Source organism: Neoarius graeffei, chromosome 8 (genome assembly GCF_027579695.1).
Source record: "Neoarius graeffei isolate fNeoGra1 chromosome 8, fNeoGra1.pri, whole genome shotgun sequence".
Classification (NCBI taxonomy): domain Eukaryota; kingdom Metazoa; phylum Chordata; class Actinopteri; order Siluriformes; family Ariidae; genus Neoarius; species Neoarius graeffei.
Genome location: NC_083576.1, coordinates 10841088 through 11113014, shown reverse-complemented (window position 1 = coordinate 11113014; position 271927 = coordinate 10841088). Strand labels below are relative to the sequence as shown.

The 271927-nt window shown below is 42.2% G+C and overlaps 1 protein-coding gene across 1 annotated transcript; it reads right to left on the bottom strand.

Annotated features, from left to right (window-relative positions):
- Positions 1-36672: 36672 nt before the first annotated feature.
- On the bottom strand, positions 36673-215467 carry rxfp1 (relaxin family peptide receptor 1). Its single transcript, XM_060927178.1, has 18 exons — positions 215419-215467; positions 198969-199118; positions 162315-162398; positions 150142-150247; positions 128303-128374; positions 118166-118237; positions 111059-111130; positions 110641-110712; positions 110493-110561; positions 106228-106299; positions 98480-98551; positions 96908-96979; positions 96667-96738; positions 89075-89146; positions 65925-66154; positions 47836-48246; positions 38575-38793; positions 36673-36995 (listed from the first exon to the last, which is right to left on the bottom strand). The coding sequence occupies exons 1-18, from the start codon at positions 215465-215467 to the stop codon at positions 36673-36675; spliced, it is 2289 nt and encodes a 762-aa protein (XP_060783161.1).
- Between the last annotated feature and the right edge of the window lie 56460 nt (positions 215468-271927).

Here is a 271927-nt window from a genome sequence, read left to right as displayed (position 1 = left end):
TCAGTCTCAAGCGCGCTCTGGCTTGCTCCCCCCTCAAATTAAGCAGCACGCTCCGGCTTGCTCCCGGAGTGCTCCGGCCTAGGTTCCGGAGCGCGCTCTGGCTTGCTCCCCCTCAAATTAAGCAGTGCACTCCGGCTTGCTCCCCCTCAAATTAAGCAGTGCACTCCGGCTTGCTCCCGGAGTGCTCCGGCCGAGGTTCCGGAGCGCGCTCCGGCTTGCTCCCCCTCAAATTAAGCAGCGCGCTCCGGCTTGCTCCCGGAGTGCTCCGGGAGCAAGCCGGAGCACGCTGCTTAATTTGAGGGGGAGCAAGCCGGAGCGCGCTCCGGCAGCTATTTACACTGGATCCAGTGTAAATAGCTGCCGGATCATAATTACAGTAAACTAGTAAATACAGTAAAGGAAAAACTTGAGACTGAAAGGTTTTAACAGTCATCCAAATGACTGAACGTAAACATTGCTACAATAACATACTAGCTACTATGTTGTTGACATTAGCTAGTGCTAACAGCTAGCTGCTAGTGCACTGCTACAACACAGACACCGACCCTAATAATACAGTTCTTGGTCATTGCCTGGTAACAGCAAATTTATAACGGGCCATGTCTCAACAGACTAAGAAGTTATTTCAATGACATTTAATAACATTTTGTTTATCCTGAGGACCGAAAGTAAATGAAAATGTGAACAAACCTTAGCTGTAATAAGATGGCGACCACCGGCTCCAGGGACGACCCACTGATGTAGGCATGTTACCCAGCCTGACACAAAATATTTGTAGGCATCCAAACTCTTATACGCTTTCAGATCAATACCTGTGTATGGCGATGGGTTTTTAACGACATAGGTATACAGATCATGTGGGCCGAAGTCAGGTAAAGACGAGGGCTTCGTGTACTTCTGTACGTCAGTGAACAATCCTGGTGGAAGCAGGTAAACGTCGTTCTCTAAGCCTGCTAACCTAAATTTTTGCAAATACCTCTCCCTCTGCTCGCCCTGTAAATGCCCTACGTCGCTGGATAGTGAAGGTGTTTTCTGCATCTCGCTCCTTTTTCTTTTATGTTTTTCGTTTGTCGCCTTCCTCGCATTCAAACTGATTCGAGCCGTGACGTCCAAAATGGCAGCCTAACGATGCATCACATGACTTGGTCACGTGGGTGAAAAACCTCAATAGCATCCCCGTTTTCTTAAAAAATATGAAAAATACTGTACTTAACAGATATGTGCTTGTTTTATAAAAATTTACAAATATTGACATACAATAGGGTGACCAGACGTCCCGGTTTTACCGGGACAGTCCCGATTTGGGGTTGTGTGTCCCGAGTCCCGACAAAAGTCTGTCGGGACACGGATATGTCCCGGTTTTCGCCACTCGTGACGTTTGTGACTGAGCAGCGTGGGAATCATTAGCGGAGAAATGTCTGCATTTACTATTTTGATGAATTGACAGGAATCGCAAACTTTCCTGGTTACTGCCCCCTGGCCCTGTGGCATGGGTGTTTATTTAGCCACGTTATTCCAGACAACAGAACGTGTTGCCATGCAACAATAAAATAAACATTAACTGGCGCGAATGTTCTTTGTCTAGCAGCTAGCAGCAGTAATGCCGCAGCAATTATGCCGAAAAGAAAATGCACCTTTTTCAAAGATTTACACGGCACCTACCCCTTCCTCCGAGAGGTGCAGAACAATGTGCACGAAGCCTACTGCACACACTGTAAGTGATTTGTTCTTGTACTGAGTTGGGTAGCCTATGCTGCAAATGCTGTGCGCTCCTGTGGGGCTTTCCTCGGGCTGTCGCCCCTCTCCTCCTTTACTGCTGTTTTGTTTGAGTGTATATTTACGGAAGCCGCGAGAGGCCCTTCATATAATCTTTTTTTTATTCACCTTGTTATCCCGAGATAACGACATAATTAATTAAGGATCTCGAGAAAACAACACAACTAATTCGAGATCTCGAGAAAACAAAACCGTTATTCCGTGATCTCGAGAAAAACAGACAATTATTTCATGATCTCAGCTGGATCACTGTATCTCCATCGGTAGAGACGAAGCCGGGCCAGTCTTCTGCGGAGGTGCCGCGGACTAATTTTGAAATTATCCCTTATTAAAAGACTTAATGCAATCTCTCCCTGTGTCAACCCCTGATCAAAATATTGCCTTATTAGGTGATCGATTATTCCAGACATTCTAATGACCAAAGTTGCGTCTATACAGAATGAGAAATAGCCCCAAAGTCAGCATATCACAAGTCTCTTGGCGCACCTGAATGAACCATTTCTCAGCTGTTTCCTCGAGATCATGAAATAATTGTTTTGTTTTCTCGAGATCTCGGAATAATGGTTTTGTTTTCTCGAGATCTCGAATTAGTTGTGTTGTTTTCTCGAGATCCTGAATCAATTATGTCGTTATCTCGGGATAACAAGGTGAATAAAAAAAAGGATTCTGTTTAACATACCATTCTGACAGTTCGGCCATATTGCTGTGTTGAACAGCTTGTTGCACCTTCCATTAAAGTGTTCACTTTTGTACACATCTTCTTGCTTTATTCATTCAGTTGTGGGGAATGGTTAGTAAGGTTGATTGTGACCTAGGCTATGTTGAGGTCACATATCTACTTTTTAAGTTCATGCTATAGTGCATACAGTTTTAGAGATATAGCCTACATGTGCATATGCATTCTTCTTGGTGTTCTCACAAACAGGTGAAATAAATCAGTTTAAATTTGACCTATGGACATAGCCTGGCCTATTCTCAGCCATTACAAAATCTGTTGTCTGACCATAATTTAACTGATCTGTATACCACTATGCTACTAGATAACAAAATGCCTGTTTGTTTTATTTCATGTGAGATGTTGATAAATGTGAGCTTCAACAAAATGATCAGAGCACCTCTCTGAGTGTCACGTTTACGTAAAAAAAAGGTGTGCGTGCACGAGCATGGTCGCGCGCAAAAGTGTCCCGGTTTCAGACTAGGGAAATCTGGTCACCCTAACATACAATGAAATATGAAAGAAACAGGCATGACTGCAATGTTTATTTAACACTATTATGTTTTTACAAGGCGGCACGGTGGTGTAGTGGTTAGCGCTGTCGCCTCACAGCAAGAAGGTCCGGGTTCGAGCCCCGTGGCCGGCGAGGGCCTTTCTGTGTGGAGTTTGCATGTTCTCCCCGTGTCCGCGTGGGTTTCCTCCGGGTGCTCCGGTTTCCTCCACAGTCCAAAGACATGCAGGTTAGGTTAACTGGTGACTCTAAATTGACCGTAGGTGTGAATGTGAGTGTGAATGGTTGTCTGTGTCTATGTGTCAGCCCTGTGATGACCTGGCGACTTGTCCAGGGTGTACCCCGCCTTTCGCCCGTAGTCAGCTGGGATAGGCTCCAGCTTGCCTGTGACCCTGTAGAACAGGATAAAGTGGTTAGAGATAATGAGATGAGATGTTTTTACAAAGGATATGGCTACTGTAATGAAGAAACCTTTATTCATCACATGCACACTTCAAGCACAGTGAAATTCATCCTCTGCATTTAACCCACATGCAGTGAACACACCCAGAGCAGTGGGTAGCCACACCAGAGCACCTGGGGAGCAGGTCAGGGGTCAGGTACCTTGCTCAAGGGCACCTCAGCCCAAGGCCGCCCCATGTCAACCTTTGGATTGTGGGGGAAACCGGAGCACCCGGAGGAAACCCACGCAGACAACATGCAAACTCCGCACAGAAAGGCCCTCGCCGGCCACTGGGTTCGAACCCGGAACCTTCTTGCTGTGAGGCGACTGTGCTAACCACTACACCACCGTACCACCTGCGCAAGTAGTTAAGGTAAAAATTTACATTTATAGCTCTTTCTGGAGTGTTCAACTTGAGGACTATGGCGTTTGATGCTCCAACAATAGTCAGCCATCATATGTACATCCCATCTACCCTGATAACGTTCTTCCATAACCTTCAAATAGTCTTACTCCAGTGGAATTTTGCTTCTCTGGAGGGTAAGCTGTGGAGAGAAAACTTGACGTGCTAGAAAAAAACCGACTGCAATTTTGGAATCGGCGTGCCAATTTTAGTTTTAATCAGCATAAAAATCTAACTCAACAGAATTTTTTTTTCAAATTGTTCCCCAGTGTTATATATCGACACCGATCAGCCATAACATTAAAGGTAGACTGACTATCAGATTTCATAAAATCAGTGAAATTTAGTTCCCTCTGAAATGTAGTCATTGTGATATATGTTTATTTCTGTAATATCTTTAAAAAAAACCCAGGCCATTATGTGGCTTATTTAATTTGAAGGGATTCCCGAGCAACTAATGTGCATGAAATCGCTCACTTCAAGCAGACAGAGGAAGTCCGTGTGCGCATGCGCAGGTTTACTTGCTTCTTCTTCTTTTGGGTTTTACGGCAGCTGGCATCCAGTGTTGCACGACCGCCATCTACAGGTTTACCTTTGACCGTGCACTGACAGTTCCAGCATTCTGTCGTGAAACGAACAGCTGATCGCCGATATTTATTAGTTTGGTGTTTCCTTCGCAACATAATGTCTTTTCTTCTCTCTTTCTTTCCGTTACTGTAGTCGGTCTTTCACGTTTCATTCGCACACTCACATCTTCCATTTTTCTCTCCTGTTTCAAATTTGTATCCCACAATGCCTTGAGTGAATATCTTGAATTGGGTCATGGTGAAGCAGGAAAAAATAAGAGAATTTAGGGCCATGTGGCCCTAAATTTATTAATTGCTCTATTTGTATAGGTAATCGTATGGGGCCCGAGTAAAATTAAGGATTAATTTCATGAGTGATTTCGAAGTTTGCGACTCGGGCAATTTCAAAATTTTGAAATCACGAGTGAAATTGATCCTTAATTTTACAAGGAACCATACGATTACTTGTTTATAAATATACAGGGCCAAGTTCATACTTCGGAAGCCATTCAAGTTCACGACATTTGTCATTCACGTTTTCTGAACCAATCAGGGCGCAAGACTATCTTGCATGTTTGAATCAGTTTCTTTTTTTTTTTAAAGATTTTTTTGGGGCTTTTTTCACCTTTATTGGATAGGACAGTGTAGAGACAGGAAATGAGCAGGAGAGAGAGACAGGGAGGGATCGGGAAATGACCTCGGGCCGGAATCGAATCCGGGTCTCCGGATTTATGGTATGGCGCCTTATCCACCTGAGCCACGACGGAAGTCTGTGATTCGAATTCTGTAGCTTTCAGTCCACTAAACAAAAATAATTGGGTGTCAGGGAAAATTCTTTTTATGACCTAAACCTGAAAAATCTGAAAGGCAGTTTACCTTTCAAACCATTGACAGGTAAAGTGAATTGATTATGTTGCTACAATGGCGCCTGTCAAGGGGTGGGAATGCTGGCTAAAACAGAAAAGTGTCAGCATGAACTTTTTTTAAGCTACAGTAGCTGTTCTGTGGGATTGGACCATATGGGTTAGCCTTCGTTCCCCATGCGAATCAGTGAACCTTTGATGCCCATGACCCTGTTGTTGGTTCACCGGTTGTCCTTCCTTGGACCATTTTTGGTTGGTACTAACCACTGCATATCAGGAACACCCCACAAGATGTGCCATTTTGGAGATGCTCAGACCCAGTCATCTCGCCATCACAATTTGGCCCTTGTCAGAGTCACTCAGATCTTTACACTTGCCCATTTTTCCTGCTTCCAACACATCAACGTCAAGAACTGACTGTTCTCTTGCTATCCCACCCCTTGACAGGTGCCATTGTAATGAGATAATCAAATGTTATTCACTTCACCTGTCAGTGGTTCTAATTTTATGGCTGATTGGTGTGTATATATATATATATATATATATATATATATATATATATATATATATGCGCGCAGTACTGTGCAAAAGTCTTGGCACCCTATTTTTTTCCCCACTTTATAACTTTGCTATAGATTTCTATTTTATGACCTCTACATTATCGAGTCAGTACAAAAACATTTTAGAGTTCCAAACGTTCGTTTTCCAGTGCAGAATTAAATGTTCCAGAAATAATAGTTTGTATCAGAGCAGCATATTCCATAAAAGACCACTTTTCAGATTAAAAAAGAAAACATAATGAAGGCTACTGGGTTTCGGTACAAAATTAATATGACAGCCAATGTGTCCAGAAGAACTGCGGCTGGTTCTGCAAGATGCTCAGTAAAACCTACAGCTCATTTCCTTATAAAACTGCACTCACTGGACCTGAAACTACTTTTTTTTTTCAAGCAAAGGGTCGTCTCACACCAAATATTGACTTTGCTTCATTTATTATGGCTTACTGATTAGCGTTTATAGTATTTTTTTAAATGTTGAAACATTTAATTTCATTATTTTTAAGCTATTTTTGGTCTACGGCATTTCTTTATTTTTTCTATATATTTTTCATTTTTTCTATATCATGAGCATGGGAATGGATTTGCAAAACGGATTAGCTGCCTTTTCTTTTTCTTCCTTTCTTAATTATTGCCCTAATTTGAAATATTCATTCATTCAATCGTTCATTGTTCTTCAGTAAGCCTTTTATCCTGGTCATGGCGGTAGTGGATCCGGAGCCAATCCCAGGAATCTTGGGCGTAAAGCATGAGAATTCACCCCAGAGAAGACACCAGCCCATGGCAGCGCATCATTCATGGACACACACGAATACCTACAAAAACAAAGCCTTCCTAAAATTATCTATTAACGAGCTATTCAAAATGATCTTTAAGTTGACATGTTCTTTTTTCTCAAACACAGGGCTTAAGTGAGCCACATCAGTCATTAATTCTCCCTCTGAGTGCAGATCCACAATAAACCCCACCCCATCTGCTAAACCCCACCCCAACCTGCTGGACACATGTGCACTACAGATGCCGTGCATACAGAAGAGTGAATAGGTTGAAATAAAAAATGCATTCAAGGATCTATTCGATGTTGCTTAGTTTAAAACTTTAATCAGGTTGTTGTTTCGTCCAAAGAAATTCCACAGAAATTCATATGAACCGACTTAAAACGAGACCAGGCAAAATTATGGAAATCTGAACCAATCTCTCGAATGATAGTCATTTATTTATTTCTCATTCATCATCTCTAGCCTATCCCAGCTGACTACGGGCGAAAGGCGGGGTACACCCTGGACAAGTCGCCAGGTCATCACAGGGCTGACACATAGACACAGACAACCATTCACACTCACATTCACACCTACGGTCAATTTAGAGTCACCAGTTAACCTAACCTGCATGTCTTTGGACTGTGGGGGAAACCGGAGCACCCGGAGGAAACCCATGCGAACATGGGCAGAACATGCAAACTCCGCACAGAAAGGCCCTCACCAGCTACGGGGCTCGAACCCGGACCTTCTTGCTGTGAGGCAACAGCGCTAACCACTACACCACCGTGCCGCCCGTCATTTATTTATTTATTTATTTAAATGTTTATTTGATGTGGACATAGCGATTACATTGGACAAACCAGATGCATTGTTGGAGTGTTTTAGCACAAGTGCTAATTCGCAACACCAGTCCACAGTAGGCTTTGAAAAGACAGAACAAATGAAATATAAAGAATAAGAAAAGGGAAAAACAATCAAGAAAAAAATGAGAATGCAAGCATTTTTCAATATTTGGTTCATATAGAAGCTACAAAACAAAAGAAGTATGATCAAGCAATTAATCTCATCTCATCATCTCTAGCTGCTTTATCCTTCTACAGGGTCGCAGGCAAGCTGGATCCTATCCCAGCTGACTACGGGCGAAAGGCGGGGTACACCCTGGACAAGTCGCCAGGTCATCACAGGGCTGACACATAGACACAGGCAACCATTCACACTCACATTCACACCTACGGTCAATTTAGAGTCACCAGTTAACCTAACCTGCATGTCTTTGGACTGTGGGGGAAACCGGAGCACCCGGAGGAAACCCACGCGGACACGGGGAGAACATGCAAACTCCACACAGAAAGGCCCTCGCCAGCCCCGAGGCTCGAACCCGGACCTTCTTGCTGTGAGGCGACAGCGCTAACCACTACACCACCGTGCCGCCCAGCAATTAATCTGTTAAGAGAATTCATGCAAACACTGTTGTGTAGATTTTAACCATTGTTTAAGTCCTTTGTTAAAAACATTTATATTGGTCTCTAGTTTGAGCTCAGTAGGTAGAGAGTTCCAAAGTTCAGCCCCCCTTACAGAGAGAGCAGACTGGCAGAAAGAAGTCTTACATCTTGAGACTAGACAATCACCACAGGTGGAAGCTCGTGTGACCGCTCTATGAGAGCTCTGACACCTGATGACCACTTCAGAAAACAGTGTCGACACATGGTTATTTAGACATTTAAAAAGGAATCTAAGAGGACTAAAATTAATAACATTTTCAAAAGTGAAAAGGTTGTGTTTCCTTAAAGGAACAGTCCACCGTACTTCCATAATGAAATATGTTCTTCTCTGAATTGAGACGAGCTGCTCCGTACCTCTCCGAGCTTTGCGCGACCTCCCAGTCAGTCAGACGCGCTGTTACTCCTGTTAGCAATGTAGCTCGGCTCAGCATGGCCAATGGTATTTTTTGGGGCTGTAGTTAGATGCGACCAAACTCTTCCGCGTTTTTCCTGTTTACATAGGTTTATATGACCAGTGACATGAAACAAGTTCAGTTACACAAATTGAAACGTGGCAATTTTCTATGCTATGGAAAGTCCGCACTATAATGACAGGCGTACTAACACCTTCTGCGCGCTTCGGCAGCGCATTGATACCTTCACTCCTCTTCGGGCACGGCCATGCGGGCGAATGCCCTGGTCCGTCCGCCCTGTCTAAAAAAATGGTACAACTCGAGCCCCATGGTAAAATTGGGACTTTGTCATTTTTCCGCATGAGGCCCATGGTAAAACCACACTTCCAGGAGGGGCTGCCGTCTGCCTCCCAAGCCGGCCAAGAGCGCTCCTCGTCGGGCACGGCCAGGCGGGCGAATGCCCTGGTCCGTCCGCCCTGTCTAAAAAAAATGGTACAACTCCGAGTGAAGGTATCAATGCACTGTCGAAGCGCGCAGAAGGTGTTAGTACGCCTGTCATTATAGTGCGGACTTTCCATAGCATAGAAAATCGCCACATTTCAATTTGTGTAACTGAACTTTGTTTCATGTCACTGGTCATATAAACCTATGTAAACAGGAAAAACGTGGAAGAGTTTGGTCGCATCTAACTACAGCCCCAAAAAATACCGTTGGCCATACTGAGCCTAGCTGCATTGCTAACAGGAGTGACAGCGCGTCTGACTGCGTCTGACTGACTGGGAGGTCGTGCAAAGCTCGGAGAGGTACGGAGCAGCTCGTCTCAATTCAGAGAAGAACATATTTCATTATGGAAGTACGGTGGACTGTTCCTTTAATATGCTAGCCTAGTAAACTAGACCCACCCGCCTAGTGGCCAAAAATATTTTTGCCTACGAGTAGGTCTAGCCTCGCACCATATAAACAAAAACACCCCGGGCATCAAATCGTGCCCGCCAATCACAATGCAAGGTTTTTGTTTGGATTCTTTGGGCGGGCTTTTGCAGGAGTGACGACAAAGCTGCGCGATGCTGGAGAAAGCACAACAGGAAAGATGGCTACGGCTAGTGAACAGCGCGCGTTTGACTCCGTTTTGGAATCAGTTTTAGAAGAATTAAACTTGGAGTTTTCGTTGAAACATGAGCAGGAAGAGGCTCTCCGCTCATTCCTTTTCAAGAAGGACGTTTTCGCTGTTTTGCCGACCGGCTATGGCAAAAGTCTGATCTACCAGCTGGCTCCGCTCGTAGCCAAAAGGATGGGGCTAGTTTGTGCAGTACGAAGAATTAATAAACAGCTTTGAAACATTACTTTTTGATTGTTTCTTATTTTCCCGTTATTTTAAATTTAAGGGAAATTATTTCACCAAACACCACTAAATAAAAACTCTCAAAAATAGTTTAAGCAAACCCTTGAAAAACACTTGGAAAAAAAAAGAGTGTATGTGGTACAGACTCCAAACTTGTGGTCATTATCTCCAAACTTCTTAATATCTAGAACCTGTTTATTAATTAATACGCATTTTGAAAAATTATTTATTTCAAGGCCTCCCCCACTGCTTTCTGTCGCTCTGACTACGTCACAGTCACTGTTGCGCTGATTGGTCAGAGCGTTGGCCTATACGCACAGAGACAGTTTGAAAGACAGCGGGTTGTTCCTCCCACCCCCTTCGGAAATGTCTACGGATCGAGGCCAGACTAAATATTCACATTTAGTCTGGCTTGCCAGGCTATTAATATGCGGCAATGATGCCATTTCACTGGTTTCCTGTCCATAATTGTTATGGCTTGCTTGTATATTGAAACTATGGGTTTCATAGTAGTTGCAGAAACCTGCGACCATGCTGTGATACAGTATGATCGGTGAGAAAAAATCATTGCATGCATATATAATTTTGCAGCTTGATGTGACAAGTTCCTTCTAATAAAACGAAAACAGTTCGGGTTTGGTCTGACCTTATTACAAATATACTTAACCTTACTATCAAATTTTAAGTGTTTGTCCAGGATAATACCTAGATACTTAACCTCGTTTACCACTTCAATGAAGTCCTCCTTAATCCTAACCTCAAATACATCATAAACAGGCCTGTTATACATGGAAAAGCATATGGACACTGTTTTTTTTTAACATTAAGAGTTAGGTTTGATAACTCAAGCCATTCAGAGGTGTGTGATAGAGCCTGCGTCAGATGCTCGCCCGCCAAGCTGGGTGTTTTAATAGACACATAAATAATCGTGTCATCAGCATACATCTGGCAGTTGACACCTGGGCAGCAGCTTGGTAAGTCATTGATGTACATTGAGAACAGCAGTGGACCAAGCACAGATCCTTGTGGTACCCCATGCTGTTTGCATACATATTTGACTTCATCCCATTAACCCTGACACACTGCTGTCTCCCCTCTAAGTATGATTTAAACCACTTCAAAGCTTCAGGCGACATTTTGAACTGATTTAATTTGTTAAGTAAAACATTGTGGTTAACAGTGTCAAAGGCCTTTTTTAAATCCAAGAACACTGCCCCTACAACATTTCCTTTATCAAGAGAAACTTTGATCTTGAGCAGATAACAATTTGCTGATTCTGTGGAGTATTTTTGTCTAAATCCAAATTGCTGTGAATAGAGCAGTTGGTTAGACTCTAAGTGCTCCAATACATAGTTTTCACATGACGTCATAGAGTCGGGGATTCCCTAGTGGCGGCCATCTTGTGGGTCAAGCTTACCGTACGGGTCACTGAGCGCACATTGTAACGCGCGAGTACAAAGTCTTCAAAACAACCCAAGCAGGCTATTTAAAGCTAGCAATGGTGCACACCTGTTGTATTCACGGCTGTCGTAATAGGTCAGATGATGATGTCAAGCGGAGCTTTTATGGAATTCCCACTGTATGGGAGCACGAAGGCGAGCAAACAAAGAAACTCAGCATACAAAGGAGAAATCTATGGCTTGCGAGAATCAACCGCAAGGATTATCAGCCTTCCAAACACAGCAAAGTCTGCTCCGATCATTTTATAAGTGGTAAGTTGTTTAAATAAACAATCAATTGTGTTTAAGTTTGTTTTTGGAAACCAAAACATCGTGTAAACAATCTCTGGAGAATGCCTAACTGGAACCGCTGAGTGTACGTTTACATTGTAATGTACACTTAATATTGCTCGGTACAAGGCTGCAAACATATGATTATTACTGGCCTATAAATTGTCATATTTATCATAACAAACACAAAATGTAACAAGCCTACATACCAGTTAATTATATTACAAAGTTTATACTGACATGGTGCTGTAATACCACTCATGGATGTAAAATTTGTCTTAAATCAACTCGATATTATACACACACATATATTTATATGCAGTGTTGAGAGCTCTAAAATTCCAATGTTTACATACCTTGGCTGTAATTAGGACACGACTGTCACTTGTTTTTATATGGTGGACTTCGCGGACCCAGCCACAGACAAAATAATTGTATGACTCCAGCAACTTGTATGCTTTGAGGTCGTCAAGTGTGTAGGCACTTTTACTATTCACAAAATAGTTCACAATATCAGGGTACGATATGGATGGCAGCCCTGCATAGTCACTTGAAAATGCATCTTTGTCCACTTCGTAGGGGTCAATTCCCCCAATCAAGGCCAGTTTGGCTGCATACCGTTGTCGTGAGATGTCGTCCAATGTATCTATATACTTCCGTTTGCTTGATTTTGCTGACATTGATCTTTATTTTAGAAAACTGACTATATAACTTCATAAATTTGTCCGAGATAACGTAGCCGGTAATGGCGATGGTCCGTTTTGTTTGCCCCACAAGATGGCGGCTGGAGGGCGTTCCCTGGAATGCCGTGATGTCAGTGAAACCTATGTATAATTGCTCGACTACAATCTTCTCTAGTACTTTTGAGACTACCGGGAGGATGGCAATAGGCCTGTAGTTACTTGCTAAGTCCTTTTCTCCTGATTTATAAACTGGAGTAATTATTGCAGTTTTCCAGCTCTCTGGGAACCTATTTGTTTGAATTGACAAATTTACCAAGTAAGTAATTGGTTCCAACAGACAGCTCTGATGTTTCTTGATAAATGCAGTATTTAAGTTATGGTTATCCTTCGCCATAGAGTTGCTCAGGTTTGCAATCACTTTAAATTTATCATAGGATACTTCTTTTATGTAGAAGGAATGATAGTCATATCATTAAGAACATTACTTATGTATTCAGAGAATGAGAGCCACTAATAGCAATGTTTTATGAGAAAGAAGCATTCATGGGATTTTAAACTGAATAAAACTGAGGGAAATTGTAATATTTTCCTCTGGTTAAGTCTTTTATAAATTCATCTCAGCTGCTCAGGGACCAAAAGAACGGTGTCTCTTTACCCAGAGTTGGAAAGTAGCCTATTCCTTAAAGTCCTGGCTTATTGTGGAGTCATTAATTCTTAAGGGGATTACTTAGTTGCAACTATCAATTATGTGAAAATAATAGTAAATGTATGTAGTTCCTAGAGCGAGAAAAGTGTCACTCATACAAAAGTACTTTCGAATATTTATCTCATCTCATTATCTCTAGCCACTTTATCCTTCTACAGGGTCGCAGGCAAGCTGGAGCCTATCCCAGCTGACTACGGGCGAAAGGCGGGGTACACCCTGGACAAGTCGCCAGGTCATCACAGGGCTGACACATAGACACAGACAACCATTCACACTCACATTCACACCTATGGTCAATTTAGAGTCACCAGTTAACCTAACCTGCATGTCTTTGGACTGTGGGGGAAACCGGAGCACCCGGAGGAAACCCACGCGGACACGGGGAGAACATGCAAACTCCGCACAGAAAGGCCCTCGCCGGCCCCAGGGCTCGAACCCAGGACCTTCTTGCTGTGAGGCGACAGTGCTAACCACTACACCACCGTGCCGCCCATATTTATACTTTATTTAAATATAATTAAATAATACATTCTTGTCACTCAGTTACATTTCGATAAAACATATATATTTTCCTCTATGTTTCCAAAACCTCAAAGTACTCCTTTTCAAATATTTTCATTTATTACTTATACAACCCCAATTCCAAAAAAACCCATCAAGATGCTGTTTAAAACGTGAATAAAAACCAAATATGATAATTTGCTAATCATGCCAACCCAATATTTCATTAAAAATAGAACAAATACAACAAATCACATATTGAAACTGAAGAATTTTTTTATTATTTTTTTTGAAAAATATATGCTGATTTTTAATTTAGTGCCAGAAACATTTCAAAAAAAGTTAAAACGGGGCATGTTTACCTCTGTGTTGCATCACCACTACTTTTAAAAACACTCTGTAAACATTTGGGAACTGAGGAGACTAATTGCTGTAGTTTTGAAAGAGAAACATTGTCCCATTCTTGCCTGATATACAATTTCAGTTGCTTAACAGTTCTGGGTCTCCTTTGTCATATTTTGTGCTTCATAATGCGCCAAATGTTTCAAATGGGAGACAGGTCTGGACTGCAGGCAGGCCAGTTTAGCTCCTGGACTCTTTTACTATGGAACCATGTAGCTGTAATATGTGCAGAAAGCAGTTTGGCATTGTTTTACTAAAAGAAGGAAGGCCTTCCCTGAAAAAGATTTTGTCTGGATGGCAGCATATTGCTCTGAAACATGTATATATTATAATTCAGCATTAATACAGTAGAACCTTCCCAGATGTGCAAGCTACCCATGCCATGTGCACTAATGCACCCATACCATCACAGATGCTGTGATGTCCAAGGGTTTATTCCTTATTTAAAAAAAAAAAATCAAACTCATACTAATTTGTAGGCAATTCTTCATATAGAAAAAGAAGAAGAAAACTTTATTTGTCACATGCACATTCAAGTACAGCGAGATTCATCCTCTGAATTTAACCCATCTGAAGCAGTGAACACACGCACACACACCCAGGGCAGTGGACAGCCATACTACAGCACCCGGGGAGCAGTCAGGGCTTAGGTACCTTGCTCAAGGGCACTTCAGCCCAAGGCCACCCCATGTTAACCTAACTGCATGTCTTTGGACTGTAGGGAAAACCGGAGCACCTGTAGGAAACCCATACAGACACGGGGAGAACATGCAAACTCCACGCAGAAAGGCCCCCGTCGGCCTCTGGGCTCGAACCCAGAACCTTCTTACTGCGAGGCGACAGTGCTAACCACTACACCACCGTGTTGCCAGTAAAGCTACTAGAAGGAAAAAACTGATATAATGAAAAATAAATATATGAATGTGGATGATGTGATTGAAATTTACTTCATTTGATCAATGTTGTTCAATGTCAAAATGACATGAATTGAATAAGATTTTGGCACAATATCTTAAAATATCCACACGTTTTCCAAATATTATTTTACATATTTTTCTCTACCTTTTCCAACCTTATCCTTAGTTTATCCAAATTATACAGTAGATAAAGTTATTTACAGTACTCACTTCCATGTGCCTTTTATTTAAATCTTTTGCTTAATGGACCGTCTGGATATGACGGCTGTATAATCTTCGGCTTAGCGTGACTTGCACTTAAACATTTCAGACATCTGTATAATCCTCTCACAAATAGCAAAGAGCTTCACATGTTAATGCTGCATCTGTAGGGAGTGTGAAATTGAGAAAAGCAAAAATAAAAAATGTCACAACACATCAACAGTACACTGATAAAAACTTGTCCATTCACATTATGCATTTATTTTTGCAAAAAGAAAGTCTCAAGTCACTCGAGTGAACATTTCTACACAACGGTCTACTCCTAGACAATGCTAAAAGGAAATATTGTACATTTAGCTTGATGAATTATGCACTTAATTATAAAATAAAATGAAAAGATCAACCAGAGTGGCGCTAATGGCTTTTATCAATAATTATACCATGATATTTGTACAGGAGACACGGTAATGGGTGAAAAAGAAAAAGCCTTGCACCATTAAAGCATAATTATTAACAATTAAAGCAGTTTGCTTGAGAGAAAGAAAGTGCTTGCAAATAAACCACATCATTTGATTAAAATGCATTTCAGAATCTATTACAACCTTGATATCTTATCATTTACTCACTAAATTTGATGTAAAACCAAAATCAGAAGAGGAAACGTAACCAGACGTCACCAGTCAAGTGCTTAAAACATGAAATAAAATGAAAAAATTCTATAATACAGTGTCATAGTACGAGAAATCGAAACACAACTTCATTGTAGTTAGTGATTTATATGCTTCAAAATAAATAAGTAAGTCAGCCAGGGCTACATTCCACCTCAGGGTAAGGATATTAATTAACAGATATGCATTAATAAGCTGTCAAAACTTCATTATTACTATTATTATTGGTTGTTAAAACATAACTCAATTAGCTCTATGACTCAGTAAGATTCATTAAATGCATAAAGGCAGCAGATAATGCAAAGCCCCACCATATATATAATACACAGTGGCATGCAAAAGTTTGGGCACCCTTGCTGAAAATGTCTGTTACTGTGAATAGTTAAGTGAGCAGAAGATGAACTGATCACCAAAAGGCGTAAGGGTAAAGACGACACATTTCTTTAATATTTTCTGCAAGATTACATTTTTATTTCCATCATTTACAGGTGTAAAATACCAAAAAATTAAAAGGACCTGAAGCAAAAGCTTGGGCACCTGACATGGTCAGTACTTAGTAACACCCCATTTGGCAAGTATCACAGCTTGTAAACACTTTTTGTAGCCAGCTAATAATCTTTCAGTTCTTACCTGGGAGATTTTCACACATTCGTCCTTGCAAAAGGCTTCCAGTTCTACAAGTTTCTTGGGCTGTCTTGCATGCACTGCTCTTTTCAGATCTATCCACAGATTTTCAATGATGTTTAGGTCAGGGGACTGTGAGAGCCAGGGCAAAACCTTCAGCTTGTGCCTCTTGAGGTATTCCATTGTAGATTTTGAGGTGTGTTTTGGATCATCGTCTTATTGTAGGACCCGTCCTCTTTTTAACTTCAACTTTTTTACAGATGGTGTGATGTTTGCTTCCAGAGTTTGCTGGTATTTATTCGAATCCATGCTTCCCTCGACCAATGAAATGTGCCCTGTGCCACTGGCTGCAACACAACCCCAAAGCATGATCGATCCACACCCATGCTTCAGAGTTGGAGAGGTGTTCTTTTCCTGGCTGCAACACAACCCCAAAGCATGATCGATCTACACCCATGCTTCAGAGTTGGAGAGGTGTTCTTTTCCTGGAATTCGGCACCCTTTTTTCTCCAAACATACCTTTGCACATTGTGGCCAAAAAGTTCTATTTTGAGTTCATCAGTCCACAGGACTTGTTTCCAAAATGCATCAGGCTTATTTAGATGTTCATTTGCAAACTTGAGACGCTGAATTTTGTAGCTAGGACGCAGGAACGGTTTTCTTCTGTGGACTCTCCCGTGAAGGTCATATTTGTTCAGGTGTTGCTGCATAGTAGAACAGTGTACCACCACTCCAAGGTCTGCTAAATCTTTCTGAAGGTCTTTTGCAGTCAAACAGGGGTTTTTATTTGCCTTTCTAGCAATCCAACGAGCAGTTCTTTCAGAAAGTTTTCTTCATCAACATGGATAACATCATGGAGAAGCTTTTGGCTTTGCAAAGGAAAATGGATCGATTCGGAGACCAGAATGGACAAACAGAGTAGTCGTGTAAAAGAATGTGTCTACTCGCCCCAAGACCGAACAATCCCAATCTTATCTGCTTTCGGCCCCCTCAGACAGCACTGGCCTCGGTCAAGGCCATTGCTGGAACAACATCTCCCCTTGAAGATCACTGCAGTGAGACGCTCTTGCATTCCTTCCCCCACTTCCCACGGTCGCCGCTTTTTACCCCCAGTGTGACAAGCAGGTGCACAACCAGCGCCGCCATGGCTGCAGGAACAGACGGCTGCTTGCTTACCTCCACCCCTCCCCCTCCTCCCCTGATTGCCCCCCCCAAGTCCCGAGTTTTCATGTTGTAAAGTGTACTTATTTTGTGCTTATATGCTGAGGTGTTTTTTTAATATTCCCACACTGTACTCCCCACAGGAGCATAGTGTGGGGGTTGCTTTTTCTCCTCCCCTCTCCTCATGTTACTCTGTATTTTTTCTTTCCATCCCTGTCTTCCTGTCCTGTCTATTCCCCCTCTGTCAATTGTATGTATGTGTATATGTACGGACAGGTTGATGGCCAATTTCGCTGGTACTTGTGACAATAAAGGGTTCATTCATTCATTCATTCATTCATCTTCCAGACCTCATCTTGATCTCCACTGTTTCTGTTAACTGCCATTTTTTTAATAACATTACACTCTGAGGAAACAGCTACCTGAAAACACTTTGCTACGTTCTTGTAGCCTTCTCCTGCTTTGTGAGCGTCAATTATTTTATTATTCAGAATGCGACGGAGTTGCTTAGAGGAGCCCATGGCTGTTGATTTTAGGGACAAGTTTGAGGAGTCAGAGAATTTATACAGCTTTGAAATCTGCATCATCTGACCTTTCCTAATGAAGAATTTGAACAAGCCGCAACTCAATAAGTTAATTAAGGTCTGGAACCTTGGTAAAAGTTACCTGAGAACTCAAATGTATTGGGGTGCCCAAACTTTCGCATGGTCTTCCTTTTCTTTTTTCACTCTCCAAGTGTACAAAGCAAAAATAATACGCAAATCCTGCATAAAATGCTGAAAAGAAATGTCTTGTGTTAGGACTAGGACTGTTTTGGCCTCTAGAGGCCGCTGTTATTTCCTTTTCATGTCGTGTTTATTTTGGCCTCTAGAGGCCGCCACTGTTCCTGTGTTTTGTGTTTGTGTTAATTGCCTAATTATCTTCACCTGTGTCCTTAATTAGTTTGTCTATTTATACCCCTGAGTTCAGTCCTCTTGTCACGGAGTCTTTGTGCTGTTATGTTTATCTCCAGTTTCCTTTGTACTGTGTTTTTTGATCTTCTTAGCTTTTGAATTTTTGCACTTTGCTTTTCTTTTGGATTATACTCTTTGGTTTTTTTTTTTGTCTTTTGTTTTGCCCTGTATATAGTGTATATAGTTTAAATAAACCTTTTGATTCTTTTTCTACTTCCGCCTCACGCCTCTGCATTTGAGTCATCCCCCTGGTGGCCTAGTGGGGGTTTGCTGGATTATCACACCAACGAACCAGGTTCGAATCCCAGCAAAACCCTAACAGAAAGACTCCGTCATGACCGACTCAGCAGAGGCTGCTTCAACTGTCTACCCGGCCAACCTTCAGGGAATTATGGCAGCTTTGACACGCTTCGGAGCAACCATGGACGCTCATGGACGTACGCTCACCAGCCAACGTGAGGCCCTCGCTCGCCACGAGGAACTGCTTCAGCAAATTGGGAAAACCCTGGCACAGCTGACATCTCTGCCTGCATCTCCTGCTCCTGATCCAGTTCCTGCTCCTGATCCAGCTCCCACTCCTGCTCCAGTGCCTCCTGCAATGCTGCCTTCTTCACCTCGCGAACCCAGCCTTCCTGCACCACAGAGGTATGACGGCAAGCACAGTGAGTGCCGAGAGTTCCTCACCCAGTGTCAACTCACCTTTGAGCTTCAGCCTACCACCTACACTACGGATCGCCGCAAGATTGCCTTTGTGATCACCTTATTAGCTGGTAAGGCGCAAGCCTGGGCTACTGCTATCTGGCAAAGACAGGGACCTGAGTGCTTTGATTTCCAGCTGTTTTCTGAAGAGATGCTTCGGGTCTTCGATCAGGCAGACATCAGTACCGACGCAGCCCGAAAGCTCATGTCCATCCGGCAAGGAGGAAGCGTCGCAGATTACGCCATCTCATTCCGAACACTCGCAGCAGTAAGTGGATGGAACGAGACTGCCCTGGTGTCAGCCTTCCACCATGGTCTGTCTGACCCCATCAAGGACGGTCTGGCCTCTATTGGATGCCCAAGTGACCTCGAAACCCTCATCTCACATGCTATTCGTCTGGACAACAGGATGAGAGAACGCCACCAAGCCTTGAGCCCCCCCAGCCTCCCTACCTCTACCTGGAGACCGTCTACCTCCTTCAGTGACTGTCCAGAACCCATGCAAGTGGGTCGTACTCGCCTCTCCGCATCTGAGAGGGAGCGCAGAAGGAGGGACAAGTGCTGCATCTACTGTGGCAAGCCTGGTCACTTCCGAGCATCATGTCCCGAACTCTTGGGAAAAGGACCGCCCCGTCCAGCCGAGGGAGGGTTGTGACGGGGCCTACCCTCTCTCCCGGACTCCCTGGCCAAGGAATCTACATCCCGGTCTCCATCTCCTGGGGTGAGTCTGTCCACTCTTGTCAAGCTTTGATAGACTCAGGGGCGGCTGGGAACTTTATGGATATTCACTTCGCCCAAAGCATCAATATTCCGACTGCACCTCTTGAAGTCCCACTGTCTGTGTCTGCCCTCGATGGCCAAGCGTTAGGTGATGGAAGAGTCACCCAAGTTACTTCTCCAGTTTTCCTCCAGTCTCAAGGTCACAAGGAAGAAATATCCCTGCACCTGATTCCTTCACCTGAGTTCCCAGTTATTCTAGGCCTTCCTTGGCTTACTCGCCACAACCCTCGCATAGACTGGGTAACAAGCCAGGTTGTGGAATGGGGCCCTGCATGCCATGCCTCTTGTCTGCTCTCTAGCTCTCCTGTGTCTCCTGCCGAGCCCCCTGATCTCACCGAGTTATCTCAAGTTCCCACAGAGTACTGGGATCTCAAGGAGGTATTCAGCAAGAGCAGGGCCGCCGTTCTTCCTCCGCACCGGGCCTACGACTGTGCCATCGACTTGCTCCCTGGGACTACCCCTCCTCGTGGCAGACTGTTTTCCCTCTCTCAGCCAGAACGCAAGGCCATGGAGGAATACCTCAAAGATGCCCTGGTCTCTGGGTTAATTCGACCCTCCACTTCACCTGCTGGAGCCGGCTTCTTCTTTGTCGGCAAGAAGGATGGGGGGCTCCGACCATGTATTGATTACAGGGGCCTGAATAAGATCACTGTGCGCAACCGATATCCCCTTCCGCTGATGTCCACAGCTTTCGACCTGCTCCAAGGCGCCACCGTCTTCACCAAGTTGGACCTACGGAACGCATACCACCTCATCCGTATCCGACAGGGAGACGAGTGGAAGACTGCCTTTAACACCCCGTCTGGGCACTACGAATACCAGGTGATGCCCTTCGGACTCACCAACGCACCAGCTGTTTTTCAGGCCCTAATCAACGACGTCTTAAGGGACATGATTAACCTATACGTTTTTGTCTACCTCGACGACATCCTTATCTTTTCCAAGACCGTGCAGGAGCACCGCCACCATGTCCGCCAGGTTCTCCAGAGACTGCTACAGAACAATCTGTTCGCCAAGGCCCAGAAATGCGAATTTCATGTTCCCGAGGTCTCCTTTCTGGGATTTATTGTACGGACAGGCCAACTCCAAATGGACCCTGCCAAGACCCTGGCCGTCCGGGATTGGCCTACTCCCAAGTCCGTTAAGGAGGTTCAGCGGTTCTTAGGATTCGCTAACTTCTACCGCAAGTTCATCAGGAACTTCAGTTCTGTGGCAGCACCCATGTCTGACCTCACCAAAGGGACAGGTGGATCTTATGGCTGGTCTCCTCAGGCAGAAAAGGCGTTCAAAGACCTCAAGGACCGCTTCTGCACGGCACCCATTCTGGTTCTCCCGGACACCTCCCAACCATTCATCGTGGAGGTGGACGCCTCGGACAGTGGTGTCGGCGCGGTGCTCTCTCAACGTTCGGAAGGAAAGCTGCACCCCTGCGCTTACTTCTCCCACCGCCTGAGTCCTGCTGAGTCCCGGTACGATGTGGGGGATCGAGAACTGCTAGCGGTCAAACTGGCCCTTGAGGAGTGGAGGCACTGGCTGGAGGGAGCACAACATCCATTCCTGGTTTGGACTGACCACAAGAACCTGGAGTACCTCCAGCAAGCCAAGAGACTGAACCCTCGACAGGCTAGGTGGGCCCTGTTTTTCAGTCGGTTTGACTTCACCCTCTCATACCGCCCCGGCTCCAAGAACACCAAACCTGACGCACTGTCCAGACTGTTCTCTGCCACTAACAGGGAGAATGAAGTCGGGCCTATTATCCCTGTGTCCCGGATTGTGGCCCCTGTCCGCTGGGGTATTGAGGAGGCTGTCCGACGAGCCCAACGCCAGGACCCCGGTCCTGGGACGGGGCCACCAGGCCTCTTGTACGTCCCACATCAAGCCCGGGCCAAGGTTCTCCAGTGGGGTCACTCTTCCCCTCTCACCGCCCACCCGGGAGCTCGGAGGACCCTGGACTTCCTGAAAAGACGCTTCTGGTGGCCTAACATGGAGAAGGAAGTAAGGTCATTTGTCCTGTCCTGTGAGGTTTGCACCAGAACCAAGAACCCACGACAGCGTCCCCAGGGTCTCCTGCATCCTCTGACCATTCCCCGGCGTCCCTGGTCCCACGTGGCAGTCGACTTTATCACGGGTCTCCCTGAGTCACAAGGTAACACGGTCATTTTGGTCTTAGTTGACAGATTCTCCAAGGCCTGCCGCTTCATACCACTGTGCAAACTCCCCTCTGCTCTTGAAACTGCGAAACTTTTGTTTAATCATGTCTTCCGAGTCTTTGGTCTTCCACAGGACATCGTCTCAGACCGAGGGCCCCAGTTCTCCTCCCGAGTGTGGCACGGGTTCTGCAAGGTCATCGGAGCCACTGCCAGCCTCTCCTCTGGGTTTCACCCACAGTCCAATGGTCAGACGGAGAGGCTCAACCAGGACCTGGAAACCACCCTGCGAGGCCTGGCTATGGATAACCCGACATCGTGGAGCACCTGGCTGCCATGGGCGGAGTACGCCCACAACACCCTGCAGTCATCGGCCACCAAGCTGTCGCCATTCCAGTGCCAATTCGGGTTCCAGCCACCTCTGTTCCCGGACCAGGAGGAGGACGCGGGGGTGCCCTCGGTCAACCAATATGTGAGACGGTGTCGCAAGACCTGGAGCAAGGTCAGGAAGACCCTCATACAGACCTCCAGAACCAACCAGACTCAGGCCAACCGCCATAGAAGACCTGCACACGCTTTCCGCCCTGGGCAGCGTGTTTGGCTGTCCACTAAGGACCTTCCACTGCGGGTGGAGAACCGCAAGCTTGCTCCTCGCTACATTGGCCCCTTCAAGGTGGTGCGCAGGGTGAACCCTGTCTCCTACCGGCTCCAGTTGCCCCGGACTCTGAGGATCAACCCCACTTTCCATGTTTCCCTGTTACGGCCCGTACTGACGTCTACGTATGCCCCTGCCCCTAGGAACCCCCCACCCCCCCGCATCTTCCAGGGGCAGACTGTGTTCACTGTGAATCGCCTGCTTGACTCCCGCCGGGTCCGCGGCGGGTTGCAATATCTGGTGGACTGGGAGGGCTATGGTCCTGAGGAGCGCTGCTGGGTTCCTGCTCGGGATGTCCTTGATAAAGAACTATGTCGGGACTTCCATTCGGCCCATCCGGATCGCCCTGGGAACGTCAGGAGACGCTCCTAGAGGGGGGGGTCCTGTTAGGACTAGGACTGTTTTGGCCTCTAGAGGCCGCTGTTATTTCCTTTTCATGTCGTGTTTATTTTGGCCTCTAGAGGCCGCCACTGTTCCTGTGTTTTGTGTTTGTGTTAATTGCCTAATTATCTTCACCTGTGTCCTTAATTAGTTTGTCTATTTATACCCCTGAGTTCAGTCCTCTTGTCACGGAGTCTTTGTGCTGTTATGTTTATCTCCAGTTTCCTTTGTACTGTGTTTTTTGATCTTCTTAGCTTTTGAATTTTTGCACTTTGCTTTTCTTTTGGATTATACTCTTTGGTTTTTTTTTTGTCTTTTGTTTTGCCCTGTATATAGTGTATATAGTTTAAATAAACCTTTTGATTCTTTTTCTACTTCCGCCTCACGCCTCTGCATTTGAGTCATCCCCCTGGTGGCCTAGTGGGGGTTTGCTGGATTATCACACCAACGAACCAGGTTCGAATCCCAGCAAAACCCTAACATCTTGTCTTTGCCTTTATGCCTTTTGGTGATCAATTCATCTTCTGCTCACTTAACTATTCACAGGAACAGACATTTTCAGCAAGGGTGCCCAAACTTTTGCATGACACTGTATACCTACAAATATATTTTATATTATTCTATCCACATTCACTGGATATGAGCAATCGCATGCTCTGATTGGCTACTCTACTACTAGACTATCAGTTCATATCCTTGACTTGCAAGTAACGTCAAAGCAAAATAGAAACCCGGATGTCGGCCATGTTGGTGGATATATGTACAAATGAGGGTTCAAGTGACATTCCATACAAAACATAGTCACGTGTGCGCAACGCTCTTTGTTTTTTGTGCTGTATATGGTTGTGGTCACAGCAGTACTCGTGACTGTGGCATGGTCCGATTTTTTAGAATTCCGTCCGTGATTCGGAAAGAGGGCGAGAAAACTCTGAGGCTTAGGATGGAGAGGAGACGAGCATGGCTGAACGACATCGGCAGGGCTGATCTAACAGAGGCTAAAACCAAAACCGCTCATGTTTGCAGTGATCATTTTATCTCAGGCGAGATTCAAAAGCTTTCTCGATAAGATCATGGAAGAATTTTATTTCATATTGCTAGAATTTTGCTATAAAATGAACGTTCTCTTGTCGTGGGTCACTCGGTCATTGTTATAATTTTAACACATGTATTACCATTTCGCTTCTAGGAGCACCAGCAAAATTATATGATAGAAACAATCCAGACTGGGCACCCACTCAGAAAATGGGCTATGTTTCATCCGAGGTTGGACTTGATTCTTCGGCAGCCGAACCAGATAGAACGAGATATCTGGGTACTCGATGGTCGGTAAAAGCATCTTATCTTCAGAAAGTCTGACTTTTTAAAATAATATGAATCAAAACCACACATATCTATCTTCTCTTTATATCGAATCTTCGCTTGACTGTTCAAATCGTCGTAATAGTGAGAAAATTCAGCACTGTTTACAGACACGCTTTCAGTGGCTGCCATTCTAGTTGCTTTGTATATCCACCATCATGGCGGGCGCTCATGACGTAGCACATTTTGATCACGTGGTTGCAAGTCATCTATACCGTGAGTAGAGAAAAACAAAATGGCGGCGCGTGTTGCTGAACCAACTGAGGATGAAATAAAAACTCCACTTGAAAACAAAACCCCCCAAAATGCAAAAAAATAAAAAAGCAATAAAATATGGAATAAAAGTGTTTGATGGTAAGAACATTTCTTTTTTTATTTTTCAAGAATTATTATAGCATTTTCCACAAATTGATATACAGCTCATGACAAAGACCACAACTATGAAAGAAGGTTTAAAAAGAGATGATAAAGCTCATAAACAATGATACAAACTCAAATATGCTCCTGAAAAATTGGTATGAAATGGCAAATTTTACAGGTCAACATGGTAACCTGCTGGACGGTGATGTTTGACAGTATGGGCAGTTTTTGGAGTTAAGCAGACAATGTATTGGATCAAGTGCTATTTTATAAGCTGCTGTATAATGTGGATGGAAGCCATGTTGTTAAATTTAATCAAATTTGCAGTGATTGTGATAATGTGATAAATAATATTCTATCAACATTCACTGGATACGAGCAATCATGCGCTCTGATTCGCTACTCTACTACTAGGCTATCAGCTCATATACCGGGAGTAGAGAAAAAAATAGTGGAGCGTTTTGCTCAACCAACCGAGGATGAAATAAAAACTCTACTCGAAAACAAAACCCCAAAAATACAAAAAAAGGCAACAAAATATGGAATAAAAGTATTTGATGGTAAGAACGTATCTTTTTAAAAAGAATTCAAGAATTATTATTATTATAGCATTTTTTCACAAATTGCTCCTGTCATTTCACCGGTTTGTTTATATTCTTCATCTTTAAGCATTAAAATTTGTTGAATTTTTTTAGACTGGTTCAAAAGCTCAAAGACATGGGAAAATTACAGAACTGAAATGTCCAAGGAAGAATTAAATACATTTCTAAACCTATTCTATACCTCGGCACGACAACAAGACAGCACTTTCTACAAAAACAACAACAATAACAACAACACTAAAGTCAATTTGTGCCGCCGTCAATAGGTTTTTAAGAAGTCCGCCTAAGCGGAAATTATTTTGTCGAACGTTTTGTATCAAGCTTTTATTTATCGAATTTGCAAAAAAATGAAAATAAAAATGCTTTGTTTCTCAAAATCCAGTTAACATGGATAGAATAAAACAGTTATTCCACTCAATCTCGTTGTACATGGCTTATAGCCAACTTGGTGCTATGCACCTCGTCGGCTATCAGCTCATATACGACTTGATTTCATGGAATAACTGTTAATTATATTTAAAGTCCTCATTCACAACTCATACATTTTACATTCAGTTAAAATGCCAATGACCTCTTTTTTTTTTGAGTGGTCAATAACTTAACGAGAAGATCACTCAGTAGAGTGTATCCCTCCACCAAGCCACAGATTATCAAAATCAAAGTCAAATCACTTGAGCCTTGGATAATACAGAACAAATCAGTGGAACATCTGTCAAATAGTGGCATTTTTACCTCCACCAACTTTGTTGGAGGAGGTTATGTTTTCACCTCTGTTTGTTTGCCTATTCCCACTGTAACTGTCAATAACCCACTGTACACCAAATTTCATCCAAATCTGTTCACTATTTTTTGAGTTACATTGGGAACATACAAAAGAAAGTCCTGGATCCACATACCGTATTTTTCGGACTATAAGTCGCACTTTTTTTCATGGTTCGGCTGGCCATGCGACTTATACTCCGGTGCGACGTATATATGTTTGTTTTTTTTTCACCGCGGAATAACTGGAGCTGATGCTGAGTCTGACGACAGCCACGCAGAAGAAGAGGAAACGGCGCTTCATCTGCCGCTGGAGGCAGAGTTGTTCAGAAGCGACACCGAGGATGAGGAATTCAATGGATTTGCTGATTTGGAGTGAAATCATCAGCTTGATAAACTTGATTGACCTGTGTTTTATTATTAATGATAGGCCTATAGTTATTTAAATAAGTTATGTAGTGATTTTAGGCAGTGCTTAATTTGTGAAGTGGGAGGTCCCAGAACGCAGGAGGTGGGTGGGTCCGGCGACTCAAAAAAAAAAAAAAAAAGGCGGGGGATGGTTTACTATAACTTTACGCACATGCGCTTATTGTGTGTGTAAAATAATAATAATAATAATAATAATAATAATAATATCAGACATTATGATCTTAGAAAACGCTTTAGTGACAAACAGTTACAGACAGTAATATGTCGTGATATATTATAAAATATTAATTTTTATTAGTCTATATATTAAATTATATATTACATTTATCTTCTAAAATAACAGACTGTACTCATCACAACCGGTTTATTTCACCATTGGAGATCAGATCACACAAGACATGAGTTAAATGACTCATTTTAAGGATTTAAGTAGGGGATTTAAAAGCGGTTGTTGTTGTTGTTTTTTTTTCACTAGACGGTTGTTTTTACTACCGTACCTGTCTTTGGAGATGATATACCTATAGCCTACTTGACCTCTGATTTGATGAAATAAAATTCGACAAAAATGAAGAATGACACTCCTCGATGATGACTACAGCTTTAATAACACAGATGAGAGAGCCATGGGGCGATAATAAGCCCTACCGGTAAAAATATTCTAAAAGCAAACTGATTAATGCATCAGTAATAGGCTACTAATATTAGTTATAATAATAATATAGACTATTAGTAATAACGATAGTGATAGTATTAAAGATAGTAGTAGATATTTAAAATAATCAGACTAGGCTACTTACAGGGCAAAGGGCGCGTTATCACTGCTCAGCTGTTCGTTTATTAAACAAGCAATGCAGTCGCGCAGTAACCACGCGCCGCTTATCAAATACAATCACAGATTCTATGGATAGAATAACCCTTCAAAAAAGTGCGACTTATAGTCCGGTGCGACGTATATATGTTTTTTTCGTCTTCATAATGCATTTTTTGGCTGATGCGACTTAAACTCCGGAGCGACGTATAGTCCGGAAAATACGGTACATATCTGGATTTGTATCAAAATCTAATCAATTGTTCCTTGGCTCATGGATCACCATTCCTCAACATTTCATCAAAATCCCTTCACTACTTTTTGAGTTATGTTGGGAACAGACAAAGAAACAAACGGAGGCAAAAACATGACCTTCTCCAACAAAGTTGGTGGAGGTAAAAATGTTGCTATTTGACAGATGTTCCACTGATTTGTTCACCTTTCTAGATGTTGTGTAATAATGGTGCAGAATGTTTACTGTCCCATAGAGTTATTATTACAATTTGTGGTCAAAACTGCAATAAACACTGACAGAGGCCCATTGGGACAAACATCACGCTGCCCCATGTTTGCTCTATGCACATTTTCATTGGAGGAGGAGCAGTGGTCAGGACAGTTGATATGGTCGTGGTTTTGTACGCCAAACTGGGTTTGTTTAAAAATACTCCATGGCCACCAAGATCTTGTTTTATCACAAATAATCTGAAATGAATCTAATAATAATTATTTTGCAATTTGTAAGTGCAGTCAGTGTATCTGTGATGTACAGAACGATTTCTATTGTAAGATATATTATATTGCAAAGCAGGCTTGTAGTACTCGAGTCCAGGACTCGGACTCGAGTCAGACTCATGCCCTAATTTTAAGGACTCATGACTTGACTTGGACTTGAGCACCGATGACTCGAACTTGGACTCAGAATCACGCATTAACTGCATTCGGACTCGTAAATTGGAGACGAGGACTTGGATTTTTTCTTTATTTTTTGTAACATGCCATAATAATTTGGCATAAGATATTTATATGTACATTTATTTTTATACTAATTTGGTGCAAGAGAATGCACATTCACCTGTTCATACGTCATGTTCAGGAACAAACTAACATTAATGGCGCTAAAATGCCTGGAGAGAACGCCGCTAGGATTGTCCGCTTCTTGTGCAGTGGGAAAAAAATACACTGCTATGTGTTCCATATGTAGAAGAACTATCGAGGAGACGACGGGGACAACCTCGAACTTCAATCGTCATTTGGTAAGACTCCACCCAGAGAAAGAAGTGAGACACTATTGGCCCTTTTCCACTACCCTTTTTCAGCTCACTTCAGCTCGCTTCAGCTCACTTCAGCCCGACACGGTTCACGTTTCGACTACCAAAGAACAGCACGACTCAGCTCGCTTCAGCCCTGCTTAGCCCCTAAAACTCGCACCGTTTTGGAGTGGGGCTGAAGCGAGCCAAACCGAGCTGAGTGAGGCTGGGGGCGTGAGCAGACACTCCCCTGTGCACTGATTGGTGAGGAGGCGTGTCCTCACATGCCCACACACGCCCAGCGAGCACGCTGAGATCTGTAAACACCGTAAACCCGGAAGAAGGAGAATTACGAATTACGAGAATTTCTGAAGCCTTATGCGCCTCGCCTCATCTATTCGCTCTTGCCAGTATCTGTTGCCGTTGTCGGTGACAACAAGCCACAGCACCAAGACCAGCAACACTAACGACTCCATGTCCTCCATATTTATTGTTTACTATTCGGGTTGTGAGACTACCGCTTAAAAGATCACTGATGTCACTGTTTGCGCCGCTTAACGACATCACGTGACGTCCACCCGCTTTCGCTAACTCCACCCAATCTGTCCACCCACTTCCAATCAGCACGGTTCAGCGTGGTTGTAGTCGAAATGCAACTTCAATAGCCCTGCTCAGCTCGACTCAGCCCAACTCAGCACGGCACGGCTCAGCCGCGTTTGTAGTGGAAAAGCGGCATATGTTCATTGCTCTGTTGATAGTGGGGCTTGCTTGCTGAGCGATGAACTAGTGTTAACCCTCTCTCCTGTTGCCCTGTTGATAGTGGGCGGGGCTTGCTAAGCAATGAACAAGCTTTTAATCTGTAGCCTATTAACTAAAATGGGGGCAGTCGAGCAGGAACGTTAGTCCAACATAGTAGCAGAGACGCTTTCACATAAAGGTAGCAACAGCCACCGTCAAATGGTGTGGTTGGAGTCTTGTTCTCGGACTTAACTCAGACTCGAAATTTTCTTTAATGACTTGGACTTGACTCAGACTTGAACACTGGGGACTCAAGACTGGACTCGGACTTGAGGTTTAGTGACTCGACTACAACACTGTTGCAAAGATTGGGAGAGGGAAAAGGGGATTATGGAGTGACTAGCATGTATACACTACCGTTCAAAAGTTTGAGGTCACTTTGAAATTTCTTATTTTTGAAAGAAAAGCACTGTTCTTTTCAATGAAGGTCACTTTAAACTAATCAGAAATCCACTCTATACATTGCTAATGTGGTAAATGACTATTCTAGCTGCAAATGTCTGGTTTTTGGTGCAATATCTCCATAGGTGTATAGAGGCCCATTTCCAGCAACTCTCACTCCAGTGTTCTAATGGTACAATGTGTTTGCTCATTGCCTCAGAAGGCTAATGGAGGATTAGAAAACCCTTGTACAATCATGTTAGCACAGCTGAAAACAGTTGAGCTCTTTAGAGAAGCTATAAAACTGACCTTCCTTTGAGCAGATTGAGTTTCTGGAGCATCACATTTGTGGGGTCGATTAAATGCTCAAAATGGCCAGAAAAATGTCTTGACTATATTTTCTATTCATTTTACAACTTATAGTGGTAAATAAAAGTGTGACTTTTCATGGAAAACACAAAATTGTCTGGGTGACCCCAAACTTTTGAACGGTAGTGTATGTTAGAAATGCATATGCACCACAGTGACCTAGTATCATCTTTTTCTTTTGGCCATTCTTGCTAGGGGTCACCACAGCGGATCTGTTCTGCATATTTGATTTGGCATAGGTTTTACACTATATGCCCTTGCTGATGCAACCCTCCCCTATCTATCCGGACCTGGGACCAGTACTAAGCATGCACTGGCTTGTGCAACCCCAGTTGCTGGGTATTTTACCTAATCTGCATGAACTGTAAGGGAAAGCTGGAGCACCTGAAGGAAACTCATGCAGACATGGGGAAAACATGCAAACTCCACACAGAAAGGCCCCCGTCGGTCATGGGGCTCGAACCAGGAACCTTCTTGCTGTGAGGCGACAGTACTAACCACTACACCACCATGCTGCCCACCATAGTGACCTAGTAGTATCCTTTGTACAACCCCGATTCCAAAAAAGTTGGGACAAAGTACAAATTGTAAATAAAAATGGAATGCAATGATGTGGAAGTTTCAAAATTCCATATTTTATTCAGAATAGAACATAGATGACATATCAAATGTTTAAACTGAGAAAATGTATCATTTAAAGAGAAAAATTAGGTGATTTTAAATTTCATGACAACAACACATCTCAAAAAAGTTGGGACAAGGCCATGTTTACCACTGTGAGACATCCCCTTTTCTCTTTACAACAGTCTGTAAACGTCTGGGGACTGAGGAGACAAGTTGCTCAAGTTTAGGGATAGGAATGTTAACCCATTCTTGTCTAATGTAGGATTCTAGTTGCTCAACTGTCTTAGGTCTTTTTTGTCGTATCTTCCGTTTTATGATGCGCCAAATGTTTTCTATGGGTGAAAGATCTGGACTGCAGGCTGGCCAGTTCAGTACCCGGACCCTTCTTCTACACAGCCATGATGCTGTAATTGATGCAGTATGTGGTTTGGCATTGTCATGTTGGAAAATGCAAGGTCTTCCCTGAAAGAGACGTCGTCTGGATGGGAGCATATGTTGCTTTAGAGCCTGGATATACCTTTCAGCATTGATGGTGTCTTTCCAGATGTGTAAACTGCCCATGCCACATGCACTAATGCAACCCCATACCATCAGAGATGCAGGCTTCTGAACTGAGTGCTGATAACAACTTGGGTCGTCCTTCTCCTCTTTAGTCTGAATGACACGGCGTCCCTGATTTCCATAAAGAACTTCACATTTTGATTCATCTGACCACAGAATAGTTTTCCACTTTGCCACAGTCCGTTTTAAATGAGCCTTGGTCCAGAGAAGACGTCTGCGCTTCTGGATCATGTTTAGATATGGCTTCTTCTTTGAACTATAGAGTTTTAGCTGGCAACAGCGGATGGCACAGTGAATTGTGTTCACAGATAATGTTCTCTGGAAATATTCCTGAGCCCATTTTGTGATTTCCAATACAGAAGCATGCCTGTATGTGATGCAGTGCTGTCTAAGGGCCCGAAGATCACGGGCACCCAGTATGGTTTTCCGGCCTCGACCCTTATGCACAGAGATTCTTCCAGATTCTCTGAATCTTTTGATGATATTATGCACTGTAGATGATGATATGTTCAAACTCTTTGCAATTTTACACTGTCGAACTCCTTTCTGATATTGCTCCACTATTTGTCGGCGCAGAATTAGGGGGATTGGTGATCCTCTTCCCATCTTTACTTCTGAGAGCCGCTGCCACTCCAAGATGCTCTTTTTATACCCAGTCATGTTAATGACCTATTGCCAATTGACCTAATGAGTTGCAATTTGGTCCTCCAGCTGTTCCTTTTTTGTACCTTTAACTTTTCCAGCCTCTTATTGCCCCTGTCCCAACTTTTTTGAGATGTGTTGCTGTCATGAAATTTCAAATGAGCCAATATTTGGCATGAAATTTCAAAATGTCTCACTTTCGACATTTGATATGTTGTCTATGTTCTATTGTGAATACAATATCAGTTTTTGAGATTTGTAAATTATTGCATTCCGTTTTTATTTACAATTTGTGCTTTGTCCCAACTTTTTTGGAATCGGGGTTGTAAAAATTGAGATAAGAAAATAAGTTTCCCCTTTTTCACTTCCAGTAAGCTAAATTCAGGTCTTTTGTGTGGTGCTTGAAATATAGCTGGGCTGGAAATTTTGCTGTAACCTGTCAAATCTGTGATATTAACACCTCTGTGTGCACCTAGCTGGTGACAGAAAACACACCTGCTGTGTCAAACACAGTTTGACATCAAAAAAGGTTAGAAAGTGACCCGCTAAACCGTATCAACTGGATATTACAGATAGGGTATTGTACCATTGGAAAAAATTCACTACATAGTAAACTGCCCTGTAAGATAGCCTCTTGATTTAATTTAGTTTGAGGCTATGTTATCCTGGAACAGCAATATCTATCCTGCTGTCTAAATAAGCATTAATAGATGGACCTTATAGTAAAGTGCTATCATAATACGGCACAAATTCACATGTATGTCACGAAACGTGAAAAAAGGAAACCAAACATTGACCATTCTGTAACTGGATATTACTCATTACTAACAGAAACATCCCTGCCAGCGAATACAAACCAGTGACATCATATGAAGGTTGGACTGATGAAGAAACAGCATTTGATATCCAACACTTATTCTGATTACTGATCATCATCATCAGAAAGTAATTAGTTTAATAATGAACAAAACACCCATTAGCGATGACATGCTGAAACCGGGGTCACGTTCGAAGGTAAAATGTCACTGATCTCACTGCCGTTTGTTTCTCATGGACATACTGGATAAAGGAAATCAACACAGTGAGATTTTACTCCGTATCAGAGGTATTTAAACTCTGGGCCTCTGGGAAAATTGAGACGTGCAAATCACTGGGAAAAATTTGAAATGTGATGTTATTTAACTTCACAGTGCATTAAATGGAAATAGTTTAGAATTATTTCATATTAAATACATACGGTACGACAAGGTTCTTAACCTGTCCTTATCAGTAACTTGCCTTTACTATTATAACAGCATTAAAGTTAATCCTTTTAGTATGAAGTCTCGTTGTTGGCATAAGCCTTTTACACATACACACAGGAGCACGTTCTTTGTAACACAGACAGACAACAGTCTTTGAACTTCTTAATTGTTTTAAGAACACAATTATGCAGTACCTTTTCTGAATATCAATCAGAAAAGCAATTATTCCACTTCATTTGCTCAAGTCAAGGTGCAGAAAACAAAAGCCATTGCATAATTTGGCTTTAATTGCACAATACAGAATTAGTGAAGGGCGGCACGGTGGTGTAGTGGTTAGCACTGTCGCCTCACAGCAAGAAGGTCCGGGTTCGAGCCCCGTGGCCGGCAAGGGCCTTTCTGTGTGGGGTTTGCATGTTCTCCCCGTGTCTGCGTGGGTTTCCTCCGGGTGCTCCAGTTTCCCCCACAGTCCAAAGACATGCAGGTTAGGTTAACTGGTGACTCTAAATTGACCGTAGGTGTGAATGTGAGTGTGAATGGTTGTCTGTGTCTATGTGTCAGCCCTGTGATGACCTGGCGACTTGTCCAGGGTGTACCCCGCCTTTCGCCCGTAGTCAGCTGGGATAGGCTCCAGCTTGCCTGCGACCCTGTAGAAGGATAAAGCGGCTAGAGATAATGAGATGAGATGAGAATTAGTGAATTTATTTCCAGTTCCTCAAAAAAAACCAATTATTTTTGTGTAAGTAATCCCTCAATCAAACTTGACATGTAAGGCCTTGATCACACTACAGCTCGTGATGAGTTTGCGAATACTTTGCAATGAAAAATTGGTAGCATCGCCATCAATCGTGTGATGCATGGTGAATGTTCTCTGAGCTTCGCGAGTTGTTTTCTGGTGCATCTCCGCCTCATGAGTGGCTAAAAACGTCATGAAAAATTTTGATGCATTCATCGAAATTTGGTGGCGATGTTTTGTTGGGAAACTAAGCGGCAAATACTTGCAGATGGGTTTGGGACTATTTCCTGAACATCAGGGAACCTTCGTCGAACCTCATCTCATCTCATTATCTCTAGCCGCTTTATCCTGTTCTACAGGGTCGCAGGCAAGCTGGAGCCTATCCCAGCTGACTACGGGCGAAAGGCGGGGTACACCCTGGACAAGTCGGACAGGGCTGACACATAGACACAGACAACCATTCACACTCACACCTACGGTCAATTTAGAGTCACCAGTTAACCTAACCTGCATGTCTTTGGACTGTGGGGGAAACCGGAGCACCCGGAGGAAACCCACGCGGACACGGGGAGAACATGCAAACTCCACACAGAAAGGCCCTCGCCGGCCACGGGGCTCGAACCCGGACCTTCTTGCTGTGAGGCGACAGCGCTAACCACTACACCACCGTGCCACCTTCGTCGAACCTCTTGAGATGTATTTGTCTCGAATCCATATCCCCGATTTCCGTGGGAACTTCGTCAACACAGTGGCTTGGCGTCGCCTAACCTTCCCCAAGACATAAAAAGTGTATTTACATTCGGGGATCCTTCAGAGTGCGTTGTGCGTGTGCTTGGGACCCAGTCATTATGATGCTGATTTGAGTGCAATCAGCACGTGCGTATAAGGATGCTGTTTTCACAGAGTATTCTGTCAGGTATGCGGCGGTAGACAGATCGAAGTGCAAGAAGCGTGTTTATTAGTAGGCGTGATATTTACACAAACAAAACCAAAAGCAAAACAGAAAGCGGTGTCCTAAAGCAGAGGATTTAACCAGAGGCATAAATATGGCTAGAAACAAACATGACAGTGGCAATGATAATACTTCGCAAAGCCTCTGTGAAAACAGTGTCCTTATATGTGCGTGCTCAAATCAGCATCAGGTGTTTCCCATAACAACTGGGTCCTGTGAGTGAGTGTGGCCGCTCGAGTGCGCGAAAGCGTGACAGTCAAATATTCACCTGCTGCATGACTGCAACTTTTAGCTCGCCCGTGTTTTGCCATGCATCATCACATTTTTATTGATAACCCATCGCAAAGCATTGCGAGCTGTAGTGTGACCGTAGCTTGACAAATTTAAGAAGTGTAATCATTTACACGGGGTGGCATGGTGGGTTTGGGAATATTTCCTGAAGCCTCTTGAGATGTATTTGTCTCAAATCCATATCCCCGATGCCCGCAGGAACTTCGCCAACACAATGGCTTGGCGTCGCCTAACCTTCCCCAAGACTCAAAAAGTGTATTTACATTCAGGGATCCTTTGGAGCACGTTGTGTGCGTGCTTGGGACCCAGTCATTATGGGAAACACCTGATGCTGATTTGAGTGCAATCAGCATACGCGTATCAGGATGCTGTTTTCACAGAGTATTCTCAGTAGTTAGTACTGTTGCCTCACAGCAAGAAGGTTCTGGGTTTGAGCCCAGTGGTCAACAGGGGGCTTTCTGTGTGGAGTTTGCATGTTCTCCCCATGTCTGCATGGGTTTCCTCCGGGTGCTCCGGTTTCCCCCACAGTCCAAAGATGTGGATTAAGTCGATTGGCTACTTGAAATTGTATGCGCACCCGCCACCAGATGAGGGTTTGGATCCCTCTGGTGTGCTATAAATCACCCAAGAGAATTTAGTGAAGCTAGTTGATAGCTTCCTGGATCGCCGACCCTGAACTATGAGGGTGGCAACAGACAGACAGACAGACAGACAGACAGAATCATGGACATGACTGGGTGCATGAATCTATAGTCTGGGCTAGAAATAAATCAGCCCCAGCCTCTACTTCATTCACAATGCATATTTTTTTCTTACAGTCATTAGTGGTCCTGTTTATTCATGGTTCCAAAAAAGTAAAATAAAATCCACTTCAAGCTCATGATATGGATGGAAAAAAAAAAATCGAACATTATTTTTGTTTATCAAAAAGGAAGGGCTTAGAGAAAAACCCTACTGCACAATCATGTGAATTTTCACTACATAAATGGACTACTTGGTCATATTCATCACAGAGTTAGCGATACAGCACACAATTAGCAATATTCAGGACACAAGGCATATTTTGCACACTATTAATAAGCAACAGAATGGCGACTAAAACCAAAACAGAATGGTTTTTAAAATGTTCTCTTTCATTTTTCTGTAAATACTGCCAAGCTTGCTTGACATTGAAGTTCACAGGAGGCAAGTGCAAGTGAGTATCATGTTGAGAAAGTAGAACTTGGGAGATCATGGATCCAAAACTTTGGGCACATCGTACATGATGGTGCGTAAAACTGAGAAAGGCTCCAGTCCATGTCACACTCCAACGACAGCTCCGAGTCACACACTTCCATAGGAAATGAATGGAAAGCTACTGCTTTATCACTTGGTAATATGAAAGTACGATCATGCAGTATGTGTTAATAAACACACAAACAAATGTGTTTGTCCAGGAATGGACTCAAGGCTGAGCAGGATCCCTGTGTAACATCTCATGTCCCATTTTGCTTGTCCCTCTGTAACACCTCATGTCCTGTTTCGCTTATCCTTGAGGTGCAGGATGTCTCAGAAGGATGTGCCAGGCACTCTGGAGACACTGCATTCTGGCTGTTTTCATGAAGAGGCCACATTTCCTGCCAGGTAAAGGAAGGATGATGGACTGGGTGGCTGCTGAGCAATGGCCTCCGCTGCCTGTAGTTGGTCCAGACCTGCAGCAGGGTCTCCTTGAAGGGCCGTGTGGTCAGAGTGTAGAGAATGGGATTTAGAGCACTGTTTATGGGCAGGATGAAGATAACCACCCATGAGCTGATGGTTCCTGTGTGAAGAAATGGGGAGGAGGGGGGGGGGGGGGGGGGGCAGCTTTATGGATTTTAAAGGATTTCCATTTTTATGTCTAAACTACAGATGCATCAATACTGATACTGATATCAGTGTGATCTCATGCTAATATACAGTACTAATCAAAAGTTTGTACACCCCTATTCTACTCATTCATAGGTTTTTATGTATTTTGTATCTCCTACATTGTAGAACAATACTGAAGACATCAAAACTATGAAATAACATCTGGAAGATGTATGGAATTATGTGGTCAACAAAAAAAGTGTGAAAAACCTAATATGTTTGATATTTTAGATTCTTCAACGTATCCAGCGTTTACCTTGATGACACTTTACACACTACTGGCATTGTCTTAACCAGCTTCATGAGGTAGTCACTGGGAACGCTTTTCAATTAACAGCTGTGCCTCGTCAAAAGGTAATTAGTGGACGAGTTTCTTGCCTTCTTAATGCGTTTGAGATCAAACAGTAAATACTAAATAATAAAAATACAGTAAATAGCCCTATTCCACAACTGTAGTAATCCATAGTATTACATTGACACGCGCGTTTTATTGGGAAATACACCACTCGCATTTTTCATACGAGCGCCATCCGGGACATGGAGATCCAAAACCATGACATAAATCTCTATATGTCATTCGTGAGGAAATTGATGAATTGTTTTGATAAATTTGGGGACTTTTTGTTTGTGAAGATGTCTATCTAATAAAAAGGAAATCACATGTTGGTGCGAAGACATGAAGTTTATCTTCTCGTGGTGAAAAACTCGCATTTTTCATACGAAATACATCGTGGATCTGAGTGACACATTTAAATAATATTGGCTGGCTTTTTTCGTGGTATGTCAGATATATTCCATTCAGCGAGCATGATACTGTACGAGTCGAAGACGAGTAGCTGAGTGGAATATATCTCATATACCATGAAAAAAAAAATATTATTATTATTATCCATACACATTCCTTTTGGGTGTTCAACGCATTTTTCTCTTTCAAAATTCTCTCAAAATCTTCCGTATTTAACGATGCAAACCTGGCGGCCATGTTTGTTTACAAATTGTCCGCGTCGCTCGCTCACGTGGAAGTTTTACGTCTCCGACGTGTGACATCATGTTGTCTTGACAACCATGCAATATCGTAAACCATATTCAATGCTCATTCTCCATTGGGTAGAGTGATGTAATACACATAGGATAAACGATATGCTAACAATATTGCATGCTATCAAACCAAATGAACGAAACCCGCTAGAAGGGAATAGAACACGTTTTTATTCCATTGAAAAAGTGTCCTGTAGATATGACATTTCCTGATATTTCACTTTGATGACATCACCCCCAGTGTTTTCCTGGTGACTAGATGCACGTTGTCAAAATGGCAAACCAGTTCAAAATTAATTCTTTTGATTAACTTGCTTTTTTTTTTGATGGATGTCAAACTTCAGAGCATTATTTACTGAACGAGATTCCACACTTGCAGCTGAGTGTTTCATCAAAATATCATGTATCTCCACTCCAAAATAAATAGATACATCCTTGAGAAAAGCACTTACCTGGGATTTCAACCTCCATAAGTGATAAAATCTTGAGGATGAAAATTGGTATCCAGCACAGGGAATCGGTGATGACGATGGAGAAGAAGCGTTTGGCTACAGTTAGCTCTTTCTTGATGTGGTTGCTGTATTTGGTCGTTTGAGTGCCTGTTCTCTGGATGTTGTAAAACATGCTTCCATAAGACAATACAATGATGAGGAACGCCACAAGGTTCAGGCCTACAGAGAAGCAAATAGAAGCTCTACATTCAACAAAAGACAAATGACTAAACAAATCCTCTGTGGTTCATCGTTGTCAAACTCCAACACATTAGAAATCTAATACATGAACGTGTCAGGGCCGGGTTGAGGAATAATCCACCAATTACAAATCTCACAAAGCAGTTAGAAGCGGAAACTATCACATTTAGCACAAATCATGGAAGAAAGATGATCTTTCATCTTTAATTGTACACAAAGTGACCAGCAAGAGTTCAGTGTTTCAGAAACACTGGACCAGGAACGAGGAAGACCAGGAAGCAAGGAAGTAAAGAGGAGGCTTTCATTCATTCATTCATTCATTCATTCATTCATCGTATAAGGCTGATGATGCACGGCCAACTTCTTGGGAAGTGTTGCTGGGCGATTGCGCTTCGACACTTTCCCATTGAGATTCGGCAACATAATTTCTATCTGAACAATTTTGATCATTTTGGACTTTGATCATCCAATCAGAGTGCGAGCAGTGAATCACATGACCACCTGAGAGCTTCTGAAATTTTCAACACAGATGGTGGTGTCTCCAACAGTGGAGCGAAGAAAAAGAGAGACAACTTATATCTTTTTATGCCGCCAAGTTGTCCTGTGTAAACCCAAAGTGGTGAATTTACCTCATGAAATGCTTACAAAACCAACAGACATCTATTTTTATGTGCTCAGGTTGTAATTAAGACATTGATTTTTTTTCAGCTAAGTGTAAACTGCCGTCAGCTAACCACCTCTCCGTAGAGACTGAATGGGATTTAGCTAACTAGCGGTGGTTTTTGCTAACATAGTTAGCTGAAAATTATTGCTAGCCATATTGGGATAATGTTAGCTCTCTTACATCAAGTTAAAAGTGATGGGCAGCTCATGATTTTTTTTTTTTTGTGTGAGTTGTATCGCAGGGCGGCACGGTGGTGTAGTGGTTAATGCTGTCGCCTCACAGCAAGAAGGTCCGGGTTCGAGCCCCGTGGCCGGCGAGGGCCTTTCTGTGCGGAGTTTGCATGTTCTCCCCGTGTCCGTGTGGGTTTCCTCCGGGTGCTCTGGTTTCCCCCACAGTCCAAAGACATGCAGGTTAGGTTAACTGGTGACTCTAAATTGACTGTAGGTGTGAATGTGAGTGTGAATGGTTGTCTGTGTCTATGTGTCAGCCCTGTGATGACCTGGCGACTTGTCCAGGGTGTACCCCGCCTTTCGCCTGTAGTCAGCTGGGATAGGCTCCAGCTTGCCCGCGACCCTGTAGAACAGGATAAGCGGCTACAGATAATGGATGGATGGATGGATGGATGGAGTTGTATCGCGGAAAAATGTCAAACACCAACACCAGTCTCGTCCTTTTGCAAGAGAAAGAAGGTTTATTGCAGAAACGGACAAGTGATCAGGATTTGGCACACCTCTCATACCGTCCCTTTGTTCTCAAATCTATAGATACTCTTAACTAGGTAAAAAGGAGACATTACATCTATTGCATTACATCATTGCAATTACATGCCCTGATCACGCGCCGGGAGCGTGATCAGCTATAAAGCTGCTTGGATCTTGTCTAATCACTGGCTTGTATGCACATCTGCTACGCACGTAAGGAGCATGATAAGATGAACATGTTTCGGTGCAGAATGTTCTGAGTCGTTAGTCCTTAAAGAGGCAACACTCATCTCATCTCATCTCATCTCATCTCATAATCTCTAGCCGCTTTATCCTTCTACAGGGTCGCAGGCAAGCTGGAGCCTATCCCAGCTGACTACGGGCGAAAGGCGGGGTACACCCTGGACAAGTCGCCAGGTCATCACAGGGCTGACACATAGACACAGACAACCATTCACACTCACATTCACACCTACGTTCAATTTAGAGTCACCAGTTAACCTAACCTGCATGTCTTTGGACTGTGGGGGAAACCGGAGCACCCGGAGGAAACCCACGCGGACACGGGGAGAACATGCAAACTCCACACAGAAAGGCCCTCGCCGGCCACGGGGCTCGAACCCGGACCTTCTTGCTGTGAGGCAACAGCGCTAACCACTACACCACCGTGCCGCCAGGCAACACTCAATGAAAAGGAAAATTACAAAACAGTATGACACTAAAATTTACTCTACAGTTGCAATAGAGATTGTCTAAGTTATCGTCTGATCTAATCCACATACAGAGCACAACTACTTGTGGAACCTGAGGGTGAAACAGTACAAAGTTTGGGATCTAAAAAAGAAAGAAAGCCTTTCAGGAGCTCCGTCAGCCCCTTTTCCTCCTCAGCAGCCATCTCCTGGTCCATGTCCTTTTTTTTTTTTTTTTGCTGAGATGAGAATTAAATGATTATGTTTTTGTGGTGTATATGTCGGTTATTAGTTATAGCATATGTGATTGAGGCGAGTAGCATTTTTAAAGAATGTTTATTATGAACGGAATGTGGTTCTTTTGACTTATAAATGTTAAAATAATGGCAACTTATCTTTTGACCAGAGCATCTATTCAGTTTTGTTCCAGAAGTGATACTTACTTGAGCGAAATAAATAAATAAATAAATAAATAAATGCTGAAGCCAAGACAAGAGTGACAGCTGCAGATGTTTCTGTGTCCATCTTTACGATGTCTGTCTCCATGGCAATAGATTTGCTCTTATCTGATTGGTTGTTGCCTTAATTAGTTGCCCTGTGTTTCACCTGGTTACCCGTTGCCAGCAACACTGCCCAAAAAGTTGCCCCATGTATCATCACCTTAACACTTATCCATCGACGGTCGCAGGTGAGCTGGAGTCAATCTCAGCTCACTGGACGAGAGGCGGGGTACACCCTGGAAAGGTCGCGAGTCTATCGTGCGGCTGAGACTTACAGATACAAAATAACAATCGAGTTCATGGATATCTCAACAAGACATCATTGAGATCCTTATGAACAATTTGATTCAGGTGAATTGGACTGGGATATAGTTCATCATACAGAGTAAAATAGATAAAGCCAGGGCAGAGATGAGGACATTATCAGTTAAAATTGGTCTCCTCAGGGCTCAATCCGACATCTATCACACCAAACAAATTGAGGTCATATCTTCCGAACACCGTGTTGACATGGAATAATCTTAGAAACACGTTTTTCGTAGTGTAAAAAGTGGCTTATGAAACATATGAGGGGCGGCACGGTGGTGTCATGGTTAGCGCTGTCGCCTCACAGCAAGAAGGTCCGGGTTCGAGCTCCGTGGCCGGCGAGGGCCTTTCTGTGCGGAGTTTGCATGTTCTCCCCGTGTCCGCGTGGGTTTCCTCCGGGTGCTCCGGTTTCCCCCACAGTCCAAAGACATGCAGGTTAGGTTAACTGGTGACTCTAAATTGACCGTAGGTGTGAATGTGAGTGTGAATGGTTGTCTGTGTCTATGTGTCAGCCCTGTGATGACCTGGCGACTTGTCCAGGGTGTACCCCGCCTTTCGCCCGTAGTCAGCTGGGATAGGCTCCAGCTTGCCTGCGACCCTGTGGAAATATGTGAATAAACTTAAATAACATTAAAAACAAGTGGTCTGATTAGGCAAGGAACACTGGAGACTCCTTCCTCAGAAGAAAATTCACCATGTCAATTATGATGGTTTTTTTAATTTGTTAAATCATATCATGATTTTATTATTTGGATTTCTTTATTTATGTATTTATTCTTAGTTTTAGATAATATGGACCAGTGGCGAACCGTTGTGTGTAGCTGTCGATGTTGATTTTAAAAGCAACTAAGTAAATTACACACGGAAATGAATACTTAAGTCTCATCTCATCTCATTATCTCTAGCCGCTTTATCCTGTTCTACAGGGTCGCAGGCAAGCTGGAGCCTATCCCAGCTGACTACGGGCGAAAGGCGGGGTACACCCTGGACAAGTCGCCAGGTCATCACAGGGCTGACACATAGACACAGACAACCATTCACACTCGCATTCACACCTACGGTCAATTTAGAGTCACCAGTTAACCTAACCTGCATGTCTTTGGACTGTGGGGGAAACCGGAGCACCCGGAGGAAACCCACGCGGACACGGGGAGAACATGCAAACTCCGCACAGAAAGGCCCTCGCCGGCCACGGGGCTCGAACCCGGACCTTCTTGCTGTGAGGCGACAGCGCTAACCACTACACCACCGTGCCGCCTGAATACTTAAGTCTGAGTGAAAAATACTGTAGCAAGCGTGCAGCGTGGAAGAAAAGTCTGGAGACAGAAATCTTAGTTTCTCGGTCGTTAGCCTGTGCTACTTGCTCTCGATAGATAGCACTGGCTTGACTGCTTTATTAGGATTCGCTAACACTACTGATGAACGCTACACCGGCTGGAAGGTGACTTCACTTACAGTAATGCTTTTATGGCTGAGGACTACAGTTGACTTGCTAACTTTAAGACTGCAGTTGTCATGAACAGTTTTGCACTCAAGTTTCCATCAACATCAGCGAAACAGACTTCATGTTAAAACTGTTGAAAATGTTATAATCACGTTGTCTGTTATCACCCAAATGAGGATGGGTTCCCTTTTGTGTCTGGTTCCTCTCGAGGTTTCTTCTTCATGTCGTCTGAGGGAGTTTTTCCTCGTCACCGTCGCCACAGGCTTGCTCATTGGGGATAGATTAGGGATAAAATTAGCTCATGTTTTAAGTCCTTAAAGGATATGGGACATGGATTTTTACCTGGGCATAATTATGTATAAAGGACATAAGAAATGCCATCTAAATCACTGCAGGGCGTCAAAAATGTGAAAATCATCACATTATTCAAGTTTTTCTATACATCAGCGTAAAACAAGGATTCGTTAATGAGCTAGGTGGTTACGTGACCCGTGACGTCACAAAAACTTTCCAAGGAGCCAGCGCTTGGGAATCTAATGTAAACAGGTTACCGAAATGGACACCATCGACAGTGACATTCCCGATGTTTCACAGAGATCGGAAGTTAGACCCTATCAATTCGAACCGATAGCTGGAAATTCACATGAACATGGATCTTGTCTTTACTCTGACGGGTCAGATGATTCTGAGAGTGAGAGTTCATTCAATCCCCATGAAACTGAAAGTGATCGGCTCGATAACACTTCCTGGCAAGTTAAAAACAATTCTGCTCAAAGGCTAATGATCTGTTGAAAGAAGTATTATTTTTGTATCATACATTGAAAGTTCATCATAGATCTAGCTAAAGTCCGTTGCAAGCTAGTTTTTTTTTTGCTGATATTTTTCGAGATTGATTGAAATACAATGCTTCCAGAGTCCGAGATGAAAACATTCAAAATGGCGAAACGAGTCAGAATTATGATAATCAATAATTGATACACCCAAAATTATAATACTAATCCTTACCTCGGCTTTCAGTCGCTTAGCGCAGAGGTCTTCAACAGGGGGGTCGCGAAATCGCACCGGATCACTCATATCAACAAATATATTCCTGCCCTGTCCCCTGGCCTCCGTGCAGGGATGCAAACAGCGCGCCTTTCGGCGGATGCCGCCTTTTTCACGGCTGAATCGCGCAGATCCGATTTTTTAAAAAAAATAGCAATGTTGGTTCATGGAGCATAAGGCATGAAGTGTAAGGATGAGAGAGGCGGTTTGGGTCGGGAAGCTGCGCGCATTTGTGCAGCCTGGTGCAGGTGTGCGCGGCTTCCCGATTTGAACTGTTTTTTTTTCTCATCCTTATGCTTCCTGTTTCATGTTTCATGAATTAATATCGCTCAGTACCTGAGTATTAATGTTGAAAGAATCCTCAGTGAAATGGTCCGAATACAGTTTGTGGGAAACAGTAGGTGCAAAGTTTTTTTCAACAGGTGTTCTGTAAAGTTGTCCTACCAATCCTACTGCGCATGCGCGAAGCCTACTGCGCATGCGCAGGTGAGCCCACACTTTCCTCAGCTTCGGGTCTTTGGGGAATGCAAAAAAACTTACTCCAGGGCATTTCCCATTGGAATTATTGCAACCATATGCAGCACAATACACCATGATGTCCAATGTATGATGTCCAATGTACTTTAAAGACTATAGAAACAATTTTCTTGTCATCCACTTCTCCATTCATCTACCCGCTTGTGCTGTGCCCGAAAGTTTTTGTGACGTATGATCACGTGACAGCGGCTCTTCCGGTTGCAAAAAATGCATATCGGAAGTCGAGCAGAAATGCCATATAATCATCACGAATATAACGATTTTGCTGAATTTAATAGATGATTTTGTATTTGTTGATGCAATTAATTCATATTTTTAATGGAAAGAAACTGATATAGCGTGCTTTTATGTTTCATGTCCCATATCCTTTAAAATTCTGTAAAGCTGATTTGCGACAATGTCTATTGTTAAAACTGCTATAAAAATAAACTTCACTTCACTGCTGCGCTGACGGTGCCGACTCGCGGTTAAGCTCGTGTTGGCCTTCGAGAAGGCTGAGGGTGATACATTTTTAGTCCTGCCCACTATAAATCAAAATCTGATTGGTTCATTCATCTCTTACTCCTTACATAAACATACACTGCCATGGCCTTCTGTCCCGGCAATGAAGTCCTAACCAATGAGTGAGCAGCTCTAAACTCTTCTCAGCCTAGACACAACAAACAAAAACATCTCATTGGATGACTCAATTTTAATGTTTTCAGGAACATTTCTGAAACAAGTTTGATAGAAAATGAGGCCAAATTAGAATTCATCATCATCTGTCATCCGGCGAGTCGGTGACTTGGTAAGATATCCTATCCCAGACCCGCCGGTCGAGCATAGCTGCTCTGAGTTGTTCTTCCTTCAACCCCATCTCTCGCTCGAGGACCGTTTTCAGGGTGGTACATGGTCGACCGACTTTGCGCTTCGCCTCAGGCTCCCACAAGAGAACTTGGGCGGCAGGTTGATCGTGACGAAACACATGGCCGCACAATGCCAGACGGCGTTTGGCGATTATGGCCGAGAGGCGTGGTAGGGAACCGTACAGGCGGTCGTTTGTCCAATGGTCCTGCCAGCTGATGTTGAACACTCTGCGGAGCATGCGGGTGTACGTGCCATCCAAGGATGGCTCTTGTGCTCTCGTTAGAGACCAAGACCCGGATCCGTAGAGAAGAATGGATTCGACTGAGGCCTTGAACACTCTGACCTTTGTGTCTCTAGACAGCGGGGCAGCCCACACCTTGATTAGAGAATTTAGGGCACCCCAGGCTTTGGCCTTTCTGGAGTTCATGTCATGAGCAGTGTTCATCCAACTGCCAAGGTATTTGAAGTCGTCCACCTTCTCGATAGTAGAGTTGTCAAGCGCGTGGAGAGATTGGTCCGTAGAGGAATTTATATGCATCCATTTGGAACTGAATTTCCTTATGTGCCACTATAACACACCCATAGTGTGCATCCAATAACATCGTTTAGTCCAAAGTAGAATTAGAAAAGAATAATGATAATGAAATTATGAAAGAATGAAAGAAATTAAATATAATATTTGAAATGCTGATATGTTTGGGCTTCTCTGAACACCTAGAAGGCCCTGACGGTTCCTCTCTGATATGGACCATCTGGGTAAGTTGTTTCAATAGAAACAATAACGTAGTAAAACGAGTGTGTTTGATTTAACCCTTTCAGCCAGTACTTCCATCCGAGCTGCTGTTACAGAACACATCTGACCAATCAGGATTTAGAATTCAGCAGTGACGTGGATTAAAAAACTGATGCTGCATATTCTTGTTGTATTACAGATTTACAATCCTGGTATGTTTTATTGGAACTGGAGCCTATTTCTTACTTTATAGCCCGGTCACACCGCCCGAACTTTGCTGGAGCGTTCCTTGAACGGTGAAAAAAATTCATCACCGCTCGTAACCGTTCACCACCGTTTAACAAAAGTTGGCCCCCGTTAAAGCAACGCCGTATACGCTCGGGCACCACTGATGTTTCTCGAGGGGCCCTCCTACCGCTCCGAAAGTTTTGAGCTGCACAAAATATTGTGAGCGGTGAGGAGGGGGCAATTTTCCGCCCCGGCAAAGTTCACCCCCGCTCCACCAACGCCCAGTCAAAGTTTGGCACCGCTAGACGCAAGTTCGTGGACGCTTGGGTCCGCTAGGCCAACGCAGAAATCTTGAACGCTGGACCACCGCTGCTTCGCCAGCGTTGCACGGGCGGCGATTAAACGTTGCACAAACTTCGGTGGAGCGGTTGTAAGCGTTTTACGAGTGGACACGGGGTTGCTGGAACGGTGTCGGGCGTTGAAGCAGCTATCCATGGCGGCGATGAACTTTGGTTTGGCGTTGGTATAGAGGTGTCGGAGCGGGACCAGAATTTGGCTATAAATACGGGGAGAAATGGACCAGGAGCTCATTTGGAATCGAGCTGCCGTTTAGTTCAGACCTCATCTATATCGAATTTGCTCAAAGTTACAGTAAAACTGTATCACCATGGATGCTGAGATACTTGCTATGATTGGTGCACTAGTCCAGCAGCAGAATCAGAACCTCCTCAGATTGCAACAAGCTGTTGACAGAAGGAGAAGAGAGAGAAGAAGGAGAGACAGAGTTGTGTGGGTCAGACAGTGGATACTGAGAAGGCCTGAACATGGACTGTATGACAAGCTGATGGTGGAGCTTCTATCAAAAATCTATCAGAACTTGTATCAAAACGATCCGTTCAGCTGCCGCTAAACCAACTTTATACCCCCGCCGAGCCAAAGCCCGCATGCGCAGAACGCCGCTATACCAACGCTCGCTACCGCTCGCTACCGCTAAAGCAACGCCGGCTTCAGCGGTGCACCGCTAAGCCAACGCCCGTGTTTTCGATTTTTTTCCCATTTTGTGCGCGGTGACGAACGTTGTCGAAATTCGGCCCCCCTCCCTACCGTTCAAGCTCCAGCAAAGTTCGGGCGGTGTGACCGGGGCCTTAGTATTGCTTACCTGTTTTTCTGTTAGGCAGTCAGGTTCGCTCTGTTAAACTTTTATTTATTTTGTTCTACTAGGTTGTTTGACTCTCATAGGAAATAGAGGAGTTATTTGTGTGTGTGTGTTTTTTTTTATAAATTCAAACTTTTGTTTTCTTGATCTTTCCTTTATAGCTCCAGACTCACCCAGAAAGATGATGATGGAGTAGATCTGAACTTCTGTAGTCTCTGGCTGCTCCGAATGCAGAGGAAAACAAACCCCATTTGTCCCGTAGAAGTTCCTAAACACTCCTTTACACACCAGAGGCAAGAAAGCGATGATAAAGCCCAGGATCCAGATGGCCACCAGGATAGTGACAGTGCGCCTGCGTCCTGGTGTCAGGTAGCGGAACGGGTAGACTATGCAGATGTACTTCTCCAAGGTGAGGTAGGTGAGGAGCAGAACAGAGACCTCGGTGGACAGCATGGCCAGAGAGCCTACCACTTGACAGGGCAAACTGTCCATCCAAGCCTGTGCATGGCGGTTATACTCGCCGCGGAACTTCAGGTCGTATGCCCCGATCACAAACAGGTAGACACCCATTAAACCATCAGCACCTGTCCAGGAAAGAAAGAGGTTTGGTTCTGTTAGTATTCTGACTGTGTTCCACAACACTATTTTACACAACACATAAGGATTATGCATATATTTACACTGACCATCGAAAGCATGTTTCTTTTTTAAATTTGACTAAGAGATGATTTTGAATCTGTAATGAAATTACCAGACGTGAAAAAGAGAAAGCAAGATATTATTTATAAGCATTGTTTAACTGAATTGAGATAGAAAGGGATAGACATGGAAAGAGAGATTGGTAGAAAGGAAGAAAGAAAGATGGTGAAAGAGAGAGAGAGAATTTTAAAAGCCCCATTTATTTTGCCAGATTGCGAGCTAGCCTAGTGATTAGCGTGTCCACCTCTTGACCGGGAGATCATGAGTTCTACTCGCAGTCAGGCCATACCAAAGACCATCATAAAAATGGTACGTACTGCTATCTGGCAAGGTGCCACAATACAGATGTGAGTAGGGTGTCAAACTCTCGTAGTTACCAAAAGACCATTCCTACCATAACTCTAGCTATGTAATGGGCAAGAGGCGGAGAGCTATAGAAACAGAGATCAGTGCTGCCTTAAAGCAATTAACCAGGAAATTTTGAAATTACAGGGTTATGAAATGTCATCATTGTACATAAATACAAGATGTACTACAACCCCGATTCCAAAAAAGTTGGGACAAAGTACAAATTGTAAATAAAAACGGAATGCAATAATTTACAAATCTCAAAAACTGATATTGTATTCACAATAGAACATAGACAACATATCAAATGTCGAAAGTGAGACATTTTGAAATTTCATGCCAAATATTGGCTCATTTGAAATTTCATGACAGCAACACATCTCAAAAAAGTTGGGACAGGGGCAATAAGAGGCTGGAAAAGTTAAAGGTACAAAAAAGGAACAGCTGGAGGACCAGATTGCAACTCATTAGGTCAATTGGCAATAGGTCATTAACATGACTGGGTATAAAAAGAGCATCTTGGAGTGGCAGCAGCTTTCAGAAGTAAAGATGGGAAGAGGATCACCAATCCCCCTAATTCTGCGCTGACAAATAGAGGAACAATATCAGAAAGGAGTTCGACAGTGTAAAATTGCAAAGAGTTTGAACATATCATCATCTACAGTGCATAACATCATCAAAAGATTCAGAGAATCTGGAAGAATCTCTGTGCATAAGGGTCAAGGCCGGAAAACCATACTGGGTGCTCGTGATCTTCGGGCCCTTAGACGGCACTGCATCACATACAGGCATGCTTCTGTATTCGAAATCACAAAATGGGCTCAGGAATATTTCCAGAGAACATTATCTGTGAACACAATTCACCGTGCCATCCACCGTTGCCAGCTAAAACTCTATAGTTCAAAGAAGAAGCCGTATCTAAACATGATCCAGAAGCGCAGACGTCTTCTCTGGGCCAAGGCTCATTTAAAATGGACTGTGGCAAAGTGGAAAACTGTTCTGTGGTCAGACGAATCAAAATTTGAAGTTCTTTATGAAAATCAGGGACGCCGTGTCATTCGGACTAAAGAGGAGAAGGACGACCCAAGTTGTTATCAGCGCTCGGCTCAGAAGCCTGCATCTCTGATGGTATGGGGTTGCATTAGTGCGTGTGGCATGGGCAGCTTACACATCTGGAAAGACACCATCAATGCTGAAAGGTATATCCAGGTTCTAGAGCAACATATGCTCCCATCCAGACGACGTCTCTTTCAGGGAAGACCTTGCATTTTCCAACATGACAATGCCAAACCACATACTGCATCAATTACAGCATCATGGCTGCGTAGAAGAAGGGTCCGGGTACTGAACTGGCCAGCCTGCAGTCCAGATCTTTCACCCATAGAAAACATTTCGTGCATCATAAAATGGAAGATGTGACAAAAAAGACCTAAGACAGTTGAGCAACTAGAATCCTACATTAGACAAGAATGGGTTAACATTCCTATCCCTAAACTTGAGCAACTTGTCTCCTCAGTCCCCAGACGTTTACAGACTGTTGTAAAGAGAAAAGGGGATGTCTCACAGTGGGAAACATGGCCTTGTCCCAACTTTTTTGAGATGTGTTGTTGTCATCATGAAATTTAAAATCACCTAATTTTTTCTCTTTAAATGATACATTTTCTCAGTTTAAACATTTGATATGTCATCTATGTTCTATTCTGAATAAAATATGGAATTTTGAAACTTCCACATCATTGCATTCCGTTTTTATTTACAATTTGTACTTTGTCCCAACTTTTTTGGAATCGGGGTTGTAGACAAAAAAAAAATTAAGTGGACTTTAGCTTAAAAAACATGTTAAAGTTGTAACATCAGTCTGTTGGGCCATTTCCCCGGGCGTGGCCATACTGGATTAGCCAGATACATGGCTGTATTAGGAGATGAAAATGAGGGTGGCGATGACGTGCATGATGTAGGATTCTGCATGTCTTCTTCCTTCTGCCCTGGATCCGAGATGTTTGGCCGAGTGGCTTCATCAAGTAAAGCGAGAAAACTTTACTCCTGGAAAAAGCAGCAAATTGTGCAGTAAAAATTTTACAGAAGATTGTTTTGTGGAGGACTTATATGAAAAAATCACTGGGAAGAAGAAGCGAGACACGAAGCAGAAACGACAGCTGAAGGCAGACGCGATCCCGGCTTTATTTCACCACAAAACACCGACAGCACAACAGCACACCATGTCACACATCAAATGGGTGGAAGATAAGCAGGTAAATATATATATCCATCCATCCATTATCTCATCTCATCTCATTATCTCTAGCCGCTTTATCCTGTTCTACAGGGTCGCAGGCAAGCTGGAGCCGATCCCAGCTGACTACGGGCGAAACGCGGGGTACACCCTGGACAAGTCGCCAGGTCATCACAGGGCTGACACATAGACACAGACAACCATTCACACTCACATTCACACCTACGGTCAATTTAGAGTCACCAGTTAACCCGGACTTTCTTGCTGTGAGGCGACAGCGCTAACCACTACACCACCGTGCCGCCCCCATCCATTATCTGTAGCCGCTTATCCTGTGCAGGGTCGCAGGCAAGCTGGAGCCTATCCCAGCTGACTATGGGCGAGAGGTGGGGTACACCCTGGACAAGTCACCAGGTCATCGCAGGGCTGACACGTAGAGTCAAACAACCATTCACGCTCACATTCACACCTACGGTCAATTTAGAGCCACCAATTAACCTAACCTGCATGTCTTTGGACTGTGGGGGAAACCGGAGCACCCGGAGGAAACCCACGCAGACACGGGAAGAACATGCAAATTCCGCACAGAAAGGCCCTCGTTGGGCACTGGGCTCAAACCCAGAACCTTCTTGCTGTGAGGCGACAGTGTTAACCACTACACCACCGTTATTTTGATTCCTTCTCTAATCCAGCATTACCATAATTTTTGTGGAGAAATGCAAACAAATTGACCGAGAAATCACGCTAGACCATTATATTACACTATACTCTAGTATAGCATGCACTTGTATACCTCGGCTGTGCTCGCGGAAAACGACATCACACACGGTGGAGTTATGGCGGCCTCCCTGACAAAAAACAGTCCTGTCTATTTTCATCACTTTAGTGGTTATATCGTTAAGAACAAATTCAACATACAGATTTTTTTTTAATAAAGGACAGAGATAAAGATTGGCTTTTAGCTCAATTTGTTTATTTCTGAGATATTTCCTTTAAAGGCCTGGTTAGTACTTGGATGGGAGACTATCTGGGAAGACCAGGTCCTGGCATGGGAAGGACTTTTTGACTTTTGACTTAACGTATTTTGTTACTCGTTAAAGAAACCATTAATTAATACACTAAGTAACTTTAAAAACGCACATTGATAAAACTTGCTGAATTCGTGCTGAGTTTATCTCAAGAAGAAAAGAAATATATCTCATCTCATCTCATCTCATCTCATCTCATCTCATTATCTCTAGCTGCTTTATCCTGTTCTACAGGGTCGCAGGCAAGCTGGAGCCTATCCCAGCTGAAAAATAACTTCGTTCCGCCCGAATAAGTTCCAAATCTGTGCTCAAATCAGAATTTAAGGGAGTTGTACTCAATAATGTACAATATGACTCGGGTAGTCAATGACATGGACAGGCTTTAATTTTCAAACAAATTTTGCATACACTGTACACACACAATCTTGCCTATAAATACCCGGGGGAAATGATGGGAAAATTGTCATTATTGAAGATGCCACGCCTAAGCCAAAATCAACGTGAACAGGCCATCGGGATGTTGCGTGCCGGAAGTACACAGAAAGAGGTCGCCCGGCACTTCGGTGTTCATCATTCGACCATTTCCCGTTTGAGTCAGCGTTACAGACAGACAGGGAGCACCAGGGATCGTCCACGCCCTGGTCAGCCTCGAGTCACGACGCCAGTTCAGGATCAGCACATCAGGCTAGCTCACCTCCGTGACAGATTCCTGACCCCCTCAGTCACTGCTGCTGAGACCCCTGGACGACACAGACCCAGAATCTCCAGCATGACGGTCCGAACATGGACCAACTGTCACTTCGAATTTTTTTATTGTGAATTAATTCTTGAGTTTGACAATAAATGTCCTTTATTGATGTTTCAAGATGTGTGTGCATTACATACAATATCATAAATTTCAAATATATGCATGGATCTAAAGTGATATCGTGTTGAATTCCATTGTGCGTTTTTAAAGTTACTTAGTATATATTGTGACATCAGAAACACAAATTATGTTAAAAAAAGAGCAAAGAACAAAAAACACTGTCGTGACCTTAAGAATAAATGCAAGTAGAAATCCAATAATATGCTACAAGTTTCTTTATCAGCTCTACATAATATTCCATTTATCCCCCAAATACACACACCAGCAGCTTCACCACCAAAGCACAGTACTGTATTCATGCTCAACTCCGTGCCCTTGAAAACACGTCTCCTAAGTCCATTTGCATTTCAGTTCAGTTCGAGCTGCTTTTCAAAGCAGTTCCAGGAGACCCAGGCATACTGACAGACAAGTTTTCCCAGTAAGACATCACTTTAAACCCCTTGATAAAAGCATCGATTGAGTTTTGTTAGTAAATAACAACTATTCGTTCTTGATTTTCAAGCTGGTAATCTCCACTCTTCCTGATTTCTGAACTGTCATTCTTCTTGATATCTGGGACATGTCTTACCAGGGTTGACTCTAATACACCGCTTGGAAGACTCTCACTTATACACACAAGCCGGGGCTGCATGTCAGCCTCCAAGCATGTATGCAGAAAAAATCAATTACTGCCTTCGAAGCATGATGTAGACATCAAAGTGAAGACTGTTGGGAATTGCTTTACACTCCAGCAAACCTCCTGATCAAATCTGAACCTGCCTCATCCAGCAGCTCTCTCTCTCTCTCTCTCTCTGGCATACAGATGACCGGGCCACAGCTGAAACTTTGAAATCCTGATATTAAGAACATAAAGCGATATAACCAAACAGTAGTTTTTCATTTCACGGTCAATCATCAGGCTGAACGCCCAAGAAAGAGGAGCAGACACAGCTGAAAGAATGATGAATAATAGAAAATTTTTCACCAAAACGTAGCCAATCAAAAATTGTATAAGAATAAAATAAGCAAAATGGCTGATGAGAGGAAACATGAATCATTTCTCAAGCAGAACCTACAAGGCAAAGTGTGTCAGCAGGAAAAAGTCCAAGCTCAGATGTACTGTAGGACATTTACAACCCCGATTCCAAAAAAGTTGGGACGAAGTACAAATTGTAAATATAAATGGAATGCAATAATTTACAAATCTCAAAAACTGACATTGTATTCACAATAGAACATAGACAACATATCAAATGTCAAAAGTGAGACATTTTGAAATTTCATGCCAAATATTGGCTCATTTGAAATTTCATGACAGCAACACATCTCAAAAAAGTTGGGACAGGGGCAATAAGAGGCTGGAAAAGTTAAAGGTACAAAAAAGGAACAGCTGGAGGACCAAATTGCAACTCATTAGGTCAATTGGCAATAGGTCATTAACATGACTGGGTATAAAAAGAGCATCTTGGAGTGGCAGCGGTTCTCAGAAGTAAAGATGAGAGGAGGATCACCAATCCCCCTAATTCTGCGCCGACAAATAGTGGAGCAATATCAGAAAGGAGTTTGACAGTGTAAAATTGCAAAGAGTTTGAACATATCATCATCTACAGTGCATAATATCATCAAAAGATTCAGAGAATCTGGAAGAATCTCTGTGCGTAAGGGTCAAGGCCGGAAAACCATACTGGGTGCCCGTGATCTTCGGGCCCTTAGACGGCACTGCATCACATACAGGCATGCTTCTGTATTGGAAATCACAAAATGGGCTCAGGAATATTTCCAGAGAACATTATCTGTGAACACAATTCACCGTGCCATCCGCCGTTGCCAGCTAAAACTCTATAGTTCAAAGAAGAAGCCGTATCTAAACATGATCCAGAAGCGCAGACGTCTTCTCTGGGCCAAGGCTCATTTAAAATGGACTGTGGCAAAGTGGAAAACTGTTCTGTGGTCAGACGAGTCAAAATTTGAAGTTCTTTATGGAAATCAGGGACGCTGTGTCATTCGGACTAAAGAGGAAAAGGACGACCCAAGTTGTTATCAGCGCTCAGTTCAGAAGCCTGCATCTCTGATGGTATGGGGTTGCATTAGTGCGTGTGGCATGGGCAGCTTACACATCTGGAAAGACACCATCAATGCTGAAAGGTATATCCAGGTTCTAGAGCAACATATGCTCCCATCCAGACGACGTCTCTTTCAGGGAAGACCTTGCATTTTCCAACATGACAATGCCAAACCACATACTGCATCAATTACAGCATCATGGCTGCGTAGAAGAAGGGTCCGGGTACTGAACTGGCCAGCCTGCAGTCCAGATCTTTCACCCATAGAAAACATTTGGCGCATCATAAAACGGAAGACACGACAAAAAAGACCCAAGACAGTTGAGCAACTAGAATCCTACATTAGACAGGAATGGGTTAACATTCCTATCCCTAAACTTGAGCAACTTGTCTCCTCAGTCCCCAGACGTTTACAGACTGTTGTAAAGAGAAAAGGGGATGTCTCACAGTGGTAAACATGGCCTTGTCCCAACTTTTTTGAGATGTGTTGTTGTCATGAAATTTAAAATCACCTAATTTTTCTCTTTAAATGATACATTTTCTCAGCTTAAACATTTGATATGTCATCTATGTTCTATTCTGAATAAAATATGGAATTTTGAAACTTCCACATCATTGCATTCCGTTTTTATTTACAATTTGTACTTTGTCCCAACTTTTTTGGAATCTGGGTTGTATATAAACCCTTAGATTTTAACCTGATTGTATCAGAAAAGAGAAGAAAAAATTTCACCCGAATACAGTTTAGAGCTTCAGAGCTACAAAATCAAATTGAGGTACATAAATATCACATTCTGAGTCTCATCAAAATTCTCCCAAAGTTTGGACTCCCACCCTGACCCAGTCCTGGCATTACCTTACTCTGAAATACCATGCTTCTTTCGAATCAGGCTCATCTCGGACTCTTGCAACACAAAGTCTTGCCGATTCTTTTTTTCACTATTGATGACCAAGACTTGTATTCTGACTGCATTTGTTCCCTACCTTTGCTTCAACTTCTGTTATGTGTCTATGCTGTAGGGATGAAATATATGTGCACCACTTGGCATCGGTCACTGGGCGTTTGTTTACTTTCCTGCTGGCTGACTACATGGGCTATAGTCACGCTGAACCAACAGACCAATGGTTCACGATCCGACCACCTGTGGTAAGCAGTGATGCTTACCTGTCCTAATTACCTGTATCCTCATGATGCTTTGCATAGCGTGACCTGAGACAAAGACTCATGGTCAAACCAATAAAATGCTCCAGAAAGAGGTTGAAATTTAAAAATTGCCACGAATAACAGGCCAAGCTGCGGCCGTAGTGGGCCGTGCCTGGCTGTTTTGAAAGGTCTCGGGGAAAAGGAGGTGCCTGTAAAGTTTGACGTGGCTCGGACTTTCGGTGGGCGAGTTATGAAAAATTAAATCCCTCTACGCCCCTGAGTGAAAATCCATAGCGGTCTAGTAAAATTTGTGAAAATATTTCTCCACATGTCCATCTGTCAGATTCTTGGGCTGGATCTGTCCCTGCGCATGCATTAGCGTTTTTTCAACAGTTACTATATATTCCTCTGAAGATATATCGTCCAAATTGTGTCACAGTAGCCAAAAGTTTGTTTTCCTGCTTGAAACCAGTGCTCACATGGAACTACAGGCAGCCAATCAGATTGCAATCTTCACGATTCTGAAGCTTGTAGCCAGAAAGGTGAAGCCATGGACAGAATATCTGAGGTTAAGGCTAAATTAGCATGAACAAGAATTTTGCTATGTAAAAAAAAAAAAAAATCAACCATATTTTGTATGTAACCCCCTTTTAGCGGGTGCTAGAGCACTCAGTAAGAGCTAAAATGAATTACACTAAATATTAATAAACAATGGCGCAACAGGATTCCTAAATTCTCAGCGGTGGAATGGTGAGCTGGCTGAAACTCCTGATACCACAAGTATAATTAATAATTATTATTTTTATAACTGTGTAGTTGAAGGTGAAGAATATAAATGTGAATAAAGTAATAACAATTGCAAATTTAGTAGCGCGGTGCCTCCACTGGGGAAATACTACACTTACTTTGAAGCTAGTGCAGGACGTATCTCCTCAGAATGTTCATACAAATAAATGTGTAAAAGTGAGTGTAACGCTAACCAAACTAACTAAACACCAGTCAGTTGTGAGAAGGTAAATGATCTGCCAAGACCCAACATGTGAATTGAAATACAGTAGTACAAAATTTATTGAATAATAAAACAACTCAACTAAGAAAGAGAAAGAAAAAAAAATAAAGGGAGAGAGAGAGAGAGAGAGAGAGAGAGAGAGAGAGAGCAAGCTAGAAAAAGTGACACAAAGTTTATAATTTACGTGGGCTACGTTTACAACTTAGAGAACCGTAGTTGTGATAAACATTTACTATAAAAACAAATGATCACTCGTATAAACCCTTCCGATCAACCCCAAACATCAGAAAACAGACACAAAACAAAACAGCGCGCAGTTGGGGCCCTTACGATGGTGCACTTGATGGCAGCTCCCTGAGCCGCAGGCAACACAGCAACCGCTGCGCTGCCCAGCAAGAACCACAGGTCCAAACCAGAGCCAAACGTTAATGCGCACGGGCGCGCATGTGTGTGTATGTCAGTGTAAGTGTAATCACGAACCAGCATCAGCAGTTGCTCGCCGAACAGCCACTCGGTCCCGCACCGAGTCCTCCACAGCAAGCGGGTGGCGAGGAGAGGGGGGGGGGGTTTCCCCGATGGGGCCCAGCAGCAGATGGCCACACGAGAAGGGGGGTGGATTGGCTAAGAGCTAGCTCCGACGAACAACAGTCCACGTTGCGAGCCGACCACCAACCACACCGCGCACACTCCAACGCAATGTCCCTTCTGTCCCGTTTGTTCTCGATGTCCGTTATAAACAGTCCCTCCACGACTCAATAAAAAAACAAAGAAAACACAGACCACAAAACGCGCCAGTCTCTCTCCACTGTCCAAACGGCTCAGCTCGCCTCTCTCTCTCGAGGTGATCGAATCCCGCCCTGGAATGTTCGAGTACCGCCTAGTTCGCGGGAAAACAGATATTTATCGCTCTACCATTGGGTATCACGGAATTTCAAAAAAAACATACATCAACAATACATGGGATTGGACAATACAGATCAGAACATTTAAACATTGAAAACTGATGACGCCACAAGGCATCACGGTAAATGGAGTCAACCAGGCACTACAATGCAATACAAAAAAAATGGCTGATATCCCAATGAACAGTATCAATGACCTTATTTTAGAGGTCCTTACATTCTCCCCCCACCAAGAAAACAGCATGCCCCCATGCTGGGTCACACGCATCAGAAAGTGAACAGGAAAGTAGAGATAAAGAAAAAACAATAAAGAAATTACCAAGACAAAACAAACACACCAAAACAAACAGAGACTAGTGCTTAAAACTAGCAATGGGTGCATTGGCAGTTGTGCATGGGACTAGAAACGGCATGTGTGTGCATGTGCTACAAAGAGCCTGTGGAGAACACCACCAGGCATGAGAAAACCGGTGTGGTGTAGCTATGCGTTTGCTCTGCACGCCCAGCTGGCCATAAGTCAAGCGATTAGTAGGCTTCCTATCCCTATGTGACCTACGTACGGTGAGGGGTACTGAGTCTGAGGCAGCTACCAAGGGAACATTAGGAGAGCTACCCTCCCGGCCTGCAGCTACCAAGTCTTCAGCTACTTCAGAGGGCCTATATGGAGGGACAGGGAGTGCAGTGTTGGGTGGAGCTAACGTTACATCACTCGGTGCGTGTACTAACCTGGGGCTTCTAACAGCGGTGGAGACACATGGCGCAGCAGAATCTGGTACCCATCTAACAGGCAGAGGAGCGTGTTGCACAGCATCCTCAGCATAACAACCATATTCTGAATCAGAATCTGACCCACTAAACTGTGCACAGACCACAGGGGGCAACACCTCAGAGACACCAGTTCTAGTCTTCTCCTTTGCTGATCTACGCTTCACAGCCCTTGGGCCACGGGCTGGAGCGGCGGCGACCACAGGACCTAGTCTTACCTCCTGTCCCAAAGGCAAGATATGGTTACGGTGCATCACCTTGACTGGGCCGTTACCATCAACAGGCTTGAGTCTGTACACTGGAAGATCAGACAATTGACTGTCTACCATGTAAAGGCAGGAATTCCACCTGTCAGCCAACTTCTGCTTCCCTTTTAGACCCAGGTTTCTAATCAAAACCCGATCCCCCAAACTCAGGTTATGATAGCGCACTTTCTGGTCATACCTTGTCTTATTGCCCTCATTCATCCTACTCGCGGAGGCACGGGCTAACTGATAAGCAGCCTGCAACTCCTCCTTCAGCTGTGTCACATATTTCAAATGTGAGGAGAACGAAGAGTTATCTGCCGACACTCCAAAGCACAGGTCAACAGGAAGACGAGCCTCACGACCAAACATCAGGAAGTAGGGTGAGTATCCCGTTGCCTCATTTGGAGTGCAATTGTAGGCATGCACCAAATGCGAAATATGCTCACTCCATTTGGACTTTTGGTGGGACTCAAGAGTGCCGAGCATATCCAACAGCGTCCTGTTGAATCGCTCTGGCTGAGGATCACCTTGTGGGTGGTAAGGAGACGTTCTTGACTTCCTAACCCCCAACATGGCCAACATCTCTGAAATCAAGCGACTCTCAAAGTCCCTTCCCTGGTCAGAGTGTATTCGGGTGGGCAAACCGTAATGAATGAAATACTTTTCCCACAGTGTCCTTGCCACCGTAACTGCGGTCTGGTCCCTAGTGGGAAAAGCTTGGGCGTAGCGTGTGAAATGGTCAGTGATAACCAACACATTGCAAACATTTCGAGAGTCAGGCTCAATCGAAAGAAAATCTATACACACCAGGTCCATGGGCCCTGAGCTCTGAATGTGGGAAAGAGGGGCAGCTCGTTGAGGTAATGTCTTCCTCTTGATACAGCGCTCACAAGTCTTACAGTATTTCTCTACGTCAAGCTTCATTCTGGGCCAATAAAACCTGTCGCGGACTAAACTGTACGACCTGTCGAACCCCAAATGGCCACTGTCATCATGTAGCAACTTACACACGAGACCCCGTAGTTCCTTAGGCAACACCAGCTGTCTAACATGCCTGTCACTCAGCTTAATTGTCCTGTATAGTAGACCCTTATCAACAGAGAACTTTGCCCACTCCTTTTTCAGGACCTTAATGTTGGGATGGCTGTTCAGGATGCTACTAGCAGGCTTCTTCACACTCACAGCATGCCAAACTTCTCCCAGAACTGGATCACTCTTCTGAGCCTCTTGAAGCTCACCGGGACTGAAAGTAGGCAGTCCGTCAGGTGCTACCGCTGCAACATGACAGAAAGCAGTCGGAACAGCAGACTCGTGGCTACAAATCTGATCAGCCACACAAGAAAAAGAAGAACCTGTTCTCTGCGTGGCCACTACCTGACAGATAGCTCGAACACCGGGAGCCGGAATCTCTTGCCACTCATCATCAGGAGACAGACTGATGTGAGGGCGTCGTGAGAGCGCGTCAGCATCCACGTTTCTCCGACCAGGCCTGTACTTCAAGCTGAAGTCATAAGTGGACAAAGCAGACAACCAACGATGACCAGTGGCATCTAGCTTTGCAGACTTGGTGATGTAGGTCAGCGGGTTGTTGTCAGTCCTGACCTCAAAAGTGGCGCCATAAAGGTAGTCATGCAGCCTGTCAACAATTGCCCACTTCAAAGCAAGAAATTCCAACTTGTGAGCAGGATAATTCCTCTCAGAAGGAGACAGACTGCGACTAATGAAAGCTACTGGGCGCAAACTCCCATCAGTCTCCTGATACAGAACACCACCAAGACCATCCAGACTGGCATCCACATGCAATACATATGACTTCTGGGGATCTGCAAAAGCGAGAACAGGCGCTTGAGTCAACCTCTGCTTCAGCTCCAGAAAAGCAGACTCGCACTGATCACTCCATCGAGGACCAAAGGGCTCAGAGGGCCGAAAGAACGGTTTCGGGTCAGCGGCTTGTGAACTCAAAGTCTTCTTCCTGTGAGACTGACAACCCTGAAGCAGATCATTCAGAGGACGACACAAAGTTGAAAAACCCTTCACAAACCTACGATAATAGCCGCAGAAACCCAAAAATGACCGGAGCTCCGTAACGGTCTGAGGTCGAGGCCAAGACACGACAGCTTCTATCTTAGAGGGGTCAGTGGCTATACCGTCCTGTGAAACTATGTGCCCAACATAGTTCACAGACGTTCTCCCAAACTGACACTTGTCCAAAGACAGCTTGAGGCCTTCAGCTTTCAGCCTGTCAAGAACCTTCAAGAGCCGCTCCTCATGCTCCTCCAGTGTACGCCCAAAAACGATCAGGTCATCCAAGTACACGAGAACTTCAAGAAAATTCATGTCTCCGACTGTCCGCTCCATGACTCTCTGGAAGGTGGCAGGGGCACCACAGATTCCCTGAGGCATGCGCTCAAACTGATAGAACCCCAATGGACAGATAAAAGCAGTCTTCTCTTTGTCAGCCTCACTCATAGGAATCTGGTAGTAGCCACTTCTCAAGTCCAGCACAGAGAACCACTTACTACCAGAGAGACAATGGAGGGCGTCCTCGATCCTGGGAACTGTGTACTGGTCTGGGATTGTGCGCTGGTTAAGCGTCCTATAATCAACACACATCCTGACCTTACCAGACTTCTTGCGCACTACAACAATGGGAGAAGCATAAGGACTCCGAGATTCTGAAATGATGTCATGCTTCTGGAGCTCTAGCAAATGCTGACGCACGTCCTCCAAATCAGCTGGAGCCAAACGCCGTGAACGCTCTCGAAAAGGTCGTGAATCATTCAACCTTATGTCATGCTGTGTGCTTTTCGAGCAACCAACATCCCACTCACTGCAAGAGAACACTTCCTTCCTCAGCAACATTTTCTCACAGAGACGCTGTCTTGCCTCCTCTGGCATAGAAGAAGTGCCAAAATCAAAAGAGGCAGAAGAAAATGAACTGGTGTCTGCAGAACTACAAGTGGATGGAATCTGTGGCACCACGTCAACTGGAAAAATGTGAGCAAGGGGACTGCCTCTCTTCACAAGGACATCGCGAGAAGACACATTCCTCACATTAACAGTAATTTGACGGCATGATACAGCAGAGACAGGATGAACTTCAGGCCGAACCTCGAGCTCAGGAACAGACGCGTCATCAGCACTAACAGGCTGGTCAATAAGCACCACGGAGTCATTGAGCTCGCCTGGGAACTTAGGTAGCCCTGAAAGCTGCAGCTCCTGCCCAGGCTTTAAAAGAATAGGTTTAGCTCTGGTGAACCACACGGTGCCATGCTTATCCACATCCTCAGGCAACACACTGGTGTGCTTAATGGACTCAAAAGCCTCTTTGATAACAGGATGTATGGTCAGTGCATTCAAGAATCCGTCACCAGCCTGTTCGCGACAGGAGTGGAACAATCTCCTCACTAAATGAGTGTTCGTGCCGACCAAAATGGCTATACCTTCGTTTGCCTGCGGGTCAGGACACACAAGGGCTAAAGCGTCCACTACCTGAGGTACACCTGTGACAGCCTCCGTGAACTCCAATCTGAGCGGTAAGTAGCCATCATATGGGTATTTGTGAGAGCTCAAACCCCATATTTCAAGATTCGTCACCGGCTGCAGTGGCAAGTGTTTCAGATATGCATTGTAAAAACTTCGATACAAGATGGTGACTTGAGAACCACTATCAAGTAGAGCTTTGGCATAAACACCCTCTATCTGCACGGGTACCTCAGCCGAGGGCCCCACCAACCCAGATGGCAGTTGTGATTGGCTGACACTGATTGGAGGTGAACAATGAGCAGAACGGGTTTTGCGTGACGGGGCTCGGTGCCGTTCCTTCACTGAGCTCCGGGAGAGTTTCCCTGCTGCTTGACCCTCTTCAGCAGCTTCTGATTCACTAACCGCAAGTTCTCATGACGCGTGCACTCACGAGTGGTGTGGCCATCTTCACCACACTTATAGCAGAAAATGCCAGGAACAGGAGTGGGTGCTGTAGATTTCGGCAAGCTTGAAGGAACAGTTCTTGTGGAAAAAGCTGGGGCAGTGGTCTCCGTGCTCTGGCTTGCGCTACATGGTCTGACTGGAGTAGCAGGGGCTACAGTGACAGCAGTCAAAAGTTTCGACACCAAAGATGACAGCTCCTTGACCTCTTTCCTCAGACTATCCACCTCCGATGCCACTGGGCTCACTGGCACATGGGGAAGAGCAACAGCAGCTGTCACGGGCACTGGAGGAAAAACAGTGGTTACGGGTGCCCGTGGAGTAACAGCAGAGGAAACAGAAACTTTCGCACTCTCTCTCGCACTAACCCAGTGTTCTTCCTCCCTCACACTTCGCATCAACTCTGAAAAAGAAGGCAGAGCTTGCAGAAGTCGCACACGTAAAGCCACAATGTCAGTGGTGAGAGCACCTTTGAACAGCTGCTCAAGACGAGCACGATTTAGGCCGGCAGCGTCAATCCCCCCTCTCAGAAGAGCGCGGTGAAGAAGCTTATCTAAGCGGTACAGGAAAGCTGAAAGCTTCTCTCCGTCGTCCTGAAAGGTATGGCGAAACAAGGCCATAAGATCAGCTCCACACTCCGTAGAACCATAAGTAGTGTCAAGAGCAGCGAGATAATCAGTAGCGGTAGCTGACGGACTACTGACTTTTAAGAATCTTACTATGTCTGCAGCAGGCCCACGCAAACTCTCGACGATGCGCTGTCGCTTCGCTGAGTCACTGCACTGCCACTCAGTGACCATCTGTGTAGCCTGCTCCATCCAAACCTCATACTCTTCCTCACCAGCAGGAACAGGACGAAGGCCAGAGAACAGCCTCAGCTTTCTATACCCAGGCGCATCAACAGATGCCTGGCTACAGCGATCAACAAGCTGACCGATGGCATGCACAAGCTCAAAACTGACATCAGGTTTAGGAGGCTGTGGGCCCAGCACAGCCGCCTTAACATCACCCATGGACTTACCCTCTTGCTGCAGAAATGCTGACAGCTTGGCTTCAAAATCATCGCCTGCAGGAACAGAACTAGCAGTTATTAAGCTACTCACAACATGAACAGCCCAAGGACCTGCATCACCTACCACTCCCACTTCAGGAGGGACACAGCTCTGATCCAACTCAGCGGAAGTCTCCACTAAAATGTACAAGTGCCTACCAGTGCTGTCACTACGGCGACCACGTATCCGAGTCCGACCGAAGACTTTCACTGTACTGAGCACGCGGCTAACAACATCATTCGTAGCCTCCAGTGGCACTCTGCTAAGAAGAATAGCATGAGACAAGTCAACATTCTCTTCACGGCTCCACTCAACAGCCTGGTTAAGCTCCATGTTAAAAGCTGCACAGCAAATGGCAATAACTAGAGAAAAAAAAAAAAACACTAAGCAAACACAGCTACCTACTTGTTCTGGTAAACAGGACTATCCCAGCGGTGCCTCCAAAATGTAACCCCCTTTTAGCGGGTGCTAGAGCACTCAGTAAGAGCTAAAATGAATTACACTAAATATTAATAAACAATGGCGCAACAGGATTCCTAAATTCTCAGCGGTGGAATGGTGAGCTGGCTGAAACTCCTGATACCACAAGTATAATTAATAATTATTATTTTTATAACTGTGTAGTTGAAGGTGAAGAATATAAATGTGAATAAAGTAATAACAATTGCAAATTTAGTAGCGCGGTGCCTCCACTGGGGAAATACTACACTTACTTTGAAGCTAGTGCAGGACGTATCTCCTCAGAATGTTCATACAAATAAATGTGTAAAAGTGAGTGTAACGCTAACCAAACTAACTAAACACCAGTCAGTTGTGAGAAGGTAAATGATCTGCCAAGACCCAACATGTGAATTGAAATACAGTAGTACAAAATTTATTGAATAATAAAACAACTCAACTAAGAAAGAGAAAGAAAAAAAAATAAAGGGAGAGAGAGAGAGAGAGAGAGAGAGAGAGAGAGAGAGAGCTAGAAAAAGTGACACAAAGTTTATAATTTACGTGGGCTACGTTTACAACTTAGAGAACCGTAGTTGTGATAAACATTTACTATAAAAACAAATGATCACTCGTATAAACCCTTCCGATCAACCCCAAACATCAGAAAACAGACACAAAACAAAACAGCGCGCAGTTGGGGCCCTTACGATGGTGCACTTGATGGCAGCTCCCTGAGCCGCAGGCAACACAGCAACCGCTGCGCTGCCCAGCAAGAACCACAGGTCCAAACCAGAGCCAAACGTTAATGCGCACGGGCGCGCATGTGTGTGTATGTCAGTGTAAGTGTAATCACGAACCAGCATCAGCAGTTGCTCGCCGAACAGCCACTCGGTCCCGCACCGAGTCCTCCACAGCAAGCGGGTGGCGAGGAGAGGGGGGGGGGGGGGGTTCCCCGATGGGGCCCAGCAGCAGATGGCCACACGAGAAGGGGGGTGGATTGGCTAAGAGCTAGCTCCGACGAACAACAGTCCACGTTGCGAGCCGACCACCAACCACACCGCGCACACTCCAACGCAATGTCCCTTCTGTCCCGTTTGTTCTCGATGTCCGTTATAAACAGTCCCTCCACGACTCAATAAAAAAACAAAGAAAACACAGACCACAAAACGCGCCAGTCTCTCTCCACTGTCCAAACGGCTCAGCTCGCCTCTCTCTCTCGAGGTGATCGAATCCCGCCCTGGAATGTTCGAGTACCGCCTAGTTCGCGGGAAAACAGATATTTATCGCTCTACCATTGGGTATCACGGAATTTCAAAAAAAACATACATCAACAATACATGGGATTGGACAATACAGATCAGAACATTTAAACATTGAAAACTGATGACGCCACAAGGCATCACGGTAAATGGAGTCAACCAGGCACTACAATGCAATACAAAAAAAATGGCTGATATCCCAATGAACAGTATCAATGACCTTATTTTAGAGGTCCTTACATGTAAATAGTGGGTGAAAAGACGTATTATTATACAGAATCAAAAGAATGAACGACTTACAGCAAAGGGAAATGATGCACATGGCATGGAGCTTGTTCTCCGAGCGGATGTACGATCGCATGCAGATGACGAAGATGTTGCCAAAGCACGTGGTGGCAGACACAACCCAGACAAAGACACGCAGCATGATGTTAGCCAGAAGGTCCTCGAATGATGAGATGCCATCAGTGTTGGGCTTGCAGCTGCGTACATGAGGAGCGTAGCCACAGTACTGGAACTTTTTAAAATAGCTGTGTTCAGGAAAAGAGAAACAGGCACACTGGATCAGAGTGAGAGAAGACATTTTTGCAAAATCAGTTACTCATTTCACTTCTGTTGGCAATCTCTGGGGATCTGAACTATGTCTAGGCTGGAACTCTAACTGATGCATGACCATGTGGTTGTATTCAGAGTTGGTGACCTAAGTCCAGACGTTATAATATTTACATGGGGAATGTTAGCAGTATTCAGACTCAGGTTACACAACTGCTTTTCGATTGGCCCATTCAGATTAGGCAAATAATCTGCACATAGTTTATATCTGGAGGAAACCATGGCCTAATGGTTAGAGAAACAGTTTTGGGACCAAAAGGTTGCTGGTTTGATTCCCTGGAATCAAACCAACAGGACTGGCTTAAGTGGCCTTGAGCAAGGCACCTAACCCCCAACCACTCCGGCAAGAGTGGTGGCGTACCTTGTGTCCGATCAGCCAATGAAAAACTGATGATGCAATCATCAGTTTGGGCACTGAACCCGACCAACTGAACTGAACTGAGTTTATATCTCAGGGGTTGCCAGATTTTTCAATAGCGTCTAAACAACCATGTTTAAACCCAAGAACTTGCTCTAAGGTCTGGAAAAAAAATATCAGGGATAGAAAATGCTGCCCAAAGGAGGAAATAGAGTCATAGACTGGTACCAAAATTCAAAAAAGTGCTTATTTAAGGAGTTAAAGGCATTTTTGAGACAAAGTCGGCAAACAGTCTTATTTTGTCAATTTGGGTGTGCCGAATTCAAATCTGCAATATGCCGAGCTCTATCTGACCTCTGTTGACCTCTAGAGGTCATTGAACTTTGGGCCTGTAAACGTCTCAGCTGAACCCAGTTTCTCAGCTTTCTAAGGAATGAAATGTACTAAAATGATTAATGAAGTTAGCAAATGGCCTTGTTTGTTAAATGTTTGGGTGCTGAATTCATTTTTCATTTGTAAAACGACATATGACCTCTGATAACCTCAAGGTCATTAAACTTGGCCTATAGGCCTATGCATTTAACGGCATTTTTAAACTGACTTTACTCCCCCAAAAAGAATATGAACAGACAAAAAACAAATAGAAAGGAACAAATACAACATTAAATGCCGGTCCATGTACATGTGACTTACTTTTCACAATGAGAATGCCTAGGCGATCACCTTACATAACATTGCATTACATTTAGCGGTTATTGTTTATACAAAGCTACTGAAAAAAGGACAGATTCAGCAGCATACAAAATGTGGGGGCATACAGGGTATACAGGTTAATCAGGGTTAGTATATATGAGAGTTTTTTTCTTTGTTGTTTGTTTTTTGTTTTGTTTTAAACGGGGTAAAGCCTTTACAAAAACCAAACAACAAAGAAAAAAACTCCCATATATACTAACCCTGATTAAACTGTATACCCTGTATGCCCCCACATTTTGTATGCTGCTGAATCTGTCCTTTTTTCAGTAGCTTTGTATAAACAATAACCGCTAAATGTAATGCAATGTTATATAAGGTGATCGCCTAGGCATTCTCATTGTGAAAAGTAAGTCACATGTACATGGACCAGCATTTAATGTTGTATTTGTTCCTTTCTATTTGTTTTTTGTCTGTTCATATTCTTTTTGGGGGAGTAAAGTCAGTTTAAAAATGCCGTTAAATGCATAGGCCTATAGGCCAAGTTTAATGACCTTGAGGTTATCAGAGGTCATATGTCGTTTTACAAATGAAAAATGAATTCAGCACCCAAACATTTAACAAACAAGGCCATTTGCTAACTTCATTAATCATTTTAGTACATTTCATTCCTTAGAAAGCTGAGAAACTGGGTTCAGCTGAGACGTTTACAGGCCCAAAGTTCAATGACCTCCAGAGGTCAACAGAGGTCAGATAGAGCTCGGCATATTGCAGATTTGAATTCGGCACACCCAAATTGACAAAATAAGACTGTTTGCCGACTTTGTCTCAAAAATGCCTTTGGGTGTCACAATTCTGGATTTTGGTACCAGTCTATCATTGTATATTGCTGCATGATAAGATCTAGTTAACAATTATTCCACGAAATCGAGTTGTACATGAGCTGATAGACAATGAGGTGCATAGCACCAAGCCGGCTATAATCCATGTATGATGAGATTGACTGGAATAACAGTTTTATTCTATCCATGTTCACTGGATTTTGAGAAACAGAGCATTTTTTTTTTGCAAATTTGATAAGTAAAAACTTTATACAAAATGTCTGACAAAATAATTTCTGCCTTGGCGGACTTTTTAAAAACCTATCAATGGCTGCATGAATTGACTTTAGTATTGTTTTTTTTTTTTGTAGAAAGTGCCGTCTTGCTGTCGTGCCCAGGTATAGAATAGCTTTTGACATTTATTTAATTCTTCCTTGGACATTTCAGTTACATAATTTTCAAACTTCTTTGAGCTTTTGAACCAGTCTAAAAAAATTCAACAAACTTTAATCCTTAAAGATGAAGAATGTAAACAAACCAGCGAAATGACAGGAGCAATTTGTGAAAAAAATGCTATAATAATAATAATAATAATTCTTGGGAAAAAAAAAGATACGTTCTGACCATCAAATACTTTCATTCCATATTTTGTTGCTTTTTTGGTATTTTTGGGGGTTTGTTTTCAAGCAGAGTTCTTACTTCATCTTTGGTTGGTTCAGCAAAACGCTTAGCCATTTTTTTTCTCTACTCACTGTATATGAGCTGATAGCCTATTAGTAGAGTAGCCAATCAGAGCGCTTGATTGCTCATATCCAGTGAATGATTATGTATGTATTATATATGATTGCTCATATCCCTTTTACTTACCTCCCTTGCAAATGTCAGGTCAAGTTATTGAGCAAGTATCTTTTTATAAGTTGCTTGGTGTATACATTTCAGATAATTTGTCATGGTCTACCCACTGTGAATTTATTGTAAAGAGAGCTCGGAAACGCCTATATGCTTTGTGTGTGTTGAAGAAATCTGGTGTTTCATCATCTGACCTTGTTCAGGCTTATTGTAGCCTGGTTAGGCCCATCCTGGAATATGCATCTCCTGTGTGGGCTGGGCTACCAGCTTGTCAAGGTCAGCTGGTGGAGGGCATTCAGAGGGCTGCACTTAAAATTATATTTCCCGAGTGATCATATGAGTCGGCACTCGCGGGTTGTGGTTTGTCTATGCTGGTAGCGCGCCGCGATGCGGCTTGCAGGAAATTTATTGCTAACATCAGGGAGTCTGGTTTCCTAGCACACATGCTACCACAGCCCGTGAGTGTTGCTCATGGCTATGGTCTGAGGTCTGGCCTGTTCCGCGATGACTATCGTGTAGCGAGGACCGACCGACTTAGTAACTTTGTGACTTATAAGTTCAGTAGGGATTAAATATGGTTTTTTTTTTGTGTGTGTTATTGTATTGTATTAGTATTTGTATTTGGCCTCCCTTGTAATTTAGTGTTATCAGTACCAAAAGGCTAAATAAACTGATCATTCATTCATTCATTCATTCATTCATTCATTCAATGTGGATAGAATAATATTATTTATCACATTATCACATTAATCAATTGATTAAATTTAACAACATGGCTTCCATCCACATTATACAGCGATTTTATAAATAGCACTTGATCCAATACATCGTTTACTTAACTCCGAAAACTGCCCATACTGTCAAACATCACCGTCCAGCAGGTTACCATGTTGACCTGTAAAATTTGCCATTTCATGCCAATTTTTCAGGAACATATTTGGTTTTGTGTCATTGTTTATGAGCTTTGTTATCTCTTTAAACCTTCTTTCATAGTTGTGGTTGTTGTCATGAGCTGCATATCAAATCATATACCATCAGCTTTCTGTCACTAATCTAGAACATACCAAAGTTTATTATGTAAAATCAACAGGTTTGTCAGCTAAATATAGTTTTTTTTTTAAAATCAAGCAATCCTAATTCTAAGAAGTAAATAAATCACTGTTTATATAAAATACTGTTTAATAAACTACATCAGTACAATCAGTCATGAAATACAGGCGACAGAAGGATGTACTGTAAGTGCAGAAAGATTTTGTTAAACGCATGCTGACAAACAGATCCAAAACATGCAAATGCAGAATCGTGGTCAAATAACAAACAGAGGTCAGGCGAGGCACAAATAGTATCAGCTGCAATGTCAAAGGCAAAGTCCAAAACACAAACACGTCAAAACCGGGAGAGCAATACACTAAACAAAGGCTAGAGTAATGTAAGACACAAGGTACAGTGCGTATACATTTTCCAGTCTGTGTGTTTTGAGAGTTCTTATGAAGATGCGCTGTGATTGCACTCTGTTCAGGAACAGGTGCATGGCAATTAGCTCTAATGAGCTTGAGCATGGTGCAGTTCTGTGCACTGCGAGCGCCTATGCACATGGATGTAACACAAGCTCTTTAAAACATCACACGATTACACTATACTGCAAAGCAGGCTTGTAGTACTTGAGTCCAGGACTCAGACTCAAGTCCGACTCGTGCCCTAATTATAAGGACTCGTGACTTGACTTGGACTTGAGCACTGATGACTCGGACTTGGACTCGGACTCGTGCATTAACTGCATTCAGACTCGTAAATTGGAGACGAGGACTCCGATTTTTTTGCTTATTTTTTGTAACATGCCATAATAATTTGGCATAAGATATTTATATTTATAGACCCTTTTCACGTGACGTCACGACAAACGCGGCCGCCATTTTGGACATGTACTACCAGTAGTTTACCACAGCCAACATTGAGGAACGGCAGCAAAGAAAGTTTTTACTTTCAGCAAGACTTCCATCATGCCACTATATTGTTGTGCACCTGGATGTAGTAACCATCAACAAACAAGGCAAGGGTTATCATTTTATCGGATCCCGACGGAGACGATGGATAGCGGCCATAAACAGGAAAGATTGGCAGCCCTCGGCATACCAACGCTTGTGTAGTGACCACTTTGTTGGAGGTAAGACGAATAAAATTAGCCAGAAAAGGCATTACATTGCTGTTAACATTCTGTGGCGGCGAGTGTGTAACCAAATAGGTTAAAATAACCCATTGTAACCTCTTTGTTCTTCTGTAGTAGCTATTGTTGACTAGCTAATGTCAACAACATAGTAGCTAGTATATTACTGTAGCAATGTTTACGTTCAGTCATTTGGATGACTGTTAAAACCTTTCAGTCTCAAGTTTTTCCTTTACTGTATTTACTAGTTTACTGTAATTATGATCCGGCAGCTATTTACACCGGATCCAGTGTAAATAGCTGCCGGAGCCAACGTCCGAGGTTCCGGAGCGCGCTCCGGAACCTCGGACGTTGGCTCCGGCAGCTATTTACTTGTACAGGACTTAATTTGAGGGAGAGCAAGCCGGAGCGCGCTCCGGAACCTCGGACGTTGGCTCCGGCAGCTATTTACACTGGATCCAGTGTAAATAGCTGCCGGATCATAATTACAGTAAACTAGTAAATACAGTAAAGGGAAAAACTTGAGACTGAAAGGTTTTAACAGTCATCCAAATGACTGAACGTAAACATTGCTACAGTAACATACTAGCTACTATGTTGTTGACATTAGCTAGTGCTAACAGCTAGCTGCTAGTACACTGCTACAACACAGACACCGACCCTAATAATACAGTTCTTCATCATTGCCTGGTGACAGCAAATTTATAACGGGCCATGTCTCAACAGACTAAGAAGTTATTTCAATGACATTTAATAACATTTTGTTTATCCTGAGGACCGAAAGTAAATGAAAATGTGAACAAACCTTAGCTGTAATAAGATGGCGACCACCGGCTCCAGGGACGACCCGCTGATGTAGGCATGTGACCCAGCCTGACACAAAATATTTGTAGGCATCCAAACTCTTAGACGCTTTCAGATCAATACCTGTGTATGGCGATGGGTTTTTAACGACATAGGTATACAGATCATGTGGGCCGAAGTCAGGTAAAGACGAGGGCTTCGTGTACTTCCGTACGTCAGTGAACAATCCTGGTGGAAGCAGGTAAACGTCGTTCTCTAAGCCTGCTAACCTCAATTTTTGCAAATACCTCTCCCTCTGCTCGCCCTGTAAATGCCCTACGTCGCTGGATAGTGAAGGTGTTTTCTGCATCTCGCTCCTTTTTCTTTTATGTTTTTCGTTTGTCGCCTTCCTCGCATTCAAACTGATTCAAGCCGAAGTCCACTACATGTCCAAAATGGCAGTCGCGTTTACGAAGGTCACATGACTGAAAAGGGTCTATACCTACATTAATTTTTACACTAATTTCATGCAAGAGACTGCACATTCACCTGTTCATACGTCATGTTCAGGAACAAACTAACGTTAATGGCGCTAAAATGCCTGGAGAGAACACCGCTAGGATTGTCCGCTTTGCTTATACAGACTTCTCGTGCGGTGGGAAAAAACGCACTGCTATGTGTTCCATATGTACAAGAACTATCGAGGAGACGACAGGGACGACCTCGAACTTCAATCATCATTTGGTAAGACTCCACCCAGAGAAGGAAGTGAGATGCTATGTTCATAGCTCTGTTGATAGTGGGTGGGGCTTGCTGAGTGATGAACTAGCTAGTGTTAACCTTCTTTCATGTTATTTGCCCTGTTGATAGTGGGCGGGGCTTGCTGAGCGATGAACAAACTTTTTATCTGTAGCCTATTAACTAAAATGGGGCAGTCGAACAGGAACGTTAGTCCAACACAGTAGCAGAGACGATTTCACATAAAGGCAGCAACAGCCACCGTCAAATGGTGCGGTTGGAGTCTTGTTCTCGGACTCGACTCAAAATTTTCTTTAACGACTTCAACTTGACTCAGACTTGAACACTGGGGACTCGAGACTGGACTCGGACTCGAGGTTTAGTGACTCGACTACAGCACTGCTGCTTATAGACTGTTTAAGTTGGTATTACACCACACACACATGCACACACTGATGGTTATTGCTCAGAATGAACACAGGATATGTACGTACTGTTTAAACTATGGAAGTCCAGGAAGGCCATGTGTTATTTCTTTTTTTTTTGTGACCTCAAGATAACAAATGTTGTTTTCTCGTGATCACAACTTATTTTGGTTGTATGCTGAAATACATTATTGGGCATACATACTATACATTATGGAGTGCCTTAAGAAAAAGTAGTTGGAACAGTGGAGTTATCACAGTGGAGCTTGATCACCTCAAGGTGATCTTAAGTCTGTGTTCAGTTGACCTTGCCAAGTTTGACTATCTTTTCCACATATTTCCATTTTAATAAAGTACATCTATCTTTTTTTTCTTCCGGGCACTCCCATTAGGGGTTGCCACAGTGGATCATCATGATCTGGCATAGGTTTTTACACTAGATGCAACTCTCCCCAATTTATCTGGGCTTGGGACTGGCACCAAGTATGCAGGGTACTGCATATCTTTGGACTGTGGGGGAAACCAGAACACCTGGAAGAAACCCACGCTGACGACATGCAAACTTCATACAGAAAGGCCCTCGTCAACTGTGAGGTTCAAACCCAGAACCTTCTTGCTGTGAGGCGACAGTGCTATCCACTGCACCACCATGCTGCCCAAAGTACATCTAAAAATCTTGCGTGATGTTTATCAGTGCTGGATCATTTCCAAAGTAGTTTCTGTTACTTGAGAAAGTGACTCAGAAATCTGGGACAGTAGTGAACACTATAAGGATCCTGCATGGGTGTTCGGTTTCATTGCCAGTCAATTTAACAGACTGGGACCTCTCAAACCCAGAACCTTAGGGCTATTAAGCCATAACACCACTATACCAGCTAGAGTCTGCTAAGGTTCTCCCTAAAGTATAATATATAGAACCAATAATGCATTTTGACATCTAAGAAAAACAAGTTGTTATCTTAAGGAAACAACTTTTGCTATCTTGAGATAAAAAAAAAACAAATAAACATTGTCTTGCTGGACTTTCGTAATAACCCCAACCAAACGTACTTTGCTATTAATCATGAGTGTATATCAGACTGATTTATAGAGCTAAACCAAGAGCTGCAAAAGACCAAATCCAATACTTCAGTTCTGCAGTGTCCAGAATTAGAAATGAAAATCTTTAATTTAAAGCTAGACGGCCTTTTGATTTCATAAAATCAGTGAAATTTAGTTCCCTCTGAAATTTGATCATTATGATCAAATAATATGTTTATTTCTGTAATATCTCACAAAATATCAGGCCATTCTGTAGCTGGGAAGTTATTTAATTTGAGGGGATTCCTGAGCAAATAATGTGCATGAAATCCCTCGCTTCTTCACGCAGTCAAGCAGACAGAAGAAGTCCGTGTGCGCATGCGCAGGTTTACCTTCTTCATCTTTAGGGTTTTACGGCAGCTGGCATCCACAGTGTTGCATTACTGCCATCTACAGGTTTACCTTTGAGCGTGCACTGACAGTTCCATCATTCTATCGCTAAACGAACAGCTGATCACACCGAGGTGCTCGCTGACTGCCGATATTTATTAGTTTGGTCCTGCTTTTCCTTTCCTTCGTATATAACATAACGTCTTTTCTTCTCGTTTTCCGTTACTGTAGTCGGTCTTTCACGTTTCATTTGCATCCTCCATTTTTCTTTCCTGTTTCAAATTTGTATCCCACAATGCCTTGCGCTAACAGGGAAAGCCCACCACGTCATGCATGACATAGTATCTTGAATTGGATCATGGTGAAGCAGGAAAAAATAGCGGAGAATTTAGGGCCACATGGCTCTAAATTCATTAATTGTTCTACAACGTATTTTTAAAAAATAATAAAATTGGAAGTCTGTGATTCGAATTCAGTCGCTTTCAGCCCACTAAACAAAAATAATTGGGTGTCAGGGAAAATTCTTTTTATGACCTACACTTGAAAAATGTGAAAGGCAGTCTAGCTTTAATCTTTTAACAAATCTCGCTGCTGACTGCTGACATGAGATAGAGTTCAGACCGCGCGTCATCACCTATTCAACCTTAAACATCGTAGTGTCTGAGTTGAAGGGTTGACAATGGTGCACAAATAAATAAATAAATAAATAAATAAATAAATAACACATAACTGCAATCCACCATTGGCACTGTCCAATAAACTAACCGAGACATCCAAGTTTAAGAACACCTTAAAACACTGAACTCATCCAAGGCTGGTATATTCATGATAATGATAAAATCTTCCAATTGTACAAACTTGTGACCTTCGATGTTAAGGTGCCTTCGTATCTTTTAAGTAATTTCAGCTTTATAATTTAATTTCTCATTGACGAATAGTCATTCGAAAGACATTTGAAAAGTGTTTTGTAAAAGACTCAAGTATCATCTACAGTACCAGGCAAAAGTTTGTACACTCCTACTCTACTCATTCATCGGTTTTTCTGTATTTTCTACATTGTAGAACAATACTGAAGACATCAAAACTACGAAATAACACCTGGAACATATATGGAATGGGGCGGCACGGTGGTGTAGTGGTTAGCACTGTCGCCTCACAGCAAGAAGGTCCGGGTTCGAGCCCCATGGCTGGCGAGGGCCTTTCTGTGCGGAGTTTGCATGTTGTCCGTGTGGGTTTCCTCCGGGTGCTCCGGTTTCCCCCACAGTCCAAAGACATGCAGGTTAGGTTAACTGGTGACTCTAAATTGACCGTAGGTGTGAATGTGAGTGTGAATGGTTGTCTGTGTCTATGTGTCAGCCCTGTGATGACCTGGCGACTTGTCCAGGGTGTACTCCGTATTTCGCCCGTAGTCAGCTGGGATAGGCTCCAGCTTGCCTGCGACCCTGTAGAACAGGATAAAGTGGCTAGAAATAATGAGATGAGATGAGACATACAGTGGTGCTTGAAAGTTTGTGAACCCTTTAGAATTTTCTATATTTCTGCATAAATATGACCTAAAACGTCATCAGATTTTCACACAAGTCCTAAAAGTAGATAAAGAGAACCCGGTTAAACAAATGAGACAAAAATATTATACTTGGTAATTTATTTATTGAGGAAAATGATCCAATATTACATACCTGTGAGGGGCAAAAGTATGTGAACCTTTGCTTTCAGTATCTGGTGTGACCCCCTTGTGCAGCAATAACTGCAATTAAACATTTGCGATAACTGTTGATCAGTCCTGCACACCGGCTTGGAGGAATTTTAGCCCATTCCTCCGTACAGAACAGCTTCAACTCTGGGATGTTGGTGGGTTTCCTCACATGAACTGCTTGCTTCAGGTCCTTCCACAACGTTTCGATTGGATTAAGGTCAGGACTTTGACTTGGCCATTCCAAAACATTAACTTTATTCTTCTTTAACCATTCTTTGGTTGAACGACTTGTGTGCTTAGGGTCACTGTCTTGCTACATGACCCACCTTCTCTTGAGATTCAGTTCATGGATAGATGTCCTGACATTTTCCTTTAGAATTCGCTGGTGTAATTTAGAATTCATTGTTCCATCAATGATGGCAAGCCGTCCTGGCCCAGATGCAGCAAAACAGACCCAAACCATGATACTACCACCACCATGTTTCAAAGATGGGATAAGGTTCTTATGCTGGAATGCAGTGTTTTCCTTTCTCCAAACATAACGCTTCTCATTTAAACAGAAAAGTTCTATTTTGGTCTCATCCATCCACAAAACATTTTTCCAATAGCCTTCTGTCTTGTCCACATGATCTTTAGCAAACTGTAGATGAGCAGCAATGTTCTTTTTGGAGAGCAGTGGCTTTCTCCTTGCAACCCTGCCATGCACACCATTGTTGTTCAGTGTTCTGCTGATGGTGGACTCATGAACATTAACATTAGCCAATGTGAGAGAGGCCTTCAGTTGCTTAGAAGTTACCCTGGGGACCTTTGTGACCTCGCTGACTATTACATGCCTTGCTCTTGGAGTGATCTTTGTTGGTCAACCACTCCTGTGGAGGGTAACAATGGTTTTGAATTTCCTCCATTTGTACACAATCTGTCTGACTGTGGATTGGTGGAGTCCAAACTCTTTAGAGATGGTTTTGTAACCTTTTCCAGCCTGATGAGCGTCAACAATGCTTTTTCTGAGGTCCTCAGAAATCTCCTTTGTTCGTGCCATGATACACTTCCACAAACATGTGTTGTGAAGATCAGACTTTGATCGATCCCTGTTCTTTAAATAAAACCGGGTGCCCACTCACCCCTGATCATCATCCCATTGATTGAAAACACCTGACTCTAATTTCACCTTCAAATTAACTGCTAATCCTAGAGGTTCACATACTTTTGCCACTCACAGATATGTAATATTGGATCATTTTCCTCAATAAATAAATGACCAAGTATAATATTTTTGACTCATTTGTTTAACCGGGTTCTCTTTATCTACTTTTAGGACTTGTGTGAAAATCTGATGATGTTTTAGGTCATATTTATGCAGAAATATAGAAAATTCTAAAGGGTTCACAAACTTTCAAGCACCACTGTATATGGAATGATGCGGTAAACAAAAAAGTGTTAAAAAAACAAAACATGCTTAATATTTTAGATTCTTCAAAGTAGCCAGCGTTTACCTTGATGACGCTTTGTACACTGTTGGCATTATGTTAACCAGCTTCATGAGGTAGTCACCTGGAATGCTTTTCAATTAACACGTGTCTCGGAAAAAGTTAATTCATGGACGAGTTTCTTGCCTTATTAATGTGTTTGAGATCAAACAGTAATTGGTAAATAATTAAAATACTCTAAAAAATATCCCTATTCCACACCATAACTGTAGTAAATCATGTTATATCAAGAACCGCTCGACTAACTAAAGAGAAACGACATCCATCATTACTTTAAAACATGAAGTGACTTTTAATTAATAAAAGTAAAGAAAAAACACTGGATTAGAAGGTGTGTCCAGATTTTTGACTGGTACTGTGTATTACTAAAATATTCTGTTGTCACTCACATACTGTACATATTTCTGCCTTATATCTTCAAGTTGCCTTTGGTGTACTTTTTTGTTCCAGGTAAAATGGGTAAAGAGCTAAGCATTTAGAACAATGAACGTGTTATTACAGAAATCCACGATGATTTTAAATGCGTGGCTTAGAGAAACACAGGCAAGGTCAGAAAATAATTAGACAGAATATCTGCATAATTGTCGATGAGATTAGATGTCATTAAATGGATAGAAATTATTCATTATAAGATAATGGTGAGAAACAAAATTTGTACTGAGATGTAGTGGTGAGCAGGGCTTAATTTGAGCCGGAACGTGACGGAACAAGATCCGGAACCTCCGTCGTCGGATCCTGCAGCTATTTCCATTTCATTCGGTGTTCCGGCAGCTATTTAAATGGATCAGATCACCTCCATGACCATCACAAAGGGAAAAAAATAAAACAATAAATTAAATAAATAAGTAAATAAAAATTTGTTTAGTGTTCGGTTTTGATTTTGATATCTGTTGTTGATTTCTCTCCTATGACATCCACAAAATCTATGCGAAAGGGGAAGGGTGGGGACATGGGGTGTATACTTCCAATCAATAGAACACTGGGTTTTTTGTAGCCGTTAGCTTGTGCTGTGGAAAAAATGGCAAAAAAACAAGAAAGCTTACTAAAATTTTTCAAAGTCCCAGGACAGCCGGATCCTAAACGACCTAAAATGGACGACGTTGGACACAGTGACACTGCACCAGCACCTGCTGCAAGTGTACCAGTCCGCGGGAAAAAGTCAAAAGTTTTGACAAAGAACATGGCGAAAAGGGAAAAAAGGTGACTGGTAGGCTACCGTACATTTCAACAGGAATGGACAGAGGAATTCGCCTTTGTGGGGTGAGAGGGTTCTGCTTTGTGTCCAATAGGCCTAAGTTATACAATGACAAGATTGCATCAATGAAACAATGAAATAAAGCGGCACTTCGAAACACGCCAAGCTACGTTTGCGTCAAAATATTTAGCGGGGGACAGGAGGAAGACGGCATTTGAATTATGAAAAAGAATATATTACACTCAAATTGTTGGTCATACGTAAAAATGCATTTTAGTTGTATTCAGCGTCACTTTTTATATATGGCTCTCACGAAAATGTATTTGAAAATATGTGGCTTTCATGGCTCTCTCAGCCAAAAAGGTTCCCGACCCCTGCCTTAACGCATGTGTGGAGAGCGAGAGTGAACTTGAGTGCCTGTTTGGAGAACATTCTGAGCGTTGTCCATTGTTGTCCAGGATTTGATAACTGGTGCTGTTGCAATACATGTCATGCAATAGGCATGTGTGTGTAAAGTTATAGTAAACCGCCCCCCGCCTTTTTTTTTTTGAGTCACCAGACCGACCCACCTCCTGCGTTCCGGCCCAGGACCTCCCACTTCACAAATTAAGCACTGGTGGTCTCATCTCATCTCATCTCATTATCTGTAGCCGCTTTATCCTGTTCTACAGGGTCGCAGGCGAGCTGGAGCCTATCCCAGCTGACTACGGGCGAAAGGCGGGGTACACCCTGGACAAGTCGTCAGGTCATCACAGGGCTGACACATAGACACAGACAACCATTCACACTCACATTCACACCTACGGTCAATTTAGAGTCACCAGTTAACCTAACCTGCATGTCTTTGGACTGTGGGGGAAACCGGAGCACCCGGAGGAAACCCACGCGGACACGGGGAGAACATGCAAACTCCGCACAGAAAGGCCCTCGCCGGCCACGGGGCTCGAACCCGGACCTTCTTGCTGTGAGGCGACAGCGCTAACCACTACACCACCGTGCCGCCTAGCACTGGTGGTGAGTTTGTCAAATGCAAATTCTGCATGGATAATATTAAGAAAGACTTTTAAGAAGAACTCACACAGGAGTAGAAAATGGCTGGAAGTAAAACAAGCCAAAGACTGAATGGCTTAAGTTTAAGTAAAAGTATCTGACATGAGTTGAACTTAAAGGTACAATCCTTCGTGTGTGCATGACATCATGCTTATTTTCCAAACTGGAAGTCCGCTATGTTGGACGATAACAACAACCAGGAACCAGCACTTTGTGATTTTCTTTTGATTTCATTGCCTTTGAAGAAAGACAATGCCTCCTTTGTGTGTGGGATATAATTGTGGTAATAATGCTACATGCGACAAAGAGAAACGGTTTTTCAGAATTCCCAAAATAGTTAAAAACGCAGACAAAATGAAGACAGGTGAATAACTGTCTAGAGAACACCATCCACTGTTGTTCAAAAACATCCATCATAAGGACTCAACTGAGGAAAAAGCTAATTACACCCGTGTGTGTATGTGGTAACCACTATATATCCGTTAAGAGTTCATTGCCAATTAAAGCCATGTTTCCTGCTGATTAAATTAAACTTTTGAGCTTTAGCACGAACCCTTTGCTTCTCACCTTGCAGGAGTACCGGCAAACCTACGTGAGAAAACAAATCCAGATTGGGCAGCAATCAGTGGCGGCTCCTGAATTTTTTTTCAGGGGGGGCAATTTTCCCCCGTTATGTCTACACGGACCGTAAATGTCCACAGGACTGAAGTAAATTGACCTAGGTAGCAAATCAATTGGCCGAACTTGTTTTTGCCTGGTAAATTCAGATATAATATAGACAATATCTCTTCTCTCCACTAGGTGGCAACACTAAACAAGTTAAAGGTGGCAAACTAAGGTAGCCTAGTAAACTAGACCCACCCGCCTAGCGGCCAAAAATATTTTTGCCTACGAGTGGCAAATATTCACATTTAGTCTGGCTTGCCAGGCTAAAACTAAGGAAGATTCATTGTGAAGCCTTCAAAGCAAAACATTTGGCATCACAATCAATTAATATCACATTACTCATTTATTTTCTCATATTATTCCAGTATTCTATAATAAGTAGACACAAATTCTTAATTATAAACATATTCTAATTTCTTCAATTCTAAAGAATGCAATTAAAGTGGCAGGATATAAATCCAAAAGTGTTTATTTAAGTTTTGAAAAAGATGAAGAAAAGCATAACCATCAAACAAACATGTGCAGCTTAATTATGTGTTTTTTTTAATATGGAATTGCACCATTTTAACAACAAATAATTCTAAATAAATTCTGCAGTTTTTTTCCCAAGAATTCCTCCAGAAAGCCATGCCTTAAAAGGAAGTTTAAAGTATTACAAGCATGTCAATGAACACAAAAGGCTTTAGTTATTTAGCTATATACACACAAGGTTACACAAGGTTTTGTAGTCAGTGCAACTTGGCTTAACAAGTTGGAAAAAAGGTAAGGTGCTGCTGGCTCCAATGAACACATACTGTACAATATATAAAAACTGAAAATATGCTTAATTTACACCAAGTCAGAGAGAACTTGAGGCCACTGAAATATTCCAAGCATGGCAATGTTAAACTGCCACTGGTAAAACAAAAACATGGCAATGTTAAACTGCCATTGGTAAAACACACACACACAAACAACTTTTGCCTAGTAAATTCAAATATCAGATATCACTGTACCGTCTGCTGTGCTACTTCCAGGGTGGAAGAGAACGCAAGGGTAGCAAAAACGAGCATTGACTACATCACAGCCAGCTAGCCAAGTTTTCCGGTGGTACCAGTTCTTGTTAAAACCTCTTGAGTAGGTCTTCTCCCCCTTCGTAGACACTTGCTTGATGTTTAAATTCGGTCTAGGAGGTCCTAGCTGTTTGATTGCCGCTTTCTCCTCATTGGTACGATGACTAAAGGGAACTTCTTTCAGAGACGCTATCGTATTGTTGCACTCAACACTCGCTGCCATCTTCATAGAATGTTCACACATTTCCCGCGCAAGTTGCGTTTTCCAGCCCAAAATTATGTTCAAAACCCGCCAAAATGCACTTAAAACTGCCCAATCTGGCAACACTTGCGCGGCGCAACAGGCGTATGACTTAAGCACGCTGCTTGTGCGAGCACATAAAACCTAATAGAAAATGCATTGGGAGCATGATTTTCGAAAAAAACGTACGTACCATTAGTGTCAATGGGAGATTTTGGGGCAAATCTGAACCTGACAGAAATCGCCCCAAAAGGGCGTGGCTACACCAGGTGCGACCTTAGCCTGATTGGACAATGACATTACTGTTAGTAGTAGGAGTAGATAAAAAAAAAAATCTCCCTCCCTGTTTGGGAGTGCGTCGCCCAAATCGCCCCTATTAATGAGCCGCCAGTGGCAGCAATACTCCAATTAGATCAAGACGAAAACTCATCTCGCAGTATCAAGAAGCAACAGGATAAATGAAAGATCTGCCAAGAAAGCCAGATTAGAAGCAGCGCAAACCTTAGCGAGTTTGGATACACAAGGAGAACAATGTGAGCCAACTTTGCCAGGTGAGATATTAGCGATGCCGTGTCAGTAACACAGTAACTACGGTTCACTTATGCACTTTTTTTTTTTGGTAGAATGAGAATTCACAATATCACGATATTCAGTTGGTGGTAATGAGGCTAAATCCTCTGTATAATCAGATGGCTTTAACATATACGGGTCAAAACCACGAATTTCAAATATTTCTTTGAATACTGACTTGGCAGAGGACTCCAGAGAATCGTAATATTTCGAGAAAGTCGGAGAAGCATCACAGTTACTGTTCACACAAGACAGCATTTTGGATTTGTGTATCATCTAACATGGTGGCGGATGCATAGGCTACATGTGTTTTTGTCACGTGGTTGCACACGAACAATATAATCCTTCCATTACATACGCTACTTATTTGTCAGGGTCATGGGGAAGCTGGAGACAACCCCAGCCCACTGTGGTGAGATACACCATTGGCAGGTCACCAATTAATATCTCATCTCATCTCATTATCTCTAGCCGCTTTATCCTGTTCTACAGGGTTGCAGGCAAGCTGGAGCCTATCCCAGCTGACTACGGGCGAAAGGCGGGGTACACCCTGAACAAGTCGCCAGGTCATCACAGGGCTGACACATAGACACAGACAACCATTCACACTCACATTCATACCTACGGTCAATTTAGAGTCACCAGTTAACCTAACCTGCATGTCTTTGGACTGTGGGGGAAACCGGAGCACCCGGAGGAAACCCATGCGGACACGGGGAGAACATGGAAACTCCGCACAGAAAAGCCTTCTCCGGCCACGGGGCTCGAACCCAGACCTTCTTGCTGTGAGGCGACAGTGCTAACCACTACACCACCGTGCCGCCCCCAATTAATATCACAGAGGCAAATAACCATTCACACCTATGGGCAACAGCCCCCAAGCATAACTACAGTTGTGGTCAGAAGTTTACATACAGTGACACGAAGGTCATCTTGGATATGATTGTCATGGCAATATTTGGGCTTTCAGTCATTTCTTTGAACTGTTCTTTTTCTGTGGCAGAATGTACAGCATACTTTTTTAATTAAAAAACACTAGAATTTGGTGCACAAGTTTTAATTTTCTTTGGGCTTTCTGAAATCAACACAGTGTCAAAAATATACATACAGCACACCTAATATTTGGTAAAATGTCTCTTTGCAAGATTCACCTTGATCAAACTTTTTGTTTACCATGAACAAGCTTCTGGCAGAATTCTGGTTGGATATTTCATGACTCTTCATGGTAGAATTGGTAGAGTTCAATTAATTTTTTTTCTTGGCATGCACTTGACTTACGTATAAGCACGGTCCATATATTTTCAGTAGGGTTGAAGTCAGGACTTGTTTTAAGCTTAATATTAGCCTGCTTTATCCTCCACAACCAGCTCTGATGCATGTTTGGGTTCATTGTCCTGTTGGAACTCCCAAGTTGGGTTCAAGTTTCTGATGGTTTATGCTGAAGAATTCTGAGGTAGTGCTCCTTCTTCATTATTCCACCCACTTTGTGCAATGAACCAGTTCCACTGGCAGCAAAACAGCCCCAGAGCATGATGATCCTACCACCACCACCAGCTGGTACAGTGTCCCTCTGTACATGGTGGTCATTGTGGCCAAACAACTCAATCTTTGCCTCATCTGACCATACAGCTTTCCTCCAAAAGGCTTTTTCTTTGTCCGTGTGGTCAGCTTCAAACTTTAGTTAAGCTTGAAGGTGTCAATTTTGGAGCAGGGGGTTATTTCTTGGATAGCAGCCTCTTAGTCCATGGTGATCTGAACTGTAGACAGTGATTCATCAGCTTCCAGTTCATGGCAGGGCTGTGCCATGGTGGTTCTCAGGTTGTTCCTGACCATCCAAACCAATTACCTTTCAGCTGAAGGTAACAGTTTGGGTTTTCTTGAAGCAAAGTGGCTTGGCAAAGTGACTACATCTCACAATAACTTGGATACAAGTGTTTGAAAGGATCCTGGAATTTGCAGTTGTTTAGAAATGGCTCCAAGAGACATTCTGGAGTTGTGTACATCTGCGATCCTCTTTCTCTGATCTGCACCGAGCTCCTTGGACTTTCTCATTTTACTGTGTGCTGGTCAATCCAATGAGTGCTGTAAACAAACCCTTTTTATGAAGGCACAGAGAAGCTACCAGCTGTAGTCAATCATGATCACTAACAGGAAGTTAAGAGACCTCGGCCTTGGCAAGATAAGACATATTTTGGAAGTTTCAGCACCTCTGAATTAATAATCTAAGCGAGCATATGTTAATTTTTGACCCTGTATGTATATTTTTGACCCTGTGTTGATTTCAGAAAACCCAAAGAAAATTAAAACTTGTGCACCAAATTCTAGTGTTTTTTTTATTTTAAAGATGTATGGTGTACAATCATTCTGCCACAGAAAAAGAACAGTTCAAAGAGATTACTGAAAGCCCAAATATTGCCATGACGTTCATATCCAAGATGACATTCATGTCACTGGTTGTAAACTTCTGACCACAACTGTATGTCATCACTTGTTTATTGCAATGCATTATGGGGGATAGCCAGGGTCGATAGTTGGGCAATATAGCGAATGTTAGATTAATTTTACGTGAGAGCGATGTGAGAGGAGCGATTTTGCTGTGCTCTGTCGTGCAAGACAATGAAATTGGTGATTTAAAGCGGTGGATAATATGTTGAGGGTTTACAGCAGGAAAATCTGAATCCAAATCAAGCTTGGTGAGAAGGTAAGACATACGTGACAAGAATTTGTACAACCTAGAGATTGAACGAGTCTACCACACTGTACAACAACATCAAATCTCAGAATGTCTTATCAAAACATTTATAAATGACTGATTAGTTAAATAAAACTTGATATCAGGAAACATTACAAAAAAAAAAAACTTTGGAAACCCGCTGATCTGCCATGTCATTGTTCAGTATAAATGCATTTACTTCAATAAACAGGGCTAGTGAGGTACACTGAACATTATACATACCCGAAAGAGAACCCTTGGTGGTTTGGGAGTTTTATCAGTCCGACAGGCTTGTTCGGCTGCCGAGTGCTTTGGCACGTTGAGAGGTAAAGGCCGAAGAATGCTTCTTTGTTTTACAGGCTTTGGAATATCGCTAGTTTCAGACGATGAACAATGTCAATTGTTATAATCATCTATAACCGAAGGTCGTTCCACAGACCGTGAAAGTATTGCTGGGTCACAGTTTAAGTACGTTGTTTTCCCACCAGAGAAATGTAAGCTACAAACACTTGTCCTTTTTGATTCAGTTCAAAGGTTTTTGTTGCAGATTAAACTTATCCATTTCTTTCTTCTCTTCTTCTCGACTGGTCGCTGATAAAAGCTCAGATCTGGTGTTCTCTTTGTTGTGGAAACACAGTAAGGCACACAGCAATTCACTTTAGGTATGGTTAAAACCGGTTAGACAGAACAATGCAGTGTTTAACAAAGGTGAAAGTATCGCCCATAATGCATTGCAGTGATGTAAACAAGCGATGACGTAGTTATGGGTTCGAGTAGCTAGTTGACCTAATCTGCATGTCTTTGGACTATGGGAGGAAACCCATGCAGGCACGAGGATAACATGCAAACAGCCATGAGATTCAAACCCAGAACCTTCTTGCTGTGAGTCTCCGGTGCTAACCACATCACCATGCCACCCCAGTAAAATAATCAATTTTGTTTTCTCACTATAGTACTTCAGAAGATCATTGGAGTTTCTCTTCCCTCCATCACGGACATTTACACCACGCACTGCATCCGGAAAGCCATCAGCATCATGGCCGACCCCACACACCCCTCACACAATCTCTTCACTCTCCTGCCATCTGGAAAAAGGTACCGAAGCATTCAGAGCTTCACAGCCAGACTCCGTAACAGTTTCTTCCCACATGCCATCAGACTCCTCAACTCTGAGGGACTGGACTGATTCTCACAGACCGTTGAACACACACCACTCACACTGCCGTATTTACACAGTGGACAACAATGCACTATTGCTTTACAATGTTTCCAAAGTCTCTCACACACACTCACACACACACACGGTTTACAGTTATTTATTCCTTTTTCATATACTTCCTCAATATGAACACTCGACTCTGCACTTTATGTTGTTTGTGTCGTTTATTGTCTGCAGTGTTGCACTTTATGTTGTATTGTAGATTGTAGTCCTGTGATGTTTAATGTACACTACCGTTCAAAAGTTTGGGGTCACTTTGAAATGTCCTTATTTTTGAAAGAAAAGCACTGTTCTTTTCAATGAAGATCACTTTAAACTAATCAGAAATCCACTCTATACATTGCTAATGTGGTAAATGACTATTCTAGCTGCAAATGTCTGGTTTTTGGTGCAATATCTCCATAGGTGTATAGATGCCCATTTCCAGCAACTATCACTCCAGTGTTCTAATGGTACAATGTGTTTGCTCATTGCCTCAGAAGGCTAATGGATGATTAGAAAACCCTTGTACAATCATGTTAGCACAGCTGAAAACAGTTGAGCTCTTTAGAGAAGCTATAAAACTGACCTTCCTTTGAGCAGATTGAGTTTCTGGAGCATCACATTTGTGGGGTCGATTAAATGCTCAAAATGGCCAGAAAAATGTCTTGACTATATTTTCTATTCATTTTACAACTTATGGTGGTAAATAAAAGTGTGACTTTTCATGGAAAACACAAAATTGTCTGGGTGACCCCAAACTTTTGAACGGTAGTGTAGCACCCATGGTCCTGGAGAAATGCAGAGGCTCCAACTATCCCGCCGTGGGCGGGAGATCTCCCGCTTTAGGGAACATTTAGAAAATCCTCCCGACCTCCCGCTGACAACATAAAAATCTCCTGCCCGCCTTTACTACACATGATTAGTTAAAAAAATGTCTAACCTGATACATTTATGTTGACGAAAATTAATAGATGACTTTCCGCTTTTTGTGTGTCTGACATTGTATGGGTGGACTCAAATGTGTACCCCGCAGTATATGCCGATTCCCTGGTCGGTACACCGATCGGTGTAACGGGGGGATTGGAGTGAATGCCGGAGGCATGCGCGCACAGATCAAGCACGCATATGAATCGAGCGGAATTCGGTATGCCGCGGGGTCATACTGAGCCACCCAATGTCTTAGCAGTTACTGATAAAGCATACAGATGGTGCTATTAATGATATGCGTGAGAGAACGAGAAAACCCATGACACTCAACCATTTTGTTTGTTTTTTTTGCGTCTGCATTTATCGCCTGCTCGTCTTAACTTTATGTTCTCTTGAATGAGATAATGAAACGAAGTTCCGTTGGTGGAAATGGTGAAAGCCAAACTACGAAGAAAAAATATCAGAAAATCACCAAGATAAAGTTCGGATCGCCCGTCACGATGGTCGCCAGGGACGAACGGCGGACTATTTTGGACGGCAGCAAGACGACCCTATATCTGACAAAGTTAGATCACCAGACCAGACGTTAGATTCTAACCAACTTGTCTGACTTTTACTAACTTAGACTTAGAATATTATTAGAAGAACATTATCATCAGAGGGTCTCATCTCATCTCATCTCATCTCATCTCATCTCATCTCATCTCATCATCTCTAGCCGCTTTATCCTGTTCTACAGGGTCGCAGGCAAGCTGGAGCCTATCCCAGCTGACTACGGGCGAAAGGCGGGGTACACCCTGGACAAGTCGCCAGGTCATCACAGGGCTCATCAGAGGGTTTACCATTGGCAATTTATAATAGCCATTATTGACATTAACATTGACTTCAGGCATATTAAAGTTTGGTCTATAGTCACTGGATTTATCTAGATCTGTTGCTATTAATAAGATTTAATTGATACGAAATGTGGTGAATCATACGGTTAGCGCTGTCACCTCACAGCAAGAAGGTCCAGGTTCGAGCCCCGTGGCCAGCGAGGGCCTTTCTGTGCGGAGTTTCCATGTTCTCCCCGTGTCCACGTGGGTTTCCTCCAGGTGCTCCGGTTTCCCCCACAGTCCAAAGACATGCAGGTTAGGTTAACTGGTGACTCTAAATTGAGCGTAGGTGTGAATGTGAGTGTGAATGGTTGTCTGTGTCTATGTGTCAGCCCTGTGATGACCTGGCGACTTGTCCAGGGTGTACCCCGCCTTTCGCCTGTAGTCAGCTGGGATAGGCTCCAGCTTGCCTGCAACCCTGTAGAACAGGATAAAGTGGCTATAGATAATGAGATGATATATATATATATATATATATATATATATATATATATATATATATATATATATATATATATATACACAAACACACACACACATTATATATATATATAATATAAAACTCGCCTTCGCGCCTACGGTGCTCAAACTTGTCTCCCTCCGAGCTACTCGCAGAGAGGGAGAACCTCCCTCTTTGCAATTTCCCAAGTTGGAGCCTCTGGAAATGTTGTTTCATTTTAACTGTGTACTGTACCAACTGTATATGGTTGAAATGACAAATAAAAATAACCTTAACCTTTGGTATATAAAAAGAGAAAAGCATGGGAAAGTCTTGCGGACAAAGAAGTTTGCGATTTTTTTTTTTTTTTGGTTGCTTGGTAACATGACACGCTGCAATATGGGAATAAAACGAGGCCTAACAAAGGAAATACTGTTCATAGCCGTTGCTGAGTGACCATTTCAAGAAGGAGCAAAAGAAAGACTTACATATGTGTGAGGTTTTTGAGAGGTTCAAACATCCTCCTGTGAATGTTTCCAATCTCGATGCCTTCGATGCTCCTGAAAGACAAACAATTTCGTCTTCACCATTAGAACATTTCAAATTTACAGAAGCCGTGAGAGGCCCTTCATATAATCCTTTTTTTTATTCACCTTGTTATCCCGAGATAACGACATAATTAATTGAGGATCTCGAGAAGACAACAGAACTAATTCGAGATCTCGAGAAAACAAAACCGTTATTTCGAGATCTTGAGAAAACAAAACAATTATTTCATGATCTCGAGTAAACAGCTGAGAAATGGTTCATTCAGGTGCGCCAAGAGACTTGTGATATGCTGACTTTGGGGCTATTTCTCATTCTGTATAGACGCAACTTTGGTCATTAGAATGTCTGGAATAATCGATCACCTAATAAGGCAATATTTTGATCAGGGGTTGACGCAGGGAGAGATTGCATTAAGTCTTTTAATAAGGGATAATTTCAAAATTAGTCCGTGGCACCTCCGCAGAAGACTGGCCCGGCTTCGTCTCAGCTCTGCTAGAAATCTCAGCTGTTTTCTCGAGATCATGAAATAATTGTTTTGATTTTTCAAGATCACGGAATAATTGTCTTGTTTTCTCGAGATCTCGAATTAGTTGTGTTGTTTTCTCGAGATCCTCAATTAATTATGTCGTTATCTCGGAATAACGGTTTTGTTTTCTCGAGATCTCGAATTAGTTGTGTTGTTTTCTCGAGATCCTGAATTAATTATGTCGTTATCTAGGAATAACGGTTTTGTTTTCTCGAGATCTCGAATTAGTTGTGTTGTTTTCTCGAGATCCTGAATTAATTATGTCGTTATCTCAGAATAACGGTTTTGTTTTTTCGAGATCTCGAATTAGTTGTGTTGTTTTCTCGAGATCCTGAATTAATTATGTCGTTATCTAGGAATAACGGTTTTGTTTTCTCGAGATCTCGAATTAGTTGTGTTGTTTTCTCGAGATCCTGAATTAATTATGTCGTTATCTCAGAATAACAGTTTTGTTTTCTCGAGATCTCGAATTAGTTGTGTTGTTTTCTCGAGATCCTGAATTAATTATGTCGTTATCTCGGAATAACGGTTTTGTTTTCTCGAGATCTCGAATTAGTTGTGTTGTTTTCTCGAGATCCTGAATTAATTATGTCGTTATCTCGGAATAACGGTTTTGTTTTCTCGAGATCTCGAATTAGTTGTGTTGTTTTCTCGAGATCCTGAATTAATTATGTCGTTATCTCGGAATAACGGTTTTGTTTTCTCGAGATCTCGAATTAGTTGTGTTGTTTTCTCGAGATCCTGAATTAATTATGTCGTTATCTAGGAATAACGGTTTTGTTTTCTCGAGATCTCGAATTAGTTGTGTTGTTTTCTCGAGATCCTGAATTAATTATATCGTTATCTCGGAATAACGGTTTTGTTTTTTCGAGATCTCAAATTAGTTGTGTTGTTTTCTTGAGATTCTGAATTAATTATGTCGTTATCTCGGAATAACAGTTTTGTTTTCTCGAGATCTCGAATTAGTTGTGTTGTTTTCTCGAGATCCTGAATTAATTATGTCGTTATCTCGGGATAGCAAGGTGAATAAAAAAAGATTATATGAAGGGCCTCTCGCGGCTTCCGTACAAATTTGCTTGAAAACACAATCATTTTTTGGCCCTTTCAAAGAAATCTTTGATGCGGGAAATGAAAACAGATGGCTTCCTTGTTGAAGGACGGTGCAGGCTGGGGATATCACACTGCACCATTACATTCGCTCTGGTTTCATCTGAATACATGGAGCTGAAACACCAAATGAAAGAGTGATATTTGATATTGAATGTTCCTCTGAACTCCATAGTGAGATGAAGATAAAAGTTGTGTTTAGTTGCTTCTGAAAGCATGTCTTTATTTAAAAAAAATAATGCTTTGGGCTTCACAAGTTGCTAGTTGTATACCCACACACTCACTCATGTAGACTTTTCAAATGGGTCACAGTAGCCATTTTCGCTCAATGGATGAATCTTTTACAAGTGATACTTGGTGTTTTATTTCAGTGTTCAGAGTTCTGTAATAAGCCAAACAAGCTTACCCTGTGTCCGAAATCACTCACTACTCACTATATAATGGACTACATAGTCAGTCCGCCATTTTGTAGCGCTGTCCGAATGTATCGTGAGAATTATTACACCCTAAATAGATAGTGCACTCATAGTATCCTACAAAGCATTGTGAAAAGTAGTGTACAACTGATGGTCACTAACCAAGCAATACTATATACCATCATGCATTGCGGTCGCACTGAAAGAAAAGCTGTAAAAGCTGTCTCATAAGGACCGTTAAGTATTTTAGATTGAGTATAGCAGGAGTTTGTTTTCCCTTATGACAACGGGCACGAGACAAATTTATAAGTTGCGGTGTGAAAATGGCAATAATGTAGTAGTGTGTTGAGGAAGAAACACATTATAAACACCCTTACAAAAAAAAAAAGTTTATTCAAGCGTGCTTCTAATATACTTCTTTTAAACTAAAAATAAGAGAGTATGCTTTCAGTTTACTTTTTATTTACTTATCAGAGATATACTTAATAAAGTTATACATAAGTATACTTGGCTTATACTGAAAAGTATAAAGAAAAGTCGAAGTATATTCAGCTTGTACTTAAAATTTTGATCAAGATATACTGAACAAAAGTGTAATCAAGTATTAAAATATTTGTGCCTTATGTTTAAGTGGACTTGCCCTGTAGTTGTGCTTATCCTTTTGATAGTAGCCTATAAAATACTTCTTTTTCACACATATTGGCATCTTTGTGATATACGGCAGCATGTTTTAAATCCCATCTTTTAAACCTACATGTACCATAAGTTTGTGGTCAGCTCAAAACACTTAAGTTGTCTACTGGTAGTGTGCATGAGGTAAGGGTTAGGGCTAGAAAACTAACAGTATACCTAGAAGGATAATTGCAGTAAACTTCAAAACTAAAAAGCGGACTAGATGTATATAACCAGTAACTAACAGTATATTTCCAATATGCTATAAAGTTTACTTTTATAAACTAAAAAGTGGACTAGAAGTATAAAACAAGTAAACGCATAGTATATTTCCAGTACACTATGAAGTATGCTTTTGTAAACTAAAGAGTGGACGACAAGTATAGAACTAGTAAACTATTAGTACAGTGGGGCAAAAAAGTATTTAGTCAGTCACCAATTGTTCAAGTTCTCCCACTTAAAAAGATGAGAGAGGCCTGTAATTTTCATCATAGGTACACTTCAACTATGAGAGACAAAATGAGAAAAAAAAAAATCCAGAAAAATCACATTGTCTGATTTTTAAAGAATTTATTTGCAAATTATGGTGGAAAATAAGTATTTGGTCAATAACAAAAGTTCGTCTCAATACTTTGTTATATACCCTTTGTTGGCAATGACAGAGGTCAAACGTTTTCTGTAAGTCTTCACAAGGTTTTCACACACTGTTGCTGGTATTTTGGCCCATTCCTCCATGCAGATCTCCTCTAGAGCAGTGATGTTTTGGGGCTGTCGCTGGGCAACACGGACTTTCAACTCCCTCCAAAGATTTTCTATGGGGTTGAGATCTGGAGACTGGCTAGGCCACTCCAGGACCTTGAAATGCTTCTTACGAAGCCACTCCTTCGTTGCCCAGGCGGTGTGTCTGGGATCACTGTCATGCTGAAAGACCCAGCCACATTTCATCTTCAATGCCCTTGCTGATGGAAGGAGGTTTTCACTCAAAATCTCATGATACATGGCCCCATTCATTCTTTCCTTTACACGGATCAGTCATCCTGGTCCCTTTGCAGAAAAACAGCCCCAAAGCATGATGTTTCCACCCCCATACTTCACAGTAGGTATGGTGTTCTTTGGATGCAACTCAGCATTCTTTCTGCTCCAAACATGACAAGTTGAGTTTTTACCAAAAAGTTCTATTTTGGTTTCATCTGACCATATGACATTCTCCCAATCCTCTTCTGGATCATCCAGATGCTCTCTAGCAAACTTCAGACGGGCCTGGACATGTACTGGCTTAAGCAGGGGGACACGTCTGGCACTGCAGGATTTGAGTCGCTGGCGGCGTAGTGTGTTACTGATGGTAGCCTTTGTTACTTTGGTCCCAGCTCTCTGCAGGTCATTCACTAGGTCCTCCTGTGTGGTTCTGGGATTTTTGCTCACCGTTCTTGTGATCATTTTGAACCCACGGGGTGAGATCTTGCGTGGAGCCCCAGATCAAGGGAGATTATCAGTGGTCTTGTATGTCTTCCATTTTTTAATAATTGCTCCCACAGTTGATTTCTTCACACCAAGCTGCTTACCTATTGCAGATTCAGTCTTCCCAGCCTGGTGCAGGTCTACAATTTTGTTTCTGGTGTCCTTTGACAGCTCTTTGGTCTTGGCCATAGTGGAGTTTGGAGTGTGACTGTTTGAGGTTGTGGACAGGTGTCTTTTATACTGATAAGTTCAAACAGGTGCCATTAATACAGGTAACGAGTGGAGGACAGAGGAGCCTCTTAAAGAAGAAGTTACAGGTCTGTGAGAGCCAGAAATCTTGCTTGTTTGTAGGTGACCAAATACTTATTTAACCGAGGAATTTACCAATTAATTCATTAAAAATCCTACAATGTGATTTCCTGGATTCTTTCCCCCATTCTGTCTCTCATAGTTGAAGTGTACCTATGATGAAAATTACAGGCCTCTCTCATCTTTTTAAGTGGGATAACTTGCACAATTGGTGGCTGACTAAATACTTTTTTGCCCCACTGTATCTGGATGCCACTTAAAGCTAGACTGCCTTTCAGATTTTTCAAGTGTAGGTCATAAAAGAATTTTCCCCGAAACCCAATTATTTTTGTTTAGTGGACCGAAAGCTACTGAATTCAAATCACAGACGTCCAATTTTATTAGTTTTTTTAAATAGAACAATTAATGCATTTAGGGACACGTGGCACTAAATTCTCCGCTATTTTTTCCTGCTTCACCATGACACAATTCAAGATACTACGTCATGCATGACGTGGTGGGCTTTCCCCGTTCACGCAAGGCATTGTGGGATACAAATTTGAAACAGGAGAGAAAAATGGAGGACGTGAGTGTGCGAATGAAACATGAAAGACCGACTACAGTAACGGAAAGCGAGAAGAAAAGACATTATGTTATATACGAAGGAAAGGAAACGCAGGACCAAACTAATAAATATCAGCGGTCAGCGAGCACCTCGGTGTGATCAGCTGTTCGTTTAGCGACAGAATGTTGGAACCGTCAGTGCACACTCAAAGGTAAACCTGCGCATGCGCACACACACGGACTTCCTCTGTCTGCTTGACTGCGTGATGCGAGCGATTTCATGCACATTATTTGCTCGGGAATCCCCTCAAATTAAATAACTTCCCAGCCACAGAATGGCCTGATATATTGTGAGATATTACAGAAATAAACATGTATCACAATGACCAAATCTCAGAGGGAACTAAATTTCACAGATTTTTTGAAATCGAAAGGCTTTAAATTGGAAAAAACTTTTTTTTGTTTGGCTTTGGAAAAGTCTCTAAAATCAGAGTTGCTCTGGGTCATATGGGTCACCTAATGATTCAGACATCCCATTTTCACTGAAAGCTCAGTTCAAGGAAAAAGGAAATCAATATAGCTTTAGTGCAGTATAAAGAGTGCATTATGGCAATTATTGTCAAAAATTCTTCCATTATGAGAACATGATTTTCTGTGAGTCCCAATATTTTTTTTTCCTTTCCATGCGCTCAAACCCTGTCTTGTAATTAGCCTGTTATCCTATTGTGTTCACCTGTTCTGTGTTTTACCTTGATTATTTTGATGCCAAGTGCTTGAATTTAGCTTACTAAAAGTTAGACAAGTCAGAGTTGTACAACCCTGATTCCAAAAAAGTTGGGACAAAGTACAAATTGTAAATAAAAACGGAATGCAATAATTTACAAATCTCAAAAACTGATATTGTATTCACAATAGAACATAGACAACATATCAAATGTCGAAAGTGAGACATTTTGAAATTTCATGCCAAATATTGGCTCATTTGAAATTTCATGACAGCAACACATCTCAAAAAAGTTGGGACAGGGGCAATAAGAGGCTGGAAAAGTTAAAGGTACAAAAAAGGAACAGCTGGAGGACCAAATTGCAACTCATTAGGTCAATTGGCAATAGGTCATTAACATGACTGGGTATAAAAAGAGCATCTTGGAGTGGCAGCGGCTCTCAGAAGTAAAGATGGGAAGAGGATCACCAATCCCCCTAATTCTGCGCCGACAAATAGTGGAGCAATATCAGAAAGGAGTTCGACAGTGTAAAATTGCAAAGAGTTTGAACATATCATCATCTACAGTGCATAATATCATCAAAAGATTCAGAGAATCTGGAAGAATCTCTGTGCGTAAGGGTCAAGGCCGGAAAACCATATTGGGTGCCCGTGATCTTCGGGCCCTTAGACGGCACTGCATCACATACAGGCATGCTTCTGTATTGGAAATCACAAAAATGGGCTCAGGAATATTTCCAGAGAACATTATCTGTGAACACAATTCACCGTGCCACCCACCATTGCCAGCTAAAACTCTATAGTTCAAAGAAGAAGCCGTATCTAAACATGATCCAGAAGCGCAGACGTCTTCTCTGGGCCAAGGCTCATTTAAAATGGACTGTGGCAAAGTGGAAAACTGTTCTGTGGTCAGACGAATCAAAATTTGAAGTTCTTTATGGAAATCAGGGACGCCGTGTCATTCGAACTAAAGAGGAGAAGGACGACCCAAGTTGTTATCAGCGCTCAGTTCAGAAGCCTGCATCTCTGATGGTATGGGGTTGCATTAGTGTGTGTGGCATGGGCAGCTTACACATCTGGAAAGACACCATCAATGCTGAAAGGTATATCCAGGTTCTAGAGCAACATATGCTCCCATCCAGACGACGTCTCTTTCAGGGAAGACCTTGCATTTTCCAACATGACAATGCCAAACCACATACTGCATCAATTACAGCATCATGGCTGCGTAGAAGAAGGGTCCGGGTACTGAACTGGCCAGCCTGCAGTCCAGATCTTTCACCCATAGAAAACATTTGGCGTATCATAAAACGGAAGATACGACAAAAAAGACCTAAGACAGTTGAGCAACTAGAATCCTACATTAGACAAGAATGGGTTAACATTCCTATCCCTAAACTTGAGCAACTTGTCTCCTCAGTCCCCAGACGTTTACAGACTGTTGTAAAGAGAAAAGGGGATGTCTCACAGTGGTAAACATGGCCTTGTCCCAACTTTTTTGAGATGTGTTGTTGTCATGAAATTTAAAATCACCTAATTTTTCTCTTTAAATGATACATTTTCTCAGTTTAAACATTTGATATGTCATCTATGTTCTATTCTGAATAAAATATGGAATTTTGAAACTTCCACATCATTGCATTCCGTTTTTATTTACAATTTGTACTTTGTCCCAACTTTTTTGGAATCGGGGTTGTACAACTTGTATTTGGTGTATCCCAAGTCTTGTTTTGTTTTCACACGCAACGAATGCCATCGTCATGGACGTCAACTTACAGTGACTTCAGTTTGTGCAGTTTGTCAAAATGGTCCACTTGCAGCCCCTGAATCGGGTTGTATGAAATATTCCTGTGAAGTAAAAGGAAAGAAGCGGGTGACTGCTTTAAAAATGGCTGAAATTCATCTCACACCTGATGGTAGTTACAGTTCACAGGAATTATATAATACTGTGATTCTAGCAAGGTTTTACTGATAAGAATTACAAGAAGGCAAAAGACTCAGGAAGTAAAGGACTTACAGCTGCAACAAGTCTCCCAGATTTAGAAAAAGATCTGGTGAAATTTTTTCAATTCTGTTACTGGATAAGTCTCTGTAGGAATAATAATAATAATAATAATAATAATAATAATAATAATAATAATAATAATAAAAAGTAGAATTAATTTAGATGCATGGAGAAGCAACTGAATCAGATACAGATACAATTTTTGGCACCCTGTATGAAATTAATAAAAAATTGTTTCAGAATTGTATACAGAATTATTTAATCGTTTATGCTTTGGAGCTGTTTTGTAGGTCCAGGGACTTGAGTGAAGATGAGTGGTATTTTGAGTTCTGCTAAAAATCAAGCCATTTTGACATAATCGTGCCATTTTTGGTCGCCTCTGCCAAGAGGTTAAAACGTTTAGATGGATATTTCAGTAATAATCGCAAATAAATACAGAAACTGTTGCAGGATCAGTGTTTTCTCGCCTTATGTCCAAATTTTAACAATTCACTGAGAGTAGAAATCAGTTCACGCTCACACCTACAACATTTAATTATATTCTCGATTTAAGGATATTTAAATTTTTTTATTTTTAATTTTAAGATTGGGGCGGCACGGTGGTGTAGTGGTTAGCGCTGTCGCCTCACAGCAAGAAGGTCCGGGTTCGAGCTCCGGGGCCGGCGAGGGTCTTTCTGTGCGGAGTTTGCATGTTCTCCCCGTGTCCGCATGGGTTTCCTCCGGGTGCTCCGGTTTCCCCCACAGTCCAAAGACATGCAGGTTAGGTTAACTGGTGACTCTAAATTGACCGTAGGTGTGAATGTGAGTGTGAATGGTTGTCTGTGTCTATGTGTCAGCCCTGTGATGACCTGGCGACTTGTCCAGGGTGTACCCCGCCTTTCGCCCGTAGTCAGCTGGGATAGGCTCCAGCTCACCTGCGACCCTGTAGAACAGGATAAAGCGGCTCGAGATAATGAGATGAGAGATGAGATCTTTTTATTCATTCGAATGTATTTGTGACAAGACTCGTTGTACATGTTGAAGATAAATAAAGCTATTATTGATTGACTGAACATTAAAATATACACTTTGAAAGCAAATCTTCAACCTTGTTAGACATTTAATTACATTAAAGGCTTGTTGTTTTTCTCCCCAGGCGAGGCTTCATTCAATAGTCATTGTAGGGTGCCAATAATTTTGAAAACGGGGCATTTTTGCAGAAAAAAAAATGTACTAATTAAATCCCCACATGTTTATGCTTACGTGGGGATATTAAATTTTTGCTCATTTTCGTGATGTTTTGGAGTTGACTATCTTTGAAGTTCAACACTCTTTGTAGAACAAATAATCTCATTTCACACTCCAGTTGGCAAAAAAAAAGACAGATAGAAAAAAAAAAACTGGGACAAATTGTCCTGACTTTAGAACTGATGAGCAAATGGGACCAAGCGACTTCTTAAATTGGCTCTCAAATAAATAAATAAATAAATAAATAAATTTTAAAAAACCAGGTCAGGCTTTTTGGCTTTAAACTCTGGAGAATATTTTGTGTTGATTATTTCTGCAAAACTGCACTTCGGGAGATCAAACTGACTCGGAACGTACAGCTCTCCCAGCTTGCGCAGCAGAGAGAATGCTTGTTCGTGGATATGACTGATCCTGTTTCTTTGAAGGACTCTGGAGAGAGAGAGAGAGAGAGAGAGAGAGAGAGAGATGCAGACATGGTGAGTAGAAAAAAGAGTGAAAGGGACAGGGAGAAGAAGAAAGACAGAAGAGAAGAAAATAGAAGAAACACTGAATTAGAATATTACACATTCTCTACTGGGGACAGAGGGGACACACTCTCTTCTTCCACAGTCACGCCTTTGTAATGTGTGCAGAATGTGGTTTTGCTTTGTCCTGTTGAAATATTTCTGGACAAGATGTCGTCTTGAAGGCAGCTCCAAAATGCTCCATCACAGAAGTGTAAGTGACCTTTGGCAAGGGCTCTGACACAACCCCATACCATGACACACCCTGGCTTTTGGACTTATTCCTGGTAACAATCTGGATGGTCCTTTTAGTCTTTGGTCTGGATCACACGGTGTCCATTTCATCAGACCGCAATACATGTTTCCACCGTGTATTGTGGTCCATCTCAAGGCCAATTTATGCTGACAACCCAGTCCTCGCAGATAGCGTCGCAGACAGTGTCTGCGTAGCCCCCGCACCTTCGCAGACGCTCTGCGTGCACCTCCCAAAAATTGTGACCACCGCAGAAGCCTCGCAGACAGCGTCGCAGACAAGAGGGCTCTGATTGGTCCACTCTACATCCGCTGTACACGCACTTCTGCTTCCCTACTTTCCCGGTTTGGTTTGTTTTCACGACCACCATTTTTAAAGACACGAGCGAAGATGGAGCAGCACGAAGAGCAGTTGATTGAGGAAGTACGTACATCAATACGACTCCAGTTCTAGTCATTATAAAAAAAAAAAAAGTTCTAGTCATTATAAGTAACCGGAGGATAAACACTCCACTAACCACACCCACCAACTACTCCTAGCGATTTCGCGCCCCCTTGCGTTGTGCCGGTGAATAACATCGTGCACACCTATTACTCCCCGCTCAACAATAAATTACAACTGTCTGCGAAAAGCTATCTGCGAAAGCCTTGTCGCAAGAGCATGCAGAGGCCTTCAGATGCCTCAAGGCCAATTTATGCTGACAACCCAGTCCTCGCAGATAGCGTCGCAGACAGTGTCTGCGTAGCCCCCCCACCTTCGCAGATGCTCTGCGCGCACCTCCCAAAAATTGTGACCACCGCAGAAGCCTCGCAGACAGCGTCGCAGACAAGAGGGCTCTGATTGGTCCACTCTACATCCGCTGTACACGCACTTCCGCTTCCCTACTTTCCCGGTTTGGTTTGTTTTCACGACCGCCATTTTTAAAAACACGAGCGAAGATGGAGCAGCACGAAGAGCGGTTGATCGAGGAAGTGAGGAAGTACGTACATCTATACGACTCCAGTTCTAGTCATTATAAGTAACTGGAGGATAAACACTCCACTAACCACACCCACCAACTACTCCTAGCGATTTCGCGACTTCGCACCCCCTTGCGTTGTGGCGGTGAATAACATCGCGCACACCTATTACTCCCCGCTCAACGATAAATTACAACTGTCTGAGAAAAGCTATCTGCGAAAGCCTTGTCGTAAGAGCATGCAGAGGCCTTCAGAGCCCTGAGAAGTCGACAGCGCTTCTGGACACAGGAGAACTGAAGTCATTTTTAAACTTGCTTTATTTCTTAATTAAAGTGTTATTCAATTACGTTTTCGGTTTTAGTAACCTTATATCGTGACTCATATTGGCAACTAATTGCAATTAAATATTATACTTATCGGCCTATTCGGTTTTTAGCCGTGTTGAATTTAGTTCGTTTGGTCCACGGCGGGCGTCGCTTATCTGCGCGATCTTCATGAGACTTGTGCGACTTTGAAACGTCAAGTGTCAGCCAGGTGTCAGTGCCATCATTTTGAAAACTGTTTTCCAAACGAAATATTGCACAAAAAATGAGTTTAAATGACGATTACTGCCTACTTTTTTCAAACTTTCCTGATTGCTATCAAAACAAACAAAACTTCCGGCTTGATCACGTCAGCATTCGAAAGACGGCACGCGCGTCTTTTGACAACGTTGGCAGATGTCGGTCGCTTTGATTTCCGCTGTACGTTTTACTTCCGTCCTACGATGTCTCGCACAGGTCTCGACGAATCTCGTTTACGGCCATCGCTTTTACATATGGACTGATATATTACAGAGCATATTTCAAACACTCATAACTTGCTATAGCAGTGACAAAATAGCGATCAAAAATGCATTCCGATATTTAATAAAATGAGAAATGGAATTTTGATTAAAAAAAATTTGCCTTCAGTTCCCCTTTAACATAAGGATTTTTTTGCATAATAAAGTTTTACCTGGTATTTATGGCTGTAACTCTGTATTGTCGTGCTTGACAAAGATTTTTCAAAGTAATCCCAAGCCCATGTGGTTCTATCAGCTATAGATGAATGACGGTTTTTGATGCAGTGCCATCTGAGGGATCGGAGATCACGGGTGTTCAGATTAGGCTTGAGCCCTTGACCTTTACGCACCAAAAATCCCTCCAGATTCCTTGAATCGTTTAATGATATTATGCACCAGAGAGGGTGAAATATCCAAATCCTTTCCTGTCTTTCTTTGAGGAACATTGTTTTTAAACCTTTGAATAATTTTCTCACACATTTTTTTGACAAACTGGAGATCGTCGGCCCATCTTTGCTCCTCAAACACTCGGCCTTTCCTAGATACTGATTTTGCACCAAAATCATGATTACAGTCACCTGTTGACATCACCTGTTTCAAATCACATCATTATTTAATTGTTTTGCCTCATTATTATCCCTGAATTGTCCTGTCCTAACGTTTTTTTTTTGTTTGTTTTTTGGAATGTGTTGCAGGCCTGAAATGCAGTAATGGATGTATATAAATGAAGTTGACCAACAAAACATGAAATATCTTGGGTTCATTCCGTCTGTAATGAAACGCAAGTCAAAGTAAATTTAGAAATCACTGCATCCTTTTCTTATTTGCATTCTCCATACCAGCCCAACCTTTTCTGATTTGGGGTTGTGTAATATGGTATTGTAGAGGCAGAGGCAGGACAGAGCTCCAGTCTATGAATAGAGAGAGCAGCTAGGGGAGGTAAGTGGCAGAAGGGTCATACCTGTGACGGCTTTAACGAATGAAAAGGGGGAGAGTGCCGTGAGCCAGAGAGAGAGGGAAATTGTGATTCAGCACAGTGCGTGTGTATGTGTGTGTGTTTAAGTTGCTGAGTGTCTCATTATTATGCTGTAATGGTGTCTTGTGGGAATGGGAGCAAAAACATCTAAGTCGAAACATTAATCTTCCTCCTGTCGACCTAGTAACGTTTATGGAAATATTTTGTTTCGCATCCAGTGGGAATCAGAACGGTCAGATTTGCGTGTTGTGACCAGACGTGAGTGACATTGCTGGCGGTGATGATGTAGTGATATTGCGACGGCATTACTCATACTCCAAACAACAAACAAATATCAGCAGATATAGTGAGAGTGGCGTATCCATGGGGGGTACGTTCCAAGATCTAACCCAGAGAGCCGGAGTCACAGACAGGAGTGAACCATATATAAAGCTTGTTTTCCGTGTACATGCATATATACCAGTATGATAAAGTTTCATTTATAACCAACACATAATACGCCATCAACAGTAGTAAATAACAATAAAACTAAACAATACAGTAATAAGAGTTTTGTGAATGTGCACTCTCTCTCTTTCAGGATTTTGATATTTCCACTTAAAGGTAGACTGTCTTTCAGATTTTTCAAGTTTAGGTCATAAAAAAAAATTTTCCCTGATGCAATTTTTTTGTTTAGTGGACTGAAAGCTACTGAATTCGAATCACAGACTTCCAATTTTATTAGTTTTTTTAATAGAACCGTTAATGAATTTAGAGCCACATGGCCCTAAATTCTCCGCTATTTTTTCCTGCTTCACCATGACCCAATACAAAATACGACATCATGCACGGCGTGGTGGGCTTTCCCCGTTTGCGCAAGGCATTGTGGGATACAAATTTGAAACAGGAGAAAAAAATGGAGGACGCGAGTGCGCGAATGAAACGTGAAAGACCGACTACAGTAACGGAAAGAAAGCGAGAAGAAAAGACGTTATGTTATATATGAAGGAAAGGAAACGCAGGACCAAATTAATAAATATGGGCGTTCAGTGAGCACCTCGGTGTGATCAGCTGTTCGTTTAGCGACAGAATGATGGAACTGTCAGTGCACGCTCAAAGGTAAACCTGCGCATGCGCACACACACGGACTTCCTCTGTCTGCTCGACTGCGCAGAGCGAGCGATTTCATGCACGTTATTTGCTCAGGAATCCCCTCAAATTAAATAACTTCCCAGCCACAGAATGGCCTGTTTTTTTTTTTTTTTGAGATATTACAGACATAAACATATATCACAATGAACAAATTTCAGACGGAACTAAATTTCACCGATTTTATGAAATCGAAAGGCCGTCTAGCTTTAATATTTATATCATGGTTGAGGCATGCAAAGACGGAGAAGGATGCAAGTGCGGAAACCTTTTATTTATATAGGAAAAAAAGACCAGGCGTGAAAACACGAGTGAAGATGTAAAGAACACAATGCGCATCAGCATGGAAAATTAAAAACAAATGCAAGACAAACTAACAGAAGCAGGTGCGTTGTTAATGCTATCTATAGACGAGAAGCCTTTATTTATCACACTGTGCTTGATTGTACATCTGATAAATAAAAGTTTCTTGTCCATAGACAGTAGGGTGGTCCGAAAATATTTTTTTTAGGATTTTGTTATGACCACCTTACCTTTTTTTTTATACATTGCGTAAAAGAAGTTATTGTGCGAAATTTGGTTAAGATTGAACAATGTTTAGAGGTGCCACAAAGCCATTAAAGTTTTCACTCAAGACACAATATAAAATAATGTGGCTTATTAACTGTTTCATATTAATACAATCAATGCAGTAATATAACTTCCTGTGTTCAAAGTAACAATAGCTATTACTTGTCTGTGATTTTCTAAACCCTTCGGTATTATGGTATCTTGTGGAGATAAAAGAACACACTAAGGACTTCCCTAGCAGAAGGAAGCTTTCTCCCAGGCCCTGTCCACACGGCAACGGATTCAGGTGACTCCGATACAATTGCTTATCGTTTAGGCCTGGCGTCCACACGGCACCGGCGTTTTGGGTGCCCAAAACGCAATCTTTTTGAGAACGGGTTCCAGAGTGGAAAGATCTGGCAATGTTGCCGTTGTGAAGTCGTCTGGATGAGTAGAATGGATTTGTTTACGATGACGTCACAACCACATGACTGTGAGTGCTTCACGCCGGGTAGAAGTGTAACGAACTCGATGCGAGTTGTCAACAAATCATATAACTTGGTTCATGAAACGCACTTCAAAATATTTTCACTGTGAATATTTATTGTGTAATGGTGCAAAGTGAGAGAGAGAGAGAGAGAGAGAGAGAGAGAGAGACTGAGACTCTGCCCTTAGGGCAGAGTCAATCCCGCCAGCAAAAATAGGGAAAAAAAGGAGCGATCTCACCTCTTCAGATGTTGGTTTTAGTCCTACAATACAGTCCTCAAAAAGGGCGTAGAGGAGCAAATTAATCCATCAACGTGTAGCATTCAATTTATTCCGGACCATTAAAGATGCCGCCTTCCGCGTAGAATCATACGTCATCCTCGTTGCCATATTGGATAGGTCAAAGCGGAGAATAAAGATTAGCTGCATTTAACTGTACCAACAGGTTTGCCGTCCAAACGAGATCACATGGGATTACCTTTCACAGGTGAGACTGGAAAAATACTTTTCATTGTATTTGGTCATTATAATGTAATTTTACGAACAGATTTTCCTGACTTTGTGGCTAATATGAAGTCTCGTGCATAATAGTTTATGCGCATGCGTCCTTACTTCTTCTATTGTTCTGGTGTCTCTGAAGGGACCGTCTTACAGCGCCCCTAGAGGTGTGGCATGTGTATTGCATCGTTTTCAGCAAGCGTTGCGTTGCCATATGGACCTGATATTTTACTGATCGTTGCCCATTTGGACGCGATATATTTTTAAATAACATCTCGTTGCCGTTGTCGTGTGGATGTAGCCCCAGACAGTTCCTTGGAAATGGGACCAATTAACCAAACATAATTGTCCTTTCTGGTTTTGTGCTTTGCACCACCGGTACTACTTGTATTGCTGTTGCTAGCCATCTGAAAAGCATAGAAAGAAAAACATTCACAACTTCATCAGCATATTACGATCAGTGCTCAGTGTTTAAGAACCCCTTAGTGCATGAAAGTTAACCTTCTATCAGTCTATAAACTCTTCCTGCCTCTTCTTTTTCATAGACGTGGCATATTCCCTCTAGAACTGTGACTTTTTGGGGGTTTGAGATCTCTGCAACAGTCTACGCACCAACTAATGTTAACGGCTTAACCCGATTTGCAACCTCGTGTGGCACCTCTAAATATTAACCAATTTTTCTGAAATTTTGCTTGTTGCCTTCTTTTAGCCTGTGTAAAAAAATGGTAGGGTGGTCGGAATATTTTGGTAAAAAAAAAAAAATTTCCCATACATTTCGGGACCACCCTAATAGACAGCATTAACAAATTCCTCCTCTGCTTTTAACCCATCTGAAGCAGTGAACACACACATGCACACACAAGTGAGCAATGAGCACACACACATATCCAGAGCAGTAGGCAGCTAGGCTACAGCACCCAGGGAGCAGTTGGGGCTTAGGTGCCTCGCTCAAGGGCACTTCAGTCCAACCTTCAGCCCAAGGCTGCCCTGTGTTAAAGTGCCATTCCACCATTGGATGTATTCTTTGGCATAAAATACAATATATTTTGACAACATATATAAATGGTATCACTAGATAGAGAAATCTTTTAGCTTCAAAATGATATATCAAACATAATTTTTTGACAACGACAAGTATATTAATTTTGCGACCAAAGTCACCTACCCTTTTAATTTCCGCGCGTGATGTCATCGGCAGGTTCCCCTTCTTGTGTACCGTGTGACGTGGCACATATTATCAGCAATGGCGGATAGAACGCGATAAAAATAATACCAATAAATCTAGCTAATACCAATAAATCTAGCTAACTGAAAGATTAACTCAAAATTTTTCGCAATTTTTTTGGCCCCCATATACGAGGAGAAATGACTCTCTCACTTTGGGGGTTTCCTGGTCTAAAAATAGACCGACACGTGGTACACAAGAAGGGGAACCTGCCGATGACATCACGTTTCACTACCGCGCGGAAATTAAAAGGGTAGGTGACTTTGGTCGCAAAATTAATATACTTGTCGTTGTCAAAAAATTATGTTTGATATATCATTTTGAAGCTAAAAGATTTCTCTGTCTAGTCATGTTGTCATAAAATATATTGTATTTTATGCCAAAGAATACATCCAATGGTGGAATGGCACTTTAACCTCACTTGCATGTCTTTGGACTGTGGGGGAAACCGGAGCACCCAGAGGAAACCCATGCAGACACGGGGTGAACATGCAAACTCCGCACAGAAAGGCCCCCGTCAGCGTCATTCTCTATCTCTTACCATTCCGGATCTATAGGGTACGGTGACCAGACATCCCGGTTTGTAACAGCTAGCGCAAATTACTGTGACTTTAGTCACAGTTTCTTTCTAGTTTGATGATTGAATTTGCAGCGCATGGAGAAAACTGTGTGTGTGTACCTGTAGGCATTGGAAAATGTACTTACAGTACGGTAAGCATACTACAGGACCAGAATGTTCTATTGTCCACAATCTCCATCTGATTCCCTTCCATATCTCTGCAAACACACAGACACATGAATTTGTGAACGAATTTGTTTTATCCTTAACATTAACATCCTAACCACTATTCAGTCTTTCCTATTTCATTGGTGCAAAAGTTTGCATCTCTCACAATTTCTAAAAGAAGAAATCAATTCAAGATTCCAGGTTGCTTTAATGTCCTTGTGTAGGATACACAACGAAATTCAGTGCACTGTCTTACGAAACGGTCCTCGGATATTCACAGAAAAGATTCAAGATTTACAGACAAGAAGATGTACAGATATACACTACCGTTCAAAAGTTTGGGGTCACTTTGAAATGTCCTTATTTTTGAAAGAAAAGCACTGTTCTTTTCAATGAAGATCACTTTAAACTAATCAGAAATCCACTCTATACATTGCTAATGTGGTAAATGACTATTCTAGCTGCAAATGTCTGGTTTTTGGTGCAATATCTCCATAGGTGTATAGAGGCCCATTTCCAGCAACTCTCACTCCAGTGTTCTAATGGTACAATGTGTTTGCTCATTGCCTCAGAAGGCTAATGGATGATTAGAAAACCCTTGTACAATCATGTTAGCACAGCTGAAAACAGTTGAGCTCTTTAGAGAAGCTATAAAACTGACCTTCCTTTGAGCAGATTGAGTTTCTGGAGCATCACATTTGTGGGGTCGATTAAATGCTCAAAATGGCCAGAAAAATGTCTTGACTATATTTTCTATTCATTTTACAACTTATGGTGGGAAATAAAAGTGTGACTTTTCATGGAAAACACAAAATTGTCTGGGTGACCCCAAACTTTTGAACGGTAGTGTAAGGGGTTTACAAATTTACAAGCTAGAGACAAAATTTACAGACATGAACGATATACTAATGTACGGACATTCACATAATCTACACTGAGCACTTGGGAAGGATATTGCACTTGGTAATAGATAAATAGATTAATATCTATAAGTAGAAATATTGCACAAGATGTAGGTAGATTGACATGTTATTGACTGTGGTGTGTGTGAGACTTCAGAGCAGAGTTCAGTGTGGTGATAGATTTGGGGTAGAAATTATTATTGTTGTACTAATAAGTTCACAGTCTCGGTGTAATTGACTAGACTATTCGTATGGCTACATGTCCATCAGGTCCCCATGACCTCAGATCGACAGCACTTTCCGCAAGATATTTGAGGTTCCAAGCAACACAGATTTCTGAAAGACCCCTGTTTGATCTTCAACTGGTCCAAGAAAGACGGACGTTTGTGAGAAACTGACCCCAGTGCTCCTATTACTATTGGAATTACTGTCGTTTTCCTGTTCCACATCTTTTCAATTATCATTATCCATCCATTATCTGTAACTGCTTATCCTGTGCAGGGTCGCAGGCGAGCTGGAGCCTATCCCAGCTGACTACGGGCGAAAGGCGGGGTACACCCTGGACAAGTCGCCAGGTCATCACAGGGCTGACACATAGACACAGACAACCATTCACACTCACATTCACACCTACGCTCAATTTAGAGTCACCAGTTAACCTAACCTGCATGTCTTTGGACTGTGGGGAAAACCGGAGCACCCGGAGGAAACCCACGCGGACACGGGGAGAACATGCAAACTCCACACAGAAAGGTCCTCGCCAGCCACGGGGCTCGAACCCACAACCTTCTTGCTGTGAGGTGACAGCGCTAACCACTACACCACTGTGCTGCCATTATTACCTCGCCCGGGACGGAGTCCACCAGGGGGCGAGGTATTGTTTTCAGTGGGGTTTGTTTGTTTTTTTGTTAATGATATTACGGGTAAACGGCCGGACCAATCTTCATGAAACTTTCAGGATAGTGAGCATTGGTCTCAAATAGAACCTCCAACATTTTGAGGGTCATCCGGTCAAGGTCACCAAAAAGATCAAAATCTTTTTTTTGTAATATCTTCCTTCATATTCATTCAGGTGTGTTCTGATTAGCTGAGAGCAGTACGGTGTGTGAAAGAGAATCAGAACCATGTTTATTGGCCAAGTATGTTCACACACAAGTTCAAAATCAAGGTCAAGGTCACCAAAAAGGTCAAAATCTTTTTTTTTTTGCGATATCTTCCTTCATATTCATCATCAGTGCTACCGGGCGAGGTTTGTTTTGCCTGGCAACACTTGTTATTATTATTATTATTATTATTATTATGGGGCGGCATGGTGGTATAGTGGTTAGCGCTGTCACCTCACAGCAAGAAGGTCCGGGTTCGAGCCCCGTGGCCGGCGAGGGCCTTTCTGTGTGGAGTTTGCATGTTCTCCCCGTGTCCGCGTGGGTTTCCTCCGGGTGCTCCGGTTTCCCCCACAGTCCAAAGACATGCAGGTTAGGTTAACTGGTGACTCTAAATTGAGCGTAGGTGTGAATGTGAGTGTGAATGGTTGTCTGTGTCTATGTGTCAGCCCTGTGATGACCTGGCGACTTGTCCAGGGTGTACCCTGCCTTTCTCCCGTAGTCAGCTGGGATAGGCTCCAGCTTGCCTGCGACCCTGTAGAACAGGATAAAGCGGCTAGAGATAATGAGATGAGATGAGATTATTATTATTATTATTATTATTATTATTATTATGCAATTTATTTACAAAACCAAGTCTATGAATCAAGTTAATGAGTGTACAACATTTCCAGCAAAACCGAGTTTGCAGACGGTTTCTCTGGAAACTTTGTACACTATTTAATTATCATGAAGAAAACTAAAAATGAATTCTCTCACTTGAAGCAGAATAAAAACCTATTCTGGTTCTATATAGTGCATTTCTAATTGGATAAAATAGTTGAGTAATGACTCCTTCACCAGGATCGACAGGCAGAGAAAAACACGCAAGGGAAGAGAGCGAAACAAGAGAATGAGAGAGAAACAGAGAACAAGTGCCAGTTCAGTGCAAATTCATTCCATCGTGCTTCGATAAAACAATGTACTCGTGATAAAGATGGTCAATAGCCTTCATTTGTTTTGAATTAGTATATGTTGGCATGGATTGAAACCAGTATCCTGAATCAAATTGATCAATATTCACACAGCAAGTTCACAGAATACATCAACATCTATTTAACAATTATTCCACGAAATCGAGTCGTACGTGAGCTGATAGCCGAAGAGGAGCGTAGCGCCAATTTGGCTATAATCCATGTACAACAAGATTGAGTGGAATAATTGTTTTATTCTATCCACATTCACTGGATTTTGAGAAACAGAGCATTTTTATTTTAATTTTTTTCAAATTCGATAAATAAAAACTTTATACAAAACATCCGACAAAATAATTTCCGCTTAGAATGTAAACAAACTGGCGAAATGACAGGAGCAATTTGTGAAAAATTCTATAATAATAATAATTCTCGAAAATCTTTATTTTTTAAATGATACGTTCTTCCCATCAAATACTTTCATTCCATATTTTGTTGCTTTTTTGAGGGGTTTTGTTTTCAAGTCGAGTTTTTATTTCATCCTCGGTTGGTTCAGCAACTTGCTCCGTCCGCCATTTTGTTTTTCTCAACTCACGGTTGCTGTGTTCACACTTATACCGGTACGAAAGTGGTATAACTGTATCGATACAAAGTATACCGGTACAGTTTAGTGCATCTGTCCACACTAGCGAGAAATGTTTGCGGTTTTCTTTCACGGTAGTTGAAATGCGCGTGCGTGAAATGTTTCCGTGGTTACCGAGTAACTTCCTTCCGAGAATATATGGCGGATGAAACAACGTGTGTGTGCTTTTTGTTGTCAATGTACAGTCTGTATTTCTGGTGGTCATTTATTCAGTCGAATCGTATAAAACGCGCGAGGCAGTTGAGAAAGAAACAAACGAATCTCTGTTCTTCACTATTTTATTCAGCGAAGACATCGATTGAAGTGTGTGACTTTGCGCATGCGCATTATATTTGTATCGATACAGAACCGCTTCATCTGTCCACACTACAGCGAAGCGCTACAGTACCGATACTGTACCGGTACGAAACCCATACATTTGTGGGTTTCATACCGATACAGTTATACCGCTACAGTACCGGTATAGTTGCTAGTGTGGACAGGTGTTGCGGTACGAAAGTAGTTTCGTATCGCTACAAAATCCCTAGTGTGGACAGGGTATAAATATGAGCTGATATCCTAGTAGTAGAGTAGCCAATCAGAGTGTATGATTGCTCATATCCAGTGAATGTGGATAGAATAATTATTTTTAGACTTCAAACTTACAGCCAATTTAATCGTGGCATCTCCAGGCACATATCATCCACGCTTGTTATGGTGTTGTTCAAAAGAACCCTGCAACAAAGCAATAAACACCACGTTCAAAAGTCTATAGAGCTAAAAAAAAAAAGCAAGTTAGAGGACAAAAACTCACAGCATCACAAGGGAGCTCAAGCCTGAAAAGGTTAGAGAGGAAATGTGGTGGATTTTGTTGTTTTCCAGAATCCTGCAAAAGAATAAAAATGCTAAGGAGTTCATGAATAAACATTAATCTTGAAGGATAATTCTGTCTGCATTTTCGTGTTCTGGCTGATTGAGCACTAATTGATGCACGAAGGCTGCTGCATCTACAAGGATTTAATCAGCAGATACGTATGGAATGGCTTTCAGAGCCAAAGTCACGCATTCATGTAGTGCAACGTGTACAAGATAATCAAGCGTCATTATGATGAATGAGATCACGGTATATTATGACACTAATGAGAAAGAGACAAGTTTCGATTCATGGCCACTTTATAGCATCTTAATTACATGCCAGAATCAATCAGGAATATGGAAATTGAACTACTTACAGCCATTCCAGTTTGTGTAGGTCCTGAAATACTCCTGGCATCAGGCTAGAGATTCGATTATGGCTCAGATACCTAAGAAAACAAAAAGAAAAAAACATGGCTGTGAGCCTTTAATCTACCACCAGTGGAATTACATCCTGACCCTCTTTTGGTGGACTTTTTTTTTTTTTTGTAATTGTAAAGCGACCTTGGGTGTGCGAAAGGCGCTGGATAAGTTCAACTTATTATTATTATTATTATTATTATTATTATTATCTCATCTGGCCGACAGGCGATGAGTTTATGCCATCATGTGTTGTCCGTCGTCCATCCGGCCTCATCCACATTTCACAAAAATCACTTCTTCTCTCTGTCAATTCTTCACCGATTTTTATTCTTTCTGGCATGAAGGTAGGGGTACCAAGGGTGCATATAACTTCTACCCAGATTTGCTTCATTACAATTATTAATGACGTTATGGACTAATTAAACCTTAATGAGCAGTTCAACAAAAATCGCTTCTTTCTGGTCAATTCCTTGCCATTTTGGATTCTTTCTGGTAAATAGGTTGGGATTCCTAGAGTGTATACTACTGTTCAAAAGTTTGGGGTCACTTTGAAATGTCCTTATTTTTGAAAGAAAAGCACTGTTCTTTTCAATGAAGATCACTTTAAACTAATCAGAAATCCACTCTATACATTGCTAATGTGGTAAATGACTATTCTAGCTGCAAATGTCTGGTTTTTGGTGCAATATCTCCATAGGTGTATAGAGGCCCATTTCCAGCAACTCTCACTCCAGTGTTCTAATGGTACAATGTGTTTGCTCATTGCCTCAGAAGGCTAATGGATGATTAGAAAACCCTTGTACAATCATGTTAGCACAGCTGAAAACAGTTTAGCTCTTTAGAGAAGCTATAAAACTGACCTTCCTTTGAGCAGATTGAGTTTCTGGAGCATCACATTTGTGGGGTCGATTAAATGCTCAAAATGGCCAGAAAAATGTCTTGACTATATTTTCTATTCATTTTACAACTTACGGTGGTAAATAAAAGTGTGACTTTTCATGGAAAACACAAAATTGTCTGGGTGACCCCAAACTTTTGAACGGTAGTGTATATCGCTTCAGTATATAGCTTGCAACATTTATTGCGCAAGATGGCCCACTTTAGATTGTTCCTTCTGGACTAGACGGGGCCGGAATGAGTTACGCCATCGCTGACAGTCTCATTATTATTATTATTCCTCAGTCGACATAAAAAAAAGCCTTTACATCTCAGCATCACTTATTCATGGTCAGAGAAGTAAAGATAGGGTTCCTGACATTGCAATTGAGTTTTTATTAGTTAGTTGGTAAGTAAGTAAGATTTATTTATAAAGCATATTTAAAATCACCCACATTGACCAAAGTACTACATGCTGAATAAAACAAAAATAAGAAACACAGTGAAGTCCAAAAAGTCAGAGACTACATTCAAAACCTGGAAATAAACAAAGTTTTAATATTTTGTTCAACATTTAATGCTCCCTTCAACTGAAACACAGATTCAGACAACACTCTGATAGATTGACCCCATGGATTTGATTGGACTCATCATCAGGTTTCACACAAACATTTGCCCTATCATCTGGAGATCATTAGTTTGAATCCAGACAATGCCACAGCCATCTGTGACCAAGACCCAAGAAAGCAAATGTTGGCTGTGCTCTCTAAGGGCCTCTGCATGCTCGTGCGACAAGGCTTTCGCAGATAGCTTTTCGCAGACAGTTGTAATTTATTGTTGAGCGGGAATAATAGGCGTGCGCGATGTTATTCACCGGCACAACGCAAGGGGGCGCGAAGTCGCTAGGAGTAGTTGGTGGGTGTGGTTAGTGGAGTGTTTATCCTCCGGTTACTTATAACGACTAGAACTGGAGTCGTATAGATGTACGTACTTCCTCAATCAACCGCTCTTCATGCTGCTCCATCTTTGCTCGTGTTTTTAAAAATGGCGGTCGTGAAAACAAACCAAACCAGGAAAGTAGGGAAGCGGAAGTGCATGTACAGCAGATGTAGAGTGGACCAATCAGAGCCCTCTTGTCTGCGATGCTGTCTGCGAGGCTTCTGCGGTGGTCACAATTTTTGGGAGGTGCGCGCAGAGCGTCTGCGAAGGTGGGGGGGCTACGCAGACACTGTCTGCGACGCTATCTGCGAGGACTGCATTGTCAGCATAAATTGGCCTTCAGTAGGAGGAATGACATATGCCCCTTTTCCACCAAAGCAGTTCCAGGGCTGGTTCGGGGCCAGTGCTTAGTTTGGAACCGGGTTTTCTGTTTCCACTGACAAAGAACTGGCTCTGGGGCCAGAAAAACCGGTTCCAGGCTAGCACCAACTCTCTGCTGGGCCAGAGGAAAGAACCGCTTACGTCAGTGGGGGGCGGAGTTGTTAAGACCAACAACAATAACAAGACCACGAAAGATCGCCATTTTTAAGCGACGAGAAGCAGCAGCTGTACAAACGCGAAGTCAGCCATTATTATTATTGTTGTTGTTGTTGCTGCTGCTGCTTCTTCCGTGTTGTTTTTGCTTCGATATTCACGCCAAGGTTTAAGCAAACGTAGCGACGTAACTGACGTACAGTATACAGCGACGTAATGACATATACAGCGACGTAATGACGTGGCACCGCGAGCTATGGAAAAGCAAACTGGTTCTCAGCTGGCTCGCAAGTTGAACGAGTTGTGAACCAGCACCAGCACTGGCTCCGAACCAGCCCTGGAACTGATTTGGTGGAAAAGGGGTAATAGTGTACTCTGTCTCCCTGTCAATCATAGAGCAACTAGCCAATCATTGCCAAATGTGAGCACATGTATGAGGAAGAGGGCAGATAGCTCGTTCATTAGAGTGTGGTACATCACCCTGTGATGCAGCATGAAAAAGTTTATAAAGCTGCATTTGGATGACTTCACTTGTCTCAGAGGAGAGCAATGTGTTAGTTTTCACTTTCATTGGTGGGTAGATGTATGATCATGCAGAGATGGCTGGTGAGTAGGAATTGAGACTGGCAGGTAAGAAAATTGGGGGGAAAATAGCAACAAATGATATGAATATATATTGAGGCACTGTGTAAAAGCAGAGCTCCTGATGAGTGTATGAGCAAAATATTTGCAAGGGCACAAAATCAACCTAAATAGAATCATTTAGCACCATGAATGAACCATCGAATTGTGTTGTGTATTTCATGTCAATAAATTGCTGTATTGTCTTGTCACAGTGAGATCAATAATGAGATATGCATCACAGTTACAAATACGTATTTATTCCTTTTTTTGACACCGCATGCTATGCGCCAGAAAGACCATGACGTTTATTATGGTGTGACTCTGCTGGGTGCCCGGTGGACAGCAGTGAACCAGCGCTTTCACTTTACATCATTACTGTATAGTTATGATCGAATATTATCAGACATACGTAAGAACTAATCGATATCTATCCACGGTAGGTTTAGATTATCTCAAATGAAGGAAAGATGCTCATAATTGCTATTGAACTATACAGTGATTATGTTTACAAGGGTGTGCAGAGTAAGAAATTGTTCTGGTAAAAGAGCATACAATGCAAAGATATGCTGCACGCTATTAAAAACAAAACAAAACAGTAGGATAAAAACCTTCAGGACAAGAGTGCTCTGAGAGCACAATATCCCCCACTGGCAACTAGGCCATAACTCTGGTAAAATGCGACTGAATTGAACGAAAGTGCAATATACGTATTACCGACATATAACAAAGAATCCTGTCAAGTTTTGTGAAATTCCTCCAAAAATTGTGAGAGGAGTTGATTTCAGAAGGTGAGTACCCTTCCCGGGATGGATGGACGTCGCCATGACATAATCCCCCTTTGGGCCTTTCGGCCAGTGGGGGATAAAAATTGTGAGGGAAGTTGATTTCAGAAAGCAAGCACACCTTGATGAACTTGCCAAAGTACAAACTTGTTAATAATCAAGGGCATAACTCTGGTAGAATTTGCCCAAATTAAACAAAATTTCAATATGCGTATAACTGTCATATTACAAAGCCTTTTGCCAAGTTTGGTGAAATTACTCCACAAATTGTGAGAGGAGTTGATTTCAGAAGAACGTACACCCTCATGAAATTGTCAAAGTACAAGTTATTTAATCAAGGGTCAAAACTCTGGTAAAAATTTCACAAAAGAAATTAAATCGCAATCTGCGTATTACCGTCATATAACAAAGCCTTTTACCAAGCTTCGAGAAATTCGTCCAAAAATTGTGAGATGAGTTGATGTCAGAAGGCAAGCACACCTTCATGAAATTGTAAAAGTACAAGGTTGTTAATCAAGGGCCACAACTCTGGTAAAATGCGACCGAACTGAATTTGTCTTTTGCCAAGTTTGGTGAAATTTCTCCAAAAATTGTGAGAGGAGTTGATTTCAGAAGGAAAACACACTCTCATGAAATTGTCAAAGTATAATTTTGTTAATCAAGGGCTGTAACTCTGGTAAAATGTGACCAAATTTAACGAAATTGCAATATGTGTATTACTGACATATAACAAAGAATCCTGCCAAGTTCCGTGAAATTCCTGCAAAAATTGTGAGAGGAGTTGATTTCAGAAGGTGAGCACTCTTCCTGGGATGGACGGAAGGACGGAAATCACCCCGACATAATCCCCATTTGGGCCTTTCAGCCAGCGGGGGATAAAAAACCCACTGGAAAACACACTCCTCGACTGAATGCAGCGTATGAGCTCCAAAGGTTAGCGGGGCGATCTTGATATTTCAGACTTGATACTGTACATTAAACAGTTGCCTGGTTACAACTGTCCAACAACTTAATAAACTAATAAAACTATTTTAACTCATTTTATATGAGACTGTTGTTAATATTTCCCGTAAAACGTGTTAGTTAATTATCCCAAGTTATTCTTTAAAAAAAAAATTAAAAATAAAGTGCTGGATAAAAACCCATCTATGTTATGTAAATAAAGATACAAATATCGTTGTCTGATGGTCAGGTGTTTATGAGATACGCTGCCTTGCAGTTACGGCTGGGTTCCCTGTGGTGGTACACGTATGTCGGATGTTCATATGGATGCAAAAGCCATCAAAAATCAGATCGATGCGTTATTATATTCTGTTAAGTATGGAGCTCTGCTACACAGGCTTCATACAACCTCGATTCCAAAAAAGTTGGGACAAAGTACAAATTGTAAATAAAAACGGAATGCAATAATTTACAAATCTCAAAAACTGATATTGTATTCACAACAGAACATAGACAACATATCAAATGTCAAAAGTGAGACATTTGGAAATTTCATGCCAAATATTGGCTCATTTGAAATTTCATGACAGCAACACATCTCAAAAAAGTTGGGACAGGGGCAATAAGAGGCTGGAAAAGTTAAAGGTACAAAAAAGGAACAGCTGGAGGACCAAATTGCAACTCATTAGGTCAATTGGCAATAGGTCATTAACATGACTGGGTATAAAAAGAGCATCTGGGAGTGGCAGCGGCTCTCAGAAGTAAAGATGGGAAGAGGATCACCAATCCCCCTAATTCTGCACCGACAGATAGTGGAGCAATATCAGAAAGGAGTTCGACAGTGTAAAATTGCAAAGAGTTTGAACATATCATCATCTACAGTGCATAATATCATCAAAAGATTCAGAGAATCTGGAAGAATCTCTGTGCGTAAGGGTTAAGGCTGGAAAACCATACTGGGTGCCCGTGATCTTCGGGCCCTTAGACCGCACTGCATCACATACAGGCATGCTTCTGTATTGGAAATCACAAAATGGGCCCAGGAATATTTCCAGAGAACATTATCTGTGAACACAATTCACCGTGCCATCCGCCGTTGCCAGCTAAAACTCTATAGTTCAAAGAAGAAGCCGTATCTAAACATGATCCAGAAGCGCAGACGTCTTCTCTGGGCCAAGGCTCATTTAAAATGGACTGTGGCAAAGTGGAAAACTGTTCTGTGGTCAGACGAATCAAAATTTGAAGTTCTTTATGGAAATCAGGGACGCCGTGTCATTCGGACTAAAGAGGAGAAGGACGACCCAAGTTGTTATCAGCACTCAGTTCAGAAGCCTGCATCTCTAAATGGTATGGGGTTGCATTAGTGCGTGTGGCATGGGCAGCTTACACATCTGGAAAGACACCATCAATGCTGAAAGGTATATCCAGGTTCTAGAGCAACATATGCTCCCATCCAGACGACGTCTCTTTCAGGGAAGACCTTGCATTTTCCAACAAGACAATGCCAAACCACATACTGCATCAATTACAGCATCATGGCTGCGTAGAAGAAGGGTCCGGGTACTGAACTGGCCAGCCTGCAGTCCAGAGCTTTCACCCATAGAAAGTATTTGGTGCATCATAAAACGGAAGATACAACAAAAAAGACCTAAGACAGTTGAGCAACTAGAATCCTACATTAGACAAGAATGGGTTAACATTCCTATCCCTAAACTTGAGCAACTTGTCTCCTCAGTCCCCAGGCGTTTACAGACTGTTGTAAAGAGAAAAGGGGATGTCTCACAGTGGTAAACATGGCCTTGTCCCAACTTTTTTGAGATCTGTTGTTGTCATGAAATTTAAAATCACCTAATTTTTCTCTTTAAATGATACATTTTCTCAGTTTAAGCATTTGATATGTCATCTATGTTCTATTCTGAATAAAATATGGAATTTTGAAACTTCCACATCATTGCATTCCGTTTTTATTTACAGTTTGTACTTTGTCCCAACTTTTTTGGAATCTGGGTTGTATGTGGGGAGCTCCTCAATCACCTCTCAGGTCTCAGGTAACATGTACAGGTAAGTTTTAAGATGAGATTTGAATTCCAAAATAGAAGAGGCTTGTCTTATAGAGGGTTCCTCAGAGTGTAAATAGCAAATGATGACAAAACATCCTTGAGTTGAAATTGAACCTTGGACCAACCAACAAGAGCCTTTTTTTGTAAGAAAAAAGGATCTTTTTGCAAGGATGTAAAGAAGAGTCTGACACAAAGATCTTCACTAATACATAAAAGCACTTTAAAATGATTTATTAATGCAGACACGGTGAACCATCACAGAGTAGAGGAAAAAGATTTGTTGGTTTTAAAACCGAGCACTCACAGCCGTGTTAAGTTGTAAAGGCCTCGGAACGCGTAGGGTTCGACCACTTTGATGCGATTGTGCTGTAGGTACCTGAAAAGTAATAATAGTTCAGAGATGTTAGGTGTTATCACAGATTATCACAGCAAAATCAGCAAATCTACAATTCTGAATTTACGTTCTATGATGGAGATGTTCAGTACTGTATAAAAGTCTTAGGCCTATATGTAAAGAAATGCTGTAGATGAAAAATGACTTAAAAATAATGAAATGAAATGTTTCAACATTTAAAAAGTACTATAAATGGTAATCAGTAAGCCATAATAAATGAAACAAAGTCAATATTTGGTCTCATCTCATTATCTCTAGCCGCTTTATCCTGTTCTACAGGGTCGCAGGCAAGCTGGAGCCTATCCCAGCTGACTACGGGCGAAAGGCGGGGTACACCCTGGACAAGTCGCCAGGTCATCACAGGGCTGACACATATGGCCCTTTTCCACTACCCTTTTTCAGCTCGCTTCAGCTCACTTCAGCCCGACACGGCTCGCGTTTCGACTACCTCAGAACAGCACGACTCAGCTTGCTTCAGCCCTACTTAGCACCCAAAACTCGCACGGTTTTGGAGTGGGGCTGAAGCGAGCCAAACCGAGCCGAGTGGGGCTAGGGGCGTGAGGAGACACTCCCCTGTGCACTGATTGGTGAGGAGGAGTATCCTCACACGCCCACACACACCCCGCGAGCACGCTGGGATCTGTAAACACCGTAAACCCGGAAGAAGAAGAATTACGAGAATTTCTAAAGCCTTATGCGCCTCGCCTCATCTATACGCTCTTGCCAGTATCTGTTGGCGTTGTCGGTGACAACAAGCCACAGCACCAAGACCAGCAACACTAACGACTCCATGTCCTCAATGTTTATTGTTTACTATCCGGGGCGTGAGACTACCACTTAAAAGATCACTGATGTCACTGTTTGCGCCGCCTAATGACATCACGTGACGTCCACCCACTTTCGCTAACTCCACCCAATGTGTCCACCCACTTCCAGCCAGCACGGTTCAGCGCGGTTGTAGTCGAAATGCAACTCCAACAGCCCCACTCAGCCCAACTCAGCACGGCACGGCTCAGCCCAACTCAGCCGCGTTGGTAGTGGAAAAGCGGCAATAGACACAGACAACCATTCACACTCACATTCACACCTACGGTCAATTTAGAGTCACCAGTTAACCTAACCTGCATGTCTTTGGACTGTGGGGGAAACCGGAGCACCCGGAGGAAACCCACGCGGACACGGGGAGAACATGCAAACTCCACACAGACAGGCCCTCGCCGGCCACGGGGCTCGAACCCGGACCTTCTTGCTGTGAGGCGACAGCGCTAACCACTACACCACCGTGCTGCCCTCCTTCATTATGTTTTCTTTTTTAATCTGAAAAGAAAGTACTCTCTTATGTAATATGCTGCTCAGGTACAAACTTTTTTTTTTCCTGTAACATTTAATTTTGTGCTGAAAAAAAACTTTTGGAACTCTAAAATGTTTTTGTAATGTTTTGACTTGATAATGTAGAAGCCATAAAGTAGAAATCTATAACAAAGTTTGTAAGAATAAAAAAACCCACAGGGTGCCTAAGACTTTTGCACAGTATTGTATAAGATGTAATATAAATTTTTTTTCAAAAAAAACCTGAAGTATTTGTGAAACATAGAATACGATCTGGTTCTTGTTTCTTTGAGGCTGTTTGTAACTACACAAGCAGAACATTTATAATGAGCTTAGTAATGGCATCTGTGCCCTATAGGGAGGAATTATTCTAGCTCTGAGCGTCTCATTAGAGAGAAAAAAACAGAATGTGCCTCATTTATCAACCTTTTAGAAGTTTTTAGTCGGGTGTAAATATTTTCATTGGCCAAACCAAGCAAAAAGGAAAAAAAATCACACCATATTTACAAAAGTATTGCTGATTTTCTCAATGTTTACATGTGTATATGACACATCTCAGTATCTCAGTGCAGGCTTGTAGTACTCGAGTCCGACTCGTGCCCTAATTTTAAGGACTCGTGACTTGACTTGGACTTGAGTACTGATGACTCGGAGTCGTGCATTAACTGCATTCGGACTCGTAAATTGGAGACGAGGACTTGAATTTTTTCTTTATTTTTTGTAACATGCCATAATAATTTGGCATAAGATATTTATATCTACATTCATTTTTATACTAATTTTGTGCAAGAGAATGCACATTCACGTGTTCATACGTCATGTTCAGGAACAAACTAACATTAATGGCGCTAAAATGCCTGGAGAGAACGCCGCTAGGATTGTCCGCTTTGCTTCAGACTTCCCGTGCGGTGGGAAAAAATGCACTGCTATGTGTTCCATATGTACAAGAACTATCGAGGAGACGACGGGGACAACCTTGAACTTCACTCATCATTTGGTAAGACTCCACCCAGAGAAGGAAGTGACACGCTATGTTCATTGGTCTGTTGATAGCGGGCGGGGCTTGCTGAGCGATGAACTAGCTAGTGTTAACCTTCTCTCATATTATTTGCCCTGTTGATAGTGGGCGGGGCTTGCTGAGCGATGAACAAGCTTTTTATCTGTAGCCTGTTAACTAAAATGGGGCAATCGAGCAGGAACGTTAGTCCGACACAGTAGCAGAGACACTTTCACATAAAGGCAGCAACAACCACCGTCAAATGGTGCGGTTGGAGTCTTGTTCTTGGACTTGACTCAAAATTTCTTTAATGACTTCAACTTGACTCAAACTTGAACACTGACTACAGTTACATGCACATCCAAATCGAGCTGCTGTCGGTAATCGAGCTGAAGGTCCCAGCAGGGTGCCAGAGAAATCCAATCCTACATGCACACAATGAAATCGGGCTATTGTGTGAGGTGCATTGTGCACCCGAGCCACAGGTGGCGCAACACGCCCCATTGTGTTGGTACACTTCCGGTTGCCGTCATGAAGAAGAGCTATTCAAGAGTGTAAACAAAGTTATCAGTTCCGTGTTCTCCATTGCGCGTTTTTCTCCCGTCCATGTATTTTAATATATTCAACTCCTTAAGCTGAATGAGCATGAACTCTGTCTCCTCATTGCTCCAGAAGTGCACGTTTCTGCTTGCCTGTGGCAGTGGGGGCGTGGTCAAGCGCCGGTCTGTGACAGGAGGGCGGAGCCAGGGAAGGTGAGTGGCAGAATCACTTCACCTGACGGTAATTAACCTGTGTTTGTGTGTCTTCCTAGTAACCGCGCCCTATTTAAGGAGGCAGAGGGAGAGAAGAGGGGAGCGCTCATCCCGGGACTAGAACACAGCGCACGCGTGCGCGTGTGTGTGTGTGTGTTTTTTTTTCTCTCAAGAATAAAAGTAGGCTGTTAAACTGAAAAGTCTGACAATAAAAAGCCTATTAGTACCAGAAGCTTTGTCCTGCCGTCCTCTGTGCTCCACCCACACTTCAGAGAGCTCTACATCGCCATTTTCTCTTCTTCGTTTGTTCCTCCTGACCTCTTCTGCTGCTCGCTACTACTGTTGTCATGCCGACCGAGGCTGTTGTGTTTCCCGCTTGTGGTCTCGTCACTCGTCACTTCCGGAAGTAGCTCGACAACTAGCTCGATAGGGTATACATGCACAAAGTAGCTCGGCAGAAATCGCATAAACTAGGTCGTGTAGGTCGATTCCGAGAAATCAAGTTCGGTTCAATTTCAGCCGAATTAAGGTGTATACATGGCATTTTGAACTTCGATATCAGTCGAGCAACGGCAGAAATTCGATTCTCTCTATGTGCATGTAAACGTAGTGACTGGGGACTCGAGACAGGACTCGGACTTGAGGTTTAGTGACTCGACTACAACACTGCTGCTTATAGACTGTTTAAGTTCGTATTACACCACACACACATGCACACACTGATTACTGATTACTTTTGACATGGCAATCTTTTTCCTGAAAGTTGATGGTGAAACTGCTGGGCGCAGCCATGTTGGATTTTGGTTGAAAGTCGATGACGTGCCACCCCTGTGATGTGTTAGACTCTAGCTCGCTTTCTATTGGTCGACACCGGCCAAAATCGATACCAGAGGTCGGGAATGATCATGACCCCTGGTGGGCCTTTTTGCAGTAATTTCGGTCAGACCGGAAGCCGGACGGAGACAGCGGAAGTTCTAGTCATGTTCAATAGATGTCTATCTTTCTATGGAAAACAATAAAAATATTGGATTCTGGAGGATAGAGAAAAAAAGAGAAGGTTCAGGGATGTTAATCATATTGTTTTGAAGAAGTCGCATTTGATTAGAAACATGTAATACATAGCGCTTTTGAGTGCCATCCTCTGAAAAGTAACATGTGGAACTGTGCTGCCACCTTTTGCCTTGTTGTGCCATCACATGCAATAAGGGGCGTTTGTATGCCAATTAGGCGAATTGTACAGAAGAGAATACAGTCAGAGAGGACAGATTTAATACTTTAAAAGGAATCTATGTAGATTGTTATTATCCTTAATGATCTTTAGTTGGGTTTGAATGATTCAGTACAATGGCCAACAAAGCACCTACAATCAACAGTTCTGGTCGTGCCATTGCTCAGTTGTTAAAATTGATTTGAGTAGTTTACGCCATCTCACTATGCAAATAATGCAATTCAATTTCAAAATAAATAAAAAATACTGGAGCAAAAGGTTATTTTTAAACTCTGAGCAATTGATAGATATTTTGCGCACAATAATTGCTCCTGAAGGTGCTTTACTTTACTTTCTCAAGATGGAGGTATATTGCTGGAAGCGGCCAAATAAGGCTGGCGGAGGAAAAATTTTTTTTTGAAAATGTAAAACAGCTGTAACGTCTGTTCTATTTAACCTAGGGGGAAAATAAAACCAGTTTTGAATTCAAAACATCATACTCTTTCTTTTGATATGCCACACTCCTTGATCACAACTAGATTTAAAAATGGCCTGTCATTGCTACTACAACACTGTCTCAGTGACATACTTTGTTTTGTTCTAACAAAAAAAAAAAGTAATATGACCTGGGTGGCTGTTGACATGAAAGTTTATACTATTTCAACAGTCACACACATATATATATATATACACACACACACACCTTACATCAATAACTGTAGTAACTCCGTGGCGGCGGCAGAGGGGGGACGGGGGGTGACCGCCCCCCGCAAAATATTATGTTGGGGGGGCTGTGTCCCTCCAAGTTACGATGGGAGTCCTTTGACTATTTACACGGAAGAAAAGGAGAGAGTAGTGTGACTAAACAGCCCACTGCACACCTTTGTTTTCCCCTATTAAATTCCGCTGCTTCCCTTCATCCTGGTGCCCCGGCGGCATCCCTTTGTACTGTAGGTTGGTAGCACCCATTCGCACCAAAACTGATGCAACTTAGCCTGGCCCTGATGTCACTGATTGCCTCCGCTTTCCAGGATTTTCCTGATTTGGCTTATGCAGAACTGCAAAACCCATCACTTTTAGTAGGCAAGCTGATTTATGAATATTCTGTGGACTAATTAACCTGTTGCTGTGGCAACTGTCTAGACATGTCTGGTCTCCTTGGGTACTCGCGCCAAAGTGGGGACCCTGTGACAGCAAGGCTATGACAGTGTCGCTACATTTGTATCTGACTGATAACTCATGTCCTGTCCGGATGGCTGGATAGCATTCATGAGGTGTACAAGCGGTTTTGGGAGCCCAAAAACATGATGCTGCTCTAGATCTACACAAATTCGCTTGCTGCCCAACCACTCACTGAAAAACAGTCTGAAGAGGAGCTTCAGACAAATATCCATTGCAAATTTTTTGAGCTTGACAAAGGCACCCAAGTTGATTGATGATAACGAGGTAAGTTTTCAGGATACATTTTTTTAACATCCCAAGTCAAATTTCGCAAACCAAGAAATGAATGACTGTTTACTCACATTGAAGACGAAAGGAAAGACAGTTATTCGTGCTCTTGCTTTATACAACCCCGATTCCAAAAAAGTTGGGACAAAGTACAAATTGTAAATAAAAACGGAATGCAATAATTTACAAATCTCAAAAACTGATATTGTATTCACAATAGAACATAGACAACATATCAAATGTCGAAAGTGAGACATTTTGAAATTTCATGCCAAATATTGGCTCATTTGAAATTTCATGACAGCAACACATCTCAAAAAAGTTGGAACAGGGGCAATAAGAGGCTGGAAAAGTTAAAGGTACAAAAAAGGAACAGCTGGAGGACCAAATTGCAACTCATTAGGTCAATTGGCAATAGGTCATTAACATGACTGGGTATAAAAAGAGCATCTTGGAGTGGCAGCAGCTCTCAGAAGTAAAGATGGGAAGAGGATCACCAATCCCCCTAATTCTGCACTGACAAATAGTGGAGCAATATCAGAAAGGAGTTCGACAGTGTAAAATTACAAAGACTTTGAACATATCATCATCTGCAGTGCATAATATCATCAAAAGATTCAGAGAATCTGGAAGAATCTCTGTGCGTAAGGGTCAAGGCCGGAAAACCATACTGGGTGCCCGTGATCTTCGGGCCCTTAGACGGCACTGCATCACATACAGGCATGCTTCTGTATTGGAAATCACAAAATGGGCTCAGGAATATTTCCAGAGAACATTATCTGTGAACACAATTCATCGTGCCATCCGCCATTGCCAGCTAAAACTCTATAGTTCAAAGAAGAAGCCGTATCTAAACATGATCCAGAAGCGCAGACATCTTCTCTGGGCCAAGGCTCATTTAAAATGGACTGTGGCAAAGTGGAAAACTGTTCTGTGGTTAGACGAATCAAAATTTGAAGTTCTTTATGGAAATCAGGGACGCCGTGTCATTCGGACTAAAGAGGAGAAGGACGACCCAAGTTGTTATCAGCGCTCAGTTCAGAAGCCTGCGTCTCTGATGGTATGGGGTTGCATTAGTGCGTGTGGCATGGGCAGCTTACACATCTTGAAAGACACCATCAATGCTGAAAGGTATATCCAGGTTCTAGAGCAACATATGCTCCCATCCAGACGACGTCTCTTTCAGGGAAGACCTTGCATTTTCCAACATGACAATGCCAAACCACATACTGCATCAATTACAGCATCATGGCTGCGTAGAAGAAGGGTCCGGGTACTGAACTGGTCAGCCTGCAGTCCAGATCTTTCACCCATAGAAAACATTTGGCGCATCATAAAACAGAAGATAGGACAAAAAAGACCTAAGACAGTTGAGCAACTAGAATCCTACATTAGACAAGAATGGGTTAACATTCCTATCCCTAAACTTGAGCAACTTGTCTCCTCAGTCCCCAGACGTTTACAGACTGTTGTAAAGAGAAAAGGGGATGTCTCACAGTGGTAAACATGGCCTTGTCCCAACTTTTTTGAGATGCGTTGTTGTCATGAAATTTAAAATCACCTAATTTTTCTCTTTAAATGATACATTTTCTCAGTTTAAACATTTGATATGTCATCTATGTTCTATTCTGAATAAAATATGGAATTTTGAAACTTCCACATTATTGCATTCCGTTTTTATTTATAATTTGTACTTTGTCCCAACTTTTTTGGAATCGGGGTTGCACCACGTAGCTGAGCAGGTATATAAATCTATTAGCTCTTTAATTCAACAAGGACATTGGGAACAATTTTCTCTGTTTCTAGCTGATCCATGAGAAAACTAAGGGAAACTGGACACTATTACATGTATATAAAGATATCGTGGACACCATGGATTTGACCCCTACTGCTGCTGCCTTCTCATCTTTCAATGACGAGAATGCGCGACTTTGGTTCCTTCAATTACGCAAGGTACATTTGAACATTACATGTGAGTAAATGCACATACAAACACAGTAGAAAGTACCAAACCCATGGTAAGAGGGTGTTATTCTCTCAATGATACTAAGTAGATGTAATTATATTATAGTATCATTGGTTCTGTTTCATATAGAAAAAAATACATGGATGAAATGTACTCTAATAGAGACATTAAACATAGCTTTACTCCACTAAAATTTGCCTCTCAAAATGCGGGAAATAGCGTTTTAGAGGGTTAAAAATTCCAAAATTTCCCAGGGTGCATGCTCCCGGACCCCCCTAGATTTGGCGCGCCTTTGGTGTGCGACACGTCGCCCCCCCCAAACATCCAAAACTTCCTGCTGCTGCCTCTGTAACTACGGTTTGCAAATTATTTTTCTATTATTAAGCTTTTTAGTAAATTTTCTTTCTCATATTACAACCCCGATTCCAAAAAAGTTGGGACAAAGTACAAATTGTAAATAAAAACAGAATGCAATGATGTGGAAGTTTCAAAATTCCATATTTTATTCAGAATAGAACATAGATGACAAATCAAATGTTTAAACTGAGAAAATGTATCATTTAAAGAGAAAAATTAGGTGATTTTAAATTTCATGACAACAACACATCTCAAAAAAGTTGGGACAAGGCCATGTTTACCACTGTGAGACATCCCCTTTTCTCTTTACAACAGTCTGTAAACGTCTGGGGACTGAGGAGACAAGTTGCTCAAGTTTAGGGATAGGAATGTTAACCCATTCTTGTCTAATGTAGGATTCTAGTTGCTCAACTGTCTTAGGTCTTTTTTGTCGTATCTTCCGTTTTATGATGCGCCAAATGTTTTCTATGGGTGAAAGATCTGGACTGCAGGCTGGCCAGTTCAGTACCCGGACCCTTCTTCTACGCAACCATGATGCTGTAATTGATGCAGTATGTGGTTTGGCATTGTCATGTTGGAAAATGCAAGGTCTTCCCTGAAAGAGACGTCATATGGATGGGAGCATATGTTGCTCTAGAACCTGGATATACCTTTCAGCATTGATGGTGTCTTTCCAGATGAGTAAGCTGCCCATGCCACACACACTAATGCAACCCCATACCATCAGAGATGCAGGCTTCTGAACTGAGCGCTGATAACAACTTGGGTCGTCCTTCTCCTCTTTAGTCCGAATGACACGGCGTCCCTGATTTCCATAAAGAACTTCAAATTTTGATTCGTCTGACCACAGAACAGTTTTCCACTTTGCCACAGTCCATTTTAAATGAGCCTTGGCCCAGAGAAGACGTCTGCGCTTCTGGATCGTGTTTTGATACGGCTTCTTCTTTGAACTATAGAGTTTTAGCTGGCAACGGCGGATGGCACGGTGAATTGTGTTCACAGATAATGTTCTCTGGAAATATTCCTGAGCCCATTTTGTGATTTCCAGTACAGAAGCATGCCTGTATGTGATGCAGTGCCATCTAAGGGCCCGAAGATCACGGGCACCCAGTATGGTTTTCCGGCCTTGACCCTTACGCACAGAGATTCTTCCAGATTCTCTGAATCTTTTGATGATATTATGCTCTGTAGATGATGATATGTTCAAACTCTTTGCAATTTTACACTGTCAAACTCCTTTCTGATATTGCTCCATTATTTGTTGGGGCAGAATTAGGGGGATTGGTGATCCTCTTCCCATCTTTACTTCTGAGAGCTGCTGCCACTCCAAGATGCTCTTTTTATACCCAGTCATGTTAATGACCTATTGCCAATTGACCTAATGAGTTGCAGTTTGGTCCTCCAGCTGTTCCTTTTTTGTACCTTTAACTTCTCCAGCCTCTTATTGCCCCTGTCCCAACTTTTTTGAGATGTGTTGCTGTCATGAAATTTCAAATGAGCCAATATTTGGCATGAAATTTCAAAATGTCTCATTTTCGACATTTGATATGTTGTCTATGTTCTATTGTGAATACAATATCAGTTTTTGAGATTTGTAAATTATTGCATTCCCTTTTTATTTACAATTTGTACTTTTTCCCAACTTTTTTGGAATCGGGGTTGTATATCTTGTGTGCAAATAAAGTTGAATCGAATCTGAGATAGCGGAAAATACACCAAAACCTACAAAGTTTGAAAATGACACAAAAGAGGTCCACAAAGTGTGGGCACATTTCCCAGTAATGCAGCTCAGCCATTGCAGTGCATCACCGACCATAGACCCATATTAATTAATCCTCCTTTCAGAGGTCGCCATTACTTTTATCCCAATTGAATGGTGAATCTTATTTGTCTTACTTTTTTTTAGCTGCTTTCTTTTAAGTCCTTAATATGAAGTAATGTGATAAAATTGAGGTGCAGTGAGATCAGAGAGGAAAATACAGGTCCTTACAGCTTCTGAAGGTTTTGGTACTTAATGAACATGTCAGTGTTCAGCTTCTTCAACCGGTTCCTCTGCAAAGACCTGGGGCGAGAGAGAGAGAGAGAGAGAGAGAGAGATCCAAGAGTGCAGGATGAAACACTCCTGCAGTTAGCCTGTACATCTTTCCTTCTCAACTTATACAACTAAACCATGAAATCAGTATTTTTCTCATTTCACCTTTCTAACTTGGAGACTGTTGTATTTGAGTAATCCAGATGTGAAAAATGAGTCAATTTCAGTGAAAATGGTCAAATCTCAGCACTGGAATGAGCTATCTAAAACCAGTTATACTCTCTGTATCTGAATTTGTCAACACTGAAAAAAAATTTCAATTGAGGTGCTTGATTTTTAATTGTCAATTTCTGAACTCGGGCCACGGTACTCTCAACACGTCATAAATCGAGGCTCTTACACGGTTGTGCGAAGATATGAAGTTTATCTTCGAGTGATGAGCATATATTTCACAAGCGAGCGAAGCAAACGAGTGATATATTTTCAACACGAGAAGATAAACTACATATCTTCGCACCACCTTGTAATGTTCTTTATATTATATGGACACATCCATAAAAACAAGAACACCAAGTTAATGAAAAGAATTTTAGTTTTGAACCAGTTTCGACAATGCGTGTCTAGTCAGCGGGAAAACAACTGGGAGTGACATCATCGGCGTGAAATATCGGGAATCATTATACATACAGGACACTTTTTCGATGGAGCAAAAACATGTGTTCTATTCCCTTCTAGCGGGTTTCATTAATTTGGTTTGATAGCATGCAATATTGTTAGCATATCGCTTATCCTATGTGTATTACATCACTCTACCCAGTGGAGAATGAGCGTTGAATATGGTTTACGATATTGCATGGTTGTCACAACAACATGACGTCACATGTCAGAGATGTAAAATTTCCATGCGAGCGAGTGACTGTGACAATTTGTAAACGAACATGGCCGCCAGGTTTGCTTCGTTAAATATGGAAGATTTTGAGAGAATTTTGAAAGAGAAAGATGCGTTGAACACCCGAAAGGAATGTGTATGTATAATAATAATAATAATAATAATAATAATAATAATAGGGGCGGCACGGTGGTGTAGTGGTTAGCGCTGTCGCCTCACAGCAAGAAGGTCCGGGTTTGAGCCCCGTGGCCGGCGAGGGCCTTTCTGTGTGGAGTTTGCATGTTCTCCCCGTGTCCGCGTGGGTTTCCTCCAGGTGCTCCGGTTTCCCCCACAGTCCAAAGACATGCAGGTTAGGTTAACTGGTGACTCTAAATTGACCGTAGGTGTGAATGTGAGTGTGAATGGTTGTCTGTGTCTATGTGTCAGCCCTGTGATGATCTGGCGACTTGTCCAGGGTGTACCCCGCCTTTCGCCCATAGTCAGCTGGGATAGGCTCCAGCTTGCCTGCGACCCTGTAGAAGGATAAAGCGGCTAGAGATAATGAGATGAGATGAGATAATAATAATAATATTGGCTGGCTTTTTCATGGTATATCAGATATATTCCATTCAGCAACTCGTCTTCGACTTGTTCAATATCATGCTAGCTGAATGGAATACGCGTATATCTGATATACCACAAAAAAAAGCCAGCCAATATTATTTAAATATGTCACTCAGATCCGTGATGTATTTCATATGAAAAATGCAAGTTTTTCAACACGAGAAGATAAACTTCATATCTTCGATCCAAAGTGTGATTTTCTTTGTTATATAGACACATTCACAAACAAAAAGTACCCAAATTTATCAAAACAAATTTATCATTGATTTCCTCACGAGTGACATATAGAGATTTCTGTCATGGTTTTGGTTCTCCATGTCCCGGATGGAGCTCATATGAAAAATACGAGTGGCATATTTCCCAGTAAAACACTCATGTCCATATAATATATAAATGCTTTAAATGCATCATGGTACTGTACATGGTCTTTTTATTTTTTGCCCTGAAAGGTTCATGTCTCGCACTGCATGAAAGTAAAAACCTTCCACTTGAGGGACTTTTTTTTTTTTTCTCCACAGGATCCAAGACTCAACCTTTCTGGCAAGCTTTCTTGTAGTGAAGTGAAAGAACAGTCACCTTGTCCTGCCTTGAACCCAGGTCTACAGGGTGCCAAACCTGCACCCTGACCACAACACCAGAGAGCCAGGCTCACATTATATATCTCATCTCATCTCTAGCCGCTTTATCCTGTTCTACAGGGTCACGGGCAAGCTGGAGCCTATCCCAGCTGACTACGGGCGAAAGGCGGGGTACACCCTGGACAAGTCTCCAGGCCATCACAGGGCTGACACATAGACACAGACAACCATTCACACTCACATTCACACCTACAGTCAATTTAGAGTCACCAGTTAACCTAACCTGCATGTCTTTGGACTGTGGGGGAAACCGGAGCACCCAGAGGAAACCCACGCGGACACGGGGAGAACATGCAAACTCCACACAGAAAGGCCCTTGCCGGCCACGGGGCTCGAACCCGGACCTTCTTGCTGTGAGGTGACAGCGCTAACCACTACACCACCGTGCCGCCCCGCATTATATATCCACCTGAATAATGTCTTTGTACTCAGTTACCTCCCTACTCTATACACTGAAATAAAACTACTTTGGATTGCAAGGAGGTTAGACTTCAGCAGCTTTTACCATTCAAATCTTTGTATCTTTTTCTTTCAGATTCATCTATCAGAGAAGTATACGGGAAGCTGACGGCATCAAATATCTGTCTGAATAGCCTGTAGTGCGCCATCACCTGACACATTATGCTGGAGAATCATAGGTGCTAAAGAATGCGACAGGACTTGCTTGAAATCCTTGAAGACGTTTCACCTCTCATCCAAAAGGCTTCTTCAGTTCTGTCTGACTAGTGGGAAGTTCCAGGTATTTATCCTCTAGTGGACCAAAAGCAACCCTAAGGGGAGTTGTTGAGGTCGCATGGGTCGTTGACCCTCTCAGCCATCCTGTAGATTGTTAGGGTCACTGGAGGCTGGGTGTGAACAGCCTAGAGGGTCGTTAGGGTGATCTGTGGGTCGTTGGCTCTCTGCCATCATGCAAGTCATTGAAGTCAGCTGAGGCTACATCCACACGACAACGGCAACGAGATGTTATTTAAAAATATATCGCGTCCAAATGGGCAACGATCAGTAAAATATCAGGTCCATATGGCAACGCAACGCTTGCTGAAAATGATGCAATACACATGCCACACAACTAGGGGCGCTGTAAGACGCTCCCTTCGGAGACACCAGAACAATAGAAGAAGTAAGGACGAATGCGCATAAACTATTATGCGCGAGACTTCATATTAGCCACAAAGTCAGGAAAATCTGTTCGTAAAATTACATTATAATGACCAAATACAATGAAAAGTATTTTTCCAGTCTCACCTGTGAAAGGTAATCCCATTTGATCTCGTTTGGACGGCAAACCTGTTGGTACAGTTAAACGCAGCTAATCTTTATTCTCTGCTTTGACCTATCCAATATGGCGGCGAGGATGACGTATGATTCTACGCGGAAGGCGGCGTCTTTAATGGTCCGGAATAAATTGAATGCTATACGTTGATGAATTAACTTGTTGTTTCTCACCTGTGAAAGGTAATCCCATGTGATCTCGTTTGGACGGTAAACCTGTTGGTACAGTTAAACGCAGCACATGAATCTTTATTCTCCGCTTTGACCTATCCAATATGGCGGCGAGGATGACGTATGATTCTACGCGGAAGGCGGCGTCTTTAATGGTCCAGAATAAATTGAATGCTACACGTTGATGGATTAATTTGCTCTTCTACGCCCTTTTTGAGGAATGTATTGTAGGATTTAAACCAACATCTGAAGAGGTGAGATCGCTCCTTTTTTTCCCCTATTTTTGCTGGCGGGATTGACTCTGCCCTAAGGGCAGAGTCTCTCTCTCTCTCTCTCTCTCTCACTCACTTTGCACCATTACACAATAAATATTCACAGTGAAAATATTTTGTAAGCGCGTTTCATGAACCAAGTTATAGGATTTGTTGACAACTCGCATCGAGTTCGTTACACTTCTACCCGGCGTGAAGCACTGACAGTCATGTGGTTGTGACGTCATCATAAACAAATCCGTTCTACTCATCCAGACGACTTCACAACGGCAACGTTGCCAGATCTTTCCACTCTGGAACCCGTTCTCAAAAAGATTGCGTTTTGGGCACCCAAAACGCCGGTGCCGTGTGGACGCCAGGCCTAAACGATAAGCAATTGTATCGGAGTCACCTGAATCCGTTGCCGTGTGGACAGGGCCTAAGTCTTGGTGTGGATGTGTATTCAGTTTTCTGGGAAGTGTGCCAAGGACTGCATTGTAGGTGGCTGATAAGTGGTGTCTCAGACCACCTCCTCTGTTCAGCGATGGTCGTTCCAGGTTGACAAAGGTGGCTTCTTTTACTCCTCTTTCAAACCACTGGTCTTGTCTGGCTAAAATGCTTACATTGCAGTCCTGAAATGAGTGTCCTTTGTTATTGAGATGAAGATAGACTGCAGAGTCCTGGCCTGAGGAACTGGCTCTCCCTGTGTTGAGCCATGTGCCTGTGAAGCGGTGCTTCATTTCCCCAATGTACAGGTCCGTGCATTCCTCACTGCATTGAATTGCGTACACTACATTGTCCTGTTTGTGTCTGGGTATTCTGTCCTTAGGTGGACCAATTTCTGCCTCAGAGTGTTAAGGGGCGGTCACACAGCACTCCGCGTCTATATCACGTACAAAAAGATACAAAAATCTGGTGGACGTGGTCGTAAGTGCTAATTTTTGGTCAATTTTGGCTTTGCCGTGCTTTGTACGGGGTATGGCCGTCGGCGGCTGTTTCACTGCTGCAGCACTGCCTAAGCACAGCTAACCAAGTCCAGTCACGCACCCAGATGTTCCGTACCACCCTCCTCCTCCTTCTTCTTCTTCTCTCAGCAAGGATATGTTGAGCCTGTATCAGTTGGTTCTGTTGGTGCTGGAGCATTAAGATGAGGACATCACAGCGTTGAGGGTTCATGTTCACCCCTTGACATCTAGACTGCAAGTGCCGAGGTCTCAGAAAATTACGGTATTTATACATGCCGCAAATCAGAAGTGATGCAGAAGTGATTAGACAGTGATCAATCGAATTTAGAACTTGTTTGAGACGTCGTTTAACGGGCTTAGACAGTGCTATGTACGCGGAAAAATCCATTTCTCAGTGATAAGCCGCTAAACACACGCTATATCCCGTGATACCAACGCATAACACCCGTCCGATGACCGTGCTCTGCCCGTGATAGACCGCCAAACTTTCGCGTCTTACCACGTCTCTCCAAGTTTTAATAATGGCCGGGACACTGATTATCACGTGTTTTTCACGTGTGTTGCACGTCTTTACCACGTGTGCCGGCCGTGGTTGTCCGCGGTCTAAAGTTTTGAGCAGTCCAAAACTTTTTACCGCGTCCGACGCCGTTCCGATTTTCCCCTGCGTCCTGTCACGTCTGTATATCGACTGTAACACGTCTTAACTTCGACATCAACACGAACAACATCGTCTGCTTCACGGGAGAGCACTTTTTGATGGGTTTTGGCCGTGATAAAGCCGTAAAGCGCTGTGTGACCGGGCCTTTACTGGGTCTGAAGTGTACAGAGATGTTGTGTTTGTAGAAGATCCTCATGAGTTTCTCAGATAGTCCAGGAATGGAGGGAATTACAAGGTTCTTGCATTTGTTGCTGTTTTCTTTCTTGTCCATTATGTTTCTTTTCCTGGTCTTGACGAAAGCCCAGTTGGGATACCTGCACTTCTGAAGTGCTTTCTTGATGTGTTTTTGCTCCTTCTCTTTTCCCTCTACCATTGTAGGAATGTTATGAGCCCTGTGCTGTAAGGTCCTAACGACCCCCAATTTGTGTTCCAGTGGGTGGTGAGATTCAGGTGGGGTTTACATTAGACCGTATCAGCGGATCATCAGATTAACGTTTTTAAAACGATTAGCGTGCACACAGCAACGCCAATACACGATTCGCGTGCACACAGCAACACCAATACACGGATACGCTCGGCTCCGCAGGCATCCTGCGCTCCAAATCACTCCGCCCTGAACAGCGAGTGCCCTCTGGAGGGTGCGCACTCCGGCCCTGCGCAGCTCACAGAGCACGCGAGTGAAGCGCACGAGCAGTGATTCGGGACTGAGCCGCTGTGTGTGTGATCCCAGTGCATATCGGGCATGCGCGTCACTTACCACTTGCAAGTGGAAGGATGGCAAGCCTAAAGACAATCATAACTACACAATGGGCAGTATTTGCATCAGTATTTGCAGTATTTTCATACTTTTATACTCTTTAATGAAAGGTGATACAAGGCGGAAGTCTGCGCCGTTTTTCAGCAGTCGTGTCACATGACCAATGCCAGCGACTCAGGAAGGTGGATGTCACAGTGACGTTGTCCAATGACGACGCCAGCTAGAGCTCAGCACAGCGTATCCGCGTATCCTCAATGTTTACACAGCACCGGACCAGACACGATCTGGATTGAATACATGGACCCTGGCGGATTACCGTTTCCCGGCGTTTCCATGTAAACGGACAGTGCATCCGCGAAGAAAACGAGACAGATACGGTCTAATGTAAACTTGGCCTCAAACAGTAGGTACTGGTCTGTGTGTGAAACGTCTTCAAGAATTTCAAGCAAGTCCAGTTGTCTTCTTTAGTGCCTATGGTTTACTATGACCTGAATGACTGAGAACCTTCACAGACACATACTGGAGAACCCGCTTGTTCAGACCCATCACCCTCATCCAGTTCATTTTCAGCTCACTGATAAAGGGAATGAGGACAGCTATCCGACTTCACACACAAAGTCTCCGTTTGCTTACAAGATCCATTGCACTTAACACATAATATGCTGTTGTTTTACACCAAAACGTGATCACAAACAATTTTCCTCAAAGGCTTGTGATTGTGCGGAGCAAAATGTCTGACAGTGAACAAGTAATCAGTTGAACACATCCCACACTGTGCATTTTCAAGTTTCAGTGGCACACTGATGAACAAAGCCAAACTGTCACAACAGGGAAAAAATTAGGCCTCAATTAAGTCATCAGGATTTTTCCGGAGTCAATAGTGCATGAAATCAAGTGAAGTAGATTTATTATCAGTCCATCAAACTGCTTATATACACTGCGTAACAAAATAATGCAGCACACAATGACACAGATGTAAAATGCAATAGATACACAGTAGTATACAGTAAGTATCACATCCATAATGAAATGAGAAACTAATATAAAAATAGTGTTTTATACCACAGCATCATTGAAGAAGAAGAAACCTTTATTTTTCACATGCACACTTCAAGCACAGTGAAATTCATCCTCTGCATTTAACCCATCTGAAGTAGTGAACACACGCACACACCCAGAGCAGCGGGCAGCCACACCAGAGCGCCCGGGGAGCAGTCAGGGGTTCGGTACCTTGCTCAAGGGCACCTCAGCCCAAGGCCACCCCACGTTAACCTAACCACATGTCTTTGGACTGTGGGGGAAACCGGAGCACCTGGAGGAAACCCATGCAGACACAAGGAGAACATACAAACTCCGCACAGAAAGGCCCTCGCCGGCTGCTGGGCTCAAACCCAGAACCTTCTTGCTGTGAGGCGACCATGCTAACCACTACACCACCGTGCCAAAGGTGTTGATAAATTTTCTATAACAGCATAGCTTGGAGGCGGCACGGTGGTGTAGTGGTTAGCGCTGTCGCCTCACAGCAAGAAGGTCCTGGGTTCGAGCCCTGGGGCCGGCGAGGGCCTTTCTGTGTGGAGTTTGCATGTTCTCCCCGTGTCCGCGTGGGTTTCCTCCGGGTGCTCCGGTTTCCCCCACAGTCCAAAGACATGCAGGTTAGGTTAACTGGTGACTCTAAATTGACCGTAGGTGTGAATGTGAGTGTGAATGGTTGTCTGTATCTATGTGTCAGCCCTGTGATGACCTGGCGACTTGTCCAGGGTGTACCCCGCCTTTCGCCCGTAGTCAGCTGGGATAGGCTCCAGCTTGCCTGCGACCCTGTAGAAGGATAATGAGCATAGCTTGGGCAATAGTTTTGACTGCAAATCACAAGTTTATGTTGTATTATGTTATATTATCTTATGTTATATTAAGATTGGGGCGGCACGGTGGTGTAGTGGTTAGCGCTGTCGCCTCACAGCAAGAAGGTCCTGGGTTCGAGCCCCGGGGCCGGCGAGGGCCTTTCTGTGTGGAGTTTGCATGTTCTCCCCGTGTCCGCGTGGGTTTCCTCCGGGTGCTCCGGTTTCCCCCACAGTCCAAAGACATGCAGGTTAGGTTAACTGGTGACTCTAAATTGACCGTAGGTGTGAATGTGAGTGTGAATGGTTGTCTGTGTCTATGTGTCAGCCCTGTGATGACCTGGCGACTTGTCCAGGGTGTACCCCGCCTTTCGCCCATAGTCATCTGGGATAGGCTCCAGCTTGCCTGCGACCCTGTAGAAGGATAAAGCGGCTAGAGATAATGAGATGAGATGAGATATTAAGATTGGGCTTTGAATGATTTCTTTGAACTGTTCTTTTTCTGGGGCAGAATGATTGTACAACATACAAATTTAATCAAATAAGACAATTATTTGGTGCACAAGTTTGAATTATATTTTAGGCTTTATGAAATCAATACAGGGTCAACATTATTCCAACAGGATCAAAAATACACCCACAGCACACCTAATATTGGGTTAAATGTCAATTAGTAAGTTTCACCTTGACGAAACGCTTTTCGGTAGCCATCAACAAGCTTCCGACAGAATTCTGGTTGAATATTTGACCACTCTTCTTGCCAGATTTCAATTAAATTTGTAGGGTTCCTGGCAGAGACCTGTCTTTTAAGCGCAGTCCATACAGTATATTTTCAATAGGGTTGAGGTCAGGACTTTGGGAAGGCCATTTGAAAAGCTTAATGTAAGCCTGCTTTATCCATTCAACAACCAGATTTAATGTGTATTTGGGGTCACTGTTATGGTGACCGACAAGGGTCAAACAGACGGCAACGGCCCAATACGTCTCAGTTCGAGAAAACAGCTTCAAGTACAGAAACGATGCAAAATCACAAACTCAAACACAAGTCTAAACGAGGTCTAAATGAAAAAATGTGCTGCAAAAAAACAAAGACAAATGCATCATCATCAAACGCGATGCAAATAGCAAAACGATCTGCAAACCAGAGCTTTTTTGTTTTATTTTATTTCTTTTTCTATTTTTTTTTCTGTGTTTGTGTAGTTTGATGTTTGTTTGAGTGTTTTGTCCACCGGTTGTAGTGTAGCTCCGGACCTAGTTTTGGGCGTCGGTTCCCTCCAGGCCTTGGTTCGCCGTGGGCGATGCCTGTGCTCCCAGCTGTGGACTGCAGTGAGCTCGTTGCTCATTTTACATCATGGTTGTCCAGCGCTCTGTGCTTTAACGCTTGGCGTGATGTTCCGAGCGATGTTGCTTGGTGGTGTCGCGGCAGCTGTGCAGGCGGTTTGGGACACACCAGCGCTTTGCGTGGCAGAGCTTCTCTGCTCGCTGTGTGGATCCATGGCGTGGTGTTCTGAGCGATGTTGCTGACGGCGTCGCGGTGGCGGTGCTGGAGATGTGGGACTTGTTTTCGTGCGCCTTTTGGTGGGACTGTGGCTGCTACACCACGGGAATTACATCCTGACCCCTACTTGGTGGACTTTTACCTTTTATTTTTTATTTATTTATTTTTCTTATTTTATATATATATTTTTCTTTGTCTACTATTGTAAAGCGTCCTTGGGTTTCTTGAAAGGCGTTATATAAATTTAAATTATTATTATTATTATTATTATTATTATTATTAACCAAGAAACGATCTGCAAACGAAAAACGCTGCATTACCTGTCACTACAAACGGAGATGCTCCAAACCTGCAGGGGGCGCTCTCAGTGTAACAGCTCAATAGAGAGACACACGGGATGGAGCATCTCCGTTTGTAGTGACAGGTAATGCAGCGTTTTTCGTTTGCAGATCGTTTCTCTATTTGCATCGCGTTTGATGATGATGCATTTGTGTTTGTTTTTTGCAGCACGTTTTTTCATTTAGACCTCGTTTAGACTTGTGTTTGAGTTTGTGATTTTGCATCGTTTCTGTACTTGAAGCTGTTTTCTCGAACTGAGACGTATTGGACCGTCCGTTTGACCCTTGTCGGCCACCGTACAATGTCCTATTGGAACACTCAATTTTGTTCAGTTCCACTAGCAGCAAAACAGCCCCAGAATATGATGCTACCACCACCATGCTTAACAGTTGGTACAGTGTTCTTGGGGTTGAATGGCTCACCTTTACTCCTCTGAATATAGTGTGATCAATCTTTCCTCCATAAGGAGTTTTCTTTGTCCATGTGTTCAGTTGCAAACTTTAGTCAAGATCGAATGTGTTGATTTTGGAGCAGGGGCTTTTTTTCTTTGTAGGCTGTAGTTGTCCTTGTTCCCAAGATAAAAGGTCCAAAAATCACTGAATGATTTTAGACCCATTGCACTGACATCCATTGTGATGAAAACCTTTGAAAAATGGGTGAGGTCTGAAATCATAAAGAAGACAGAGAATGACCTGGATCCTCTGCAGTTTGCTTATAGACCACTTCGAGGAGTTGAGGATGCCACAGTCACTTTAAGGAACCTGCTTCTTAAACATCTTGAGGGAAAGGGAACGCATGCAAGGCTTTTATTCATTGATTTTTCATCTGCTTTTAATACCATTCAACCCCACATTTTAACAGAGAGGCTTTTCGAACAATTTAATCTAAGTTTTAATCTTGTGGGCTGGATTTTAGATTTCTTAACAAACAGAACACAGAGAGTGAGCAGGAACGGCTTTCTGTCTGATCAGGTCTGTTCCTCCACTGGCTTCCTACAAGGATGCATTCTGTCACCTCTCCTGTTCATCCTTTACACAAACATGTGTCGTAGCAGCAGGGAGGGCAGATTCATTTTAAAATATGCAGATGACTTCATCATTGTCAGTCTGCTGAAGGACAATGAAACCTGCCACGGTCCAGTCATTCAGGACTTTGTTCAGTGGTGTGACGAATCCTTTCTGCAGATGAACGTATTAAAAACCAAAGACATGTTAATTGATTTTAGGAAACTCCCCCAGGCACAGGAACTCACTTTTATAAAGGGTCAGACAGTAGAATGTGTTGAAACATATAAGTATCTTGGCACAGTCATTGATAGTAAACTGACTTTTGAGGCAAACTGTGAAGCCTAGGGCGTAATTTTGGGTAGGGACGCTAGGGACGTGTCCCTACCAATATTCAGCCGCTACTGTGTAATCACTATCAATAAAACCGATGTCCTAACCTGAGCAATGATTATATGGCACACAAAGGGTTAAATGTATGACACTGCTAATAATCCCCGCTCTAACGTAGATATCATTCTCTGATTAGCTACCTGTTTCTCGCTAACTTACATGGTTGGCTATCCCAGCTGTCACTCAATCTGCTGTAAAAGCAGCACACTTCCCACAGCAGCCGTGACTACCCGCCCATCAACCCCCCGTATCTCACACGTACACACCTGACCTACCCCACGCACCCCCCCACTCTCCGTCAGCCTACAAATTGAGCTGGACTTCGATGTCCATGCATGCTTGCCCTACGACTCGCATGCTGACTTGAGTATCATGGATGACGGCCCCCCTCCCAAGAAACGAGACATTCGTTCATTCTTCTTCAAAGTCAAGAATGTAAGTGCAGGGTTTCTGTCGAGCTTTAAAAACTCAACAAAATCCTTTTGATGTATGGAAACCCTTCATAAAAGTATTGCTGTGGTTCCTTAGGCAGGTTTAGCAACGTGACAGGACGCATCAGAGCTAGGCTACTGCATAGCTGCAGAGAAAAGGAATGCTGGAGCAATGTAACTTGGTGTTAGATAATATCCTCGATGAATGAATGTTAAATTTATAGACCTAATGGTTTTACAGAATGTAAGTAGTCAGATGTAGGCTACTGCATGGCCATGCAGATGTGCGACTTGCATTTCAGAATCAACAGCGTGACAGCCGCTGAGTCTGCTGCGTTCACCGTTTTACAGAGACCTCTTTCTACTACCACTAGGCTAGGCTAGATCCAAAGACCAACTCCCTAACCATTAGGCCACGGCTGCCCTCGTTAACCTATAAGATCTGCATGACATGAAATTATGATTGCTAATGGAAAAAAACCCCCACCTTTCGGAAGCTCTGCCTTGGATCACCTTTGTGTCCCCACCAATGTCAAAATCAAAGTTACTCCCTTGTGTGAAGCTGTATATAAAAAGGGGAACCAGTGTCTGTTTTGCCTCAGGAAACGGTCGTCATTTCACATTGACAAAACACTGCTGACCCCGTTTTATCATGCTTTTATTGAATGGGTTTTATCTTTCTGCTTGGTGTCTTGGTTTGGTAATCTGTCGTCTAAAAATAAGAGGTGCCTGAACCAAATAGTGAAGTGGTCCAGTAAGCTGACAGCAGAGATGCAGTTAAATCCAGAATCACTGTACTCCAGACAGGTACAGAGGATATCTGGATCAATTTTAAAGGACACTTCTCACCCACTACATTGTGAGTTCCATCCTCTCCTGTCAGGATGTAGATATAAAGTACCACAATGTAAAACCAAGCGTTATAAAAACAGTTTTGCTCCTGCAGCCATAAGACTTTTTAATAAGTCTTAGCTTCATGTGGGGTTTTATGTGTTTATGTTTTAATGTTGCGTTTTATGTTACATGTTTTTTATCATGGTTCTCATCTCATCTCATTATCTCTAGCCGCTTTATCCTTCTACAGGGTCGCAGGCAAGCTGGAGCCTATCCCAGCTGACTACGGGCGAAAGGCGGGGTACACCCTGGACAAGTCGCCAGGTCATCACAGGGCTGACACATAGACACAGACAACCATTCACACTCACATTCACACCTACGGTCAATTTAGAGTCACCAGTTAACCTAACCTGCATGTCTTTGGACTGTGGGGGAAACCGGAGCACCCGGAGGAAACCCACGCGGACACGGGGAGAACATGCAAACTCCACACAGAAAGGCCCTCGCCGGCCCCGGGGCTCGAACCCAGGACCTTCTTGCTGTGAGGCGACAGCGCTAACCACTACACCACCGTGCCGCCCTTTTATCATGGTTTTTTATGTTATATGTTTATCACGCTGTGTTTTATGTTAGATGTTTTAAGTGTTGTTTGGCATGTGTGGAAGAGAAAGCTGACTCACTTCACTGCAAAACAAGTTTACCTTCGGGTACAAATAAAGTTACTTGAACTTGAACTTCTTTTATGGACGGCAGCCGTGGCAGTCTATGGCAATGTAAAACTCACTTGACTGTAGACAGTAACACTGCACCGGTGTTCCAGCAACTTCCAGCTCATCACAGGTCTGCTCCTGGGTTGTTCCTGACCTTCTTCTTCCAGCTGCCACAGTGGATCTGTTCCGTATATTTGATTTGGCATCAGTTTTACACCAGATACCCTTCCTGATGCAGCCCTCCCCAGTCAGGCTTGGGACCAGTACTAAGTATGCACTGGCTTGTGCAACCCCAGTGGCTGGGTATTTTACCAATTCTGCATGTCTTTAACCTGTGGGGGAAACCAGAGCACCTGGAAGAAACCTATGCAGACACGGTGAGAATGTGCAAACTCCACACAGAATGGAAAGGCCCCCATCAGCTGTGAGGTTCAAACCCAGAACCTTCTTGCTGTGAGGCAACAGTGCTAACCACTGTGCCACCCTGGGCTGTTCCTGACCATCCAAACAAATTTCCTCTCAACTGAGTGTCACAGTTTGAGTCTTCTTCTAGACGTTGGCAAAGTGGCTACACCTCCAAATAACTTGTACTTACATATAATTGTTTTAACTGATGATCTTGGAATCTGCAGTTGTTTAGAAATGTCTCCAAGAGACATTCCTGAGTGTGTAAAGCTATGATCCTCTTTCTAAGATCTGCACTGAGCTCCTTGGACTTTCCCCATTGTACTGTGTGTTGGTCAGTCCAATGAGTGCTGTCAAACAAACCTTTTTTATGTTATCACAGACAACCAGCTGCAGTCAATTATGATCACTGACAGGGAGTTAAGAGGTCTTGGCTTTGGCAAGTTAAGACATTTTGAAACTTTCAGCACCACAGAATTTGATTTTAGAAAACCCACAATAAATTAAAACTTGTGCACCAAATTCTTGTTTGTTTTTTTCTTTCTGCCCCAGAAAAAGAACGGTTCAAAGAAATCACTGAAAGTCTAACATTGCCATGACATTCATGATGAGTGTGGACAAACTTCTGAACACAACTGTATGATGTATTATGCACTTGTTCTGATACATAATTTCTTGTCCATCATATTAAAAAAAATTCATGCAATTTTTGATATGGTGAAGTTTTCTGTAAGGAGCCATTTCTTTCTTTCTTTCTTTCTTTCTTTCTTTCTTTCTTTCTTTCTTTCTTTCTTTCTTTCTTTCTTTCTGTATTTGGAAGGAGTCTCCAGTGTCAGCTTTATGTACTTTATAGCTGCTTTGACATCAGTGAGAACAGGAGCTGACTTGTTTTCTCGCCATTCAACAACATTAAAGGTAGACTGCCTTTCAGATTTTTCAAGTGTAGGTCATGTCATGAAATGAATTTTACCCGACACCCAATTATTTTTTTCAGTGGACCGAAAACTACTGAATTCGATTCACAGACTTCCAATTTTATTAGGTTTATAAAAAAATAGAACAATTAATGAATTTAGAGCCATGTGGCTCTAAATTCTCCACTATTTTTGCCTGCTTCACCATGACCCAATACAAGATACAATGTCATGCATCACGTGGTGAGCTTCCCCCATTTGCACCAGGCATTGTGGGATACAAATTTGAAACAGGAGAGAAAAATGGAGGATGTGAGTGTGCGAATGAAACGTAAAAGACCGACTACAGTAACGGAAAGAAAGCGAGAAGAAAAGACGTTATGTTATATACGAAGGAAAGGAAACTCAGGACCAAACTAATAAATATCGGCGGTCAGCGAGCACCTCGGTGTGATCAGCTGTTCATTTAGCGACAGAATGATGGAACTGTCAGTGCACGCTCAAAGGTAAACCTGTAGATGGCAGTAATGAAATGTGGATGCCAGCTGCCGTAAAACCCAAAAGAAGAAAAAGAAGGTAAACCTGCGCATGCGCACATGGACTTCCTCTGTCTGCTTGACTGCGCGAAGAGAGCGATTTCATGCACATTATTTGCTCGAGAATCCCATCAAATTAAATAACTTCCCAGCCACAGAATGGCCTGTTTTTTTTGAGATATTACAGAAATGACCAAATTTCAGAGGGAACTAAATTTCACCGATTTTATGAAATCGAAAGGCCTTCTAGTTTAAAAGTAACAATGAATGGATAAGTATCACGTACCATTTTATTTCTTTAGTTTTAAAAATTTCTGGCAAATTTCTGCAGTATAAGAGGAACCCTTCAGTAAATACTGTGATAGGAAAGTAATCCATTTTGCACTGGGGTACTGTACACCACTCAATCATTCATTATTTTCCTATAACAGCATGCCTTGTGGTGTTTTATTCCTTATATAAAGTATAGACTTAAGTAGTAGTGCGTGAAACCTCTTCCAAAGGAATATTTCATTCAATTCAGTTGTGTGTAGGAGAATCCTGACTGGCTCGGGGAAGCAGCTGAGTTTATGAGATATGGAGTTTATGAGAAGGCTTTTTCACTCAGCTGAGACCAAATGAACATCAGAGGGATGGTTACTTTGTGTGGAGAATATCATTAACCTAATTTTGCATAATGAAGTTGCCAAATTTTTTATTGACTTTTGGGAATTTCATTCCCCAGCTGTCCTGCGAAAACATAAATAAGTCAATAAATAAAGCACAGAATTGATTAAAAAAAACAAAAATGAAAGCTTGAGAGAACAGAGGTAAATAACACCCTCTTTTCAGATGGCAAAAACAGCCTCGGTTAACAGTTTTGTTGACATTCTGTTCCATCTAGAGCGCAAAATCAGTTCTTAAATAAAAGAGGCATAACAAATGCCATTAATGCCTTTGGCTCGTTGAAGTGTGATTTATTAAACGCAGTAACTATATGAAACATAACTGATTTGATGACAGTTATACAGTTTTAGACTAACGTTGTTCCTATACACTCCTCAGCTTTTTTATCTTTATACAGCATAGCAATGTATACACCATGCACTTGGTTTAATAGGAACAGCCATACACCTGTTTGTTCACGCAATTATTCGATTAGCTAATCATCCATCCATCCATCCATCCATCCATTATCTGTAACCGCTTATCCTGTCCAACAGGGTCGCAGGTAAGCTGGAGCCTATCCCAGCTGACTACAGGTGAAAGGCGGGGTACACCCTGGACAAGTCGCCAGGTCATCACAGGGCTGACACATAGACACACAACCATTCACACTCACATTCACACCTACGGTCAATTTAGAGTCACCAGTTAACCTAACCTGCATGTCTTTGGACTGTGGGGGAAACCGGAGCACCCGGAGGAAACCCACGCGGACACGGGGAGAACATGCAAACTCCGCACAGAAAGGTCCTCGCCGGCCACGGGGCTCGAACCCGGATCTTCTTGCTGTGAGGCGACAGTGCTAACCACTACACCACCGTGCCGCTCCTCAGCTAATCATACAATGAATAAAATCATGAAGATACAGGTCAAGACCTTCAGTTAAAGGTAGACGACAGTACCTTTCAGATTTTTCAAGTTTAGATCATAAAAAGAATTTTCCCCGACACCCAATTATTTTTGTTTAGTGGACCGAAAGCTACTGAATTCGAATCACAGACTTCCACTTTTATTTGTTTTTTAAAAATAGAACAATTAATGAATTTAGGGCCACATGGCTCTAAATTCTCTGCTACTTTTTCCTGCTTCACCATGACCCAATTCAAGATACTACGTCATGCATCACGTGGTGGGCTTTCCCCATTCATGCAAGGCATTGTGGGATACAAATTTGAAACAGGAGAGAAAAATGAAGGACATGAGTGTGCGAATGAAACGTGAAAGACTGACTACAGTAACGGAAAGTGAGAAGAAAAGACATTATGTTATATACGAAGGAAAGGAAACGCAGGACCAAACTAATAAATATCGGCGCTCAGCGAGCACCTCGGTGTGATCAGCTGTTCGTTTAGCGACAGAATGATGGAACAGTCAGTGCATGGTCAAAGGTAAACCTGTAGATGGCAGTAATGCAACACTGTGGATGCCAGCTGCCGTAAAACCCAAAAGAAGAAGAAGAAGAAGAGGTAAACCTGCGCATGTGCACATGGACTTCCTCTGTCTGCTTGACTGTGTGAAGCGAGCAATTTCATGCACATTATTTGCTTGGGAATCCACCAAATTAAATAACTTCCCAGCCACAGAATGGCCTGAAATTTTGTGAGATATTACAGAAATAAACATATATCACAATGAGTAACTTTCAGAGGGAAGTAAATTTCACCGATTTTTTTAAATCGAAAGGCTGTCTTGCTTGAATGACACCAAACATCAAAATGGGGAAAAATATAATCTCAGTGACTTCAAGATCACATTAAAGGTTAGAGAAGTAGCCTTGGGTTAGCCAAAGGGTTGCTGGATCAATTCCCTGGACCAGCAGAAAAATCCATGGCTGAAATGCTCTTGAGCAAGGCACCTAACCCCCAACTGTTCCCCAGGTGCTGGGTATGTGTGTGTGTGTGTGTGTGTGCTTGTTGTACGTTACTCTGGATAAGAGCATCTGCTAAATTCCTATAACATAATGAAAAATGGTTCCAGACAGCTGGTTTGAGTATTTCAGAAACTACTGATCTCAGATTTTCACACACAACAGTCTACAGAGTTTACACAGAATAGAGCGAAACACACAAAAAAAACATCGGGTAAGTGGTGGCAGTTATGTGTGTGGAAATGTCTTATTTGGTGAGAAAGGTCAGCGGAGAACGGTCGGAGGTGGGTTTCCCCAAAAGCATCTTAACACTCAGAGCGTCTTAACTAGGAGAGAGTGTTCATTGTGCTGCTTGCTCTATCATTTAACAGATCAGTTCAAGCTTACAACAAGGCTGTGATATCTCAAATAAGCACTCTTTACAACCACGGTGAACAGAAAAGCATCTCAGAACATCTCAGGGTTTTAGCAAAGCTGAACTGTCAGCACCGTCAGCAAAGCAGCGTTCCTAAGAAATGTCTAGGGTGCATGGGAAGAAAATATCGTCAAGCAAAGATGATGCTTTCAAATATAATGAATGTTTTCTTTAAATAAACAAGATCAACTGTGAGCTACTGCTTACTTACATATCCCCCCGATCTCGCTTATATCAGAATTCAAGCAATCAAAGGAATAGGACACTTATTATGAATGCTGACTTCAACAAATAATTAACCCTGAAACAAGTACTGTAAGTAAAGAGCTGTGTTCTCCCCAGGGATTTCAAATTGCATCCTGGTAAACCGTCATTCTGAAATAACATTTTGCTTCTTGAAATAGAGTCAAAATTCACCCTATATGTTTCGTAAATACATTCAGTCGGTAAACAGGAAGTCGATGTGGGACAGACCTGAAAACGGTATACATGGTGTAGAACCCCAAGCTGAAGCTTGGTACCAAATATCAAGCAGTTGAGATTTGTAGTTGCTGAGAAAAATCTCTCATCTCATCTCATCTCATCTCATCTCATTATCTCTAGCCGCTTTATCCTGTTCTACAGGGTCGCAGGCGAGCTGGAGCCTATCCCAGCTGACTACAGGCGAAAGGCGGGGTACACCCTGGACAAGTCGCCAGGTTATCACAGGGCTGACACATAGACACAGACAACCATTCACACCTACGGTCAATTTAGAGTCACCAGTTAACCTAACCTGCATGTCTTTGGACTGTGGGGGAAACTGGAGCACCCGGAGGAAACCCACGCGGACACGGGGAGAACATGCAAACTCCACACAGAAAGGCCCTCGCCGGCCACAGGGCTCGAACCCGGACCTTTTTGCTGTGAGGCGACAGCGCTAACCACTACACCACCGTGCCGCCCGCTGAGAAAAATGTTCCAAAAATTTTGTAAATCCACACTATAAGTTTTGTAAATACATTCAGTCGGTAAACAGGAAGTTGATGTGCGACAGACCTGAAAACGGTATACATGGTATAGAACCCCAAGCTGAAGCTCGGTACCAAGTGGATATGATTTGTGGTTGCTGAGAAAAAGGGTGTTTCAGATGGACGGAAATACGGAGATACAGAGAGATGGACAGGCAGAGGTAAACCAGTATACCCCCCTCCTTCGGAGAGGGGGTATAATAATAAAGATAGGAAAAAAATAAAAGCGCACTATAAACCACTAGATTAAATCAATATTTGGTATTTGGTTTGTCTATCATATGTAGTTGTGGAAACATACAATTTCAACTTTCAGCAACTGCACTTAGACTTTTGTTACCTCCAACAACTTTGTTGGAGGAGGTTATGTTTTCGCCTCCATTTTGTTCCCAATGTCACTCAAAAAGTTGTGAACATATTTTGATGAAAATTGGAGGAAAGGTGATCCATGGGCCAAAGAACCATTGATTAAGCTTTGATGCAAATCTTGACAGGTACCGTACATGGCTCTAGGATCCTGATATGTATGCATATCCAGTTTTTTTTTTTGTCTGTTCCTAATGTAACTCAAAAAGTAGTGAATGAATTTGGATGAAATTTGGAGGAAAGGTGATCCATGGGCCAAGGAACAATTGATTAGATTTTGATGCATATTCAAATATGTGGCTTGGCAGAAGTATGGACTCTACCAAATGCCCTTCTCGTTTTAAATGTGTTTTGAGTTCAATTTTGATTTAAGGCAACCATGAATCATAAGTCTTCTATTTATAAAATCACACATGCAAATTAGGTTCAAAACCCCTTTCTTGTACATTTTAATACCGCTAGTACAACCCCGATTCCAAAAAAAGTTGGGACAAAGTATAAATTGTAAATAAAAATGGAATGCAATGATGTGGAAGTTTCAAAATTCCATATTTTATTCAGAATAGAACATAGATGAAAATGTCTCATTTAAAGAGAAAAATTAGGTGATTTTAAATTTCATGACGACAACACATCTCAAAAAAGTTGGGACAAGGCCATGTTTACCACTGCGAGACATCCCCTTTTCTCTTTACAACAGTCTGTAAACGTCTGGGGACTGAGGAGACAAGTTGCTCAAGTTTAGGGATAGGAATGTTAACCCATTCTTGTCTAATGTAGGATTCTAGTTGCTCAACTGTCTTAGATCTTTTTTGTCGTATCTTCCGTTTTATGATGCGCCAAATGTTTTCTATGGGTGAAAGATCTGGACTGCAGGCTGGCCAGTTCAGTACCCGGACCCTTCTTCTACACAGCCATGATGCTGTAATTGATGCAGTATGTGGTTTGGCATTGTCATGTTGGAAAATGCAAGGTCTTCCCTGAAAGAGACGTCGTCTGGATGGGAGCATATGTTGCTCTAGAACCTGGATATACCTTTCAGCATTGATGGTGTCTTTCCAGATGTGTAAGCTGCCCATGCCACATGCACTAATGCGACCCCATACCATCAGAGATGCAGGCTTCTGAACTGAGCGCTGATAACAACTTGGGTAGTCCTTCTCCTCTTTAGTCCGAATGACACGGCGTCCCTGATTTCCATAAAGAACTTCAAATTTGGATTCGTCTGACCACAGAACAGTTTTTCACTTTGCCACAGTCCATTTTAAATGAGCCTTGGCCCAGAGAAGACGTCTGCGCTTCTGGATCATGTTTAGATACGGCTTCTTCTTTGAACTATAGAGTTTTAGCTGGCAACGGCGGATGGCATGGTGAATTGTGTTCACAGATAATGTTCTCTGGAAATATTCCTGAGCCCATTTTGTGATTTCCAATACAGAAGCATGCCTGTATGTGATGCAGTGCCGTCTAAGGGCCCGAAGATCACGGGCACCCAGTATGGTTTTCCGGCCTTGACCCTTACGCACAGAGATTCTTCCAGATTCTCTGAATCTTTTGATGATATTATGCACTGCAGATGATGATATGTTCAAACTCTTTGCAATTTTACACTGTCGAACTCCTTTCTGATATTGCTCCACTATTTGTCGGCGCAGAATTAGGGGGATTGGTGATCCTCTTCCCATCTTTACTTCTGAGAGCTGCTGCCACTCCAAGATGCTCTTTTTATACCCAGTCATGTTAATGACCTATTGCCAATTGACCTAATGAGTTGCAATTTGGTCCTCCAGCTGTTCCTTTTTTGTACCTTTAACTTTTCCAGCCTCTTATTGCCCCTGTCCCAACTTTTTTGAGATGTGTTGCTGTCATGAAATTTCAAATGAGCCAATATCTGGCATGAAATTTCAAAATGTCTCACTTTCGACATTTGATATGTTGTCTATGTTCTATTGTGAATACAATATCAGTTTTTGAGATTTGTAAATTATTGCATTCCGTTTTTATTTACAATTTGTACTTTGTCCCAACTTTTTTGGAATCGGGGTTGTAATTGACAGCCAAGTCTGAAATTTTAGCATGTATGTGCAAAGAAACTTAAGGAACCTTAACTCTTATTTGGATAATAATAATTATAATAATAACATCACACTGAATGTGTGACAGAATCCGTGCTTGCTCTAAACCAAGCGTCTGCTGGCAAACACCTCATGCGGTGATCTAACATCTGCTCTGCCACTCGAGCAGTGAAAGCATGTGACAACTCGTGCATACATATACACACACACACAGTACAAGTGAACCTGATGAGCATGATAAAGAGGAACTCACATCATGGTGACGTTCGTGGATACCGTAGGGACGTCTTTAAAGTGAGCACCGTTGCAGTCGAGCTCCAAATCCCTACACTGACACTCAGCTGGTATGAGCCCGAGTACTGAGAGAGAGAGAGAAAATGACATATTACCATTTGGACTGACTTTCAGAGAGAAATGTACAGAAGCTCAAGGACTTTTTAATGAAAGGATATGCACATACTGTAAATCACAAAAGTTTTATCATGAAAGCGTAGCACTTTCTTAAAATTCTAAGACTGAGGATAAATACAAAATTCATTCAAGAATCTTCCAGGAAAAGTTACATGTGAATGATTTTGGGGTTATTTTTGGATATTTTGTTTTTACGCCTGATTTTTCTCACATGATTCATTTACAACTCCATTTCCAGAAAAGTTGGGATAGTTTCCAAAATGCAGGAAAAACAAAAATATGTGATTTGTACAAAGAAAACATTTTCAATAGTTTTACAAACCAAATTAATTGTATTTATTAAATATAAATGAAGTTTAGAATTTGAAATGGGGTTGTACTTGCACATCTTATCTCATGTGCTGTTATACATCATATATGATTTTCTGACAAGGCTAATTTATTTTGACATGTTAATTGTACACGGTTTTATATTTCCATGCACAACCCCCCCACATGATTAATTTATTTCCACATGTTAATTTAATTTTGTTTTTGTTTCTATATTTCATACACATAATACTACACATACTCTAATATGTGAATAATGTATTTTCATGTTTGTTTTTAATTGTAAGCAAATTTTTTTCAGATTTGGTTTCATTTTTCACGATTTATTTTATTTACACAATTTTATTTTCACATGTAGTAGGTGTGATTTTTTTTCTCTCATCTGATTTTTTTTTTTTACATTATGATATTGTTTTCAAATGTTAACTGAAAATATGTAGTTGAGGCCATATTATTCACATAATTACACATGAAACATATATAATTCACAATATCAATTAGACATTAGTTATTTTTACATAATAATAATAATAATAATAATAATAATAAACAACTAAATAACTATTATAATAATAATTATATGCTAAAAATGCTTATCACATTTTGTGCCTCATCCGAAACAAGAAATGAATAAAAATTCAAAATCTCTTCATAAACTAATTGCCCAATGCCTGGCCTACTTTTGCTTTTTAAAGAAACACAAACATATTACTTTGTAAGAGTCTCTTAATGCCCATCGTAATTTCGATATATCCTGTGAGTGTACATGGACAAGCGTTTTAGGCTCATAATCTGCTCTCAGGTTTTCACAAACAGTTATTTGGAATTTTTTTAGATGCAGAAAAGTGGCTGGAGAATGGATTGTTAAGAAAAAAATAAAAAAAAAGAATGAAAAGCGAGCTCTCTGAGTGTAAAAGCTGTAATAATAATAAAACAGCTCATTTCAGCCAGCGCTTCAGATCCACTTCAGAAAGTCCTGCAACTGAAATAAATATAGCTTGCAGGAGACCAGTAGAGAGGGGGAAAAAGGCTGTAAAACAAACCCACATAAAATAAAAGGCTAAAATGGTCCCCACAGCATTATAGATAGACCACAGTGAATGCTTGAGCACCTGCACTTTTACCATCAAACTGGCAGCACAGTGGTTAAAGTGATGGTAATCAAATGGTCATAACTTCAAATCCCAACCCTGCCAAGGTGCCACTGGTGGGTCCTTCAGCAAGGCTCTTAACCCTCAACTGCTCAGTTGTATAAATATAAATTGCTGTTGATAAGGGTGTCTGTCAAATGCTATAAGATGAAGGAATGAATGATTACAATAAGTATTCTTTTATATGACCTTCAGGTGGTTCCTACAATAAAGATACAGTAGTGTGAAAAAATCTTAGGCGCATGTAAAGAAATGCTGTAAATGTGTTCAGTAATATGAAAAAGTCTCTTACCACCCTGAAGCCACATGGAGGACAGAAGGAAACCTGAAATTTACAGCTTCACCAGTGACTGGTATCTTTTTCCCCAATTCTATGTCAGGTTGATTGGGTTAAAGGCCTTGCCCAAGAGCCAGACAGCAGCAGCTTGGTGGTGCTGGGACTCGAAACCCTGACCTGCCATGATCAGTAACCCAGAGACTTATTAACCGGTTGAGCCACCACTGCTCCGAAAAGACTCCTTAATGGTAAATAACCGTATAAAGAACCAAAATATATTAAAACTAGAGAATACAGTATTTCTACAAAAGTTTTATGCACATGTAAAGAAATGCTGTAGAGAAAAAATGGCTTAAAAATAATGAAATGAAATGTTTCAACATTAAAAAAGTACTATAAACGGTAATCCGTAAGCCATAATAAATGAAACAAAGCCGATATTTGGTGTGAGACGAAATTCCCTTTACTTTAAAAAAAAAATAGTAGTCTCAGGTACAATGAGTGCAGTTTTACAACCCCGAGTCCAAAAAAGTTGGGACAAAGTACAAATTGTAAATAAAAACGGAATGCAATAATTTACAAATCTCAAAAACTGATATTGTATTCACAATAGAACATAGACAACATATCAAATGTCGAAAGTGAGACATTTTGAAATTTCATGTCAAATATTGGCTCATTTGAAATTTCATGACAGCAACACATCTCAAAAAAGTTGGGACAGGGGCAATAAGAGGCTGGAAAAGTTAAAGGTACAAAAAAGGAACAGCTGGAGGACCAAATTGCAACTCATTAGGTCAACTGGCAATAGGTCATTAACATGACTGGGTATAAAAAGAGCATCTTGGAATGGCAGCGGTTCTCAGAAGTAAAGATGGGAAGAGGATCACCAATCCCCCTAATTCTGCGCCGACAAATAGTGGAGCAATATCAGAAAGGAGTTCGACAGTGTAAAATTGCAAAGAGTTTGAACATATCATCATCTACAGTGCATAATATCATCAAAAGATTCAGAGAATCTGGAAGAATCTCTGTGCGTAAGGGTCAAGGCCGGAAAACCATACTGGGTGCCCGTGATCTTCGGGCCCTTAGACGGCACTGCATCACATACAGGCATGCTTCTGTATTGGAAATCACAAAATGGGCTCAGGAATATTTCCAGAGAACATTATCTGTGAACACAATTCACCGTGCCATCCGCCGTTACCAGCTAAAACTCTATAGTTCAAAGAAGAAGCCGTATCTAAACATGATCCAGAAGCGCAGACATCTTCTCTGGGCCAAGGCTCATTTAAAATGGACTGTGGCAAAGTGGAAAACTGTTCTGTGGTCAGACGAATCAAAATTTGAAGTTCTTTATGGAAATCAGGGACGCCGTGTCATTCGGACTAAAGAGGAGAAGGACGACCCAAGTTGTTATCAGCACTCAGTTCAGAAGCCTGCATCTCTGATGGTATGGGGTTGCATTAGTGCGTGTGGCATGGGCAGCTTACACATCTGGAAAGACACCATCAATGCTGAAAGGTATATCCAGGTTCTAGAGCAACATATGCTCCCATCCAGACGACGTCCCTTTCAGGGAAGACCTTGCATTTTCCAACATGACAATGCCAAACCACATACTGCATCAATTACAGCATCATGGCTGCGTAGAAGAAGGGTCCGGGTACTGAACTGGCCAGCCTGCAGTCCAGATCTTTCACCCATAGAAAACATTTGGCGCATCATAAAACGAAAGATACGACAAAAAAGACCTCAGACAGTTGAGCAACTAGAATCCTACTTTAGACAAGAATGGGTTAACATTCCTATCCCTAAACTTGAGCAACTTGTCTCCTCAGTCCCCAGACGTTTACAGACTGTTGTAAAGAGAAAAGGGGATGTCTCACAGTGGTAAACATGGCCTTGTCCCAACTTTTTTGAGATGTGTTGTTGTCATGAAATTTAAAATCACCTAATTTTTCTCTTTAAATGATGCATTTTCTCAGTTTAAACATTTGATATGTCATCTATGTTCTACTCTGAATAAAATATGGAATTTTGAAACTTCCACGTCATTGCATTCCATTTTTATTTACAATTTGTACTTTGTCCTAACTTTTTTGGAATCAGGGTTGTACAAATTGTAAATAAAAATGGAATGCAATAATTTACAAATCTCAAAAACTGATATTGTATTCACAATAGAACATAGACAGCATATCAAATGTCGAAAGTGAGACATTTTGAAATTTCATGCCAAATAATAATAATAATAATAATAATAATAATAATAATACTATATTTAAGCATTACACACAGTCTCAATGCTTTACAATAAATTAAAAGCAATATACTATTTACATAATGCAAATCCTATCAATACATTCAATAAGAAACTATAAAATAAATTTAATCTAAATATACGCTCCAGAGCATGTTTCTATACATTATAAGCGCTAAGGAAAAGAAATGTCTTTAATGACGATTTAAAAGTTACAAATGAATCTGAGTTCCTAATTGAAAGCGGCAGAGAGTTCCAAAGTTTTGGTCCATATACTGAAAATGTTCTTTCTCCATATGTTTTAGTGCTAGCTTTAGGTATTGATAACAGGTTGAGGCTAGCTGACCTCAATGAGCGAGAAGGTCTGTAATTATTTAGGAGTTCACATAAGTAGTCAGGGGCTTGATTGTGAGATGCCTTGTACACTAAGCAAAGTACCTTAAAGTCTATTCTAGATCTAATCGGGAGCCAGTGAAGCTGACGGAGAATAGGTGTTATGCTATCACTCTTTTTCACTCCTTTAACTAGCCTAGCAGCAGTGTTCTGGACTCGCTGGAGCTTAGATATCTCTATATCAGGAAGTCCTACGAGTAGACTATTACAAAAATCTAACTTTGATGTTATAAAAGCATGAACAAGCTTTTCACAAGTCTCTTGGTTGAGATACTTTCGTATTCGGCCAGTGTTCCTGATGGAGAGGAAAGCAGACTTGCAGATGTTGTTGACGTGTTTAGTCATCAAGAGGTTTGAGTCAAAAGTCACACCAAGATCACGTACATCTGATTTGGGTGAGATGTTAAACCCATCGATACTGATGCCGGGAACATTAGCAGGGCTTGAGAAATGTGAAGAAAGATGGATGACTTCAGTCTTATCCGGATTGCAGGCCAGGCCGTTTGACGTACACCAGACAAGAATATCCTTTATACATAGTTCAAGATTGGACAGGATAACAGGGCAATCTTTGTGTGAGTCAATTGTGACATAAAGCTGGGTATCATCGATGTACATCATGGCATTCAGGCCATGAGCTGAAATGACGTCCTCCAAGGGTGCAAAAAAGAGGGAAAAGAGTAATGGCCCAAGCACTGAGCCCTGAGGCGTGCCATAATTTAGATTGATCTCAGAAGACAAGACATCACCAATCATGACTTGCTGGGTTCTATTAGAGAGGTAAGACTCAAACCATTTGAAAGCAATCTGGGTGATACCATAACGCTTTTCAAGTCGTCTAAGAAAAGCAGTGTGATCGATGGTATCGAAAGCAGAAGATAGATCTAGTAGAACAAGTACCACCTTATGCCGACTGTCAATGGCGACCAAAATGTCATTGAAAACACGGAGTAGCGCAGTTTCAGTGCTATGAACGCGCCGATAAGCAGACTGGAACTTTGCAAGTAAACCGTTCATAATGAGGTAATTTAGTGACTGCGTAGCAACTACACGTTCAAGTATTTTCGAGATAAACACAACATTCATGATGGGATGGTAACTTGATTCCACCTCACGATCTAATAGTTGTTTCTTAATGGAAGGGCGGATGATACATTTCTTGAGTGGCGATGGAAAAAACCCAGAGTTCAGTGAAGCATTAACGATGGCAGTAATAGATGGGGCTAGGTCATCAACGGATAGTTTCAGAAAATCAGTCTGAATAGGGTCTAACACACAAGATGTGGACTTCAACTTCTGGATAACCTCACAGATATACTAACTCACAGACACCTGAGAGAACTCTGAGAATACACTTTTGCAAGAAGACTCGCTATGCCCAACTGTCAGGTCCATGGACACCAGGGGCGAGGAGCACATCTGATCTTTGAGAAGTTGGATCTTGTTATTAAAGAAGTTATTGAAATCTTCAGCCAACACCGCAGAGCAATCGTGTGATGGAAGCACTGGGACTGTCTTAACCTTGAAGAGACCGTTGATAAGACAAAACAACTGGTTTTGGTCAGACCCAGAGATCTTAGCTTGGCTCAAATATTGGCTCATTTGAAATTTCATGACAGCAACACATCTCAAAAAAGTTGGGACAGGGGCAATAAGAGGCTGGAAAAGTTAAAGGTACAAAAAAGGAACAGCTGGAGGACCAAATTGCAACTCATTAGGTCAGCTGGCAATAGGTCATTAACATGACCGGGTATAAAAAGAGCATCTTGGACTGGCAGCAGCTCTCAGAAGTAAAGATGGGAAGAGGATCACCAATCCCCCTAATTCTGCGCCGATAAATAGTGGAGCAATATCAGAAAGGAGTTCGACAGTGTAAAATTGCAAAGAGTTTGAACATATCATCATCTACAGTGCATAATACCATCAAAAGATTCAGAGAATCTGGAAGAATCTCTGTGCGTAAGGGTCAAGGCCGGAAAACCATACTGGGTGCCCGTGATCTTCGGGCCCTTAGACGGCACTGCATCACATACAGGCATGCTTCTGTATTGGAAATCACAAAATGGGCTCAGGAATATTTCCAGAGAACATCATCTGTGAACACAATTCACCGTGCCATCCGCCGTTACCAACTAAAACTCTACAGTTCAAAGAAGAAGCCGTATCTAAACATGATCCAGAAGCACAGATGTCTCTTCTGGGCCAAGGCTCATTTAAAATGGACTGTGGCAAAGTGGAAAACTGTTCTGTGGTCAGACGAATCAAAATTTGAAGTTCTTTATGGAAATCAGGGACGCCGTGTCATTCGGACTAAAGAGGAAAAGGACGACCCAAGTTGTTATCAGCGCTCAGTTCAGAAGCCTGCATCTCTGATGGTATGGGGTTGCATTAGTGCGTGTGGCATGGGCAGCTTACACATCTGGAAAGACACCATCAATGCTGAAAGGTATATCCAGGTTCTAGAGCAACATATGCTCCCATCCAGACGACATCTCTTTCAGGGAAGACCTTGCATTTTCCAACATGACAATGCCAAACCACATACTGCATCAATTACAGCATCATGGCTGCGTAGAAGAAGGGTCCGGGTACTGAACTGGCCAGCCTGCAGTCCAGATCTTTCACCCATAGAAAACATTTGGCACATCATAAAACGGAAGATACGACAAAAAAGACCTAAGACAGTTGAGCAACTAGAATCCGACATTAGACAAGAATGGGTTAACATTCCTATCCCTAAACTTGAGCAACTTGTCTCCTCAGTCCCCAGACGTTTACAGACTGTTGTAAAGAGAAAAGGGGATGTCTCACAGTGGCAAACATAGCCTTGTCCCAACTTTTTTGAGATGTGTTGTTGTCATGAAATTTAAAATCACCTAATTTTTCTCTTTAAATGAGACATTTTGATCTATGTTCTATTCTGAATAAAATATGGAATTTTGAAACTTCCACATCATTGCATTCCATTTTTATTTACAATTTGTACTTTGTCCCAACTTTTTTGGAATCGGGGTTGTATAAAGAACTGATCTGTAGGTTTTACTGAGCATCTTCCAGAACCAGACACAGTTCTTCTGGACACTTTGGCTTCTGAATTTTGCGCCAAAACCCAGCAGCCTTCATTATGTTTTCTTTTTTAATCTGAAAAGTGCTCTCTTATGGAATATGCTGCTCAGATACAAACTTTTTTGTCTATAACATTTAATTTTGTGCTGGAAAAAAAACCCTGTACATTTCGAACTCTAAAATGTTTTTGTACTGACTTGATAATGTAGATGTCATAGAATAGAAATCTATAACAGTACTGTATATCCTAGATTTTGGCGTGGTACAATTGAATCTGGAAATACAGTGGACTTGATTGGCGAGGGTTCCAAAAGCTTCATCGCTGTTGGAAATCTCGAATCTGATTAGTCAGAAGGTGTAGTTGAAACAATGAATGCACTCATTCTCATGCATTACAGGGGCTTGATCACACAAACTAAGTCTAACAATAAGCATATTACAGTTTTTCTCAATTGGTTTGGCTCATTTCCTGAAACTGAGATGACATTCTCAAAATAACATGGACAAATCCCCAAACCCACTTGCAACTTCTCACAACAGATTGGCATTTCTCATTGCTTTCGTCAAATTGCAAATCCTTTGTACATGTCTCCGGTGTCTAGTGCATCCTTGCAAATGGTTATGTACAAGTGGCCCACAGTTAACACAATCATCCCACATTTAGCTCAACTTCCAAATGAATATATGTTCATAATCTATCCCAATTAGCTGCTTCTCAATGTTATGGTCGTTCCCTCCAAAACATGTCAGAACAATTTCATCGTATAAGCCATCATATGCAGAATAGTCTGCTCAATTGTCAAAATTAGTCAAGGACATAATACAATATAGTATATATATATATATTTTTGTCAGAAGAATTTGGAAGATTTTTGGAATAAATACATGGCAGTTAGGTGAATAAGTGACAGGTGAATTCAGGTTTAGACTAACGATGGAGGAGTTTCCCACATCACAGATGACCAATCCAACAGTTTGTGGAGTTACCTGGCAGGTGTTGTGTATGACTGTGCCTACGGCCATACATGTATATATAGAGCTTGGCCTGGTGCCAGTACTATTTGCAGAATGAATATGGAGGAACCTCAACAAGGTCAACTTCCAGCTGGAGGAAGGGGAAGAGGAAGAGATGGAGGAGGAAGGAGAGGAAGAGGAAGAGGGGTGCGTATGCGTGGTGGTGGAGTAGGGGGAAGAGGGCGAGGCGTGCGTAGGCATCACACTGTCCCCGATGAAATTAGAGCCACCATTATTGACCATGTTGTCAATCATGGTCTAACCATGGCAGAGGCAGGGCGCCGAGTGCAGCCTAACGTGCCACGCTCTACAGTCTCTTCCATCATTCAAACCTTTCGCAGGGAAAACAGGTATGCACCCAGGCAGTGATGGAATTACAATTTTTGCTTGGAAAGGTGTGTGTGTGTGTGTGTGTGTGTGCGTGCACGCCTGCACGTGTGTGCATGTGTGTAGGCCTATACTGCAAAATCGTATGATGCAGTGTTCATAGTACAGTAAATTGGACAAAATAAAGCAAATTACAGTTGCAGTTTAGAGTAGTTTTGCAGTGCAAATTGTCATGTTGTCCGTGTCTATCTGCAGAATTGGGCGACAGCCTCCTGTGGGCGGTAGAAGGAGATTGCTCACAGATCCCCAGGAACAAGCCATCTGCAACATGGTCATACAGAACAATGCCATTACACTCACACAGATCCGCAATGCAGTCCTTGAAGACCAAGCCATCTTCCACAATATCAACTCCATTAGTGTATCAACCATAGACCGGGTACTCAAGAGAAACCGTATGACAATGAAACAAATATACAGGGTACCATTTGACAGGAATACAGAGAGGGTAAAAGAACTGCGGTACCAGTATGTGCAGGTAAGTCAATTACTGTATTTGTTTTCCACCATTGTAACCTATACACTATGCAGAGGTTCAAAGTTTGGGGGGTTTTCCGTATCTTTACTGTACCTTTGGAATCCAGTATCTGACCACAGAATTTTGCCTAAGAACTGTAACAGAAAACTGTGATCAGTATTTCTCCATTTTGTGTCACATACCAGCTGGAGTATCTCTGCATAGGCCAGCATAGGTTTGGAACCGTTGCAGGTTATATTGACTTTGTGAAGAAGATATTACTGCTGTGTATGACCCATCTGCATGATTTGGTTTTACCTGTGTTTCTCTTTTGTAGAGAATAATGGCATTGGAGGGAATAGAAACACCTCATCTCCTGGTGTTTGTGGACGAGGCAGGTTTCAATCTGGCCAAGTGCCGCAGGCGCGGACGTAACATCATTGGCCAGCGGGCCACAGTAGACGTCCCGGGTCAAAGAGGAGGAAATATCACAATGTGTGCGGCCATTTCTGACAATGGTGTGGCCACACATATTGCAAGCCTAGGCCCATACAACACGCAGAGGCTCCTCCTCTACCTGGATCGTCTGTATGTGGATTTGGTCCCCGAGAATGAAAGGGGACTCGAAGCGCCCCACCTATCACAATTTGTCATTGTGTGGGACAATGTCAGCTTTCACCGTGGCCCACTCATCAGAGCGTGGTTCGACACCCATCCAAGGATGCGTAATGTTTTTTTATACTCGCCATTCCTCAATCCCATTGAAGAATTTTTTTCTGCTTGGAGGTGGAGGGTTTATGAACGCCACATTGGGGATCAGAGGTCTCTCCTCAATGCCATGGATGCTGCCTGCGATGACATCACAGGCGATCAGTGTCGGGGTTGGCTAAGACATTCACGCCGCTTCTTTCCACGCTGCATCGCAAGGGAGAACATCCGGTGCGATGTTGATGAAAATCTGTGGCCAAACAGAGAGCAGTGGATGGATGGCCTGGAGGATGAGGAAGGCTACCAGGAGAGGGTGGGGGAAGACAGCAACAGCGACTAATCCAAGTGTTAAACTTGTGGAACTTGCTTTTTTCAATTCCTTTTTTGGTTCATGTTTATATTTTGTGATATAGCCTATAGACGCATGACATCACATGCAGGAGGTAAATGCATATTTTCCTTTTACTGTATACCTATACTCTCTGTTCGTAATGCAGTAATGCATGCAATTTTGTTTGTGTGAAAATTGTGTGAATAAACAATTTCTTTGGTGAAATGAGTGCACTGTGTGTGGTGTCAAACTTTGGAGGCTGCTGTCACTGTAAAACCCTATTTCTCCAGTTTTATATATAATAGTATTCCTTTAGCTAGACCTCTGACAAACTGTCTAAGCATTTTGACTTGCAGTGCTTACACGATGCCAAAGGGACAATGCATTTTGGGGGTATTGACTATTTATTTGAGAAGGATATTTAGTTTTGACACATGGATAAACTGTTTTGGGAGAGATATGAGCATTTGCAGATGATCCATGTAATTGTGTTGAGCCATCCAGGTCATTTAGACAGAAGCACTTAATGAACAAAAATGAGGCCAAGCAATTGAGAAGGATCTATGCCATTTTTATGGTACTGACTATTTACATGGGAAAGGGATTTCCTTTTGAAGCGTGAATGAATGGTTTTGGGAGAGATATGACATTTTGCTGGTTATCTGAAGGGTTGTGCAGAGCTGTATCACTGTTTCGCAAAATGACCTTATAGTTATAGGAATGTCATCTCAGTTTCAAGAAATGAGCCAAACCAATTGAGAAAAACTGTAACAAAAAACCTTTCATTAACAAAGAGTATGTAGTCATATAATAACGCATAGCAAAAATACATAAAGTTTTCCATCTAAACTCAATATTACGTAATATTAAATAACATTATGGAAGGAGTCTGCAGTGTCAGCGAATCATAACAATCAGTAAGTTTTCAGCTATCGAAAAGTCTTCAGGACAGAAAAGTTACAGTAACATGGCAGGTTTTTCATGTTCTTAACATCGAGAGAGAGAAAAGAGAGGCAGGCAAGGGAGTGGATGTTTATAGCTGCTATAATATAAGCTATAACCAGCATTAACTTGTCTCGCAGATATTCCACAACATGGATGGATGGATGGATGGATGGATGACCTAATAGTTTGAAGGATGGATAGAAAGATTCATGGATGGACAAAAAGACAGATAGACATAGAGATGGGAAGATGGATGACTTGCTTGCTGGATGGATGGATGGATGGATGGATGGATGGATGACCTAATAGTTTGAAGGATGGATAGAAGGATTCATGGATGGGCAAAAAGACAGAGAATCAGAGAAATAGACAGACAGGTGGACAGCTGGATGGTCAGATGGATGGCTGGCCCAGTGGATGGACAGATAGACGGACTGACAAACAAATGGATGGATGGACAGATCGAGAGACAGAGAGATGGATAGACAGATGGATGGATGGGCAGAATGACAGACAGACAGACAATCAGAGAGACAGACAGATAAATAGATGGATCGACATATGGATAGATGTATGAATGAATGGAAAGAAACAGACAGACAGACAGACAGACAGACAGATGGATGAAACTCACGTTCCAAGTTTCTTTAATCATTTCAGATTCAGGAGACTGAATTCTGCATCTTTACTCACAACATGTGGTTGATTTGGTTCCAGCTTCTTTACTGGGCATCCCAAAGTATTTGTCAAACAAATGAGGCCAGCCATTGTTGTCTCCTGAAAAAAAAAAAAAAGATGCAATGATGAGTCAACTACTATTTTAATATTCATTTGCTTCCTGAAAAATAACCTAAAGATTTTCAGGCCCCACAGATGTGACGTATCATCATCCCCTTACAACACCTGCTCTCTATACATGCCGAACACTGTGATTTCATTTATACAGTCCTGCGCAAAAGTCTTAGGCACCCTATGGTTTTTTTTTTTATCCAAACTCTGTTATAGATTTCTATTTTATGATGTCTACATTATCAAGTCAGTACAAAAACATTTTAGAGCTCCAAACGTTCATTTTTTTTCCTAGCACAAAATGAAATGTTAGAGAAAATAAAAAGTTTGTATCTGAACAGCATGTTCCATAAGAGAGCACTTTTCAGATTAAAAAAGAAAACATAATGAAGGATGCTGGATTTTTGTGCAAAATTCAGAAGCCAAAGTGTCCAGAAGAACTGTGTCTGGTTCTGGAAGATGCTCAGTAAAACCTACAGATCATTTCCTTATAAAACTGCACTCATTGTACCTGAGACTACTATTTTTTTTTTAAGTAAAGGGAATTTCGTCTCACACCAAATATTGGCTTTGTTTCATTTATTATGGCTTACTGATTACTGTTTATAGTACTGTTTTAATGTTGAAACATTTCATTTTATTATTTTTAAGCCATTTTTTCTCTACAGCATTTCTTTACATGTGCCTAAAACTTTTGTAGAAATACTGTATGCTCTGGGCGGCACGGTGGTGTAGTGGTTAGCGCTGTCACCTCACAGCAAGAAGGTCTGGGTTCGAGCCCCGTGGCCGGCGAGGGCCTTTCTGTGCGGAGTTTGCATGTTCTCCCCGTGTCCGCGTGGGTTTCCTCCGGGTGCTCCGGTTTCCCCCACAGTCCAAAGACATGCAGGTTAGGTTAACTGGTGACTCTAAATTGACCGTAGGTGTGAATGTGAGTGTGAATGGTTGTCTGTGACTATGTGTCAGCCCTGTGATGACCTGGCGACTTGTCCAGGGTGTACCCCGCCTTTCGCCCGTAGTCAGCTGGGATAGGCTCCAGCTTGCCTGCGACCCTGTAGAACAGGATCAAGCGGCTAGAGATAATGAGATGAGATGAGACTGTATGCTCTAGTTTTAATATATTTTGGTTCTTTATATGGTTATTTACCATTAAGGAGTCTTTTCGGAGCAGTGGTGGCTCAACCGGTTAATAAGTCTCTGGGTTACTGATCATGGCAGGTCAGGGTTTCGAGTCCCAGCACCACCAAGCTGCTGCTGTCTGGCTCTTGGGCAAGGCCTTTAACCCAATCAACCTGACATAGAATTGGGGAAAAAGATACCAGTCACTGGTGAAGCTGTAAATTTCAGGTTTCCTTCTGTCCTCCATGTGGCTTCAGGGTGGTAAGAGACTTTTTCATATTACTGAACAAATTTACAGCATTTCTTTACATGTGCCTAAGATTTTTTCACACTACTGTATCTTTATTGTAGGAACCACCTGAAGGTCATATAAAAGAATACTTATTGTAATCATTCATTCCTTCATCTTATAGCATTTGACAGACACCCTTATCAACAGCAATTTATATTTATACAACTGAGCAGTTGAGGGTTAAGAGCCTTGCTGAAGGACCCACCAGTGGCACCTTGGCAGGGTTGGGATTTGAAGTTATGACCATTTGATTACCATCATTTTAACCACTGTGCTGCCAGTTTGATGGTAAAAGTGCAGGTGCTCAAGCATTCACTGTGGTCTATCTATAATGCTGTGGGGACCGTTTTAGCCTTTTATTTTATGTGGGTTTGTTTTACAGTCTTTTTCCCCCTCTCTACTGGTCTCCTGCAAGCTATATTTATTTCAGTTGCAGGACTTTCTGAAGTGGATCTGAAGCATTGGCTGAAATGAGCTGTTTTATTATTATTACAGCTTTTACACTCAGACAGCTCGCTTTTCATTCTTTTTTTATGTTTTATGTACACTCATAGGATATATCGAAATTATGATGGGCATTAAGAGACTCTTACAAAGTAATATGTTTGTGTTTCTTTAAAAAGCAAAAGTAGGCCAGGGATTGGGCAATTAGTTTATTAAGAGATTTTGAATTTTTATTCATTTCTTGTTTCGGATGAAGCACAAAATGTGGTAAGCATTTTTAGCATATTATTATTATTATTATTATTATTATTATTATTATTATTATTATTATTATGTAAAAATAACTAATGTCTAATTGATATTGTGAATTATATTTGTTTCATGTGTAATTATGTAAATAATATGGTCTCAACTACATATTTTCAGTGAACATTTGAAAACAATATCATAATGTAAAAAAAAAATCAGATGAGAGAAAAAAAATCACACCTACTACATGTGAAAATAAAATTGTGTAAATAAAATAAATCATGTGAAAAATGAAACCAAATCTGAAAAAAATTACTTACAATTAAAAACACAGTATATTTCCCACTTACAATTAAAAACAAACATGAAAATACATTATTCACATATTAGAGTATGTGTATGAAATATAGAAACAAAATTAAATTAACATGTGGAAATAAATTAATCATGTGGGGGGGGATGTGCATGGAAATATAAAACCGTGTACAATTAACATGTCAAAATAAATTAGCCTTGTCAGAAAATCATACATGATGTATAAAAGCACATGAGATAAGATGTGCAAGTACAACCCCATTTCAAATTCTAAACTTCATTTATATTTAATAAATACAATTAATTTGGTTTGTAAAACTATTGAAAATGTTTTCTTTGTACAAATCACATATTTTTGTTTTTCCTGCATTTTGGAAACTATCCCAACTTTTCTGGAAATGGAGTTGTAAATGAATCATGTGAGAAAAATCAGGCGTAAAAACAAAATATCCAAAAATAACCCCAAAATCATTCACGTGTAACTTTTCCTGGAAGATTCTTGAATGGATTTTGTATTTATCCTCAGTCTTAGAATTTTAAGAAAGTGCTACGCTTTCATGATAAAACTTTTGTGATTTACAGTATGTGCATATCCTTTCATTAAAAAGTCCTTGAGCTTCTGTACATTTCTCTCTGAAAGTCAGTCCAAATGGTAATATGTAATTTTCTCTCTCTCTCTCAGTACTCGGGCTCATACCAGCTGAGTGTCAGTGTAGGGATTTGGAGCTCGACTGCAACGGTGCTCACTTTAAAGACGTCCCTACGGTATCCACGAATGTCACCATGATGTGAGTTCCTCTTTATCATGCTCATCAGGTTCACTTGTCCTGTGTGTGTGTGTGTGTGTGTGTGTGCAGGAGTTCTTACACACTTTCACTGCTACTTTTTTAAAGCAAAGGGAATTTCGTCTCACACCAAATATTGACTTTATTTCATTTATTATGGCTTACTGTTTATAGTATTTTTTTAATGTTGAAACATTTATTTTCAAGCCATTTTTGGTCTCCAGTATTTCTTTACATGTGCCTAAGACTTTTACACAGGACTGTATATCATACTTTCATGTAGGAGGAACTGAATTTGTCATCCATGCTGCTGAAAACCAATTTGCGGGGCCCCGGTAATCATTTTGTAGTCTGCTGGGTGATAAATGGAGCATGTTATTTCTGGGTAACACGGACTAATACATGCAACATTCCCTGCAGTTTATCAGCAATAAAAACTAGTGTTACTTTGATTTTGGCCTGCAGCTTCAACTGAAAATAGAAAAGGATCCAATCTGGATGCGAATAGAAGACACATCAGTGGCAGCAAATTTCACAACAAATAAATCTATAAAAACGTCCAGCCATTGCAACTCCAACTCATTAATCGTTATAGATTTTATTAGAAAGAAAGAGCAAGAAGTGTGAAAAAGTAGAATGAGTTTTCACTGATGAGAACACACTTCGATCTTTGCAGGTATTTCAGGTGAAAATCTGGTGACATACCTGACTCCAGAGAAACTGTTTTTTTCTCAATCTGATTACTTCCAAATGTCTCTGGAACCTAACATGGCATGAAAGTCCACGTTTAATTAATGCCTAACATGTTCATCAGTGACTCGATAACCCTGTCACAGAATCAATGAGTTATATTTTGCCCCATTTCCTCAAATCCCAACAAGTGGATGAACACCAGAGAAGAAAACAATATAATTCACACCCAGATCTTTTGAATGGAAAATATTCAGTGCACAATTTTTCTTCCTCGTGTGATCTCAAGGAATTTTTGCTTGACACACAAGCCACATTGAAACTTCTGTGAATCTGAATTAAAAAAAAAAAAAAGCACGATAACAAATAAAACTGAATTGCCTCAAATGTACGGTATGCTATATGGTCAAAAGTATGTGTACACCTACGGTAACTATCACATATACTGTATATGTGCCCGTTCCTAAACCATGAGAAGTAACTCATATTTAGGAACTTTGGGGGCTGCAGTGCCAGTGTTCAGTCTACTCATTATGTATGCTATGCCTGAGATGCAGACTAATATTTTGGGACAAACAGACATGATCTGGGTTCTGTTTCATTTCAGGAAGGATAAGCTGTTTTCTTTTTCTTTCCAGTTTGGTCACCTATCAATTCCTACTCATCAGCCAGCTCTCCTGGGGAGGGTGACGGCTCACACATGGCTCTCCGAAGACAGCAAACTAGCCAACCACATGGTTTCAAACCGCTGCTCATGCATCACCAGTGCTATCTACGCTCTTGTCTAATGTTGCTGTGATTGACAGGGGAGAGAGTATGACATCCCTCCCACCCAGGAAGCAAAGCCAATTTTGCTCCTTGGCTCCCAGCCACAGATGGTTAAAACATCATCAAGATTCAAAATTGCGATCTCCTAGCAATAGGCTGAACACTTTAGTGTATTCCAAATTGGAGCCCTTCATGCTTCCAGTTAAGTGTTTCATTACATTTATTTTTATTTTGCCTACAGTAAGCATTATCCAGTGATCATCTTCGCCTTACAATCTGCTCAATTACTTCTATCTAAATGACTGTTTTACAGCCCTAAGTAAATAAACAGTAATGAGAATCAACCTTGGATATCACATTGACACACCATTTTACCCAGTGCTGAAACTCACACTTCCACACAGCTTGTGTGTGGGGGAAAAAAAGATGAGATAGAGATGATGATAATGATGATGAAAGTTCAATAAGGAGTTTAATGATGGAAATGATAGCCCTCATCCATTAAAGTGGGATGAGTTTCATTTCAGGGTGAAATCATGTCTTAAAAAAACACAGGAAGGATGAGATACATCCATCCATCCATTATCCATAACCACTTATCCTGTGCAGGGTCACAGGCAAGCTGGAGCCTATCCCAGCTGACTATGGGCGAGAGGTGGGGTACAAGTCGCCAGGTCATCACAGGGCTGACACATAGAGACAAGCAACCATTCACACTCACGGTCAATTTAGAGCCACCAATTAGTCTAACTTGCATGTCTTTGGGAGGAAACCCACAGGGAGAACATGCAAACTTCACACAGAAAGGCCCCCGTCGGCTGCTGGGCTCAAACCCAGAACGTTCTTGCTGTGAGGTGACAGTGCTAACCACTATACCACCATACCACCGGATGCGAGACAGTAAAGGTGTAGGTATCATGCCGCCATCTTGTGTCAGAACTACAATTCCCAGTCCACTTCCGTGTGACCTACGTCACACGTGGGCGGGATCATCTACGTCATCATACAAGGAAACATAAAACAATGGGACAACGCTTCCATCTTGGTCTCTCACGTCTGGCTTCCGATGGATCTGGATGTATAAAGAGGCGCGCTCTCCACCCCAAAAAGACGTCTTCTTTCTTGCAAGATCCATCACTCAGCGCGATTTTCCTTCTTACCCTTGGCAAAGGTAAACTCTAGAGTCGCGCGATCTTTAAACTCAACCCGAGTTACAACCGGTTTACTTGCATTAGAAGTGACGTCACGACTGCAGCCCAGGCAGTCAAAAGTTAAGAAGCGATTGAATCCTTTTTAACTCAAAAGCGCTGTGCATCTTATTCTGATCAGAGACTTTTCCTCACGAACGCTGAGGTTCGGACCAAGAATCCTCTGCTTTCCACGGGAACCACCCAAGTGCTCCGCTGGACCCGAAAGTTTTCTCCGCCTCCATCACGAGCGGCTCACGTGCTCCCACGGCGAGGCCCGAGACTACACCGGCGAATAGTTCTTCATATCTTGCTAAAGGCAGGATTAAGTAAGATTTTGGCATTTGGGCATAATTAGGATAGTCTTAGGAATTTGCTTTTATTTGAAATAGTGTGAATTTAAACCCAGGTTTATCTGTTACACTGTTAGACACGCAGCGTGTTGATTTATTTTGGTTCTATGTTCTCTCAATTGTTTAATAGATAGGCTGCGCATGCTTCTCTCTTTTATTCTTACTAACAATATAATTTCATTATTATACATCTTGATCTCAAGATTTCAGTGGATTCAGTATGGTTATGAGCTAGTGGGTTAGCTACAGCTTCCCTTTTGTCTGCTTAGCAACACAAAGCTAATCAAGGCCTACCATGTGCTCATCAGGCCTGATAAACCACACCTCAGCTAGAAATCCACAAGCTAGCTTTTAGTTAGCTACGGCTAATACCCTTGTCTTTAGCAACACGTGCTCAGTAGGCCTCACCAGGCCTAACAGACACACTTTAGCTAGGCCATAGGGCCTTTAGCAAACTCACACTAGCAACACAAGGCTAAACACAGAGCTAATCCTTTGTTCTGTTTAGATAACATTCTTTTGTTTAGCTACCAACAAGCTAGGCCTCCACCACGTGTAGTTAGCTACACGAGGCTAAACACATGGTCAAGTCCTTCACACTCACTCTCTCTCACACACACACACACACACACACACCTCACTGCTTGTATATATTGATTTATTGATTTATCTTTTTATCTTTGTATAATAAATTCATTTATTAAACAAACTGTTTATTTGTGTGAACAACAATATCTGAAGTCCCCAATTTTCTCAAAGAATTCAAAAAGGGTGCGTATCTTATGTAATATGGTAAGTGATCGTAATAATTTGGAAATATACCATAATTTAGCTGTTTGGTAATTTATTATTAAGCACCAGGATTAATGGTATGATTCACTAAATGATTCCCTAAACGATTCATTGAATGATTCACTAAACGATTCACTAAATGATTCATTGAACGATTCACTAAACGATTCACTAAATGATTCATTGAACGATTCATCAAATGAGACTGATTCTATGGTATGATTCAATTCAAACGAGTCAAATTAAACGAGTCAATGGGATTGATTCATTTTAATTATTAACCTTCAAAATTTAATGAGACTGATTTAACGAGATTGATCACTTAATATCAATAATTAACTGATTGCACCCACAAAGGCAAATAATGGTCTTATGCTGTTCAAAACAATAAAACACAGAAACATGGTTTCCGGATTGTACAGTATTATCTCATCTCATCTCATTATCTCTAGCCGCTTTATCCTGTTCTACAGGGTCGCAGGCAAGCTGGAGCCTATCCCAGCTGACTACGGGTGAAAGGCGGGGTACACCCTGGACAAGTCGCCAGGTCATCACAGGGCTGACACATAGACACAGACAACCATTCACACTCACATTCACACCTACGGTCAATTTAGAGTCACCAGTTAACCTAACCTGCATGTCTTTGGACTGTGGGGGAAACCGGAGCACCCGGAGGAAACCCACGCGGACACGGGGAGAACATGCAAACTCCACACAGAAAGGCCCTCGCCGGCCACGGGGCTCGAACCCGGACCTTCTTGCTGTGAGGCGACAGCGCTAACCACTACACCACCGTGCCGCCCTGTACATTATTAGTCACCAAATATTTTAAAGTGTAAATGTAATATCCTGTTTCATTTCCTGTTGACTTCACTGCTCCTCTAGCTGTGCATCAATTATTCAACAAATCATTGATTTGAGCTTTGACTGGTGAAGACTGTTTAAGGACTGGGTCCAAACAGGACTGGGTTTTATGTTGGGTTCTGGATGTGCCAGAAGCCAACATAAAACCATGCATGCAGGGCATTCTCAGTCAAAAGGTATTAATGATCCAAAAGTGGAGTCTGGGCGATTAATACAAGAACTTATTGCCATGTTTGTGTATAACAAACAAGCAAGTTATTAAAACCAAGAAGTACACTCAAAAGAAGTGGATATAGAAACCACTCAATGGACAGATCCATACACGCTAACAAAGAAGGATTTTTCCTACGAGTTGGAAAATTATCCATCCGTTGAGTTCAACAACATCTCAAACTACCTGGTGCTGCAGACATCGTTCTACACGGACAAACAGATGAAAACCTGGAAGAGCATGGAGGCGTACTGTACAACTTTTTATATGTGTCTGAGTTAAAGATCTGGGGCTCAGGACACTACAAGATAGACGGCAGTAGATGGATCTAAGTACAGGAAGAGTATTTATTAACAGGCATGATATTTACAAAAACAAAACACAAATGAAAGCAGAATCATAAAGCAGAGTATTTAAACAGTGTTATTAATATGGCTCGAAATAAACGTGGGCTGGCACGGTGGTGTCGTGGTTAGCACTGTCGGCTCACAGCAAGAAGGTCTGGGTTCGAGCCCAGCGTCTGACAGGGGCCTTTCTGTGTGGAGTTTGCATGCTCTGCCCGTGTCTGCATGGGTTTCCTCCGGGTTCTCCGGTTTCCCCCACAGTCCAAAGACATGCAGGTTAGGCTAACTGGTGACTCTAAATTGACCGTAGGTGTGAATGGTTGTCTGTGTCTATGTGTCAGCCCTGTGATGACCTGGCGACTTGTCCAGGGTGTACCCTGCCTTTCGCCCGTAGTCAGCTGGGATAGGCTCCAGATTGCCTGCAACCCTGTAGGACAGGATAAGCGGCTGAAGATAATGGATGGATGGAAACAAACATGACAGTGATAGCAATGATACTTCACACAACCTCTGTGAAAACAGCATCCATGTCCGTATTTGCTGATTGCGCTCAAATCAGTATTAGGTGTTTCCCATAAGAACTGGGTCCCAAGAATGTGCGGCTGCTCGAGCTGCACCAGACTCAAACACGCAAAGGCATGACGGTGAAGTGTTCACCTGCTGTGTGGCCACAACTTTTAGCTCACTTGTATGTATATCGCCATGTATCGCCACCAAAATGCCTCATTTTCATCAATAACCCATCGCAAAGCATCGCGAGCTGCAGTGTGACTGCAGCTTAATGAAGCAGATGTGATGTCGGATGCAACCCAGCAATTGTACCCTACTACAAGTAAAAATTAGCTTCAACTTGGAAAAAAATTTGCAGCCCACTACATGGCGCTTCACAGCCCATTAGCCCAGTGACTGAGAAACACTGCCTTAGAGGACCTAAAAATGACATTAAACTTGCATTTCACTCAATCAGTGAATTCCAAAACTACAACTTTCAGGTGTGAGAGAGTTAAATCTTTCTCCCCCCCCATTATGTATACTTCATAGGTAGATTACTAGTCAAAAGTTTGGACATACCTTCTAATTCAGTGTTGTTGTTTTTTATTTTTATTCATTAAAAGACACTTCTTCATGTCTTAAAGTAATGATGGATGTTGTTTCTCTTTACTTCGTTCAACGGTTCGTGACATAATATGGATTACTACAGTTGTGGTGTGGAATAAGGCTATTTTTTTAGAGAGTATTTTTTATTATTTACTGTTTTCTGTTTGATGATGTCAAACACATGAAGAAGGCAAGAAACTCGTCCGCTAATTAACTTTTGATGAGACACATGTGTTAATTGAAAAGCATTCCAGGTGACTACCTCATGAAGCTGGTTAAGATAATGCCAATAGTGTCCAAAGTATCATCAAGGGAAACGCTGGATACTTTGAAGAACCTAAAATATGAAAAATATTTTGGGTTTTTTAAAACTTTTTTTTTAAACCACATAATTCCATATACGTTCCATATGTTATTTCATAGTTTTGATATGTTCAGTATTGTTCTGCAATTTAGAAAATACAAAATATGGAAAAACCTATGAATGACCATTGTTTCACTGGCTTCTTGGTCCATGGCGTCCTGCCAGATGTTATGATTTCTACATTGCTAGCTCCTGTCTTAAAGGACAAAGCGGCAAACTAAATAATATTGATAATTATAGGCCCATAACTGGGCAGCACGGTGGTGTAGTGGTTAGCGCTGTCGCCTCACAGCAAGAAGGTCCGGGTTCGAGCCCCGGGGCCGGCGAGGGCCTTTCTGTGCGGGGTTTGCATGTTCTCCCCGTGTCCACGTGGGTTTCCTCCGGGTGCTCCGGTTTCCCTCACAGTCCAAAGACATGCAGGTTAGGTTAACTGGTGACTCTAAATTGACCGTAGGTGTGAATGGTTGTCTGTGTCTATGTGTCAGCCCTGTGATGACCTGGCGACTTGTCCAGGGTGTACCCCGCCTTTTGCCCGTAGTCAGCTGGGATAGGCTCCAGCTTGCCTGCGACCCTGTAGAACAGGATAAAGCGGCTAGAAATAATGAGATGAGATGAGGCCCATAGCCCTCTCTAGTATCCTTTCTAAGGTTCTAGAAAGAATCCTATTGACAAGATTAGAAAAGCTTATTTTTACTACAGGCAACCAGTTTGGTTTTAAAAAGAAACATGGTATTGACATGTGCATCTTTGCTTTAAAGGAGATGGTTGTAAAATATGTGGAGCAAAATTCTACTATATTTATGTGTTTTATTGATGCTTCCAAAGCCTTTGATAGAATTAACCATAGAAAGCTATTTTTGAAACTGCTTGTCAGAGGGGTTCCGAGGTATATAATTAGACTTCTAGTTTTCTGGTATGCCCAACAGACAATGCAGACTCAGTGGAGGTGTGCTATATCTAGCCCCTTTCAGGTATCCAATGGTGTTCATCAAGGTAGTATTTTATCTCCTGTTTTATTCAAAATATACATGGATGATTTATCTAGGCAGCTGAATGACTGCAGTACAGGATGTCTGGTTGGAAATAATGTCATTAAGCATCTCATGTATGCAGATGACTTGGTTATCCTTAGTCCATGTAGTGCTGGCCTTCAGCAACTACTGAACATCTGCACACAATACGGAATGGATTATGATATTAAATTCAATGTCAAGAAAAGTAATGTTATGATAGTCAGAGCCAAAGAAGACAAGAAACTAATCTTCCCACAGTTTTATCTTTGTGAATTTGCACTAGAGACATGCAAGGAAGTAAAATATCTTGGCCACATCATTACTGATGATATGAGTGATGACAGAGATATGAATCGTCAGTGTCGTAAGTTGTATGCCCAGGCTAATATACTGATTCGTAAGTTTAGTATGTGTTCTGTGAGTGTGAAATGTGCTTTATTTAGAACCTTTTGCACACCCATGTATACAGCTCATCTTTGGAGTAATTATACTGTAGGAAACACAGTTTGAGGAAGCTGATTATGGCCTATAACGATGCCATGAGGTTGCTTCTTCAGGTACCTCGTTGCTTTAGTGCTAGTCACTTATTTGTTGTTGCTGGTGTCTCTACATGTGAGGCACTCCTCAGGAACCTGATGTATAAATTGATGTGTTGTCTGGATGAGTCAGTAAATTCTATTATAGGGGTTTTAACCAGCCCAAGAAGGAGCTGTGTAAGGTACTCATCCAGGCTCAGAAAACACTGGCGAGAGAAACTGTATGTATTTACATCTCTGACTTAATGGCTGGACTTCTTGTGTGTGTGTGTGTGTGTGTGGGTATGTATATGTATATATAGATATATATACAGTTAGGTCCATATATATTTGGACACTGACACGAATTTTGTTTTTTTTTTACCTGTTTACTGAAACATATTCAGGTTATAGTTATATAATGGACATGGACATAAAGTCCAGACTTTCAGCTTTCATTTGAGGGTATCCAAATTAAAATTGGATGAAGGGTTTAGGAGTTTCAGCTCCTTAACATGTGCCACCCTGTTTTTAAAGGGACCAAAAGTAATTGGACAATTGACTCAAAGGCTATTTCATGGGCAGGTGTGGGCAATTCCTTCGTTATGTCATTCTCAATTAAGCAGATAAAAGGCCTGGAGTTGATTTGAGGTGTGGTGCTTGCATTTGGAAGATTTTGCTGTGAAGAAAACATGCGGTCAAAGGAGCTCTCCATGCAGGTGAAACAAGCCATCCTTAAGCTGCGAAAACAGAAAAAACCCATCTGAGAAATTGCTACAATATTAGGAGTGGCAAAATCTACAGTTTGGTACATCCTGAGAAAGAAAGAAAGCACTGGTGAACTCATCAATGAAAAAAAGACCTAGACGCCCACAGACGACAACAGTGGTGGATGATCGCAGAATAATTTCCATGGTGAAGAGAAACCCCTTCACAACAGCCAACCAAGTGAACAACACTCTCCAGGAGGTAGGCGTATCAATATCCAAATCTACCATAAAGAGAAGACTGCATGAAAGTAAATACAGAGGATTCACTGCACGGTGCAAGCCACTCATAAGCCTCAAGAATAAAAAGGCTAGATTGGACTTTGCTAAAAAACATCTAAAAAAGCCAGCACAGTTCTAGAAGAACATTCTTTGGACAGATGAAAACAAGATCAACCTCTACCAGAATGATGGAAAGAAAAAAGTATGGCGAAGGCGTGGTACAGCTCATGATCCAAAGCATACCACATCATCTGTAAAACACGGCGGAGGCAGTGTGATGGCTTGGGCATGCATGGCTGCCAGTGGCACTGGGTCACTAGTGTTTATTGATGATGTGACACAGGACAGAAGCAGCCGGATGAATTCTGAGGTATTCAGAGACATACTGTGTGCTCAAATCCAGCCAAACTGATTGGTCGGTGTTTCATAATACAGATGGACAATGACCCAAAACATAAAGCCAAAGCAACCCAGGAGTTTATTAAAGCAAAGAAGTGGAATATTCTTGAATGGCCAAGTCAGTCACCTGATCTCAACCCAATTGAGCATGCATTTCACTTGTTAAAGACTAAACTTCAGACAGAAAAGCCCACAAACAAACAGCAACTGAAAACCGCTGCAGTAAAGGCCTGGCAGAGCATTAAAAAGGAGGAAACAGCGTCTGATGATGTCCATGAGTTCAAGACTTCAGGCAGTCATTGCCAACAAAGGGTTTTCGACCAAGTATTAGAAATGAACATTTTATTTACAATTATTTAATTTGTCCAATTACTTTTGAGCCCCTGAAATGAAGGGATTGTGTTTAAAAAAATGCTTTAGTTCCTTACATTTTTATGCAATCATTTTGTTCAACCCACTGAATTAAAGCTGAAAGTCTGAACTTCAACTGCATCTGAATTGTTTTGTTCAAAATTCATTGTGGTGATGTACAGAACCAAAATTAGAAAAATGTTGTCTCTGTCCAAATATTTATGGACCTAACTGTATATGTGTATGCTTATGTGTATGTATATATGGATGTATGCATGTGTGTGTATATGTACTGTATGATTTACTTTTATTACTGTTTTCCTAAATTTGTTTTAATCTTTTTATTTTTTGTATGTGTGCTATGGATCCTGCTGTGAGTCTGTAATAAAGATTGAATTGAATGAGTAGGGGTGTACAAACTTTTGACTGGTGCTGCAGATAAGATAAGAATACTTTTTTTCCCCTAAAAAGTAAAGATGAAATCTAAAGATGCCTTGCATGATTCTTTTCTTCTTCAGAGTTGTTTTTTTTTCTACTTAGGGAAGTTGACATGCTGCAGGTCCTTGAGAGTTTGAAGCAGCCAAACAAATATTGCCTCTCTCTATTTTGGTGATTATTATGGGTCCATGCTAATCAAGTATACCATGCATTATGAGGCTCTGGTTGAAATTATGAATTCTCTGAGGTGACTGGCATAGCACTATTTTCTGAGGGGTGAAGAATATCCCGAATCTCGGCATAAACTCAATGGAGGCAGCCATGATTGTTGTTTATGTTGGAACGACCTTCGATCTGCGCATGTGCAATGTACCATGCTATCACCTGCCTCGCTAGGCATGATCATGATACATAGAGCTACCCACACAGAAATGCTCATGGAGCCATGGATGTGACTCGAGTCGGCTGTATAGCTTGAAATTATGACGTCAATTCACGGTATATCCAGATAATACCATGACTGACTCACACCATGTCCATTTTTAAAACAATTTAATGTCATGAAATACACTGCTTAATCAACAGTGGAACTATTTTATGTCATGTGAGCCATCCTTGGCCAATCCATGCACAGGAATTTTTTGATGAGCTATATTAGAGAGCGTACTGACCAGCTGGATCTTTGTCTGGTTTGGGCACTGCAAAGCCTCAGATTGGAAGATCATGCGAAGCGTGGTGAGGACAGTGGAAAAGATCATTGGGACATCACTGTCTTCCATCCAAGACATTGCAATTGAACTCTGCCTGACCAGGGCTCAGAATGTTATAAAAGACCCCACCCATCTGCATCACGGACTGTTCTCCCTGCTGCCCTCTGGCAAGAGGTTCTACAGTATCTGGAGCAGAACAACCAGGTTCTGTAACAGCTTCTTTCCCCAAGCCATCAGACTCCTGAACTCTAAATAACCACCTACCATATATCTGGACAAGAACCTCCCTATGCAGATGATGTGCAATATCCTACATGCTGCTATAAATCCTTTATTGTGCAATATATTTAATATATACTAGCCACATAAAGAAACTGTGCACACAGAAAATTCATTCAAAATTGGAATACAAAACAGCAAAGCCAAAATGTCATGTACAGTTCATAAGGTGGATTATCAGACCATAACAAAATGTCAAAAGAACATGAACAATATGCGTATCAATGACATCAGAAGTTCAAATCCGAGTAGGGGGTCACATGACCAAGTCAGAAAGTCAATAACGGGTATGACTGTCATGTGCGTGAAACACAGCGGTGCATAGATGACGCATACAGGCTATCAAATGAGCATGGAAGGCCTGTGGAATGGCTTGCCATATCCTCTCCAACTCTTGTGCCAAGTCACGGACATTATCTGGCGGATGTGGAAGATGGCGTAGACGGCACTTCAAATGTTGACCCTCGATTCGTCTGTAAAAAACAACATTCCTCCACCAGATCAGAGGTTGGCAAACATGATTTCGGCACCATCTTTGACAGTTTAATCGATGACGTTGTCTCAGAATTGGCTGTATGGCGGGCCATCATGGTTGAATCCCGTATTGACATAAGTGATTCATGACTGTGTTGGGGTGGATATGGCATAGTCCTAGAATGGTCTGGGAGGTGATCACTGAAGTCTGGAGCCTGTGATGGAGAGGAGTCACTCAAATCCATCCGTCCTGTCTTGGCGTTGTTATGGAGACGTCCAGAACGTGGATGATCGGCGACATCATTGGTGTTCCAATAACATCTTACCAATGCAGAAACTGTGTTACGGTGGCAGTTATGTGCTACCACCTGTTGTTGAGTCATTCCCGCTCAGATCATTCCAATGGCTTCATGACGTTGGGCAGTTGTTAATCTTGGCATGATGTGCATATGATTTGTCCTGTGGATTTGTGAACGACTGAATGTCCAAAGATCAAACTCTCCAAAGAGGCAGCAATTTGTGAGATCCATGTGCTGTATGCGGCTGCACAAGATGCACATGCATTAACACATTGCATTTCCCTATGCCATCATCAATGACGTCATGTTGCCCCGCACGTGCATACACGTTTGATTGCATCCAATAATTGCTATGTTCATATCTGTATTTAGTGCAATGTTGTTGTACATCTTTATTTCCATTTTATGTGTGCAGTTCCTTTATGTGGCTAGTATATGTAGCATAGTTAGTATATTCTATTCTATAGAATATTATTTTATTTAAGTTTTTTTAAGTATCTGTAAACGTCCCGTACGTGGGGGTGGAGCACAGAGGACGGCAGGACAGAGATCAGGGTTAAATATCAGCTTTATTGCCGTACTTTTCAGTCTGACAATTTAAATGTTCGAGACACACACACTCGAGTGTTCTCATCCGGGGAAGCTCTCCTCCGCTCCCACTCACCCTCCTTAAATAGGGCGCGGTCACTGGGGAGATACACACAAACACAGGTTAATTGCCATCAGGTGTAGTGATTCTGCCACTTACCTTCCCTGACTCCGCCCTCCTGTCACAGACCGGCGCTCGACCACGCCCCCACTGCCACATACCCCCACCGCCCGACTCAGGCCGGGCGGCTGTCCGGCCTACAGCCGACTCCCCCCCCCTTGACGGGAGAGGAAGTCCACCACGACCATCTGCGCCCCCGGCCTGTGGACCACCTTGAAATTGAAGGGTTGGAGTGCCAGTTACCAACGGGTGATCCGCGCGTTGGCATCTTTCATGCGGTGGAGCCATTGGAGGGGCGCGTGGTCCGAACAGAGGGTGAAAGGGCGCCCCAGCAGGTAGTAACGGAGAGCGAGGACCGCCCACTTGATCGCCAGACACTCTTTTTCAATTGTGCTGTAGCGCCCCTCACGCACTGACAGCTTCCTGCTAATGTACAGGATGGGGCGGTCCTCCCCCTCCACCTCCTGGGACAAAACAGCCCCCAGCCCCCTGTCTGACGTGTCGGTCTGCAACACAAAGGGGAGAGAAAAGTCAGGGGAGTGTAAAAGTGGCCCCCCACACAGTGCAGCCTTCACTTCAGAAAAAGCCCGCTGGCATTGCTCCGTCCACTGGACCGGATCTGGTGCCCCCTTTTTAGTGAGGTCAGTCAGCGAGCTGGTGACGTCCGAATAATTAGGCATAAACCTACGATAATAGCCAGCCAGCCCCAGGAACTGTCTCACCCCCTTTTTGGTCTTGGGCCTCGGGCAGGCCACAATCGCTGCGGTCTTATTAATTTGGGGACGCACCTGCCCGTTGCCCAAGTGGAAGCCCAGATACCGTACTTCCACCCGCCCAATCGCACACTTCTTTGGGTTGGCTGTGAGCCCCGCCCGTCTCAGCGACCTAAGGACGGCCCTCAGATGTTCGAGGTGTCTCTGCCAGTCATTACTATACTGTAGATGATATCATCCAGATATGCGGCCGCGTAAGTGGCGTGCGGGCAGAGGACTCTGTCCATCAGCCGCTGAAACGTAGCGGGCGCCCCAAACAGCCCAAATGGAAGGGTGACGAATTGGTGTAAACCAAACGGTGTGGAAAAGGCCGTTTTCTCTTGGGATAGTGGAGTCAAGGGGATCTGCCAATATCCCTTTGTCAAATCCAGCGTCGAATAAAAGCGAGCAGTGCCAAGTCGATCGAGCAACTCATCAATATGAGGCATCGGGTACGCATCGAATTTAGACACCGCGTTGACTTTTCTATAGTCCACACAGAACCGGACCGACCCGTCGGCCTTGGGTACCAAGACCACCGGGCTGCTCCAGTCACTGTGGGACTCCTCGATGATGCCCATTTTGAGCATGGTCTCAAGTTCTTCCCGAACCACCTTTTTTTTGTGTTCGGGGAGCCTGTAAGGGCAGCTACGCACTACCACCCCCGGGGGCGTCTCTATGTGGTGCTCTATGAGGTTGGTGCGACCGGGCAGGGCCGAGAACACGTCTGAAAACTCGGCTTGCAACTGGGCGACCTCCGTGAGTTGGATCGGGGAGAGGTGGTCTCCACAGGGGACTGGAGAGGTGCGTGATGCCAATGCCCTGTTTTGAACCTCCGGTCCCAGCTCCGCCTTCTCCAGAACCACCAACACCAACGCCACGGGGACCTCCTCAGTCCAGAGTTTAAGCAGGTTGAGGTGGTAAATTTGTAGTGCCCCACCCCTGTCCGTTCGCCTAACCTCATAGTCGACGTCCCCGACCCGCCGTGTGACCTCAAAGGGCCCTTGCCACTTGGCGATCAATTTGGAGCTCGACGTGGGCAACAGTACGAGTACTTTATCTCCCGGTGTGAACTCCCTAAGGCGCGTACCCTTGTTGTACAGGCGGGCTTGCCGTTCCTGGGCCTGCTGCAAATTCTCCTGGGTTAGGTGGGTGAGCATGTGGAGTTTTGCGCGCAGGTCCATAACGTATTGGATTTCATTCTTGCTTTGTGAAGGTCCCTCCTCCCAATTTTCCTGCAGCATGTCTAGGATGCTGCGCGGCTTACGCCCATATAATAATTCAAACAGGGAGAACCCCGTGGAGGCTTGGGGAACCTCTCGCACTGAGAACAACAAGGGCTCGAGCCACTTATCCCAATTATGTGCGTCCTCACTGACGAATTTTTAATGATATTTTTGAGGGTGTGGTTGAACCGTTCTACTAAACCATCCATTTGTGGGTGATACACACTGGTGCGGATCGGCTTAATCCCCAATAACCCATACAGATCTCGTAGTGTTCGTGACATAAATGTAGTGCCCTGATCAGTCAGAATCTCTTTCGGGATTCCGACTCGGGAGATGACGCGGAAGAGTGCCTCTGCAATACTGCATGCTGAGATATTGCGCAGAGGCACTGCTTCTGGGTATCGCGTTGCATAGTCTACCAGAACTAATATAAAGCGGTACCTTCGTGCTGACCGATCTAATGGCCCGATGAGATCCATCCCAACTCTTTCAAATGGGGTCTCGATCAAAGGAAGAGGGCGCAAAGGCACTTTTGGAATGGCCGCTGGAATTACTAACTGGCATTCGCGGCATGCCGTACACCACCTACGAACATCGCCGCGAATCCCCGGCCAAGAGAATCGGGCCATTATTCGGGCTAGTGTCTTATCCTGCCCTAAGTGTCCAGCCATGGGATTAAAGTGAGCCGCCTGGAATACCAATTCCCGGCGGCTCTTTGGAATCAACAGCTGCGTGACTCGCTCTTTAGTTTGAGTGTCCTGCGTCACTCGGTATAATCTATCCTTCATAATCGCGAAGTAGGGGAAGGACGGGGTGGCGGTCGGCTGGAGCGTTTGACCATCAATTACTCTCACTTGGTCAAACGCATGTCGCAGAGTCTCGTCTCGCGATTGTTCTAATGGGAAATCCGCGAGGGATTCCCCAATAGAGAGAGGAGGAGCCGGCGGCTCCTCACTCTGACGCGGAGATGATGTAGATGGCCCTGCGACAGCTGCTCCCGCCAAAGCGACACCGGGACCTCCCCCTGTCAAACGGCAGGACCCACTCTTTACTAGGCGTGTCATTAACCCCCGGAATCCCGGCCAATCAGTCCCCAAAATTGAAGAGTGGGTAAGGCGAGGATTAACCGCCGCCTTCACTATAAATTTTTCCCCTCTGAAAAAAATGTGGACCGACACCAAAGGGTAGCTGTGAATAGCCCCGTGCACACACAACACCTTCACCCCCTGTGCTCCCACCAATGCCTCGTTTTGCACCAGGCTTTGGCGGATTGAGGTCTGATTACAACCAGAATCCACCAATGCCTGATATGTAGCCCCTTGGATACTCACCGGTATGCGATACGCTCCGGCCCGATCGAGGGTGGCCTCTGACACGTCGGGGATCCGGACCACCGTGCCCACTTCCATTGCCGTGCACTGCTGTTGAAGGTGGCCCGGCTCCCCGCAGCGCCAGCAAACCGGCCCGGGCTTTCCCTCTGCACCGGTGTTCTGGGGCTCACTCACCTGAGGTGGGGGAGAGACAGACACAGAAGGGAGAAATGGGAGGGCGCTGTGGGTGCAGCGGGCCGGCTGGGGTGGAGCCGGCCCCCGTCTCCGCGGTGGGGGAATGGGGCGAGGATGGGACACAGAAGGAGGGGGGGAGAGAGAGAAGAAGAGAGAAGGGTCGACGTCATCTCCTGTCCTGCCGCCGGAACAGCCGCCAGATGATCCTCCGCCAGCTCCACTGCCTGATCCAGCGACGCCGGGCAGTGGCACTGGACCCACTCCGCGGTTCCTGCTGGTAAGCGGGCGATGAATTGTTCCAGTACCACCTGGTCGATGATCCCCTTGGCGTCGCGGTCGCTGGCCCTCAACCACCGCCAGCAGGCGTCCCGGAGCTGCTGGCCGAACGCGAACGGCCGGCCGACTTCCTCCAATCGCAGAGCGCGGAAGCGCTGGCGCTGTTGCTCTGGTGTGCGCCCCACGCGCTGGAGGATGGCCCGGCGGAGGTCCGCGTAGGCCAGCCGGCGGTCGGCGGGGAGCTGTAGCGCGGCCAGCTGTGCCTCTCCCGTTAGGAGGGGGAGGAGGCGCACCGCGCGCTGCTCCATCGGCCACCCTGAGGCTTTTGCAACCTGTTCAAACAGCGTGATGAATGCCTCGGGGTCGTCCTGTGGGCCCATCTTGGTGACGGTGAGGGGAGACGGGCCTGCGGCCGGAGCGCTGGTGGACCCCGCCGACGCGAGGAGGTTCCAGAACGCCTCGCGGTCTTCCTGCTGGGCCAGCACCAGGGCTTCAAAGCGCCGCTCTTGTTCCTTCCGGAGTGTGACGAGCGCCTGGTGCTGGCTTTGCTGGGCCGTGGCGAGGGCGTGGACCAGGTCGGCGAACGGGGAGGATTCCATGGAGCTGCTTGGTTGGTGCTCCACGGTCCCGGGTTTCGGCACCACTGTAAACGTCCCGTACGTGGGGGTGGAGCACAGAGGACGGCAGGACAGAGATCAGGGTTAAATATCAGCTTTATTGCCGTACTTTTCAGTCTGACAATTTAAACGTTCAAGACACACACACTCGAGTGTTCTCGTCCGGGGAAGCTCTCCTCCGCTCCCACTCACCCTCCTTAAATAGGGCGCAGTCACTGGGGAGATACACACAAACACAGGTTAATTGCCATCAGGTGTAGTGATTCTGCCATTTACCTTCCCTGACTCCGCCCTCCTGTCACAGACCGGCGCTCGACCACGCCCCCGCTGCCACAGTATCTAATTGGAAATTTGATATTTTTGGTTACTAGATTATGTGCAATAGTTATATGTGGCAGTTATATTGACGTAAGGCAGTGGAACAAAATTTCATTCAAATGTGCATTCTGAATGTACAGGTGAATGACAATGACGCTAGCTAGCTAGCTAACTAACTATAAATCAGAATATACCAGAAACAAAGGCCCCGTTCCACACATATATGGGTGTTGTTGTTTTTTTTAACATCATTTTATTGGTTTCCCGTCGACATGAAAACAACCTTTTACATCACTGAAAACAAACGACTAAGGTACAGATGACACAGAACACATAGCATCTATAACTTAAACATTACTTTCCAACAACACATTTTTTCACTCTGGAAATGTATTTTCAAATCACGAATTATAATTTCCCAAGATACACTTTGGATTGAATTGAAATGATTTCCTTCCGCAGATATGATTTGAATCCATGACCGAGCACAAAATCTCACTCCATACCAACATCATCGGAAAGTTCAAGTCCTCCTCAAACTAACTTGTCTTGATATAAACAGTCCACATCCTTATGTGGTAAATCACACTCCTGGACATATCTTAAAATAAGCTTAATTAAGATGTACAAGCTTGCAGATGGGACGGAGAGATATCCAGAAACAAAGCGAAAGAAATGACATCTTCAATTAATCACCCCAGACTATAGCACTATGCCTGTCAGATGTAATGATAATTCTGCTGGGGAAACAAAATATGTTCCAGACACCAGGGTGAACCATGTCTTAAGTTTCAAATTTCTTTTATACAAAGTTGAAAGTGTTAAGCTGAAAGGACTTGCTTTTAATGAAACATCTAACTAAATTAAAACATCACTGAGCAGGCAAAAGGTTGGAAAGCAAAAAAAAAGTAATATTGTAACAGTTAGGATGACTTACATCTCAAATTAGCCAGCTATTGTGAATGTCATCATTTCATAAAAGATATTTTTATACCTTGTGCTAAATCAGGTACTGTATTATATCCAAATAGTGTGAATCCATTGTGAAAACAGCCACACCCACTTACCGTAGGTTTTAAATGCGAATACAGATACATGTATTTACATAAAATAGATTGAGATGGTGGTATTATGTTACACGCTTAATAGCAATACTTCCATGACCATTATATCAATAGTACAACGAAGACAAAGAGGGCTTAACCTGTATCCTGACCCATGACCTGACAATGGTGCTTGAAAGTTTGTGAACCCTTTAGAATTTTCTATATTTCTGCATAAATACGACCTAAAACATCATCAGATTTTCACATAAGTCCTAAAAGTAGATAAAGAGAACCCAGTTAAACAAATGAGACAAAAATATTATACTTGGTCATTTATTTATTGAGGAAAATGATCCAATATTACATATCTGTGAGTGGCAAAAGTATGTGAACGTCTAGGATTAGCAGTTAATTTGAAGGTGAAATTAGAGTCAGGTGTTTTCAATCAATGGGGTGACAATCAGGTGTGAGTGGGCACCCTGTTTTATTTAAAGAACAGGGATCTATCAAAGTCTGATCTTCACAACACATGTTTGTGGAAGTGTATCATGGCACGAACAAAGGAGATTTCTGAGGACCTCAGAAAAAGCGTTGTTGATGCTCATCAGGCTGGAAAAGGTTACAAAACCAGCTCTAGAGTTTGGACTCCACCAATCCACAGTCAGACAGATTGTGTACAATTGGAGGAAATTCAAGACTATTGTTACCCTCCCCAGGAGTGGTCGACCAACAAAGTTCACTCCAAGAGCATGGTGTGTAATAGTTGGCGAGGTCACAAAGGACCCCAAGGTAACTTCTAAGCAACTGACGGCCTCTCTCACATTGGCTAATGTTAATGTTCATGAGTCCACCATCAGCAGAACACTGAACAACAATGGTATGCATGGCAGGGTTGCAAGGAGAAAGCCACTGCTCTCCAGAAAGAACATTGCTGCTCATCTGCAGTTTGCTAAAGATCACGTGGACAAGCCAGAAGGCTATTGGAAAAATGTTTTGTGGACGGATGAGACCAAAATGGAACTTTTTGGTTTAAATGAGAAGCGTTATGTTTGGAGAAAGGGAAACACTAAATTCCAGCACAAGAACCTTATCCCATCTGTGAAACATGGTTTGGGCCTGTTTTGCTGCATCTGGGCCAGGATGGCTTGCCATCATTGATGGAACAATGAATTCTGAATTATACCAGCGAATTCTAAAGGAAAATGTCAGGACACCTGTCCATGAACTGAATCTCAAGAGAAGGTGGGTCATGCAGCAAGACAACGACCCTAAGCACACAAGTCGTTCTACCAAAGAATGGTTAAAGAAGAATAAAGTTAATGTTTTGGAATGGCCAAGTCAAAGTCCTGACCTTAATCCAATCGAAATGTTGTGGAAGGACCTGAAGCGAGCAATTCATGTGAGGAAACCCACCAACATCCCAGAGTTGAAGCTGTTCTGTACGGAGGAATGGGCTAAAATTCCTCCAAGCCGGTGTGCAGGACTGATCAACAGTTACCAGAAGCGTTTAGTTGCAGTTATTGCTGCACAAGGGGGTCACACCAAATACTGAAAGCAAAGGTTCACATACTTTTGCCACTCACAGATATGTAATATTGGATCATTTTCCTCAATAAATAAATGACCAAGTATAATATTTTTATCTCATTTGTTTAACTGGGTTCTCTTTATCTACTTTTAGGACTTGTGTGAAAATCTGATGATGTTTTAGGTCATATTTATGCAGAAATGTAGAAAATTCTAAAGGGTTCACAAACTTTCAAGCACCACTGTGACCAACGGGATATAACAAGTATAATGACCTCAAGGAGAGATCTTGGCCTTAGTGTAACACATGATGCTGCCACCACCACATTCATTGACTGGATCTAAAACAAGAGGCCCTGCCGAGGTAGCAGATCCAGTACAAAATCCACTATCAAACTACACTGATGATACGCTCACACCATTGAGTCCTGGACCTCAATCCAAACTTGTTCCGCTGGCCCTCCTTGGAAGCCAACGTTGGTCAATACCACCTGTTAGAACCTCTCACTCTTAAACCAAACACTGGCTGCTAATCAGGATGAGTTTGGAGGACTATGCCATCTGATACTCAGTGACAATCTTCCTGAAGAAAGTTACATCAAGAAACATTGCACATGTCTTCCATTTCAGCTGGAATGGCCAAAACTGGTGCCACAAAGTTGGAAGCACAGAATTGTATGAGAGAGCTTTGTATCTTGTCGCATTCCAATTCCATTTTCTGGAAATAAGGGGCCCAAACCTGTGTGCATAAAGCAAAAATGAAGACATGGTTTGACAAGTTTGGAGTGGAAGTTTGGGTGGCACGGTGGTGTAGTGGTTAGCACTGTCGCCTCACAGCAAGAAGGTTCTGGGTTTGAGCCCAGCGGCCGACAGGGGCCTTTCTGTGTGGAGTTTGCATGTTCTCCCCATATTTGCATGGATTTCCTCCGGGTGCTCCAGTTTCCCCCACAGTTCAAAGACATGCAGTGAGGTTAACATGGGGCAGCCTTGGGCTGAGGTGCCTTGAGCCAGGCACCTTACCTCAATTGCTCCCCAGGTGCTGTAGCATGGCTGCCACTGCTCTGGGTATGTGTGTGTGTGCTCACTGCTCACATGTGTGTTCGCTGCTTCAGATGGATTAAATGCAGAGAGGAATTCCACAAGTGTACGTGTGATGAATAAAGTTGGTGTTCTTCTTCTTCTTCAAAGAACTTAAATGACCTGCACAGAGCCCTGACCTCAATCCCACTGCACCCCTTTGGGATGAACTGGAATGCCAACTGCACCCCAAACCTTCTTGCCTGACATAATTACCTTACCTAACTAATGCTCTTGTGGCTGAATGGGCAAATCCCCACAGCAACATTGCTAAATCCAGGGGAAAGCCTTTGCAGAAGAGAGGAGATTAGTAGAACAACAAAGTGGGGACTAAATCTGGAACGGGATGTTCATCAAGCACATACCAGTATGATGGTTAGGAATACGCAAACCTTTGGCTATGTAGTATATATCCTGACTCCTTTAAGTAAAATAGCTCAACAAAGTGCAATGATACAACCAGACCCAATAGAAAATGTCGTGGAGGGTATGATCATCTCACCATCTTTTCCCTTGTACTTAGTTAATCTATCCATCCATTATCTGTAGCAGCTTATCCTGTACAGGGTTGCAGGAAAGCTGGAGCTTATCCCAGCTGACTATGGGCGAGGCGGGGTACACCCTGGACAAGTCACCAGATCATCGCAGGGCTGACACATAGAGACAAACAACCATTCACACTCCCATTCACACCTACAGTCAATTTAGAGCCACCAATTAACCTAACCTGCATGTCCTTGGACTGTGGGGGAAACAGGAGCACCTGGAGGAAACCTATGCAGACAACATGCAAACTCCACACAGAAAGGCCCCTGTCGGCCACTAGGCTCGAACCCAGAACCTTCTTGCTTTGAGGCAACAGTGCTAACCACTACACCACCCTGCCGTCCTTGTACTCAGTTCAAATACACTACCGTTCAAAAGTTTGGGGTCACCCAGACAATTTTGTGTTTTCCATGAAAAGTCACACTTTTATTTACCACCGTAAGTTGTAAAATGAATAGAAAATATAGTCAAGACATTTTTCTGGCCATTTTGAGCATTTACTCGACCCCATAAATGTGATGCTCCAGAAACTCAGGCTACATCCACATGACAACGGCAACGAGATTTTATTTTAAAAAAATATCGCGTCCACATGGGCAACGGATCAGTAAAATATCAGGTACATATGGCAACGCAACTCTTGCTGAAAACGATGCAATACACATGCCACACCTCTACGTGCACTGTAAGACGGTCCCATCAGAGACACCAGAACAGTAGAAGAAGTAGGACGCATGCTCATAAACCCCTTCTTCTACCCGGTGTGAAGTACTCACAGGAACAAACACACAACAACAAGAAGAAGATGGCTGCGACTACGCGAGGAAATCGTGCCTTCTGTATGTACAAATTAGTTTTATTAGTGTGCATAGTTTTATATAACTTAATTTTCTTATTGTGTGTGAACATTTTGAAAAGCATTTTTATATAATTGATATAACTTTTTATATTGTGTGTGAACATTTTGAAAAGGAGTCTTATCCAATAAAAAAAAAAAGAAATTCAAGAAATGGTTCAGTTACTTGTTTATTTAAAAGAAAAGCTGTATACAAAAGTGAATGCAATGCAGTGGTTTATACAAAACAGCGAGAGTGCTGCTTGTTCTAGTCATGTGGTTGTGACGTCATCGTAAACAAATCCGTTCTACTCATCCAGATGACTTCGCAATGGCGCCGTTGCCAGATTTTTCCACTCTGGAACCCGTTCTCAAAAAATATCGTTTTGGGGCACCCAAAACGCCAGTGCCGTGTGGACGCCAGGCCGAAATGATAAACAATTTTATCAGATTCACCTGAATCCGTTGTTGTGTGGACAGGGCCTCAATCTGCTCAAAGGAAGGTCAGTTTTATAGCTTCTCTAAAGAGCTAAACTGTTTTCAGCTGTGCTAACATGATTGTACAAGGGTTTTCTAATCATCCATTAGCCTTCTGAGGCAATGAGCAAACACATTGTACCATTAGAACACTGGAGTGATAGTTGCTGGAAATGGGCCTCTATACACCTATGGAGATATTGCACCAAAAACCAGACATTTGCAGCTAGAATAGTCATTTACCACATTAGCAATGTATAGAGTGGATTTCTGATTAGTTTAAAGTGATCTTCATTGAAAAGAACAGTGCTTTTCTTCAGGGGCGTGTTTAGCCTATTTTTGGGGGTGCTCAAGCACCCCCAAAAACGAGCTCAGCACCCCCTAGCTCAGCACCCTCAAAAACACTGCTTTTGGACGTAATTTTCAGAAATAAGTGCCCTTGCGCACTACGCAATGAATGTGTGCGCGGGCGTGTGTGTGTTCTTGAATTCACCTGTTAGGTGATAGTTCTATGAGCAGTAAAATACCTCTCCTCCTTGCGTCCCCTCTGATTGGGTTGCCTGTCCGCGCGAGTGCTTGCTACGACATGGTGTTTTTTTTTTTAACTGGATTCCACGCCGATGAGGAACTCGAAGTAGCACCTGAGTATTACTGGCATAGCGAGATGTGAAGGTACAGACTGGAGTTAAGTAATTAACAATTACCACTGTTCAAAATGAATAGCTCCAACATTACAAATGCAGTAGTAGGTCTTGTTTAGTTAAAATATAACGTAAATATTGTAAATGTGTAGATATCATAGTTTATTGGGTCAGCTTCTGTTAAAACATTGCATAAGTCTAGTCTTGTCTAGTATAGTCTTCTTGTCTAGTTAAGTCTAGTCTAAATGCGGAATAAACGTGGAAACACTGTCGTTCAAGCCAGGTGCCTCTGTCAGCTCTGGGGGCTAAGCACCCCCAAAGATCAGATGCTAGAATCGCTCCTGCTTTTCTTTCAAAAATAAGGACATTTCAAAGTGACCCCAAACTTTTGAACAGTAGTGTACATTGTTTTCTTCAGGTAATACAATCAACCCGAACCTCTCATGGTAAGTGAATGAACATATGAACATCATGTTAACAAGAGAGTTTAAAAAATTCAAAGTGACAGATGCTTCTGGGAAGCCCCTATCCATCACTGTCTGTAAATGATAAATAAATGAACGTGAAAGGAATGCAACACTTTCTCCAATATGAAGTCCAAAATATCAGGCTTCGAGTTTTTTTCTGGTTGTCTCTTTTAGATATGTGTAACTGAACGACAGGTGAAGTTGCAGTAATTACTCTGCATGCTGGTTATTATTATTATTATTATTATTTAATAAGGGTATGTATGAAAGATTGTGCTGGTAGTGATTCAAGTAGAGTGAAAGCAAGCTCTATGATTCTAAAGCTGCCTCTGAGAAGCACAACCCTTACCTCTTCCAACTACTGAAAAACACAAATCCATGTTCTGATTGATCAAGTTTGTCTCCAGCCTTAGGCTAAGGATGCACTAAAAAAACCCTCACCCATCTATCCTTCTGCTCTTTCATTGCATCCTTTGTAGCTTTAGTTGCCTTCCCTTCTGCAAAACAGCACCACATTTCTGAACGTCAGTTAGAGAATCTGGTTTCCATTTTTGAAACTCAGCTCAAAATCACAGGGTTTTTTTTCTCCCCCGAGTGCTTACGTTTCCATTTTTGCAAATCGTTCCCCTGCTCTTTAGTGCTCCAAATATAGGATCATAGTACTGCTCATCCAGATAATAGTGCCCAGATACCTTGAGAACGTTTCAGGCAAGCTCTGGCAAGTGCGTCTCATGTCTCATATCTCAGAATATACATAGCACTCATATATTCATATCTGTTTCGGGTACATTCCTAATTTTTATACTCTATCCACATCTGTTGTAAAAAATTACCTTGCCTGAAAAGTGGGTTTGGATGTGGTATACATCTGTAGCCCTTCTTCCATAATATGTAGCTTGAGAAGATGCAACATCAAATGCTTCACACTTCTTGTAACACATTTACACCTGGGTCAGGAAGCTGTGATTAAAGGCAGGTGATTACAGATTGGAAAACCTTAGAATTAGAAGTAAACCCATGTAGCATCCATCCATCCATCCATCCATCCATCCATCCATCCATCCATCCATCTTTCAATGGTAACTGTTGCTCTAGATTCTGTGTGTTATGTGGAATAAATAACAGCAGCTTTGAAGGTAATTTAGCTGAAAGACAAATCACAAGTTGTTGGGGGTTTTTTTTAATGAGAAAAGGTGCATAATTACCTCCGCCAACTTTGTTGGAGGAGGTTTTGTCTTCGCCTCCATTTGTTTGCTTGTCTTTTCCTAACATAACTCAAAAAGTAGTGAACATCCATCCATTATCTGCAATCACTTATCCTGTGCAGGGTTGCGGGCAAGCTGGAGCCTATCCCAGCTGACTATGGGTGAGAGGCGGGGCACACCCTGGACAAGTCCCCAGGTCATCACAGAGCTGACACATAGAGAGAAACAACCATTCACACTCACACCTACTATGCATAACTGCTTATCCTGTGTAGGGTCACGGGTGAGCTGGAGCCTATCCCAGCTGACTATGGGTGAGAGGTGGGGTACACCCTGGACAAGTCACCAGATTATCACACCATCTCATCATCTTTTCCCTTGTACTCAGTTAATCTATCCATCCATTATCCATACCTGCTTATCCTGTGCAGGGTCGCGGGCAAGCTGGAGCCTATTCCAGCTGACTATGGGAGAGAGGCGGGGTACACCCTGGACAAGTCACCAGATCATGTCACCGTGCCACCCTACGGTCATGTCTGTGAAGATTCTCAATCATCCAGGTCATAGTAAACTGTGGGTGGTAGAAATGGGCAACTGGACTTGCTTGAAGATTCTTGAAAACGTTTCACCTCTCGTCCAAAAGGCTTCCTCAGTTCTGTCTGACTAATAGGGAGTATCAGATATTTTGATACCACCCACAGCACCCTATGGTCAATTTAGAGCCACCAATTTGCCTACCCTGCATGTCTTTGGACTGTGGGGGAAACCGGAGCACCCGGAAGAAACCCACGCAGACACGGGGAGAACATGCAAACTCCACACAGAAAGGCCCCTTGTTGACCACTGGGCTCAAACCCAGAACCTTCTTGCTGTGAGGCAACAGTGCTAACCACTACACCACCGTGCCACCCAGTAGTGAACGTATTTTGATGAAATTTTGATGTAAGGAAAGGTGAGCCATGGGCCAAGAAACAATTGACTAGATAATGGTATAGAATAGAATGCCTTTATTGTCATTGTACACAGTACAGCGAAAATGAAATGCTTCATCTGATAACGATTAAAAAACACATTTATAAACGAGACATAGACATACAATTTATAAGACGTAAACATAAAACCAATAATAAAAAGTATTAAATGACAAGTTAAAAGTTATTGCACAATTTGGTAATTGCACTTAATGTATGAGGTGTGTTTGCAGCATCCACAGTTCTGATGGCCCAGGGAAAGAAACTATTTTTGAGTCCGCTTGTTTTGCTTTTCAAGTTCCTGTAGTGCCTCCCTGAGGGCAGGAGAGCAAACAATTTGTGACCAGGGTGAGAATTGTCCTTGATGATGTTGCTGGCTTTGCTAAGGCACCGTGAATTGGAGATGGTTTCCAGAGAAGGCAGGGGGCAGCCAATAATTTTCTTTGCTGTTTTCATTACCTTCTGGAGGGCTCTTCTGTCAGCTTCTGAGCAGCCAGCATGCCACACTGTGATGCAGTATGCCAGCATAATCTTGACAGTGGAGCAGTAGAATGTCACTAGCAGATTCTCTTTTAGTTTGGCTTTCCGTAGCAGCCTCAGGAAGTGCAGCTGCTGCTGGTATTTTTTAACAACCGCCTGAGTGTTTATCGACCACGAGAGGTCCTGTGAGATCGTTGTCCTGAGGAACTTGAAGGTTGAGACCCTTTCCACTTCTACCCTATTTATGAGGAGTGGGGCAGGTTCATCTCTGTGTCCATTTTGATGCAAATCCAAATATGTGGCTTGGCGGAGGTATGCACTCTACCGAATGCCCTTCTAGTTGTTGATATGGTTCAGTTTTCATAAGGAGGTTCCAGTGTTAAGTTCTCAGACACTGGGACAGATTCAGTAACACGACAGGCTGCTTTATTTGGGTATTTTGATTTCAAGAGAGAGAGAGAAAAAGAATGGTCGGTTACGGAACGACTATTTATAACAGCTATAAGTGATAATGACCTTGTTTCATGAACATTTCACAAAATTTGATGCAACTTTAAATGGATAAAAAGTATGATATGTCATAATTTATTAAATTCAAATTGTTAGCGTTGCCATGTTGCTGTAGTGTAAGAGGAATACAATATTTCAGGATGTGTTGTTACTACATCACACCACCCCATTGTTGATTATTTTCCTATAATAGCATGCCTCCAAGTGCTTTAATCCTTAATTATTTGTCATTCTACATCTTAGACATGATATACTTAATACCAGAGGGGAACCGTCAGGTCCTTCTAGGCGTTCAGAGCATACCTGTCAACCCTCCCGTTTTTCCCGGGAAATCCCTTATTTTGACTTATTTCCCGCTGTCTTCCCGTTTTTTTTATTTTCCCGAAAATATCCCGTATTTTGACATTATATAAAAGTCCCGTATTTTCACAATATAAAAAAGTCGGTAGGTCCAGAATTCATGACGTGCCTCTGACAGGAGTTTACAGCAGGAAGTCGGGCCATGAATTCACGTCCCCGCCCTCTCAGGCATCAGTAATTACAGAACTCCGTCCGGAGGCGAGGCTGAACAAGTGATTAGGTCCAGTGTTGCCAGATTGGGCGGTTTCCCGCCCAAGTTGGGCGGTTTCAAGTGCATTTTGGCGGGTTTTGAACATATTTTGGGCTGGAAAACGTCAGCAGTATCTGGCAACACTGATTAGGTCTGAGGTGAAGATGGCGATGCTAATAGCTAAGAAAAACATTAGCCTCTCTTTCTTTGATGATTTCAACAAGTGTGTGGCTGGAATGTTCCCAAACTCTTCCATCGCAAAGAAATTTTCCATGGGGAAAACGAAAGCCTCCCAAATAATCAAAGGTAAGCTACACATGTTTACATTAAGTATGTCCTGGCTAAGACCTCATAAATAGCCTAGTGTAAACTAATTGGTGTATTAACTCTTTTATCCACTCATTGTCTATTTTATTTTCTATCTGAAACTTACCCATTTTAAATCACTCTTGGTTTAATATTTTATATTACTCTTTATTACTCTTTATTACTCTTTATTACTCTATCTATCTATCTCTCTATCTCTCTCTCTATCTATCTATCTATCTATCTATCTATCTATCTATCTATCTATCTATCTAGTGTTCCGAGGCCATGATTATGGTAAAACCATAATAAATTGCAATGGAATTGAAATTTATTGACTGGTTATATAATGACCTTTCTTATTTTAACATAAGATACGTATTTTAGCCCTTAATTTGGGAAATAACTGGTACCACTGAAAGCAAATAAAAATAAATGTATAGTTTATTCACAAATGCACTCTATAAACCATAAGCATATTGAGTTTGGGTCTTGGCTATCACCAACATGCACCAGAGTACAGGAAATCACAAATACTAGATAGAAAATTGCCCCCCCCCCATTCAACTACACACCCACTTTTGGTGAAGGGTATGACTTTCCGAAATTTTCCCTTATTTTGAGTTAAAAATCTGGGAAATATCCCTTTTTTTCAAACCTCAAAGTTGACAGGTATGGTTCAGAGAAGGCCTAAACATATCAGCATTTCAGATGTTCTATTTAATTTTTTTCATTCTTTAATTTCTTTCATAATTTCATTTTAATTATTCTCTTCTAATTCGGCCTCATTTTGTATCAAATTTGCTTCAGGAATGAAAGGGTTACTGTCCTGAAAACATTAAAATCGAGTTATCCAATGAGATTTTTTTGTTTTGTTTGTTTGTTGTCTCCAGGCTGAGAAGAGTTTAGAGCTGGCTCACTCATTGGTTAGAACTTCATTACCAGGAAAGAAGGCCATGGCAGTGTATGTTTATGTAGGAAGTGACAGATGAATTAACCAATCATATTTTAATTTATAGTAGGAGGGACCAAAAAGTTATCGCGCTCGGCCTTCTCGAAGGCTAACACGAGCTTAATCACGAGTTGGCGCCGTCAGTGCAGCAGTGAAGTCACCTTCTAGCCGGTGTAGCATTCATCAGTAGTGTTAACGAATGCTAATAAAGCAGTCAAGCTAGTGCTATTTATCGAGAGCAAGTAGCACAGGTTGATGACTGAGAAACTAAAAATTTCTGTCTCCAGACTCTTCTTCCATGCGGCACGCTCACGACAATATTTTTCACTTAGACTTAAGTATTCATTTCCCTGTGTAATGTACTGAGTTACTTTTCAAATCAACATCGATAGCTATCAAAAACTAATCTATTATTTGTATTTGGATATCTAGGCTAGAAATTCTTCATATCATTTTGACAGGAAGGTGCAGCATGAATCGTCATGCTAATATTTGTTTGGCTCGTCATGTCTTGTCCTGAAAACTGTTTTCCTTTTTCAGTACAGGCTTTAACACTACATTCTGTCCTGGAAAATTTCACTATTGTTTGGAAAAGAAATCTCATCTCATCTCATTATCTCTAGCCGCTTTATCCTGTTCTACAGGGTCGCAGGCAAGCTGGAGCCTATCCCAGCTGACTACGGGCGAAAGGCGGGGTACACCCTGGACAAGTCGCCAGGTCATCACAGGGCTGACACATAGACACAGACAACCATTCACACTCACATTCACACCTACGGTCAATTTAGAGTCACCAGTTAACCTAACCTGCATGTCTTTGGACTGTGGGGGAAACCGGAGCACCTGGAGGAAACCCACGCGGACACGGGGAGAACATGCAAACTCCACACAGAAAGGCCCTCGCCGGCCACGGGACTCGAACCCAGGACCTTCTTGCTGTGAGGCGACAGTGCTAACCACTACACCACCGTGCCGCCCTGGAAAAGAAATCTTCAAGAAATTGTTTCTTTATAGTTTCAACTTTCTAACTTTCAATGAAATTCTGTGTATATTATTAATAAGGATTTATTAGGCCTGATTTTATAAGTATTTGTTTTAGCTTTAATCGAGGATAATAAAATTGGAGTCCAGGTAAATCACTGTATCTGTGGAACTGATGTGATGTGATCTCTTGAAGATCGAAGATGAAAGGACGAATCCACATCCAGTAAGTAAGCAAGCAAGCAAGTAAATGAATGAATGAATGAATGAATGAAAGGCGCTCATTTTCCATCTATATATCACATAGCGGATGAAAGAAAGAGACAATGTAGATGGATCCCAATTCTCCTGACAATAACACAGATCAAAATATTTTTGTTGTGATGTTTGGGTGCTGCTCACTTGCACATTCATCTACTGTATAAATCTTTTTGGAAGCATTTCAACAAATACCATCAGAGGCTGACATACTCACACAAGCTCAGATCTTTCACTCCACAGATCTTGTTTTACTCTGACCTTTCAGGTGCTGGGAAAAGATCTGATAACTTCGATGTAAGAAGGTCAAGGTGATAAAGATGAAAGGATTTTATCCATTTACTAACAGTAGTCTTTGCATAAATCGTTCTCTATATGATGTGCTTTTTGAGATATTCTGTATGTTGACCTTTTGCAGACAACAGAGTTTAATCATGCATGTCTATTCAAAACCACCAAGATAAAAGGAGTTAAATGGTCTGGGTACAAGGGCTGATATTTTGTGGAAACCGAGTTCAATAATTGTTTTGCCATTCAAATTATATGTACATCCATTATCCGTAACTGCTTATCCTCTGCAGGGTCACGGGCAAGCTGGAGCCTATCCCGGCTGACTATGGGTGAGAGGCGGGGTACATCCTGGACAAGTCACCAGGTCATCGCAGGGCCGACACACAGAGACAAACAACCATTCACACACACATTCGGTCAATTTAGAGCCACCAATTAGCCTAACCTTCATGTCTTTGGACTGTGGAGGAAACCAGAGCACCCGGAGGAAACCCACACAGACACAGGGAGAACATGCAAACTCCAAACAGAAAGGCCCTCGTCAGCCATTGGGCTCGAACCCAGAACCTTCCTGCTGTGAGGCGACAGCGCTAACCACTACACCACCGTGCTGCCTCATTCAAATCCCTGATTACATCTTGGATCTGTGATTTGCTATGTGCCAGTTTTAATAAAGAAGCATTTCCTGAAAGGGTCACCATTTCTGCTGCTTGATATGATATAATTAAGAATAAGCAAAAGATAATATTCAGACTGATAGAAGATACATGTTATTCTATTCACATTCACTGGATATGAGCAGTCGCGCACTGATTGGCTAACTCGACTACTAGGATATCAGCTCATATACGGTACCATAAGTAGAGAAAAACAAAATGGCAGAGGGTGTTGTTCAACCAACCGAGGATGAAATAAAAACTCTACTCGAAAATGAAACCCCCAAAATTATCAAGTCTTTAAAGAAACAGAAATAGCTAAAAGAATATAGTTTTTTTTTCCCGCCAATATCTCCTGTTCCACACTCCAGCCCTGTTGGTGGTGGTAATGCACCTTTAAGTTGGTTTACCAACTGCCAAAAAACCCTAAACAACAAGAAGAAAACCCCCAAAATACAAAAAATGCAACAAAATCTCATCTCATCTCATTATCTCTAGCCGCTTTATCCTTCTACAGGGTCGCAGGCAAGCTGGAGCCTATCCCAGCTGACTACGGGCAAAAGGCGGGGTACACCCTGGACAAGTCACCAGGTCATCACAGGGCTGACACATAGAACCATTCACACTCACATTCACACCTACGGTCAATTTAGAGTCACCGGTTAACCTAACCTGCATGTCTTTGGACTGTGGGGGAAACCGGAGCACCCGGAGGAAACCCACGCGGCAACAAAATATGGAATTAAAATATTTGATGATAAGAATTTTTTTTTTCAATTTTCAAGAATTATTATTATAGCATTTTTCACAAATTGCTCCCGTCATTTTGCCAGTTTGTTTACATTCTAAGCGGAAATGATTTTGTCGGATGTTTTGTATAAAGTTTTTATGTCTCAAATTTGCAAAATATAAAAATAAAAATGCTCTGTTTCTCAAAATCAAAACAGTTATTCCACTTAATCTCATCATACATGGCTTATAGCCAACTCCGTGCTACGCGCCTCCTTGGCTATTAGCTCATGTACGACTCGATTTTGTGGAATAACTGTTAAATATATAAGGCTGTGCTGGATCAAGTGCTATTTTATAAGCAGCTGATCAATAAGGGCAGAGGTTGTGTTGTTACATTAAACCAATTTTGCAGCAATGCGATCATTATAACCAGGACTATTCATGCAGCAATACATTATAAATATACCTGACTTCTGTTAGACATTTACATCAGTGCTTGCAAAAGTTCTTCAGTCTGCATTTTCTATCCTGAATTTTATCTGGTTTAAAGGCAAGTACTTTAGTTTAAATGCAGAGGGTCTCGGCATCATTAAAAAAACGTCTCTGGTGCTTGTACTCAAGAAAAATCTGGCGTGATCTCCATGCAGGTGGTTTGTATAATCTTTCAGATTACAAGAAACTTTCCCCACATAAACACTGACAACTTTCGAACTTAAGTTGCTGTGATGTAATAAATATGGCCCTTGATCACAGAAAGTCAGGAGCATTATGGCTGCTTTTCAGAGTTCCTTTGTGAAATAAGATGAATATAACAATCAATATTATCATCAGAAGGATTTGTATTTGGCATGTTAGGTGCAATTTTGGACAACTAAATAGCTAAATATCCTTTCGTTCCATGCAGGTGGAGAAATTTGCCCAAACCAAGCCTATAAATGACATGATTGCAGACCAGTATCAGCGTATGACACCAGAATGACGTGTTTTTGTGTTGTGAGTAAAAGCTTTTGCTATTTCATATTTTAATCTGTAACAAAACAGAGCTCCACAGAATTAAAAAAAAGGTGGTATGAAGATTTTTGAGATAAAACACATCAGAGGAGTGTTAAACATGCAGATGAGAAATAAGGGAATATTGAGAAAGAAACTTTTAACTGAGAAAAGCAAGGGGTCTTGAAGGAATTACAGTTTAACCTAGCGGCAAGGGGAAAGAATGCAGCAGGGAAGTGTTTGGGGTAGAAATCAAAAGTCAAACCAAAGAGGATCAGGAGTGGGGCAGGGGAAGAAAACTGAAAAACTCACCACAGTTATCTTCGTCTGCCTGGTTTCCACAGTCGTCAACTCCGTTACAGTGCAGCAGCTGTGGCAGGCAGGAGCTCAGATTCCCACAGGGGAAATAACCAAGAGGACATGGATCATACTCCTCTGACACATTAAATACCATCAGAGCTCCTTCAGAGAGAGAGAGAGAGAGAATGTTCGAATCATGTCTGCTAAATGATTTATATACGACAAAACCCTCATCATTTAAAAAAAAAATTTTTTTTCTTCAACTTGCAGTGATGCAGTGTGTAACAGTTTATAACTCAGGCTTTGGTGATACAAATGTACTGTTATTTATCAAGCTAGTGAATCTGGAAATTAGAAAGATCGTAAAGACAGAGAGCTTTTCAGAAAAAAAAGAAAGAAAAGCAGAAATGTAGGTAAAGATGGAGACAGAGAGAAAGAAAGTAAGACGAGAGAGAGAAGTGATAGAAAAACAAAGTGATGTACAGATAGGGAGAGAGTGTGAGAGGGAAAAAAGACAAAAGATAAATAAAGACAGAGAGAGAGATGAAGGAATGAAAAGCAACAAGATAGATACAGGTGAGAGAGGGTAAAAATGACAAAAATATAAGCGAGAGAGAGGCACAAATACAAAAATATAGAAAATATAGTGAGAGAAATAGTGAGAGGGAAAGAAAGACAAAAAGAAAGTGTGTGTGAGAGAGAGAGAGAGAGAGAGAGAGAGAGAGAGAGAGAGCTAAAGATGGATAAAGAGAGTGAGGGTGGGGTTAAAGAAAAACAAAAATACAGATAAAGACAGAAAGAGTGAGATGAACAGAAAGTGTGTGAGAGGGAAAGACCATCTTTCTTTCTTTCTTTCTTTCTTTCTTTCTTTCTTTCTTTCTTTCTTTCTTTCTTTCTTTCTTTCTTTCTTTCTTTCGGACCTGTCTCTCTCAAGTGATTAGGAGAAAGACAAAAAGTAAAATAAAGACTGAGAGAAAAATAGAGAGTAAAATAGTGTGTGTGTGTGTGTGTGTGTGTGTGTGTGTGTGTGTGTGTGTGTGTGTGTGTGACAGAGAGAGAGAGAGAGAGAGAGAGAGAGAGAGAGAGGCAGAAATACAAAAATATAGAAAATATAGTAAGAGAATGAGTGAGAAGGAAAGAAAGACAAAACGAAAGAAAGTCAGAGAGAGAGAGAAATACAAAAATACAGAAAATATCGTAAGAGAAATAGTGAGAGGGAAAGAAAGACAAAAAGAGAGAAAGTCAGAGAGAGAGAGACTTAAAGATGGATAAAGAGAGTGAGGGTAGGGGTTAAAGAAAAACAAAAATACAGATAAAGACAGAAAGAGTGAGATGAACAGAACGTGTGTGAGAGGGAAAGACTGTCTTTCTTTTTTTCTTTCTCTCGGACCTGTTTCTCTCAAGTGATGAGGAGAAAGACAAAAAGTAAAATAAAGACTGAGAGAAAAATAGAGAGTAAAATAGTGTGTGTGTGTGTGTGTGTGTGTGTGTGTGTGTGAGAGAGAGAGAGAGAGAGAGAGAGAGAGAGGCAGAAATACAAAAATAAAAATATAGTGAGAGAATGAGTGAGAAGGAAAGAAAGACAAAACGAAAGAAAGTCAGAGAGAGAGAGAGAAATACAAAAATACAGAAAATATAGTAAGAGAAATAGTGAGAGGGAAAGAAAGACAAAAGAGAGAAAGTCAGAGAGAGAGAGAGAGACTTAAAGATGGATAAAGAGAGTGAGGGTAGGGGGTTAAAGAAAAACAAAAATACAGATAAAGACAAAGAGTGAGACGAACAGAGTGTGTGTGAGAGGGAAAGACCGTCTTTTCTTCCTTTCTTCTTTCTTTCCCTCTGACACACTGTCTCATTCTCTCTCTACCTCATCTCATCTCATTATCTCTAGCCGCTTTATCCTTCTACAGGGTCACAGGCAAGCTGAAGCCTATCCCAGCTGACTACGGGCGAAAGGCGGGGTACACCCTGGACAAGTCGCCAGGTCATCACAGGGCTGACACATAGACACAGACAACCATTCACACTCACATTCACACCTACGGTCAATTTAGAGTCACCAGTTAACCTAACCTGCATGTCTTTGGACTGTGGGGGAAACCGGAGCACCCGGAGGAAACCCACGTGGACACGGGGACAACATGCAAACTCCACACAGAAAGGCCCTCGCTGGCCCCGGGGCTCGAACCCAGGACCTTCTTGCTGTGAGGCGACAGCGCTAACCACTACACCACCGTGCTGCCCCTCTCTCTACCTGTCTCTCTCAAGTGATGAGGAGAAAGACAAAAAGTAAAATAAAGACTGAGAGAAAACAGAGAGTTAAATAGCGTAGAAGAGAGAGCGGGGGTCAAAACATGGCCCGTCTAAGTCTGGACTCTTCATTGTATGAACACTATTTCAGCTAGAAATATTTTAAAATGGCATTTTAACAGACGTTCCGTTACATTTGAATGAAACGCTAGATGTGTAAATATGGCATGAGGAATCAGGAAATTTAATGCCATGAATCATCCACAGGTCTGCTGCTCCGCTCAACAGCACGCACAGTATTTTTCACCCCACTCTGTGTTTTCTACATGTTGTTTAGATTGTGCGGGGAGAGCGGGGAGATGTAAATGTGTGTTTCGCATTTGAATATTATCTGATGACTGCTCAGAGATTTCTACTTACTTGTACGAAACTAATTTCTTCATTTGGCCCGTTTTAATATAGGATATTATTATACATACAAGACACTTATTTTGATCAATAAAAACGTGTGTTCTATTCCCTTCTAGCAGGTTTCATTAATTTGGTTCGATAGCGTGCAATATTGTTAGCATATCGCTGATCCTACATGTATTACGTCACTCTACCCAATGGACAATGAGCATTGAATATGGTTTACGATATTGCATCGTTGTCAAGACAACTTGACGCCACATGTTGGAAGCGTAAAACTTCTGAGCTAGTGAGTGACCGTGACAATTTGTGAACAAACATGGCCACCAGGTTTGCTTCGTTAAATATGGAAGATTTTGAGAGAATTTTGAAAGAGAGATATGTTGAACACCCGAAAGGAATGTGTAATCTCATCTCATCATTATCTCTAGCCGCTTTATCCTGTTCTACAGGGTCGCAGGCAAGCTGGAGCCTATCCCAGCTGACTACGGGCGAAAGGCGGAGTACACCCTGGACAAGTCGCCAGGTTATCACAGGGCTAAATGGGGAGTGTTTTGGGGGTTAGGGCAACTCAGCCATTCCTGCTGGTCCAGGGAATTGAACCAGTGACCTTTGGGTCCCAAAGCTGCTTCTCTAACCATGAGGCCATGACTTCCCCCGGAATGTAGTATAATAATAATAATAGGGCAGCACGGTGGTGTAGTGGTTAGCGCTGTCGCCTCACAGCAAGAAGGTCCTGGGTTCGAGCCCCGTGGCCAGCGAGGGCCTTTCTGTGCGGAGTTTGCATGTTCTCCCTGTGTCCGCGTGGGTTTCCTCCGGGTGCTCCGGTTTCCCCCACAGTCCAAAGACATGCAGGTTAGGTTAACTGGTGACTCTAAATTGACCGTAGGTGTGAATGTGAGTGTGAATGGTTGTCTGTGTCTATGTGTCAGCCCTGTGATGACCTGGCGACTTGTCCAGGGTGTACCCTGCCTTTCGCCCGTAGTCAGCTGGGATAGGCTCCAGCTTGCCTGCGACCCTGTAGAACAGGATAAAGCGGCTAGAGATAATGAGATGAGATGAGACATTTGATGGGTATTCCAAGATGGCCACACACCATTTTATGTCTTGCTTTTATGCTACCGTACATCAGCTAGCAATTAACAGTAATCAGCTTTCATTCTGTATTGTCTATCTTCTGGTTTTAAAAGAAGTGTTCGAGACACCATTAAAAAATCCTCCAAGTCATGAAATGAATTGCATATGAATTTTTTTTCTTAGTTATCTGAAAATCTCATACAGAAATTCAAGTTATTAAACAGATTCAGAAACTTAATTTGCTGGATGTTCCCTGTGTAAAGTTGATTTGTTCATTTATCTTCAGTAACTGCTTTAAGGCCCAGTCCCACAATACCTATAACTATAAATAAATTGCTCCCCTGCAGTTTATGTGGATGGTGCTCACACCAGACCGATAATGATACTTATAGCCCAGGCCTGGGTTTATCCGTATTGGTGAGATTCCTTCCTGATCTGATAAAACATCTGACCAATCAGGTAATTGTTTTACATGTGACGTTGTCTGAGCACGTGCTATTTTACCCCGAGCATTTTTGTCCATCTTTGTTGCATTATGAAGTCACGGAATATGGATTCACGAAAAATAAAAAAAGCATAATACAAAGCATGGATCTTTTATTTACGGATATGTGATATTCCATGAAATATCAACAGTTATTAATAAAATAGACATAAATGCAGGCAAGATATTTTAATTATGAACTTCATCAGCCCAAACATTTAATTGTTTTAGATTTCTTAATCTTTTATCCGTGATGCATCATCCGTATGAAATCGGTAACCAGTCTGTAATATACTGAAACGTCCGTGACCAATCCGTAAATTATTAGGATCCCTGACGCATCCGTATTAAAATCCATAACCACTCTGTATTTTGTATCCTTTTTTATTATATTTTCATAGTCTGTGAACTGTCCGTATTATATCGACCACTGGAGTGTGTGCATGAGTTGTTTTGAAGTCCAAGCTGTACAGTATGACCCAGAATAAAGTGCTACTACTTGGAAAACACTTCCATGATTATTCCTAACTGGGATGCATTTATTTTCCTGAGTGGCGGGACCAAGTGATATTATCGTGGGGATCATAGTTGTGGTGTGACTGCTCCAGACTGGAACTAAATTCAGGCAGAGGTGTAGTCATAGTTGCAGTTATAGGTATAGTTATAGTTATTGGTGTTGTGGGACCAGGCCCTTAATTTTTATCTTGATCAGGATTTTGCTGGAACCCAAGCCTTTTCCAGGAACACTACATCCAAGGTGGGGACACATCCTGAATGGGACACCAGTCCAACACAAACCGTGTAAAGTTTGATATATATGGTGACCAAGATTTAATCACTTAAATTGATAAAAAACTCTCCAGCCTCTTAAATTACACTGTTTAATTTGTTATGCAGTGTATATACAGTGGATATAAAAAGTCTACACACCCTGTTAAAATGACAGGTTTTTCTGATGTTAAAAAAAAAAAGAGACCACAATAAATAATTTCAAAAAACTTTTCCCACCTTTAATGTGACCTATAACCTGTACAATTCAATTGAAAAACAAACAAATCTATTCAGGGGAAAAACATAAAAAATATAAAAAAAAATGTACAATAAGCTGGTTGCGTAAGTGTGCACACCCTTAAACTAATACTTTGTTGAAACACCTTTTGATTTAATTACAGCATTCAGTCTTTTTGGGTCGGAATCTATCAGCCTGCCACATCTAGACTTGGCAATATTTGCCCACTCTTCCTTGCAAAAGCGCTCCAAATCTGTCAGATTGCTGGGCGTTTCTTGTGCACAGCCCTCTTCAGGTCACCCCACAGATTTTCAATTGGATTTAGGTCTGGGCTCTGGCTGGGCCATTCCAAAACTTTTTTGGGGTCATTGTCGTGCTGAAAGATGAAATTCATCTTCATCTTTCTAGCAGACACCTGAAGGTTTTGGGCCAAAATTGACTAGTATTTAGAACTGTTCATAATTCCCTCCACCTTGACTAAAGCCCCTTGTTCCAGATGAAGAAATACAACCCCAAAACATAATGCTGCCACCACCATGCTTCACCGTGGGTATGGGGTTCTTTTAGTGATGCACAGTGTTGTTTTTATGCCAAACATACCTTTTCAAGTTCAACCTTGGTTTCACCAGACCACAACACATTTTCCCACATGCTTGTGGGAGAGTTGATTTTTTTTTCTGCAAAATTTAGCCGGGCCTGGATGTTTTTCTTTGACCCTGCCTCATAGTCCAGACATATGGAGAATACGGGAGATTGTTGTCACATGTAGTACACAACCAGTACTTGCCAGAAATTCCTGCAGCTCCTTCAGTGTTGCTGTAGGCCTCTCGGCAGCCTCCCTGACGACCAGTTTTCGTCTTGTCTTTTCACCAATTTTGGAGGGACATCCAGTTCTCGGTAATGTCACTATTGTCCCATATTTTCTCCACTTCTTGATGTCTGTCAGGGTGTGTACATTTTAACGGGGTGTGTACACTTTTTATATCCACTGTAGGTTTAATATTAAAATTCTATACTTGCAGAACTGTGATGAATTACAGCACCACCTTAAACATAATCTTGTCAGCTTGAAGAATTATCTCCGTCAGAACCATGAAATCAGATGAAGGAGGCTATTTGATCTGCGATTGTTCTTAATTGTGAACGTGGGAGGACTGTGAGTAATCATCTGCCAGAGGAAAAGTGCAAAACCGAAAAGTGCACAGTTTAAGGGTTTCGTGAAGAAGTCACAGAGGAGGCGTGATGATTGAATTGTGCTACAGCATGGAAATCCTTTCAAAAATTAGACGTGGAGCTGAGCATCTCGACTTTATTTGACCTTTTCTTTCATCTAATACTTTTGACATTAACTCACTGCATGTTAAAAGAAAACACTACATTTTCAAACATCACTACATTGTTTTATAATCATACATTCCTAGTCACGACATGAACAACAAATCCAAACTTTAAAAGATGTCAGAGAGACAGTGAGACCTAATACTCATCACTATAACCTTATCTGCTACTATGTCCATTTTGTATTCATCATGGCACTCTTATTACGTCCACTAGCGATTAGCATTCAGCGAGATTGCATCTTCAGAGAGATTATCATGCTAGCTACCATTTCAGACTTCAGAAACAAAGACAAATACGGTAAAGGAATGAGGGCAAATAAATAAAAACAAATTCATACAAAGTTCTACAGAGATCTAGATGTATAGTTTAATATACAGTACTATGCGAAAGCCTTAGGCACCTGATGTGATGAATTCTCCATTATGGAGTCAGTGCAAAAACATTTTAGAGTGCCAAATGTTCGTGTTTTTTTTTTCCCAGTCCAAAATTAAATGTTGCAGAAAAAAGTTTGTATCTGAGCAGCATATTCCATAAAAGAGCACTTTTCAGATGAAAAAATAAAACATAATGAAGGCTACTGGGTTTTGGTGCAAAATTAAGAAGGAAGTCTGACAGTCAAAGTGTTCAGAAGAACTGTGGCTGGTTCTGTAAGATGCTCAATAAAACCTACAGCTCATTTCCTTATACAGTAAAACTGCACTCATTGGACCTAGGAGTACTATTCTAAAGCTATTTTTTTTTAAAGCAAAGGGTAGTCTCACACCAAATATTGACTTTGTTTCATTTATTATGGCTTAATGCTTACTGTCTATAGTATTTTTTAATGTTGAAACATTCCTTTTCATTATTAATTTATAAGACATTTTTGGTCGACAGCATTTCGTTACATGTGCCTAAGACTTTTGGACTATATAGTGTATGTATATAAAAGGAATGTACAATAAAAGTATGAGATTGTCTCATGCTTATGTTATCTACTGTAAAAAAAAAAGCATACACCCAACAAATAGAAATTTCAATATTAATTTTTGAAGTTAAATTTAAAGTTGTGGTTAGAAAATACCTGCAGAACTCACTTAGTTCTGTAGCGTAGAACCTGCTAATGGTACACCAATAAGCTTTGAATTTAGATCATTCATAAGAGCATATAATCATCTATCACAATTAATAAAGAATCTGTCACAGCATTTATTAGAAAATTTGAAATACTAGATGCCCGATTACAAAACAGAAGTCTTTATTTGGATTTCAGTCCAGTGAAATTCTTTCTTCAGATTTCCCATTTTTTCAGGAAGTTGGTGTCAAATTGATATGGTGCCAATGGAGCAGAAATAGCAAACAATCTTGCTCAAGGGTCAAACAGTGACACACTGGCAGCACTAGGACTGGAACCACCAACCTTCTAGTCAGTAACCCAGCACCTTTACTTGCTGAGCCACTATCCATCCATCCATCCATCCATCCATCATCTTACCCTGTGCAGGGCCATGGGCAGTCTGGAGCCTATCCCAGCTGACTATATTCTCTCTGTGAATATAACCTTCTCGCTGTGAGGCGACAGTGCTAACCACTACACCACTGTGCCGCCCACTAATATATTTTAAATTACATTTAGCAGATGTTCTTATCCAGAGCAACATACAACATACCCAGAGCAGCCTGGGGAGCAATTGGGGGTTAGGTGCCTTGCTCAAGGGTACTTCAGCTATTCCTGCTGGTCCAGGAAATTGAACCAGCAACCTTTTGGTCCCAAAGCTGTTTCTCTAACCATTAGGCCATGGCTTCCCCAACATAAATGATGTTATATTGTCCTAAGTTCTGTTTAATTCATACATAAGGTCTTATACTTGAACATATATGGTGTTTTTAGGTCATCTTTTACAGATTTTCTAATTGTGAAAGTAAAACTTTGTAGTACCAAGAAGTCAATTGTAGTGTTGTAGTACTTGAGATTGGTCTTGGTCTCAAGACCGGTCTCAAAGAAGGTCTTGGCCTCGTCTCGGAAATCAACGACATTTTTTCTCAGTTTCATTTCGTTCTCAGACATAGAGGAATATTTCCTGCTTCAAATGCAACCAATTACATGATTCATTGCTAATTTGAAAAGTTTCTTCCTTGTAATGGCCATCACCCCTTCCTGCCCCCCTTCACACACACTGGTCTGGTCCTGGTCTTGACTTGGTCTTGGTTTGATGTCAATCTCAACCCCTCAAAGTCTTGGTCATGACCTGGTCTCAACCCCTCAACGTCTTGGTCTTGACTTGGTCTCAACCCCTCAACGTCTTGGTCATGACCTGGTCTCAACCCCTCAACGTCTTAGTCTTGACTTGGTCTCAACCCCTCAAAGTCTTGGTCATGACCTGGTCTCAACCCCTCAATGTCTTGGTTTTGACTTGGTCTCAACCCCTAAACGTCTTGGTTTTGACCTGGTCTCAACCCCTAAACGTCTTGGTTTTGACCTGGTCTCAACCCCTCGAAGTCTTGGTCTTGACCTGGTCTCGATACACTTTGGTCTTGATCATGACTTAGTCTCAGTTTAGGTGGTCTTCACTACAAAACTAGTCAATACAGTAGCATTCATACCTGTATGAATTAATGTATATGCTGCTTAGAGGTGTGTATTCAAGTTTCACACTTTTCATATAATAAAACACTCTTAGTACCTTATCGTGCCAGGATCTTAATACCTTATCATGCCAGGATCCCAGTCCTTGTGTTTCCATTGTGTGGAAAGGGAGGTGGGGGGGTGTAGAGTTGGGGGTTGGCCAATTGTTTCATTATACTCCCTGGTTTCTGTGGGTTCCTTCCATTCATTATCAAGCAAATCACCAATTTCCCCATCCTTCCACTGAATATATTTAGGGCCCCATAAAAATGGCTAAGGTCCAGTTTGAAAGGATTGGATTTTTGTGTCCACACTGATCTTTGTCACAATAAAGCAGAAAATTGGGTCAGCCTGGTGATGTGACTGTAGCAGTGAACCAAAACGATTTTCTGCCACATTGAAGACCTTTAGATTCTCAGGCCTATGGAGCGTTAATTCTAATTATGTTGCCCTACTACATTTTCCATGCCTTCTTTGGTATGTACTAATCTCAAATGCCCACCCAAATATGTGTGCTTTCTGATGATAATGCTGAGTTTTTAAGAATGTTCTGTTAAAAATGTGCTGCTCTCTGGGCCAAACATGAATAATCATCTGTTAGTGTTCTCGTGAGATTAAAAAATGCCTGATTTCCACAACAGCAGACATTGAAGAAATGCTGCAAAAAGACTTCAGGTAGGTTCTTGTGTTTTCTTGTGTCATCAAGACAATCACCTTGACTAAAGAATAGCCCCTTAATCTGCATTAATGTGTGTTTTTTTGGTTGACAGATCTTTAAAATCTAAAACTGTTTGACAGAGCATGATGTCAGACAAATCAATATTTCATCTCACTAAAATCTTTATTTTGATGCAAAACAGTATCTGGCACTCCACTATGTTGGAGAAATTTGGCAAAAAAAAAAAAAAAACTGAATGGGATTGCAAAATTCCAAACAACAACTCAGAAATATTCCTTTACTCCACACATATTCAACCATTCCTGCTGGTGCTGAGAGTTATTTAATGGTTGATGAAAGTTTATAGCCATTTCTGAACTTGCTTATGTCAAGGTTACTGGCTATACTTGATAAATAGATGTAGGCGTTGTACTATAAGGCAACACTCAATCCTCAGCCTCAGCTCAAAGTTCTCTGATTGTACCAGTACACAGTGGTGATGGCTGTAATAATTCCTCGTGATGGATACCTGTATAGATACCTGAGATAATTATACAGACCCCAAAGTGGTTCTGAGTTAAAAATATTCTATCAGTAATTAGATATAAACTCATTAGACAATCTACTAAACCAACCAATCAAGTCCAAGCTCTATCTCCACTTCCAAGTGGAGCCACCAATTGGAACATCCATCCATCATCCGTACAGTAACTGCTTATTCTGTGCAGGGTCGTGGGCAACATACTTGCCAACTTTTCAAAATTCTCATGGGGGAGTAAAGTGCGTGAACGACATTTTCAATTGGACGAGGGTCTGATGCGCAGTTGAAACGATAAAAACAGTGGATCCCAATTAATTGCAAACCATTTGAAATTTATACAATTAGCCCTTTGATGCAAAACATGGGTCAAAAGTGACCCGGCTGAGTTTTTATCTTCTATATCTTTGCAATAAATTAATTCCATCATTCAGTATTCAAGGTATTCCTCACTTAACTTGTTTTTGATCATCATACATCCTTATTTTATTTTTTCCTTTCTTACTTTTTGAATAAAAACCCTTTTTGCATCACTACCCTTCTAATGCCAACGGCTCAAGTCTCGGGTACATTTCTGCTTGTAACTTCCCAACCGTTGGTCCGATTTTCGAAAACTTGGTATCCCTGGAATCCTTGGGCCAAGCCGAATCCAGCGCACCCTATGATGTCATTTTCTGCCCGCATAGTTTTCCCGCCATTTTGATTTTATTCTTATTCACCTTTCCTTGCAAATTTGGGGTGCGTGTAACTCGGTGACCGTTCATCGCACACGGGCAAGCAATATATCAAAATGTGCAGCTCAATCGGACTCGGTGTGCTGTTGCTTTGTACGTTATTCTGTGAAACTCTCTAGCGCCACCAATGGCTCAAAATCTCAGGTAAATTTCCCATTCATTTCTATGGAGTTTTTGGAAAACTACATACGTCCCCCTTCTGCATCTCCATGGCAACCCCTTAACGTCGTGAAATTTTGCACACTGTTTCTTCATGGGTCAAAAACGACCTGCATTCATTTTTCAGGTTATTTCATGTATGGCTGAGTATTTCTATGATATACTTTTGAAATAAATTCATTTTGTCATTGACTTTTCCAAATATGCAGTAAATATCTTGTTTTTGTTTAGCACAAATCATCATTTTTATTTGTCCTTTCTTAAGTTATGAACAAGCACAACTTTTGTAATTCTACATCAAGTTTACACACATGGGTCAGAACTGACCAGCATGCATTTACGACAGCGTTTGGTGGGAACTGTGAATTGTGCTTGTCAGATATTTCACAGCTCAGCACAGCGCCCTTTGCCCATCTAATACATGGAAGTAATGTTTTTTAATTGTTCTAACATTACCTTAGAAAAAAATTGATTATGTTTAGGTTATCTTGAGAGTGAGTAGATTACTTGTCAGAAAGTTACAAGTAATTACTATTAGCTACCGAGCTGTTGACATATTCTACTTTAGTTAGCTAATTTTATTGTAGTTGGCTTAGCTAACTACATAGTTAATAAATAAATAACTGGCCCCATTCACTGCTAAAGTAATTACTTGAAACAAATTATTATTATAGTATTAAGACATTTAATTTTAAATCACACTTGGATGACCCATGTGTAGGAATATAAAAAGTATTTTTGTTCATAAAGTAGGAAAGAAAAAATTAAATTAATGATGTGGTAATTAAAAACAAGATATTTAAAGAATACTTGGAATATTCAATCATAAAATAAATTGATTTCAAAAGATAGAGCAAAGAAAAACTCAGTCAGCATGAAATAACCTGGAAAATGAATGCGGGTCATTTTTGACCCATGTTGTGCATTAGAAGGGGCGTGCATGTTTTGCATCAAAGGGTTAAAGAGTTTTTGAATTGTTGATATTGTTCTATCAGTTACTCTGTCGTACTATACATGGGTTTCATGTATCAGGCCTGAGAGAGCTCAGAGTGAAAAATCTGAAATAATACTCGTCTTGAATTTTAATATAATAACAATGAAAGGGAAGTCTTAAATCAGATTTTGAGCTGAAAAATCTCCTGCCTGAATATTGTATACATACAGAGACCCACAGAAAACAACACAAGTGATGCTTTAGAAGAATGTTTATCATTTCTTAAAATAGTCACAGTGAATGAAAGTATTATTGGATTGCATCAAATGTGTTTTCCTTCTGTAAGCTCATGTAAAAATACAGAGAACTATAATATCATCTCATCTCATTATCTCTAGCCGCTTTATCCTTCTACAGGGTCGCAGGCAAGCTGGAGCCTATCCCAGCTGACTACGGGCGAAAGGCGGGGTACACCCTGGACAAGTCGCCAGGTCATCACAGGGCCGACACACAGACACAGACAACCATTCACACTCACATTCACACCTACGCTCAATTTAGAGTCACCAGTTAACCTAACCTGCATGTCTTTGGACTGTGGGGGAAACCGGAGCACCCGGAGGAAACCCACGCGGACACGGGGAGAACATGCAAACTCCACACAGAAAGGCCCTCGCCGGCCCCGGGGCTCGAACCCAGGACCTTCTTGCTGTGAGGCGACAGCGCTAACCACTACGCCACCGTGCCGCCCCATAATATCATATATAAATTAAATAAAATTTTAATAAGATTTAACCAAAATAGTAACAACTCAATTAAATAAATACTGCACTGTCTTAGTATGACTAAAATGCATCTCTCTCACTAAACACTTTCCAACAAAATTTTTTAAAAAGCACTAGAAATACTATTAGACTGGTACCAAAATTCAAAAAAGTGCTTATTTAAGGAGTTAAAGGCATTTTTGAGACAAAGTCGGCAAACAGTCTTATTTTGTCAATTTGGGTGTGCCGAATTCAAATCTGCAATATGCCGAGCTCTATCTGACCTCTGTTGACCTCTAGAGGTCATTGAACTTTGGGCCTGTAAACGTCTCAGCTGAACCCAGTTTCTCAGCTTTCTATTGCCGCTTTTCCACTACAAACGCGGCTGAGCCGTGCCGTGCTGAGTTGGGCTGAGTCGAGCTGAGTGGGGCTGTTGGAGTTGCATTTCGACTACAACCGCGCTGAACCGTGCTGGCTGGAAGTGGGTGGACACATTGGGTGGAGTTAGCGAAAGTGGGTGGACGTCAGGTGATGTCGTTAAGCAGCGCAAACAGTGACATCAGTGAGCTTTTAAGCGGTAGTCTCACGACCCGAATAGTAAACAATAAACATGAAGTCGTTAGTGTTGCTGGTCTTGGTTCTGTGGCTTATTGTCACCGACAACGCCAACAGATACTGGCAAGAGCGGATAGATGAGGCGAGGCGCATAAGGCTTCAGAAATTCTCGTAATTCTTCTCCTTCCGGGTTTGCGGTGTTTACAGATCCCAGCGTGCTCGCGGGGCGTGTGTGGGCATGTGAGGACACTCCTCCTCACTAATCAGTGCACAGGGGAGTGTCTGCTCACGCCCCCAGCCTCACTCGGCTCGGTTTGGCTCGCTTCAGCCCTACTCCAAAACGGTGCGAGTTTTAGGGGCTAAGCAGGGCTGAAGCGAGCTGAGTCGTGCTGTTTTTTGGTAGTCGAAACGCAAGCCGTGTCGAGCTGAAGTGAGCTGATAAAGGGTAGTGGAAAAGGGCCATAAGGAATGAAATGTACTAAAATGATTAATGAAGTTAGCAAATGGCCTTGTTTGTTAAATGTTTGGGTGCTGAATTCATTTTTCATTTGTAAAACGACATATGACCTCTGATAACCTCAAGGTCATTAAACTTGGCCTATAGGCCTATGCATTTAACGGCATTTTTAAACTGACTTTACTCCCCCAAAAAGAATATGAACAGACAAAAAACAAATAGAAAGGAACAAATACAACATTAAATGCCAGTCCATGTACATGTGACTTACTTTTCACAATGAGAATGCCTAGGCGATCACCTTACATAACATTGCATTACATTTAGCGGTTATTGTTTATACAAAGCTACTGAAAAAAGGACAGATTCAGCAGCATACAAAATGTGGGGGCATACAGGGTATACAGGTTAATCAGGGTTAGTATATATGAGAAGTTTTTTTTCTTTGTTGTTTGTTTTTTGTAAAGGCTTTACCCCGTTTAAAACAAAACAAAAAACAAACAACATGCTTCTCATTTAAACCAAAAAGTTCTATTTTGATCTCATCCATCCATAAAAATTTTTCCAATAGCCTTCTGGCTTGTCCACGTGATTTTTAGCAAACTGCAGACGAGCAGCAATGTTCTTTTTGGAGAGCAGTGGCTTTCTCCTTGCAACCCTGCCATGCACACCATTGTTGTTCAGTGTTCTCCTGATGGTGGACTCATGAACATTAACATTAGCCAATGTGAGAGAGGCCTTCAGTTGCTCAGAAGTTACCCTGGGGTCCTTTGTGACCTCGCCGACTATTACACGCCTTGCTCTTGGAGTGATCTTTGTTGTTCGACCACTCCTGGGGAGGGTAACAATGGTCTTGAATTTCCTCCATTTGTATACAATCTGTCTGACTGTGGATTGGTGGAGTCCAAACTCTTTAGAGATGGTTTTGTAACCTTTTCCAGCCTGATGAGCATCAACAACGCTTTTTCTGAGGTCCTCAGAAATCTCCTTTGTTCGTGCCATGATACACTTCCACAAACGTGTTGTGAAGATCAGACTTTGATAGATCCCTGTTCTTTAAATAAAACAGGGTGCCCACTCACACCTGATTGTCACCCCATTGATTGAAAACACCTGACTCTAATTTCACCTTCAAATTAACTGCTAATCCTAGAGGTTCACATACTTTTGCCACTCACAGATATGAAATATTGGATCATTTTCCTGAATAAATAAATGACCAAGTATAATATTTTTGTCTCATTTGTTTAACGGGGTTCTCTTTATCTACTTTTAGGACTTGTGTGAAAATCTGATGATGTTTTAGGTCATATTTATGCAGAAATATAGGAAATTCTACAGGGTTCACAAACTTTCAAGCACCACTGTAAACAGATAGAAAGGCCAACTTCCTGTTTCCCACCAAAGCCTTAACATGAGTCACTCTGCCATCAGTATCATTGTCATGCTCAATAATATCTATACCTAAATTCCTTCGTAGTAGTATCGTAACACCTTTAGTTTTATCATTGGCACTAGAAGCAGAAATTACTTTGTAAAATTTATTGTTACATCTATGAACATCTTTTCTGAGATGGGTTTCCTGAATCAAAGCTAAATCTATCTTTCTCCTTTTTAACAGTTCTAGACAACATGCACGTTTATGAGGTCCATTCAAACCATTCACATTCCAACTCAAAATATTTAGGTTAGTCATAACTGTCAAATACTTGCAATGAAGCAAAAAATAAAGACAAACCATGTAAATTTCCTTCATGATGCTCACCACTATCCCACCCCCGGGTCAAAGAACATAACCCCATATCTAACAGGGTCCCTCAACCCAACGCAGACTGGGTATAGAACAAGCCCACGTCTGCCATGTTCCCTTACATAAATCCGTGACATCAGTAATGGATCGCACGCTAGGTGCTGACACAAGCCCTTATAATGAAAACCAAAAACTAAATAGCTTAATAGCAAAGTCTTAAGCATATATTGTGCATAGTAGAATTAAATGAGGGTTCATAAGAATGTAAACAAAATTCGCCTATTCTATTTTACTGGAGGAAGTGATAAAGAAAAGAGGACGAGAAAAAAAAACATTCTGTCCCAAATATAATTAGGATCTGTTGGTGTGTTACATCCTACAACATCGCCATAACCAACGAGTCAATCATTTTGACTGTAAGCCAGGGTAGTATGTAGATATACACACAGATGCGTGCACGTAACTTACATTGTCCCATATAAGACAAACTCGCATCATTCCGTGTCGCTCTCAACAATGGGTTGGAATTCTGCCAGTGAGTCGCAAAAAGCACTGGCCTCCTCTGGCGTTTGGAAAAATTTTGTTTCCCCTCCTTTCAAAGTCACCTTGAGAGTTGCCAGATACTGGAGGAAAATTTGGCACCCCTTTCTCTTAAGCTCCCTCTTCACTGTGGTGAATGCAGACCGTTTCTTTGCAGTAGCGGGCGAGTAGTCAGGGAAAATACTGAGGGTCATCTCACCATCGTCCATCTGAATGGTCCCTTGGTCCCTAGCTGCTCGGAGAATCATGTCTCGATCAGTGTAGCGGAGAAGTTTGAAGATGAACACTCGGGGTCTCTCAGGTCTCTTAATCTGCGGTGTTTTAGAGTTGCGTTTAGGAGGATTTGAATAAATGCGATGGGCTCTTTCGATTTCAATGTTTTTGTCCTTCAAAGAAGGAAACCAGACTGGCAACGACCGCTTGAGAAAGTCCACTGGATCGTCTTTTTCCAAGCCTTCGGGTAGACCAATTAAACGAAGATTGTTGCGTCGGCTACGGTCTTGCAGCTCAACAAGTTGTTGCTCAACAGTATCTATACGCTTATTATGACTGTGCAGAATTTTTTTCTGGTCTCTTTGCTCACCAGACAGCACGTCGATTTCGAGCACATAGTCGCCATATGTGTCGATAGTTCACTTCTCATCGTAGCCATTTCGGATTTCAGAATACACTCCAGTCTTTCCATAGCGTCCTCCATACCAATGCTAGCACTTGCTGGCTTAGCCCGACCGTCCGCTGGCTTTGCTTTCCTCTTTTGAGAGCTGGAAGACGGAGTTAAAGTCAACTGCTTGCGCGCCACTGACATTTAGAAACGTTAACAGACGAAAATTAAGTGGTGTATTCGGATATAACCCGGATAAATACTGAAAATAGGGCCTGATGTCAGGAGCTCCTTCAACACGCGTGCAACTCCATCAGCGCGTCACGTGATCTCCCCAGTAACTTAAATTTTTTAAGGTAAGATTTCTTAAAAATTACACTATAGTTACACTCAATTGTAATTTTTAAGATATCTTACCTTAAAAAATTTAAGTTACTTACCTCAAAAATTGTTACGTAATCGGTTTCAATAAAATTTTTGAGCTCAGTGACCTTATCGGGTTTTGCAGTGTACCATACTATCATACTCCGCAAAGAAATTCACTCGAATGCAAAATTTTAGTACGACCAAAATACACTAACTAGTAATCTTTCACTTAAAACCTTAAAACTCTTTTAAAATCAATCACTTTCCAGATAATTCACTTGTAAACTTTCACTTAAAACTTTCAAACATAAATTCAAAATAGCACTAAGACATGACCACACTATTCAAATACACTCACCAAACAAATTCTGTCATGCAAAATTTCACTAAATACTTTAGAAGTTGTACAGTTTGTTTCTGAAATGGTATGGAAGACTAGTTTAATTTCACACTCAAATGTCCATTATATTCTGATTTAAGGTATCTTTACACTTAAAATGTGCAACTGGCTGGTCGAACATTTGCTTATCCATGGAAATTCATTCTCCCAGGCAACCTGGTACTTGCATTCATATTTGTGCCATTTGGTATTGGGTTTAGTGGCTATGATGAATGACTGCTTGTGAAAAATGTTGGACAGCCTGGGTGAATCCTACATTACGGAAGTGACTGTCGTTCTGTTCGTTGATTGGTTAAAAATCAGTTGACGTCAGCAGTGTTTCTCATACGATTCTGATTGGACATAATCGGGAGTATTTTTAACTTGGCGGTAGGGATTTCCCAAATCTGGGAGATTATCCAGTTTTTAACAAATATGATCGGGAGGCGGGAGACGGAGGCTAAAATCGGGAGCCTCCCGCCGAAATCAGAAGGGTTGGCAAGTCTGGGGCAAGCTGGATCCTATCCCAGCTGACAATGGGTGAGAGGCTGGGTACACCCTGGACAAGTCACCAGGCTGACACATAATGACAAACAACCATTCACATCTACGGTCAATTTAGAGCCACCAATTAACCTAACCTGCATGCTTTTGCGGGAAACCGGAGCACCTGGAAGCAACCCATGCAGACACGGGGAGAACACACAAACGCCACACAGGAAGGCCCCTGTCAGCCACTGAGCTCGAACCCAGAACCTTCTTGCTGTGAGGCGACAGTGCTAACCACTACACCACCGTGCCATCCTCCAATTGGAACACCAGAAACCAAAATTGATTTGAACTTGTTTGGTAATAAATTGATAGATATTCTGATATACCGTAAAGTATTTGTCCTGTGTTTGTCCTCTCACATTTCTGAGAACTAGTTAGGCTTAAAATGGTTGTTGAGTCTTGTGTATAGATTGTTTCAAGGTAGCATATGGAAATGAAACAACTCAATGTTGATACAGTCTCTCTCAATTTCTGTTCAAGCAAGAGATTTCATATGAGATACAGAATAGTGATGTGAGAAGCCCACAAGAAGCGACAGCAAGATCTAAACAGCAATCTGAATATCTCATCTCATCTCATTATCTCTAGCCGCTTTATCCTGTTCTACAGGGTCTCAGGCAAGCTGGAGCCTATCCCAGCTGACTACGGGCGAAAGGCAGGGTACACCCTGGACAAGTGCAATCTGAATATGACTGGGCAATTTCTGTGGAAGAATATGTCTTTCAAAGGTAGGGATTTTAAGTCACGAAAGAAGAAAACATCCTGGAATTCTTCTCAACTATGGTTATTGGTGATAATATGCCCACTCAGTCCTCATGTTTTGAAAGGAAATTAATAAACACTAGCTTGGATCATCAATGTTTATATGCTTCTTTGTTAAACACTGGTGTGTCAGGCAGTGCTACATGCTAATGTTAGTCATGTAAATACAGTATATTTAACAGTTATTCCACAAAATCAAGTCGTACATGAGCTGATAGCCGATGAGGTGCGTAGCTTTGAGTTAGCTATAAGCCATGTACAACCCCGATTCCAAAAAAGTTGGGACAAAGTACAAATTGTAAATAAAAACGGAATGCAATGATGTGGAAGTTTCAAAATTCCATATTTTATTCAGAATAGAACATAGATGACATATCAAATGTTTAAACTGAGAAAATGTATCATTTAAAGAGAAAAATTAGGTGATTTTAAATTTCATGACAACAACACATCTCAAAAAAGTTGGGACAAGGCCATGTTTACCACTGTGAGACATCCCCTTTTCTCTTTACAACAGTCTGTAAACGTCTGGGAACTGAGGAGACAAGTTGCTCAAGTTTAGGGATAGGAATGTTAACCCATTCTTGTCTCATGTAGGATTCTAGTTGCTCAACTGTCTTAGGTCTTTTTTGTCGTATCTTCCGTTTTATGATGCGCCAAATGTTTTCTATGGGTGAAAGATCTGGACTGCAGGCTGGCCAGTTCAGTACCCGGACCCTTCTTCTATGCAGCCATGATGCTGTAATTGATGCAGTATGTGGTTTGGCATTGTCACGTTGGAAAATGCAAGGTCTTCCCTGAAAGAGACGTCGTCTGGATGGGAGCATATGTTGCTCTAGAACCTGGATATACCTTTCAGCATTGATGGTGTCTTTCCAGATGTGTAAGCTGCCCATGCCACATGCACTAATGCAACCCCATACCATCAGAGATGCAGGCTTCTGAACTGAGCGCTGATAACAACTTGGGTCGTCCTTCTCCTCTTTAGTCCGAATGACATGGCGTCCCTGATTTCCATAAAGAACTTCAAATTTTGATTCCTCTGACCACAGAACAGTTTTCCACTTTGCCACAGTCCATTTTAAATGAGCCTTGGCCCAGAGAAGACGTCTGTGCTTCTGGATCATGTTTAGATACGGCTTCTTCTTTGAACTACAGAGTTTTAGCTGGCAACGGCGGATGGCACGGTGAATTGTGTTCACAGATAATGTTTTCTGGAAATATTCCTGAGCCCATTTTGTGATTTCCAATACAGAAGCATGCCTGTATGTGATGCAGTGCCATCTAAGGGCCCAAAGATCACGGGCACCCAGTATGGTTTTCCGGCCTTGACGCTTACGCACAGAGATTCTTCCAGATTCTCTGAATCTTTTGATGATATTATGCACTGTAAATGATGATATGTTCAAACTTTTTGCAATTTTACACTGTCGAACTCCTTTCTGATATTGCTCCACTATTTGTTGGCGCAGAATTAGGGGGATTGGTGATCTTTTCCAGCCTCTTATTGCCCCTGTCCCAACTTTTTTGAGATGTGTTGCTGTCATGAAATTTCAAATGAGCCAATATTTGGCATGAAATTTCAAAATGTCTCACTTTCGACATTTGATATGTTGTCTATGTTCTATTGTGAATACAATATCAGTTTTTGAGATTTGTAAATTATTGCATTCCATTTTTATTTACAATTTGTACTTTGTCTCAACTTTTTTTGGAATTGGGGTTGTACGACGAGATTGAGTGGAATAACTATTTTATTCTATCCACATTCATTTTTGCAAATTCGATAAATAAAAACTTTATACAAAACGTCCAACAAAATAATTTCTGCTTAGAATGTAAAAAACCAGCAAAATGACAGGAGCAATTTGTGAAAAATGCTATAATAATTCTTGAAAAATAAAAAAGATACATTCTCAACATTAAATACTTTTATTCCACATTTTGTTGCTTTTTTTGTTGGGGGGGGGGAGGTTTCTTCTTCTTTAGGGTTTTTTGGCAGTTGGCAAACCAACTTAAAGGTGCATTACTGCCACTGACTGGGCTGGAGTGTGGAACAGGCGATATTGGGGTCAAAAAACTATATTCTTTTAGCTATTTCTGTTCCTTTTCAGTTGGTTCAGCAACACGCTCTGCCATTTTGTTTTTCTTTCCTCACAGTATATGAGCTGATAGCCTAGCAGTAGAGTAGCCAATCAGAGCATGTGATTGCTCATATCCAGTGAATGTCTCATTCATTCATCTCATCTCATTATCTCTAGCCGCTTTATCCTTCTACAGGGTCGCAGGCAAGCTGGAGCCTATCCCAGCTGACTACGGGCGAAAGGCGGGGTACACCCTGGACAAGTCGCCAGGTCATCACAGGGCTGACACATAGACACAGACAACCATTCACACTCACATTCACACCTACGGTCGATTTAGAGTCACCAGTTAACCTAACCTGCATGTCTTTGGACTGTGGGGGAAACCGGAGCACCCGGAGGAAACCCACGCGGACACGGGGAGAACATGCAAACTCCGCACAGAAAGGCCCTCGCCGGCCCCGGGGCTCGAACCCAGGACCTTCTTGCTGTGAGGCGACAGCGCTAACCACTACACCACCGTGCCGCCTTCCAGTGAATGTGGATAGAATAATCATCAGTTATATAGTTTATGATATTCTAAATTAGAATATGTCTACATAAAAAAATTAAAAGTGACATGACCAATTCATTGACCTAATTGCAGCAGCTCCAGCAACCAGGAACAGTCATAAAACTGAAAATATTGCAATGGCGTTTTTCGTTACATTGTTCCAGCATAGTGGTAATGTTCAACTGGGATGACTGGGGTGGTACCATTAAGGGGACATGTTTTGTAAATTAAGAATCCTTCACCTGGAAACCTTCAAATTAAAAAACATAGTTGGAAGGATGAAGTCTAATTAAAGGTACAAGAATTTTTGAGGGTCAAAATTCAAAAAGGTACACTCCATGCACCTGAGGCAAAAGATACTGTATATTAGTGCAGGACTACTCGAGATTGGTCTCAAGACCACTTTTTGAAGGTCTCAGTCTCGTCTCTGAATTGAACGCATTTTTACTCGGTCTTGTCTCGTTCTCGGACATGGAGGGCTTGGGATTTTACTTCAAGACCGCTGAAGACCACAACTGCAGGGATTTCACTAAATTGTCTCTGTATTGCCTGATTTATTGAACATCATTACTGTGATTGGATGAAAAATTTCCTGCTTCAAATGCGACCAACATCATGACTCATTGCTCATTCAAAATTTTCATTGCTGTTAACAGCTGTCACCCCCTTCACACACTGGTGTGGTCCTGGTCTTGTCACAGCCTTGCCCTGCTTTGGTCTTGGTCCTGATTTGATCTCAACCCCTTAAAGTCCTGGTCTTGTTTCAGTCTTGATACACTCTGGTCTTAGTCAGGACTTGGTCTCAGTTTAGGTGGTCTTGACTACAACACTACTGTACATACTAAAGGTACAAAATATGGATGTTTGAGGGAATCACCTCAGCAACAACAAAGGGTACAGTTCATCCATCCATCCATTATCCATAACCGCTTATCCTGTGCAGGGTCGAGGGCAAGCTGGAGCCTATCTCAACTGACTATGGGCAAGAGCCAGGTTACACTCTGGACAAGTCACCAGATCATCGCAGGGCTGACTCATAGAGACACACAGCCATTCACACTCACATTCACACCAACGGTCAATTTAGAGCCACCAGTTAACCTAACCTGCATGTCTTTGGACTGTGGGGAAAACCGGAGCACCCGGAGGAAACCCACGCGGACACAGGGAGAACATGCAAACTCCGCACAGAAAGGCCCCCATCGGCCACTGGGCTCAAACCCAGAACCTTCTTGCTGTGAGGCGACGGTGCTGGGTACAGTTCAGTACCTTTATTCTGGCGAATCTCAAGTTGAGGCTGCTGTATACACTCATAAAAAAAAAAAGTTACATACTGTAGATACATGTTTTGTAGGCTACCTTTAATATCTAACTTTCCACATGGAAATGTGCATAATGTGTACAGTATTTTGAAAAAATATTAAGCTACAAAAATATCGGTGCAGTTTGGTACCTTTATCTTCAAGACTGTTGAGTTTAAACTGCTGAGTTGGACACTTTTAGAGAATATAGCAGTAAACTGTAGCTTTAATTCATGCTGAGGTGGTACCATGAGGGGTACGTCTTGTGTACCTTTAATATGGAAACATAACCATACCTACTGTACTTTTAAAATAATTTACAGTGCATAAATGGACTCAGATTTTAGACGAAAGATTCAAATCTAGGGCGGCACGGTGGTGTAGTGGTTAGCACTGTCGCCTCACAGCAATTAGGTTCTGGGTTTGAGCCCAGCAGCCGACGGGGGCCTTTCTGTGTGGTGTTTGCGTGTTCTCCCTGTGTCTGTATGGGTCTCGAGCCAAAGACATGCAGGTTAGGCTAATTGGTGGATCTAAATTGACCGTAGGTCTGAGTGTGAATGGTTGTTTGTCTCTATGTGTCAGCCCTGTGATGACCTGGCGACTTGTCCAGGGTGTACCCTGTCTCTCAGCCACAGTCAGCTGGGATAGGCTCCAGCCTGCCTGTGACCCTATACAGGATAAGCGGCTACATATAATGGATGGATGGGTTACATCTACAATACATGCGATTTTCCAGGTATAAGATAAACGTTTGAAGGTACAAAGGTGTATGCTTGAAGGTACCAGCAAGCTAGAACGAAAAGTATAGTTTAGTACTCCTTTTGTTCTGACAGTGTATTGTGATCTCATCTCATCATCTCTAGCCGCTTTATCCTGTTCTACAGGGTCGCAGGCAAGCTGGAGCCTATCCCAGCTGACTACGGGCGAAAGGCGGGGTACACCCTGGACAAGTCGCCAGGTCATCACAGGGCTGACACAATAGACACAGACAACCATTCACACTCACAGTCAATTTAGAGTCACCAGTTAACCTAACCTGCATGTCTTTGGACTGTGGTGGAAACCGGAGCACCCGGAGGAAACCCACGTGGACACGGCCAATACACGGGGCTCGAACCCGGACCTTCTTGCTGTGAGGCGACAGCGCTAACCACTACACCACCGTGCTGCCCCGTGTATTGTGATATGGATTTTAATGTACCTCGGGTGGATATCCTGTCCTGTGAGAATGTACATTTGCATAGATCTGTAAATCTGTAATTTTGCTTGAAAATATTTTTCTACCTGTAGCCTACTTTTTTAATAGACAGATACTAGACTACTGTGTCCCAATAACAAAATGAAACTGTTTGCAAAGTCTTGGATTTTTAATAGTTAACATTATGGATGTAAAAGAAATGTTATTATAAAGGATCTCACCTGAGACACTGCACAAGAGCACGCTGAAAATGCAGATGTGCATGCTTGAAGCTGAGGATGTGATGAGAACTGGAGAAAAGCAAAAAAAGTCCGAGTGGAGAGAGTGGTAAGTGGTGACGATCAGTCTGAGGCTTAGTCCGTTAGTAGTGAGGAAGATGTTGATTGTTGATGATGATGATAATAATGGAGAAGAAACAGGGAAATCGAGATGCACTTCGTGTGCGTAACCAGCGCCGGAGGAGAGGAGAGGACACGTGTAAACGCGCAAATGAATGACAGTGGCGCGGTACTGAAGGCGCGCGCACGTATGCATGTGCACAGACACACACACACAGAAATAGAGAGAGAGAGAGAAAGAGAGAGAAAGAGAGAGAGAGCAGTCCGTGTCGACAAATAGACAACAGTCAAATTATACGGACACAGAGTTCCACTAATATGGTTTACATTTTTTCTTTTTACATCTGTATATCCTGTACATCAAAATGCTCGTTCATCTGGAGCCTGTTTCAGGAACTCTGGGCATGAGCTGATAATACACTTTGTATAGGATCCCTGTCCATCACATGGGCACTGTACACAACCAGGAACAATTTATCATATCCAAATGCATGATTTTGGGTGGTAGAAGGAAACCGTCAGCCCCTTTGTTGACACCATGCATCACCTTTGTTGTCCTGAAATTGCACATGGGAACGATGTGATGATTAAAAAAAAAAAGAAAATCACAAGTGGAAATCAAACCCTGTGCACTATATCTGATAAGTGTCCTGCTGATATTACATTTGTAAATATGTACGGTATGCACGATATTGTAATACTGACTGATTAGATCACTGAAAGTACAACATTGTTAATCAAATTACAGTTTAAACATTGTCCATACAAATGAAGGAAATCATTAGAATGTACTTAATGTATTTATTCCATTAGTATGAATACTAATTAGCTCATCCGGCCAAGAGGTGATGAGTTTATGCCATCATGTGTTGTTTGTCGTCCGTCCAGTGGCGTCCACATTTCACAAAAATCACTTCTTCTCTCTCAATTCTTCACTGATTTTTAGTCTTTTTGGCAGGAAGGTGGGTCTGCCTGAGGTGCATATACTGTACCGTAACTTCTACCCAAATTTGCATAATTGCAATTAGTGATGAAGATATGGAGTAATTAATCCCTAACGAGCAGTTTCCACACAAATTGCTTCTTCTCTCTCAATTCTTCACTGATTTTGATTCTTTCTGGCATGAAGGTAGGGGTATCTAGTGCATATAACTTCTACCCAGATTTGCTTAATTACAATTATTAACAAGTGTTGCTAGGCAAAACAAACCTCGCCCGGTAGCACTTATGATGCATATGAAGGAAGATATTGCGAAAAAATGATTTTGACTTTTTTGGTGCCATTGACCTTGATTTTGACCTTGTGTGTGAACGTACTTGGCCAGTAAACATGGTTCTGATTCTGATTCTCTGCTGCTCTCAGCCAATCAGAGCACACCGTACTGCTCTCAGCCAATCAGAGCACACCGTACTGCACGACTGTTACACTCTTACATTCTTACAGCATGATGACATAGTGACTATCGCCTTTATATGAGGCAGTAGCCACAAAAACCTTGACCTTGACCGGACGACCCCCAAAATTTTGGAGGTTCTATTTGAGACCAATGCCTATCTATACTGAAAGTTTCATGAAGACTGGTCCAGCCATTTTCCCATAACATTGTTAACAAACCCGACTGAAAACAATACCTCGCCCCTGGTGGACTCCGTTCCGGGTGAAGTAATGAAGTTATGGACTAATTAAGCCTTAATGAGTAGTTCAACAAAAATCACTTCTTCTTGGTCAATTCCTCGCTGTTTTGGATTCTTTCTGGCAAATAGGTTGGTGTTCCTAGGGTGTATAGCAGGGCTATTCAAATACATTTGCAGGGGGGCCAAACTAGAAAATTACAAAATTTGTGAGGGCCGGACAGACAATTGACATAAAATTTATATCAGCTAAAGGCAATTAAAATATACTATACTAAGGTACATAATATATGAAATAAAATAAGGTACATTATTCTTTTCCTTTATTATGAAATATAATGGCGGCACGGTGGTGTAGTGGTTAGCGCTGTCGCCTCACAGCAAGAAGGTCCGGGTTCGAGCCCCGGGGCCGGCGAGGGCCTTTCTGTGCGGAGTTTGCATGTTCTCCCCGTGTCTGCGTGGGTTTCCTCCGGGTGCTCCGGTTTCCCCCACAGTCCAAAGACATGCAGGTTAGGTTAACTGGTGACTCTAAATTGACCGTAGGTGTGAATGTGAGTGTGAATGGTTGTCTGTGTCTATGTGTCAGCCCTGTGATGACCTGGCGACTTGTCCAGGGTGTACCCCGCCTTTCGCCCGTAGTCAGCTGGGATAGGCTCCAGCTTGCCTGCGACCCTGTAGAACAGGGTAAAGCGGTTAGAGATAATGAGATGAGATGAGATGAAATATAATGAAAAATGGTACTTTTTTTAATAGATGAGGACACGTTGTCTTTCATTTTTTGGTCAACAATCATTTTGTCAACAACCGCCAGCATGCAGTCTTTAATAGTTTCCGACTCGGTGAAGGGTCTTCTTTTTTTTTCTTCTTGTCAGTATCCACGCCACTCGTAGAGATGCAATAAAAGCTCTCTCTTGTTCTGTGCAAAAGCCACCAATTGCACGCTGACTTTGTTCAAAAGAAGTTACCAGTCTGTCTATTCTCCTCAGAGCCCTCTCGGTATTGCTCAGAAAATGAAGCATGTTTTGTTGTAAAATGTCTCTTCACGTTGTACTCTTTGGCCACAGCTACAGATTCGTTGCACAATAAACACACAGGTCTATCGCTTGCCGTAGTTGGCAAAGTAAATAAGTACTTTTCAGTCCATTCGCTTTGAAATTTACAGTTTTCTCTGTCAACTTTGCGATGTGGCTTGGACAGTGCCATGTTGCCACTGCTGTAGCTGCATGGAGTGTCACATTGCGAGAATCGGCGAGAAAGAGTGTTTGTCACCATGGAGACGACCTGTATTCTGATCTGGGGCAGAGCGGTAGAGAAAATTGTGCACCGCGGCAGATACGTAGATATGTTTTTTGTTTTGTTTTAAAAAATCTGCCGCGGGCCGGATTAAATTTCAATCGGGCCAATTTCGGCCCCGGGCCACTGTTTGAATAGGCCGGGTGTATAGCTTCTATATATAGCTTGCAACATTTATTGTACAAGGTGGCCCACTTTAGATTGTTCCTTCTGGACTAGACGGGGCCAGAGTGAGCTACGCCATCAGTGACGCTCTCGTTAATTACATAATTATCATATCTCTATTTTGAAACTCAACCTTGTTACTACCTTCAACCAATCAAGAGAAAAAAATGCAGAAATTCAACAGAGAAACCTTGTAAAAATGATATGTGCTGAATGTAATAAGAAGTGATGAATGTTCAAATTAATTATATAATAATATTATAATAGTTAGAAGGGTTAAATGGCACCGGGAAATGGCATCATGGAATCACACTTCTTTTCATTAAAAAAAAAGTACAACTAGAAAATGAATAACACATGAAATGGTATTTTGAACAGTTTTCTGAAAAAAAAAAGTTTCACATCAAACCACAGCACAACTCCAAGTGTATTTCCAATGACACGGTGAGTTTAGATTCTGCTCTTTTTAAGTTGCTCTCAGGAAGAACTTTCATGCATAACTTCTGAAGAGTGTGCTGTTATGGAGGTGAAGCTTTGACAACAGATATGCATGATATCCACATTCACCAGACATGAGCAATCACACATTCCGATTGGCTACTCTACTACTAGGCTATCAGCTCATATACTGTGAGTAGAGAAAAACAAAATGGCGGCGCACGTTGCTGAACCAACCAAGGACAAAATAAAAACTCTACTCAAAAACAAAACCCCAAAAATAAAAAAAAGAGCAACAAAATACGGAATGAGCGTATTTGATGATAAGAACATATATTTTTTATTTTTCAAGAATTATTATTATAGCATTTTTCACAAATTGTTACTGTCATTTCACTGGTTTGTTTACATTCTTCATCTTTAAGCATTAAAATTTATTGTATTTTTTCGACTGATTCAAAAGCTCAAAGATGTTTGAAAATTACATCACTGAAATGTCCAAGGAAGAATTAAATAAACGTCTAAAGCTAATCTATACCTCGGCACGACAGCAAGACGACACTTTCTACAAAAAAACAACAATGAAGTCAATTCTTGAAGCCATCTATAAGTTTTTAAGAAGTCTGCCTAAGCAGAAATTATTTTGTTGGACATTTTGTATGAAGTTTTTATTTATTGAATTTGCAAAAAATAAAAATAAAAATGCTGTTTCTGAAAATCCAGTGAATGTGGATAGAATAAAAGTTATTCCACTCAATCTTGTTGTACATGGCTTCTAGCCAACTCGGTGCTACATACTTTTAGCTCATGTATGATTTGATTTCATGGAATAACTGTTAAACACATACACACACAGAGAGAGATTAAAATATTCAGACCTCCCTAGTTTCTACACACTTTATTGTTTATTTAAAATGAATTAAATGGACTTTATAACACACAAAATCTATAATGACAAATCAAAACCATGTTTTTTAGACATGCAAATTTTTTAAAAAGCAAAAACGACAATATCTCATTCACTGAGATCAGGTGCATCCTGTTTGCTTTGATTATCTTAAAATGTCTCTAGATATTCAACATGATTTACAACCCCGATTTCAAAAAAGCTGGGACAAAGTATAAATTGTAAATAAAAACGGAATGCAATGATGTGGAAGTTTCAAAATTCCATATTTTATTCAGAATACAACATAGATGACATATCAAATGTTTAAACTGAGAAAATGTATCATTTAAAGAGAAAAATTAGGTGATTTTAAATTTCATGACAACAACACATCTCAAAAAAGTTGGGACAAGGCCATGTTTACCACTGTGAGACATCCCCTTTTCTCTTTACAACAGTCTGTAAACGTCTGGGGACTGAGGAGACAAGTTGCTCAAGTTTAGGGATAGGAATGTTAACCCATTCTTGTCTAATGTAGGATTCTAGTTGCTCAACTGTCTTAGGTCTTTTTTGTTGTATCTTCCATTTTATGATGTGCCAAATGTTTTCTATGGGTGAAAGATCTGGACTGCAGGCTGGCCAGTTCAGTACCCGGACTCTTCTTCTACGCAGCCATGATGCTGTAATTGATGCAGTATGTGGTTTGGCATTGTCATGTTGGAAAATGCAAGGTCTTCCCTGAAAGAGACGTCGTCTGGATGGGAGCATATGTTGCTCTAGAACCTGGATATACCTTTCACCATTGATGGCATCTTTCCAGATGTGTAAGCTGCCCATGCCACACGCACTAATGCAACCCCATACCATCAGAGATGCAGGCTTCTGAACTGAGCGCTGATAACAACTTGGGTCGTCCTTCTCCTCTTTAGTCCGAATGACACGGCGTCCCTGATTTCCATAAAGAACTTCAAATTTTGATTCATCTGACCACAGAACAGTTTTCCACTTTGCCACAGTCCATTTTAAATGAGCCTTGGCCCAGAGAAGACATCTGCGCTTCTGGATCGTGTTTAGATACGGCTTCTTCTTTGAACTATAGAGTTTTAGCTGGCAACGGTGGATGGCACGGTGAATTGTGTTCACAGATAATGTTCTCTGGAAATATTCCTGAGCCCATTTTGTGATTTCCAATGCAGAAGCATGCCTGTATGTGATGCAGTGCCATCTAAGGGCCCGAAGATCACGGGCACCCAGTATGGTTTTCCGGCCTTGACCCTTACGCACAGAGATTCTTCCAGATTCTCTGAATCTTTTGATGATATTATGCACTGTAGATGATGATATGTTCAAACTCTTTGCAATTTTACACTGTCGAACTCCTTTCTGATATTGCTCCACTATTTGTCGGCGCAGAATTAGGGGGATTGGTGATCCTCTTCCCATCTTTACTTCTGAGAGCCACTGCCACTCCAAGATGCTCTTTTTATACCCAGTCATGTTAATGGCCTATTGCCAATTGACCTAATGAGTTGCAATTTGGTCCTCCAGCTGTTCCTTTTTTGTACCTTTAACTTTTCCAGCCTCTTATTGCCCCTGTCCCAACTTTTTTGAGATGTGTTGCTGTCATGAAATTTCAAATGAGCCAACATTTGGTATGAAATTTCAAAATGTCTCACTTTCGACATTTGATATGTTGTCTATGTTCAATTGTGAATACAATATCAGTTTTTGAGATTTGTAAATTATTTGTACTTTGTCCCAACTTTTTTGGAATTGGGGTTGTAAGATAGATAAGTCTTTACTGTCATTGTCACTTTTTCAAAGGTACAACAAAATTGAAGGTGCTGTTGACTCATGAGTTATAGAAAAAAAATAAAAACAAATAAAGTATAAAAATAAATAGTAAAGTATACAGAATTGCACTGGTAAAATAGTATAAACAGAATGTAAACAGAATTGTATTGTATTGGTTCTATATGTACACAGATTGCACTGATAAAATAGTAAAAATAGAATATAAACAGAATTGTACTGATAAGAAAAAAATACACACACACACATATATATATATATATATATATATATATATATATATATATATATATACACACACAACCCTGATTCCAAAAAAGTTGGGACAAAGTACAAATTGTAAATAAAAACGGAATGCAATAATTTACAAAATCTCAAAAACTGATATTGTATTCACAATAGAACATAGACAACATATCAAATGTCGAAAGTGAGACATTTTGAAATTTCATGCCAAATATTGGCTCATTTGAAATGTCATGACAGCAACACATCTCAAAAAAGTTGGGACAGGGGCAATAAGAGGCTGGAAAAGTTAAAGGTACAAAAAAGGAACGGCTGGAGGACCAAATTGCAACTCATTAGGTCAATTGGCAATAGGTCATTAACATGACTGGGTATAAAAAGAGCATCTTGGAGTGGCAGCGGCTCTCAGAAGTAAAGATGGGAAGAGGATCACCAATCCCCCTAATTCTGCGCCGACAAATAGTGGAGCAATATCAGAAAGGAGTTCGACAGTGTAAAATTGCAAAGAGTTTGAACATATCATCATCTACAGTGCATAATATCATCAAAAGATTCAGAGAATCTGGAAGAATCTCTGTGCGTAAGGGTCAAGGCCAGAAAACCATACTGGGTGCCCGTGATCTTCGGGCCCTTAGACGGCACTGCATCACATACAGGCATGCTTCTGTATTGGAAATCACAAAATGGGCTCAGGAATATTTCCAGAGAACATTATCTGTGAACACAATTCACCGTGCCATCCGCCGTTGCCAGCTAAAACTCTATAGTTCAAAGAAGAAGCCGTATCTAAACATGATCCAGAAGCGCAGACATCTTCTCTGGGCCAAGGCTCATTTAAAATGGACTGTGGCAAAGTGAAAAACTGTTCTGTGGTCAGACGAATCAAAATTTGAAGTTCTTTATGGAAATCAGGGACGCCGTGTCATTCGGACTAAAGAGGAGAAGGACGACCCAAGTCGTTATCAGCGCTCAGTTCAGAAGCCTGCATCTCTGATGGTATGGGGTTGCATAAGTGCGTGTGGCATGGGCAGCTTACACATCTGGAAAGACACCATCAATGCTGAAAGGTATATCCAGGTTCTAGAGCAACATATGCTCCCATGCAGACGACGTCTCTTTCAGGGAAGACCTTGCATTTTCCAACATGACAATGCCAAACCACATACTGCATCAATTACAGCATCATGGCTGCGTAGAAGAAGGGTCCGGGTACTGAACTGGCCAGCCTGCAGTCCAGATCTTTCACCCATAGAAAACATTTGGCGCATCATAAAACGGAAGATACGACAAAAAAGACCTAAGACAGTTGAGCAACTAGAATCCTACATTCGACAAGAATGGGTTAACATTCCTATCCCTAAACTTGAGCAACTTGTCTCCTCAGTCCCCAGACGTTTACAGACTGTTGTAAAGAGAAAAGGGGATGTCTCACAGTGGGAAACATGGCCTTGTCCCAACTTTTTTGAGATGTGTTGTTGTCGTGAAATTTAAAATCACCTAATTTTTCCTCTTTAAATGATACATTTTCTCAGTTTAAACATTTGATATGTCATCTATGTTCTATTCTGAATAGAATATGGAATTTTGAAACTTCCACATCATTGCATTCCATTTTTATTTACAATTTGTACTTTGTCCCAACTTTTTTGGAATTGGGGTTGTGTATATATATATATATATATATATATATATATATATATATATATATATATATATATATACACACACACACACACACACACACACATATTTAGAAAGGCAAACACTTGTGTGTATAAGGTCCGACAAGCCACAGTGCACGTCTGAACAAAAACCAGGCATCTCCCCGTAGACATCCATGATCAAATTGTGTCGAGATACAGATCTGAGAGAGGGTATAACGCCATTTCTAAAGCTTTAAATGCTCCCATTGGGAAATAGCAGAAGTTTGGCACCAAAATGACTGGCCAAACTTGGGAACCAGATTAGATGTTCCCAAGAACTCATTGCAAATAGTCACTATAACGGAGTGGAAAGACCTTTGCAGTTTGGGGTGATGAAGAAATGGGAGACAGGCTGGTGAGAACTTAAAGTGCATTTTATTCTCAGCTTTACTTTCAACTTGTGCATTTTCAGCAGTTTTATTTGCTCTATGCGCTTTAGGCATGCATGCACCCTCTCTCTCTCTGACACACACAGTGCTGGGTTGCTCAGCTCTCTCTTTCTGCGTACTTGGCATCTCCTCCTAGAACACAACAGAACCACATAAATAAATTGCCACTAATCTCACAGGCGAAACTCATCACGTGTTACTTGCAAGTTCTACCTGCCTCCTCTCTATCCGCAGCTGACGCCTGACCATGACCCCACTGCCACACAGGCCTGAGTTTCCCAAAAGCATCACAGCACAAAGATCATTGTTAAATGGTAGAGCGAGCAACACAACTCCTAGTTAAGACGCTCTTAGCATTAAGAGGCTTTTGGGAAACCCACCACAGAGCTTTAGAAATCCTCTGCAAAGTCTGAAGAACCTATTGGAAAGACAACCATCTCAAAAATACTCAATCAGAACTTTATGATAGACTGGCTATTCATTTTCATTACTTCTGAGCAAAAGGCATAGTTAAAGGACATAGGCACTTGAAGGACTCTGGGAGTGTAGGGAAAAAGATTCTCTGGTCTGATGAGACAAAAATTGACCACTTTGGGTTGAACTCTGAGTACTGTGCCTGGTAAAATTGTATTGCCTATTCCTCCAGCAAAGCATGGTGGTGGGAGAATCATGCTATTGAGGTACTTTACATTATAGGTATTTAGCAGACACTCTTATCCAGAGCGACATACCCGTACACTGTACTCGAGTTGAGGGGGGATGGGGGGGATGCCATCCCCCCTGGAATAAAAAATGGTCAAAATCATCCCCCCTCTAAAACGGGCATCCCCCCTCCCTTCCCTTGAGCAATTTTATCAATAAATGTGGGCATTACTTCTATTTAACATTGGAATTAGAAATGCCATTCCACGTAGCTTTGCTGAAACTGAGCATACAATAAGCTACTGCGAGAGAGGGCACGCGCAAGCGAAGCGTTTGAGGAGGTGACATTCAGTTGGGGTTCCGTTATTTTTTATTTCATTCGGCATCAGTGACAGCAGAGGATTGCAGCATCATGGCCAAGCGGAGTGGACAGCAAGACCTAAGCAAGTTCGGATTTAAGATCGCAAGAAAAAACATTTCAGGAGGTAAGTCAAGAGTTACGAATATCAGTCCCACTTTCTGTGAGCCCACTATCATGCTGTAAAGTTACCGATATGGAGCCTGATTTGTGGGCGGTGGATAACAACACAGCTATCATAATGAATGTTAGTTTGGAGTCTAGCCAGCTATCGATAGCTTACTCAGGTTCATGTTAGCTTTGATTTCTTGTATAAGGCCATTAATTTAATCAGCCTGGACGTTCGTTTGTTATTCTTCAGGCAACAAAAAGTGTTATTCAAGACAGGAAGGCTAAAATTAACGACACTAGCAGTTTTGAAGGCTTCATTGCCTCATTAGAGAGCCGGTCACAACATGTAAGGCAGAGCAGGATTGGTGTAGGACTCGACAAAGTGTCTGCTAAAATGCAGCTTTCTTTTTCTTCGTCATAGGCTCTTCTTCTGTCTCCTCAATGGGCCTTTTCCCCTTTCCAAAGAAACTTTCCAAAGATGCCTGCTTTTAACTCATTTTGCTAGCTTGTATCCAGTATGTATCAAAGTGCTGGTATGTATCGAAGCAAAGTATCAAAGTATCCAAGGCAGCTCCTTGGTAACCGTCAACGTTAAGGTGTCACGTGACCTAGATAACAGCGGGAATCAACGTTACAACGTTAGAAGAATAAACACAATAATAACAAAAAGGAAAAAAAAATGCATAATGCCTCAAACATCTTTTAGGAAGTTTAGTCTGATTTACAGGCGGCACGGTGGTGTAGTGGTTAGCGCTGTCGCCTCACAGCAACAAGGTCCTGGGTTCGAGCCCCGTGGCCGGCGAGGGCCTTTCTGTGTGGAGTTTGCATGTTCTCCCCGTGTCCGCGTGGGTTTCCTCCGGGTGCTCCGGTTTCCCCCACAGTCCAAAGACATGCAGGTTAGGTTAACTGGTGACTCTAAATTGACCGTAGGTGTGAATGTGAGTGTGAATGGTTGTCTGTGTCTATGTGTCAGCCCTGTGATGACCTGGCGACTTGTCCAGGGTGTACCCCTCCTTTCGCCCGTAGTCAGCTGGGATAGGCTCCAGCTTGCCTGCGACCCTGTAGAACAGGATAAAGCGGCTAGAGATAATGAGATGAGATGAGTCTGATTTACTGTTGCTTGTTTTAGCTTATTGGTTACCTACCTACCTCTGTATTTAACTCAATGTTCCCAATGTTCAGCTTTGAATAAAAATTCTATTGACTTGATATGAAAAGACTCAGTTGTTCATTTACATTGCCTGCTGAGGTTTTAATAAATTATTTACCAAACGATTTAAAAGGAGCCTACCATGACAATGAAGTTACACTTCAAATTTGTCATCTGCATTTCACCCTAATATGGAGAATGTGCTAGGTGTGTCAGCCAGCAGACTGACTAAATATGACACATGACATCCACACTGTGCATGTTTTACAGTAAAATACCAGTGTATTATGTTTTTTTACAACAATAAAAAGCATACACAGTGTGTACTACACACTTTATCAGCACAAAATACTGTATGTCTGGTAAATGAACAAGGTCCACAGACCTACGTTGTGTGCAAACCCTCCTAAAAGCAAACCAGTTTCCCACCGACGGACCGACCGATGGGTCGACCCGCGACTAAAAATTTCACCATCCCCCTGGTTTGATTTTACAACTCGACCACTGACCATACAATGTACCCAGAGTAGCCTGGTGAGCAGTTGGGTGCCTTGCTCAAGGGCACTTTAGCCATTCCTGATGGTCCAGGGAATTGAACCGACAACATTTTGGTCCCAAAGCTGCATCGCTAACCATTAGGCCATGGCTTCCCTCACTGCAGGCTGAGGCACTGCACAAATGTGTATATAATGTACAGCAGTGTTGGAAATTAGCACCTGCTACCCGCCAAATGCGGGTGATTTTGCGTAATGGTGGGTGAATTTTTTAGTCAACCTGCCAGCCACTTGTTTCACTTGGACACTTTATGAAGACACGATCTTCTCATTAAAGCGTCTGAGTGAAACAAGAAGACTCGGATTCAACGTGGCAACTTGAGCATAGAACGCTACATACTGACTGACGGTTAAAGAGAATTACCACAGGTCAAGCAGCCTAGGCTAGCGCTGCAGCAAACAAACGAAAAAAGTAACATCGTAGGGGTTTAGAGGTCTGCAGAGAAAACATCCCAGGAGACACAGGCCAAAGAAACGAAGGTCAAAAATGTTTTTTTTTTTCAAAAATGAGAAGTGGAGAAAAGCCAACAACAGAGTCCCATGAATGGTTAGTGTTTTTTTTTAAATCTGCCTCAAATGTAACTTTCATCAGTTCTCAGTTGTGTGTGTCATGGATGCAAACGGCGCGCCTTTTGGCGGATGCCGCCTTTTTCACGGCTGTCTGGGGGACTTGTGTGAATCGCGCAGACCCGATGAGTTTTTTTTTTTTTTTTTTTGGGGGGGGGGGGGGCATTGGAGTGTCTGATTATAATTTCATCAAAGTAAATTCTGTATTAAAATGACTAAATAAGCAAATGCCATTACAGTCCATGAAACATAGGAAGTATAAGTATGAGAAGAAAACAGCAAATCAGAAAGCTGCGCACGTAAAGCCAATTACGTAACTTACGTTGGACTGATGGAAATCCTTGCACGTGCAGTGAAGTGCAGCCAGCAGCAGATAATGGCGCGCAGCCAACTGGCTTTATGTGTGCAGCTTTCTGATTTACTGTTTTCTTCTCATACGGTACTTATACTTCCTATGTTTCATGGACTGTAATGGCATTTGCTTATTTAGTAATTTTAATACAGAATTTACTTTGATGAAATTATAATCAGACACTCCAATGCCCCCCCCAAAAAAAAAACCAAAACAAAACTCATCGGATCTGCGCGATTCACACAAGTCCCCCAGACAGCCGTGAAAAAGGCGGCATCCGCCAAAAGGCGCGCCGTTTGCATCCATGGTGTGTGCATACATGCATGAGAGAGAGAGAGAGAGAGAGAATCCACTCAATCTTGTATATGGCTGGGGGCGTCGTGGCTCGGGTGGATAGGGCGCCATGCCATGGGTCCAGGGACCCAGGTTCGGTTCCGGCCCGAGGTCATTTCCCGATCTCTCCCCGTCTCTCTCTCCCGCTCATTTCCTGTCTCTGCGCTGTCCTATCCAATAGGGGTGCAAAAAGCCCCCAAAAAATATCTTAAAAAAAAAAAAATGTTGTACATGGCTTATCGCCTAATCAGTGCTACGCGCGCCTCATTGGCTATCAGCTCACGTACGACTTGATTTCGTGGAATAACTGTTAAAGATATAGCATCATTACACTGTAGTACTTCTGGCACTTATCTGGAAATAATACTCTATTTTGTACTTCTGGTTCGATCCTAACTGCATTTCATTGGCTCTGTACTCTGCAGAATGACAATAAAATCTCATCTAATCTAATGTAGCATGTAAATAACTAGAAAAGCACTCGGAGAGCACAGACCTCCGCCAAGAATCCTTTAAAAAATTCCGGGATCCAGACGGTGATCCGGATCACCGCCAAAATTTAATGGATTGTTACTTGTGCCCAGTCGCACCTCTGGAAAAAATTTCAGAGCAATCCGTTCATAACTTTTTCCGTAATGTTGCTAACAGACAAACAAACCAACGCTACCGAAAACATAACCTCCTTTGCGGAGGTAATAACGTCTAATTCAGGGAGTAACTATAGTACTGTACCTCTCTGTAATATGTTCTTATCAGAATAATCGCTTTGAGAAAAAAATAGTAATTTATCAGGTTTATTAAATACACTCACCGGCCACTTTAATAGGAACCTGTTCTTGATTCTAAGATCCTTGCAGGAGCAGAACCCAGTGTGTTCTTTTGTTGTTGCATGCTGAGATACTTTTCTGCTCACCATGGTTGTAAAGAGTGATTAGATGAGTTGCGATATCCTTCCTGGCAAAAAGCTCAAACCAATCTGTCCATTTTCCTCTGCGCTCTCTTATCAACAAGGCGTTTGTTTCCACCCACAGAACTGTCTCTCACTCAACTCAGTGTTTTTTGTTTTTCGCACCATTCTGTGTCAACTCTAGAGACTGTTGTGTGTGAAAACCTCAGGAGATCAGCAGTTTCTGAAATACTCAAACCAGTCCATTTGACACCAACACCCATGCTACACCTTTCTGTGTGGAGCTTGCATGCTCTCTCTGTGTCTGCGTGGGTTTCCTCTGGGTGCTCTGGTTTCCGCCACAGTCCAAAGACATGCAGTTAGGTTAACATGGGGCAGCCTTGGCCTGAGGTTGGGCTGAAGTGCCCTTGAGCAAGGCAACGAACCCCCAACTGCTCCTTGGGTGCTGGAGCATGGCTGCTCACTGCTCTGGGTATGTGTGTGTGCTCATTGCTTACTCCTTCAGATGGGTTACAACCCCGATTCCAAAAAAGTTGGGACAAAGAACAAATTATAAATAAAAATGGAATGCAATAATGTGGAAGTTTCAAAATTCCATATTTTATTCAGAATAGAACATAGATGACATATCAAATGTTTAAACTGAGAAAATGTATCACTTAAAGAGAAAAATTAGGTGATTTTAAATTTCATGACAACAACACATCTCAAAAAAGTTGGGACAAGGCCATGTTTACCACTGTGAGACATCCCCTTTTCTCTTTACAACAGTCTGTAAACGTCTGGGGACTGAGGAGACAAGTTGCTCAAGTTTAGGGATAGGAATGTTAACCCATTCTTGTCTAATGTAGGATTCTAGTTGCTCAACTGTCTTAGGTCTTTTTTGTCGTATCTTCCGTTTTATGATGCGCCAAATGTTTTCTATGGGTGAAAGATCTGGACTGCAGGCTGGCCAGTTCAGTACCCGGACCCTTCTTCTACGCAGCCATGATGCTGTAATTGATGCAGTATGTGGTTTGGCATTGTCATGTTGGAAAATGCAAGGTCTTCCCTGAAAGAGACGTCGTCTGGATGGGAGCATATGTTGCTCTAGAACCTGGATATACCTTTCAGCATTGATGGTGTCTTTCCAGATGTGTAAGCTGCCCATGCCACACGCACTAATGCAACCCCATACCATCAGAGATGCAGGCTTCTGAACTGAGCACTGATAACAACTTGGGTCGTCCTTCTCCTCTTTAGTCTGAATGACACGGCGTCCCTGATTTCCATAAAGAACTTCAAATTTTGATTCGTCTGACCACAGAACAGTTTTCCACTTTGCCACAGTCCATTTTAAATGAGCCTTGGCCCAGAGAAGACGTCTGCGCTTCTGGATCATGTTTAGATACGGCTTCTTCTTTGAACTATAGAGTTTTAGCTGGTAACGGCGGATGGCACGGTGAATTATATTCACAGATAATGTTCTCTGGAAATATTCCTGAGCCCATTTTGTGATTTCCAATACAGAAGCATGCCTGTATGTGATGCAGTGCCGTCTAAGGGCCCGAAGATCACGGGCACCCAGTATGGTTTTCCGGCCTTGACCCTTACGCACAGAGATTCTTCCAGATTCTCTGAATCTTTTGATGATATTATGCACTGTAGATGATGATATGTTCAAACTCTTTGCAATTTTACACTGTCGAACTCCTTTCTGATATTGCTCCACTATTTGTCGGCGCAGAATTAGGGGGATTGGTGATCCTCTTCCCATCTTTACTTCTGAGAGCCACTGCCACTCCAAGATGCTCTTTTTATACCCAGTCATGTTAATGACCTATTGCCAATTGACCTAATGAGTTGCAATTTGGTCCTCCAGCTGTTCCTTTTTTGTACCTTTAACTTTTCCAGCCTCTTATTGCCCCTGTCCCAACTTTTTTGAGATGTGTTGCTGTCATGAAATTTCAAATGAGCCAATATTTGGCATAAAATTTCAAAATGTCTCACTTTCGACATTTGATATGTTGTCTATGTTCTATTGTGAATACAAGGCAAGGCAAGGCAAGTTTATTTATATAGCACATTTCATACACAATGGCAGTTCAATGTGCTTTACAGAAGCAAAAACAAAAACAGTAAACAATAGAGAAATAAAATTACATAAAATAATTTTATTTTTAATCTAAAACAATTAATTAAAAGAATTAAAAGAAAATAATAAGAATTAAACAACAGTAGAACTAAAATAATAAAATGCCAAAAAGAAAAAAGGAGAAAAAGAAAAAGAAACCAGCGGAATAAAATAGAATAAAATTAAAGTAAATTTAAAACATGCAGAGAAAGTAAAGATTATAAAAAATGTAAAAATATTAATTATTTAACAGAAAGCATCTGAAAACAGCTTGGTCTTTAACCTAGATTTGAAGCTGCCAACAGCAGGAGCATTTTTAATGTCCTCTGGCAGTTGGTTCCATAGCTGTACTGCATTGTAGCTAAAAGCTGCTTCACCACACTTTGTTTTAACAACTGGTTTTAATAGTAAATTTTTCTGTTTTGATCTGGTAGATCTGATTGGGTTAGGCCGCTGCAACATATCAGAGAGGTAATTGGGCCCTGTACCATTTAGAGATTTATACACCAGCAGCAATGCTTTAAAGTCAATTCTGTAGCTTACTGGAAGCCAGTGAAGGGACCTTATGGCCCTTTTCCACTACCCTTTTTCAGCTCACTTCAGCTCGCTTCAGCTCACTTCAGCCCGACACGGCTCGCGTTTCGACTACCAAAAACCAGCACGACTCAGCTCGTTTCAGCCCTGCTTAGCCCCTAAAACTCGCACCGTTTTGGAGTGGGGCTGAAGCGAGCCAAACCGTGCCGACTGAGGCTGGGGGCGTGAGCAGACACTCCCCTGTGCACTGATTGGTGAGGAGGAGTGTCCTCACATGCCCACACACGCCCCGCGAGCGCGCTGGGATCTGTAAACACCGCAAACCCGGAAGAAGAATGATTATGAATTACGAGAATTTCTGAAGCCTTATGCGCCTCGCCTCATCTATACGCTCTTGCCAGTATCTGTCCGCGTTGTCGGTGACAACAAGCCACAGCACCAAGACCAGCAACACTAACGACACCATGTCCTCCATGTTTATTGTTTACTATTCGGGTCGTGAGACTACCGCTTAAAAGCTCACTGAATCAGTGACCTACAGAGCATCGTGGACGAGTTCGCGGAGCGCAAGGCTCGTCGTATGCCCTTCAAATAATGCGCGCAGTAGGCTATTGATGTTTTATCATGAGCCATGTACAGTATGTCGCCTAATGTTTTTTTTGTTTCTGAGTTACATGTTCGTTTGAAGGACTTAATGTACAAAATAACATAGTTGCACCCCGTAGTGTTGAAATTGGTAAACACAGTGCATTCAGTGAGGTTTGCACCGCACTCCTTTTATTTCTGACTCTTCCTGTCACCGTTGCAACCTCTGAGCGCTCATTCGTATGCCCTTCAAATAATGTGCGCAGTATAGGCTATTGATGTTTTATTATGAGCCATGTACAGTATCCTAATGTTTTTTGTTTCTGAGTTACATGTTCGTTTGAAGGACTTGATGTACTAAATAACATAGTTGCACCCGGTAGTGTTGAAATTGGTAAACACCGCAGTTGCGGACATTTTGTAGCCTAAAATGATGTTATGATAAGCTTTAATAAAGGGCCCGGTCATTTGCCCCGCCCCCGGCCCGGCTCTGACTTGTTCCGCCACTGTCACTGATGTCACTGTTTGCGCTGCTTAACGACATCACGTGACGTCCACCCACTTTCGCTAACTCCACCCAATGTGTCCACCCACTTCCAGCCAGCACGGTTCAGCGCGGTTGTAGTCGAAATGCAACTCCAACAGCCCCGCTCAGCCCGACTCAGCTCGACTCGGCACGGCACGGCTCAGCCGCGTTTGTAGTGGAAAAGCGGCATTAGAATTGGGGTAATGTGCTCTGTTCTTTTTGTTCGTGTGAGAACCCTCGCCGCTGCATTTTGAACCAGCTGAAGTCGTTTGATGGTCTTTTTTGGCAGGCCTGTGAAAAGGCCATTGCAGTAATCAACCCTACTAGAGATGAAGGCATGTATTAGTTTTTCCAGATCATTTTTTTTACAATATCAGTTTTTGAGATTTTGTAAATTATTGCATTCCGTTTTTATTTACAATTTGTACTTTGTCCCAACTTTTTTGGAATCGGGGTTGTAAATGCAGAGGTTAAATTTCACTGTGTGCTTGAGTGTGTGTATGTGTGTGTGTGTGTGTGTGTGTGCGACGAATAAAGGCTTCTTGGGTTCTTTTTCTTCCTCTTAAAGTCACACTTTGAGATCACAGTTTTTCCCATTCTGCTGTTTGAAGTGAAGTGAACATTCCCTTGATTTGTATCTGCATGATTTGATGCATTGTGCTGCTGTCAAGGGATCGGCGGATTAGAGAACTGCATCAAACAGTACAGCAGGTGGATGGATGGGTGTTCCTAATAAAGTGGCCAGTGAGTGTATTTTTCATAATTTCACACTGAACAACACGCAGGGAGAAATGTCCAGAAGGAAGAAAAGATTCAGCCCGAGGGGAAAATTTAAAGTCAAAAAGATCATTTGTCATCTGAGAAAAAGTTTTAGGTGGGTAATAACTTTGTTGGCATCCTGACATCACTCAGTGCTGTGATTAACTTGCCTGGAGGAAGGTAAAAGGCTGCTTGAATGGCTGTGCAGAGGAAGAGAAAGAAGAAATACCTTCGGGCCATTGATGCTTGCTTAAGCGTCAGGCAACAGGAAGATATCCTAACCGTTTGATGAAACGTTTTGTCAGTCTAAAGTGTGCTAAGCTTCTTCATGTTCCCCTCTTAATGTTTTTTTTTTTTTTAAAGCTTGCACAAAGTGACCCCTGAAAATAATATTTTCCTGTTTGGCTAGATCAATTGCATGCCATTAATAGTAGTATTTATAGTCGTGAGCTGCAAGTTGCAGCTAATCAACGTATTCAATTTTGCAAGGACAGATTTAAGGTGACTGCATCTATAAAGTGCTTCTTGGATGCCCTGAAATGGACTATGGCTCCGGTTCATTTTGCTTGGCAATCGGTACAATGTTGACACATTATTTTGTGGAAATAATCACTGTCATTAAACTGCAGTAATCGTTTTCAGCTAGTGTGCGCTGGAGACAAGAAGCATAAACTCTGCAGATAACATGTGACCTCCAAACACCTGGAAATGATCATACATACAGTAAATATTGATAAGCTGGAAAATATTTTCACCATATCGTGTGCATTATTGCACCACATTTTATGCTGTGTTACGCTTGCTACGTTTCAGGTCTTGATTATAACATTAACCCTGAAACAGAGAAGGAGGCTATTATAGTGGTGATATGACCAAGGAAATGTATTTACAGTATCTAATGGTACATTTATGTTGGCCTAGTGGTTAGCATGTCCGCCTCTCGACCGGGAGATCGTGAGTTCTACTCGCAGTCCGGTCATGGCCAAGACCATCATAAAAATGGTACCTACTACCATGCTGCAATACAGATGCAAGTGGGGAGTCAAACTCTTGTGGTTACCAGAGGACTAGCCCGCCCACTGTAACCCTAGCCATATACAGTAGGCGAGAGGCCGAGGGCTATCCAAAATATCCTCAATGAGTTGGTTAGTACTGGGACAGGAGACTGCCTGGGAAGACCAGATTCTGGCGTAAGAGAGACTTTGACTTGACCTTTATCTATTGGTACATCCAATTTCCAACATAATCTACACATATAATGGCGATATTTTAATCCTGGCTCTGTACAGTGGATTGAAGCAACATTCATGACACATCAAGATACTAATTTAGCATTATTTATTGCTTGTTTTTAGCACAAGGAGCCTGTACTCTTTTCCTTTCACAGTCTTTTTTTCCTGATAACTTTATAATTCATATCATACATAATGTGGAATTAAAGGTAGACTGCCTTTCAGATTTTTCAAGTGTAGGTCATAAAAAGAATTTTCCCTGACACCCAATTATTTTTGTTTAGTGGACCGAAAGCTACTGAATTCAAATCACAGACTTCTAATTTTATTAGTTTTTTTTTTAAAATAGAACAATTAATGAATTTAGGGCCACACTTAGGCCCTAAATTCTCCGCTATTTTTTCCTGCTTCACCATGACCCAATTCAAGATACTACTGTACATCATGCATGACGTGATGGGCTTTCCCTGTTCGCGCAAGGCATTGTGGGATACAAATTTGAAACAGGAGAGAAAAACGGAGGACGTGAGTGTGCGAATGAAATTTGAAAGACCGACTACAGTAATGGAAAGCGAGAAGAAAAGACGTTATGTTATATACGAAGGAAAGGAAACGCAGGACCAAACTAATAAATATCGGCGGTTAGCGAGCACCTCGGTGTGATCAGCTGTTCGTTTAGCGACAGAATGATGTAACTGTCAGTGCATGGTCAAAGGTCAACCTGCACATGCGCACACACACAGACTTCCTCTGTCTGCTTGACTGCGCGAAGCGAATGATCTCATTCTCATCTCATTATCTCTAGCCGCTTTATCCTTCTACAGGGTCGCAGGCAAGCTGGAGCCTATCCCAGCTGACTACGGGCGAAAGGCAGGGTACAACCTGGACAAGTCGCCAGGTCATCACAGGGCTGACACATAGACACAGACAACCATTCACACTCACATTCACACCTACGGTCAATTTAGAGTCACCAGTTAACCTAACCTGCATGACTGTGGGGGAAACCGGAGCACCCGGAGGAAACCCACACGGACACGGGGAGAACATGCAAACTCCACACAGAAAGGCCCTTGCCGGCCATGGGGCTCGAACCCGGACCTTCTTGCTGTGAGGCGACAGTGCTAACCACTACACCACCGTGCCGCCCGCGAAACGAATGATTTCATGCATATTATTTGCTTTAATCCCCTCAAATTAAATAACTTCCCAGCCACAGAATGGCCTGATATTTTGTGAGATATTACAGAAATAAACACATATCACAATGACCAAATTTCAGAGGGAACTAAATTTCACCGATTTTATGAAATTGAAAGGCCATCCATCCATCCATCCATCCATCCATCCATCCATTTTCTGTCGCTGCGGGAGTTGGACAGACAGATTGGGGCAGCGTCAGCAGTGATGAGGACGCTAAACCAGTCTGTTGTAGTAAAGAGAGAGCTGAGCCAAGAGGCAAAGCTCTCAATTTAGTGGTCCATCTACAGTGGTGCTTGAAAGTTTGTGAACCCTTTAGAATTTTCTATATTTCTGCATAAATATGACCTAAAACATCATCAGATTTTCACACAAGTCCTAAAAGTAGATAAGGAGAACCCAGTTAAACAAATGAGACAAAAATATTATACTTGGTCATTTATTTATTGAGGAAAATGATCCAATATTACATACCTGTGAGTGGCAAAAGTATGTGAACCTTTGCTTTCAGTAGCTGGTGTGACCCCCTTGTGCAGCAATAACTGCAACTAAACATTTGCGGTAACTGTTGATCAGTCCTGCACACCGGCTTGGAGGAATTTTAGCCCATTCCTCCGTACAGAACAGCTTCAACTCTGGGATGTTGGTGGGTTTCCTCACATGAACTGCTCGCTTCAGGTCCTTCCACAACATTTCCATTGGATTAAGGTCAGGACTTTGACTTGGCCATTCCAAAACATTAACTTTATTCTTCTTTAACCATTCTTTAGGAGAGCAACTTGTGTGCTTAGGGTCGTTGTCTTGCTGCATGACCCACCTTCTCTTGAGATTCAGGTCATGGACAGATGTCCTGACATTTTCCTTTAGAATTCGCTGGTATAATTCACAATTCATTGTTCCATCAATGATGGCAAGCCGTCCTGGCCCAGATGCAGCAAAACAGGCCCAAACCATGACACTACCACCACCATGTTTCACAGATGGGATAAGGTTCTTATGCTGGAATGCAGTGTTTTCCTTTCTCCAAACATAATGCTTCTCATTTAAACCAAAAAGTTCTATTTTGTTCTCATCCATCCACAAAATTTTTCCAATCGCCTTCTGGCTTGTCCACGTGATCTTTAGCAAACTGCAGACAAGCAGCAATGTTCTTTTTGGAGAGCACTGGCTTTCTCCTTGCAACCCTGCCATGCACACCATTGTTGTTCAGTGTTCTCCTGATGGTGGACTCACAAATGTTAACATTAGCCAATGTAAGAGAGGTCTTCAGTTGCTTAGAAGTTACCCTGGGGTCCTTTGTGACCTCGCCGACTATTACACGCCTTGCTCTTGGAGTGATCTTTGTTGGTCAACCACTCCTAGGGAGGGTAACAATGGTCTTGAATCTCCTCAATTTGTACACAATCTGTCTGACTGTGGATTGGTGGAGTCCAAACTCTTTAGAGATGGTTTTGTAACCTTTTCCAGCCTGATGAGCATCAACAACGCTTTTTCTGAGGTCCTCAGAAATCTCCTTTGTTCGTGCCATGATACACTTCCACAAACATGTGTTGTGAAGATCAGACTTTGATAGATCCCTGTTCTTTAAATAAAACAGGGTGCCCACTCACACCTGATTGTCATCCCATTGATGGAAAACACCTGACTCTAATTTCACCTTCAAATTAACTGCTAATCCTAGAGGTTCACATACTTTTGCCACTCACAGATATGTAATATTGGATCATTTTCCTCAATAAAGAAATGACCAAGTATAATATTTTTGTCTCATTTGTTTAACGGGGTTCTCTTTATCTACTTTTAGGACTTGTGTGAAAATCTGATGATGTTTTAGGTCATATTTATGCAGAAATATAGACAATTCTAAAGGGTTCACAAACTTTCAAGCACCACTGTACGTTTCCACTCTCACCTATGGTCATGAGCTATGGGTAGTGACCGAAAGAATGAGATCGCGGATACAAGTGGTCGAAATGAGTTTTCTCCGCAGAGTGGCTGGGCTCTCCCTTAGAGACAGGGTGAGAAGCTTGGTCATTCAAGAGAGACTCAGAGTAGAACTGCTGCTCCTCCACATCGAAAAGAGTCAGTTGAGGTGGTTCGAGCACCTTGTTAAGATGCCCCCTGGACACCTCCCAGGGGAGGTTCTCTGGGCATGCCCCACCAGGAGGAGACCCCAGAGCAGACTCAGGACACGCTGGAAAGATTACATGTCTCGGCTGGCCTGGGAACGCCTCGGTATTCCCCCGGAAGAGCTGGTGGAGGTAGCCGGGGAGAGGGAAGTCTGGGTTGCTCTGCTTAGGCTGCTACCCCGTGACCTGGACCCGGAATTGAAAGGCCATCTAGCTTTAAGTTATAATAATATAATATAATAATGTGTTACTAATGAAATTAATTCATTTAATTTTAACATAGAATCTTATGGAACATCGATGAAACAAGTTAGTTTATTTTATTACTTACATTATAACAGGGGCGGCACGGTGGTGTAGTGGTTAGTGCTGTCGCCTCACAGCATGAAGGTCCGGGTTTGAGCCCCGTGGCTGGCGAGGGCCTTTCTGTGCAGAGTTTGCATGTTCTCCCCGTGTCCGCGTGGGTTTCCTCCGGGTGCTCCGGTTTCCCCCACAGTCCAAAGACATGCAGGTTAGGTTAACTGGTGACTCTAAATTGACCGTAGGTGTGAATGTGAGTGTGAATGGTTGTCTGTGTCTATGTGTCAGCCCTGTGATGACCTGGCGACTTGTCCAGGGTGTACCCCGCCTTTCGCCCGTAGTCAGCTGGGATAGGCTCCAGCTTGCCTGCGACCCTGTAGAAGGATAAAGTGGCTAGAGATAATGAGATGAGATGAGATGAGTCTGTAGATGCTTTTGATACATCATAGCATACATATTATGGATGTTTATATTGCAGTGCAAAATGATTTGTCAGAAGGTGTTGATTCGTTTTCTATAAAAGCAGCTCTCTGGAAATAGTACAGGTTTATATTTATGTGCTTGTTCGTATACATTAACATTTTTACAAGTACAAGTCATTTTATGGAACTTGTCTGGTGGTTGCTCCACATTATTAAAGGATAATAATAAACAGATTTTAAGTGTTTTTTTTTTTAAACACATCAGCGTGAACACTTTTGCTGAACCAACCGAGGATGAAAAAACTCTCCTCGAAAACAAAACTCCCAAAATTATCAAATATTTCAAAGAAACGGAAATAGCTAAAAGAATATAGATTCCCTCAATATCTCCTGCTCCACACTCCAGCCCAGTCGGTGGCAGTAATGCACCTTTAAGTTGGTTTGCCAACCCCCCCAAAAAAAAACCTAAAGAAGAAGAAGTAAACCCCCAAAAATACAAAAAAGTAACAAAATATGGAATAAAAGTATTTGATGGTAAGAATGTATCTTTTTTTTTATTTTTCAATAATTATTATTATTATTATAGCATTTCTCACAAATTGCTCCTGCCATGTCACCGGTTTGTTTACATTCTGAGCAGGAATGATTTTGTCGGACGTTTTGTATAAAGTTTTTATTTATCAAATTTGCAAAAAATGTTCATCTCCTGTTCATGGAGATGAAAAACATCCCCACAGCATGATGCTGCCACCACTATGCTTTATTGCAGGAATGGTATTCTCAGGTGTTGGGTTTGTGCCACACGTGGGATTTCCGATGATGGCAAAAAAGTTCAATTTTTGTCTCATTTGACCAGAGAATCTTCTTCCATGTGTTTGGGGAGTCTGCCACATGCTGTTGGGCAAACTCCAAATGTGTTTTCTTCAGCAATGGCTTTTTTTCTGGCCACTCTTCCATAAAGCCCTGCTCTGTGGGGTGTACAGCTTAAAGTGGTCCTATGGACAGATACTCCCATCTCTGCTGTAGATCTTTGCAGCTCCTTCAGTGTTATCTTTGGTGTCTTTGTTGGATCTCTGATTAATGTCCTCCTTGGCCAGTTTGTGAGTTTCAGTGGGTGGCCTTCTCTTGTCAGGTTTGTAGTGGTGCCATATTCTTTCCATTTTGCTATAATGGATTTAATGGTGCTCCCTGGGATATTCAAAGTTTGGGATATTTTTTATGACCCAACCCTGATCTATACTTCTCCACAACTTTGTCTCTGACCTGTTTGGAGGCTCCTTGGTTTTAATGTTGCTTGTTTAGTAGTGTAGCAGAGTCAGGGTCCTTCCAGAACAGGTTGATTTATACAGACATCATGTGACCGATCATGTGACACTTTGATTGCACACAGGTGGATCTTAATCAACTAATTCTGTGACTTATGAAGTGAATTGGTTGGACCAGCTCTTATTTAGGGGTTTCATACTAAAGGGGATGAATACCTTTCCACACTCCAGACTTCTGTTTTTTCATCTTAATTTTTGTTTGTGTCATAATAAAACAACAATCACCATTCTTGATAATGGTTAGTGATTGACACTTAAGCGAGGCTCATTAAGCCTTTGTTTTATGGCATTAACACATATTGTTAATTTGACTGTGGACTTGATTACTTATTGTTTGTCTCTGGGGGAAGAGGAATGCATGGATCAGTGATTTTTATTTTATTTTGAAGACTCCGACTCATTGTCACACAAGGTGGAGGACACAAACTTAGTTCGTTGTACCGTATGTGAATGTTCGTAGTTAAAGAGTTTGTTATAACGAGGTTGAAGTTTAGTATGAAGAACAAATACTATATTTATAGATAATTCGGAGTGTTTCATGTGACAAAAGTCACAAAGATACACTTCTTGCAGGTCTCATTTTCCTAACCTACGCATTTTCAGTTGGACCAAAGTTTTGGTTGCTTTGTTTTACTGACATACTTCCTGCCAAGATGATGCCAGAAGACAGTGACAGGAAATAATGATGACCTCTCAGATAGTTCAGACGGCTTTCATATTTTTATCTTCCCTCACATCAATTCTGTGGCTATATGAGCAAATACATGTAATTGGACCGACACTCAGGGGGATTTAATGACCTTATCAGAAACTTCTGAGATGTTCCACATTACGCCTTTAGAAAAAGGATCAGGTTGATCACATGTATGGTTTCTCTGGTCATCCTGAATCAAACTACGTAAATGATTCCTGCCTTGGGCACTCTTGAGAAGAACGCGTTTCCATTAGTCATACTTCCCTGGTCTGATATACCCACCCGATATAGATATATCTGAGCATATACAGGAAGCAGTGCATGCTCACTTACACACAAACACACTACAGGGACGGCAGTTATAGCTATGTGTATTCTATCCAGATGGTGTTGGCCTCTGGCTAAGATTATTACCCTTACTGAGATTTGGTCCATGTTTTTTCGTTTATTCACAAAACTAAAACATATAGATTATAATAACAAATAAATGAATAAATTATATGACAGCATTGTTGAATTTTTTTAGTCAGAAGTTATTGATTAATTGTCCATCACAGCAGCTCTGACAGCAGTTCCAACTGTAATTTAAATGCCAGATTTCTAATAATGATAATGTATTATTATTATTATTATTATTATTATTATTATTATTATTATTATACATATTATTACACTATTCTTTCTATAGTCACAACTCATTCACAGGGACTTGTATGGTTGATGTGACACAATCTAATATTTTTATTTAACACTTTTGGAAGGAGTCTCCAATGTCAGTGATTTGTAACAATCAGAGATAAAACTGTTTTAAACCATGGAAAAGTCTTAAGGTTTTTCAGTTACATGACATTATTTTAGTCTTATTAACATCAAGAGAGAGAGAAAAAAAAGGAGGCTGGTGAGGGAATGTCTATTTATAGCTGCTCTAGAGGCCTTTCACCAATGTCACAGATTTTTGTTTCTCAGGCAGCGTCTACCATATTGCCGGGCAAAGAAAGAAACAGCCGCGACAGCTAATAATGAAAATCGAGACAACTTCATTCAGTACGTACAATCTCTCTGAAATGATTAAAAATGAATTTTATACCAGCAGATTGTGTTAGATCCAAAAGCTGAAACATGTAGGCATCACAGAGCCATATAATTTACCCACTGTTCTCTCTCTCTCTGTTAAATGCACGGGTTAAATGCAGAGGAGGAATTTCACTGTACCTGATTGTACATGTGACAAAAATAAAGGCTTCTTCTTCTTAATTTACCCTCAAATGTATTTATTCCACTTGAAAAGTGTACAGCAAACCAGTTACCGGATTTGGGACACTACAACATCCTGAACTATTTAGTATTTGGGATTTCTAAATACGAGTACACCAGAGATGCTAAAGGCAGACAAAAGTACAGATGTCTACTAATATTTCGAGGCAGGTTTTGTGCTGGACTGTCATGGGAAATTCCCGAGAAAGAAAAATACCTTATTATGACAAAGGTAAGCTCAAACATGGACTACTAACAGTAATAAACAAGCCAGGGCCTAGATCTAGCATATTTTATGGTGTTTAGCCAAGTCTACATTATCAGTACATAACAAACATGGTGCTCGCCAAGCATTAGGTCTAATAAAATATACCGCATCCAAAGTCCACATCCAGATCTACAGTACATTTTAATGTTGCACAGAGCTTTCACACTAACCTGATATAACATGTTCTCCACACACATGGGAATGCTTTGTTGGTATCCAGTTTTCCTGTTTAACTGCAGCTCACCGTTTTTCTCATTTTTCTGGGTTCACCAGGAAGTGGTGAAAAGTTAAACCAGGCTTATCTCCATGTCTGTTATTACATCCAAAAGCACTACAGGAGTCTGGCATTGTTCTTTTAGATGTAACTTCTACAAGTTTACTTGTAGATGTCGACTGAACTGAGCTTACAGTCACTTGCATACACGTGTGCCGGTTGTTGTCCAACACAAAGTTTGCCCAGCAACATGGCTGTGTAAACAAACCCACAGTTATGATGATGTCATGTGAAAGCCTTCTATAATATAAGGGATAAGAGGAACTAAATTGTCCCAGGGATGTTCCATAACATTAAATGTAGCTATAAATGGACAAAAAGCGTGACATGTAAATTAAGAAATTACAATTTGTATAACTGATAGCACCCTGTGATGACCTGGCGACTTGTCCAGGGTGTACCCTGCCTTTCGCCCGTAGTCAGCTGGGATAGGCTCCAGCTTGCTTGCGACCCTGTAGAACAGGATAAAGCGGCTACAGATAATGAGATGAGCATGCCCGTCATGTTTTCTAATTCCTTGCTTAAATATCAGTTACAGTTGTTTTCATCGTATATATTTGCTCCTTTGTGGTGGCATGGTGGTGTAGTGGTTAGCGCTATTGCCTCACAGCAAGAAGGTCCGGGTTCGAGCCCCGGGGCCGGCGAGGGCCTTTCTGTGTGGAGTTTGCATGTTCTCCCCGTGTCCGCGTGGGTTTCCTCCGGGTGCTCCGGTTTCCCCCACAGTCCAAAGACATGCAGGTTAGGTTAACTGGTGACTCTAAATTGACCGTAGGTGTGAATGTGAGTGTGAATGGTTGTCTGTGTCTATGTGTCAGCCCTGTGATGACCTGGCGACTTGTCCAGGGTGTACCCCGCCTTTCGCCCGTAGTCAGCTGGGATAGGCTCCAGCTTGCCTGCGACCCTGTAGAACAGGATAAAGCGGCTAGAGATAATGAGATGAGATGAGATATTTGCTCCTTTGTTTGAGGTATGTACAGCATGAAGTAAATCATTTCCACATGCAGATTATTCTTCCGAGTGAAGAGTAAATCACTTCTGATAAATCACTTGAGCACAAAAGGATAAAGAGCTGCTCTTTGCAATAGATTTCCATTTGCTCACCTCCACTCACACGGTTTTATTAATAGGAAACAACATCCCATTATTCATGCCACCAATTCCCAACACATGTACAAATGTTGCAACAAATTACATTGAAAAACTTTTTAAATGATGATAAGCAGTATTTATCTTTGCAAATGTGCATAAATTGTGCACATGCTTTATTGACTTACGTATGTGTGTGTTTTTTTAATCAGTCCTAAAGAATTATAAAGTAAATGTATTCTGAATACTTTTCAAATGCATCATGAACCGAATACAAATACTTCATTTTTTTAGTGTACTACCATTATCTGTATTCTGTTTCAGTCTGATCCTGACAGGATATACAGCCTTTGTTATATCCTCTCTTCTGGGAGTTAATCAGTGACAAGATTACTTACTTTTTTTTTTTTTACTGACATTGCTGTTCAAGAGTGCATACATAAATTTTCCCACCAAAATGTCTTAACTCAGATTTCTGTTAGTAGACAAAAAATATATATAAATTTTACATTTGCCCAAAAGGAGAAATACCAGAACGTCAAGGACATAGAAGCTCATTTGGCTTACCATCAAAACCATCATGACTACCAAAACATCAACCAGAACTGAAATGTAACAATGTGAGAGAGGACCAACCTCCATGACAAATTGTTTACAACAGGAAAATCGACAAAGGAATACATTTTGTTCCCCAAGGAAAGATCGACCAAAAATATCGCTCAGAACTGAATTTGTATGATAAATCAGAGAGGACATACGGTACAATTCTAGTCAGAAGAAAATGTGTTAAGTTGACCTAATTACTAATTTGTTAGCAAAAAATTGACAATACAATGACCAAGTTTTGTGCAGAAGGTCTAATTCTTTCAAATAAAACAATCAGAACTGAAATCCATTGAGAATTGAGGGATGAGATATGATTTAACTGAAAATAAACAAAGTTAAGGCGGCACGGTGGTGTAGTGGTTAGCGCTGTCGCCTCACAGCAAGAAGGTCTGGGTTTGAGCCCCGTGGCCGGCGAGGGCCTTTCTGTGCGGAGTTTGCATGTTCTCCCTGTGTCCGCGTGGGTTTCCTCCAGGTGCTCCGGTTTCCCCCACAGTCCAAAGACATGCAGGTTAGGTTAACTGGTGACTCTAAATTGACTGTAGGCGTGAATGCGAGTGTGAATGGTTGTCCGTGTCTACGGTATGTGTCAGCCCTGTGATGACCTGGCGACTTGTCCAGGGTGTACCCCGCCTTTCGCCTGTAGTCAGCTGGGATAGGCTCCAGCTTGCCTGCGACCCTGTAGAACAGGATAAAGCGGCTAAAGATAATGAGATGAGATAAACAAAGTTGTAAATAAATTGGTTACAACAAGAAAATCAACAAACAAATGACCAAGTTTTGCTCCTCAAGGGAATCTCTATCCAAAATGTCGATCAGAACTGGAATCGGATGAGAACTGCGATAAGAGATAAAATTCTAGTGAAAGGCCTGGAAAATTTGTAAATTTGGCCTAATTACTAACTCAGCAAAAAATTTGAAAAACAACAGCCAAGTTTTATGCAGAGTGATGAGTTCTTTCAAACAAAAGAATCGGAAGGGAACTCCGTGGAGAACTAATGGAGGAGATATGATTTAACTGAATGGTGGATAACGGACAAAGGACACCACACCATAGCAACAGCTCATCGGCCTTATGGCCAGATGAGCTAACAAGCCAGATGGACATGCTCTAGAACACGGGCTCTAAGACTTTTTTTTTTTTTTGTCCGAGGTCCAAGGTTTTTAGGGTTGGTCAACAACATTCACATATTTAGACATCCCCAAGTCATGGGGTCATTACCAGTTGCTTTAACATGAAAATAGAAGTGCTTCATTTGAAACTAAATGACTTCATTGAAACCCCTGGCTATAGAGAAAACTAGATAGAACTCGACGCCAACAGCGTCAATGGGGATGCCTCCGCCTGGTAGACTACATGCCTTATTAAGTTGTGATTTGGGGATGGACATTTGACCTCACAGTAATCTTGACCTGTGACCTTTTAACCTCAAAATCTAATCAGTTAATGTTTGTCCCCAAATGCACAAATGGTGAAAGTTTGGTGAAATTCCTTTCATTTGCCTTGGAGATATTGTGTTCACAAGGTTTTTGGACAGACATTTGACCTCACAGTGACCTTGACCTTAGACCTTTTGATCTCAAAATCTAATCATTTCATCTTTGTCCCAAAGTGCACAAATGGTGAAAGTTTGGTGAAATTCCTTTCATTAGTCTTTGAGATATGGCTTTCACAATGTTTGGGGATGGACATTTGACCTCACAGTAATCTTGACCTGTGACCTCTTAAGCTCAAAATCTAATCAGTTCATGTTTGTCCCAAAGCACACAAATGGTGAAAGTTTGGTGAAATTCCTTTCATTAGCCTTTGAGATATCGAGTTCACAAGGTTTCGGGACGGACACATGCACGGACGGACGGATGGACGCACGGACAGACAACCCGAAAACATAATGCCTCCTGCACCTTAAGGTGGCGGAGGCATAAAAAGGTGGATGTTGTAATGCAAATTACCAGCATCTCGACACCACTTTATTAGGAATTCCTGTCCATGCAATCAGCCGGTCCTGTGCCAGTGGATTACCGACCCTCCCTGCTACTCCCTGCTTGTGCTCAGCACAAAATGTATACTGTTCTTAACCATTAGGTGACACCAGGCATACCCAACAACCTGTTCTCTCTCTCTCTCTTTCATTACATGTCGATCCTGAGACACCAGACCTGCCTGATCCACCCTCATGCCCTACTTCTGGCTGGAGTCTCATCACTTTGCTCCTGTGGAGGATGGCCCCATATGGACAGTTGAGAGATGTAGAAGACACTTACAGTTTTGCGATGATGGCTGAGGACTACAATCACCATGATAACTTTCGGACTGCAGTTGTCATGAACAGTTTTGCACTCAAGTCTCCATCAGTGAACTTCAACAAAACAGACTTTGCACTAAAACTGTGATGATTTTCCTGGTTACACAGTTATACTATGTGACTATATAGGACACAGTTATAGAAGCAAGTTATTTATAAATCACGCTATCTGTTATCACCCAGATGAGGATGGGTTCCCTTTTGAGTCTGGCTCCTCTCAAGGTTTCTTCCTCGTGTCGCCTGAGGGAGTTTTTCGTCACCACCATCATCTCAGTCTTGCTCAACAGGGATAAAAAAATGTATTAGGGATAAAATTAGCATATGTTTAAAGTCTTTAATTTTCCGTAAAGCTGCTTTGCGATAAGGTCTGTTGTTAAAAGCACTATACAAATAAACTTGACTTGACATGACTATTGAAAATAGATTTCATAATCCATAACTATGAATCTTGCTGTATTTTCAGACACAATGGTGAAGCATCTATGGTGAAGCAATTTTTCAGGACAGCTATTGCCATTTACTTAATTAAACCTAACATAATTTTTTTTCTCCAGCAGTCATTCTTCAATCTTTCAAAAAACATTTAAAAATGATTGCAAATAAATTGAAATTCATTTTGAAAAACACCCCCCCCTTTTTTCTCTCTCAGCCTCCAGAATAACAACTGTTGTCTTTCACCAGGTATGAGATCTCATCTCATCTCATTATCTCTAGCTGCTTTATCCTGTTCTACAGGGTCACAGGAGGTATGAGATTGCATATAAAATCCCTTTTAAAACATCACTACTCAAGAAAACCTAAGAGGTTTTACCACAAAAGATATGTACATAAAATTGTTGACCAGTACTACAGGTAATGGATGTGGGGTGGAAATAAAGGAATAAATAAATAAATAATAGATTACCTTCCAACAAGCAAGTTTACTATGAGGGAGCAAATAAATAAATAAATAAATAAATAAAGGGTTGCCAGGCAAAACAAACCTCACCCAGGAGCACTTATTTCATACCTATATGTTGACAATGGTAAAATTTCTCAATCATCAGCTGTCAGGTTATAGTCCTATGAAAACGCACTTCCTATAAGTTGATAATGGTAAACATCTGGCTGTCATTAACCATTCTAAAGTTATAGCCCTTTGAAAATCCATGACCTTGAGTTTGACCTTTCAAGGTCACTCAAAGATCATGGTGCCAAATGAAAGCCCATATGGGAGTTCCTATATGCTCATAATAGTAAACATCTGTCTATCGGCAACCGTTTGAGTGATAATGGAAAATGTTATTTTGACCGAAAGGTTGACCCTTCCGTTGACCTTGACCGGATTAACCCCAAAATTTAATCAAGTAATTTACGGAGCATTGACCACCTACCATGAAAAATTTGAAGTAAATCGATGCAACCGTCTAGATGCTAGATTGTTAACAGACACACAAACAAACCGCACTGATTACAATACCTCGCCCCGCTTACTCTGTCACAGATCCAGTGTTGAATAAAAGCGAGCAGCGCCTAACCAATCAAGCAACACATCAATGTGAGGCATTGGGTATGCGTCAAATTTAGACACCACGTTGACCTTTCTATAGTCCACACAGAACCGGACCGACCCGTCGGTCTTGGGAATCAGGACCACTGGGCTGCTCCAGTCACTGTGGGACTCCTCGACTATGCCCATTTCGAGCATGGCCTTGAGTTCGTCCTGTTACGCCCAGCTATGCCCCCTTCAGGCCCAACACTGTCAGTGCACGGGCAGGGCTGGGTCCTGGTACCTGATTACCTAATTAGGTACACCTGTAATGCCAGCTGGGGCTATAAAGGGGCTGGCACCTATGGCCTCACTAGGCTCTTTCTCTCTCTGTCTTGACTGGCACTACCTGCTTGTTCTCTCTCTCTCTGTCTCTGTCTTCAGCTCTCATTCTTTTGTTATTTTGAACACAATCTTATATACTGACCTTTTTTTATTTGTATCCACTCATGCATAACCTCACTCCTGTATTTTATCCCTAGACATGTTTTTTTTGTTGTTTAAATAAATTTCTTAAAACTTACTTTTGTTGTCGTCTCCCTCATTATGTGATGGTAAATGAGCCTGCCGTTACATAATTTGGGCGCTCGTCCAGGAGTTGAATTGGTTTGGATCATAGACTCAAGTGGTTTCAGGTGAGCCCATTTGTTTGGCTTAATTGCAGTCTCTGGTTAGGCAGAGTGCTCCAGCTGGGTATTGCCTTTCCTTTGGTGCACTAGTTATTATTTTGCCTTTGTTATTTTAGTTATTTGTTTTTGGGGGTAATCCTGGTCGGGAGTTATCTCTCCTGTTAGGGGCATGCTTCGAACAGTGTAACACTGTTGCGAGTTCAGCGTTAACCAACCGCCCCAAGGCCAGCAGACTCCTGAAGACTAGCAAGGTTAGTTAGCTTCTGGGGCTAGGTAATTAGGTTACCAGAGGACTGTGTTTTATTTGCTGTAGGAATTTCGCCGGCGACCAGCTGATGGTCTCACCTGGAGTCACGTTGGGCAGCGCCGGCCCGTGGCATAGGCAATATAGGCAAATGCTAAGGGCGCTGCGTCCGTCCAGGGGCGCAGAAACGGGGGGAGAAAAATTATGACTTCCACTATTCTGAAAACGAGTCAGCATTATAATGTCTTAGCCTAATTTAATTGTACAGCAAAGCCAGTGGCGGCTCCTGAATTTTTTTTCGGGGGGGGGCAGTTTTCCCCCGTTATGTCTACACGGACCGTAAATGTCCACAGGACTGAAGTAAATTGACCTAGGCACCAAATCAATTGGCCGAACTTGTTTTTGCCTGGTAAATTCAGATATCAATATAGACAATATCTCTCCTCTCCACTAGGTGGCAACACTAAACAAGTTAAAGGTGGCAAACTAAGGTAGCCTAGTAAACTAGACCCACCCGCCTAGCGGCCAAAAATATTTTTGCCTACGAGTGGCAAATATTCACATTTAGTCTGGCTTGCCAGGCTAAAACTAAGGAAGATTCATTGTGAAGCCTTCAAAGCAAAACATTTGGCATCACAATCAATTAATATATTACATTACTCATTTATTTTCTCATATTATTCCAGTATTCTATAATAAGTAGACACAAATTCTTAATTATAAACATATTCTAATTTCTTCAATTCTAAAGAATGCAATTAAAGTGGCAGGATATAAATCCAAAAGTGTTTATTTAAGTTTTGAAAAAGATGAAGAAAAGCATAACCATCAAACAAACATGTGCAGCTTAATTATGTGGTTTTTTTAAAATATGGAATTGCACCATTTTAACAACAAATAATTCTAAATAAATTCTGCAGGTTTTTTTCCCCAAGAATTCCTCCAGAAAGCCATGCCTTAAAAGGAAATTTAAAGTATTACAAGCATGTCAATGAACACAAAAGGCTTTAGTTATTTAGCTATATACACACAAGGCTGCACAAGGTTTTGCAGTCAGTGCAACTTGGCTTAACAAGTTGGAAAAAAGGTAAGGTGCTGCTGGCTCCAATGAACACATATACTGTACAATATATAAAAACTGAAAATATGCTTAATTTACACCAAGTCAGAGAGAACTTGAGGCTACTGAAATATTCCAAGCATGGCAATGTTAAACTGCCATTGGTAAAACAAAAACATGGCAATGTTAAACTGCCATTGGTAAAACACACACACACAAACAACTTTTGCCTAGTAAATTCAAATATCAGATATCACTGTACCGTCTGCTGTGCTACTTCCAGGGTGGAAGAGAACGCAAGGGGAGCAAAAACGAGCATTGACTACATCACAGCCAGCTAGCCAAGTTTTCCGGTGGTACCAGTTCTTGTTAAAACCTCTTGAGTAGGTCTTCTCCCCCTTCGTAGACACTTGCTTGATGTTTAAATTCGGTCTAGGAGGTCCTAGCTGTTTGATTGCCGTTTTCTCCTCATTGGTACGACGACTAAAGGGAACTTCTTTCAGAGACGCTATCGTATTGTTGCACTCAACACTCGCCGCCATCTTCATAGAATGTTCATACATTTCCCGTGCAAGTTGCGTTTTCCAGCCCAAAATTATGTTCAAAACCCGCCAAAATGCACTTAAAACCAATCTGGCAACATTTGCGCGGCGCAACAGGCATATGACGTAAGCACGCTGCTTGTGCGAGCACATAAAACCTAATAGAAAATGCATTGGGAGCATGATTTTTGAAAAAAACGTACGTACCATTAGTGTCAATGGGAGATTTTGGGGCAAATCTGAACCTGACAGAAATTGCCCCAAAAGGGCGTGGCTACACCAGGCGCGACCTTAGCCTGATTGGACAATGACATTACTGTTGGTAGTAGGAGTAGATAAAAAAAAAATCTCCCTCCCTGTTTGGGAGTGCGTCGCCCAAATCGCCCCTATTAACGAGCCACCAGTGAGCAAAGCATGTAGTCAGGGTGCGATTTGTCAAAAAAGGTGAGGTGAGGTGAGGTGGTGGTTGTTAATCATGAAACAATAAGCGCTCAACAGTGGTTCGCCCTGTCTATAGTGTGTCTTCGGGCGCGCAAGTGCGCATCCGCGGCTATTCTCTGTTCTGACCAATTGCCTAGAGCGCAAAGTGTGCCCAGGGGCGCCAAGGGCGACCAAAACCCCACCAAAAAGGAGGGATGGAGTTATTGAATGTTACCAAGTGCATCAGTGGTGTACAGTGTTTTCAACCACTGTGCTGCCGAACTCTAGTACCACGGAACACTAGTGTGCCATGAGAGATCACCAAGTGTACCATGGGAAATTATAGAATGACTGTATATTGTAAATATTGGCAACAGCGTTTTAGTTTCAGTCAACATTTTCTATTGGTGATGTGCCTTGAGATTTTTTCATTGAAAAAAGTGCGCCCTGGCTCAAAAAGGTTGAAAAACAAATGTAGCCTACGCAGTAGTGGTCGGTGATTTCCTTATGCCTACTAAAAATGCACAATGATAGGTTATAAGGGGGGCGGGGGGAGCGGTGTTCATCGGGGAATGAGAATGGCTATCCACTGCAAAAAGTAGCCCAGACTACAAGTGCTTAAATGAAGAAATCCAAACTCTCGGGTGCGCAAGGGCGCAAACGAAGGCTACAGGAAGAAACAAATAGAGCCAAGTATAGAGGTAAGTCTGATCTAATCTCTCATATCAACCATTATAGTGGCAAATTAATATTTTAGACGCCTGAATCAATGTCTGCCCAGCTAACTAGATGCAAACAGCAATAGACTTCAATAACAAAGTACCCATAATAGCACTTTTGTTTGAAAATACAGCCCATTGATGTCCTAACAGGGTGCTTAAGTTTGCACAATGTAGAATTGTAGAATTTTTTATTCATTTAATTTGTTAATTCTTCAGAGATGACTTAACTTTTAATAGCGAAAAAGAAACTAAAAATAATTTCTTGTTTATTGTCCATGCACTACACTTTGAACAGGGTGCGGAAGAGTTTTTGCCCATTATATGGAGATATGTATTGAATTTGTGTGGTCATTTTACTTTGTGACACTTTGTTAATAATGATAACAATAATAACAATAATGAAAAAGATAAAAATGACTTCTTGTTTATTGTCCATGCACCGTACATTGTTTAATAGTAATAGAATAGAGTGATTAGATTAAAATTAAAGTGTTATTTAGATGTATTAGAGGGGTTTTTTTTCTGGGGGGGGGGGCAAAACTCAATCTCGCCTAGGGCAGCCAAAGACCTACAGCCGGCCCTGACGTTGGGGTAAGTGGTTCATGCGGATGTGGTAAGTCTATCCTCTTTTTATTTGTCAGTAGAATCTGTTCGCATTAATCGGCTACTGTTTGTGTGCGGAGCAGGCCCGGCGCCATGGGGGGGGCGAAAGGGGGCGTCGCCCCCTCGTGGCTACAGCCCCGCCCCCTCAACGGAGACTCAGATCACTTGTTTTCTTATGAAAATATAATGTATTATAGACGTATTAATAATTTGCATTTTCAAATACGAAATATTAAGTGGTTGCGCAATACACAAAAATGCATTTCACATAAATCACTACTTGGTTAGCGCTGTCGCCTCACAGCAAGAAGGTCCTGGGTTCGAGCCCCGGGGCCGGCGAGGGCCTTTCTGTGTGGAGTTTGCATGTTCTCCCCGTGTCCACGTGGGTTTCCTCCGGGTGCTCCGGTTTCCCCCACAGTCCAAAGACATGCAGGTTAGGTTAACTGGTGACTCTAAATTGACCGTAGGTGTGAATGTGAGTGTGAATGGTTGTCTGTGTCTATGTGCCAGCCCTGTGATGACCTGGCGACTTGTCCAGGGTGTACCCCGCCTTTCGCCAGTAGTCAGCTGGGATAGGCTCCAGCTTGCCTGTGACCCTGTAGAAGGATAAAGCGGCTAGAAATAATGAGATGAGATGAGATAAATCACTACTAAAACTGGCACAGTAGAACAAATCTGATTGGTTGTTATGATTCTTACGTTGCAATCGTAGAATTCAACTGTATTAAGGTAGGATTATTTCAAAAAGCCTGAATTTAATATTAACCCTGTTTTAGACATATGTATCAATCCTAACTACTGGGGACTAGTTATTGTGGGTGTATGTGTGAAATGCTGACACAGCCGCGCACACACAGACCTTTGATAAGGACAAGGGTCGTGTGGGCGGGCGGGGGTTTTACATGCACACTTACAAGTGCACTGTCTCTGCAATATCCTGTAATATGCAGTCAGTTTACGGGAGTAGTCTTTCCCCTTCCGAATTAAACGAATTCAATCACAATATTGTGAATCCATTTTCTTTCTTTGTAGGCTAAGTTTATCTCCGTTTATGTTGGTGTATGTGTTCATATATGGTCCGCTTTGTGCGCAAATAGCGTAAGAATATGTGTCGTTGACGTCACCCCCCATGCAGCGGGGGTGAAAATTCATCACTTCAGAGTGTTTAGTCCCCTACACGCCTAAACTGGGATCGCGGATTAAGTGGTTAGCGTTGACTCGGTGTGAGTCAGGAAGGCTATTACTGGTGCAGCCGCAGGGTCTGTTGATTTTTTTTAAATTATGATTTTGGCCGCCGAGCCAAGTACCTTAGACTTGCATTGACGTTTTGTCTTCATGCCGCGGAGCTATTTGTATGTATTTTAAATTTAAAGGACTTGCCTGTAGGTTTGTGTGTTTTATGTTTGGCATCTTTCCAGTTATACCGCGTGTCTGTGAGAAAATTGGAGGGGAGGGTTAACAGGTGGGCACGGGGGTTGATAAAGCGCAACTGCCCTGGTAATATGCCACATGATTTTCCCGGACTAAAGCAACCTTCGGGGCCGTGGTTTTGTGGTTGGCGCAGTTAATTGTTTGAAACACGTTGTCAGACCGCCATCACTACTACACACTATATGAAAAAATATTTGCCCCCTTGCGATTTCTAATTGCCCCCTTAGTAAACTGTTCCTGGCGCCGGGCCTGGTGCGGAGTACCGCGTAGAACATTCACGGATCTATTTTTAGATCGATTGATGCTCTGTGTTCGGGTGCTCTGTCTCACTGCGCTTAATTAAGCTGTTTAAGTTGCAATTTGTGGAGGTTGGTGCCTCGCTGCACTGTTTGCAACTTGTTAGTTTGTAGCCTTTTGTAAGGTGAGGTGTGCATATTTAACCTTGTTTGCGTATGCTTTGATACTGCGACAAGTACGTTTGTGATTTATTCTGGTGTTTACCAGTTTTTTGTGCATTTCTTGCACGTTGTGTAATGGTAGTTTAATCATTATTGTGAGTGAGTGAGTGAGAGAAAAGCAGTAGTAGCTGAGATTTTTTTTCTGTGCCTCGTTTATTTGATTGCTTCTGGGTTAGGCATTTGTAAATTACACTGTGTTGAATTTGCACCTATTGGGGTGAGTAGGGAGCTGTTCTCACAGTTAGTTGTGGCCTATTATAATTTAGTCTAGTTAATAATGGGGCCTGGTGAAGATTTTTGTGCCAGTCCGTCTGAAGATTTGTTGGCAATAATGACAAAAGCACAGCTGTGTGAAGTGACAGAATATTATGAACTTCAGATTACATCACAGGAGAGAAGTTTAAAGGAGTCATTGTTTTTGTCTGTTAGAGATCAGTTACAGGAGAAAGGTGTTAGTGGTAGGTGAAATGACAACTACATCTGAACTGCAGACACAGTTAGATGAACCTAAGGTTGAGAGCGAGGACGGGACTTTCAAAGTGAAACAACTAGAGTTTCAGAGGGATGTGGAGCTGAGGAAACTCGAGTTTCAGGTGCAGCTGAAGCGCTTAGAGTTAGAGCGAGAACAACGTGATGAAGAGCGAGAACATGCCTTGGCCATGCGAAGGCTAGAGTTGGAGCTTGGTTCACATGAGCCCACACCACCCACAGGTGATTCTGTTAGTCCCCAGCAACCTAAGTTTGATGTTGCTAAAAATATACGGCTTGTTCCACCCTTCTCTGAGGAGGATGTGGATAGATACTTTGCTCACTTTGAAAGGGTAGCAACCACACTTGGCTGGCCCAAAGAGGTATGGCCTCTCTTACTGTAGTGTGTCTTCATTGGCAAGGCACAGGAGATTTTTTCTGCGTTAGCTGTTGATCAGGCAAAGGATTACGATACAGTTAGGAAGACAATTTTGCATGCTTATGAGTTGGTCCCTGAGGCTTATTGCCAACGTTTTAGGAACACAAAAGTTAGAGCAGCAGACTTTCGTAGAATTTGCATGAAAAAAAGAAACACTGTTTGATCAATGGTGCAGTGCGCTAAAAGTAGTGTCCAAAGAAGACTTGAGACAGATGGTTCTCTTGGAGGATTTTAAAAACTGTCTGCGTGACACTGTGGCTACTTACCTGAATGAGCAGGAGGTGCTTAAATTAGAGGAAGCTGCTGTCCTTGCTGACAGATACGTGCTGACGCACAAGTGTGTTCCTGATGGCCGTTGGGGTAACTAGCCGAGCAAACACCGATATTCTTTTAGGAATAAACAGCCTGCTGGTGGGGATAATGTGCAGGGGCGCCTGCAGGGTTGAACTGTAAGGTACGCACTAGCGGTGTAATCCCCCCCCCAAAAAAAAAACACTTGCGTGCTGCAGTTTCTATGAAGAGTCGATCTATAGGCTTATACACAAAACAACGATAGAACTTTAACTTGAAATTGAACAATAGCCTTCCATGAACACAGGCTGATATTTGAACAACATATGTGAACTACACACGACAATAAACAATAAACTCTTTATAGCCTCGATTAGAATCTAGTGAACTTGCTCAGCACTACCGCACGCACGAGTACACACAGACCTACACCGCAAGCGCAGTCCTGTCCCCAGGCCACCAAGCGCTAGGTAAAGGCGCACCCAATCACCGAGCAAAATTGTGCCTATTTAAAGTTAATTCATCTTCTACCTGTAGCGTCGAACTGCCTCATAATCTCTTCGCTGTCAATCTCCATATCAAAATGAATGTTCATGAGCGCAAGCCCAGTGAGCCTTGTATCACTCATGGTATTGCGCAAATATGTTTTGAGACGTCTTAATGTACTGAAAGAACGCTCGGCAGAGGCTGTGGAGACTGGCATTGTCAGCAAGACTTGAAGAATGCTGTGAATGTTTGGATAAAAATTTTCAGTTGTCTCGAGGACTTGACAAATGTCATGCTTTTTTGGGTTGAGCTCATTTAACTGTTTCCACAGTTCCAGCTCGGTGTCTACAGCATTGACGTTGGGCATTAAGTCCTTGTACTCCTCCTTTATGTCATGCCATAAAGTGTCGGACAAGGCAGAGAGTTTGTCTGGCAGCAAATACTGGGCATTGAGGCGCGGGAGTGCAAGGCAGACGCGATCTGTCACTTCTGTAATAAGATGGTCAATAAACGGAAGAAACAAATTTAGTCGCCAGTACTCCTCTGGGGTTGCTGCCGGTGTGTTTGAACGCTTAGTTTGCATTCTGACGATTCGGGGGATCATAGGATTTACATCCAGTTTATCTGCCAAAGCGCAACCCTGCTCCCACAGTCTTGGAAAGGCCGTGTCTCGCTTTTGTTGTAGCAGCGTTACTAACGCTGCTGCATTGGCTGCAGCTGTTGGCAGATGACAATCTGGATTTTGCAAGCTGTTGCTAAGAGGCGTGAGATATTGCAGCAAGCCCTGGATAACGGTGATGGAAATTATGAAGTCAAACGACTCCATTGACCTGGACAGGGCGGTCGCCGTAGCGCAGCTTTTAGCATCCCCCTCTACCTGGAGCTTCCCAAGGGTCACAAATATGCGCTCATAGTTTTCAATGACAGTGGAGATGCATGCATCATGCTGGGACCAGCGAGTGTCAGAGAATTTTTGTAGACGTCGGTTTTCAGTGCTTTGGTCACCTAAAAATATTTGTAACCTTTTGGGGGAACCAGATAGAAAAGCCACAATGTCTTGGACTGAATCAAGTGTGTTGCGAACAAGTGGGATTCGTGTGGAATGCACTATGGCCAGGTTCAGAGCGTGATTTCTGCAGTGCACGTAAGTGGCAGCAGGATAGAGCTGTCTGACTCGAGCCTGCACACCTCGCACCTTGCCACTGACGTTGCCTGCGCCGTCATAGCCTTGCCCCACCATGTTCTTTGGGTCCAGATTTAGTTGTGTTAGTTTGTCCAGCAACACCTTAGTTAAAGCCTCCCCTGTGGTGTCAGCAGTGGAAACAAAACACAAAAAGTCCTTCCTCACTGAGTAGCCCCCTAACTCATGATGGACATAACGAACTAGAATTGAGACCTGTTCTGTATTGCTCACATCTGCTGTTTCATCCAAGATCACAGAAAACCATTCAGCGGACCGGCATTTACGAAGAATAGCATTCTGTATCTATATATTTCTATTTATATTTGCGGACTGTTTCTGAAGAAGGCGGGAGATTCTCGCCGAAACTGTTAACAAGGTAACAAACTTAAAAAATATACTTGTCTAAGAAACGAACTTAAAATATTTGTAATAGTTAGACATAATGAACATCCACTACGTAGCATTCTGTATCTGTTTGCCACAGAGTTCAATGATCTCATTCTGGATCTGATGGCCGCAATAATTGGCGTTCGCAGGCGCCAGCTGCAGGTACTGTTTTAACGTGGGGTCACCTTTAGCATGGTACTTTAAAAAAGCCTGGAAATTACTCCGCTCGTCTGTATGACCCCTAAGAGCAACATTTTGCTGTCCACACGTACTGACCAAGTCAATGATAGCCTGAATGCCATGCCTGTTGCGTTCTGTTGTCTCTTGATGGGAGCGGTCCAATACTGAACAAATGGAAAGTTTTTTTCCTGTACATATTTGGACAAATTCGGAAGCCCGCAACTGGGCATTCTGGTGTGCTTGTGTGCCTATGTGTTTGGCGACGATTTTTTTGGCATTGCTCCAGTCTCGGAGTGGTTTAGTCCTAAGGATTAAATCACCAGACGAGAACAGAATGCATGCAACGCAGAACAGGCTATCCTGACACACACTGTAGTGCAACGTGGGGTACATAGACTCGTTGAAAAACTCCTCGGGTATTTTTCTGAGTTTACCGAAAATCAGAGTAGAAGGAGCCACCCATCCTCTGTCTGGTTTGAAGCGGTTCTGTAGGACATTGAGCTTTACAGAGTCCGGTGCACATTTTAAGGCATCTGGTTGAAGTTTACCTATGTCTGATAAATCTGATGTCAGTGATAGCGGGCTGACTCGTGGCTCATTAGTAAAGCTATCTGATGGCTCATTTGTCAGCAAGGTGGAGCAACCATCTACTTCTGATCATAAGGGACATGGGGGAGATGTAGGTGTTCTTATATGAAATTCACTGGATGTATGGCTAGTTTCAAACTCAGAGGTAGATGAAGGCAATTCCCTCAAAGGAACTGAGCTAGCATCCAGCTGCAGCGTACTGCTGCTAGGTTGCGGAGGAGTGGAAGCTGCCGGTGCCATGTTACTAGCTGATACTGGAGAGGACTGGCAAGCAGATGACACCCCTGGATCACTGCTTTTGGACTTTTTCGGAAAAGTCTGAAACAAGCTCGTTTGTTTCAGGGTTCGTTTACTCATTTTTTACTCGCTTCTCAATAAATTCTCGCACAAGCTCTGACTACTGACGATTGTCTGTCTCTGTTTCTCATAACTGGAGAGAATCTCAGTGGTGCAAGAAAAGTATATCTGCATTGACCAATGAGCTTTCTTGGTCACACACACCCCGCCCACTCCTGAAGCACACAAATGCGCCGGCACACACGCGTCTCTCTCTCTCTTTCTCAAATTATGTTGCATTGCCAAAGCATTCAGGTAACAATTATAATTAAAAAAAAATCTCTCTCTCCCCAAGGTACGCCTAGTGCATACGGCCGTACGCCTGGCGGCGCCACTGATAATGTGCAGCATGCATCTTCCTCTGATACCACCATGTCTTCCTCTAACGTTACTCGCCCCCCCTTCCCCTAGTAAAGCGACAGTCATATGCTTTTACTGTAAGAGGGTAGGGCATAAGGCAAATGACTGTGCAGCTCGCAACAAAAAGAACAAGAGTGCCAAAGGCTTTGGCTTGGTGACTTCTTGTGGGATGGGTCAGTCTGTTGGTGCCATGAGTGTTGGGTCTACTGTTGCTACTGAAGTAGGTAAATGTATTGATGCTGACTATACCCCCTTTGTTACTGATGGTTTGGTGTCTTTGCCGGGTGAGTCACATTGTGTGCCAGTGCGCATACTGAGAGATACTGGAGCAGCTCAATCTTTTATATTGGCTGTTTTGCCTTTTTCTGAAAGTAGTGCCACAGGTGCACATGTTCTAGTAAGGGGTTTTGAAATGACGTTCATGCAGGTGCCTTTACATACAGTTCATTTGTCTTCTCGGTTAGTCACTGGTGATGTTGTGGTGGGAGTGCGTCAGTGTCTCCCTGTACCCGGTGTTTCATTTATTTTGGGTAATGATTTAGCTGGGGGGAAAGTTTGGGATTCTACTGATGCTGTCTCTCCACCTATTGTTAAGCCCTTTTGTCTGCTTGAAGAAAAGTTACCAGTTATGTCTGACCCAAGTCCACTAGGTAATCTAGATTTGGTTCCAGCGTGTGCTGTTACTCGCGCCATGGTAAAACGTGGTATCGATTCTGATATTGTGCCTTTAGAGAATACATTTCTTACTTCACCTGGTGTTGTAGATGGTACTTCCTCTGACCTGCCTGTAGGGGAGCTAGCGGCTACTTCTGTTGGAAGTGATGACTCTGAGGAGGAAACTAAGGCTGAGGAGGTAGACCCTCCTTTAGAAATCGCTGATGGTGAGTTTATACCTGCTATCCTACATGACAAGCTTGATGTCTCTTTGCCTGATTTGTTTAAGGTTTCACGTGAGGAATTGATAAAGGAGCAGGCCATTGATTCTTCTTTAAAACCTTTGTTTGTGATGGCATCTGAGCAGGCCCAGTATAATAACTCTCTTTATTTTCTGCAGGATGGATTGTTGTATAGGAGATATGTGTTTAGGAAAAACATCTACTCTGAAACATTTTTGCAAGTGGTTGTTCCATCAAAATTTCGGAAGGCAATTCTAGATCTAGGCCACAGTGGTGTAGCTGGACATACTGGGGTCAGAAAGACCTATGATAGGATTATGCATAGGTTCTTTTGGCCAAAAATGAGAAAAGATGTGTCTGTTTATGTAAAGTCATGCCATGTGTGTCAACTAACTGGTAAACCTAACCAACGGATTCCTGTTGCTCCATTGCAGTCCATTCCAGTAGTGTCAACTCCTTTTGAACATCTTATTGTTGATTGTGTTGGCCCATTACCCCGCTCTAAGGCGGGGCATAGTTTCCTTTTGACGGTGATGTGCCAATCCACTCGGTATCCGGCAGCATACCCATTGAGATCAATCACTGCCAAGTCGGTATTAAAGGCTCTGAGTAACTTCATGTCCACCTTTGGAATTCCAAAGGTCATTCAGAGTGACCAAGGGTCCAATTTTATGTCTAAGCAGTTCAAAAGGGCATTGCAACAATTGAAAGCGAGACATAATATATCCAGTGCTTACCATCCCCAGAGTCAGGGGGCCCTAGAACGAGTCCACCAGACTCTGAAGTCCCTCCTTCGGTCCTACTGTGTAGAACTTGGGTCTGATTGGGAAGAGGGTTTACCCTGGCTACTGCTAGTCATCAGGGAGGTAGTTCAAGAAAGTTTGGGCTTTAGCCCAAATGATCTGGTATTTGGACATGTGGTTAGAGGCCCAACTGCAGTTCTGGCAGATGAGTGGAGTGTGGATAAGGTTCCTGTTAATGTTCAGGATTATGTTAATGGGTTTCGCTACCGCCTTTATGAGGCTAGGGCTGCTGCGAGACATAAGCTTGAGAAAGCTCAGTCAAAAATGAAGCGACTTTTTAATTGCAAGGCAGAGCAGCGTACTTTTGCTCCAGGTGATAAGGTCCTTGCACTTTTGCCTCTTTTGAGTAGCCCATTTCAAGCTAAATTTAGTGGTCCATATGAGGTTGTAAAATGTCTGTCAGACAGTAACTATCTCTTGAGCACACCAGATCGTCGGAAGAAGGTGCAAGTTTGCCACATTAACCTTCTGAAGCCTTATCTTAATTTGTTGGCACCTACACCTGTTAGTTTGGTTTCCATCGTGCCCGTAGTGGACTCTACTGGTGTTGCATTTGGGCCTTCTACAGTGGCTACTTCTATGGTTTTGTATCCTGTCAGTGAGGAGTTGGATGAGGGGGTTAGGGGCCCATCACAGGCAGTGGTGGTGGATCGCCTATGGAACTCAGAGTTTCTAGCAGACTTGCCCTCACACCTCTCTCATCTGACTGAGTTGGAAAGAGCAGATGTTATTGAGTTGATTAAGTCTTTCTTAAGTCTTTTTCCTGATGTTCCATCTTGTACCTCTGTTATTGAGCACGATATTGATGTGTGTGGTGCGCAGCCCATTAAATAACATGCATATCGGATCAATCCTACGAAGAGGGGACTGCTACAACAAGAAGTTGACTACCTGTTGGCGCATGACCTTGCTGAGCCAAGTTTTAGTGCATGGAGCTCTCCCTGCCTGCTAGTAAACAAGCCTGATGGGAGTTATCGCTTCTGCACTGACTATAGACGCCTTAACACAGTTACTAAACCTGATTGTTACCCCTTACCACGCTGTGATGACTGTATAGACCGTGTTGGGTCCGCTAAATTTGTTAGTAAGTTTGATCTCCTAAAGGGATACTGGCAAGTCCCATTGACATCTAGGGCTAAAGAGTTATCTGCTTTTGTAACCCCAGATAATTTCCTGCAGTATTGTGTCATGCCCTTTGGGGTTAGGAACGCTCCTGCTACCTTCCAACGACTCATTAATCGAGTCTTGGCAGGGATGCGTGGGTGTGACGCATATTTAGATGACGTCGTTCTATACAGTAGTAATTGGTCCAGTCATATTGATCAAATCAAAGAACTTTTTTTTCGACTGGCTGCAGCTAACTTAACAGTAAATCTTGCTAAGTGCGAGTTTGGCAAGGCTAGTGTTACCTATCTTGGTAAGGTGGTGGGTGGAGGTGAAGTCCGGCCTGTAAGGGCCAAAGTTGAAGCAGTTTGTAGTTTCCCTGTGCCTGGAGACCGTCGAGCACTTCGAAGATTTCTTGGGATGACAGGATATTACAGGGCGTTTTGTAAAAAATTTTGCATCTGTAGTGTTGCCTTTGACAAACTTGCTTAGTCCCAAAGTTCCATTTCAGTGGACTGACAAGTGTCAGGATGCCTTTGACAATGTAAAGGCTTTGCTTGCGTCTGCTCCGGTGCTTTTGGCCCCAAATTTTGATTGCCCGTTCAATGTTGCTGTTGACGCCAGTGAGAGTGGTGTTGGGGCTGTGCTGTTACAGCTGGGTTCTGATGGCGTTGAACACCCAGTGGGGTACTTCAGTAAAAAGTTTAACCGATATCAATAGGTGTACTCCACTGTAGAGAGGGAAGTGCTGGCCTTAATTCTAGCTGTTCAGCATTTTGAAGTTTATTTAGGCTCATCCTCGAGACCCATTGAGGTATATACGGATCACAATCCCCTAGTCTTCATTGACCGTATGTGTAATCAAAACCAATGCGTTATGCGTTGGAGTTTGATTTTACAGCAATATCCACTTAAAATTTTACATATTAGGGGAAAGGATAATGTTGTAGCAGATGCGCTATCTAGAGTCTAATGTGTATTTTTTTTTCTTCATGAATATAACATTGGTGGTTTTTTTGTCTTGTTCACTTTGCTTTTGTAGTCCTAGAGCCCAGGATCTACAAGTTGCTGTTTTGGTGATGGACCCTGGTAAGGGGTAGTTGGCCTGATGACTGGAGTTTGAGGTTTACTAGGGCAAACCTCTTTTTAGTGAGGGAGGTGTTATGCCCAGCTATGCCCCCTTCAGGCCCAACACTGTCAGTGCACGGCCAGGGCTGGGTCCTGGTACCTGATTACCTAATTAGGTACACCTGTAATGCCAGCTGGGGCTATAAAGGGGCTGGCACCTATGGCCTCACTAGGCTCTTTCTTTCTCTGTCTTGACTGGCACTACCTGCTTGTTCTCTCTCTCTGTCTTCAGCTCTTATTCTTTTTCCTTGTGCCTCATTCTTTTATTTTGAACACAATCTTATATACTGACCTTTTTTTATTTGTATCCACTCACACATAACCTCACTCCTGTATTTTATCCCTAGACATGTTTTTTTTGTTGTTTAAATAAATTTCTTAAAACACTTTTGTTGTCGTCTCCCTCATTATGTGATGGTAAATGAGCCTGCCATTACAGTCCTGAACCACCTTTTTCTTGTGTTTGGGCAATCGGTAAGGGCGGCTATGCACTACCACCCCGGGGTCATTTCGATGTGGTGTTCTATGAGGTGGGTACAACCAGGAAGGGGCGAGAACACATTGGAAAATTCCTTCTGCAACTTGGCTACCTCCATGAGTTGGGCTGGTGAAAGGTGGTCTCCACAAGGGACCAGAGTGGTCCGAGATGTTATCTTTTTTTACCTCCGGCCCCAGCTCTGCCTTCTCTGGGACTACCGACGCCAACGCCATGGGGACCCCCTCATTTCAGCATTTTAAAAGGTTGAGGTGGTAGATTTGCAGTGCCCCACCCCTATCCGATCGCTTCACCTCATAGTCGACGTCCCCGACTCACTGTGTGACCTCAAAGGGCCCTTGCCACTTGGCGACTAATTTAGAACTCGATGTAGGCAATAATATGAGCACTTTGTCTCCCGGCATGAACTCTCTAAGGTGCGTGCCCCTGTCATACAGCCGGCTTTGACATTCTTGTGCCTGCCGTAAATTCTCCTGGGTTAGGTGCGTGAGGGTGTGGAGTTTTGTGCACAGGTCAAGAACGTACTGGATTTCATTTTTACTTGGTGAAGGTACCTCCTCCCAATTTTCCTGTAGCACGTCCAGAATGCCACGCGGCTTACGCCCATATAATAATTCGAAGGGAAAAAAACCCGTGGAGGC

Coding starts and splice junctions, on each gene's coding strand:
- rxfp1 (XM_060927178.1), bottom strand. CDS start 215,467: ATGATTCTCCGAGCAGCTAGGGACCAAGGGACCATTCAGATGGACGAT. Junction 128,375..150,141: donor TCCACGAACGTCACCATGAT/GTGAGTTCCTCT, acceptor CTCTCGCCCCAG/GTCTTTGCAGAGGAACCGGT. Junction 66,155..89,074: donor CTCAAAAACCTCACACATAT/GTAAGTCTTTCT, acceptor TCCTGAACACAG/CTATTTTAAAAAGTTCCAGT.